Here is a 280504-nt window from a genome sequence, read left to right on the forward strand (position 1 = left end):
ACCAGCAGAATTCCTTTGCCTGCAATCTTTTCATGATCTTGCTTTCCCCTCTTGTTCCTCGTGGGGAGCATTTGCTGAGAAGATGATTAAATTGGGCTGGTAAAAAGCTCGTCGGCTCCATAGCTTCCATCTTTTCCTGCTTCTTTGCAAGAACATTTGTACTTTTTTCTGGCCTGCGGCATGCAAGGTCAGCTGCTTTCTTTGCAGTTTTCTTGTACGTTTCCTCACCATTGTTGTGGGGTTTTTCCCCCTCCAGAGAATCTCTTTTGTGCAAAGGCGAGAGACAAGGCTCCTAGCTCAGCCTGCTGTGTTGTTGTTCGCCTGAAGTCCAGCAGGAATTCAAGGAATGGTTCCCCACGTCTCCTATTCACCTTGCTCCTGCCAGTGGCAAGGGGTCGGGCAGGGGGCGGATATTTTGGGGAAGCTGTGAGCAAAGAGTGCAGACTCAGGGGCTGATGTGAGCTCAGGGATTTTGGAGGGCTGAAACTCATCTGCTGTTGCCTGCCAGTAGTTCAGTGCAGGAATTTGGGCATTTTCCTTTGAACAAATGATTCACCAGTAATCATTTAATCAGCTCTCCCGGTGTTTGAATAATCTGTGAGTAATTTAGTCAGATGTTTGCCACAGAGTATCAAATAAATGGTTTGGAAAGACACTGGCTCAGACTCTCACCTCGTATATGCGCAGCTATGGGGTAAACGAGGCCAGTGCTGTCCCCTGAGCTTTGGCCTCAGGTGTCCAAGAGATTTACAATGGGCCAGGATCAGGCTCAGACTGGCCAGTTCAGGATCTGACCATGGCTCAGCTGTACTGTATTTTTGCCATGCAGCTGTGAAGCATCTGCTCTGCTGCTTGGGGTACCACTGCTGCTGGAGGCTGAGGTGGCGCACAATGCGGTGGAGCGGCGTTTTTGGTGATAAGTGTCCTGGCTGGATATCAGTGTACAGGATTGTGATGAGCCCCTTGCTTGCTCTGAGTGGCTCCCTCTGGGGTGCTCTGGATGGGGAAAGCAGCCCAGGGTGATGGACTGATGCTGGCTCACAAGCTAATGGAGAATCATTTCCCCAGGTTCAGCTCTCTTCTATTAAAGCTCCGGTATCTTTCCATTCCTGTCCCCACAAAACCACCTGCTCTCCTGACACACTTCCCAATGGCATCAGAGAGCTGCTGCTTCTCACAAAGCTTTGACTCCTTCTTTTTCAGCCCTGATCCTGGCTGACAGCAGGGAGGGGTGGAGAGGGAGAGTGCGGGGTTGGCATATTTTTTCCTTTTTTTCCATTTTGTGACTACTTCAATCCAATCCCAACTTTCTGGGCAGCAGGGTCACTCCCCAGCTCTGCTGCATCCTGTTGAAAAGCCTTGGAGAAATCTGCTTTTGACTTTTAGTTTTCCCTCCTGGGTTTTTTTTCTGTCTCTTTTTTTTTTTTCCCTAGGATCTGCTATCACAGATTCCCCCAGAGTCCCAAATGCTGGTTATTCTTCATGGATAAAATTACTAACAATAATAATTTATTGTGCACTTTCATCTGAAACAAAACATCATTATTTCCCTCCAATTAATAGTGTCTTTTAGCAGCATCAGTGAAAAACTCGACAAAATCTGGCTCCCTCCCAGCCCCCTTCCTCTGCCTGTGTGACATTGTCTCCACAACTGCAAAGAGAGGTGGTAGCTTTGATTTGATCAACACTTATCTAGTTAAAACAAAAGAGAACTGCTTTTGTAGGCTTGCCCAAATATTAGGGTTTTGGGTTTTTCTTTAACAGGAAGATCAGGAAGAAAGCTCTGTTGTTTTGTTACTACTGTTGTTTTCTTCAGACCAGGAGGAGTCCTGGGATGCCAGGGAAAGCGGGAACCTGCCAGTGGGAGTATTTCTCCCAAGTCTCTGTGCAGAGTTTTCTCGCATGTGTTGTTTCCTGAGTCACGGGGATTTGAGCTGGGAACGCTCAGATATCTGGAAGCTGGAGCAGCCCTTCCTGCCGACCGGAATGCTGATGTCCAGGGAGCAGCACCCCTGCCACAGTCACTAGGCTGGAGATAAGGGCAGAGGATGTGCATAATGGGATTCAGGGCTCTGCAGTGCTCCCCAAAATCCCCTGCAGGCACTGCTCCCTGCCCCTTTCTGGCAGCTAGCCCCTGGCAGGGAGCAGACTGTTTCTTCATGGGCATTTATCTTTTCCAGGCTGGGAAAACAGAGGTATTTTTCTGCACACTGGCAGCCAAGTGGGGGATGTGGCTGGGAAAGGCTATTTCCCCCAAGGCCTCCTGCTCCATGGCATCCCCCAGCCAGTGCCACCAGGGTGCCAGTCAGCCTTTCCCCAAATCCTACCCACGAGGTGTTAGCCGTTGCCTGGGCAGTTGGCAGGAGGCAGGGGTGGATGCCCTGCAAGGGTGCCTTCCCCTCGGCCTCCTGCCCACCCTGCCCTTCCTTGCCCTGAGGCCGCTTGGCTGTCCTTGCTCACCCTCCCCATTGGCTCCTGCTTGCTTGGCCTCACTGCTGCTTTAATTTTAGCAATTCCTTGGAAAGAGTCATTTTCCATAACTCAGCTCTCAGCGGAGCCCTCTGCCTGCCAGCTCTGCCTTCTCACACGTGTTGCTGGCGTGCCCCAGCAGCACACGCCTGCACCTGCCCGGCCAGGCCTGCCTGTCCCAGCCCCTTGCACACCTCAGCCTCACACCCGGCTCCCGTCCCCGCTTGGCACATTTCAGCCTGGCACTCCCAGTTCTGTTGTGTTGTGGCTGGAGTGGGCAACCTGGCCCAGCTGTATGGCCACCCTTGGGGCTTCGCCCTCATCAGGAGTGACTGAGCAGAGCACAGGGAGACATCTGTCCTTTTTGCCCTGCAGACCCCACCCACACGTGTGACAGCTCCCCGTTCTTATCTGTGGTGAGAAATGTGGTGTTCCCACATGCTGCAGGGGACCCCACAGGCTGGGGTTGTGATGGATGGGCAGGGTGGGCTTGTTCAGCACCACCAGCAGGTTTTATTGAAGTGGGGAAGGTGGGTGCAGGTGTGGCTGCAGTGGCTGTGCGAGAGGGAGCACAGCCCACACGAGTGGTGGGTGTTTGGCTGTGCAGTGTGTGTGAGAGGGGCGAGAGGCTTTCACGACAGCGTGCATCTTCCCGTGGGCACCCCAACCTTACCAAACCGGGCACTCCAGGAGGGCGTTGGTGTGAGGGAGCACGGCGCTCACGAGTGGGGCTTGTGCAGGGATGTGCACGGAGATGGAAGCGCGGCTCCTTCTCCTGGGTCTGCATCTGTGGTGGAGGGAAGGGACGGTGCCTGTGGAGCGTGCATTGTGCACGACTGTGTCCGTGTGTGTGTCCGTGTGTGTGTGTGCAGGGCACGCGTGAGGTGACCACGACCCTGCTGCTCCCACTCTGGGGAGGGTGGGGGGGCTTGCAGGGACTGCTGCTGCTGATGTGTGTGTGCGGGTGTGTGCGTGTCCCCGCGGTGCTCCCACGAGTGTGCAACCGCACGGGGGTCGGCGGGGCGCGCGTGTGCGCGGTGCCTCCCTCCGGCTCAGCATCCGTGGGGAGGGAGCAGGCGGCGGCGGCGGCGTGTCCGCAGGGGCGTGGACCGGCGTGTGGCTGTGGGGGTGCGTGTGCGGGTGTGCGCGCGTGTGTTTGTGTTTGTGAGCCTGTGTGTGTGTGTGCGTGTGCGTGTGCGTGTGCGGGCGGGTGCGCGCGGCGCGGCGGGGCCGGGAGCGCGTCCCCGGCGCTGTGCCGGGGGGTGCGGGCTGAGCTCATCGCTGGCTCCCCGGCGCTCCTTACCAGTGGCTTCTGCGGTCACATGGGTTATGTGCTGGAGTTTAAAAGAGCTTATAGCCCCCGAGCCGGTGCAGAAGCAGCCGGTGGTTGCATGGGGTAGCGCCGGGAGCGGCGGCAAGCAAGGCGCCGTGAGTACCGGGCGGCCGGGGCCGGAGGGCGGCACGGGATGTACCCCCACCCGCGGGACGGGGGAGGCGGCGTGCGGGCACGGGGGTCAGCGGAGGCGAGCCGCGGGGCCCGCCGCCGAGGGAGGCGGAAAGGAAGGCGGGGGGGAACGCTTTCTTCGCCCGCATTCGCTCCCGGTCCTGTGTTCCCTCCCGCCCCGCAGCCGCGCACCTTTCCAGCGCCCGCGTGTGTCCGCGCCCCGACGTGGGCCGCGCGTCCACCCCCCCGAGAGGATCCAATTTGGGCAGCTTGCTTTCCTGCCCCGCCGTGCGCGTGTTCCCGGCGGGAGAGACGGGGGGCAAGGGGAACGGCGCGTCCCCGCACCCTCCGGGACAGCGGGACCCCCGTCCCTGCCCGGCCGGGAGGGCATCGCGGCCGGCACCAGGTTGAGGGCTGGGAGGGATGAGTTCTCCCTGCGGCAGTGCACGGGGCTGGAGCGGCTGGGACTGCGGGGCGGCTCTTTGTAAACCGGAGCCCGTGGATTTCCTGGGCGGGAGAGCAGGCTTCTTCTCCGTCTCTCCAAAGGCGCAACCTGCCTTCTTCTCTGCTGTGGCAGTGCAGATTTTATTTTTTCTTTTTTATTTTTTTTTTTCTGAAGTGTGATTTTATAAGAAAAGTGTCTGCATGGTGCTTCTGGGGAGCTGCTCTCCCTGGGCTAGGCAGACAGTTCATCCCGAGCGTGAGTACAACGGCTGCTTTCCAGAATTGCATAATACACACCGATCCCTGTGCTGCTCAAAACTCCCTGACATTTCCACATCTCGGTGACTTCCCCCACTGCAATCCTGAAAACGAGTTGTGACTCCAGTCAGCTCGTGAGCCAATTTGTGGTGTCTTCACTGAGGACAGAACCAGGTCTGCATGTTCCAGCTTCCCTGGCTCCTCTGGCAGTTGTTTCTTTAACCACTAAACTTTTTTTGGTATAACGATCGGCACTTCTTTACTCTCTTACGTTCCCCACCCCAAGCTTACGGACACATGGGCAGGGTCTGTTCAGAGCACAGGTTACAGGAAGGGGATTGCCTGGAAAGCTGTTCAATTTCTTTCCCCCATCTCTTTGTGTTTTAACTTGTGGGATGGGTGAGGAGGTCCTTTCCTCGGGTTGCTTTTTGCTCGGGAGCTTGCTGACGTCTCCTCAGATTTAGTGAATTTCACTGACTGTGCCCACTCTCAGCACACCACGTTGTGTACTTGTGTGAGGGACAGGACCTGCACATGCTGCTGCCAGTCCCACTGGCTGTGTGTTCAGGCAGCGAGGCACTGACACTGGCTGCTTTCTGCAAAATGTGCAAATATGTGGGAGCAGCCGTTCTTGCTCCCAGATCCCTGCCTTGCCCCTCCGTGAGGAGTTAGAGCTTTGCTGTGATGTCTGGAGATGTGCAAGGGATGCTCGTGCCTGGCCAGGCAGCACGCTGAGACCAGTCCTGGGACCAGCACTCTCTGGGGCTCACTGCACCAGGAGGACTTTCCCAAGACAGGCTGAGCTTTAGAAATGAGAGCCTCTTGCCTGGCAGTCTTCCTTGTGACAGCTCCTCAAGATAAGTTTATCAGAGCCTCTTGTCAGAGCAAGCCAAGCCATGATCTAATGACCGTACATTATCTTTGGTCTGATTTACCCCAAGAGGACCCCATTGTGCCAGGACTCCGCATCCCCTTCCCCCTGAAAGGTGTTCAGCAGCTTCTGGACTTGGGAGAAGCCCTGATACCTCTCAGAGCCACAAAGCTTGTGATGCACACACACACTCAAATAACTGTGCAGCCAAGGCTTAGCTTTTGGAGACGTGACTGACTCTCTGAAGCCGGCAGCAGGAGTTTTGTGGGTGCAAGCCCCAGCTCCTGGCCACTCTCATTTAATTCCCTGCGAGCTGGAGACATGCGTCCTGCTCCAGCTCAGTCTGGGGCTGGGTGTGCGCCTGGGGAGCCTGTCTCTCAGCTCTGTCGTTTATTATTGCTGCCGCTGCCATTATGCCTGACAAATGAGAGTTGCTGAGTAATGTGCTGTTTGTGTGTAAATATCTGAGTGCTCGCAGCTGAGCTCACTCCTGCCACTTTGCAGGAAGCCATCTCAGCACCTTTCCCCTGTGAAGACCCGGGAGTGCAGAAGCGTCCTTCTGCGGGGACCTTCCCACCGCCACGGCCAGCTCTAGCCTTCGCTCTCCGCTGCTCCCCTGCAAGCGTGAAGCCTCCATCCTCTCCGGCTATCGTGGCAGCCCTTCTGCTTTCCTGAGTGTGAGTCAGGGGTGGGAAAGGGCTCTCTGTGTGTGTGTGTGTGTGTGTGTGTTTCTGTGTGCGTGCATGTCTCTATGTGTGTATGTGTGTGTGCGTGCACAGTCTCACTTACTGCCGGGGGTCCTTGCCCGAGGCAGAGTGAGTTTTGGGGACTTGGAGTGCTTTGATGGAGACAGCCGTGCATAACTAGGCAAGGAGTTTTCGGGTTGGTTTGGGTTTTTTTCCCTGCCTACTCAGCGCTGAGTTCCCCCTCATTTCATCCCAGTACTGATGAAGATGCTAAATTGCTCTTTCCCATATTGTTTTCATCCCATTTGCAGATTAGCATCCAACTGCTTCTTGCAGTCAGTACTTGCTCAGCCCAGCTAGGCTGATCGCAGCTTTTAGAATCTCCCCTTGTAAATCAATCCCTTCTGCCTCCTGATAATTTTTGTCGCTCATTTTTCTGAAATCCCTCCAATTTGTCCATTTTGTGTCGGTGACGTATGCCTGGCCCTAAACATGATGTATACCAGGCATGGCAGTGTGAGGGAAGGACACCTCCTCCCCTCCCACCCCGCTGGGGCTTGTGATGCTTTGTCAGCACTGAACTGAGTTACTTCCCCATTATTCTAAGCTATAGTCCCTGCTCGGTGTTGCAGAAGAAAGCAGCATACTCAGGTCAGTGCCCTGGGGAGAATTCCTCCAAATTTTGGTGATGGGTTGCTGAGGTTTGGTTGCATGCTGGTAGCAGATGCTGGAAGGGGCCGGTGGTCTAGGTGCATTCCTGGGGTGCCTCTTCCCACAAGAACTAATAGCTGAAGAGGAGGGATGAGGAAAATAAGAGAGGGTAAGCTGGGCAGATGGGGAAACTGAGGCACGTGCGTGCACATTTCCTGTGCACCTTTCCAGCACACAGCTCTCCTTTAGGTGCTGTGTGTGGGGTGTGGTTGCACTCGTTAGTGTTGCAGCTGGCATGGGCATTTTCCGAGGAGATGCTGGATCTTTGGTCAGAGCAGGCTGGCACATGGGGATGCTGGGTTCTCTGTTGATTTTGTTCCTTGCTTCTCGTGCTCGTAGCCAGAGCCTGATGCCACAGGTGCTCTCGTGGGGAAGGAAACAGGGTAACAAAGTGCCTTGCATTCGTGCACTTTGAAGTTTTATCATGCCAAACCCTGAGCTCCTCGGACTGAGCATTCCCATTCCCTGGAAGGGCCATGCCCTTCCAGGATCCATCTATTTTTAGGAGGAGTTGTATTCTGGACAGTGTCCACTGCAGATGCTCTCTGCCTCCTCCTCTTGGCCCTCCTCCAGGGACACCGTTTGGGGCTATCTGCTGCAGGGGCCGATCTTGCCGGGGCTGCTCCGGAGCAGAGCAGAGCAGAGCGGAGTCTGGGCGTGGGGATGCCTGGAGGGCTGTGGCTGCCCCGGGGTGCTGGGGAGGGACAAGGAGCTCACGCTGTCCCTTGCACGAACTGCTGGCAATGGCGTTTCGCCGTGCTCTGGGTGCCAGCGGGACACGGTGGCTTCTTCAGGGCGGGATAAGCAAGGGGAATAAGGCCGGGCCAGGTGGTACTCGCTGCTTGGCGGTGCCCGGTGTCGGCCCGTTCGCCAGGATGACACTAGGGGGCACGAGATCTGCTGGAATTCCTTTGTTGGGGATGGGAAAGGAGGATGCGAGGCTGCTCTTGACCCTCCGAGCCCCGTACATCACTCCCCCGCGCGTTTTGTAGGATGACGGGTGTTGAGCCCCGCGAGCTGTCCCGGTAACTCGTCCCGCTGCCGGGGCAGGACGCAGCTCTCCGCAGGCTGCTCCGCTGGGTCTGTCCCTCACTGGCCGTGGAAGCAGCAGGAGCAGGGATGGATGCGGTCAGCCGGAAACATCCCCGAAAGAAGGAGGTGGATGCAGCCGGAGTGCCAGGGAATCTCCGGGGAATTTGGGAAATCCAGGAAAACACCTTAGCATGGTTTTAATGCCTCTCCAGAGGCGTTGTCCAGAGCAGGGATTAAGTTAGATTCAGGGCTGGCTTTCAAGATGCAGCGTGTTACGGTTTCATTTTCTGCTGGTTGTTAAATTCATGCATGATGTCTCCTCAGGGTCATGTTTTCCCAAAGCAGCAGAAACTTTAGAGAGTCTGATTTAATGAATGGTTCTGATCGATCTGAAACATGGAGAGTGTGTGTGTGTGTGTGTGTGTGTGTGTGTGTGTTATATATGTGTCCATCCACATATCTGGGTGGGGTGCAAAGGATTTGTTTTTGAAGGATATGTTTATGCATTTCTGCATACATCCAGCTGTAATATTGTCCTGAGTCCTTAAAGTCTATTATTCCAGCTGTGAATGCATGTATATATATATTAAAGCACTGTATACTGGAGTCTCTCTGTCTTGTTATAACAAACCTCACAGAAAGCAAATAAAGAGACATTGTTCTCATAGCAGGCTTTTAAGGGCTCAATATTTATCTTCTATGAATTTTGATAGTTTTTGTTCAGCATGTTTGCAGTTATGATGGTGGTGGGGGGTTTGCCTATCTACTTCAAATTTCGTGCTGTTGGGAAACTGAAAACATTTGGATCACTTCAGCTTGTTCATTAGGTAATGAAAGCAGAAGTCAAGCTTCTGGATTGAAACGCTGGCACTTGGTATCATTCTGGCATATTAATTTCTCGATGGTTAGGGTTTTTTCTAAGGCCTCCCGTTGCCAGATACCAGGCTCCTTTGCTGGCGCCGTGCTTCTCTCGCGAGCCCCCGGGCAGTGTTTTCAGTAGGACACCGGTGCATCGCGAACACTCCTGTACTCCGAGGGAAAGCTTTGCTGGCTGTTGTTGGAGGTCGCGCTGGGATGGGTAGAAAGGAGAGATCAGAGGAGGACGGGGCTGGCGCTGCCTCAGAACGCGTGCTTTGTGCCTGTGACGGAGGTTTTGAGCCGGGTCGTGCAGGTGCGTGCCTGCGCGGATGTGAGGGCAATTCCCCAGCTGGGTTCTGAGGCAGGACCGAGGAGCAGGGGCTTATTTATTTTGAAATGCCTTGTGGGTTGGAAGGAGGTCCGGGGAGAAGTGCCGAGTCAACTTTCAAGTCAATTAGGGATGCGTCTGGAGGTGTGAAGTGGTTTGAAGAGGACAGGGTGATTTGTCTGAAAGTGTTACCTAATTAGAGGGTGTAGTCAGGGCTCTAATTAGCCGTGACACCCTAAAGATGTTATCAAAGCCCCCTTGAGGCATGGCTGATCCAGCGCCGGGGCTGTGAGCTGTCTGGTCAGCGTGGTCGTGCTCAGAGGCTCAGAGGCAGCCCCAGATGCTTGAAGAGGCTCTTTTCCTTTCAGGTGACTTGTGATACCCTCCGGGGCTGCTGCCAACACAGAGTGATGTTCATAAAGTCACAGAATGAAAGGAAAGCCTGCAGCAGTCGGAAGAATTAATACAGGTGCCCACTATGTGGGAAATCTCCTCTCTTTTCCCTGAGGGGGATCGTTTTCTGCTGCTCTCTGCCTGGGGGAGGCTGGAGGAGGAGGGCTGTGAGGATTTGCATTAAGTGATGCTGTACTAACAGCTGGTGGAGGAATCGTGACCCCGTTCTTAGCATTGCCTGACGGAGGGGACATGGGATCAACTGATATCTGGCTTGCCCAGACCTGGTTGTATTTAAATACTATGCAACACACCCTGTGAGGGGGAACTGGTGCGGGAAGCAGTACAAGAAGTGCTGGGTAAGAGGGAAAGGCTCCTGGGAAGGCTTTTCCCTGGTGTTGGAAGGAGGTTGCAGCCTGGACCACACCTGGGTGGTGGGTGGTGGTTTCCCTTTTGAGAGTGGGGCGGGGGGTTGCTCCCTCTGGGGCTGCTCTCGCTGCCTGGTGTTCATCTATCAAAACCATTGTTCAGCCAGCTCTGTGAGGAGAGGAGAGTGGGAGTTGCCCATTCCCAGCAGTGGTGCCAGGAGCCAGCAGGAGCCACCTGAAGCCAGGGAGGTGGCTGGTGGATGAGTGTGGAGAGCAGGGCCCATTGCCATGCTCGGCAGCAGTGAGCTCTCCTGTCTCCTCCGGGCTGAGGTCCCCGTGGCTCTCAGAGCTCTCTGAATTGCCAGGAGAGAGCAGTGGGTAGCTCAGACCTCCTTGGCAGGAGGGAGCTGCTGTTATTCCTGTTTCAATGGGAAATGAAATGCATCCTGGGGCAAGGATGCTCCCTGTGTGTGTGGTCAGTGCTGTGAGGAGCCTGGCTCTGCAAAGGGAGTGTCTTTGCTTGTGTAGGTGGTACTGCAGCCCCCCAAATGCAAGCACACAACCAGGCGCACTCCCGTGCTAACAGTCACCGAGGGATGCGCCTGCTTTTAATTATGTGGGTGTTAAGCCAGTGAATTCATTTTGTTCACAAAGTTGCAGCCTGGTATTTTCCTACTGCTCCTGGTCTCTGGTGGCATTCCCAGACTCTGGAGCACATGTGCAAATAACTTGGGGACTGGGTGTAGTAACTTGGGGACCCAGGCACCTCTCCCTGTGCTACTGCCCTGGTGTCCCATTGCTGCTGGGGCCAAGCCGGTTTTTAGGGTGCTGTGTTATAGGTGATGCGTGGGGAGCTGCTCCCTGTGCTGATCAGCACAGAAGGAGGGATCTGCACTGCTGCCCTCCTGCCTGGGGAGGCAGCCTGGGTTGGGTACTTTGGTGCCAGGCACGAGATTTGGTTGTGAATTCAAAGATTATCGTGTGTAATAAAACAACCTTATATCTGCTTTTGCTCTAGGTACACTCTGCACCACAGTCGTTTTATCTAAGGCCTAAAAATGCTGGTGATAATGAGGACACATCCTTTCTTGTGGTTAGAGTGTGGTTCTCAGATGCAAAGGGGAGGCAGCCTGTGCTAGACTTCACCTCAATGTGTGATTTACCCTCCTCTGTGCCACTGAACTGAGGGCTTGAAAAATAAATATGTTAAAAGGAAGGAAAGACAACAAAAGGCTGCTGTGCTCTGAAATTCCATCAAAAAAAAAGCTCTGTCCAGTCCTCTGGGCTTCTCGCTTAACAAGAGCTCTAGAAATAACAGTGTTACAGTAAAGTGCACCCACAGATAACTGTGGGATTGGGGACAGCACTGCGTTGTTCTTGAGGAACCAGGTTGAAGTTCATTTTGGGCATTTTTACTCCCCCGGCGGGGGGGTGGTCACTGTCCCTCCATGAACCCAAGGCCATTCAAAGCTGCCTGGGACCGCTCCGCTTTGAAATCCTTGTCTAGCCTGAACTCTCCCCGCAGCACGCCAGACACACATATGGGTGGGAGGCTGCTGGATTTGGGGGCCCAGCTGGCGGGGGTGGGAGCAGCCACCCCGAGCTGCCGCCGCTGTTTCTCCCGGCTGGGTTCAGAGCGTTTCCTCCTGCCCCACTCCCCGGCCATGTGCGGGGCGGCCGGCTGCCCACACGTGTTGCACAGACACGTCTCCACGCTGCCTCTTCGTGCCTGCCCACCTATTTGCAGCTGGGGGAGCTGAAGCTGCTCCTTCTTGTGATTCGTTAAAAAAAAAAAGTCTCTCTCTGGATGGAGTTGTCTGTGCTTTTATTGACCTGGTTACGGGAACGACAGAGGCTTTTCCGTCTCCTGGACGCGTGATTTCTGCAAGGGCTCTGGAGCAGGGGCCGGCTCTTGCTGCTGGTGTGTTTCCAGTTCTCCTAACGTGATTACTTTGACAGGCCCATTGGGTATGCTGGCGAGTCTAGTTTCTATTTTGTGCGTGAAAGTAAGTGCTATGACAGGGCTCAGGGCACCAGCTAATGCTGACATCTCTGCAGGAGGGACAGATGTCAGTATTTTTGGACAGTGTTTTTGGCCGTGCCTCAGATGTGCTGTGCCACCTGGCAGAAACCCCTTGCCCTTTTGATGGGGCATTTCTGTAATGTCCCAACTTCCTGACCATTTTGGAGACTCCTCCCTTGTATCTGCAGTTGGAGCTGTTTTGCCAGAAGGTGCAGTTCGAGCTCAGTGAAACCTGAGTGCTGAGGTCATTCCAGGCATGCACCTGATGACTCTCAGTGAAGGTGTCCATCCTCCAGAAGTCCAACAAGCTACCATCAGTCATTCCCACTGGCACATTTGGGCTCCAGTTTTGTGTGTGTTGCCGTCTTCCAGCAATGCTGAGGCACACCATGTTTTTGGGGCTTGTTTAGATGGGGGAGGAGGACTGGAATGGGGATCATCCATCATCCCTACTCTGCAAACTGCTTTTTGCTGTACAGACACATCTGCTCTCCCCCAGCCCTCTTTGATCTGGATCAGCAGTTCCAGCTTCACTGTACCTTGTTCAACTGCAAAGTGAGGATGAAGAGGAATTTCCCCAACAGCCCTGGTGGGTCCTCGACTTCAGGGGCATGCAGAATTTGTGCTTCCTAGTTTTGGTAAATCTGTACCTCTGGTCAGGTCAGAAGTGGTGGTGTTTTTCCCAAGCAGGGCTGCCTGATGCACAGGGGAGAGCCATTTCTGCACAAATGGACCTGGTATCTCCCCAGTTCCTGCCAGAGGAAGGAAGGAGATGATGGCATGACTTACAAAAGAGCCAGTGGCAAAGAATTTGTGTTGACTTTGACTTTGCCTCTCCCAAGGAACTGATCTGGCCTGTCTTAGGGTGTTGGACCCAAACTAGAGGTTTAATTCACTGCATGTCTGTGATTAGGCTTGGAAGGTTCCCCAAGGCTGTTTGCTGTGGTACATTACCAGGGTCAGCCTTTAACCTTGCCACCACTAGGGGCTGGAGGCAAGCATCATTGCCTTCAAAGAGGGGAAGCTGAAACCTGGAGTGGCTTTGGGATTTCCTTGAGGTCCCAGAGCAGAGCTAGTGGCAGAAAACCAGATTTCTTGAGTTGCTAACAGCTCCTGCCAGCTGTGGGACACATTAGTAAACACTTGAGTAGATCAAAGTAGGGCATCCGGCTCTTTGTGCAGCACTGTGCTTATCTGTCTATCTGTCTGTCTGTCTGTAGTGCTTCTGGCAGTCAAACCTAAGATGACATTTAAAGGCTTTACTTTTTTTTCTCTCTTGCCGGTTTCAAATCAGATTTGCTGAGTTGTCAAGCTTAAGATTCTTTTCTCCTAAATGCTGGCCCAGCAACAGCTCGCTCTGCTCCATCCCTGCCTTGGAGGAGTCCAGCTGGGTTCCTCCTGCCTCCCATCACTGGCATTCACGCGTGGGGGCTGGAGCAACAGTTTTGCTGGTGGACAGGAGCAAAGAAACAGATTTTAGCTTCCTTCTTCTCCCTGTTGATCAGGCCATTGTCGGCTCAGTTAGCAGCAGCTGTTCAGAAACAGCAGCAGAAACAGGCTTGCACTGAAAAAGATGTGTTGGGGTGGAGAGGGCAGTGGTAGAGGCTTGCAGGCAAACCCTTCCTCCTCCCTAAGCCTGCATCTGACCTAGCTCTCAGAGGCAGGCACGTGTGCCATGGGCTCTCAGCAGGGTCCCAGCAGGCTGGGTGTCTGCCTTGAGACAGCTGGATGAGTGGCACTAATCAGCCCACTGGGTTTCAGCAGGGAAGGCGAGGCTGTCCTTGTGTGTGCGGTGAGGAAATTGCTCCCGTGTCCCTGGAGGCTGTCACTCCAACACCTTGCTGTGCTCTGCTGGTGGGGAGCGGCACCAGAGGATGCCTCTTGCTGCTCTCTGCCCTGGGGACAAGCACAGACGTGTCTCCAGCTGGAAGTCAGCTTGGGGAGTGGAGAAACCTCCCCAGAACATGAATTTGCAAGCTCTGGTGTGTCGCAGTCCCTCCCAGGCAGTCACAGCCTCCTGCCACGGTGTGAGCAGGAAGGCTCAGTCCTGTTTCCTGGAATGAGAAGAGGATGGTGCTTACCCTGCTCTGGAATAGGGAGCCAGGGGTGGCTGCAGGTGCTGGAGCTGGAGCCAGCCATCCCTTGGTCCCAGCACCAGCAGCTCCAGCTTTAGTCCTGGGAGCATTTTTGAGGGCTCTGTGTAATGTGGTTTCAACTCCATCCCTTCCTCTTGTGCAAGGCTCCTCCCTGAGCAGGCACAGTGACAAAGTCAGTCCTGAGACAGCTGTAGCTCTCTGGATTTTGCCAGCCTCTCACCTTCCACATTACATTCACCAGACCCTGCGCAGTGCCTGTCTCAGCTGTCCCTGAGCAGCATCTTTCAGCAAGGATGGCAGTTCAAGAGGGTCCCCCATAACTCAGTGGGCTGCTACCAGTTTAACCCAGCCAGTGGCACTCTGGCAACCCCAGCTGTGCCTGTGAGGGATACCAAGCAGCTGCTAGACAGCAGAGACACAAACTGACCTGCCCCTTGGCTTTTTGGGGCAGAGTCAGGCTGTGTGGATGGAGCAGGGCTCTGTGACACAACCACTTACAGCGTTGGCTTCAGTGACCAGAAAAGCCAGAGGTTGCTCTTGTCACCAGGCTGGGAGATGGAGGGATTTATTTATTGTTCTAACTCCTTTCCAGAAGTAGCTCAGATGCCTCAGCAACAGGCAGCTCTCTAAAACTGAAACAAAAAGCTTTCCTTTTGCTGTGTCCTGGAAGGTTAACCCTTCTAGACTTCCCATGTCCAGATGGCGTGACCAGGCTCCATGGGACTGGGGATCATCTCTCTGGAGACACCTTTGGGCATGGCTGTGCCCACAGAGCAGTAGTGCTGAGCCCTTCCATCTGCACGTTTGGGATCTGCCCTGGGTAGAGCCTCTGTCTCAGTACTGCTCAGTTTGAAAGCCCTGCCTGATCGCTGTCCCCCCAACAATTGTTGCTCTGGACATTAATTTTTCCCAGATTTTTGCTTCCCTTTGAATATCTCTGCTATGGATCATTTTCCTTGCATGTGTTAGCTGGTATTTTCCCAAAGCTGAAGCTTGTGCTATTTCCTGCCTGTCTTTCTATGCTTTCTCTCGCTCCCTCTTCTGTCATACCTAAAACCACCCTGGGCTTTTTTTTCAGCTCACTTCAGAAGAAACTGCCCCTCTTCTTCTGAAAGGTCATAAGATGGGAAGAAAGGGCCATTTAAAATATGAGGAATCCTGTCCACCCACATGGTGCTTAGCACCTACCCAGTGTCTCAGGACTCCTGGGGTGGGAGGATTAGCCAGGTGTTTCGTGGATGGGGAGAGCCTTGCAGGGCAGGAGCAGGCTGCAAGGTGAAGCTCCTGGCTGCAGCAGTGATGGGAGGGGATCTGGGAGCTCCTGTAGCAGGAGGTCTGAAGAACCACCTAGGATGGGTGCTGAGGATGAGGCAGCAGGGTCAGGCTGGGTGGGTAAGAGGGGTCTCTCCTCTCCTCTCCTCTCCTCTCCTCTCCTCTCCTCTCCTCTCCTCTCCTCTCCTCTCCTCTCCTCTCCTCTCCTCTCCTCTCCTCTCCTCTCCTCTCCTCTCCTCTCCTCTCCTCTCCTCTCCTCTCCTCTCCTCTCCTCTCCTCTCCTCTCCTCTCCTCTCCTCTCCTCTCCTCTCCTCTCCTCTCCTCTCCTCTCCTCTCCTCTCCTCTCTCTGGTGTTTTAGCTGTGGTTCTATGTAGGGAAGCAGGGTGTGTAAAAATTAGTCAGTTTGTCCTTTAGCAGTGTTTTTCCACCGTTCTCTGTAGATTCCCAAGTGGAAACTTATTTTAGGCTTGAAGTCACCCCATTGCATTTTATTTGTCTAGCTGTGGGTGCTGTTTAAACTGAGTCTGTGTGGGGAGTGTGTGATAACTTCTTTTTTAATGTCTCCTTCTTTAGTTCTATGCTCACTAATTGATATTTGTAGTCTTTTATCTCTTCCAGCTGCTGCACTTGTCTCTCTGAAGGAGAGTGATGCTGCAGAGAGTGGGACAGGTTTGCTGCAGATCCTCAGGCGCTGAGCTGGGGACAGAGCATCCCCATTGTTGGCTCCTCTTGCTTTGCCCTGGTCCTCATGCCGTGTTGTGCCATTTTTAGAAGCTGTGGGCAGTCCTGTTTGCAGGGGTAGACTGACACAAGGTTCCAAGAGGATGGACTGGAAAGGTTACTTTACCTATCTGGAACAATGAGCCCCTTTGTGCACCTTTTTTTTTTTTTTTTTTTTTTTTTTTCCCAGACCTTACCTTCCTTGTACCCTGCCTCAAAGAAGCAGGAAAATACTGCTTTTCCCAAAGCCAGGTACCAGGGGACCACCGCCTCATGCTATAAGCTCAGGAGTCAGACAGCAGCTTAAAGACTAAATATATCTGCCTCTGCAGCTCTTGGCTTTTACAAAAATAAATCTTAAGGAGGTAACTTTTTGCTGTGCAGTTCTCAGGGCTGGCTCTGCTGTGGTTTCCACTGAGATAGCATTTGGCTAACACAGCCAACCAGGAGTGGAACAGGCCTGGAGCTGTATAGAAAGTGATTAAGATAAGGCAGGGTTATGATTTGCCTGTCTGATCCTGAAGCTTTGTGCATTATTTAGTGTGTGTAGCAGGAGGTCAGTAGCCTCCTGATAATTTTCATTAGATTAGTCAGGCAGGATAATCACCTGCTCAGGAAAAAACCAACTCGACACTGTCTGTTCAATAGTTGGGGTTTAACTGAAAATAAATAGTCTTGTAATTATAAGGACATTGTCAAGGTCAAGAGGCTCAAAGATTCGCTTTCTTTTTTCCTCTGGTATGTTTACAGAGATCCTGCAATTCTTTGTGAGATTTTTTTTTTTCGTCCCTTAAACTCAAACCGAGATCTTCAGGGCTCTTAAAAGAAATTCAACACTTCCACAGCAGTGGACGTGAGCAGTGTTGCAATAGCCAAGTGGTACTTGTGCCCTGCTGCAGCTGAGTGACCCCATGCTAATGAGCAGGGCACTTGCAAGCCAGCTGGGAGTGTGTGCAGCCAGCCCAAGCAGACCTAGACTGGAGCAGAGATGCTCTCCCCTCCTCCTCTGGGCTGACTGCGGGATGGATCCAGCCCAGAAGACTGGGTCCTGCCTGGCAGGCAGAGGATATCCCCTCCCTGGGAGCAGCCAGCCCAGCATGAGTGCCACCCTGTTGAAATGAGGGTGTGCATTATGTCCCGTGGGTGACTTTGCTGCTGTAATTAGCTGAGGCTTTCAGAAAGCCCAGGAAAGAAGAGGTGGGAGTGAAGCTGATGCCATAATCAGTACCAATGGGTTCTGCAAAGGGTGCTGTGCTAAAGAAACTGATAGGTTATTAAAGCTGGGGTTGGTGCTTGTGCAGTGCCAAAATGCCTGCCCTTTTTCACCCTAGAAGGGGTTGTACTTGCTATTTGTCTTCCTCATACAACAATAAAGCACAGAGGGACCTTTGTAATCTTCTTGATCTGTCCAGCTGTAGGACTGGTGCTTGCTGGATGAGACTTAGGAATGGCCTGCAAGTGCTCAAGGTAGATTCAAAGGTGATGGTACTAGCCCAAGGTGATGGAGAGTTTGCTGTGTCCATGCTGGTGCTGTGGCTCCTTGGCAGTGTGCTGCTAAAGCAGGTAGCCTTGTGTGGGAAGTGTGGGAAGCTCTCAGCCTCTCTGTCCTGAGCTCAGCTGCGAGCCAAGAGAGCTGCAGGGAGCCTTCAAACATGGTAACCTATATGGAAGAAGAGGCAGGGTTTGCATGCTTGTGCTGGCTGTGCATGCCTCTACCATGGAGAAACAGAGCTGATGTTGTGGCCACATGAGCTAGTCAGTGCCCTGAGTCCTTGCAGCTTTTGTTTTGTTTTGTTCCCAGTCTAATTGCTCATAAGTGGGGATTCTTGTCATCAGAGCTGGCGGGGCTTGTGCTCAGCCCATCTTCACTAAAAATCTGCTGCTCTGGCTCCCTGTCACGGGCTTTGACAGATGCCTGGGGGAAAGCGAGGGCATGGCTCGGCCTGATATGCCAAGTGACTGATGGTGTGGTCTGATGACTGATGCCACACGTCCGCAGCAGGCGCGCGGGTGCTCCCTTGCTCTTCCTCCGCGGGAGATGGGAAGAGAGGGGGCTGCCTTGACAGCTTGCTTTGAAAGCAAAATTACTCCAGGGCTGGATTTCTTCTCCCCCATTCCCATCATCTTTCCCCCCCCCCATTTCTTTTTTGCTTGACAGAAAAAGCATAACTCGTCTTTAATTGGTGCTTTGTGCCTGTCTCCTGACAGAACTCAGCAGAGAGGGGGCTGGCTGGATCAAAACAGCTTGAAGTTGTGAGACTGTTATACGTCTGGCCTCCCCGTTTAAAGCAGAAAAAACCACCCCGAATCTTCTATTTCCAGCCCCCCCTCCCTGTTTTAAGCCAGTTCCTTGTGAGCCATGAAAACAAGCAGTGGATGCTGCTCCTCAGACATCCCATCGAGGAGCCCGGCTGACGTGGGGAGCGTGGCACACCACGCACCTGACCCTGCTCTGAGCCCGGCGTTTGGAGCATCTAATTGGCACGTGTGTGGAAGGTTTCAGACCGCTTCATCACCTTACAAATAAGACCTGCCAGTGCCTGGAACGCAGAACAAACGTTGCATGGTGGATCAGGCGGGGAAGTGGTGTGCGCTCCTCGGCGTGGTGGCAGCAGGGGGAACAGACCTGGCCATGAGCTTGCTCAGCAGTGCTTCCTATGTGAGCAAGGAAAAAGCAGGGTTAGAGCAGTGCCTCATGTCACTTCAACTGCCCTGTTGTGGTTTATCTCTCTCTGTTGAACATCTGCAATTGTAATAGGCCAGGTAACATCTCCTGGGTGGTGGGGTGGGGTGGTGGGAGGAAGCCCATGCCCTTGTGATGTCTTCAAGCTCCAACTCTGACAGAAAACAGCATTATGAGAACCCCCCGTGGAGCCTTCGAAGGCAGGCTGGGCTCACCCTGGTCTTTGCAGAGCAAAATCACAGAATCATAGAACAGTTTGGGTTAGAAGGGATGTTAAAGGTCGTCTCATTCCACCCCCATTCCATGGGCAGGGTTTCCTTGCACTATCCCAGGTTGCTCAGAGCCCCATCCAGCCTGGCCTTGACCATTTCCAGGGATGGGGCAGCCACAGCTTCCCTGAGCAACCTGTGCCAATAGCTCAGCATCAAATTATTTGCTGCAAGATGTGGCTCCTGCCTGCTCGAACACTCCTCTCTCCAAGGGGCTTCAGCTCCTCTCCTGGATTTCTGGAAGGGGCTTGGGTGTCTCCTAATGCTGCTTGTTCCAGCCCTGCCTGTTGGGGTGGCTTCCAGGGATATAAGGCATACACTAGGTGTGTCATTGAGGTCCTTTCCAGTTGGGTCTGCACCCGTGCAAGAAAATAAATTGCTTGGAATTGTTTGTTTGTTTGTTTCTACTCTGGGGTTTGCAGGTGTTTCTGCCCTTCCCCAGCCAGAGGCAGGGATAAGACATCAGCTTGCAAGCTGTTCCTGGCTGGGAGCCCTGCTGGGCTGTTCCCCTAAACTCTGCTTTTTAGTGCAGACCAGCCCTGGTGCAGGTGGGGCAGAAGTCATTGCAAGTGGCTTCACAGCAGTTCCTTGGTCCTTTCTGAGGCATCAGAGCAACCCTGAAGCTGGGGTAGTACTTCTGTAGGTGTTCCTGGGGCTCCTTGCAGGATGATGGGAGAAAAGCACAGAGTGATTGGTAACTAAATATTGGGCAATTCCACAGGCACCTTCAGGAGCCGTGCCACTGTTGGTAAGCAGCACTTTGGGGGAAAGGGGATGCTGGGAAGAGACTTGGAGGAGGATGCAAAGAGGGGAGTATCTGCAGCAGGATCTGTTTGCCCAAGGAAGGCAGCTGCAAAGAAGGGCATGTGCAAAAGTGGGAGCCTGGAGGAGCTGGGTGCAGTCAGAGGGGTGGAGTGGTGTTACACGCAGTGTCCTTGAGCCAGGGAAACACCATGGTGAGCAGATGATGGTCAGGGTGAGCAAATAGTTGCTGTGGAGACTGAGCTGGTAAATTGGCTTGTCCTGGGCTGAACTGGAAGTGACAGCTATGTCTCCATAAGAAGTCAGACTTACACTGCTGCAGCCACTCCACACAGCCACCAAAGGGCTCCGAGTGGGATCTTCTCAATATTTGGTGGTGTTTGAGCACAGAGGAGGAGGGAAAGAGCTGGAGCTGAGTCCTGGCTGGACTGATGCAAGTGCAGAGCTGCGTCACTGCCCGTGGTGAACTGTGGTACTGCAAAGACCTTACCCCACTCTTGGGACAGGCAAGGAAGGGAAGCACCACCTGTGAGCGACCAAAGCCCTGATGGGCTGCATGTGTTGGGGATGTTTAGATTGTGGGCAGGGCTGGAAGCCCAAAGGAATGGGTATTTGAAGGAAGCAGACCCTTTGAGCTTGGTTCTTATTATAGTCTCCGTGGAGCTTTGGACCCTCTTATGGGAGGGAAGAAAAAAAATATATCAGTTCCATCACAGTAAAATCCTTATTTGCCAAATAATGGTGTCCAAGGCTGTCTTCACTCTGCATTGTAGGATTTTTCTTCACTTTTTTGGGGACTGTTCCAGGCATTATCCCTCATGGGTGGTCTCTCTCTCCCATCCACAATTCTTCCTGCAGCCACCCAGAGCAGTTCCCAGCTAGTCCTCTGCTCTGGGTTGAGCATTGATGCTCTGGATTGTTCTTGTTTCTGAATTTGTAAAGTCTATTCAGCAGATCAGTGTTTCAGACCCTCCCCAGAGCTGGCTGTGTGGGAGAAGCTGGCAGCCACATTTGGGGGCCACTTCTGTCCCCCTTTTAGTTCCAGGTCTGCAGCCTCGGGGTTCCCACCCCACCATTCCTACAGAACTGCTTGCCCTCCCCAGGATGGAGAGCAGCAGAGCAAGGTGCTGTAACCTCGTGGTTTAGGCAGTAATGCAGTCTTCTTGCTTTTCCTTTTACTTCAGCTTTAGTTACTGTTTTCTTGACAGTGGAAAATAACCAGTGTATACTTATTGAGTTCCTGAGAGGTCTTAACTTTATTTCTCGGCTGGAAACACCGTACTCCATATGGCAGAAACTGAGGGCTGCAGCACTCCCAGCACTGCCCTGGCACCTCTGGGGAGCAGCCCACTGCTTCTACAGCACAGATGCTTTGTTGGTATCTCCCTGTTCCTGCTGCTAGGTGTGTGAGGGACAGTGGCTCCTCTGGGTGCAGGAAAGTGGGGCAGAGCAGTGTTCTCCAGCAGAGGAGTTGTGTTAGGAGCTTTTGGCGCTGTCCTTTGCTGTGGGGACCATTTTTCTGGCCCTTCATCCTGCTGAGAGCTCCATCTCCTGCAAGGTTCCGATGTGTGTGTGCCCCTCCCAGGTGGAGAAGGCGCAGAGGCTAGAGGAGGGATGGCCTCTTCCAGGATCCCTCCCCGCAATCGGTGGGATTCGAAGCTGGGGAGGGAGTAACTCGTGCAGAGTTAGTGGGGAACCCTAATTGCCCCTCTTCCCAAGGCTCCCGTGCGTGTTAACGACCTGTAATGGGACGGGTTGTGCTAGCCCATTAAGCCCCAATGGGGTCCTTGTCGACTTAAAAGTGTGAGGAATTTCACTCAACCGTGTTAAAACACTTCCACCCCCTTTTAATGCCTTCCCGCATTGATTTAACCCCGTGGCACCTGGGGTTATTGGCTGGGAAAAGCCATCTGGCTCTGCCCAGCCTCCTGCCCTGCCTTCACGCAGCTCCTTTGGCCATCATTCCCATTTCTGGGGGATCTTACTAGCGGAGGGCTGCTCCGGCTCTTGCCTTCGCAGGGCTCCTGGTGGCTGGCTCGGCAGAGTCGGTGTGGGAATCGATTTCCCTCCCATCGCACCGAGCGTGGTCCTGCTTTGCTGCTTTTAATGAGACTGCTTTTGCCCTGGCTTGTGTCAGCTGCAGCCCACCTGTGCTGCCAATTACTCCAGCGAATCTGGTGTGACCTGCCGGGCTGGATGTCCGAGGTTTAAGTGTTTCTGAGCTGCAAGGTGTGAAAAATCTCACCAGTGTTGAAAACAGCGGGGTGGGGGAGCGGCTTTCTGGGTTATGAAAGACCCGAGGACATGCTGGTATCAGGTGCTGTTGATCTCCGGGGAATTTAGAGAATCAAGGGCTCGGTAATTGCAGGCATGTTGCCAGCATGTTGAGAAAGAAATTCTTAATCACAGGCTGTGCGCCCTAATTCTTTATTATTTTTTTTTCCCCTAGTAATTGAATTAGTTGAATGTGCATTGTAACACCTCGCTGCCTGGCTGCGCTGGAAGGACACACACACAGGCCTGAGGTGTGCAGACAGACTGACAGGGCCGTTCTGCCGCACGAACACGATGCATCTGTCACACATTTCCCTTTTCTGGAGAAGCTGGCCTGCCAGCCAGCGTGTGCCTTGCTCACGCTGACCCAGGCACCGTCCAAGATGAGCTCTCTGCAGTGCCCATGTAGCCATGACTCCCTTCTGGCTGGTGCCTGATGCTCAGATTCTTCCCGTCTCCTTGTAAAAACTGTTGTTATTGCCATGGTTTGAGTCATTGCAGGGCAGGAGTGAAGGAGAATATTGGCTGGGCTGGTGTTTGCCCAGATTTGGTTTTTATCTTGCACTGGGTAAAAAAAAAAAGCAGTAGTGGGGTGTGGGAATTGGGGTGGCTGGGTTAGTGCTGGGGAGTGTGTCTGTCTTGGGGCTCAGTGTCCCTTCTGTTGTTTATGCACCAACAAGCAACTGCTGTGTGCAAATACCCTGATGCCTGAGACACATTCAGAGTTTCAGCTGGCTTGTGATCCTCTGAGAGGGCCTGGCAGCTGAAAGCTGGGAGGAGAGGACACAGCATTTTGGGTGCTGGCTGGGCTCTGCTTGGAGGTGCTGTGGTCCCACCTTGGTGCAGAACAGGAAGCAGAGTCCATGGGGAGAGCAGTCCCTGGCAGCCCAGCTGCAGGTCAGAGGTGTCACAGCACTAGCAACTCATGTTAGCTCTACCTCTGTCGAGGTTTCTGGTGTGGGGGAGAGTTTCCCTATGGCAAGCAGTTCTCAAAAGGCTGCACCAGGGTACTTGGTGAATTTTAGGGCTGCTGGCTCTTGCCCCTTGTGGGACCAGCTGTCTCCATGTATCATTCAGAAGTCCTGTGCTCCCTAATAAATACCTCTGTAGTTAGCTACAGGGAAGAGAGATACAAATATTCAAGATGCGGCAATTAAAGGGAGAGCAGGGAATGAATGAAGAGGGGTATGCAATCTCCCTCCTCAGAGCAGGGAGGGCAGGGGGGATTGATGCAATTAAAAGAAATAGGAAGATACTGTTGGTGAAGTGAAGCCTGTTTCAAAGGCTTAAACCTTCTCTGGACACCTGTGGCACAGCCTGGCCTGGGAGTTCTCTTTCTTGGCAAGGATATGTCTTGTACATGGAAAGCTGGTCTGAGTGACCTTCTGCGTCTGGCTGTCAGAGGAAATGTGCTGAGTCGAAACAAGTGTTCCCAGAGCTGAGTGCTCAGGCTCGGGGTCTGTTTATCTCCATGCTGAGATGCTGGGGTTGGCAGCCAGGCTGTGGTCCTTCTCGAGTGCCTGGGCTCGCTCCCAACCCAGGCCCATCAAACCACTAGTGATATGAGCTTCCTTCTGACTCTGAAGGTCAAATGGCTTGCAGCAGGGTGACAAAGGAGCCCTTGATTTCAAAGAGATTGTTCTTGTGCCTTGCCCTAGGAAAAGTCTCATGGGCCGGGATGCATGCTGGCTGAAAGGAATGCTTAAAATGTTCTTTCTTTGCTCCTGTCAAAAGCCCTTGCAAATGTGAATCAAAATATCTGCCTCAGTGCTTTCCTGCTGCATGCTTTAGGCTGGCTTATTCCTTGAGAATGGCTTGGTCAGTGCAGCCAAATGTCCCGGAGTTCTGTCCCTGGCAGTGGACAGTACTGGACATGCAAGGAATGGTGTAACAGCAGGGTGAGGATGTGCTATAACTCCAGCCTTTGACAGTCTCAAAAGTAAGGAGATTTTTTTTTCTTTCCCCTCTGCTGTGAGTTTGTCTAAGTGCATTGATTCTAAGAGAGAAAGTCCTGATCACCCACAGCATCAGCACCCCACCCACCCACTCTTGGGAAGAGCTGAGGACCTGGCTGAGCTGGCTTTTCCTCCTCTTTCTGTGGGTGCTCAGCTCCTCTCAGGGTTCCTCACCCTCCAGCACTGCAAAGCCTCTGTACCTGCAGCTGCAGGGTGCCCTCCAGCAAGGCTCTGTGCTGTGAGGAGCCTGGGTGATGCTGTGCACCCCAGCTTCATGCTGCATCCCTCCTCACCCAGACATACCTTGTCAAGCATCTCCAGGTAAGGTTTTGTGCTGTCTGACAGCAATCTGGTTGAGCATCTTCAGCGCTGATGTGTGACAGCTCTAAGATCAAGAACATCCCAGCTGCACCTCACAGAGGTTTTCCCTGTCCTCCCTTTCTGTTCTTGGTCCTTTGTTCAACCTGTGCAACAAAGCAACTGAGGGTGCTCATACTGGGCAAATAAAATGTCAACACCTCGGCCTGAAAAATACCTCACAGATTTGTCTACACAACTTTAAATAATTTAATAAGGAGAACCCATGAACTGCAGCACCAGTTCTGGTGAGCCTTTGGCAGTCCCCTTGTGATCAGGAAGAAAAGGGTCTTGAGTGACTTTGTCATGGCAGAAGGTTGTGCCAGGGATGGAATAAGGTTGTGATAGCTAAATTGATCATCCAGCCTTAGTCCATTGGAGATGAGGTGCTAATTACTGTCGTCATGTGTAAATTGAAGGCAATGTTCAGGTGCTGGGAGGCAGTGACTCCATTTATGCACGGCAGAGGGCTTGCCAGTTGGAGCAGCCTGGCTGCATGGCATTTGTAGCCTGATCCGAAGGCTTCCTGCTCTGCTCCCGCTGCAAGTGTGGCTTGCTACCATCTGCTCGCCCTTGAGCTGCAGAACACAGCTCTTGGCCGGGGCAGTGATGCGCAGGGATGCTTGCAGAGCAGAGATGAACTGCGTTTTATCCAGAGGGGAAACACCCTGGATAAAACGCCCTGGAGGGCAGGAAAGATGAACTGCGTTTTATCCAGAGGGGAAACACCCTGGATAAAACGCCCTGGAGGGCAGGAAAGATGCTGAGTGCTCCCAGCTCCGCCGTTGTGCTCCCCTGGCAGTGAAGCTGGGGCGGGTGGGAGTGCTTTGGTGTTGCTCCCCAGCTGAGTGTAGTCTCTTGCTCCTTGTACAGATCATGGCAGGCTGGTTCGGTGCTTTCAGGTTAGGATAACCCCAACCAGGACCTAGTCTGCAGATGTAGTGCATTGTCTCCTTGGTAGCAATGTGCCTACATTCTTTTGGGTAGCCAAAACCTGGGTGGCTGTAGCTCCTTCCTTACAGAAAAAACAAAGGACCTGCTGGCTCCTGCTCCCCACGGTGGGGCAGGGTCTGAGCAGCCAGTGGAGAGCATGTTCCCTGCATGGCATTAAGCCTTGCACATTGCTGTTACATCTGGCTGTGAAGCCTTTGGGGGATCTCCGTGCTGCCTGTGCTGTGTAAGTGTAATACAAAATCCAATCTACTCAAGATGCAGCTCTGCATCTACTCTCGCCACGCTGCAGCTCTGGGTCACAGATGGTCACTTAAAAATCACAGATCCCATCTGCCTTGAACTGAAGGAGGCTGTTTGACCTCGCACCGAGATGCTGCACAGGCAGGTGAGGGAGGCAGAAGATTTTTTTTTAACCTCTTGTTCCTTGTACCATCTCTTTGAAACGATCCAAGCTATTTAGGGAGTAGATGGTCAGAAGGCTGGCAGGGATGGGAGAATGAGGATGAACTGTCACTTGGTGATGGTCCAGAGTACCCGAGGAGCTTATGCAGGGCTGCCCAGACGTTCCTGCTGGCGGAAGATGAAGTGTCTGTGCTGTCAGCAGCTGATGGAGAGCCCCACTCTGACGCCTCCCTGCATCTGCTGGCCCAAGTGACCTTCCCTGGGAGAAAGGGACCTGCCAAAGGGTACTTTCGCTTTTCCTTTTGCTGTTTCCCACATTTGGATTGGGAATTTGGATTTTAATTTGATTGCACAGATGCCACGTTTCTCCAACATCTTCCAGCTCCAGGGGGACAGGTGTGGGTAAGCCCAGCCAGTGCTACCTGCACCTGCCTGACCCTGGTGCTTCCCTGAGAGCTGAGAGGCGTAGGACAGAAATGGCACAAGCTGCAAAGGAGCTGGTTGGTGTGCTTTGATCTTCCCCTCTTAAGCAGATCATGCAGCTGATCAGCAATCCTGGCAGGCTCCTTGTGACCGGGAGGGAGAGTGTCATGGCAATGCAGGGAGCAGAGTGCCGGAGGTTTGAAAGGGCACTGGGAGGTCAGGGCTCAGATCCAGTCACCCTCGGCTCTCCCAGGTGATGTGCAGGAGGATATTGCTGTTGTGTGGGCAGATTGCTGTGATGCCTTTAGCAGGGCATGGTCAGAGGCACTTCAGAATTAGTTATCTGGCCCTAGATAGAGTGCTCAGTGCCCAGTCATGTCTGGCCTGGTAAAAGGTTACCTTGTGGCACAGCACAAAGTGGGTTAGTTTGAAATACTGAGGAAGGAAGTAAGCAAATCTCCCTTCCTGGCTTTTTTTTTTTTTTCTTTTTCCAAATCCTCTTCTAATCAGAGGGATTAGGCTGATTGTTGGCATGGCAGTACTCTGACTGTCCAGATGATAACTTCCATTCTTTTGTCTTAAGCGATAGAAAGTGTGAGCAGGAAATTCATTGAAAAACAAAATTGTCTGATACCCTGCCAAAGCTGGTGGTTTCTTATCTGCCCTTTGGTTGTTCAAGACCTTAGGCCAGCAGAAGCTCAGGTGGAACAAGCTCCTGTTTTAGTGCTTGAGTGCACAAGGGCACCTTGTCCTACTGTTAAGGCTAGGCTCTGTGCACATCTTCTGCATTCTCTGCATTGAGGAAATAGTGGGAGTTTTAAGGCGCCTTGTTTTTAAGGCTTTTTATGGTCTTGCTGTGGCCATGAAGACCTGAACCTCCAGGACTGCATTCCCTGACTTTTAAGGGCCACCTTGTATGTTATGACAAAAATCCATGGGCTGTTTTATGGTATATTCCAACATTTTTCTGCTCACAAACCTCCTCTCCCTCTCCCACAGCTGCTTGTGTGTGCAAGTAAGTGCTGCTGTGTGGCTGTGAGATTTTGCCTTTGCAGCAGTTTTTGGGCTGCTCAGTGATGCCTTCAGTGTCTTGGGTTGAGGAGTGCTGGTCCTAGGGAGCAACGTGCTGCTGCATGGGGCTGGGATGGAGCACCTGGAATTTGTCTCCTCCCAGCATGGGCTGCATTTCTCTCTTCTTGTTTCAGTCAGAAATGCCTGACTGAGCTCATCTTGCTCAGGAGAAGTTTGTGCCTGCCTTGCCAGCTCTGAGCCCTTCTAATACGCTTCCCCAGGAATTTATTCCTGTGCTTTCTCCAGAGCTGTCACCAGCTCAGAGCACAAACGTCTTCAAGATTGAATGCTCTCGTGTTATCATTTGGAAATACATGAACAAAAAAGATTTTGTAGGGAATGATAATGATCTTGATGTGTTTGCAGTCAATGAGACATCAAACTGCCTCTTCTAGGGCTCCTCTTGTGTGAGTGAAGCTGAAGCCTTTCTTTTGGGGAAGGATCTCTTGGCTGGTCACACATTCTAGCAGTACCTGCAGCCACCAGCCTCCTGTGATGGTTATTTGTCCTCGGAGGTGAATCTCTCCTTGATTCAGGCATATTCTTACTGGGGATATTTTCCTAGGAAGGGAAGCTGTGGGGAGAAGGGAAAGGGTTTTATCCTCCCTGCACCCCAAGCTGGGTCTCAGTGTTGAAGCATCTGGTGCCTCTCTAGCTCCTTGGATGTGCTTATGCTGTGGGTTGCAAGCAGTGGAGTGGCAGCTCCGTGTTTGCTCTCCCATTGTTCCTGGAAGCCTGGCTGTGCCAGAATCCAGCCTCAGACTGGCAGCTGCCTGGCCCTCTGAGTCGTGCCACTGGCCAGCAGGCTCCACAGCTGGTGGCCCACCGGGGCTCAGGGCAGGAGCTGCTCTTGGCACCTCCTCTGATGCACTTGGCTGCCAGCTCCGTGGTGTCTGCCATCCCTGCTTGGAGGGGACGGGCGTGCTGAGGGTTTGATCTTGCCAGCTGCTGGCAGTAGCACATTTTAATTTCTGTAATGGACCTGGTTCCTGCGGAGATGGTCCGGAGAGAGATAAATCACACGACTTGGAAAAGAGAGGCTGGGGCACCAGGTGAAGGAAGAGCCCATCTAGTTCCCATCCAGTTTCTTCCTCTGTTTCTTGTCTTTGCCAAGGCAGATATGCTTCCTGCAGTCTTGGATCCTCTCCAATACCTTATAGTTTACCAGGCTGGAGATGGTATAAATCACATAATTCACAAAGGGAAGGTGCTGAACCAGAGAGTTTCCTGGCCCTGATGGGAGCAGGGAAGGAAGAAAAGGAGCAAAAAGGGCTGGAGAAAGGAGGGGGGTGAGGTTTGAGTGAGTGAGAAATGGTTTTTGGGTAGGGGTGAATATGAAGCAAGCAGGACCCTGATTCTCCACACAGAGAGGCTGTTTAAAGGAAGGTGGTGTGTTGCTGCAGCCTGTCACTGCTGCTTCCCATCACTCTTTCCCCATCTGTCCCTACATTTGTCACAGCAGCTGCAGGAGATGACTTGGAGGTGGGTGATGTTTCCAGATCTGTGTCTCCCACCATCCCTGAGAGGAAAACAACACTGCTGGAGGTAGTTCCATCTGTGTTACTCTCTGTCCAGGTTGGCCAGGCCTCTTCTGCTTCCTTGATTGAGGCTAATACAAAAAAAAAAAAAAAAAAAAAAAAAAAAAAAAAAAAAAAAAAAAAGTCTGATTTTAGCATGTGGGCTGTGTGCAGCATCCCTTCTGGATCTTCATGGCTCTTCTGGAGAGAGGGACCTTGAATGTGCTGCCAAAGCAAATTTTTTTCCTCCTAAGTCTTCTTACTTATCTACTTTTTTGCTGCTTTTCTTATAATGCCTTGCTGCTGAGCATAGGGCCTTTCTGCAGTGACCTTTTTGAAAATTCTCCAGGTGGGGAGGAGCCGTGAGGTGCTGGGGTGAGACAGTGAAGTGGCCTGCATCCCATGTGTCTGTCCAGTCACCTCCTGGGGGGCTCCAACCAGCCATGGCAACAGAGTAGAAGCAGAAAATGCTTAATAGCAGCTAACTGCATGTGTAATGGCAAAACACAAAAACAAAAACCAAAACAACAACAACAACAACAAAAAAAAAACCAAAACCCAAAACACCAAAAGAAGACACCACCCCCACCCCCTCCACAAATTTAATAAAATTACTGAAAAGGAAGAAAAACTTCCTTTTTCCAAGGACTCATTTTGTCAGACTGACCAGTGAGGTACTGTTGCCAGGGTTAGGAGGCAACCTAGAGGAGAGCAGGACAAAACCCCAAAAGTCAATAGATGAGAACTGAACTCTGGCTCTGATGCCCCAGGACTGCCCAGTTAAATTTACTCTCTTGGATAAGCTGAAGGAAGCAACTTGGGCTGTGCAAATGCCCTAGGGCTTTGATATCCTGGCCTGAGCACAAACCCATGTGTCTTTGCAGGTCCTTCAAGAGCTACTAAGTGGTTTTGGTTTGGTTTTTATGCATTCCCAGCAGCAGTTCTGCCCCTTATCCCTGTGCAGCACTTTCCTGTTTGCAGGGAGCTGATGGAGACCAGAATGTGCCTCACAGCTTGTAATGAGCATGGATAATACAGATCAGAAGTGCTCTGGGAAATGATGCTTTCCTTCAATTATATGTGCTTGTTACTTGTGGCAAGGGCAGGAAGTGTCCCTGAAGGTGAAGGGTGGGTAGAGTTCATGCAAAACCAAACCAGCCTGTTTTGGCTGGTTCTGCTGGCCTCTCCTCCCTTCTCACGGAGGTTTCTTTGCCCTGGTGCCCAGAAGCCACACTTGTGCTCCAGCCTCCAGCAGGAATGGCTGCAGATGAGCACCCCGGGCAGTGGAGAGGGAGCACACAGCATGCTCTGCTTTGCTGCCCTGCAGCGAGTTGCCTTCCTCTCTCCAGACCTGGGTTTGTTTTGTTTTCCCTTCCCCACTCCTGCTGTACCTGCACAGGCTCTAAATCTCTCCAGATTTTGCTGTGTGAGTGGTGTTGGAGCTGCTGTCCAGCTGAAGGCTCTGGGAATGCTGCAGGGACACAGCTGCAAATGGGCAGTGGGGACAAGATGGCTCAGCACTGACCCCGCTGAGGCACAGTGGCAGAAGTCTGGTGACCAAAGAACTTGTTCTAGCTGCCTTCAGGAGAAGGTGATGGGAAAGCTGTGATGAAACAGTGAAGGACTCTCCTGGGAGAAAAAAAGCCTGGGGCAGGATTCCTGCTGTGAGGTTGTAGGAAGCTTTACATCCCCAGAATACCTCACCTGGTTGCATTTTTAGGTCAATAGTTTTGTACCTGGGGAAACAGAAGTAGAAAGTGGACTTTGAAATGGGAGGCTCTCAGAGGTGTGAAGTGGCCCTGGAGAATTGCATCAGGAAGAGAAGCAGGAAAGGAAAAAATTGTGAGAAGACATGCAGCAGTGAGGGATGTGAAATGAAGAAGTGTGCTCATATGTGGATTACTGTGGGCCTGAGAAGAATGGTCAAACTGTTAAAAACTCATCTGCAAGGATGCTGCTAGATGTCAGAGAGGGGTGTAGATGCTCTGGAGTTCACAGTGGCATGAAGCTCTAAGTCACAGTGTCAAAGTGTCTATGGTGCATGAGCTCAGCCTTTCCAGCTGGTGATGGAAGAAGGGAGAAGGCTTTTTCACAGTACTGCCAGGGAGAAGAAAATAGAAGAGAGACAATAAGTCCATTAAATAGAATTGTTTTCTCACCAATTTCTTTTCCTCTCTCAAATTGAGAGAGAGGGAAAGATTGAGATCCTTGCCATCTCTTTATACCTGTCTTTAGCAAGACTAAAAAAGCCCAAAGAGATGTGTGGGAGATTGGGAACAAAACATGACTATACAGAAATAGCTATTAAGGAAAGCTTGAGGGTACTTTGAAAGCATCTCAAATGCTTGGCTAACCTCAGCAAATACTCTTCAGGGCATTAGGGGAATTAATGATAGAATGTAAATAACTGTGTCCCTTTGCTTTAAAAAAAGAAGGTAGTCTGGTGCCAGCGGTGTTGACAGTGCAAAGGACGCCCTAGTCTGAGGGGCAAGAGGGCTCCCAGTGAGTTGTCCCTGTCCCCACATGAAGGGCTGTAATGTCTCTGCAAGTTCAGCTCCAGGATGCACCTCTGAAATGGGATTACAGCCCCAGCGTGAAAGACCTGTGCCATTTATTATTCAGCTCAAAGAGGCATCCCAGGCAGCCTTGCCTTAAAGGTGAAGTGAGCTGCAGCTGGAGGGTACAAGTGAAGACCAGGCTTTGGTGTTGCAGATGAGTTTTAGAGTTGCAGAGCTTCCCTGACAAAATGGGTTTCAATATGGAAGCAGGAATGGAAGAACAGTGAGACTTCAAAGTGGTGGTGAAACTCTTTGAATGCCTGTTCTGACCTTTTGAGGTTGCTGGTCTATCCAAAGTGATCTTCCCCTTGATCCTGTCAGGATGGCTGACTTGCATTTTGAAAGCAATATAATCTGCCCTCTCTTTTTCCACTGGCCTGACTCTGAGAACATGGGCTTCTCCTCTGGCAAGTCTCTTACATGTGAAATGAAGAGATAAAGGAAGGTGCAGAGGGACATCTCAGGGTAGGCTGTCAGTAGATGCCCTTGGTGTTGTGATGCAGGTTGGCTTCTGGTTGATCTTTTTGGCTAGCTAGGGAAAGGGACCAGGGCATCTCCAGTACTCATCTGCCCTCCTCTGTTACAGCCCAGGCCCTCATGGGTGTGGTGGCTTTCAGATGCAGATGACACCTGGGCACAATACTTGCCTCCCCAGCCTAGTTTGCCCTCTTAAAGTGACCCACAAGCTGAGTTATCTCCTTTGCCTTTGCTGTGTGGAATCTGGGCAGCCTTGGACGAGAGTCCCACTGCCAGCAGAAATCTTCTCCCTGCACTTTTGCAGGGGGTGATTAAGTCCTCTCCTGATCATCTCTTGGCTTAGTTGAACCAATCGAGCGCTCAGGCCTGTGTCTGCACAGCAGGCTTTCCAGTTCCCAATTCATTCTCCTAATTATTTTTGGAAGCTGTTCCACTTCCACAACCTCTTTTTTTTTTTTCACAAGTGTGGACACCAGCACTGGAGGCAGTAGCCAGGAATAGTCTCACTGTGCTCTAGCAAGAGCTAATACTAAGCTCATGCTGTTAAGGATACTCCCTGGTGTATGCAGGGCATTTTTTTCCCCTTAATTATATTACTGTGCTCGAACAGCCTGGCTTGTGTGCAGGAGCCGCAGAGGAGATTTGGAGCAGCATTTTAGGATATAGGAGGCTCGTTTAGGTTAACAAGTGGGCTGCAGTATTTGATTGCGCTGGCATAGGTGGTGCTCAGCCTGGAAGGGGAGCTTCAGCCAAGGGGACACGGCAAGGAGAGCCAGCTGCCCTTGTGACACCGGGCGTGCAGCTGATGCAGCGGGGCAGGGTTGTGCCTGTGCCATGGCCTCGGGTCCGAGGGCAGGGACGGAATAGTGATGATTGCTTGGGAGGATCGGTTTTCCGCTGAGCAAGTAGGTGGAAAGTCAGGCAACAAAATTAGCTGAGTACACAAACAGTCTGGGCTGGACGAGGTTCTCTCCCCTGGGAGAGATTAAGGCATGTGGTGCCTTACGTAGCAGCGATGGCCCGCGTGCGCTCGGCGTGCCTTGGCGCTCCGAGCTGACAGTTGTTGAGCTGTTGGCTTTGTGCTCTGTCCTCGTCACTCCCAGCCCCTTTCCGGTGACCAGCTGTGGTAGAATGTCTCCTGACACACGCTCCATCCTTCTTGCTGCTCTTTTCCCACCGGTGGTTGAGCGCTCTGTCCTCCATCCCTGGGGGACTTGAGCCCAGCTTTGCATCTTGCCTGGATCTATATGTCAGGGTGCAAATATTGGACAGGCAGGACACTGTAAGCCCTGTGCCCTTTGGTTTGTGCCAGCTGAGCTTTTAACAGCAGAGGCTGTACCTGTGAACATCATATGAGGCTTCAGAAATAACTGTGATTGCACTCAGACTGTGTCCCTGAGCTGCTGGGTGCAAATGTCAGCACACCCATGAGCATGGAGCAAGTGGCATCTCTCTCAGCCTCTTCCCTGACACACAGGATCACAGAGGGGAGGTGATAGGTGCAGCTGAGCACAGCAGTAAAAGCCTTCAGATCCCCAGCTGTTTGTCACCTGGAGGTGTAGAAATCAACAGCATGCTCTTGGTCCTGGCAGCAGGATGGTGTGCGGTGATTTTCCTCTTGTGGGAGGTTGTGGAGGACCAGGACCTTGCAGGTGGTAGCTGTTTCCAGCACAGGTCTGGTAACATCCTGCCCAAACTCCATTAAACAAACAAAAAAAATAATTTGTTGCGTGTTTTGGCTTTGGCTTTTTTCTTTGTTTGTTTGTTTTAATTTGTTTGCTTGTTTGGTTTTTTTGTTTGTTTGTTTGTTTTCCTGCACGTGTGTCATATCTGCTACTTAGTGTCAAAACACTTTAGCAGGTGGTAACTTCTGCAACAAAACTTGATGCAGGAATGGAAAACTTCCAACAAAGTCTTAATCTGACTTTATTTCTGAGAAGGATGGGAGCTCTTTCCCTCCAACCTATCTAACAGGATGTAGATAAACATTTGGCAAGGTCTGAATGTAAAGTCCCTTGGTGGGTCAGAATTCACAGTACATGGTAAAGCAGTAGAGGCTTGAAGGTGTCTCAAGTGGCATTGCAAGTAATCTCTTTAATTCTGCTTTTAATTTATGTCTGCTAATGAGCAGGGAGGAGTGGCAGCAGTCTTAAATTCATCTTGTGTAACTTGGAAAAGAGAATGAAACTTGAGGAGCCGCCAAAAAACAACAAAAAAGAAAAAAAAAAAAAGGCAAGGATGTGAAAAGACTGTAAGGAAACCAAAACAAGAGAGGATGAGAAATGAAAACTCCAGGCTACTGCAGGAGGGAAATTAAATCCTAAAGTGTAAGGAGTTTGGATGTTTCCTGTGCTGAAAGCATCAGACTTCAAGCATTTTGCAAATGGAGTCCAGGGGCCAGGTTTCCTTCTGCATAGTTTGGTGTGCACCATGCTGGGTTCCCGTCAGCTGCCTGGCTCCAGATGTACAATTGCCCTGCTTAGCAGGAGAGGGGATGGGAGGAGAGCTCTCTGGTGGTCTCCTTTCTCGGTGTGCATCCCTGGGGACTCTCCCCTGCTCTGAGGCTGCTGGTGTCTGGGCAGAAGTTCACACTGTGGGTCCTCCAGGTACTTGCAAATAGCAGCTTGACCTGATTCTCTGGCTGGTTTTGGGTCAGAGGGTCACTCTGACTCATATGCTGCCTCTTTGGCAGCATTTATCACAGAGCCAATAACTTTGGTGTCTTGTAGCTCCTTTGTCATTGGTGTGTGCCACCAGAAAAACAATAAGGAAGGAACAGGGAATATGGGAGGAACAGGTCTGGGTTTTCTGTTCTCTGTTTCTTGCCTCAAATTCAGGCTGAGAAACCCTAAGGAGGCGTCTCAAGGAGGAAAGCACATATTGGAGAGGACTGGAATTGTGTTTTGATAGACCCAAAGGTGGCTTGTGGCTCTGCCACCAAAAGCCAAAAAAGCCCCCAGGCTGTGCAAGCTGTAAGAGATTTTGCTCTGTCTCCCACACACCCACTGAGTGGGGCTTTGGAACCAGGCACCTTAAACCACAATTTGATCTCTGTCTCCTCATGGCTGCCTCTGGACAAGGCAGATGTTAAACTGCATTGCTTCCCCCTCGTGTTCACCTGCAGACCCCCACAGCCTTGGCTAGTAAATTCTAAGCCTAAACTTCTCCACAGGAAACTGCAAGGTAAGTAAATATTCTCTTTTAGAAACTTCTTTCCCGGTTGAATTGACTCTCTTGGTACTTTCATGCATTTTAAGAAGTCAGAACAGTTCACAATTGAAAACAAGCAATGTTTAGCTCCTGTGAAGGGAAATAGTCAGGTACCAGAAAGACTGTCATTTTCACCATGCTCTTACAAAAGAGGGTGTTACAGTAAGCTTGCTTATTTCACTGGAGGAGAATTCAGCAGGCTTGATGGAAACCGGATGAGACAGGCAGGGTAAATGGATTTTGCTGGGCGAATTGAAAGCAAAGAAACACGCACGTGTGGTGGCTGGTCAGGAATTAACTGCGTCTTGCAGAAACCAGGAATGAATTAAGGACGGAGAACTAGGAAGCCCTGGAACAACATCTGTCCAGCTTTATTTAAGATCTCTTCACCTGTGGTGTGACTCCAGTGGTAGTTGGATGCAGCGAGCCAGGTGACTCTGTTGAACTGTCTCACTGAATTTTGGCTCTCCATGGGCTGGAGGGATTAGGAGTGTTGAGCTCCAGCACACTGCCATGCTGGTGTAAGGTAGGTTGAGGGGGCTTCCTCCAGATGCAGCATCTCATGGGGTCACCATCACCTGCTGGAGGTAGCCAGGAGCTTGTGAGAGCTGCTGGGGTAGAGCAAAGGAAAAGGTCAGGTGTCTCCTGGTCCCTGACCCCAGGGGAGGAGTGATACCCAGCCTTGCTCGTGGGGCAGGAGGTTCTGCAGTGTTTTCCCACTTTTAGAGGGTGATGCAGTAAGGGACTGTATCCCTTACTGGCACAAAGCACTTATTCCCTGTTCCCGGTGCAGCACCAGCAAGGACCCTTCTCTTGGAGTGGGACCTCTGCCTTGTCTTGCTCACAGCTGTGTGGAGAGCTGGAGGGCTGGGGAGATGGGGCACTGGAGAGGTCTACAGCATCTTATCTGTGCCCTCTTCTGCAACAGCTCACTGCCATGACACGGGAACAAGGCTCCCGTCCTGCAGCCCTGCAGGCTCTCAGCAAAATTGCTTGTTTGTACCATTATAGCTACAGAAAAAAAACAATCTTCCAGGGCCAGGGGCATGGGGATGTATTGGGTTTGTGTGCAAGGCTTTGGTGGTGGGGATGGGAGGTGCAGAGGTATTTTCTGTGAGAAGAGCTGGCAGAAGCTTCCCCTGTGTCCGTCAGAGCCAATAAGAGCTGGCTCCAAGACAGATCTGCCACTGGCCATGGCCAGGCCCACCAGCAGCTGTGGCAGAGACTCTGGGACAACCGATTTAAGAAATGGGGGAAGAAATTGCACTTGCAGCCAGAGAAGAGAGGAGTGAGGTTATGTGGGAGTGGCAGCTCTGCAGAGAGTGAAGGCCTGGAGAGAAGAGGTGCTCCAGATGTCAGGGCAGAGATGCTCCAGATGTCATGGTGAGGACCAGGGTGAGGCAGCTGTGCCCCTGCAACCCTTGGAGGTCCATCCTAGGGCAGACACCCACGTGCTTTCTGTGGAAGACCTCAGCCATGGCAGGGGGTGCCCAGAGGAGGCTGTGACCCCGTGCTGGAGCAGCTCCTGGCAGGACCTGTGGCCCACGGAGAGGAGCCCACGCTGGAGCAGGTTTGCTGGCAGGACTTGGGACCCTGTGGGGAGCCCACGTTGGAACAGGCTCTTCCTGACCCTGTGGAGGGGACCTGTGCTGGAGAAGCTGATGAACTGCAGGGGTGAGACAGACCCACGCTGGAGGAGTTTGTGTAGGAGTGACTCCTGTGGTAGGGAACCCACTCTGGAGCATGGGAAGAGTGTGAGGATTCCAGCCTCCAAGGAGGAAGGAGCAGCAGAGGCAGTGTGTGAACTGACTGCATCCTCTAATCCCCATTACACTGAGTCTCTGTGAGAGAGGAGGCAGAGAAAATTGGAGGTGAAATTGAGTCCAGGAAGAAGGAAGGGGTGAGGGGAAGGTGTTTTAAGATTTGGTTTAATTTCTCATTACCTTACTCTGATTCAGTTGGTAATAAAATACATTAATTTCCCCAAGCTGGCTCTGGTTTTCCAATGACTGTAATTGGTGAGTGATTTCTCCCTGCCCTAATCTTGACTGAGGAGTTTTTGCTGTATTTTCAGCCTTCCCTGTTCAGCTGAGGAAGGGAGTGATAGATTAGCTTTGGTGGGCATCCAGCCTGGGTCAGCCCACCGCAGGGAGCTCTGAGCTTTATCCCCTGGGGATAACCAGGCAGGAGTCCAGCAGAGAGGAGGGTTAGTGTGCTGTGCTTGTCCCAGCCTGACGAAGGAGCCTCAAAACTGCTGGGGGCTCTGTTCAGTGTGTGAGGACAGCTACAGCCAAACAGCCTTTCTGGTGTCATCCTAAGGTAAACCACCTTGGCAGGGAAAAATCTGAGTGCCAGCATAAAATATCCTCCTTAATCATACCCCAAGATACTCCTCTAACAGAGACTTCTTTCCTAAACAGGAGTGACATTGGCCAGGTACAATGCACAACAGCAGGCTCCTTGTGTAGCAAATGTGACCCAGAGTGTTAGGAAGAGGGTTTTAGTTCTTCCATGTTGACTGTCTTGACTCCCCGGTGAGCACTGAGGCAGAAATATGCTCATTAATAAAAAAATATTGTGCTCTGCCTCTTGGTAGTGGCTCTATTTACTTTAGTAAAGGGAAGTTATATTCTCCATCAGTATAAATCAGAAATAGTTGCCAGTGCTGTGTCCCTTGGCAGGCTCATGAGCTCCAGCCAGAGATGAGGTGCAGAGGCACTCGAAGAGGGGCAAATAGCAAGAAAATTATAAAGCTTACCATTTATAAGCTTATAAAAATAAGCAAAACCAGGTAAAAACTGAAGAAAGGGCATCTCGTGATAAGGGAGACTGCTTGAGAAGACATGGCCTGTGAAAGGCTTAAGAAGTGCCTATTTAACCTTAGAGCACTACACCCTACATGTAACCCATGAGTGCATTTGGATCTCAGGGCTGATGATCCATGCATGGCTCTTGGACTGTTTGTTTGTGTTTTCTGTGCATTTGAAGCCCAAAACACCTGGAGTCCCTCTTCATCACTGACCTGCATAAGGTGCAAGGTGGAGATGTGCTGGGGCTCAAACCTCGCTTGCAGATTCACAGACTCACCTGGATCTTGCCTTCTGTGTTGGGAATGGCTGGATCTGGGAGCCTCTGCTGTTCAGCAGGCAGATGCTGGACATTGCTGTGTGCTGGTGAGTGGCACAGAGCAGTTCAGCATCATGGTTGGTGCCAAGGCTGAATGGAAGCCCGACACTCCAGGATGAGAGGTTTGGGGAATCAATCTTACATGGGCCCTGATGGCAAGAGTAAGCTAAGTTTATTTCCTCTTTGCCAAAAATTAACTCCTTCAGCTTGTGAGGTGTCCCATCAGCCCTCAGTTTTGCAGAGACATCAGTGTCCCTGCTGTTTCCAGCACAGGGCTCCTTCTGTGTGGCCCCGCTACTGCTTTACTCTGGACCTGTTCCACGTCAGCCTCTCCCTGGCTCCACAGCAGGCATGGTCACTCCCTGGATTCCCCCTTCCCTGCCAAGGTGCTGCCTGCATCCCCCTGCCCGTCAGCAGGCACCTGGATGGCCTTTGAAGGGAAAGGGAGCTTGCTTGCCTGGAGCTCCCACTGGGCTTAGAGGCAGAGGGTGCCCTGGGGAGGTGTAGGGCCATCCCTTTCCAGTTGCTGTCATGTCAACAGAGGCTTGCTATGAAGCCACAGCTGCTGTAGGAAAGGCTCTCTGTCTTGCTGGAGGGTTTGTTTTCTCTCACCAGCCTCCTTTGCTGGGTGAAAGCCTTTGACCTGATGAAGTCTGGCAAGCTGGGCTCCTTGTGACGTGTCCTTTGGGAAGGGCATGGCTTAGCATTGGGCTGTAGCTGCCCATTGCAAAGTAGCAGCAGGATTTTTACCTGGTGGCAGCATTCCTGGGTTCAGCAGCCCAGCAGGAGGCTGCCTGGACCCAGAGCTGTGGTTATGCAGCTGCTCCAGCAGCTTCTGGAGCACCCATGGAACCCTGTGCCCCTGCCATTGCTGGAGGGTGTTGCATGGGCTGGAAGTGCTTATAGGTGTGCTGGTGTCCAGCTCTCAGGCTGTGTCTGCACTGAGAGCATGCATCCTGCTCTCTCTGGACACCAGAAGTCCAGCAGGGTCCTACCTCCCCCAGATACTGCAAGGGCAGAGCATTTTCAGTGTGAACTACCTCTGTGCCTTTCACTGGCTTAGAAATGTCCTCATCTTTATGCTAAAGCACTTCCCCACTCTCCTCTAGCAGGGCTGGGCCCCACTGCCCCACACCTCCGGATTTGTGTTCATCACCTCTCCATCCTTTCGGGCCCCCACCCCAGCCTGGCAGTGCTCTGGGCAGGAGCATCCTTTGGGGAATGGAAGCTGGGGAAGCAGGCAGCAGCAGGATGACCAGGGAGAGCGTGTTGGTGCGTCCTAGGCAGCGGTGCCACCTGAGACTGTCGCGTCTCCTGCCAGGCAGATGCTGCCCGCGGATCCCATCTCCCAGGGGCAGGCATGGGGAGCCATCGAGTGCCTTTTAGCAGGAGGCCAAGGCTGCTTCTCGAAGCCGGGAGGACAATGAAGGCGCTGAAGCAGCCAGAGCACGGCCGGGGGCAGAGGGGGACAGGCAGGCAAGGGGAAGCCATGCAAATGGGGACTTTGATGTGGCTGCAAGGACCGGGGCTGGAGCATTGTTCCTATCACATCACATCAGTTTCACATTCCTCATGCAGGAGTGATCAACGCTTTCAGGGCCAGACAAAAGAGCGGGGAGATGAACAAAAGCGAGAGGGGGGGCTTTACCTACTGCAGAATAGAGGCAGAGGATGAATTGCTCTCTTGGCAAGCCATGGAGATGGGCTGGCGGTTGCTGTGCTTTAGAGCACCAGCTTAAAATTTTTCTCTTTTATTTAGAGGAGGGGAAAAAAAAAGGTAGGAGAATGGGTTTCCTGTGTGTAAAAGGGGGTATAAATAAGATAGCATGACGAGTATCTGTGGTCCTCTTGCATTCCCTTGCCTGGGCTCCCCAAGTGATGAGTCTAATCCTATTGCAGAAGTGTCCTCTTGAGCTGGCAAACATGGGTAGACCCAGACTGCAAGGTGAGAATACTTTCAAGGGAACCTTCTCCCAAAATTAGCAAGGTGAATGGGCTTGGAAGGGCCTGACACCTGCTGTGGAAGATGGGGCTCTGCAGACCCATGAAGGTTGCTGGCATCAGCCCTGGAACAGAGGGAAGAGCTGTGTTGGAAGGAGCTGACCACTGTGCCCACCTCTCCTAAGCTGGAGTGTGAGGAGTAGAAGGGTGGAGGAGATGAGGATGCACTTCATCTTTGCAGCTGGTTGTTCTGGGGTCCTGCCTGTGCTTGCAGGGATAACTTGGTCGAGGCCCTTCACTGGGCTGGGTTTTGCTGGAGATGGAGAGCAGGGATAGGGCCCAAGGCAGAACATGGCACAGGTCCATGTGTGTCTGTGCGGTTTTGTGCTGCCATCTCAGCCTTTGCTGCAGCCCCAGTGTCTGAGCCCAGGGTCACTGAATTCTAGCTTTGCTCACTTGTTTTTCCATCCCTGATATCTCCTGGCTCTTGCCTGTCACTGACTCCTCTCTTCTCTGTAAGCCTGTGGTCCCTGTTCTGCCTTGCCCTCAGCTTCCTGCTTTCTCTGGTGTATGCTGCCATGCCCTTACCTCAGGAAAGACTGCATTGTACCAAATCTCTATTTTCCCCTTGTGTGTGCTATCAGCAATTCGGATTTCGCCTGTATTAAGCGGAACTTAATAGCTCCTCAAGGACACTCTAGCCTCTCAGCCTTTCCCAAAAACCTTTCTCCTGTGGAAGCACAAACCTTGAACACTGTCCCCAGTGCTCAGCCATCCCCTGCTCTCCCAGCCCCACGCACTGCTCTGGCTGCCCCCCTCAGCCCTGACCCACAGCCCCCTCCCCTCCCTCAGCTCCGGGCCCCTCTGCCTGAAAGGCTGTCAATCAGGCTGAATTGTCTGGTGGTTTTGTGATGTGGAAAGACTCCCACCAAGGAGTCAAGGGCCAGGCTGAGACCTTTAAACTCGATCCCATTTGTGTCTTAAATCAAACAGGAATCCAGGTCCTGGGATGGAGGGGGAGGTTTAAGGGGATGCAGAGGCTCAAAAGCCTCCACTGCCCCCCCTGAGTTTTCCTGGAGTCCTTTCCCCACCTGCAGTGTGTGGAGCAGGGAATGTGCCCATGGCCCTGGAGTTTAGGGCTTTGTTTCTCTCTGTGGTCCTCTGCTCTGGGGGTTGGCAGCACTGCTTTCTTTAGTGCTGGCCCTTTGAACCACCCTCTGCCTTGGGGTACATGGCAGAGGTGGTCCTCTGAGCTAGGGTTGGGGAATATGCTGGGAAGTGGAGACTCCCCTAGGGAAAGGAAGGTTTCTGGGACCTGCTGTTGGGAGCATATGGGGCTGGGGAGGTGGGCAGAGCTCAGCAGCATCTCTGGTCTCACCAGTTTGTGGTGGCTGCTGCTGCATGGGAGGATGTGGGTGCAGAGGAGAGATCAGTGACTGGTGTCCTGGAGATGGGTGCAAGGTTAAAAGTGGTGGTTTACCCTCCTCCCAAAACTCTACAGATAAGCTTGACCTTACTGGACTGCTGTCATTGCAAAGAGGAGAGTGCCCTGGTCGCTGTCCCTGGTGTGCCCATGGCTCAGGGGCTTGAATCACACAGTGCCTGGTGTTTAAAGTCATCTGCTGGTGTCCATAGAGAGGGGATAAAACCAAAATGAGATGTCCCAAATTCCCAATCTATTGCCAGAACAGAGCATCACAGCATCACACTCTGCTTGTCCTTACTGTGTGTAAAGATGGGCTCAATCTGCAAAAGGAAGATCATCTTGAATGGCAGGTTGAAATTTCTGCTTTTTTCTCTAGAAGGGGTCTTGACAGCAGCAGAGCTAGTGCTGCCCTAGGGCTGAGCCCCATTTCATCTCATGGGGTTTGCTGGGGGCCCTTGACCTAGGGCTGCTGCAAAGAGGAGGGAGAGCAGGGCTGGCTGGGGAACCAGCTGCTTTTTCAGCTCAGTTCATGTCTTTTCTCTGCCTGCTTGTGAGCAAAGGGCTTGCTATTCTTTTTTTCTTCCAACTTCTTTCCCAAGTCCGCATAGGTCAGAGATTTCATTTTGTCTTCCCGAGGGTAAGCTGCAAATCTCTCTTCCCCTGACAGAGCCGTGTTTTCAGGAGAAGCCTGGAGCTGCCTTAAGACATGTACAAGCTCAGAAATGCAGTGGCTGTGTTTATTTTTTGTGTTCTGGGCAAAGTCAGAGCTGCTGCCGGTGCTAAGTAAATACAGAACTACCCTCATGAGTGACTGCATTAGCCAGGGCCATACTTGCTGCCTGCCTGAAACCAGATGGATCTATCTGGGGACTGGAACAGCAGCTTTCTTGTGACTAGCAAAGGCAGAGCCACTGGCATTTGGATTACCAGCTCTCCTGTGCTTTTAACAGAGTGCCAATGTTTGACAAAACCATTAAGTTAAATTAAGCCCTACGTGTTTCAAGTGGATTCTGAGACTTCTGGCTGACTCATTAGCAGAGCTGTCTCCTCTCCCTTTCGTCTTTCTCTCCTTTTTTTTTTTTTTTTTCCTCCCCCTCCTCCATTTAATTCCCTCTCCGTAGCTGGTTTTACTGCTGACATTTAAAAGCAACACGTGGAGACTCAAGGAGAGCCCTGGCGTTGGGATGTGAGCCCAGGCGTGCCCGGCCCCGCTGTGCTGGGCAGGGAGGATGCTTGGAAGGTGTTTGCTTGAGGCAGGCGCTGGGTCCCACAGAGCCTGCGTATGGATTAGCCAGGGATGCTCCGGTCCCCGCAGAGCCCACGGCTGCTCTGCTTTTACCCATTGCCAGTGTTATTTATGGCCGGGGTTGCTGCTTTGCTGGGCCGTTTCCAGAGGGCAGAGAAGGATGCCCTGTGTTCCCCGGGGCTCTCCAGGGATAGCAGGGAGCATCGGTGGGAACAGGGGCACGGCAGCACGGTCTGTCCGAGTCACCTTGACTTGCCTCTGGCGAAAGTGAAGTACTTTAAAGAGGCACAGGGCGATGACCTTGTAAATGGATGCGTGACCCAAGTGCTTCCCCGTGGCGTCGGCTTCTTTGTGTCCCTGATACTGCTCTTCACGCCTGTGGGGAGTCACTGGGGCTGGGGGGTGGTTGCTGGGGTCTCATTTGCACAGCTGCGTCTCAACTGTGCGAGCTCTGCTAGTCACTGCTGTGAGAAATGCTGTCAGCCTTTCCCCGTGCCGCTAACCCGGCTTTTCCTGGGGCAGCAGAGCCCCTGTGGGACCCCGCTCTGGCTGCTGGTGGAGCTGCTGCTGCCTGGGGAGTGTTTTGGGGGTGGAGTGTGAAGAGGCTGAGCACACCCGTGAGAGGGGCACCGGCACCTACGGAGCTGGGATGGGAGGGATGGATGAACTCTGCATGAGGACCAAAGGCAGATGCTTCACGGTGTCTGGGTCGGTGTCAGGAAAGAGGGAGAACGGTGGCATGCAGTGGTCTTAAAGGCCAGGGATAGAAAAGCACTGAACAGCACTGGAGTGAAGGTTTTGCAAGCAGTGCATGTGCTGAGGGGTGTCTGATGGAGCTTGTGCACTAAGGAGAAGCAGTTGGATGGTGGAACAAAGCTGGAAAGGGCTTTCTGCTGGTGTCTGAGGCTTTGCAGTACTCTGACGTGCTGCTCTGGAGTCCTGGTCCATGGAAGCATAAGTGCTGTACTGGCAGACAACATCCCATATAGAGGCTCCTGTTCCTCTGCCTGAAAACTTCAAAATATCAGTTGCAGATGATGTGGGGACTGCAAGCTTTGGAGAATCTGGTCTGCACTGCTGGAACAGCCTTCCCACTGAGCAGGTCACTGCTCTTTGCACTGAAGCGCCCTCAAGCTCCTCTGCTCCTGAGCACCTCTTGCCCCCGGGTCTTTGCTGCCCTGGCCCCGTGTTTTTCAGGTCATTCTGAGATGTGGCCTCCTGACGCACACGATCTCCCCTCTTGCTCTTCCTGTCACAGCCTGTCTGGAGAGGAGCCAGGAGCCGCACGAGGGGAGCTTTCAGCAGATCAACACGGCTTGGTCTGGGGTGTGCAGAGCCGGAGCGCTAACCCACGGCAAGCACATCTGGGTGAAGCCTTGGGAGGATGTCAGCACTGTGCAAGCTGCTCCCATTGACGGCCAGAACATGGTGCCCGTCACCGTATCTCCACCCCCACCCCCCATCAGTGTCTTGTTTCTCTGGGTGCTCTCTCTCGTTATTTCCATGTTCATTAAGGCTGATACGCTCAATTGCATCGGCTCGTTTTGAGGGACCAAGTGCAATCCTGTGCCTTCATTTGCATCCCCGCTGCCTAGCTGTTGCCCAGGCAATGCCAGGTGCTTTGACATCATTACCCAGCCAACTGGCATCCTCTCTGCCCCATTAACCTTCCTGTAATTGACTTCAAATTGAACGGGGAAGGGAAGGGGAGGGGAGGAGGGAAACTGTCTTGAAACGGCAACAGTTTGTGCCACCATGCAGCAGGGCTCTTTGTTTTTTCAAGGGAAAACTGGCAGTTGTTTACAGCTGGATACAGCTAGGTTTGGGAGGGGTTTCTTATCTGTTAGGAAGCTGTGCAGTTTGTCTTGGTTTGTAGATTTTCCCACCATCATCTCCTGGGGGAATGAGATGTCAAAACTCCTTGGGGTGGTTTTGAGCAGGGGAACTTGGAGGGTTTTTGGAGAAGAATGATGTTGGAGATGCTGGGAGCAGTGGGTGTGTGCAGCCTGAGAAGGGAAGGTGAAGCAGGATGTGGAGGGGCATGATGACAATCTCAAACTCCTTGATGGGTAGGGAGAGGCAGGAGATGGAGTGGTTTTTGTAAGCACCAAGGGACAGGGCAGCACACCACAGCCCAGTTTGGGGTCAGCCAGTCAGGCATTGAGAATTATCTTGTCCCCACGTCAAACATTGCAGCAGGAATAGGAGATGGGGAAAAGTCCCATCTTTGAGATGCTCAGCCCTGACCTGCAGTGCCTCTGCACCTGAGATGGCTGGTCCCATGCCCTCTGTGTGGCATTGAGTTGAGATCTGAGTCAGGCTGCAATATTCTATTGCTCAGATCCTAAATCCATTCTGGCAACTACAAATACTCCTTTCTTTTTTCTTTTTTTTTTCTTTTTTTTTTTTTCTTTTTTTTCCCTTTTTTTGGTTAAAGTCTAAAACTTAAATGTTGAAATAGTATAAAACTTCTCTGGAGTTTTTCCCATTTAAACATATAACTTGCTTTCTGTGTCATTTTTGTTTTGTCCCCTCTTGGGCCAAAGTCACCCAAACAGATGCTTCACTACAGATTCTCTACCACTGAATTGGCATCTTCTATCAACTTGAGTCAATTTTATTTATTCACCTTCTGCTTGCACAGCACTGCGGCCGCCAAGTCTTCCTGTGTTTGCTCATGACTTGTGCTGGATGTAATTCGTTAGGCCTAATTGAGCTGCCAGAGGAGAAGGGCAGTGCAGGAGTGGATGGATGGAACCCTTGGCATCAGCTGCTTGACTGCCAAGCCCAGCAGAGCCCCTGGACAAGGCAGGTCTGTCCAAAGTGGGCAAGTGCTGAGCTTCTCTTGCAAGAGAACTTCCCATGTGCTTCAAAGATGGGGCAAAGGGGTGAAATACTCTAGAACTTTACTGCCTCCTATTCATTATTTACTAATATTATTGTTTTATTACTTATTAGTTGTTACCTATAAAGAGAGGAGGTAATTCTGCTCTGTGTTCTTAGCTTTTCAGAAGGCAGAGCTGAGGAACTTTTGGAAGGAGGATTTCAGACTATGTGAGCCTTCCTGCCTGGCATGGGCTGTTTCTTGCATGGCTTCATCTCCTTATTGCCTGCAAGATGCAGGAGTTCACACAGGACCAGAAAAACCTGGGGCTTTTTGTACAGACCTTGAATTGCTGCTGGGCTGTGGTGATAGCAGAACTGCTCATTGCCTCCAAGAGAGGAAATCTTTATCTGAGGTGAGCCCTGGGGCTGTCACTCCTAAGTGCTGTGTTATAGGAAAAGTCTGATGGAGGCAATCACTGGCTCTTGTGGGTGGTGGTCTGGGGTCTGACTGTCAGCTGGGAGAGGGTGTTCAAACCTTTGGTGGTCCCAGTGCTTGGAGGCAGGTCAAGGCTGGAGGGAGGGCAGCATTAAGTGATCTCTGGGCTGAGGCATGCAGCTTAAGCTGGAGGTGGTGTGGCTGTGCCCTCAGCAGCTCTCCTGGGGAGCTCAGGCCCCTCGTATTGCACTTGCAGTCAGTGAACCGTGGTGTGAGGGGCACAGCTCTGCCTCTGTTTCCCCTGGAGCTAACCGAGCTTAGTATCAATTAGCGGCTTAATTTGTAATTAATAACTTGCTGTCTCTTTTCTAAATGGCTTTCGGAGGGGGCTGATACAGGAGGGTCACCCAGCCTGCAACGTGCTGTCATCAACTGCCGAGGAGCATCCTGTGGTTTGGGGGGTGGGTTTGGACATGGATGTTGTTAAAAGCAGGGAAACAGCCCTGGCAGGGGACTGGGATGCAGGCTGTCCTGGAGATGAGTCTGGGACCTCAGAACACTGATGCTTTTCTGTATTTGCATCTATGAGTGCTGGATGATAATCCCGGGGTAAATCACTGAGCAGGGATCAGTCCAGGCACTTCCCCCTTGCAGTCCTTCTGTGACAGCCACCTCGGCAGTGCTGGGGCTGCCCCTGTGTCTGGGGGTGCTGCCAGGGGCTGGCAGGGCCATCGCTTCCCCTGCAAGGACAGCTCCTCCAGCAGCACAGGTTGCATGTGCCCCCGTCCAGCTCGGGATCTTCCTTTCTGGGGCTGGCATGTGTCATCCTCCTGGCAGGTCTTTGTGGGTTTCCCTTCCTGTCCATATGGGTTGTTGCTTTGCTGGCTGTACCTGTGACGGTGTGAGGGGACTCCAGCCTGCTGAGTGCCCTTTGCACGGGTCCCTGACACGAAGAAATTGGAGCTGCTTGCCAAAAGTGGCAGTGAGTGAAGAGACAGCAGAGATAGAATCAACCCAGGGCCACCCAGAAGAATGAACTAGCCCTTCCTTGTACCCTGGGGAGATCTGCTAGCTTTAACTGTGTAGTATGTTGCTCTCCAAGTACTCTTCCTGGTACTGTCCTCGAAGGAAGAGCTGGATGTAATTTCTTCCCAATCCCCATTCTGCTCCATCCTTCTCTGGCATGCATGCTCCTTGTAAGTGGTACAGAGCACTCCTGCCTTTGTGTCTTGCTCCCATCTGTCCCTCCCACTTTTCTTGGAGCCTGTACTCATTTTGGGACAGAAGTGCTGTCTTCCTTTTTCTTTGGTGATTATTCCTGAATGACCAGTTGCTGTTTCATTCTTTGAGGAATCAAAAAAAAAGTGTCTGTGTACTACAGGGAGGAAAAAAAAAATCTTCTATGCTTCACCTGGCAGAGGAGAGCTGGCACAGAATATGCAAAGTGGATGTGTGCAGCTGTGGGAACCACTGGAAAATGATGGCAGGATGTCAGCACGGGGGGATACTCTGCATGTCCCAGGTGGAGTGGGAGACATGGTGTCTGAGGGATGGATGTTCTTATGTCACTCCAACCTAGCCTTCCCTGTGTGAGTGAAGGCTCACACAGGGTTTAAGTTGTTTGTGTTTTTCCATTTCAAGGCTTTTCAGTGCCCAGCTGTGTGAGCCAAGCATTTGGCTCTCCCTTAGCATTTGAGGCTCTCTGTGCAGGCAGAGATTTGCATCTGAGTTGTTTGGCATTCATTTGCTGTCCAGTGGGTCTCCTGTCTGGAAAGGTCTGCAGTCGGGTCAGAAGCTGAGTTAATTTGCACTGGAAGGCAGGCATACTTTGTTTTGCATGCTGGTTTCTTGCAGAAATCCCATTTGAGGTATTTGTTCTCTTATTGAAGCCATGTTAGGAGCCATGGCAGCCTCCCTGCAAGGCTGGAAAAGAGACAGCTAGCCTGAAAGGTGCAAATTAAACCTGTGCTCAGATAAAAACTGCTATTGCACTGTTAATGTGGGCCTTTTTTCAGAGTTTTGGGGCTTTTTGCTTGGAACTGAGGAAGAAATACTTACCAAGAGTCCTGTGGGAAGTAAAGCAGGCTCCAGAGTTCAGTTTGCAGCTACATTGGATTAAATACTTCGAAAATTCAGGGGAAAAGTGCCAGAGGGTCTTTAACTCTCATTTGGATCAGCTCAAGAAATGATGAGACAAGGCAGGCATTTTGGCACAGCTTGTCTGTGAGGAAGGAGACTTGGGAAGAGCAGCTGTGTGGGGCTGTGGTGCTGCTGAGGATGGGGGATGCGGCCACTGATCAAACACAGGAGGTGTTTGGTTTGAAACTTGATTGTCCAAAACCTTTGCTCTTCCCTGCCTGGGTGCCAGACTTGGCACCTGTGTGGGTCATCTCCTCAGTGTCCCCAGGAATATGTCCTTCAGGGATTGCTCCAGAGCCCACTTCCAGTGTGTTTGCATCCCAGGTGGCTGTCGTCACCGACAGCCCAAGGACCATGGGTGCAGCAGTAAGAGTCCCAGTGGGTACAGATACCCCAAAAACATGTGTGTGGGGAAGGCAGATCCAGCTGCAAGTCTGGAGGGGATCAAAACCAGGAGAGGCCATAAACCCTCTTTTCTGTTAAGAAGCTGTTGGTGACTTTTTACAGCTCTGTGTGTTGCAGACACTGTTTGCACAGTCCCCAACTCATCCCAGCCTGGAGGTGCTCCTGAGGCCTCAAATACACCTTTTCCATTGCCTGCAGCAAGATTGTCAGGGCTTTGACAAGTAAAAAGTGATCCCTACTGAGAGGTATCAGCACTTGAGCTTTCCTTCAACTCCCCTTGCACCTCAGCCAGCCCAGGAGGGAGCTGGGAGAGATGCCCATCAGTGATGCCAGGGCTGTGCCATCTGTGGAGGGTCTGGTGCCAGTGGAGAGCCAGCTGTGGACTGCAAAGGGTTAAAGAGACATTGACAGTAAACAGAAAGAGAGGACAAAGCAAGTCTGCTGTAATTATGTAGCATTTATTATTAATACGCTGGAATTGCTGGAAGCAGGCTCTGTAATGTGAATACTGATACAGAGGTTCAGAAGACAATTTAGCTCATCTGTCTGTTTATTAGTTCCCTCAGCTCCGGCAGGCAGTGAACTAAAGCCTTGTTTGCCACTGCCTTGTTGCTGTCCCTCCCTCTGCCCCTGAACTCTTCGCTGTTGCCATAAAGAAACCTGGTTTTGTTCATCCTCTGGCCAGACAATGTGTGGCATGATCCTGGATAGCCAAGCAAGGCTTTAATCCTTGACCCAAGCCTGCCTGTTTGCCAGGCATGGCCCAAAGCGTGGCCCTGGGCTGGGCAGAGCCATTGCCTTTCTGAGGGCAGCACAGCCACAGCTGAGGCTGGAGTGGGATGTCCCAGCTCCCAGGGCACAGGGATGCAAATCCTTGGAGCAGCAGAGAGTCCACGTGGCATGGGCTGCTGCAGGTTGGGGCCCATAGCTCATCATGGGGTTGTATGAAGGGAGAGGAACAGAAGAGGTTTAGGAAACTGCCTGGGAAGTAATTGGGAAGCTGGCTAGGAAATAATTAAAGGCTGGTAGGGTGGAGAGAGCAAGAAGAAGTTAAACCATCTGTCAGGGGTTTCAACAAGTTCACTTTTCCTTCTATGGCTTGGTAGGATTTGTCATTCTCACTTCTGTACAAGTTTCTGAGCTTCAGCCTGGGTTTTTTCTGCATATCCTGAGCATATAGGACATTCATTCCCTTATGTATTATACAGTAGTTTAAAGAGGATTAAGACAATAGCTAATCTAAATGATGAATGATGTAGATTGCTCAGCCTCTGAGCCGTGGTTTTCCTTGCACACAGATTAGTCAGCTCAGTAGCTAAATATTGGGGCAAACAGTATAAATCCATGCACATAAGCCTCTCTGGCTTGAATAGGATAGAAGGATTTAGAAATGGGCTCCGACACTGCTCTGTGTCTTGTCACGGCGTCTGCGGCCGCCTCGCTGACACGACGGATGGGGAAGGCGGCTGGTGCACAGCCCAGGTGGCCGAGGAAATGCAGCCTCCAGTGCTGCTGGGTCGATGCTGCTATCACACACAGATGGTGGCAGGAGAGGGAAGGGATCGATGCTGCTCACCTCCCTGCTGCTGGAGTGGCTGTGTGCTGCCTGAGCCAGGGGAGGCTGATCCTGTCTCCGAGAGCAGAGGGGTTTTACTTGCATGAAAAGGCTGGTGTGGCTGGTACCTGCCCTCTATCCCAGCATCAGTGCCAGGATGGTGCTGGCAACCCCCAGGGAGTGTGACCTGTAGGAGAGAGCTTGTACTAGCGCTGGACTGACAGCAGGTTTTTCTTAAGCTCTGAAGCAGAAGGATTTAATTCTTTTATTTATATGTCTGGTCAAGTATGTCAGAGTTGTGTCAAATATTTTTGACAAGCAAAAATGCCATTTGCTTCAGCTTAATGAAAAATGATTTTTATTTTCTCCCCCCTCCAGGAACTAAAGGAATTGTAGTTTCAATTGCAGACCTAAAAGCTCCTCAGGAAAAAAAAAAAACCCAACACATCAAAAAACAAAACCTAAAACCTGATTGTTTTGAGAGTTGGCTGTTAAAAGAGGCTCTGGGCTGATGTTTTGGGTCTGTGTAAAATGAGGGTCTGGAGAGCATTCAATCATATGGTATCTCCTTTTATGAAGCTTTCTGGGCATATTATTCTAATGACGTTTAATGGCACTGATTTCTTCATCTTAACCGAGTGGGTCTTTTCCCAGTTCCACATCATTTTAATTTGTTCTCCTTCTGAGAAGCATGAGAGCTGGGACTGGCTTGACTTGGCACAGAAGAGGAGCTGTGTTGGTGGTTGTCTCATCCCTCCTGGTGGGGATGCATCTGGCTGTCTAAGGCTGAGGGTTGCGTGGAGGCAAAGCTTGCATCAGGACCAGCACTTGTCGGAAGACCTGTTCTCGAATATTCTCTGCTCCTCTGGAAAAAAAAAAAAAGTTTTATGTTGTTTAATAGGGAGCGGTGTGGACATTATGCTTTGGCCAACAGTGTGCCTAGCCCAAGGTCCTGCAGCTAAGTAAGCCCTGCCTCCTCCTTCTTCCCAGGCTGAAAAGCCTTGGTATTCTTGGAATGCAGAAGATGCTTTGTTTCAGCTTCCCCTGTGCCTCTGTTCCCTCTCTGTGAGGACCAGAACTGTGTGTGGTGGCCAAGTGACAGTCACATAGTGGACTTGTACAGTGACCACACGGCCTGGTTTGGGGCAGAGGAGTGCTGGACCCTGAGGCACAGGTCATCTACACCTCAGGACATGGGTACAGGTCCTGCTCAGGAATGCAGGATGGGTCTGGATTTTACCTGGTCTCCTCTTTGAGCGATATCTGGGTTAAGATTCGGTCTGGGTCACGGCTGACTGTGGAGAATCTGCCACATCTGGAATTGCACATGGATCCCTCAGCTGTCTGGCTAGTGTGGGCAGAGACACAGATACTGCAGGCTTGGGGAAAAGATCATATGTCCCCACACCCTCTTTCCTCTTCCTTCCAGAGTTTCAGGCAAGGCTTGCTTTGCCTATGCCCTCATCTTTGGACACAGATCTCCTTTCTCCGAAACCTAACCCAGTGCTTGGTAAGAAAGGCCCTTTCTTGGGTTCCAGCTGGGAGGGGGGTAGGACAGTGGGGCAAGCTGACAAACACTCAGTGCTCATCCTGAGCTGTTTGTCTGTGCATCCTGACTCAGGATCAAGCTGTCACAGCCCAGTTCCCTGCCTTGTGTTGCTTCCCCTGGGAGCTGTCAGGAGGCTGCTGGAGCCATGCGGTAACATGGGTCTCGGGGAGGCAAGCAAGGTCAGATGTCTGCTCAGAAATGAGATTGGCAATGATGCCACCGGTGCTGACAAATGGCCTGTCATTAATCTCTGACTCATGGCAGCGGAGAGGGCAGCAGTGGAAGAAACCCATGAGGTCACTGGCAGCTTCTGTCCCACGGGACCTGCACACAACTTCCACCCTAAACCTTTCTGCATGGGGTGGGCTCGTCCCCAAGATGAGATGGGGTTCTTTCCTGCACACCTGCCCTGAGTTTTTGTGTTTGTGTGCAAGTGCATGGCACAACTCCAGACAAGCTGCAGTCAAGGCCCTAAGCACCTGGGAGCTGGCACAATCACACAGTCCCTATGGAGCTGGATTTTGGCTTGTGGCGTAGCTCTGGCTCAGCGCTGGTGCAAGCAGGATGAAGGCTGAAACAAAGCTTGTGTTACCCGTGTGTTGCAGTACCGCTGTGAGACACGAGGTGCTGTGCTGCTGGGAGAGGCTGCAGGGAGCTGGGGGAGACCAGATTGGGATGCTCAAACCCTGGCTGTGCTCCCTCACGCTGGGGCATTGCTGGGGGCTGGGTCTGCAGGGTGCTCAGCCCTCTTGCAGAGCAGCCTTCCCTCCTCTCCTTCCTCTCCTGCTCTTTGAGTCTCTTCTCCTGCTTTTTATGGAAAAGGGGTCTTTCCTCAGTTGTAAAATACTCCTTGGAGGTTATAGCCAAACAGACAGGACTTTCTGTGGTAGTGGCTCCTGATGGGGATGCTGCACTCCCTGCTCAGCCGCGCTGGTGAGCTGCACAGGGCTGAGCTGCCTTTTAGGGCAGCTGTTGGTGCTACCAGTACAACCTTTGCACACGTGCAGGGAAGAGGTGGCTTTCTCCTCTGGATGATTTGGGGGTTGTTTCAGTCTCTTTTAGGATGTAAGAAGACATGGTTGTTCCACCTCAACTCACTCCAGATGCTTGAATCTCTCAGCTTGCACTGTGGAGTGGATGGGCAGCAGAAGGCAGAGGATACAGTGTGGAATTGGGTTGGGATTGGGATTTCTGTGCCTGGAAGGGCAGGGGAGAGGGGTGCACTGATTGGGATGCGGAGGGGCTGATTTTGGAGAGTGAGGGCTGCCACCACCCCAGGCTGCTGCAGCAGTGGCACAGCCTGAGCTGTGCCTCCAGGACCTTCCCCCTCTGCCTCTGCTGAGCTACGATTTAATTTTTCACTTTTCTTCCATCCCCTCTTAACTGGAAGAAGTCCTAAATAAAGTTGCTGTCACTTTTATTTATGGGCACAGAGGAAGACACGGACAAAAAGCCTGTGTGCTCCTGACAGCTACAAAGCATCCGGCTGTTTTTCCTCGCTCGCCTTGGCGAGGCAATCGATCTGGGCACAGGCAAGCACCCTCCCTGGATGCATGGGGCTCCCACGTGCCCCTCTCCAGGGCACCCATGAGGATGGATGGGAGGGGGCTCTGCATCCTGGGTCTTGGCTCTTCGCTGTTGCAAAGCCAGGCCTGTCTGGGAACACCTGTCCTAAAATCCTGGACCCCTGAAAATACAGATGCATGAACACGCCTGCCTTAAGAATCCATCACAGGCTTCTTGTCTCCATCTTGATTGGTTCCAGTGAGGTCAACTTTTTTTAATAACTCCTGGACTTCAGCAGGGAAAACTATTTCCTTCAGGAAATAATATAATTAAGGCTGCCTGACACTTCTGATTATAAGCCCCTGTCTTCAGTTGCTTGAAACTACGCCAGCCTTTAACCATTTGGACTGAAACCTCACATGTCTCTGCCTCCGGCTGAATTTTTTTGGAAAATTTTAGCAAAGAGTTTTAAGCTGCTCTCAGAACAGGGTTGGGGGGGGAAGGCATTAGTTTATCCACAGTTAAAAATAAAATTAAAAAAAAAGCAGAAAAATTCTTGCAGTTGTGCTGAAGAAATTCCAGTATCTTTGTGCTGTGAAACTGGGCCTGACAGTTTTGGGGAAGGTTTTGAGCCAGGCATCAGGGTTCTGCTTGTTGCTGACACCACAAAAATCTGCCTTCCCCTCGCCAAGTGGCGAGGCTCTGAATTGCTGTGTGGGTGTGTCACCCACAGCATGTGCAGGGAGCAGGAGCTGCCCTGCCAAACCTGTGCCCCCAGCTCCTGCAGGGATGCCTCCCTGCTGGGAAATGTTGGGTCCCTTCTGTTGGTGCAAGTAGAATTCGTGGATCCCTGATCAGCATAGCCCCAGCTTGTGCTGGAGAGAGAGATTTTTGGCAAATGGCGTGTGTTTGGATTTTTTTTTTTCCATTAAGCAAGTGGTTCAGTTATCCATTAGCCCTTGCTGCACCATGCAGATGCATTATGTGGGACATGCAGCATGCCATGAGTGCTGGGCTTCCTCCAGCATTCTGCAAGGACCTGTCTAAAAAGGTAGTGCTTTTGCAGGCAGGTTTCTCTTAAGTCAGCTTGTTGCTACAGAAATGGCCAAAGCAGGAATATTCTGTGGGGCAGCCTGGACAGGCCGTATAAAACAGGTGTCACACTGATGAAGTGCCCTGACCATGGCGTTGCTGAGAACTCAAGTCCTGGTGATGTAGGGTGAGCTCAGCAGTGATGCAAGCCCTCCTGCAGGGACCTGACCAGGACTTGTCCCTGCTCTGTGGCTGATGACATTTGCTCCTTATGTGAGCCCACCTGAGCTGTCATCAAGGCTGTCCCATTATTATGGGGAAGCACAGCTCACAGATCTTCCCTCTGGCTCAGCAGCAACTCATGCCCCAAGTCAGATCCTTCAGCTGACCTGTTTTGGACATACTGAGTTCCTCCAAAAACCAGTTTGACCTCAATTTGAAGCCCCTAAAAAGCAAGTCATGCTTTGATTTCCATGTGGAAAGCTGGGCTGCTGGACCTGTGGCAGGGCTGGCTCATCCAGCTCAGTGCAGGGCACAGAGGTGGCAGAGAATGTCACTCCTTTCCACAGGTTTCAGAGATGTCTTTCAGAAAAGGCACTGGGATTTTGCACTTTGTACCCATAATAATGCACTATCTCCCTGAGGGTACTCACTGCTAAGCTCAGTCTCTCTTCTCAGGTCCCTACCAAGCTGGAGTTAGAGCCCAGGAAGGTCTCTGGCAGGTGATGATAAATGAGCCTCATCTCTTGCTGTAGCCTGGTCTCCTTTCCTGTTCCACTTCATCTGTGGGTAGGGAAAAAACCCAACACCCACAACCAAAAATGCTTCCAAAAAATAACCAAAGAGTTACATTTGCATTGCACAGAGGAAGCTTGGTGGGGAGCAGCCCTCTCCCCTCCTTGCCAGTCACTCCTCAGCCCTGGGGTGCCTGGCAGAGCAGGTTTTGAATGATGGGGCATTGTGGGTGCTGAGCTTGGGGCAGCTGGAGTTAAATTTCTTGGTGGCTGACACCTGACAAGTGTGATAAATTGAGGCACACTGTGGCTGCCGGCATGACAAACAGTCAGCTTTCCTCCTTGTAAACTCTGGGAAAATTTAGTAATTATTTCCAAGCAGTTTGCAAATGAGGGTTTCACCATCAGGAACGTGTAGTTTCAGGGGGTGGTCATTTATTTATTTAGGCTTTGTAGGCAGGCAGGAGGTAGACGTGGGGGTTGTAGTTTGGGTTTGTGCAGCATCCTCCCGTTGGCTTGTTCAGGCTTTGCATGAGGTCCTGGGAGGAACTCTGGCAAAGCTCATCAGCTGAGGGTTGGGTGCTAATTAAAGCCTGTGGTGTTCCAGTCTTGGAGTCACTGTCACCCTTGGGAAAGAATCTCTGCAGGAGTGAGTCCCAGACTTTTCTCTTGCCAGTAGGTTTTGGCTCCTATTTTTCATTTTTAATAATGCAGAGCCATAAGACTTTTTTTTTTTCCCTTCAAAGCATTTAAAAAGTAGGGGGAGCAACACAACCTCAGCCACAAGAGCTGGATAATAAGCACAGATCTCTACTGATAATTTGTTTGTCTAACACACAAAGCGTATTTCCTGCTGTAAGGAGGGGCACCACTGGTTACACCATTGCCTCTGACTCCATCTCACCAGGCAGCGTGTCAGACCTAGCACAGAAAGTCCTCCTCCCATTTCCAGTCCTCGGTGTCTGTGCTGCAAAGACATGCAGGCATGTTTTCCTGTTCACGCTCCTGGGTTCAGTGGGACTGGCCTCTCCCTCTCCCTCTCCCTCTCCGTTTAACACGTGTGTGAGGCTTTTCAGGATTAGGGCTCAGGCAGCACAAGACCTCATGGGTGAATGCCTTGGTGCTGGGCTGACAGTGTGGTGCTGCTGTGCTGTTCTGTCTGAGGAGCATTGCTGTCTGCCTTTAAAGAAGATCAGAGATGCCCCAAGCTGCAGGGGTCTTTTTTTCCCTCTCCCATTTCATGTCTCTGAATCGAAATAATTAAGCAAATACGTGCTTTGGGGCTGGACTGTGACGCTCTTGTGGGAGGGCTCTTGTTCTAACTAGGTTTGTGCTCGCACCGGTTACCCCCAGCTGTCAGGGCCGGGAGACAGATGCCCCCAACCTTGGTTGTTTGCTGAACCTGAAGCAATGGCAGAATTTCACCTGGTAACCTGACAGGTTGTCTCTTCTGTTTCGTTGAAGAAAATCCCAGATCCGAGCAGCGAGGGTTGGACAAGCAGCCCAGAAGAACTACCCAGACGTTTATGAGAAGTTGGGGACACCCCAAGGACTCTGGACTGGTGGAGAGGTAAGAGGTGGGTTAAAAACCTTTCTCACCCAGCTTGTCCTGAGTAGGTGTGCTTTGTGGGGGAGTGCAGGACACATATTCTGGTGAGGATGGTGGTGTTTATTAAAGTGTGGCCAAAGGCTGCTCCTGGCTCTGGCATGTGTGCCTTTTAGCTGCTGTGCAAAGAGGCCAGATGCTGAGAGTGGTTATTTAGGATGTGGAGGGGCAAGTATGGGTGAACAGCCTGGAAAATCCCATGTTGTGGTCTGTCCATGGACAACTTCTCCAAAAAGAGCTCTCCCACTTGAAAGCCCTTTGGGCAGCTCAGAGGTGCACAGACCACAGTCGCAGAGGTCCCGTGTCGTGGCTGAACCACTCTGGAGCAGGTAAGTGTCACCCAGCCCAGCTGTGTGGTGGAAGGTGAGGTGCCACCTCTTGCAGACAAACACAACTTGGAGCTCTGCTGGGTGGTTTTTTTTTTCTGCTTTCCTGCCCTGGCAGGCTGCAGCATCAGGGGTAAGGTGCATGGGCTTTTCTTGGAAAGGAATGCATCCCCTTAGGAGACCACCACCACCAGCAGTCATGGGCAAGAGGTTGCATCCCCTCTAAGGCCTGTTACATGTGCACTCAGTATGGGGCTGTGGTAACAGAGTGCTGTTGGAGGAGGGGTTTGGGATCATGTTCTTTGAGCCATGGTGGAGCAGGGAAGGAGCCTGGAGATGGAGCTGCCCCACCTGGGGATGCAGATCCTGCAGCACCGTGCTGGGGAAGCCCGGTGCTTGCTGGTGCTGTGCCTGAGAAAAGAAAATGATGAATTAAAATTTAACAAGTCTCTAAATGCCAGACAAGGACGTCTTAAGTGGGAATTGTCACCGTTTGACTAGTGCAGCCTCTCACTTAGCTAAAACTGCATGGCTTTAATTATGTTGATCCTAGAAAGCAATGGCTTACACCAAAGGGGAGACACTGTTGACCAAAATAGCCTGAATGATGAATTTCCCTGTGCCCCTTCCCTGCCCTCTACCCCTGCATCATGCTTCCCAGAGTTGTTTTGCAGCCCCTTCAACCCTGGATAAGCAGAGTCCTTTACCCTTTAACCCACAAACAATGACAAGAAATTCTCCCTGTGTGCATGCTTGATTGTTTGCCCTGGAGTTAAGAGGTCAAGGCAAAGGAGCCCAGGGGTGGGCAACACCTGGTGGAGCCACGAAGTGGGCTGGGGTCTGGGCATGCAGAGATGCTTGCAGCAGCAAAACCCTGCTTTTGGCATTGCTCCTTGGTGGAGCAGCATGGAACAAGGACTCCTTCCCTCCCCATCCTCGAGGTAGATCAGCCCACCCACGGGACTCCTTGCAGCTCTGCAAATAGAGCAGCTCGAGCAGGGTACGTCGCTAATAATACCAATTACTGTTACATGCTGGCTACAAGGTACACTGGCAGTAATGGGATCCTGGGGGGATGAAATGAAAGCGATATAATATGGTGAGATAAATTAGCGTTGTAAAATTAGCCATGGGTCTAGTCAGGGATCTGACAAATGTGTCGCAGCTTTGGTACAAGCTCTGAGCACTGCTGAATTGGATTTAGTGGCCCAGAGCAGAGCAGATGGGAGCAAGGGAAAAAAGAGTTTGAGGGGTCTCCACGCACACGTGCTACCAGTTAATGCTGCTTGTTTCTTCCTCGGATTTGTGCAGTGATACGTCCCCTGACGCCTGCTTGTGCATGGCAGCAGATGAGTAAGAGCCCAGCCCAGATGATGTGCTGCTAGAGGAGCTTGAGCCTGGCAAGGGGGTTGGAGAAGCATCAGCAGGCTGGTGCTCCTGCCAGCTTCAGTGTGTCAGCTGCGGATCCCTGCCCTGCATCACTGCCTTCCTCTCCCAGATTTGCTCCCAAAGGATTTGGTGGGATGTGTGGCAGGAATTTGCACAAGTTTTAGCTGTGTAGGAAGGGTAGAAAGCTGGTTTCTGCTTCCTCTGTTGCAGGGTGACCTGTTTTCCCACACCTGGATGGTCTCTGGGGCAGATGGTCTCTGGAGCTGGGCATCCCACAGCCCAGGGAATTCTTCCTGTTGGCCAAGGGTGTACAGCCAAGTCTTTCCCATCCAGATGCACACTTTATTCTTCACCCTCTGAGGCAGAGGGTGGAAGCCAGGAGATGGGATTTTGTGCCTCATGGAGACTCAGAAATGGGTGTGGTCAGTTCCAGTGGGATCCACTTCCTGGTGGCTCTTCAGGACAGGCTCCACCGCAGGGATGTGAGCACTCCTGCCCACGAGGGGATGAGACCCTCTCATGGATTTGTAAATGCAGGATAATTGCATGTTTAATGGCTGACATATTATGTTGGACCTGGGGAGAGGCAGAGACTTGATTTAGGTCTGGTTTGATAAGGCACGGTATGTGACTGACTGTAATAACAAAGGGAGATAAAAATTCTGAATATGCTTTGTAGTGCCCTGCAGTGGAGCTGAGGGGGCAGAAGGGTGGAAGAGAGATCTGTGCAAGGCCTCTCCCAGGTTATGCCAGGATGGCTCAAGAGGAATGGTGGGCACGTGGCAGCCGTGTCTGTGGGAGGGAACCAACTTGTCACGTCCCTGGGGATGAGTTTGTAGAGGTCAGGCCACTGCAGCTCTGCAGCAACACCAGCTTGAGGAACGAATGCCAAGGGATTGTCTCAGCACTGCCCAGAGAGTCCCCAGAGATCTGAGCCAGTCTGTGTGCTGAGCCTGTGGGGACAGGGGCCTGAGGAGACAAGCTGCACTTGGTGGCAGGTCAGCCTGGCCACTGCCCTCCCCGTGTCCTCCTGTGCCCTCCTGCTGCAAGCAGGGCACAAGGTGCAGTGGTGACACACTTCAGGTATATCAGACCCCAGCCAGCCCCAGGGCTGAGTTGTGCTGCTAAAACCAATGGGGAGATGAACTGCAGCGGCAGCAGGAGCCCCTTCCCTCAGCTTTCCTGCTGGAAAAGCAGTGGTGTGGGACTGCAGCAGGACATTGAGCCAGCAGCTGGAGTGCCAGTAGCAGCATAAATAGAAATACAACTTCTCAGCTTCTTGTGCAGCTATGATATATCTTGTTTATATTGACTTTCTTAAACCTCTAAAATACATTGTAGATTGATCTACAAATCTGCAAAAAGCACCTTTTTTATTTTTTTTTTTTAAGCCTAAAGCAATTTTCTGCCTGCTCCTTGTGGTTGGCTCTGAACAGACACATGTTCTCTTGTCCTATTTGAGGCTGGCATGCTGCCACAGTGGTAGGAAGTTTAGCAATACTTGAGCTGGATCGATTCAAGCCCATTATCTGTGCTGCCTGGGACTTGGTGGTGAAGGGGAAGAAAATATTCTCCCCAAACACATCAAAGCCCTGTGATAAGGACACACAGTTAAGCTCTATTTATAGATGGACAGATGTCTTGCCAAAGCTTTGCTGCTGTCACTTGATGCAGTTTTTGAGTGCTTAGCAGTGTTTGGATCTGAAGGTGGCTGAGGTGTGTCCCCCCCAGGCACAGCCCCAAGCAGTACAGCTTCTAGGTGGTCTTTTGCCTTCTTTCAAGAAAGGATCTGATGTTTAGATAGTGAGAATGAAGTGGCTGAGAGATCTTTCCTTGGAGCTGGTGACCAAGATAAGGTCAATAATCCTTCATCTTGTTCTTGCATCTGCATAGACCTACAGACCCCTTGCAGCTCCAGAGCAGAACTGCTGTGGATGTCATATCAGAAGGGTGTGGCTGCTGAGCTGAGGGTTCATGGCTTAACCGTGGGCATCCTCCATCTCCTGGGGTACCTGGCTCTCAGCTGTGCAACCCTCCCAGAGAAGAGATTTTTTTCCTGCTGTTCACCCTAAACCTCCCAAGCACCGAGGTGTAGCCACTGACATGTTCTATCTCATGAGTTTTCCTTCTTTATCAAAAGCTATCAAAGATATTTGGATCAGGACCAGTCATGCAAGCTGCATATTTGGAATGGTTCCCCAGGCCAAGTTGTCTCAGGTCTTGCAGTGTATGTGCACATACATGTTACATGAGTGTTTGATTTTTGAGAGGATGGTGGAAAGGGTGATGTGAAATGGGTTAGCAAATCCAGATTCTGCTCCTGGTGTGAAGGAATGCTGGTGCTCAGTTGACAGAGCTGTCCTTAATTTCCTTCCATACGTTGCTCTGTCTCTGTAGTAGTGAGTTTGGCAATGGGAGAAGAGGAAAGGTTTCATTCTGCTTAGCCTTGAGTGTTGTTGTTAAAGGTGCTGTGCTGGTTTTCTCTTGGTTCTGACCCTAGATAAAGAAGAGAAAATCTCCTAGCATCCAGTGGGAACCTTCTATGCCCACTGTCACTTACCTTCTTGCTATGGTTTGCTGTGACGAGCCTGGCTCAGTGTCCTCAACAGCTTCCCTGGATATTTCAGTGGCCCTGGCTGAATTTCCTGCAGTTAATTAACACTGGGACTTCTCCTGGGGCTCCCGAAACTGTGGGCAAGGTCTTGATGTGGTTTGAGTGCTGTGTGTCGTGCTGGCTGTGCCTCTGCTCCCACAGCCCAGCCGGCTGCTGATCCCTTTGCTGCCTGGGCAGGCAGCTGGCAGGACCACCCTGGCACAGAGTAGGTGTTCCTATACCCAAGTCCAAACCAAACCACAGCAATGAGCTGGAGAATTTCACAGTAAGTGCTCTTTTTTAGGCCTTAGTGAATTCCCCCCTTCCAGAAGGGAAGATATTGTATACAGCCAGGCTTGGGGACCAAGACCTGACTTCATTCATTTAGTTAACACTTATTAACATTTATTTAGTCTTGATCAGGTGCAGGACAGGTGCATGATGGATCCTGGCTGTGTGCCATTCCCAAGGCTGGGAGAAAGGAGATTTCTCTTCCCCAGGGTGTCCATAATGTGTTCTCCTGCACGGCTCCTGTGGAGCCCTCCGAGCACTGTTTGGTTTTAGTCTGTCTCCAGGGTGCCACTCAGCTCTGCTCCTACATTCCTCTGATGAGTGGGCAAGGCAGGAAGCAAATACGTTTGTAACAAAACCACATATGGGCTTTCAGTGGGTGATGGTACTTCCCCAAGCTATCTGTCTCGTGAATGCACTTTCCCTCCTGCTTGTTTATATTCACAGGAGTCATGGCTTAGCTGCTCAGGTGAGCTGTAGATGTCAAGAAAGATGTCAGTTTCAGGAGAAGGCTTTAATGCAAGTCTTCCTGCTGTTCTGGGATGGATGGTGGGTGACACCCCAGTGTGCCAAGAACCAGGGGAGAAGGAGTGGGACATTCTGCAGGGTCTGGTGCAGGAGCCATGGTGGGGAGAGTGGCTGCAGCAGGGCTGGAGGTGACGTCTTACAGCTGGCCCAGGATGCTGATCTACAGTGTGACCAAGAGGGCTCTGATGGAGGCAAGCTGTGTATTCCAATTCAAAGAAATAACGACCATCAAGAAGGGCTGGGCTCCTCTAAAGCCATTTCAGAAGGTGTCATGGATCTGTGGGTTTCATGGCTCCTGGAGGGCCTTGGTGGTGGATGCCTGCTGCTCTGCCCAGTAAAGCTGGAAACCATGGGGCCACAAACATGAGATGCATTTGCTTGGGGTGGTAGCTACCCCACTGAATCCTGGCTCTGAGACATGGGGAACTGTTGTCAGCCTAGTGGAGGGCATATGTGTGTAAAGTGGGCATCTGTGGCATCAGATGGGAGGGAAAAGTGCAGACCTCCTTCCTTGTGGTCCCCCTTAATGCCCAGGGAGAGTGGCTGGAGGTGGGAGGAGCTGTTCAGCTGTGATGGAGATGGGCAGGGTCCTACATTTAGGTGGGAAGAGGAATGGGGGGCTCCTCTGCACACACCTGGATCCCTTCCATGGCCATGGCACTCCCAGTGTTGCTCAGCACCACTGAGGTTGCTCAAAGAGGAAGCAGACAGCAGCACTGACTGCACTCTTTAGCAATGTTTAATTTATTATTTCCCCCTTTAAGATTACTCTTTTTAAGCTCTGGATAGCTCCAGCAAGCCTGGACTGGGGCCCATGTCTCCAGGGCAATTTACAGCACACAGCAGTCCCTCAGCCCTCATTACAGCCCCCAGTGAGGACACCTCAGTGCTGCCCTTCACTAAGATCACATATTACCGGCTCTTTCTTCTTTCTCTTGCCCCAAATCATTGCACTTTATATCTGAAAGGAGGGGCATGCAGGTGGGGAGCAGCACAATTTATGGATCAGAGATTTATATGCTGCTGCGACGCTGTATTTTTTCCCCACAGTGACACTTTATTGCCACAAATTACCAAACAGGCAAGGTTATGCGAGTGACAGCAGGCAGAGCTGTAAAGGACAGGAACAAATGGCAGCAGGAAAAGTACCCAGAGGAGAGGGGGAGGTCTGGCAGAAATAAAAGAAGGCGGGACAAGCATCAGAAATCAGTTTGCCTTACAGTGGGATGTATGGAGGAAACCTGGGAATCAGTATGCCATCTCTGGTACATGGGCATGACATGGGGATGGGAGAACAGCTGGTGGTCTGGGTTGGGATTCAGTAAATCCTTTGTTTGTAACTTCCTTTTTCTTCCCCCCTCTCCCTGAATTGCCAGGTCCTTCCCTTCTGCAGGCTGCTGCATCTTTTTTTTTTTTTTTTTCTTTCTTTCTTCTTTTTTTCCTGTAGAAATGGCAGGTTTGTAGTTGTTGAAGGTTTTTTTCCCTGTCTTCAGAGTGGTCTCTGCAGAGAGATGTGGGGGTTCCTGGGAGGTGGTGGTGTTCAGAGCGTTATAAAGAGGTGTTTTGCTGTGCAAATGGTGGCTATGTTTTCTTACTTTATGGTTGTGGAGGGTGCACATACCCCAGTCTTGCCCTTTTTGGGGGGCAGGATGGTCACTTATCTCCATCTGTATTAATACATTCAATATCCTTGATGGTGTGTGGAGGACAAGTACCAGCCCTTGGGCAGAGGATTGTCCAAGACATTCTTTGGCTTTGGTTGAGTGACTCTGTCTGCATCCACTCACCCAAGTTAGATCAGCTTAACTTCAAACAAATGTGAAAACTGACAGGCTGGAGTTTGGCAGAGGTATTAAGGGTGCCTTTGAGCTGGGGATGCTACTCAAAGCTGCCGGGGAGCTGTCACTCTATTATTCTTGCAACAAAACACTACCGGCAGAGCTGAGAGCCTCAAAAGACTCTGGAGCCACAGCCAAAATTGCATTTAACTTGCAGAAATGTGCTCCAGCCGTGGGGCTGACCATGCCAGCCCCAGGGACAGTCAGCACTGACATGTCCCCCCTTGCTGGCAGCACAGAGGGGATTCAGGGCACCTCTGCACCACCATGGACCATTGCACAGGGCAATTTGACTTGTCTGTTCCCATGCTTGTAAAAGATAATTTCCATTGAATCCCAATGCCATAAACCAGGTATTTAATCTTGCTTGAAGGGAGCATGTCTGAAGCATGCAGGGCATCACAAACAATAGTAAGCAATCAATAGGCTAAATCCTGAGGTCTCTTACCCAGACTTTGCTGGAGTAAAGGTTGACAAAGTGCTGAGTAGTTACTCCAGACTTCAGCCTTGAGCTGAGGGCAGAAGTGATTGACTGATTTATTGATGATGCATTTTACTATGAATCTAGCCTGTCTGTTAGTCACAAATGCTCATTTAAGCATAAATCGTGGTCTGCCATGAGCAGATAATTTCTCCTGCAGCAGAGCTGGGCAGAAAAATTTTAGATGAATGGCTTATTTGGTGAAAAATAGTTTTGGATCAACGCAAATAGCTTGTGTTTCTGTGTTGTGCTTGGCAAATAGCCTCACAGAGGAAAGTGAAAGCCCACTTGCAAAAAAGATGAAGAGCTGGATTCTGACATGATGTTTAGATCTCCTTTCCAACTGGTTTTAGGTTTTCTTCCCAAATCAAAAAGCCAGACAAGTTTCAGAAGATTCCTCTGAAACACTTTTTCCTTGCCCTCTGAAGCCCTTTTTCCTTATCCTCTGTTCCTGGCTTCTGCAGCAAAACCAGCGACACACAGCACTTCTAAAACCTGACGCTGACTCTCTGTGAACCCACACCTCATTTATTTTTAGTTGGCCCAGCAGCATGAGGGCTCAGGCTCTGGCAGGCATTCACTCAGTGCAGCTGAGCTGTGGTCTGGGATGTGTAAGGCTGCTGGATTTGCTGCCCTGATGGGGGACAGGGCTTATCCTGCCTTGATGGAGCCTTGGAAGGTTTGGAAGCGGGGTACAGCAGCCAAGAACACCTCAGCCCCAGTGCAAGGCTAGGCAAAGCATTAGCTGTTCCTGCTGCAAAAGACTGTGCAAGCTCTTTGGAGGTGTCTGTGGTGTCGCCTTCACCCCAAACTCTCAGCAGCTGGGGTGTGGCTTGCTTGCTCCCCTGTTCTCAAATCGCCCCCCTTATTTCAATTCCTTGAGATGAGTAGTTTCTTACTATTCAGGAATAAAATGCTACTGAGTCACCTCCATAGCTGGTTTTCTTCGTCATAATGTTGTTTTTTCTTTGTTTTGAGCCTGGCTGCTGCTGGCTACATCTGCTGTGGCTCCCAGAGCCTGTGCTTACTGTGGCAGCACGTGGGTGCATCCGCAGTGGATGCTGTAGGAAACCTCTCAGACAGATTTGTGCATGTGTATATGCCTCTCTCAGTATTTCCTGTTAATTAATGGGCACTGGAGTCTGTCGCCTGTAACAGCACTCACTGGCGGGTGATAAATTGTTTGTATGACAAGATGGCAGTGAAAGCCGGGCGAGCTGCGGCTGTCGGCGCTGGGTTTGGGAGCCAGGGGTGAACGTCAGTCAATAACTGGATAGGAAGAGGGATGGTGAAAAGCCCGGCAGCTGATTGCAAGATCCCCGAGGAATCCTGCCTGCTGGAGGAATCCTTGCTGTGGGCTCCAGCAGAAGTGCAACAGTGCTGCACCAGACCCCATGCTCAACTGGCACACCCCAGCCCTTCTGATGCTTTTTGGTGTGGAGGGAGGAGGTGGAAGGGTCTTATGCCATCCCTACTCCACAGGGATGGATGCTGGCTAGAGCCTGTCAGGATACACTTGGAGCAACCTCTCCTGACCCACAGTGGGTTTTGCTGCCTCTCATACCACAGAAAAGGCACTGTGCCAGTGCCTGGGTTCTGTTCTTCTGCAGTGCTATGGCTTCCAGCAAACTGCCTGGTAGATGGAGTGCCCTGCAATGCTGCCAGTACCTGACATGCTTTGCCTGCTGATGCCAGCATGCCAGCGGTGGCACAAGGCTTGGCTAGGCATCTCTGTGTGGGACTGGTACTTTTGGTGACCTTGATGGGCAGCCTTTATGGCAGCAACCGTGTCTGCACCAGCAGTAACTGGGTTTAAACCAGCAGCAGGTGGTGGTTCAGGTGCTGTGTTGCAGAGCTTACAAGGCTCCATGGATGTGCTGGAGTTTGGGGCTGGATTTGATGGATCTGGGCTGCTGGTGTTCACAGCGTTTTCAGCCTGCTCACTTGTGGTTCTGGGCCCAAACTGAGCCCACACTGCCAGCCCTGCACAGGAGACTTGTCCTAGGGAAACAGCTCCAGCACCAGTCCAGCCTCCTGGGGAGCAGACGTGGCTGACATGGCTTCCTGCTGCATTCCCAGTGGGACTGGTCCCTGCTGCACCCCTCTGCATGTTGTGTGCTGTAAATCCATCTCAATTCTGGCTGGCATGCTGAAGCTGGGCTGTAATCACCTGTTGTGCTCATTGGGACTCCAGCAGTCAGAGCAGGGATCCCACTCGGGAGGACAGTGTGGGATCCCTGCTGCCCTGGGACCTGTTGTGCTTCCCACAGTGCAGGGGGGACAGTCTGCATTTACTGGGAAACGGAATTATCTGCTTCCCCAAGTGGGGAAAATAATAATAATAAAAAAAGTGCCTTCCACTAGGTCATGAGCCATTACCTCGAGGGGCCCTTCATCAGCTGATGAATTCTACTTAATAAAATAAATACTGAGAGAAAATGTAATTGGATTTCATTTATTACCCAGTTCCGCCTAGCAGCCCCAGATTATACAAAAGCAATTAGAGAAAGCTCTCCATTAATAGCTATCTTCAAGCCGCCCAATGGGTTCATTCCATCAAACCTTCTGGCTTGTGTAATTTCCTTTCTTGGAGCTCGCTCCTGGCCGGGGGAGGATGTGGGGTGCGCAGCGCCATTGCCAGCAGCCTGTAAACAAAAGCAGCCCTGTCTCTAACATTTGCACAGGCATCATCTTCCCAAGCATGTGGCTCAGCCAAAGGGTATCCTGGTTTAGGGCGAGAAGCCAGGGCACCTGGGCAGTTTGGCTGCAGACTAGGGCTTGGTTGTGCCTTCCCTGGGATGAGAGCATCCTTCCTCCGGTTGGCATTGCCACGCGGTGAATCTGTGCTGCTTGGCAGAGGGTGGGTGTGCAGAGTCCCACGGGGGCATCAGGTTTAGCATTGTCCACCTGAGGGCCTGGCTGGTTCTCTGATGCTACTTTTTCCTGTGATGCCAGCAGGTTGCATCCCAGTTTCTGTCTCTGGCACCTTGCAGGGGCACACAGTGCAATACTTCCGCTTCCTTGGTTTTTTTGCTAGGAGCACAAGGAAAGCTTGATAAGGTTGGGTGGAGGATGATGTCTCATGCTATCTCCCTGAAAGTCTTATGGCAACACAGGGAGCATGTTTGAGGATCCTCGCAGGGCACAGACATATGTCTGGCACCTGTTGTCACCAAGGACAATGGCAGGTTAATCTGCAGCAGAGGCTTAATCTCTTCTCTTCTTTCATAATCCCTGTTTACAATGGTGGATGAGGAAAGAGAATTAGAGTGGAGAAGGCAGTTGGGGGGAGAGATCCCGAGTGATCCTGGAGTATGGTTAGTGAGGAGTGGTCCGTGGTGGAAGCAGAAGGGGATGTGCACATCCCCTGCGTGTGTAGCACGTGTGTGCACAGCTGTGAGAGGGTGCAGCCCTCTCCCTCACTCTTCCATCACTTGAAGCCCTGGAGCAAAATTGTCTGGCCATGCTGCCAGCTTTTGGGCCAGTCTCATTTATGAAGGGGACCACATTTTTGTTCCACCAGAGCAGATGCAGGGCTGGAGGAACAGAAGGGATTTTAAAGGTTGGTCCCCTTGCAGTGTGTGGAGGAGGAGCGAGGGCTTGAGCAGCCAGAGGTTCTTAGCTTCTGCCTGGGGGTGACTTTGTCTTCTCATCTTACTTGTCTCTCTGGGAAGAAGCCAGCAACCTTTCTCAGCTCAGACAACCAGATCTGTACTAGCTGATGCCTTGATGGAGCCAGAGTGGCTCATCAGGCGTGTACCAGTGCCTGTCACACTTGGGAACCTGCACTTGGCTCTGGCATCTTTGGTCACCCCTGCTGGAAATGCACTCTGCCCCTTGCTGTCCCCTTTCCTGTCTCACTTTTCATCTCCTCCCTGGCACAAGGCTGGGGTGAGAGTAACAGCACAGCCAGGAAGGAGCTGATATTTAGTTTCAGACAAGAAACAACATAAGGCGTAATGCAACCGGAAAGGTGAGGGCAGATGGAGAGGGCCGGCAAGGCTGGTGGCTCTTCATCTTCATTACAAGGCTGATGTCTGTGGTCTTGCTTCCGTGCTGCTTGCCAGCAAGGGAGGGATGGCTAGCAAGCAGAGATGTGCAGGGAGAGCTTTGCTTGCAGGAGGTGAGACTGGTCCTGCTGGATGGTGAGAAAATCAGAAGGATTTGCTGGGGGAAGCAAGCACAGGAGTAATGGGGTGTGCACGAAGGTGATGTGGTAAAAGACCCAAAAGGGACAAAGAAGGGATGCTCTCCTCGATGGGAGATGGCAAATGCTTCATAAATGCAAACTGCCTGCTCACCCTGGGTACTCACTCTGGAGAAGTGGATGTTTGAGAGCATAGGAGGGGAGTGGTTGATGCTGATATCAGCAGAGGAGGCAGGAGATTAATCTTGGCTAGTGAGATGGAAGATGGTAAGGGGACACCTTGCTCAGAGGAGGAAGAATTACAGCACGAGATGGTGAAACTGTGGGTCTGAGAAGAGGGCTGAGGTGTGGAATAAGGTGGAGACCTTTCTAGCATGGAATGAAGGATGTGCAAAGCTCAGACACTGACAATTGGGCTGCCACTGATGTTCCCTCCTTCCCAGAGCAGCATCTTGTCTTTGGCCTGAGGGTTAACCTTGAGCTCAGTTCTGAGATGACAGAGAAAACTCCAAAAGAAGTCAATCCAGCCTCTAAAGAAGAGTGGGGACTTGAAAACTGCTTTTTCCAAGCCACCCAACAGCAGTGACCACATGAAACCTTCCTTTTTTACATCATTGTTTATTTTTTTACAGGGGTCTTTTATTTATACCCCTTAACATCCCTGCTGTTAAAGCAGCCTTATTAGGATGCTGCCCTTCACCAAGGAACTCTGCTATCGAAAAAGAGCATTAAAGATTCAACAAATAGCTGAGAATTGGGATTGATCCTAACCTCCCATAAATGGGAGTACCTTCCCCCATTAATCAGCCTTGGTTTTCACTTACAGGATGATGGCCTCAGTGCTACACTTCTTCAGGACTAAAAGCACGTTAAATATTTATCACAGCTGAGTATTCACTTCCCCCACTATTGCCAACTAAGATCCACTGCTTAAGCCTGCGTTGGCTTGACAGGTTGTGTAGTGAGGTGGCATGCCATTAGGAAACCTCTTGTGCCAACGTGCTCTGCTCATTTGCTGTGCTAAGCACAAAGAGGTGGTGGCATCTCTCATCTAAAGGCATGGTCAGCATGGGACTGTATTATAAAGTCTCTCTGCTGACATTTTGCACTACTAAATTAAACATACTAGGGATAAGATGCTTGGATCTGCTCTTTAGCAGAGGGCTGGATCATCCACACTCCTCCATGTCTCTTTTAACCTCAAAAATAGGATTATTGAATCCAAACTTCTTTGTAGGAGCAGCCCTCTGTCTGTGCTGAGGCTTTGCCCCATGCCAGGGTCTTCATTAGCAGTTCAGTGTGGGGCTGTTTACGTTGCTGTGCCTGGAAACATTTCCCAGTTTACGACCATGCACTCTGCTGAAAGGATGAGGCAGTGCTCTGCCTTTCCTTAGGGTGCTGGGAGGCTTGAAATGATGACAGGGCGTTCAATGATTCAATTATTGGTCTATGCATATGTAGATACATTTTTGATAATTGTGCCAGGTGTGCCCGTACTGTTTCAGAGAACAGCTATTTTAGGAGCATCTCTGGAAGCTCTTTCCATTTTGCTCTCTGATCGTGCGCTGGCATTTCTTAAAAGATGGCGCTTGACTTTGAGAGATCGTGATGAACCCCAGAGGCAGGAGAAAGCATGGGCTGCTCCCCAGCTGAGGTGCTGCTGAGAGCAAACCCTGAGCCACGACGGGAGCAGTTTATCTGCTCAGGAAAAGCTCCCTGCGGTGTCGGGTGGAGTTTAACTTCTGCACCGGGGCTCAGAGCGCAGACTTCACTCGGCCAATTCCGAGAGCTGAGATTGAGCTGTTGTTGCTGGGTTAGTACTCTTTTTCTCTTCTTCTTTTTTTTTTTTTTTTCCCCCTCTCATTTTCAGCCTGTTGGTTTGGCATCACCGTGATGCATGTCCCCGTCTTGGCACCCACCTCCCGCCGCCCCCACCTCCAGTTTGAGCTGCTGATGTGCGCAGCCTGGCTGTAGCCGTTTACATGTACGGGCGCACAATGTGTTTCATTATCCTTGTCTCAAACTTGTTTTGCTGCTGTCACGCACCAGAAAAGTTAAACACGTCTGATCAAAGGCATGTAAACACAGCTTCAAAACAAATGCCCTCGAGTCCTGCCAAAAGCACAGAGCTGTCTCCGAGCAAATCACGTCTCGTATTCCCCTGCCTGTGCCTCCTGCCTCTCCGGGCGGGTGTGCGATGCCGCCTGATCTCCGGGAGCCTTCTGGGCTGCTGTCTGCAGCATGGAAGGGTTGCCCACTGGTTGAACAGAGATGATTTGCACCAGCGAGGCAGCTGGGAGGAGAGCAGAGCCTCAGCCTCAGAGCAGGAGGGAAAACTTGCTGCATCCTTGCACGTGAGAGGCAGCAAAGCCCAATGGTCTGCAGCTCTGGTGGGTCAAGGGAGAGCAAAGCATGGTATGAATTGGCTGGAAATAGAGGTGCCAAGTATGCTTTTCCCAGGTCTACCCCTCGTGCTCCAGCTGGTGTGTTACCCTGATGCAGCAGGACCAGGAGCACCCAAAGCTACCACTGCCTGTGCTGCCAGGGCATCACTGGGTTTTGGGCTTGGCTTGAAGCAGAGCCAGCCAGTTGCATCATTTGTGGGATGAGAGGGGCCGGACTGAGGATCTGGGGATGGTCCCAGACCAGGAGATGCTTCTGCTCTGCTGGGTTTCCAGCCTTTGGGGGGCAGGGAAGGGTGAGATGAGGTGAGACTGGCATCCCTGGCTCAGGGACTCTTGATGTCACTTGATTTCCCATGAGATTGATATAAATAGGGAATTCTCTATAGTGGCAGACAAGTCAGGTTTTCATCTTACTACAGCTTTACAGAGGGCTGGATATGCATCTTAAATAGGAATGGAAATCTTTGGGCTTTTGCAGCCTCTGAGGGCAGGTGTTTTTAGAAAACACTGGCTCCTTTCAAATCTGCCAAAAATCTATTCACAGCTTGGCTACCAGTACGGCCAGCAAATAGTTTGGGAATTCATGAGCTTGTGAACTGACCCGGACTCTGCAAATGAGTTGCCCAAGGTCTTTGCCAAATGCCTTTGAATAATGGACATGTCAGAACCAGATGGGGTTGCAAATGGCAGGTTATTAGTGCCCAGTGCCTGTGCCAAGCGGTGCTGCTGCACGTGTGTGCAAGCACGCAGTACGTGCAGGGCTCGTCCCTGGAGCGAATGGAGTGCCTGGGTTGCTGCAGGTAAAATGATCCAATGGGTCTCCTTCAAACCACCTAATTGCATTAACAGGGGAGATAAAATCTCAGTCATCCCCCACGTTGCTGCTGGACAGTCGCAGGCAGGCTGTGAAATGCCCTGCAGGCAGTGGGGACATGGTCAGAGGTTAACGACGGTGTCAGCCTTCATAAATCATCCCTAATGAGACCTGGGAAAATGTTGGGTTGCAGCTCTGATGCACGGTTTGGCTGTGTTGTCTCCCCTTTGCTTTGGGCTTTTTCTGCCGTTTGGTTTCCAGGGTTATCTCTGTGAAACCTTTGCGAGGCTGAAGGCACTGGAGGCTTTGCTGCGTGGCCAGGAGTCCTGGGCGCTGCTCCCGGCACAGGCTGGCTGATGTGCTGCAGAATAAATACATTTCCCCCCTTTTATTTTCCCTAGGGACAAGTTCACGTGTCCCGAGGGTGCAGAAATCTCGGGCTGGAGGGTACTGCCTGTGTCCTCGTGTGGAGGAGCAGCGTGCTCCGGGCTTGCTGGTGCTGTGGGTTTGGGATGCCTCCAGGTAGAACCCGAGTTATGAAATCTGGCTGGTCCAGTGCTGCCTCTGGGCATCATTCTGGTCAGACAAAGGGCTGCAGGGCCCTCTCTCGAGCTTTTCCTCCCAGCCCTTCTCACCTGCATTGGAACCACATCATGGGGATGTCATGAAATCCAAATGCTTCGTCTGGGAGAGTCCTGTGCAGGAAGCAGGACTCCGGATAAGCTGTGCAAGGTAGGAAGATGGAAGGAGGTTATTAAAGTCCCCACCGAAGGCTGCCTGTGGGGCTGGCAGTGGTGGGCTGCTCCAGGCTGTGTGTGGTCCCTGCAAAAGCTGCCAGACACCGGCCGGGACACGGGGAGGAGTGAAGCAGGGTACAGTGAATACTCCCTCCGATTTATTATTTATAAAGTACTGTCACAGCCCTGGAAGTGTTGGGACTCTCAGAAAAGCTGTAGGAATGTACTAATTAAAGAACACAATGGGAATGTAAATTGGGAAAGCTCCCCAGGGGGAAGCAGCCCTGGGGGGAGCTAATTTGCCAGTCCCCACTCCTCCCCTGCAAACTGGCTGAGACACTGGAGCAATTAAGGAGGAATTTGAGTGTTAAATATAATCTGGAATTGTGTTTTTGGCTTTTTTTTTTTTGTAATTGGTTTATTTTTCTCTTGGGTAACTGTGTTACCAATTCTGTAATCACAACTTTAACCCTCTGTTCTGCTACAACAGGGGCTTTTTGTGGGATTTTTTGGAGGGGGGGTGGTGGTGTTGGTCTTTGTTGTTGGAAATAAATTCAGGTGAGTCTGCCAGCACCAAGGTGGCATGTCACCTCCTTGTGCCATGAAGGATATATGGCCCCAGGGCATTAGCGGATCTGGTAACAGACGGTCCCTAACTTTGGAATAATGGAATTACAGAATGGTTTTGGTTGGAAAGGATCCTAAAGATCATCTAATTTCAACCCTGCCATGGGCAGGGACACCTTCCACTAGACCACATTGCTCAGGGCGGGCTCCAGCCTGGCCTTGAAACACTCACAGAGATGGAACATCCAAAATTTCCACGGACAACCTATTCCAGGAATAAAGTACTGGTTGTCAGAGGTGTCCCCTGAAATCCATCCTAAAAATAGGCCTTTTTGGTTGGTCTTTTTTCCTGCCCATTTCTTTTCTGTGTGTCCTTGCTTACTCGTTCTGCTGTTTTCTCTTATCTTGCCCTGCTCAGGAAATACATGTATTTGGTGTCACCTGAGCTGTGGCCAGTAGTGTGGGCTCAGGGTAGTGGCTGTGACTTATTTCTCTTTTTCTGTCAACTTCTTTTATACGGTCCAGGGTGAGAAGAGAAATGGAGAGACTGTCACAGATGTGAGGTGAAGTAAAGACGTGCTGAGGCTCTGGTGGGCAGCAAGGGCCACCATCAGCTCGTGTGCTGCTTGGTGTTGGGTTCACAGGCCAGCTGTCTCCCTGTGTCCAGGCATGCAGCTGAGCAAAGGGCTTGTGTTCTTGGGCTTTGGGGTTTTTTATTTCCTTTATCTTTAGCACACACTTCAGTGTGCTGTTTACTGGAGGGTCTTCGAAGCTTGTAAAAGAGTTTTGAGAGGAAAAGCTGGTGTGATTGTAGCTGGTGTTGTTCGTGATGGCTTGGTGTTGGATCATTTTAAGATGGTGTTCTCAGGCAGGCAGCAACTAGTGTGTTGCAGGGTCCTCCTCCCTCTCTCATTTTTATCCTTGTGATTAGCTTGAATATTTATTACATTTTATCAATAGGCATTAGTTGCCTGAGATTCTCATCCATTGCTAGCTGCCATTTGCAAGGGTTTGAGAGCTCTCAAAGCCCAGACATCGGAAAACATCATAGATGTAGATTCATGTGATAATGAGAACCCTCAGAACAGTAGGATTTTATCTGCCTGTAGGGGCTGACGTGCTCTGGATAAGCTAATGCTTTGTGATAGAACAGCATCCCTGGTCCTAACCCTGAAAAGCCTGAATTCAGCCTTGCATGAGGGCTGCAGAGCATCCCTCTATCTCCCAGGGATATTGGGAAGGGAAGCTCCCACCCACACAGCCCACTGCAGCTGGTGATTTCTGCTGCCACCAGACCAGGCTCCCTCCTCAGGGTGAAGCCACAATACCCCATGACCTCCTTGCTGTGGCTGCTCCTTGGCAGCCTGGTGGCTCTTCATCTCCTCTGCCCACCTGGATCCAGTAGCTGCGTGTGGGGAAAAGTCACTCTGAGCCCAGGAGAGCCCCTCCCTGGCTGGGGCTGGACAAGCTTCTCCCTGGCAGGGCAGGAGGGTCATCTGGTGGAGACCTCTGTGCTCCACATCTCCCACCATGACCACATCTGCCACCGGGCAGAAACGGGCCCTGGGGTTTCAGCATTGTTCAGAAGATCTCTGCCAGGATCCAGAGCAATCCCAGCAGTCTTCCCCTAAGCCTGCCTGTATTTATTGCCATTTGTTCTGGTTTATTTTTCCAAAAATAAAAATGGGTTGAAGTAGTGCAAAAGCTGGGAAGGAAACAGGCTGAAGGAGCCTGAGGAAATAAAGATTTAGAGATTATGCTGCACACACACCCCCCCCCCTTTCCACCCCCCTCTCTGAAAAATCCACAGAAATGTGGAATTTAAAACCATTCCACTTTTTTTTTTCTTTTTTTTTTCTTTTTTTTTTTTTTTTTACTGTAGGGCCTGTAGATTCCATCTATTACCCACAGTAGGTAGTCTGGTGAGGCAAAACAGCAGAAAAGTAGTACTTTCCCTATTTGAAGATGGGAAGGGGGGGGAAGGGAACCTGTGGTGGAGCCAGGAGCATGGCCCATACCTCTACCATCACTAGCTGTCCCTTTCTCTCTTTCTCTTTCTCTACTGCCTGCAGCACCAGTGATGGTCTTTTAGAGACCATGCTGGAACCTGCTGGCACTCAGGATTGCATTCAGGTTCCAAAATGGCATTTTCCAATGTGACCTCTGACCAGCCTGTGCTGCTGGGGTATCCAGTTCTCCCCAGAGCTGATGCTGATCACTCTCCCTTCCTCCTTCTCTCACCATCTGAAGTTAGTTTCCTCTGGAAGACAGGGGTCAGGAATACTCGGGTGCTGACGGATCAGTATGTGCTTTCCTGGATCGGGGCCTTGCATTCCTCCTGCCCGTCCAGCTGGATGCAGGATCCTTCAGGACTTGGGGAGATGATGCAGTGGGGCATGAGACCCAAGAAGCAGCAAAACCTCTTGCCTGCAGCCCCTGCTGCTGCTGCTTTTCTGCTGGCAAAGGAGCTCACCTCTGTTGTGGGGATAAATTAAAATCAAGGAGCAGCTGCTGTGTGCTGGGGTGGGTCAGGCTGGTGGTGGCTACCGGCGCTCAGTCCTAACCCCAGCCTGCTCATTTACCTCTCTGGCCTGTGAGACAGCAGCTTCCCGCTGGGAAACAGCCCTGGGCTCTGCTTGTCCTGTCTTTGGGAGGGGAAGAGGCTTCCTGCGGGCGGGCGGTGTGGATCTCAGCCGCGGGGCGAGGTAAGTCACCTTCTCTCTCAACCGCGGGGTTGTTTGCACAGCTGCGAGTGGCCGTGCCCGCTCCAAGAGCCCCACACTCCTTCCTCCCCGCGCCGAATATCCGGGACGGGCATCCCTGCGCTCTCCGCGCACTTTTCATTTCAGTGGGCGAGCCTGGGGAGCCGAGCATCCCTGCGAGCATCCCTGCGAGCATCCCTCCGAGCATCCCTGCGAGCATCCCTCCGAGCATCCCTCCGCGCATCCCTCCGCGCATCCCTCCGAGCATCCCTCCGAGGCTGCGGCCGGCCCTCCGTCACCCCGCTGCTGTTCCCTGCCTGGCACCACGGCGCAGCCGGCTCCATCCGGGCTGCCCAGCAGCGCCGGGGCAGGGCTGCCCGTGGGAATGCCGCCGTGGAGCGCACGCAGCTCCAGGCTGCCGGAGCAGGAGGTTCTCTGCCACCCCGGGGCGCTGACAGCCTCCCTGGGCAGCGCCTCCGCGTTGTTTTGTTCCTCGCCAGCCCTCCCGCTGCCCAGCCAAGCCCTTCCCTGCGTGCGGGTTTCGTGGCGGTGCCGCCGGGACGCTGGCAGCCTGCTGACATCCGTGGGTTGTGGGTTTTTTCCCTTTGCTCGGCTGCCTCCATCACCCCGGCACCCCAGCATGACGCCCATCTTCGTGCTAGCAGGGGCTGCGAGGTTTTCGTGGCTCCTCTCTGCTCCAGTCCTGCCCCGTTTGTCCCGAGACTCCGCTGGGGCAGCTGCCCGTGCTGGCCCTGGGATTTACTACAGCCAGTTTGTTTTCCCGAGGAAGTTACTTTCCAAGCATCTGGTCTTTTATGAGGTCTGATCAAACAAGGTGGTATGTGTGCAAGCAGGGGGTGGTGTTTTTATGCTTGTACATGTATTTTAAATTTTTATAAATAGCGGAGAGATGAGCTGCTTTCTTAGTCCAAAGCTGCATCTCTTGTTCCTGTGGTTTTTCTGAAATTGTTATTGGATCCAGAAAGCAAGTTGCTTCTCTGAAACAACACAAGGGCAGTACAAATGCTCATGTCTTGGCAGATGTACATACTACTAGTAGAATACTAGTAGTATTCTGCAACGTTGATGCAGAATTATTCTCTAAGAGCACTGTTCACAGCACAAGAGGCAGTCAGCCACAAAGGCTATGGGGGAAACCCAAATCCTTCTGCACACAGCTTGCTGGCCCATTGAATCTCTTCAGAAAATGGCAAGAGACATAACCTGTTTTTAGGGGCTAGGGTTCAGTTTGCAAATAATTTTCCTGGAATAAAAACAAAAAACAAAAAATCAACCAACCAAACAAAAAACCCGCCAAAGGTGAGGTTTCATTGTGTTTGTGGGCAGAACCAGAGAGAGAAGCTACATGCAAGTGTCCAAAGGGGTTCTGGGGTTTCACTGGTGCACAAGCAAGTCCTGCATGAAAAAAAAGATGAGACAGAATCTTGCTGTAGAGCTGCTTCTGCTTGTATTTGTTGCTTTTAAGGCTTTGGCTGAAAAAAAAAAGGAAACGAGAAATGGAAGTGTAGCTCTCCAGTGTTAGCTTTTGGGGGAATTTCTTGCAATGAAATTGGAAGGAGGATTGGCTGGGAAGCATTGTAGTGATAGAAGAGGGAACTGTGCTATCTGCAGCCCTTTCATTAATGGGTGGTTAATAAGTGCTGTGCTAATGGTGTGTGGGGACCTGGTTACTTGTGGCTTTCCATCTGGGAAGTTTTAAAAGTATCTACAGAGCTGTATCATCTCATTTATATTTTAATGCTACCACCTCACCTCTTCCCTTTCTTCCTCCGTGTGCATCCCTTTCACTCCTGGGCTGGCTGCAGCCGAGGTAGGGGCTGTGTCCCCCGAGGGAAGCCTGGCTCCCAGGGAAGCCACCAACACATGAACTTCTCCAGGTGCTCGGGAGCCCTGGAACCCACAGGGATACAACCACCCCAGTGAGAGCTGCCCTGCCGCTGCTTTTCAGAGCACCTGCCTCTTTTCTCTGCCCTTGCAGAGGCGGGTCTGGATGTCAGTGCTTAATCCCCTCTCCCGCGGTGCCCCCGCGGAGCCCACCCTGCCGACAGAGACAGCACCCCGCCGAAGCCACCCCTCGGCACATCCCCGGCTCCGGGATTTGTTTTTCATTTCCTCTCGGTCTCCCCTCTCTCCCACTGTGAGACGTAAGGGTTTGGCAGCAGATCTCATTCACCCTGTTTGCTTTCCTGCAGAGAATAATTTCTTCAGGGTGTTGTGTTAGCAGCGATGGGGGGCTGAGGCAAAGGCACTGATGTCTTCCTGAAGAAGATGTGAAAAGCAAATCTGTGCTGTGTGACCTAACCTCCTACCTCCTCGCCACTCCCCAGGAGACCACCACCAGCTTCCCCAGCTCCTTCCTTTTTGTGCAGTTCTGTACACTTTATTTTTTCTGGAAAGTTTTTAAGCTATTCCTATAAACTTGTACCAAAAGCGAAGGCAAAAGTCACTCCTGTGAGACAGAATGACAATAGAGCTGGTATTTCCACTACTTTAAAGCAAACCATCATCAGATGGAACCAGAGTTTTCTTTGCCTTGTCAGAAAAGTATTACCTAGAAGCAAAAAAAAATCCCAAACCAAACAAATCCCGCCTTTTCAGCGGGATAGAGAATTACCAGCTGATTTTTCATCTGCACCCAGGCTTTTCTGCTCAGCTAAACCTACACCAGGGCACCACTGCAGTCATTTCCAGCTTGGTGCCAGCTGTCCTACAGGCATCTGTGAAACAATGCCCACACGATGAAAATGTCATACTGTGTGATGTGTGATGCGGGCACTGGTTTTTATGAAGATCAGAGATAGATGATGTTTCATGTCATGAGCTTCTCCTCTTGCTGCTGTAGGAATGGCCACGAAGCCATTCATGTAGAGGGGAAGGAATTGGGGGACACGAAGCTGGTTGTGTGTGTATGCATGTTTATAAGGGAGATGGGAGAGGTAAATCCTTTTGATAGATGCTTTTAGTTCAGTAAAGGGCCAAAGGAAAAATAGCCCCGAGCTTTGATTGAAAGCCTGGGTGCTGCTTTACTAGGAAAATGCTACTCGCAGTTGTTTGCACTGCTGTGAGATATTTACTCAGTGCCTCCTGCCAGCAAGCGTTTACATCTCTCAGGAGCAGCTCGCCCAGCAGGAGCTTGCCTCACATCCCTGTGTCTGGCTGCTGGTGGGGCACCCAGCCCTGTGGGTGTGAGGACACTGGGATCAAGGTACTGGGCCACCTGCAGCTTCATGGAGGGCAACTGATGGGCCAGTAGCTCCTGCTTTAGCTTCTTCTGGAGACTCAGTGCTCTCCCCAGAACCTTTGGGAGATCTTTCTGGGGCTCCGTGGAAACAGGAGGAAAATGCTTCCTCCTGGTTTTGTCCTTTGGTTGTGCCTCCACCTTTGCTTGCTCAGCTGCCATCCTGCTCTCTGCAGAGGGCAAGTCTGGTGCCAAGAACAAACAGCACCAGGGACTTTCTGCAGCCAGTGCATGCTCATCTCTGAGCTCAAAGCCATCTTTCCGTGAGGGCTTCATAAACCATGCTGCTCCCGGGCACATTTCTTACCTTTGGCTGAAGTTTTTCTGGGAAGCAGACACAAACTGTTCATGGGAAGTTACTGCGAGGTATTTGCTCCGTTCTGGGTGTGCATTGAGGAGGAGCAGGCAGTGCCTTACCATGACCCACGAGCTCCTGCTCAGTCCTCTGCCCTTGCAGAGCAATGGAGCAGATAAGAGATAACTGCCTCATGTTGTACATTTTTTTCCCCCCAGCTTCTCATTTGGGATGAGATGAGCATAAGCAGGGATTAGTTTGTTAAGCTGTGACAGTTCATTAAACTTCTTGGACTTTTTCTCTGTGTTTCCTCTCCAGATACTGTTGATGGCTGAGCTGGTGTGGGGGCGTGTGTGCAGATACCATGGGACAGGGCAGGCAGTGGAAATTTTTGAGATTTTAGTTTCCAGACACCCTTATCTATTTGCAAAGCCTGGCAAGTACCTGCAAGACCTTTTGCATTTTAGATATTTCTATTTTGAAAAGCCTCTGGAAGTGAAGTTCATTTTCCTTTGCTATTTTTTGCATCGAAGCAAGCCTCTTTTTCTGTTAGGAACTGATGGCTAAGGCTTAGATGTATAAAACTTTGTGAAATTAATACGAGCCATGGCCTGAATCTCCTGCATGGCTCTTAAATCCTCTGACTTGTAAACAAGGAGCCTAGTTTGCAGCTGACTTTCAAAGTCTGCCAGAGGAAAACCCGGAAGGCTGAAGGTAAAACTGGAGGGATGTTCACAGGGAAGGGGAAGGGAGCTATGTTGTATTCTGTGATTAATACCTTGTTAATTGCTGCACAAACAGCAGGGTTGGAGCTTGTGGTGGCTGAGTGTCAGGGCTGTGCCTGTGGTTATCACCATCACACCAGTCCTTTTTGGCTCTGAAGCCTGTGTAACCCCATTTTTCAGGCTTTGCAAGGAGAACCCAGCACTCAGGACTCTCTGGGCTCTAGCAGTGGGTTTGGCTGCCCTGTTGGGTTACTGTGCATGGGAATGTGCTCCTGGCTGTATTTTTTCCCAGTGTGAAAAAGTCATCTTGGAAAGGAAATTAATTGCATGCAAAGCTGTGCCACCCCACAGTGAGTTTCACCCTGCACACAGCACAGAAGGGGCAGCTGAAGGTAGACATGTGAGAGCATCTCTTGTGTAGCCACAGAAATCTCATTTGATCCTCACTGGTGGGAAAGGAAACGAAGCAATAACCCAGGACAGTTTAATAGAGTTTGGGTGAAATACAGTTGTTTTTGTAAGCTGGTCTCTGTGCAGTGAGGGCTCTTTAGCCCATTTGTTGTGCTTGGCTCTGCTCTGGATGTTGGCATCAGCTGCTCTGCAGGTGCACGTGTCTTTGGCAGGAAGGAGCTGGGATTTGGGGATTCGCCTTTGTTGCAGGAGGGGGGAGAGCAGGGGGGTGGAGGGGGAAAAAGCAATGAGATGATGGTTGTGTCTTTCAAGTGAGTAGGATGCACTGGGGAGGCGGAAGGACACAGCCCAGCGTTCACTGGGGTCTCAGAGAGTCAGCTGGAGAGCGGGGTCCTGTCCTGGTGGCTCTTTCTGCTCTTCCTGGGACAGAGCAGGAGTGAATCCTGCAGGCTGTGTGGCGGCAGAATTGGGATGAGGCCAGCTCTGGTGAGCAGAAGTTTGCCACTGAGACGAGCGCAGCTGAGACAGGGAGAATTTCCTGTCATGTCCCCAAAATCTTGAAAGTTTGGGGGAGCAGGAGGGTTGTGCATTTCCAGAGCAGAGCCCCTAGGGGTGCAGAGAGATGACATTTTGGAATGTTTTTGCAATGTACCTTCCTATTGTTTTCACCTCCACCTTTGCTCCTTCTTTCCTGCCTTGTGCCGTACAGGGGACCAGCAGAGGTCAAAAAGGTCAAAGGCACAAAAACCCAAAAAACTTCAAACCTCAGGTGCCCTGAGGAAGTGTTTTTACCCTCCCAGCCATGGTGGGACAGAATTCCCAGGGCAACTATTCCTGAGGCCCTCAGATGTAGTTCTTGGGGGGCATCACTACTGTGAGCACTGCTGTGCTTGCCAGCTGCTGCCCAGTTTTGGGGCACAGGGACTAGAGGGAGCAGGCTGGGAGCCCCTGTAGCCCCCTGGACAGGGGCTATTGGGCCCAGCAGACAGAGGAAGGGAAGAGGCTGATGTTTGCCCCTGCGGATGAGCAGAGCTCCGCACGCTGGCACGAGCCCAAGGCATCTTTGCTTCCTGCCACCCTTTCAAATTAAGCAAACGATTCATTTTATTTCTTTAATTTTCCAAATGGAAGTGAATTGGCTGTGCTGGCAGGTGCCTGATTGACGTTCCAGAGAGGATGGGAGCTGGAGGCTTGGGGGGCTTTCTGATCCATGCATGCCCCAGCAGGGACTCAGCCCTGCTGCTGGGGGCCAAGTCCTGCTCTTAGGAATGAGAAAGGATTCAAGCCATGGGTAAAACGGTAGCAATGCTGAGCTCCTTTGAGGTCTTTCCAGGGCAGAGGAGAGAGCCATGACACCCTTAGTGCCCCCTATTAACTCCTGGCATTTGGTATTTTATGAGTGTGGCTTTTCCTCTCGCTTTTATGATGCTTTGCAGACCCGTTCTCATGCATTTGTTCAGTCCCTGCCTGCTTCGCAGGGATGCTATCAATAAATGACACTGGCTTCACCACTAAAGGGGACAGAGTCCCCATTTGCAGGGAGGTTTTGTGGTGGGATGCTCCCACTGGGGACCCACAGAGAGAGCCATGCACCCCTGCCCCTCTGGGTGCTGTAGCCGCACCCCTAAACCTCCCTGGCTCTGCACACAGGTGCAGGGCTCTCTGCAGAGCTGGCTGCAACTCTGCCTGCAGTGAAGGAAGTGTCCAGAGATGGAGAGGGGGAGATTAGCCCCACTACATGACAGCGATTATCAAATCTATCCGCTGCACCGGTGAAATGAGCGGCAGCTGGTGGCTCGCTGCCCAAGTGCGTGGCGTGTAATTAAGGTCTACCTCACCAGTCTCTGTAAAGATTCCTTCCTAATCTCTGGCATCATGGTCTCATTCTGGCTTTTTACCCCTGCTGCTGTTTCTCTGCTCTGTTTTTTCCCCTCAGATGCCCTCCCCTGTCTCTTGGCAAGCAGCAGTGGGGTAGGAATCCTCCTCTTGACCCAGTCTGGGGCACTGGTAATGCGAACCCTCAGCATCTGAGGGCATTGTTGGCTGTCCTGGAACTAAATCAATCCTACTGTGAGATGCTGCTGAACCACCAGGGCTTTTTCACCTTGCCTCCATCTCTCTGAAGCATCTTGCCTGCTCCATGGGGTCCCTGGGAAGGTCCAGGGGGACCAGCCTTGGCTGACCATGGAAACCCCTGAGCTGTTCCACTGTGGAGCAAGAGAAACATGGTTGTGTTATGGTGGTGATCCCACTCTAAGTATTAAAACAGCAGGTTAATTGGCCATTTGAGGGAGGAAAAAGCAATTCTCACACTCCCCTCACCTGCTGTCAGGGAGGAAATCCCCGCTCAGTTTCAAACCAGGACTGATGTTCTTGGGCCCCGTGCTGCTGCCTGCTGCTCTGCTTGGTAAAGCTGTCACCAGCTCTCAGTCGGTTTGTGGCAGCGGGGAAACTGAGGCACAGCATGCTGATGCAATGCATTTGGGGCTGCTCAGCCTGTGTCCCAGGCCAGCAGGACTCCCAGCAGGGCAGGGACTGGCCGTAGGACAGCAGAGCCCACAGCATCATCCCTGTGCCAGCCCTGTGCAGTGATGGGGTCCTACCAACTGCCCCCGTCTCTGCAGCATGCCCTGCTGTTCCAGCAGCCCAAGATCAGCTGCACAGAGGCTGCAAGCCCAGAGAAACAGAGTTTCTGCTTTCCTTAATGCCCTGCCTATGGAGGACAAAACCCTTGGCAGTTTGAAAGAGGAAAGGTAAAACATGAGCTGTCTGTGAGCTGCATGGCAGCCAGAGGGATGCAGATAAAAGCTCTGCTGTCTACCACCGAGATAAATTTCATTTCTGGCTAATTCAGGAGTGAAAAGGAAACTCGGCAGCTGGGTTTTGTAATCCTGCACAGACAAGGTTTTCTGGGAGACACTGGAGCTGACTCATTTTTACGTGGGCATTAGAGATCTGACAACTTAATTGCAGCGAGTTCTTTGGAAGGGGAGCAGGAATCAATAGGTGTTGGTTAAGGCACTCGTTTTAAGATAACGTCTATTTGTTAAATTATAGTAATTTGTCTCCGTGCAGCCTCAGAAGCTGTTAATTGCGAGCAGCCCAGAGGGTCGGCGTGCTCTGTCCCAGCTTGAAACCCAAACAGTGTCCATGCCCTTTGGATGCCTGGGATGGACATGCTGGCAGTGCTGCCGGCTAGTGGTGCCGCTGCCGCGGTTCAGGCAGGAGGGTCCCCAGCTCCGGGGGACGCTGAAGGTTATGAATTCAAGCCCTTAAGCGTGTCCTGTAATCCCTTTTCTGGCGCGGAGAAGAGGCAGCCTCTTCAATTTCCAGGGCATGAAGGGCCGGAGGGTATGCATTTCCCAAAGGCCAGCCCAAGGCTGCAGGGAGAGCAGCCAAAAATACTCAGCTTATTTGGGCACGGTGGGGATTCGCCTTACAAGGCTGGAGAGTAGTTTGTTAAACTAAAAAAAAAAAAAAAAAAACCCAAAAAAAAAAGGCAACCCAAAAAAACCCCAGCGCACCCTGGGACCAGATGCTGAGTTCTGCATGCTGGAGCAGCAGGGAGGTCTCCATGGGCTCCTGGGGACTGGCTCTGCTCCAGATGTGCATGCACAAACCCCCCTGCTCCTGTCCTGGTCCCACCAGGACACGGCTCTCCTGGAGCTTAGACGTTTCTCTCCGGGGCTTTGGGCTGATGTGGTCTGGGCTTAGGGGCATGTTGCAAGCAGAAGGTTCAAGGGGATGCTGCTGCTCCTCAGTGGGTTTGAAGGGTCTCATACAATCACAGAATGCTGCGGGTTTGAAGGGACCTTAAAGACCATTGAGTTCCATCCCTCCTGCCGTGAGCAGGAGTGCCACCACTTGATGGTAGGGCTGTGGTGTGGCGTGGTTGGACAGATGAATTTCCCCAACTGGGGCGTGCTGCAGACCTTCTCTGTGCTCCTGGCAGCTCCTGTCTCTTTGAGCCACTTCGTAGGACATGGATCCACTGGGCCACTGCACACCTGTGTGTGAAGGTGCCACAGGAGTATGGGATAGCTGGAAGTGATGGGTAACACCTGCAGGAGCTGTGTCTTCCAGCCCATGCATGCCACCCCTCAAAAAACTCCCTGCGTTTGTGTGTATTTTCATGGGAGGCAGGAAAGTCTCGACAAGCACCGCGTGTTTTCTACTCAACGTTTTGCTTAGAGCATGCTTTATTTTTCTGATTTTCCCTCTGCTTTTTCCGGCTCTTCTTTCACTCCCCAGCCGTGTGAGCACAACCTACTGCCACCTGGTGAGAGCTGTCTGATGCTACACATCCCCCTGGGCAGGGAGACTTCCCCGGGCTGCCTCCCTGCCTGGCCGGCTCTGCCCTGCCCTGCTCCTCACAGTTCACACAGCTGGTACACAAAAGCAGCAAGGCACTGGGAAGAACAACATCCAGATCAGAGCATTAAGCAGAAGAGGCTCTTAATGGAGCAAGGGGTTGTATATTCTCCCTGTCTGACACAGGTTATCTGTTGTGCAGTGATCTGGTCAATGGTGCTTGAAGTGTCTTCCAGAGATCTTGGGAAGAAGGAGCACCCAGAACTGGATCTGTGCTGTGCTGTGCTGCAGCAGTCCAGCTGAGGAGCAGGACCAGGTGGGCCCTGCTTTTCCCTCCACATTCAAAATGTGTCTCAAAACCATGCAGAAAAGAAGCAGGAGACAGCTCTTTCTGCATCTCAGCCCTTCAGAGCAGAACAGGGTGAGAGCCTTGTGTCAGCAGGCACAATTTCCTTTGCAGGCCATGTAGCCAGCAAGCTAGCACTGCTCACCCAGGGCTTTCAGTCCCACCATGCTCCCATCTGCCTTCACCTTCCACTTACCCATCAGAATGTTAGCCCCTGGATTTGGTGCTGGAGGGTTAAAAACTGAATTCTGCCTTCAGTAGTGGCTGAGCTTTGGGTGCTGGAGAGAGCAAGACTTGACCTTCCCACTCCCATGGTGTCTCATTGTCTCCATAACCAGCAGAGATCCTAGCAAGAAGGGTTCCACCCTTGTTCCCTGACCTGAAAGGGCAGGATGCTCCAGTGCAGCCAAGCACGGAGCAATGTGGGTGTGCTGGGATCCAGGCAGCTCCCGCCAGGGCAGCCAGGAAAGTCCTTTGCATGTGGGCTGGATGTGTCAGCCTGCACCAGGCTTTGTGTTTGCCTGCTCAGAAGGACACCTGTGTTCACCCATGCACGTGCTCAGAGGGATGGGGAGGGTGCCCACACCCCGCAGGCCTTGGGGGTGCGGAGAGGGTTTCTGTGCTCCAGGCTCCGGGCTGGGGGGACAGGGAGGTGCACGTGACAGTCTCCGTGCCTGCACACCGTCCACATTGATCTCATGTGCTGAGATTCTCGCAGGCACCCAAAGGAGTCATCGAGCTGCGTGCTGATCGCTGCACGCTGCCAAAATCCTCTGGAATCCTCTCCCCTGCGTCGCCCCTTCCCAGGTCAGCGTCAGGCTTTGCCGCAGCAGGTGCTGAAACCCGTCCCTCCTCGCGACCTGCCTCCCTTGCTTTTCCAGCACATTTTCCAGAGGTCAGTCATCCCCTCCCCACCGCTGGATTGCTTTCCTGCCCCTTCCCACCTGCTCCATCCACCCAGCAGATTTTTGGAGCTGGAGAGCAGCTATGGAGGGGTCTGGTTGAGGGAACATGAGTCCGAGGGAGAAATCAATCCTATCATGACCTGGAGCTGAAATCTTGGAAACACCATGTTCTGATCCAGCAGCTCTCGAAGAACCAGGGCCGAATATGGCACTAGCTATTTCTGTCTGCTGGCAGCTATTCCTGGCCTTGACCCCAAGGTCAGTCCTTTTTTCTCACCTCCTTCCCTGTGCGCTCGGGTGAGCTCAGTGCAGGGTGTGCACACTCAGCCAGCTATAAATAACAGCAGCTGTGGATGACCCCTTGGAAGGGCTCCGAGCGGAAAGCATCCCCAGCTCTGCGGGCAGCCAAGATCCCCTGCCCCAGCCCAGCTGAGGGTGATGGGCTCTGCCTTCCCACCAGGGGTGTTTTCTGTGGGATTTTCAGTCCCAGAGCCCCACTCTTCCCCGTAAGCAGCCATTCAGACTTTCAGGCTGAGTGAGTGCGCATGGAGGAGTTTATTTTTTTTTAATATTTATTGAAAGCCACTCAAGCTCGACTTGCTGTCCTGCAAGACACCTGTGTTGAGATATCTTTTTTCCTCCAGATCTCTTTTCCTCTTGGGAGTATTGAGCAACCCGGTGGATGTGGCAAGGGGAGTGTCCAGGAGGATGCAGCTCCATGGGAGCCTGCATGCTGCTACAGCCTGCCGTTTCCTCACTGCTTTCCTCTTCACTCTCCCTCTTTCCTTCTCCACACCCTTCCCCCCTTTCCCCCCACTATCTGCCCCCCTTTTCCGTGCTGTCACCTTCCCTCTCCCTCGATTTTCCTCTGTGCTCCTCATCCCTCCTCATTTCACTCTGTAGCTGCCCTGCATTCGGATACACTCCCCTCCGTACTCCCACTGTTTTTAGTCCTCCTTTTACTCTATTCCCTTTCTCTCCTTGATGCTCCCTCAGCCCCTCTCTGCAGCTGGGCACCGTTTTGCTCTGCCAACACCAGCTGCCTTGTTTTTCTTGTGGTGCAGCAAATGTTTGTGCGGTGTTGTGGAGGTCGCCAAACAAAAGGATCTTTTCATTTCAGCTGCAGGATGGAGAGGCACTGCACTGCTGGCCTGAGAGGTCGACGCTCAGGTGGCTCCCACGCCTACATCCAGCCACCTCGCCAGCCTGAGCACTGACCCCCCATCCGTGGAGATGAAGGGAAAGCCTGGTGGTCTTGGGTCACTCGGGGTTTAGTTGAAAACACCCAGCTTGTGTTCACTTGTTCCCCCCTCCTGCCTCTCCCGCTGCAAAACCAGTGTAATTGGAGCAGGAAATTAAACATTTGAAGCGTTAACGTGATAATCTGCTGGTTTAGGCTTTGTGGGGGGCAGGGAGCTACAAGCTGAGCACTCTGCTGCTGCCAGGGTGTGCAGAGAGGGAGAAGGGACATGGTGCCAATGGGATCTCCCCAGCACGTCCCACACTCTTGGCCCACCTGGATAAACCACAGGAAGGGCTCTTCTTCAGTTCACTCTACCTCAGGTGGTCTTTAGGCTCTCAGTTAGGATGGGTTTCTGTTTTTCCCTTGGTCCTGGAAGCTGTACCTCATTGTCCTTGCTGGTGAGATCAGGACCAGTGCTGGTGTGTGGCTGCACCCATCACCTGTGATGAGTTTCTCAGTGTTCTGCTGGTTCTGGTGCTGCACAAAGCAGTCAGAGGCATCTGCGTGTCCCACATCCCCAAGGCATGGTTTGGAAGCATTCAGTCTGGAGAAGAGAAAGCCCAAAAAAGCTGTAAGCTTTCAGAGATGCAAAAATCTCACAGAGAAACCAGCCTTTGAGTCCCTGGGGCAATAAACTACAGGGGTAAAACACAGTGTGGGAGGTTCAGGCTGAGTGCCAGAAGAAATGATCCTGATAGAAAAGATGGATAGATATCCAAACTGACTGCCAGGCAATTAAGTTGGGCTTTCCATCTCTAGAGGCATTGAAGGGCTGAGCAGATCCTGATCAGGATGACCGCACCAGGATGGTCCTGGGTGCAGTGGAGGGTACATTCCTCTGAAAGATTTGGGCACCAGGCAGGCGATGGAGAGAGGGTGTTCCCTTAGCTCCTCAGTGGTCTGTAAAGATGACTGGCACGACCATATTATGTTTTTTAATTCCTTTTTTTCTTTTTTGGTCAGGCTTGGATTGTCAAATAGACGCTTGCATTGTAATTTTTTACTTTAATAGGAATCATTTGTAGAGAGATCTGCTGAGCTCAGCATCCCGGCTAAAGCTTTTGCATTATGGAGAGTTGCTGTCTTTGCAGATGGATGAGTTTCAAGGATTTCTAAATACACAGGCCTATCTGTCTAAACAAAAGTTCAAATGTTGTGCAGTTCACTGGTTTGGAGCAAATGTCAAAGAGGCAGGACTGGGCTGTCACCACTAAACAAACCTCTGTCCCATTTTCTTTTGCGCTTTCCACAAAATCCTGCACGAATTTGGTGTGATCAGCTCGTTTCTATTTATGGGGTGAAAAACCAGTGTGGAACAGAGCTGTGGAGTTTTTTGCTCTGCTTGAGCTTATGAGAGTGTTGAAGGGAGGAACAGTGCCACAATTGCTATAACCCCCTTCCCTGTCCAAAAAGCCTTTCAGGGAAGAGATTGTGACCTTTCCTGAGAAGCATCAGTCTCTCTTGGCCTGAGATGCTGAGTTGATGCCTTTTCCCAAGGATCTTAGATGGAGATGAAGGTTGTCCAACATGCTCCCTTATACTGGAACATGACCAGCATTCTCTCCTTCACCCATGTGGATGCTCGTCTCACTTTTCCTAAATAATACCCCAAAATATGGGCTTTGGAGCCACTGGCTGCAGAAGTGGGACAAGTTCCTGCTTATGTCTCCTGGGTTTTAACATGCTGCAGGCCATGTGGAAAAAAAAAAATACAGCTGTTTGCTGACAGGGATGTCACCAGAAGATGCCTTTGGGCTTAGTGTTTAACTCCTGCCCTGACCTTTGTCCTTCTCCTTGCTGCAGCTCCAAGGATAGGGAGAGGAGAATGTGTTTTCTCCAATCACACTTGTAGCAGAATGGTGAGATGGTATTTGGGCAGGGCTTGTATGTGCAGCTCTCTGTGTCAGCATGGATGTATTTGAAGGCTTCCAGAGTAGGTGTCATCATCAGATTCTTACTGGTGCCAATGGGCGTGGAGATTCCTCCCCTTTCTGCACCTAGTCCAGTTCACTGACAAGCCCGTGGAGGGAAAGGATCATCCTTGGCTATTAACCCCTCGTGGGAAGGGTTTGTGGGATGGAGATAGCAGCCTGGCGTGGGAGACAGGAGACCTTTTTCCCTGACACCTGCATATGGTGCGACTTCGGCACAGCCTCCCACATCCGGTGTTTTTTGTGTGTTTTCCGAGGCGTTTTGTGTTTGCTCCTTGGCCAGTGCTGGGAGGACTGGGTTGGAAAGGAAAGGGATTTTCATACTTCATCTTTTTCTCGCCGGGGCCTGAAACGTGAGCACCTCTGAGGCGTTGCCGAATGAGGTGGTAATGTGTTCATCAGCTGGGAAATCACCAGACCTCAGAAAACAGGGAGGGAGAGATGGAGAGACACACAAGGATTTGTGTCTGCCCACCTGCCCCTGGGCAACTGTGGTTTTAGGATGCAGCTGGTGAATGTGAGGAGTGCAGCGTTGAGGAGCATCCCAATGGTGTTGGGAAAGCCAGGAATTCTACCTCAGTTTCCCCTCTGTGGGCAGCAGCTGCCCTGGACAGCTGTGGACATGGCATTTGTGGTGATGTGCTGAGAGTGATACTCCTCGTCAAGGGCTGAGGGAGACATGAGAAGAGAGAGGACCCAACTTATTAAATGCCTAAATATGCCAAAGAGGTGCCCAGGAGACCCTGTCTGCTGCAGGCCGTGGGTTGACCCTTGGCTCTGACCAGCCAGGAGCAACTTACTGTGGGAAACAGGTCCCATTTTCCTGTCTGGATAATCCATCCATAAGGCCTCATGCTGTCTTTGGTGGTATTTCTCTAGACCTCAGTGGTTTTTTCCACTCTTCCTTCATCCACTCCCAGTTTCGCCATCTGCCTGTAAGTCTTTTTAGAAACGAAAGCACTTAAATTTTGTTCTAAACTCCCCCTGGTTGTGGGTCTGTGGGATCCTTGGTGGCAGCAGAGACCTGGCTGTGCACCAGGTGCTACTTGTGTAAATACAGCAGCTTGAAGTCTCCTTTTTAGTTTGTGGACCCTCCTGCCCTTCCCATATTCAAGGAGCATTTGTCAGCTTCCTTTTTTTGCTCTCTGCACCTCCTTTCTCTTCCTGTTTATCCACCTCCTTTGTAAAGTCTCAGGCTCTGCTCTTTCTCTGCATCTCATTGCTTTTATTGCCTGTCTCTGAACAGATACTCTTTAGCCCTGATTTTTTTTTTTTTAATGCAGGATATCCAGGATTAATCAGAATGTTCCAGGTCAGGGTGTATCGTTGATTTACAGCATCACATATGATCCTGGGTCTTTATATATCACCTAACATTTTGTTTGCCATTTTAGCTGCGGCCACAGAGCAAAGGCTGACATCACTTTGCTGCCTGTTTTCAGCTAATTTAGGCTGCAGCAATGTATGCAATCAGTTCAAAATCTCCCTTTCAGCATGCCGTGCATTGCATTTATCATCACACCATGCTTCCTCAGTGCCTGGCACTGCCGCTCACTTTGATGGTCTCCCCTATCCATCGTGTTCTTGATTAGCCTAAATAGTATTATCATCTGCCAGTTTTTCCTCCTCATTGCTCAGCACCTCTTCAAAGCATTAATAAACAGATTATAGCATGCTAAGCCTCATCCAAAACCACGAGGCACAGAGACCTGGCAGTGCCAAGCTCAGTCCAAGCTGCTTTGGCTGCTTTATTAAATTCAGAGTATGAGACATGAAGAAGGTGGCAACAAAAGGAGACAGAGAAAACTCCCATGGTTTTGTTACAAGTAAAAGTCTTTCTGTTTTCTGACATGCCCACATTGCTGCCCCATTCATTTTATGAATGGCTAATGCCAGTCTGCATAACCAAATATTCTCTTAGTGTTGATACTTTGAAATGTAACCATTGTGCATTTAAATAGCAAGGGCCTTTTTAGGGGAATACTTAGGACCTTGGTTTCATGGGAGCAGCACAGTTTATTATGAAAAAAGTGTAGAGTATTATTGATGTGCGATATGGTAAAATTATGAATGTGGACATACGCTTGCAGTTAGATCAATAAATGTTATTAATGTGTAAAGATATGATTTTTATGTTTCTTTTTTTTCCAAAGGGTTTGTGGTTAGTTTGTATTTTGAGCTTATTGATGAAAGAATGGTATTTATTTTGAAAAGTCAATGATTCAAATCAGGGCAATTTTTTTAATGGGCTGTAACTTGTAAGCAGCATAATAAATTTTCTGTGTCATTTACAGAAGTATTTCCCTTTGTGCTCAAGATGAATGTGGCAGTCTTCAGGTCAATGGCTCCAGTTTTCCCTAAGGTAAATTCAGGAGGTGCTGAGCTGGCCTCTTCAGGGTGAAAGCAGCTTGCAAGCAAAATCCTTTAAAATTTGCATTATTTAGGAACGGAAAAAAGGGAAGAGTGATCACAGCCGTGTTCACAATTTTCCTACGTGTTGCCCAAATTGAAATAAATGTAATTCCTAAAGTACATAGGAAATGTGGCAGAAATAGCACGTCTGTGCTCTGGTTTGTAGCCTCTCGGCTTCTTGGAAGCAGCTGCTGCTCTGGCGGCTGCGTCAGCACCAGCAGACCTGCACTCCGTGAAGGTCCCTTCCCATCTGCAATCAGGGTGGTTGGTTTTTTTCGTACACTGTGCCCTGGCAGGGACTTCTGATGTTTCCTGCAGAGCGAAAGTACCATGAGAGTTGTGTCTTGTGCTTGCTGTAACCAACTGTTTGATGGTTGTGTGGAGCAGCCTGCAATTGCTGTGCTGGGTGGAGGAGCAGCTTTTTCACTTCCCTGTTTATTTTGTTTGTTTTGCTTAGAACTTCACTATGGAGAGGTTGGGAACTGTATTGCAGCTTGCCTACCTCTGAAAACCTCTAAATAACCTGCTTTGAAATGCTGGTTGGGAAGTGGAAGAAGAGGTCTCACTTTTGGGAGGGTGCCCTGTGGGTGCTGTCCCCCCTCCACTGGTCGTGGCTTTCCTCTTGTCTCAGGAAAGCTGTGCTCTTCATAACCCTGAGCAAGAGCTGATCAGAAATGGGAGAATGACTATGCTGGTGTTATTTGTGTCTTTGCACTGGTGGCACCAGATTTCTGCTCTGACTCTGAACTCAGGTCAGAGTTGGGTCCCTGCTCTCCAGACTCCCACTGCCCGCCAGAACTGTTGGGAATATTGCTCCTCCAAAACCTCCATTTCCCCTTTTAGAGGATGGTGGTGACTTTCTTCTGCTCCTATTTTACTCAGTAAGTAGGATGAAAATAGATGAGGTCATTGGTGTCTATACAGGCAGATTTGGCCTCCATTTTCTGTTTACTAGGACTGCATTAGTTATGAATAATGGCGCGTCAAACTACTCGCTCCAAGCAATTTATTCATGGGATTTGGCCCTGCTTGCTGTCTGAGAGTTGCCTGCCAACAGAATCTGATTTTTAAAATACACTTACAAACATGCAGCCATTTGCCCAATCTGTTTGCAAATATATCTGGGCCTCTGGGTGCTCAGCCCTTCTCACAGGATGGCACAGCTGAGCTCCAAAAACCACATTTTTGATGTTTGAATCTAGGCATGGGCAGTGGCCGTGTCCTTTGAACCAGTTAAAAGAGATGGAAGACAATAAGTCATGGGTGATTTTAAATAGTCTTCTTTCTCTTTTTGCCCCAGGGAATGTCATTTTGTGAAGCTGGCGGCACACATACAACCCCAAGCCTTTGAGACAGGATTCTCTCCCTAACTCAGGAGAGACAGCAACAATTTCTAGCTCATTTCTTGCCGTCTGGCTAATTTTACGTCTGATTTTTTGCTCTGTCACGTCCCCGCAGAATAACCATTGATTTATACAGAGTCTAAGTCCAAAACAAATGCTGGATACCTGTATTCTCTCCAAGAAAGGGTCCTGCTCCCCAGACTTGGATTAGAACGCCACAACCAAAGGGAAACCCCACTTGCCGTGGTGTTGGTGGGGAAGGGATGCAATGGCCCACGTGTCGTGGGAGGCAGCCGCGGGCCTGCCCTGCTCTGCTGCTGGTAGGATGTGCCTTGTGCCCTGCTCTTTTCCCAGGCATTGCTTGCTTGATTGATTGCTTAATTCACGTGCCTCTGCGATAGCGACTGTCCTGCAATGGCTCTTTTGTCAGGCTGGACTGAAGGATTTTATTCTTGGGAGACAGTTTAGGCTCCAAGATGCTTCCCGAGAATGCCTGGGCTGTTGTTCCCATGGGCCATATTTGGAAATCCCAACTGTTTCTGCTTGGCCAAAAGCACCAGTTGATTTTAAGGGATGTTTTGTTTGTGTTATTGTGCAAGTTTCTGGCCCCTGATGGTCTTGAAAGAAAAAAAAAACAAAACCAAAAAAACCCAAGAAAACTCCACGTTCCCAGCTCACAAGACATTTGTACTAATTAAACAGCAGGGAATTTGCTTCACTTCACCACGGGTTTGGTTTTTAGGCTTCTGTCAGGCTTTTTGCACACAGATTTCTACAAACCTCATTAATATGGATGTAGATGTCATGCAAAGTTGGGAAGGTTTTTCCTTTCTAAGTTGGTGGGTTACAGACTGAAGATTAGGGATGTATTCCCACCACCCAGTCCCATTTCCTGCTGTTGCAGATCCCCTCCCTTGCCTCTACAGGAAGGAGGCTCCTCAGTTTATTAGGGAGTGATTTATGCCAGGAGCCTGTCCAAGGTCCTTTGTGCTGCTGCCTCTGTCCCTGGATATAGAGGGATTTTGGGAGAACTGCATCCCAGCCAAGACAGTGAGAAAGATGCACAACCTCCCCTGGGTACCACACCACAACTGAAAGTCTTACTACTTTTACTGTTAAATTCTGGAGCCACTGGTGAACTTGGGAATGCCCCTTTGTCCCAGGGAAGCAAAGCAGTCCCTGGAAAGCCACCAGCAGATTGTTCTTCAGTGATTTACCTCTGCTGTCAACAGACCAGGCTGGGTGACATGACAAGAGAACCCTCTGAAGTGTAGTAGATGCCCTGGGATGTTACTGGGACCACAGGGGCAAAGCTCCTGCTGCCCCCAGTTTGCAGCAAGAGACTAAATCCCTAAGCCCACATCAGGGCAAGCCCCTGCTTCTTGCTCCTGCAAGGTCTCTGATTTCAACTACAAATTCCCCTCCTTCATCCGAGAGATTCTCCCTGAAGCCCCCACCCCTTCCAAGGAATACGAGGATCTTTTTCTCTCCCCCTCCTATGCAAAATCACACAGTCAACAAAATCTTTTCCAGCGCTAATCCTCAGCTATGCAGGAGGACTCCTTCGGCCCCGCGATAGTAGGGGAGAGACAGATGTTCAGCAGATAATTAGTGCAGTTGTGCAGCGCCTTCCTGCTCGAAGCCTGGATGCCAGAGCCTCCAAGTAAGTTGCTGTGTGTCTGCCTGCATTGCTTTGTGCTGCAAGACCTCTTTGGAACGCCAGCACCAAGGGGACTTGATGCTTTAGGAGGCACCATGCTCCCCAGAAAAGTCCTCTCTCACCCCAGTTCCCAGAGCCACTTCTCCTCCATTATCCGTTAAAGCATCACTGAGGCTCTCCAAAGTCTTTTTCCTATAGGTTGTCCCCAAAAGAGGTGCTTATTTTTCCCCTTGAAGCCTTGAAGACTTCAAAGGTTAAATCTTGGGACAGAACTAGCCCCTTTCCACTGAGGATAGCAGCACTGAATGCAAAGGGAAGTGATCATTTCAGCACAGGGCACAGAAAACAGTAACAGTTTCTAGAGGTTTCAATTCTTAATTTCCAATTTTGAGTTGTTTTCAGAAGCAGCCAGAAAAGGCATAGACTGATTTTGGTTGAAAACCAAGGAAGAGCAGTCCTGACTCCTGTTTGACAAATGATGTCAAGTAGGGCTGCAAATGCCTTGCAGAAATTGGGCTTTGTTAGGAACAGGTGGCTCCTTTTTATATTTTCCCATGGTGGTCCTGAGGTCCATCATCAGCTTAATTGTTTCCTAGTAATTAGTTTGTGTGGGTGTGATGGCATCTTTTAAAAAGCCAGGTCATTCACAGGGCACTGGAGTGCAGCTGGGGGGTGTGACACAAGCCTCCTCCACCAGCATCTGAGGATACCTGTAAGAAGCTGGCAGCCACGAGAGTCAGAGGTGCCCACAGTCTTAGAAGCATTGTATCCTCCTATGTGAGGGATCCTGATGGTTGAACTCAATGAGATAAAAAGCCTTATTTTCCAAAATTAACAGTCCTATGACTCTTGGTTTATGTGGCTCATTTGCCCCTGACTGGGAGGGAGTGGAAATGGGGAATGCTATTCCAGTTTCCCAGGGCAGCAGCACCACTCCCTGAGGATGAGCACCTGCATCCCTTCTGATGTCAAGAAGACCTGCCCAGATTTCCTCTGTGGCATTCCCCAGCTGCCTCTTCCTCCTGGACTCCATTTGCTCTCAGATGGAGAGCAGAGCTCCTGGCCCCCAATCCCTGCTCTCCAGGTGAAGTGCCTGTGGCAGCTCATCATGGATCTGATGAGAGCTGGCAGCTCATTGCACCCACACGAAGGCAAGCCTGGCATAGGGAAGACCTACACCAGAGCATGCTCTTTTAACATGCTTTCCAGCAAATATAGTGTTGTCTTTTAAATCTTGGTTATTTATACAGTAGCACTGCTTGCTTGCTGTGTTCTCATGGGGTGGGGATGACCTGAGACCTGAGAGGAGGCCTGCCATGTTTGGTCCCAGTAGTTGGAGCAGTTTGCAGGTCGGTGAGTGGAATAGCAACTGGAGAGTCCAAAAATGGATTCAAATCGTTTATTCTTCCTCTGTCCTCCTCTAGGCAGCTTTGTAGCTTGCTCAATATTCACCATGCAGCATGAATTGACCGTTCGCAGCACTTAGTGCTGTAAGATTAGTCTTTTGGGGTTTTTCTTCGTTTAAAAAAAATCCTTTTTCAACAAAAAAAAGGGCAACTTTTGATGCATGTCATTCCTCCCTTCTTGCATATGTTCGTTTTTGATTCAAGCATACTGTTGAAACCTTTCCTCCCTCACAGAGCAAAATCCCCTAGAAAAGAGCAGAGCCTGCTTGTGTGCATTTATTTTTACCGGATCTTGAAAGAATTTGTTACTTAAAAGGAGAGACAGGGGGGAAAAAGACTCTATTGCTGATTGAGACCACTGAGCATTACTGTGATAGGAACAAAACTAATAAGGTAACAAGCAGCTCTAACCTCAGCTTAATTAACACATCGTTAAGATCAAGTGTGTGGAGAGGTAATGGCTCAGTGTCACTGTGCCTGGCACAGTGTTCTTATGGGTGAACTGGGAGGTGTGGCGACCCGAGGAATGCGTCACAATTTATTTCTTGTTTGAGTGTTTATTCTTTAGCCTCAGTGTAACCTAAGTAATTTTTCCAAGGGAGACCTGCAATGCTCGTAGCAATTTTCAGGTACGAGCTGGAAGAAATGAGTATTGTGAGAAAGGGCAGTGTGTGACGAGGGAAGGTTTGCTCAGAAGTGCAGGCAGGCCCAGATCTGGATCCTCGGCTGCTGAGAGCAGTCAGGAAAATGGGAGATGACTGAAAGCTTTTAGTGCCAGAGCTATTTGTTGACGTCTGAAGCAGATCGCTTTCTGATCTCATCTCCCCTTGCGCTGGGCTTGGAACCAGAAGGAGAGGTAAATGGGTCAAGATTCCCAGGGGGGTGGTGAGAAGGGCCAAAAAGCAGGCGTCCACAGGGGGAAAACAGTCGATTTGGCAGGTCTGGAGTTCATTGAGAAGTTATTGCTTTGGAAGGCACAGGAATATCTGTTGGGAGCCATAGAAGAGTTATTGGTGTTGGAAGTTATGATGTAGAATTATGGTGGAGGATATAGAGACCCTTATAGAAGCTCAGCAAACCTGTGAATCCATCTATCTAAGCACCCTCAATTCCCACTGAAATCCTCTTGGAACAATAATAATCATTTAACAAAGGAAATGGTTTTTGACCCAGACAACTAAATGCATTTCCGCTTAGTGCTTCCCAGCCCTCGCCTGATGCTCAGCCGTGTGTTGAGGTTGCCTGTTATTTTCCCAGACATCAAAGGCTTTGAAGGAAAAAAAAATGCAACTGAGGAAAAATTGATTGTTTGCCATGAAAACCTACCCTGAAAAGAGCAGTCTGAAGAACAATTAGCCAGAGGTATGCAAACAGATTGCAAAGGAAATCCACTGGGAGGGAGGATTCCCCTGGGAGAGGTGGCGCAGTGCCCTGCTGGTGCAGGAGTGGTTAAGGAGGATGAGGGCATTGCAGTGACATTAATGTCTCCTTTAATCAGGTTTTGTTAGAGTGGGTGGTGGAGGGGGATCTGCTCCAAAGGAGTGGTGTCAGGAGGGGATGGAGGAAACCTGGGGCTTTGCTCTGCCTTTGGAATGCCAGGTCCTATCTAATACATCAAAAGCCCAAAGAGCATCATGCCCTGGATGGAAGGACTGATCTGCTGCTACCCTCTCTCCTTCAGCTGGGGAACTGGGGCCCTGAGGTGCTTTTTTTTTACTGCCTTTCCTGTAACAGGAGGTAATGGTACCCACACACAGCTGCTGCTGAACATCTCTAGCACGGACACCTACCTGGACCAGCTCTCTTTCTTTGAAGCCCCTTTTGGGGGACAAATACTTAAAGCTAAATGATGAATTTTGGTTCATGAAAACTCACTTTCTACCTGCAAACTGCAACAACTCTTCCTTGACAATGGAGAGAAATAAATGCAGCTTTGTATGGTTCTGTCTGCAGAAGATATCATGAGCACCTGGGAAGGACCTGAGTCCCCCTGCAATGCCAGTACCATGGGACCACATGCAAGCATCGAGTTCATCTTGCCATTGCAATCTCCTTCCTTTATTTTTTTGTGTATTTTGAACTAAAGAATGATCGTTCTGAGAAGGGATCAATAGCCCAGCTGAGTGTTCAAGTTATTAACTCACAAACAAACAGTGTCAGGGCTGATGGGAGGAGGAAGAATGTCAATTTTCTGTGCAAACGTTATTGTGAGGAGCCATCAAGGAGTGTTTTATTTAGCAAATCAGGGCTATAGGATCTATGCTGTTCCCTTGCTGGGAGAATGGACAGAGTTGAGGAATCAAATTATGTATCTGGTAAAGTGTCTCAGGAGGGTTAACCTTCAGGCTGAGGGTCAGCCTGAGGAAGGATGTCATGTGAGAAGGATTCCTCTCTTTTCTTATCCCTCTGCCCACCTATCTTTGCCCCCTCCAGTGAAAAAGCTCTCTGAGCTCTCTGCTGAGTCTTTTCTCACCCCTACCCTCATTTTGGGGTGTTTGTCTTCACAGGCAAAGGACATGAAGCTGTCCTAATTCTTTCCATAGGAGGAAAAAGAGGATCTGTCCTCTTCAAGCCATCCTCCATTGGAAGTGGTTGCCCACAGAGCAGAGTCTGTGTCTTATCCTCCTCTGAATCCTCATCCTCCTCTTGCCTATAATGGTGTACCAGTGTTTTACATCCCCTCACATCATTTTTGCCTTGTGCCCATAATAAAGAGTGGCAGAGGGCTGGAGCGCCAGACTGGCAGCTGGGACTGTCCCAGTTCTTAGCAAATCCAACCATGCATTAAAATCTTTGGAGTCCCAGCCCTTTTCCCCTTTTATGTCCCATGTCAGCAGTGACTCAGTATGTGAAATGTATTACCAAGGTCAGAGTGTACACTTTGAAATCTCAGCTGCCACAGAGGAGGTGGCTTTGCAACACATAAAATGTAGTTGGTGTCTTGCCACATCCCAGACTTGCAATGTTCCATGCAATATGCTCCCTTGCCTGGTGCTTAGGAAGTACATGGGGGAAAAAAACTTCTATTTCATTGCTCTGTGCTTAGGCTTGTCCTGCTGCTAAAACCAGAGAGAGTGAGATAGGGTTTCTCTAATGTTTTGGTGTGCATTTCTCTTATGGAAGTTTTTACAGTGAGTGTGCTGAGCCCTTATCCTGCAAGGGCATTGCTGTGACACTAAAGGGCACTGGGAGGGCTGCAGCCAGGTAATCTGGGGGCTGCCTGCTCAGTTTTTGTGTGTTCCCTGAGAAGCTTCCAAAACCTGGTGTTGCTGTGGGGCAGAGCACATGACAGTGCCATCCCTCTGCCCTTTTCTCCAAGGCAGGTTAGGTGCTGGTTGTGGGAAGCCAGTGCTCTGCTCTGGCCCAGGGTGGGTGCAAGGGGTGGGAGGGCTCATCTGCCCATCTAAATCCCCTCACTTTGCACCACCAAGGTCACTGCTCTCCTTTCTGCTGGTAAAACCTTGCAGGTGGCAGGTCCTCAGGAAAAGAGAGCCTGTTTACAGGGAGCATGCAGGCACTTTGCCTTTACAAGCCCATAACAATAGGGTGGGAAAGAGCTTTGCAACCATCTGACATCTAAGAAAAAACTTGAATTGAGGCAAACATCTTCCTGGGGTACATTAGCTCAGCCCTGCATGATCTTGTTCTTGTGATGCCTCTATTTCCATGATCCTGTGGGGGTCTGTGGCTATATTGGGTAAACCCCTGCCCACTGAAAGGGGTCTGGCTGCCCTGGTGCATCACAGCCTGGGAGCTTTATTTCCCTCAGAGAGCAGCCAGCCAATCTTTGGGATTCATGAGTGTACAGTCCTCATGCATTCTAGGTGTGTAAGGCAGAGGGGCCTGATGCTCCTCAACCCAGCCATTGTTCCTTTGCTTGCTGAATCATGTCTCTCAGGCTAGATTTTTAGGTCCTGATGTTCCAGTTGCTAGAAGTAACAGATGCCATGCCAAACCCACTTGGCTGCATGATTGCTCCTTTGCATACCCTTTGCTCACACATGGGTACATCCCAGGCATGCTCCTGTGTGCATTGCAGTGTCTTACAGGCTGATGAAAAGCCTTTTCCTCAATTAGAGGTGGAAAAAATAGTGAGGGGTGGCCTTGGATTCACGTCCAGTGAACTCCTCCCACTGCTGGTTTGCTGTGGAACATCGTGCTGGGTTCCTGTGAGGAAGTGCATGAGGTGCCTTGCTGAGCAGCAGGCATATCCCAGAAAGCAGTTTTCTCCAGTTTTGTGTTATATTTCTCACCCCAAAAATGCTCTTCTCTTCAAACACAATTTGGTAGTGACTTTTTGCTGCACACATTAGGTCCTCATACACCAGCAGAGTTTGGGGTAGAGAGGAGTGGTGGTTTGCAGGGCAGAACAAGTTGTGTGAGAGGCAGAACAGCACAAGCCTTGCCCTTGGATGAAACAAGAAAATCTGGCCATAAAGTCCAATGTTTTATTCCACATGCAGCAATTCCTTTAAAAAAAATTAAAATGAATGATCCCTTCATATTTTTGCAGAGCTCTGGTCCCAATCAAATAGCTGGACTGGGAGAAGCATTAGAAAATGGGGGAACAATCTCATGTTAGTCCATTGGGAAAGTTAATAGACATTTTCCATCCCAAGTTTGTAGGATTCTGGGCTTTTTGCAATAGCTGTTTCACTTAAACCACAGCTCTGTGCATTGCCTTGCTCAAACTGACGGCTCCTTCCCCTCCAGTGGCCCCGCTTGTCTCATTAAAGCTCCCACCTTTCCGCTGCTCAACTGAAAATCAACAAAGGGAAATTTAGGCTGGATATCAGGAACAATTTCCTCAAGTTGACCGTGAAAACGCCTCCAGGGAGGAGCAGCGGAGGCTTCGTTGCTTGCAGTGTTTAATGGGTTTCCCATCTAGGTGTGGGAGAGAGAGCAGCCTGTGCTCGGAGCCGTCCGGACAATGCTGGGCATCCCTGGCTGTGGGCAATGGTCTTTCCCTTCTTTTGATCATTTCCCAAGGGAGAAGCAGAGCAGGTGTTGCTGATTCTCCTTCCTCGCTGCTCTCACCCCAGTGCTTCAGGCATGTCAGTGCAGTGGATTTCCCCATTAATAAACCCTGAGATAACTCCCTGCCTGGGACAGCAACCGAGGCATATTCAACTTGAAACAGCATGTGCTCGCTAGCTGTCCAAAAACTGATTTCAGGTGAGAGTAACTCCACACGTGTCCTGGAAAAAGCAGGCGCCTTCCTTCGATGACTCACATTCTTTCAGCATCTCCTCCTTGGCCCTGTGTTCGCTTGAAGGGGGTTTCATTCACAGTTTTTCTGTCCCAGGTTGGCTTGGCTTGGCTCTTTCCCGTGTTGGGGTGAGCCTGTGGCTGCACTGTTGGAGCTGAATCTTGGCAACACCACATTGCACCTTCTCTACAGTCTCCAAGGAGCAATAACTGGAGAAGGTCCCAAGCCTCCTGGGGAGGCTGGCTGTGGCATGTCACCATGTTGGAATTTAATTTCGTGCTGGACTTTTAAACTAATTATTTTAATTGGAAATGCTATGTCTCGCGCTAATCCTCCGTGACCAAACAAAGGGGCAGGGAGGATTGAGGAGCTGGTATTTTACTGAGGTCAGTCAGCTTAAATGCAGCAAACTATGTTTTTCTGAAGGGAATGCTTGAATTCTCGTGGAGGATGCTTTAGGGCAGAGGAGGCCTGGAAAAGAACAGCCATAGGCAGGGCTGCCATTTCTGGCTGGTGGTGCAGGAAAATGCTCACAGTGAGAGGTTCTGAATCAAAGTAAAGCAAACATCCTGAAGAGCTAAGCTGAGGGGTCAGCTTGCAACTCAGACAGTATGAGAGATGGGAAGAAGAGGCAAGAAGGAAGAAACAAGGTCCTAAGGGGAATTAAATCCTCACTGAGATTCCTACAGCACGGTGGAAGACTTCTTGGAGATCAGTGGTACAGAGGAACAGAAAACCTAAGCATTGTACAAGGATACTTGATCTTACCTTGAATCACTTCCAGCCTGGAAGCCTGGTAGATGGAGAAAGATAAAGAAAGATCTCATAGTTTAGCATCCCATCATATGGTTGCTGTTGCAGGAGCTTTGAAAGAAGGAGAAACCACATTTGCAGTGTGTGTGTGTGTGTGTGTGTGTGTGTGTGTGTGAGAGAGAGAGAGAGAGAGATCAGAGTTTTCGTTGTCCACATGGTGCCATGTGGGTGTCTTATGGCTACTCATGGGCATTACCCTTGCAGGGACCCTGTGAAGCCCTACATATGATAGAGAGAGAAACCCCAGCATTTCTGGGGACCACCATTTCAGGGTGTTGGCAGGTAGTATCCCACAGTGATTTTTCTGGGTCACATGTCCTTCCTTTCCCACCCTCCCTCCACAGCTGGTGTTGAACAAATGCAGAGGAGGACATTTAATCCTTTATTTGAATCATTTCATAACCTAAGGCTAAAGGCTACAGATGAGCTTGGCCTGTGGGGGACAGGGAACAGTTGAAGGTTCTGGTCAGTGTGACAGGAGGTGGTGTCAGTGCAGCAGCCGCCAGGCTGTTTTAAAGCAGAACCCTCTCTAGATAGCTTTTAAAAATGTACGTGATATCTCACAAAAACATGGTCGAGGTGTGGATTCCAGCTGTGCACTTCAGAGATTTCCGATCTTTTGTTTCCCGTGCATGAACCCAACGCACTAATCTGCAGTTTGGGTCTGTCTCTGCTCTTTGCTCCAGCCGGTGGAGCTGTGCCGGGAAGTGGGACGCCACGTGTGACCCGCAAGGGCTCGGCAGAGAGCAAGCCAGGAGCAGCGAGGGGGAAGGGGAGCAGGTTGGGCTTGATTTCTATGGCTCCGTTTGCAGAGCGCTGTCTTGCCACGCAGGATGGTTCTGGGAGATGGGGCATCTCCTTGGATGCTCTTCTAAAGGCTGTGGGTCCTTGCAGTTACCTGCTGCCCTCACAGAAGAAGCACTGTGTCAGGGCTCTCCTGGCCTGTACCCACGTCCCAGTTCTCTGAGGAGGCATTGCTTGGAATGTTGCTTTTGGTGGAAAGATGTGCCCTGAAACTGCAGGCTTGGGCAGCATCCCATGAGGGTACAGTTGTCACTGATACAAGCACAAGCAGGCTCTGAGTAGGGGCAGAGCTATTTTTCTTATGCAGAGCCCATTTTCCTCACACATCACAGAGCACCAGCAGGACAGGGGTACTGGTACATCTCCAGGGCTTTTCTCTATTAGCATTGTCCTTAGGCCCTCCAAGATGGGCCCCGGGTGTCTTTGCCCTCCTGTGCACAGGAGCTTCATGGGCACTTCCATGGCATCACTGGAGATACTCATGAACAGGATGAAGACCTGCGGCCCACCACAGGGGCCAACACCGGCAGGATCCATGTCAAGCACCCTGGAGCCAGGTGTACCCAGGCAACTGGGAACACAGGCCTCAGGAGTTTCTTTGGAAGAGGAAGCCACAGCCGTGTGACACAGGCAGGGCTGTTCCTCTAGCATTCTGTGGGCTGGGAGCAATTCCCTTTGGGAAGCCCAGAAGCAGCCCTGCAACTTTCCCGCAAACTTTCTTAATTTTGTCACTGGCTCCAGCAACAGGAGGGTTTCCCTTGTGCCACAAATGCTTGTTTTGCAATGGAAGTGACATTTGTTTCCTGCAATGACGACACTTTGCCCTTCCAGAGCCAGCTGAATTCTTGCTAATCCTCCCTTCCCTCGATTCACACATTTTTTCTTCATTCTGCTCCTAGACCACGGCGCTTCGCTAAGCGTCGCAGTCAGCAGCAGGTAATTTAAGCACACATCTGCTTGCAATCTGGGAGGAAGGAGAGAGGCAGTTTGTCTTTGTTAGAAGCCTGGCGGTCATGGCTCTTTGCTTACCTGGTGGCACGAAGAATTTTCTGTGGCTCTGTGGGGGCCAGCTGGGACCCAGGGGTTAGCTAGGATGGGGACACGGTGCCTGGCTCTGATCCTTGCCCAAGGGCATCTTTGGACATGTCCAGCCAGGGTTGATGTGCTGCATGACCCGACTTGAGTGCTGATACCTGCCAAGTTTGGCTTTCTCATCTCTCTTCCCTTAGAACCCTTTCTTGTGACTGCTGGACTTCCAGCCTTCTCCAGTGAAGGCTTGCTGTCCTGCTGGCTGATGGCACCCAGCTTTGAGAGACAGAGAAAGCCACTGGAGTCAGTGCCCAGACCCATGCCCTTATTTCAGGAAAACTCTGAGGTTTTGGTTCCATCCCTATGAATGAGACAGGGAATACTGAATTCACAGGAGGAGGTTGGAGCTATTGCTGGGGGAGGAGGGGGGATTAAATAGCACAAGCCTGTAGGAAACCAAAATTTGTCTCCTTCCAGTGCTTCAGGGCAAACTTACTTCAGCAAATTCTCCATCCCCTATTGCTATTCCCTCTCTTGGGTTTCCTCTCAATACACCAAGCTGCTTGGTTTATTTTTAGAGCTGCCCACTCCCCACTGGCAGAACAGGCATGCCAGAGCATTTATGTGTCAGAAAGGCTGAAGCTCTGAAAATCAGGAGGTAACCGCTGATTTTCCTGGGGAAATGAGGACATGTCCCTAAGTTTTTTCAAGGAGCTGTAGCAGTGGAGTGCTGCTGAGTTGCTACCATGGGAGATTTGGGCTGTAGAAGGATGCTGCAACCCTGAAACACTCCTCATGCACCCATGCAGCCCCCTCCTTCCCTGTTCCAGTCCCTGTGGCTAGTTTTTAAATGCACTGAAGTCTTTCTTCATGTTTTGCTAAGTTTAGACTGCTTGCCTTTTTTCTCGGTGTCCCAAAACAGCTGCTGAATGAAAGGCAATCTTTTTCTGATATTCAATACCATAAGAAGGAGTGATTTGAAAATGTGTTGATTCCTTGGACTGTGGGAAAAAGACCTGTACTGCTGGCAAAACTGGGCTGAAAAGTAATGTGGGTTTTTTCAGGGTGGGTTTATTTTTTTCTTTTTTTCAATAGGTTCATGGAAAAACAACTCATATTTCTTCATTGCTTTGAATTTTCCCTGGAGGATTCTAAGGGGCTGAAGTCTTGTATTTCTATACACTTGTTTTCAGAGACGGCAAAATGCAGTGGATTCACACAAAAGCCTCAGATTTGGCAGTATTGGAAAAAGGGGATCTGCGTAATGCCCTGAAGCATCATTCTTACAGCCCACAAAAGCCGGACATCCCAAGGGGAGCCCAATGCCAGAATTAGCTGAATTCCCAGCCACATCAGTGGGGTGAAGTGGCTGTCCAGCAGCCAGTGCCAGAGGAGCTGTGCTCCCTGGCCCTTGCTTTGACACAGATGTTTTGTGTCACACTTGGGTCCACTGGCAGCAGTGCAGAGGCTTTCCACCGCCTGTGCCTTCAGGATATGGTGAGGGAATTGCTCCCACCATGAGGCTTTACCCTGTTGGTTAAGTGTGGGGTGAGAGGCTGATACCCAGGTTTGATCCAGATGCTGCAGTGCTGGCTGTGCGTGGGCTTTCCTCCACCCAGACAGCAGCCTCACGTCCTCTAAAGATTGCATGTTTGAGATATGTGTAATATTAGTCCACGTAAATCACATCAAGCCCATAGTTTCCAGCACTGCTGGCTTGGGCTCTTGCAGACTGACTCGCTGTCACTCAGCCACGGGCCGTCTAGGTTAGCTTAATGAGGAAGCCAGACTAAGATGAAATAATTAATGCAGCTGTAGGAGTCTTTGGGGAATTAGGGAGCTGGCCCAAATCTTCCTCTCCATCCAAAGCACTCCAGGCCTTTGTGAAGGTTCGGAAATTCTCCATTTCCACTGGGTGCTGAAGGTGGGTCTGTGGTCCTTCCAACTCAGGATGCTCCCAGGAGCTCTCTGAATCAGCTGCATAGGCATGGAGATCTGGACTGGCTTCAGGGCAGCAGCTGGGCTGGGACTGTGAGCAGGGAGCATTGTGGGGAGTCACAGGTGTTTTGGGAGGGTCAAACTCCCATGAGAGGAGAGGAGAATGGTGCCAGGCTCTGGAGGATGCTCTGTGGTTGGGAAGCTCTTGTTGGCTCCAAGAGTGGGGAGGTGAGTGACAGACCTCTCACTAAAGGCTTTCCCCACTCCACCAATGCAAATGGGCAGTGACAAGGGGAGGCATCCCCTCCCACTGTGGTCCTGCTGCTCAGCACGAGCCCAAATTAAAGAAGGTTTATTTAGTAAACCCATTCCAGGATAAAGCGTTTGATTTATAGGTGCCCGATAGCGCTCCAAGGAGAACTTGTACAACTTTAACTGCATTTTCTCAGCATCACACCAGCCCAATAAAAGAGAGTTCATATGCGCTGCACAAATTCTCACTTCCAATATAAAAAAGGTTTTATGAGACTGGAAGTCTCACTGGCTCTGCGGGGCCGGGTGTATTGGCGGATACTCCGCATGACAGACCCTTGATTCCTCTTTGAGTTGTCAGACTTCAGTAGCATTTACAGCTATTTAGCTATCAAATTTTATGTGCAGCTCTGAGAGAAATGTGTCTTTTAAATACTGCTCTGTCTCATAAACAGCAGTCTGTTAAACCATGTCAATGGTACAAGCAGTTTGTGGAGTCCTACAATGCAATTGCCTACAGGTCCCCTCATTACCTGAGCAGCAAAGTGCTGAACAACTCACAAAGTTAATTTCTCGAGCCAGTTGTCTTGGCTGAGGATCAGCTTGCCAAGCAAAACCTGGTAATAACCATGCTCCAGCAGCCCATATTCAGGTCATGTTGTAGGTAGAGTCTCACTTGCTTGGTGCTCATTCAGACAAGGATCTGGTGTTAAGTCATCTGCACTATGGTTATGTCAAGAAGCCATCAGCAAGTTCCCGTCCCTAATTTTCCAACCCAAAACTTTGAAGCTCAGGATCCTCTCCTTTCTACAGAATGACCCTTTATTCTTCTCTTTGGTCCTTCTCCTCAGAGCAGGAGCTGGAGGCAGAGTATTTCTGATGTGCTGTCCTTGGCCTTGGCCATAACAGAATCCCTTCACTGCCCCTTCAAACTTCCCCCTAAGACATCCCTTTCCTGATGCTTTCGCCTGCTGTGCTTTTTCCAGCCATGGTTCAGGGGAATAGTATGTACCACATTACATCTCCACTCTATTTATTTGGTGACCCAAGCTGAGCCTGCTTGTATCAGATGAAGAACAGAAGCTTTCTTGCCCTTTTTGCCGATAGTGCAATCACACCAGCTCCAACACTGGGATATAATTTATGGACTCTGAGCAACAGGTCGGAGCTGAGCCAGACATAAGCTTTCAGACTTTTATTTCATACTTTTTTTTTTAAACTTATTATTTTGCGTAAACTAGTAACTTTATGTGTGTGTTTTTGAGCTTGTGCCTCTTGGAAGGTGCAGATGGCGCAGAGAGCCTGGGCTTTGGGCGCCTCCACCCCAAGGCTTGGGGTAATGAGCACTTGGATGCCTAATTGCTGCCGTGCACTGCAGCCTGGGAGGTTTGCTCTCCCATTGCTGCCGTTTCCGTATGCAATGAGCCAGGGGGACGGTGAGGAAAAAAAAAAAAGAATCTATATCTATATGTGTGTGCAGCATGGTTATTTTCAACTATGAAATTGCACCTGCAAAAATAGAAGCCAGGAAAAGGACTGGCAAGCAGCTTGGATCTGGGAGGCGCCATGCGTGCGGAGCAGAGATGGAGACGGCGTCTCCGAGTTCCTTTCCCATGCTCGCGACGCCTGATAGTTTTAGCGGACATGGCTTTTCCTCCTGCTTGCATTTCAATTAATCATCTGCTTGTCAGCGCTCTTCTCCCCAGCTCCCCTCCCCGCCAAGTCCCGGGGAGCGGTGCGCACACATGCAAAGCGCCCATGCACGCAGGCTGCGTGCTGACGGGCTTGGCCGCTCATTAATCACTCACTGGTGTCATGCGAGGCGGTCCCCCCAGAAGGAAGCTTGGAAAAGGGAGAGACAGCCACCTCCTTGGTCTCCGCTTCATCAGTGGGGTAGAGCTGAGCACGGGATCTGGCCCTGGCACACTGCAGTCCCGCGGTCTCTGTTCGCCTCCATGCTGTATGTCCTGCTCCAGGCAGAGAGCTTGTCAGATGTGTTCACCCAGATTTTGCTTTCCAGTATTTGAAATAAGCACTGAGCAGGTCCGTCCCCCTCATAATTTGTGGGGGACTTCATCATATCTAATTTTTCATGGCAATGGCATGCTCATCTGTCCAATCAGGTAAGAAATGGCCTGAGAAAACTCTAGTCCAGAACCCTGCCCCCACCAGGGTGAATACTGAGTGTGGACCAGTTTACTTTGCTTATTTGGGTTTTGAAAACATTCAGGCTTATGTCCTACAACCTGTCTGGGTTCATCTTCCAGCAAGTGACTGTTTTGAGAGTATGCCTTCCTTATGGCAAGCCTGAACCTCTCCTGTTGCAGCTCTTGCAGCTCATGCCTGTTGTCTCTCGTCTTCCCATCATGGAGGAAACAGCCTGTCTCTATCACCTCAGTGATCTCTAGGTATGTGTTGTCAGGTTGCTGTTCAACCCTTCCAAAACCATCACTTTTACAGGCTGTGCAAGTCCTGTTTTCTCAGCCTGTCTTCATCCCCTGCCTTATTACCACCCTTCATGGACTTGCTGGAGGTCAACATTGCCAATCTTATACCAGAGCACCAAAACTGGGCACAGTGCTCCAGATGTGGTTTAAGGACTTTTTTTTTCCATTTAATTTTTTTTCCATAGTGAATCTTACAGACCCTGCCTAGGCATACACTTGGCATCAAATTTCCCCTTTCCCATTGGGAAAGCTTGCCAAAATATATGAAAATTTATAAAGTCTGTTTGTGTGTGCACGCTAGTGTGCACACTTATTTAGGCATGCTTCCTCTTTTGAACATTCAGTAGATTTTTTTTTCTGTTAATACTTTTCACAAGTGTCTCTAAGAAGTACAGTTTGAGCCCTGCACAAATGTGCTGCTCTGCTCAGAGGCTCCTCTGCAACCCCAGTAGGAGCTGTGCCCTTTTCCTGAGCTGTCTTTGACTTTGCTTCCACAGACACTGTGAGATCAGATGGTTTCTTTTCCTATCCCCCATCCTTGCTCAGGGTTTCTCCTAATTAGTGCTCTGAGTTTTTTCTGCCAGGAAGAAGCTTTTTTTGGGCCAGTCAGAATTGCTCCAGCAAGGCTGGTACACTCTGTGCTGGGAGGTGCTGTAGCTGTAGAGAGCAGATTGTTAGGAATGAGAGGTGCAGCCAGAGCTGGAGAAAGGGAGCACAAATGCTTTAGGAAAAGTTAAAGAAGGCTGGGGTCCAGGCAGGCTGCAGAGCAGGAGGCAGAGGTAGGGGCTTACAGGAAGAGGGGGACTCAAGGGGAGCAAGGGAGCATTTGCTAGAGATGAGCATCCCAGTGAGAGGGTAAGAAGATGCTCAGTGTGAGCTTGGCTCCTTCCAGAAGAGCTCATTGGCATGCTGCACAAAAGCCAGTGCTGCTGAGAGAGAAGCTGAGGATGAAAGGGGGGGAGTCAGCAGCCCTGGGGTGGAGATGAGGTACCAAATAAGCCATGGCATCATCCCCTTGCTGAGTCAGGCTCTGCTCTGTGGCCACAGTGAGTATTTTTGGCCTTTCTCAGTTTTGCAGAAGGACATTAGCTAACGGATATGCCCAGTGGCAAGTCCAGAATGAGCCAGCTCCACATCCCTGGAGTGGAGAGCTGGGATGTGAATTGAAACCTTTTGCTGTGCCAGAGAAGTAGAAGCCAGGCTCCTGCTCTCCATCCAGGCACCATCAGAATGGGCTCAAGCAACCAGAATGCAGCAAAACCAGGGGCAGAAATCTGTTTCCTCGCATTTGCTGCTCATCTGTGGCTCTCCCCTGTGGTGAGCTCAGCAAGCTGATGAGTAGGAGCAGACCTGACCCTGGCTCAGTTTTTCCTTTGTTCTGCCATTGACAAATATTCGGGCGTTGAAGTGAAATACTGTGCTTTTCTCTTCCAATGGGAGAAAAAAAAAAAAAAAACAAACAAAAAAACCCCAGCCAACCAAAAAACAAAAACCAAACCAAAAAAAAAACCCCTAAAAAAAACCAAAACAAAACACAGAAGAGAAAAGAAGGGAAGGAGCCCCTTCTGCATACTGCACCAAGGAGCCCTCGTCATCCTGTAGCAGGAGGCCAGCACACATGAATATTCCTGTGCAATATGCACAAGTGATGAGCCCCATATGCAGGCCTTGGGAGAAATTAAATGTTTTCTACGGCATTTTCCAAAAAGCCTTTCTATCAAAGTGCTTGGTCAACAGCCAAAAACGCCCTAGCTTTCGTGGCCCCAGCTGGTTGACACTTTTTTTATTATTTTATTTTTAAATGCTGATGAATATTTTCTAATTAAAAAACAAGACCTCCCCTAAACTGAGTCTTGCCCCAGTGGATGGAGTGGAGCCAGAGACTGGGAGGGGGCTGGAGCCCACTGGGGACTCTGTGGCTGCTCTTGGCTGATGGATTTCTCTTCCCTCAGTGCTGGAGCTTGCAGGAAGGGTCCTGAGACAAAAGGCACACGTGGTTCACATCTGCCCCGCCACGCCTGGTGGAAGGCAGCCTGCCAGGCAGGGGTGGCACCCTGGTTCCTGCCTGCTGCCTGGCCCCCGAGAGAGGGGAGGAATGAGTGCAGGCTCCAGGCAGGAGATTTGAAGCACACCAAGCTCCTGGTGGGGGAGATCATGGGGGTGCAGCTAGGCAAGGAGATTTTCAAGTCAAATTTGGCATTGCAAGGGCTGTCCTTCATATACTGGCTGCTTTGCCTGCAAAGGTGAGAAGGAGCAAAGCCATGGTGTAATTTTAGGGGTGGAAGAGATTTTAGGGGTGGTTGCTGAGGAGAGGCAGATGCGCAGGATGAGACTTGATGCTGGCACTTGTCTTGAGCACAGGATTGAAAAGTCCTGATAGGTTTAAGGCATGTGAACATGATGCAGATTTAGAGAGGGGCTGAACTATCAGAGGCATAAAAGGGAGATCAGCGCTGGTTCTGTGAACTGTAAGGGCAGGAGAGCCCAGAGAGGCCAGTGAGAGACTGGCTGGTGGGGCAGGGTGATTGTGCAGGGAGTGTGGGCCACGCAGGAGAAGTATCAAGCACTCCTCTGCTTATTCCTGGAGTCTGGTAGCATGGCCACCTCTAGACTCACAGCCCCTAGAGCTGCCCTAGGATGAATAAAGACCTGGATCTGTGCTCCTTGGATGTGGGTCTTCACGGCAGATCACAGAGGCCACTGCATTCATGTTTAGTGTTTGGCTTTGAGGGCTTACTAGTGGAAAGCGTGTCTTGCTGCAGGAATAGTGGCAGCAGCTGCCCTCACCTCCAGCCTCCTTTGAGACAGCCACATGGCTTGAGAGTGGGAGCTCGCAGGGCAAAGCTCAGGGGAAGGAGAAAAAGGCTTCTGGGATCTTGCAAGGTGGGGCTTCTCCTAGCTGAGCTGTTTTACTCCTATATGGCCAGGTTAGTTTCAGACTCCTTTCAGTGTAGATAGGTAGGTAGGAAGGTGATGGTATGTCCACCTTGGATGCTGTATCCCATAAAGAATAGGAAAGAAGAAAATAAAGAAGGGAACTGAGCCGTTTCACCTCACTAGATTAGTTCTGGGGCTTGGTACCAGTGTATACATCTTCCTTCCCTTGCAGGGCTGCAAACAAATTGGATTTTAGTCCAACTTCTTCTTCTTTATTGAGTATTCATTTAATTCTGCTGTCTTTGCATGACAAAATCTTCTTCCAATAGTATATCTTCTTGACTTTATTTTTTGAAAGAGTCTGGGACCCAAATAAAGTCTCACACCATGCCTCACCTGCCAGTGCCAACACACAGTGATGCTGGGCTTGCCAGAGCCATGCTTGGTGGAAATCCTCATTTCCAAAAGGGTGTTTTGTTTCCCCCATCACGGCCGAGCACACCACGCCATCCCAGCAAGGGTCTCAGTGGACAATCACTCCATCCTCCTCTCTGCCCCGCGGGAGCTGCTTCCCTGATGTCAGGCAGGGAATACCTCTAACAATCATGTTAATTTAAGAGCTGTTAAAGCCCAGGGGCAGCAGGAGGTCACAGTCGGCACAAACAGATGGTGTTATGTCCTTGATAATTAAACTTTCCTGTAGTTTTAAGTGAGATACTTTCTTGACTTTTATTTCAACACAGCTGCCTCCAGCCAACACCCTTTCTCCCTCATCTTCTGCTTGCCCTCATCAAATACTCTGTGAGGTCTGAGGCAGAATCCCAGGGAGATCAAGGGTCTCCAGGGCTTTTCAGAGGGGTCCTCAGCAGCCCCTTGGTCTCACCCCACATGTTCTGCTGGCTCCAGGCTCTGGCAGTCAGAGCCCCTCACAGAGACAGCAATTGGAGGCCAGGAGAGGAGTGACAGCCTGGTGTTTTGGGGTGCCCCCAGCCCGTTTCAGCAATGCTGCTTCTGCCTCTCATGGTTACTTTTTCCCTTCCATCAGCTGCATCCAGCCAATGCTAAGCTGAGAGGGGGCAAGGGAGCAGGAGCCAGTGAGGTCCTGCTGCAAACTGAGGCAGCAGTGGTGCCAAGACAGCTGCTATCATGTGGAAAGGCTTGGCCTTTGAGTAGGGCCATTTCAGGATCAGCACAAAAAGAGGTCATTTTCTACACCCTGCTATCCCAGAGGGTGTCTGCAAGCAGAAGAGGGCAGGCACATCACCCCAGTCCCACTGCCAGCCTTAGGCTCAGTTCTGGGGCAGGCCCCTGTGCCTGCCAAAGAGGCTGCTGGCAGCAGAAAGCCCCCTTCCAGCATCACTGGAGCCAACATGGGCTGCTTTCACCCAAGGGTGGGATTAGCTCCTCCCCTCAATGCCACCCTTGTCACTTGTCATCAGGGCATTACGGAGAATCCACATGCCTCAGTTTCCCCCTTCAGTCGCCCACTTCGGAAGCTGGGTGCTGCTGTGACATATGGACACAGACCCCAAAAGGCTGCACAGGAGATGCTGGGCACCTGTGGAACCACATGGGGTGAGGGTGGTGATGGAACTGGGTGAAGCAACGACCTACAAACCCCATCTGTCTGCAGGATGGGCAGGGCTCCCCTCCAGTCCTCTTTGTCCTGCCCAGGTTTTGAGCAGTATTCTTGCAGTGAGGAGGGAGGCAGGGGGCAGCCTATATGCAGGTGGAGGACAGATATCCTCACTGTCACGTCTGTCCTGTCTGCCTGCAGTGGCCTGTGTCCCCACAGCAGCTTGTGGGCCACTGACCCCAGGGTAGCTGGTGGTCTGAGGGCATTAAAGGCCGTGGGGACACAGCACCTCCCATGGAACCTGGACAGGGAAGGACAGCAAGCAGGCACCAGTGGGGAGCACACAGTGCTGTCCTGGTTCAGGGCAAATTTGGGACATAACCCCCAAAGGGGCTCCTCTACAAAAGCAGATTCATATTGGCCCCTCCCCCCGACTGGTTCGGGAGAAAACACCTCCTTGGAGAAAAGTGGAGAAAAGAAACCTGTTTATTAAACAATAGAACCCAAACAATATGAAACAATAAAACCTCTTGCTGCTCCAAAAAGAGATGGCAAACTCAGAACAGTCCCCTCCTCGGGCTGCAGCTCGGCTCACTCAGGCTCTGATCAGTCTCTCTGGTGCTGGAAGTGCCACGGCCCAGGCCCAGCCCGGCGGCCACAGGTGGAGCTGCCGGTGCTCTGCTGGTTTTCATGCCAGAGCAGCTTTGAACAGCTCCAAGAAAAGGGAAAACCACATTCCAGGGAGCTTCTTTGCCTCAGCTAGCTAAAACTAACTAAAAGCAAAAGAGAGCTCTGTCCGGCTGTCTGTCCATCCACAGCACAGTCCAGGAGCAGGAATGTGGAGGAGTGAGTGCAATCTGAAAACAAACTGCACGCTTCTTCCCTCCCCTCTTCACTCTCTGGAAGAGAATCTTAAAGGTGTAAAACTTATTATTCAGTATAAACAGAACAAGACGATTGGGGATAAAAGCATCATATAGTCAACCCAGGGCAAGTCCCCAGCATCCTGAGCCTCTGTCCATCTCCAGCATTGTGTGCTGCTCTTCCTGGGCCTTGGAAGCTGCCTGGATCCTGCCTGCCCCGTCCTCCTGCCAACTTGTACTGCAGGCACAGAGGAGAGATGAAGAAAAGTAACACAAGCCATAGTCACCATCCCTGGAGGTATTTAAAAGACATGTAAATATGGCACTTAGGAACAGGGTTTAGTGGTGGACTTGGCAGTGTTGGGTTTACATTTGGACTTGATGAGGTCTTTGTCCAACCTAAATGATTGATTTTATGATTCCGTGATCCTGAGGCATCTCTGGGGAGGCAGCATCAGAGTCATTGGAGAGGCTTCCTCTGTGCCAACAGCTCAAAAATAAAAAGAAGAAGAAAAGAAAGCCCAATCAAAAAGCCAAGCTAAAATTAAAATGCCCAAGAAGCTCTGAACAACAGAGTGTTTCATCAGTTACTCTCCCAGTACTGCTAAGCCAATATCTTCCTCCCTCCTTTGACAAGACATCTGCCAAGATCTTTTCCAGTGCTCCTCAGTCCAATCCTTCTCATGTCCCTGAGCCCCAGCAACACAACTTCAGGCTCTCATCCTCCTCCAGCTCTCTCTCAGCATGTTGGCAAGAAGCAAACCTGCCCTGCTGTTTGAGCAGCAGTGTTGTGGCCTCAGTCCTTGGATACCTGGGTTGATTCAGGAATGAGCTGTAGCTCTCCCTGGCCTGGGGACATCACCACTAGGAGGTTTACTGGGGCCAAGCAAGCATGGTCCTGCCTGTGCTGGAGGAAAGGGGTCCTGCAGGGTGGCAGCAGCCTAGCTGGGGTTGCAGCTGGCGGTTTTGCCCTGCTTGCCCCTGTGTTTCCACAGCAGCACTGTGCTCTTCACCTCACATAACCCCAGTGCCAGTGAGCTCAGACACAGTGCCCACGCTGTCCAGCCCCCTGCCTGGGTGCTGCAGAGAACAGCCCTCCAGAGGAGCAAGATTGGGCTAGTAAGGTATGCTGTCTTCATGTTTCAAGTAAAATAAGGTTTCTGTGGAACCTGTGTCTGCAGGTGCTATTGAGAGGGATGGTGCTGTGGCCAAACATGGCCCAAAATCTCTCCTAGCAGTGACCACAGGAAAGAGCGTGCTCCTCTATGCCATGTGTGCTGTGGCATGGACATCCAGCTGATAGAAGAAGCCTGTCTGGACAAGCTCTGTCTGTCTTCCCTTTCCTCTTTGTTTTTCTCAGGATGGCATATGACTATGCCACAATCCAGACTTTAATACTAGGCTGCTTTTCTCTGCCCTGGAGCTTTGGATATGAAGGGATGTTGGGTATTTCATAAAGCAGCCTCACTACAGAGTTGTCCCAAGGCAGAAAACAGGGTTGTGAGCAAAATCCTTGGGGGACTGAAGGGCAATGCAGCCCCACAGACAAAAATAAGAAATGTTGCCAGCATTTGCCTGGAAAGCACAAACCAAACTTGGCATGAGACAGCAGGACCTTCCTAAAGTATTTGGGGTGGTTTGCTCAGCGTATGGGAGTTTGGTTTTGATTTTGTGGCGATGTTTTGGTTTTGTTCCGCATCATTAATTTTCTGCTTTTGTGGGTGGAGGCTGGGAATTGAAGTGCCAAAAATCAGCGTGACACCAAGAGCTCCATCCCTCAGTAACCACAGCCTGGAGACTGAGAATGAGCAGGAACTGCTCCAAATATGCCCATCTTAGGCAATCTCTCCAGCTTCCAGAAAGGAGCACTGAGGAACACCTGAACCATCAGCATCTCCCAGTCTCTCTCCCTTCTCTGTCTGATCCCTTCTGCCTGTCCCTAACATGGCACCATCTATGGAAAAACACTGCTCAGGACCTCATTTGAACGGCGGCCTCAGATAAAAAGCGCTGGTTCTGGCAGTCCTTTAATAGAAGCAAAGATCCTATTGATTCCTGCAATCTCTCTCTGCAGGGAGCCAGGAAATGCTCAGTGCAGATGAAAGTTGAGTAAAAAGAGAGGGAAAATTTCATTTTCCATTGTTGGTCCAAGCTTTCCTGCATCTCAAAGGCTGCCTGTGTGGGTTTGTGGGCTCTGGAGGGGTGGGGCTTGGGTATGGCAGCTCAGCTGAGCTTCCTGCCCAGGTGGTACTGGTCTCTGAGGAATAGTCCTGGAATAATGTTGCTCCCCTGCCATGGGGATTCAAGCCTCTGCTGCCTTGCTGTGCTTCCTCACAGTGCTCGTGTGATGATTATTAGTATGCTGCTCCTTGTGCTGGCTTTTATCACTGCTGGAGAGACAGCTGGCCTTGGACTGCTGCCCTCCCCCTGAGGAAAAACTGGTAGGCATGGTGGGAGTTTGAGGACAGGTATGGGCTGTGAGGAAGAGCCCCCTTCAAGGCTCCAAGTGGGAACAGGGAATGGGCTCCAGCAGGCAGCAGCCTGTGCAGCAGCACTGCCCCACAATGGACGTGGCAGGGGCAGGGTCAATAGAGAGGTTCCCATTGATTAAACCTGTCCCGCCTGACATGGTGCTCCTGCTCCTGTCCTCGGGCCATGGAGGGATCACAGCACCCCAGTGTGTCCCAGGGGTGGTCTGCTCTTTCCTGATGCTTTTGGGCACCAATTTGAAGAGCTGCAAGGTGTGAGGTGAGAACCCCACCCTGCTCCTGGAGCAGGAATCCCCCAGATCCTGGAGCTGCAGGGTGACAGCCTCATTCCTGGGACTCTCAGGAGTCTGCTGGTCTTTCTACAGCTCCTGCCCCAGTGGCAGCATGTCACCATGATCCACAGAAGCAAGAAATTACCTGTCCTGGGAGCCAGCCTGTCAGTCTGGGGGATTGTCAAACAGCCTGAGCCTTTTTATGGGTTGTTCCTCCCTTGACCATCTGAGCCACCCCTGGAGCTCCTAAGCTCTGCATTACCCTCTGGAAAGTAGCTCTGATTTAATCTGGGCTGATGCTCCCTCCCAAAGAGCTGCTTTCTTCAGCCCCGTGGATATGGGGAGCAGCTTTGGTCATTGCTTTTCACACTGACACATCTTGCCAGTGGCATCCCGGGAAGATGGAGCAACCTTTAGCAGGGATGTTGGAACCAAGAGCTCTGCAAGTCCACAGCAGCCTTTGGGGGCACACCTTCAGCCAAAGCAGCTGGGCAGTTTTGTGAAGCCTATCCTTCCACCATTTGCCCATCTCTTGGACCACAAGGGCAGGAGGGTCTGCGCTGCCATCCAGGGGTCCTGCAGTGCTCACTGGGATGGGAGAGGCTGAGTGATGAAGGAGCTCTGCTGTGAGGTGCTCCTTCCTCCAGGGTATCCTCCTCCTTGGGATCTTTGCTTCATTACCAGAAAGGGAGGAGGTGGAGGGAGCAAAGTCACAGTCCATGAGAGCCTAGAGTGAATTTATTTCAGCTGGCCCCAGTCATCCCTGTGGCACTCATGGTCCAATGGGCCAGTGCTAATTGCTCTATTGACAGTAGGGGTTTAAATTAGATTTAAGAAAGCTTTTCAAGCAGTGGGGATTCTGTCTCTGCAGATAAGGCTTTCTGATAGCACATATGAAGGAGATGATAAAGTCCCTCTTTTTTCTCTTCCTCTTAGGCAGCAAAGAGGAGTTTACTGCTGACAGGGCACTGTAAGGCCAGAAGGCTTTAGGGCTGTTAGCAAGCGTCTGATATTAAGTGACAACCATTTTTTCCTCTCCTTCCCTCACCTTGCTGCCAGGGATGATCTGAAAGGAGGAGACAGCACACAGCGCTGTCAGGTGCCCAAGCAGTGCTGCCCACACATGGTGCAAGCCCTGGGGACCCGGGGCTGGACTGTGTCCTGCCCACTTCAGTGCCCTACTGCTCGTACCAGCACCACACCCTGCCCCTGGGGAGGGATGGCATGCCACAGGAGGCACCCTGGATCCCTAGGGCTGTATAAGCTGTGTGAGCATCTCTGGCCTAGGCTGAGGAGTCAAGAGTGGCTTTGGTAAGGGTGTTGTTTCTCCTTCAGTAACGCTGGGGCCCAGAGTTGCCTGCTGTGAGTGCAGGGGCACTGTGATGCCTACAATTGGCACCTGCACTACAGGCACAGTACCACACCTCAGGAAGAGACAGACTGTGACCTGGCCTCCAGGACAGGGGGGCTGCAGTGCCTGCAGTCAGCATCTGCACTCCAGGTGTTGGGTACCACCTTACAGCCAGCCCCTTGGTGCAAGTGTACACTAGGCAGCTGCAGTACAGGTGGTTCCTGAGCACGTGCTGTTGGTGTCAGCAGCACAGGTGTCCATCCACAGCCCGTGTCTGCAGCACAGGTGTGCATCCACAGCCCAGGTCTGCAGCAGAGGTTCTAGCACAGCATCAGCAGTCGCTGTGGGCAGTGCAGTCACACCGTGGTGCCTGCCTGCAGGACAGGTGCTGCAAAGCTCCTTTGGAAGGCTCAGGGCAAAGCTGGAGGGGAAGGAAACTACTAAACAGAGTTTGTTTTCCCCCAGTTCACCACTTCAGAGCCAGGCCCTACAACAGCACCTGGTGGGGAATTGTCTGATGGACAACTTTGTCATGGAAACACTAGGTTTGGAAACTACCACTTCTGAGGCAGCCACACACTTCTAGAGTGAGGGTTTTATTTATTTATTTATTATCACTGAGAGCAGCCTGTGGCAGGTGAGGGTTGTGGTGGGAGGCTGGGGTGAGCCCACATCCCTCACCAGCCCTGCCCTGTAGCTGCTGTTTCCAGGTGCCAGTTGGTACTCCGTCACTAAAGCTTTGGAGATTATACTAAGGGAGAGCTGGAAGGGATCCATCTCTTTGCCTACTCAAAAGAGGACACTGGGACTGTTAAGCAGAAAGTGGCATCTTACTTTTTGCCTGGATAACTGGAATCCCTTGCCTGGAATCCCCTTCACTCTTGCTGTGCCCTCCCAGGCCTGTCCTCACCCCATCACACCAGAGCAGCTACGTTGTTCCCCTTTAATCCTGATCCAGCTCAGGGAGCACATGCCTGGAAACCTTTGGTTTAAATTGAGAGCTGCTGAAGGGGACCTTATTCATGTCTGTGTTGAGTTGTGACAAAGAGTGACAATGACTGATGCCCTCACTAACCTTGATATAGAGGACAAGGCAGGGAAAGATCAACCCTTTGCTCTCTCCCCAAGCAGGAGGCTGGGGAGGGAGGATGGCTCCAGAGCTGCTGGTCCACCACTTCATATGTTCACTGTCCCCCTTTCTTCCTCCCCAGGCTCCTCTTTCCTCTCTACCTCCAAGAAATTATTCATTACAGGGGGAAATTTACCTTTTGCACAGAAGATTGAGTTCCACACTGCGGGCTTTTCTGTGTAATAAATGTGGTTCCCCTCCACCACCTGTGAACTGCTCCCTGCTGGCACGGGGACATAGCTCAGGACTCTGCACACCTGGTGAGCTGCTGCTCACTGCACTCAAATGCCAGGGTGCTGGCTTTTACCAGAGAAACAGATAAGCAAGCAAATACAGCAACAGAAATTTGCATTGGAAACATCTGCAGAAATTGCAAGGGCTTTGTTATGTGCTTGGGGAAAAAAAATTAACATGGCTTTGGGCAAAACAGTGAAACAAAGCAAATACTGCATGGAAAATTGCAATTCAAGTGAGAAAAGGTTGGTTTTCTGCCTAGATTTTTTTTTTTTTGTCCTAAAATAGCTCCATTCCTGCCTGGTCACAGAGCTCATCTCTAAGAAGAAAAGAGGTTTTCCAGGGGGAGAGCAGCTGAGTGGTGAATTCTCTGTGCTGTCACTGGAAGCCTCTGCCTGTGTCCTGGCCATGCCACAGAGTCCTCAGAGATCATATCTGGGTCCTTCTGCTCTCTCTTTCTCCACCTGTGTCCCTTGAGACTATCACTGCTTTGGGACAGGAACCATTCCCTGCTACATAACTGTTTTGACAGACATGTGCTGGCCTAGGCACATGGGCAGGAGCAGCAGCAATTATTTTAAGAGCTGATGAGACAAGGGAGGAGCAGCAGGGGGTGGGCAGCAGGTGGCTTTGCTCCCTGGCAGGGCAGGGAGGTAGAGCATGATGCTGGTGATGATATTTGCCCTGAGCCAAGCTGAAGGCTACATCAAGATCTCACACTTTCCAAAGAGCAGGCTGGTTTCTGGGGGGTCCTGTCCCACCTCCTGTCATTGCCATTGTCCCCAGAAATGGGGTGGCTGCACTAGCTGGAGGTATCTGGACAGTGGTGAAGGGAGGCTATGGCCCCTGGTCCCTTGCCTGCTTCAAGTCCTGGTGCCACCCATCAACTCCCAGGGCTGTAGAAAGGGAAGATTCAGTGGAAAGTAAATTTGACTGTAAGTAGGGAGAGTTGGTTCCTGGGTTGCAGGTGGTTTCCAGGCTACTCAGGGTCCCACATGCCAGCAGTGCCCCAGGATGTGGCATTGCCACCTGCCTCAGGTTCCAGCTGTCACCCACTCCCTGAGGTGCCACTTGCGATAGCAGCTGAAGCACAGGTAGGGTGGCAGTCAGGGAGCCATGCTGCAGGCACAGAGGGGACACATGGAAAAGGCAGTGGAGAGCAGGCAGGAGAGAAGCAGGGGGGAAGAAGAAGAGTGAGTGATAAGGAGACTGTAATTAGCACTTAGCGCTCCTCACCCAGCGCTTTCAGAGGAAGGTCACCTTCATTATCTCTGCTTTACAGATGGGGAAACTGAGGCACAGGGAAGGCAGTTAGAGTGATTTGCTCAAGGTGACCTGTGAGGGCTGGCAGCGAGGTCTGGGGCTTGCCTGTCCATGCTCTACAGCATCAGCACACTGGAAATGGCTCTTGCTGCCAGCCCTTAGAGACCAAACCCCGCTCTAAAATATCAGTAGTAAAGGATATGGATCCCTTCTCTGCCCATCTCCAGCCTCATCCTGTCCTGACCCACTGTCTCCCCCAGCATCCCTGCCCCTAAGACACATTGAGATCAGGCTGGTCCAGCTGCACCCCAAAATCTGCTTGTGCAATCCCACCCAGCTGTTCTTGCCTTCCCCTCCAGCCCTGCAAAGGCTCTCTGTGAACCCGAGCCCATCTGGGCTCCTGCAACAGTCACGTGTGATAATGGAATATGTTTTGCTGCACATTTTTTCTCTCGCCAATGGTGCTCCCCCTTTATTTAGGTTTAAATGGATGCCATCTGGCTAATGAGCCCATACTCATGTTCTAGATTAAAAGGCAATCCTGTGCACGTTACCGATATGGCACTGGAGATTAGAGAGGCTTAAATGGTTTTGAAGGTGCAATTTGTTTTTCATGCATGGTGCAATTTACTTCCTGGTGGGTGGGCCAGCATTCCCATTGCTGTCCCCAGCAGCTCCCTCCTGGCTCTTGTCTCCTCTACCAGCCCTGGCTGCAAGAAAATGAGAGCTTGGGCATCTCCAGCCTGGCAGGGCCGTGCAGGGTATCCTTGTAGTTATTGCTGCCATTTGTCCACTCCTGGAGGGTTTTTTTGGGGCAGGCAGGATGTTTCTTAGCTGTCACCCTCTCCACACCTCCCTGCACCACAGCATTTCCTGGGACAAGGCACAGCTCACTAGGACAGAGTAGCCTCTGCCCCTCTACCATCCCAGAGAAATGGGGGACAGCTGTGGTCCATCAAGATATTGATGGCAGGTGGCTGAGGCTGAGGTCTCTGCTGAGATCAACATCTTGCACATCCTGCAGCACCAGCTGCCGCTGTGAACTACCTGGGTGTGCTCCCATCTCCTCAAAACCCCTCTGGAACCTACTTGCAGGTAGAGTTGGCTCCTGGGATGATGCTGCATCTGCCAAGGAGAGCCCCACCAGGGGCTGGCTTTCATAAGGAAAATGTTGAAAATAAGATGGGGAAGATAGAGCATTTGTGCAAGGCATGTCATCACCTCCAGGCACCTCCCATGGAAAGTGCCACAGGCTATCAAGTGATGAAGCGTGTCCCAGTAAAATCCTTCATTTTGCAGTGAATTTCCCCTTGGCTGTGATGGAGTTGTCATCTCCTTGCAGTGCCATCACTGGGGGCCCTCAGCCCTGGGGCCAAACCCTGACTGCTCCTGCCTGTGTTTGCTTCCACAGATGGCTAACCCTGTCCCGTCAGCCTGCTGCGTGGTGCTCGCCGCGGTGGTGGTGGTGTATGCCCAGAGGCACAGCCAGCAGGGTGAGTCCTTCACACCTCCCAGGCCCTGGGGGTCCTGGGAAATGGGAATGCTGCTCCTCCAGCCTCTCTCTTGGGGGAAGCTGGGTGCACCCTCCAGGTGTGCCTGACGTCATTTCTGTGCATGTTATCACTTCTCTCCATGACAGTGTCACCTACAGCGCATCAATGTGGGGTTTGAGTATCCTGCATCTCCATCTGCTGACACCCCTTGCCCTGCCCACAGCTCTCTGTCTCTATTGCTTTGGACCTCTTTGCCCACTCTTTTGTGGCCGCTGCCCCAAGCAGCCCACCCATGAAGGGTGAGGAGTTGGGAGGAAGCATCAGCCTGACAGCTCCCAACTCCGATCACCCCTGACAGCTCCATGATGCCTGGACCCATGACAATGATGGATGATGCTTCATCCTGCTCTCACCTCCTTGGGGTGACTTAATCCCCACTGCCACCACACATCCGTGGCCACCACTAGCTCACATCTCTCCAGGTTGGCAGAGGTTTCAGGGCTTATTTTAGTGGTGGCTTTGGAGAGATTACATTTTAGAGTCACTGCTGGCATTGGGAGCTGGAGGAGCCCCACATGATCCTGGGTCTAGGCAGGAGCAGGAAGATTATGAGAGATGGTTGGGTCCTGGTGTGGAGTCCAGCTCTGCAAAAATAGGAAAAAATGGGGAACCTCCAGAACTCCTGGCTTTTCCTAGAAGCCTGTCTGTAGTAGCTTTTTGAAGATCTTAGAGGGGAATTTTGCTCATTAAATCCAGTGAAAATCTATGCATCCTTGGGCTCCGGGAAATTGAGGAATCCAGGCAGAGTGCCCACTGAGCTGCCTTAAATCCAGTTGGGTGGGTTTACATTGTCCCAAGCTTCCAGGCTGGTCACAAAGCACCAGGGTTTGGTAGCACACCCACATTGCATGGGGACAGCCATTCTCTGGACACGGAAGGATGTTGCTGGCTGGTGTTGCAGGAAGGTTCCCAACCCCTTCCCAGGTGCCTGCTCAAAGCATTTGGGTGCTGAGCTGTATGTGAGGATGGTGTGATGCTTCCTGCAGAGAAGCAAAGCTGCTCATCCTGCTGTGCTTTAAAGGACCTGGCAGTAGGACTGCCAGAGCATCCTTTGGATGCTTTGAATAGTAACCCAGACCTGCTGCACAGGGAGATGCACAAAACACAGAAGTGCCAGGTACTTCATGGTTGCACACACTTGAATTGTGTTGTCTAGAGAAGAACAAATGCTGCTGCTCACCAGTGAGCAGGACCACACATTTTGCTGCTGACAGCTGGTGCAGAGCTGCAGCGACCTGTGTCACCTTCTGCTCTGTGATACAGCAGGATTCAGGGGTTTGGCAGCATAGCCTCCCCTGTCCTTATCTCCCTCCTGTTTCCCTTGGCTGCCTGTGTCTGGGAGGGAAGTTTCTGGGCCACCAGCTCAAAACTGAAGCTGCTGAGAACTGTGTGCATCAACAACTGCCTGCATGGAGTGTGAGAAGTGTGGCAGGGCTCTTCCCATCTGTAGCTGCTTCACTGCGGGACAAAAAAGAGTACAGGGTCAGAAAATTACTTATTAAATAGTAGGACACCTTCAGGACTGTCCTCAGTCTGTCCCCCAGGGCCACTGCATGTCCCTCCTGGGCACATCTCTGAAATGCTGAGGTGTGCTCTGAGCTTTGGAGCAGCAGATCTCCCGCCCACCCCACCGTGCCCGGCCCGGAGAGGCTGCACACAGGCACATCAACACCAGAGACCCAAAGGTTGTGCCCTGTGCCCCCCACCCAGAGCTCACCCCCTGCCCTGCTGCAGCCTCTCCTCACCTGCCAACCCCAGAGCTCACCCCCCACCAGCTGGGCACTTGGGCTGAAACTGCACAGCAGGAACGGGGTGGGAGGATGGATTAATCCCACTGGTGGCAGGGACCCGGTGGAGTGGTGGGGAGATGCTGGCATAGAGTCCATTTATCATGCACTTGAGGCACGTTCGACTTTAATAGCTCATGAAGCACTCTAAGAGATGCATTAGCACTGAATACTTGAGTGAGGAGGATGTGACAAGCTGTTAAGTGAGCGTGAGCACGGCGGAGGGAGCCTGGCCACCCTCTCCTGGCTCTCATATGCACCGCGGTGATTACTGGAGCGTCCTGCAAAGTGCCACATGAATTAATAAAAGCAGCATCAGGCTTGGTGAAGGTGAGGCTGTTCATGTGTTAACTCCTCTGCTGCTCACCTTTAGTCCCTCTCCTTGGAGCTGGCAGAGCATTTGTCTGGGATGCAGAAGCCTGGGATGATCCCCAGTGTTGGGGGAAGGGAATAGAGGGGCTGAGAGGTCAGTGGATTTGGGGTGTCTGTGACCTTTGGGGTGACAAAGCTCGCTTGCTTTGCATCCCTGGCGGGCTGCTCAGGTTTCACGTGCGTCACACAGCTGGGGACTGGAACTTCCCAGGAGGTGAGCACTGGGTGGTGGGAGACCAGAGACAACCAGCAGGGCAGCCCCAGGGGAATGCTTGGAGGCTGGCACTAATGCTCTGGCTCTAGCAGTGGGTTTGGGGTGTCCTGCTGCAGGAAAAGGCAGAGGGGCAATGGAAGAGGGTGTCCAGGACTGTCATCCCCAGTGCATGAATAAACAGCTTTAGATGGAGCTGCCAGACTGGGCCGTACCTGCCTGAAGAGATGGGCATTTCCCTGGACAGCCACAGGGCTGTCCCCATCTGCACAGATCCAGCTGGCATGGAGGGATGGATAGGAGCTGCAGGAAAAATGGGAGAGCACACAGGAGGCAGAACAGGCTGAAGACCTGGGAGAGAAGGGGAAAGCCTTGTGCCCTCCAAAAAGAATCATAGAATGGTTTACGTTGGAAGGGACCTTAAAGATCATCAAGCTCCAATCCCACAGCCATGGACAGCCACACCTTCACTAGACCAGTTTGCATAAAGCCCCATCCAGTCTGGCCATGAACACTTCCAGGGATGAGACATCCACAGCTGCTCTGAGCAACCTTCACCAGTGCCTCACCACCTTCACAGTGAAGGATTTATTCCTGATATCTAATCTAAACGTACTCTCTTTCAGTTTAAAGCCTTCACCCCTTGTCCTGTCACTGCATGTCCTTGTAAGTCCCTCATCAGGGCTTTTGTAGCCTCTTTATGTACTGGACAGTCATCCCAGAGCCTTCTCTTCTCCAGGCTGAAAAATACCTAGTATTTCAGCCTTTCCTCATACAAGAGGTATTCTAGCCCTCTAATCAACTTCCCATTATTTTGGATAACTCATTTTTCCTTCCTGTGTTTTGTTCTCTAGGCAGTGGTTGCTGCCAATTTATTTCAGAGTGGAAGAAGGTGATGGAGAAAGCTGAGCAGAGCAGCGATGCGATTGCTGTCTGCTGTGACTCTGACACCTTTGCTTCTCCAAGGCCTCCACTGTGTGAGAGCAGAGCTGGTAGGGGTCCCTGCAGTGCAGAGACCTCCTCCCTAGCAGGGCCTGAGTTCCTTCAAAGGTCTGGGAGAGGTCACAGCACAAGCTTTGGGGTTTAACCCAAGCTCTTATGTGGGAAGTGTGTGTATACGGTGGAGATGCCTAACCACATGTCAGGCTACAAAGTCTACATGCATGGGTGATTTCAGCTTTTTGTACTGAATGCTGTGACTGCCTGCTGCTGGACTGACTTGTTCTTATTAAACCCAATGCCTAAGGCAGTCCTGGAAAGAGGGAGCTCTGCTGTGACCAAGGTGTCTTCCCCATCCATCAGCTCTGCCAGAGTTATGTCCACATCTGTCCCAGATTGAGATTTCTTTGCTTTTAAAGGAGGAGTAATTCTGCTTTATTGATCCTCACCTTGCTGAATTAACTCATGTTTAAACAATAATTATGTTTTCACCCAGGAGAGGAGACAAAGAGATAAAAGGCTCTGGAAATGAATGCACTTCAGATGCCACATGCTGGGGTTAATTTATTGATGGGTGAAGAAGCTCCCATCTCCTCTCTTCCTCACCAGCAACAAGCAATTAGCCCCCATCATTCCTCAGCGGAGGAAAAGAGAGATTTTGTTTCATTGCTCTCCCTTTTTTCTTGCTCTCTTAAGCCCTGACTAATCTTTTGCAGTTGGTTCTGCTGCAAAGCCTCCCGGGGGCTCCAGTTTGCACGTACCTTGTTAGAAATGCTGCTGCAATGACAAAGCCTGGACCAGTAAATAGCCTTCATCATGCACAGCAAAGCCAGGCAAATTGGCTTTTCAAAGAGAAACCAGCTGTAAATATGAAAACCTCTTTCCCATTCTAGAATTGCCCAGCCTTGTCTGTGTTCCATCTTTTGGCTGACAGGGGTGTGACCAGCTCTTTCTGGACTCTGCTTCCTCCATGTAAGTCAGCCCACGCCAGGGAATGCCATCTGCCTGGCATGCTTAAACTAGACACTTTGAATTTGGATGTGTTCTCTGGATTTGCTGTGTTGGATGTGGTTTATACGTTCACACCGGGCTGTGTGGTTTTTTTTTGTAGACATCTGTGTAGGTTTTGGTTGTTGTGCAAATGCAGTTGAGTTCAGGTGACTGGATTCAAGAGGTGTGATGGGGTGGCCTTGTGCATTCAACCTAAGATGGCCCTGCAGGAGTGCCATCTACAAATATACATTCATAAGTATATTTGAAGTATCTGCTCCCTCTCCTCTCCTCTCCTCTCCTCTCCTCTCCTCTCCTCTCCTCTCCTCTCCTCTCCTCTCCTCTCCTCTCCTCTCCTCTCCTCTCCTCTCCTCTCCTCTCCTCTCCTCTCCTCTCCTCTCCTCTCCTCTCCTCTCCTCTCCTCTCCTCTCCTCTCCTCTCCTCCCGGCACTATCACAGTGTCCTTCAGTCATGCATTAACTGACATGACAAACATCTGTCGTGTGTTGTTTGTTTTTGCACCCATTCCCCAGGGTGAGTTGTGCGTGCAACAGAGTGATGTGAATTTTTGTAATTGCCAGGGCACAGGCAGTTCCTGGGGAAGGCGAGGTCAAAGGGACTGACAGTGTGTGCAGAGTGGCTGGCTGGAAGTGGTGCCTTCTCCCAGGCTCAGGTTGGGGCCATTTCAGGAAAAAGCTCTGTTGTCTCATTACATAGCACCTTCCTACCTCCCGTGACACCTCCTTCTGCCTCTGGCCAAGTTTTGCTCTCAGCACTGGCACTTTGTCCCCAAGTGGCTCCTGACAAGGCCTTATCAGTGCTGTCCTCCCCTGGACACTGTCCTGCATTCTGCGAGTCTGACCTACATTCCTCCACTGGAGATGAATGGACTTGTGTTTGGCTGCATAAAACACATGCTCATGCCGAGGGAAGGCTCGTATATTAACTGCTCTGGACTCTGTGTGTGATGGACTCATCCTTTCCATTATATACATCAGCCCTTGTGTCACTGGCAAACTTTGCCAGCAACAGTTTTATGTTGCCTTCAAGATAATTGATAAGACGAGTGATTAGCAATTGGCCAAGAACATATCCCTGCGGGACCACACTGGGAACACCCTCCTGCAATGATGATTCCCCATTAACAATTAATTCCCCATTAGCAATTGCATTTTTTCATCCTTCCTGTTATAACTCTGGATGCTCTCATTATCCAGCTGGCTGAAAATACCAGCCTCGCTCCAAGCTACAGCCCCATTCAGCAGAGCCTGCTTAAATCATTCTGAAGGCTGCCGTTCAAGGGCAGGCATCTGCTCTTTGCCTCCCCTTGCTCATTGGTGCTCACAGCTAAGCTAGCCCAGGCTCGTGGCCATCCATTGGGAACCAGCATTGTCCTAGTGGGATTACTGCATCTGTTGGGGGACAATCTGCTGGCCCTTCCCTTACTGCCCAGAGGTATAACCTGGCTGTAATTCAAGTTGCCCTCTGATGCCTTTCCAAGGAAGGTCCATCATCTCCACCCCTGAGCATTCATTACTCTGATGGTTTTCCCACTGCCTCCCCATCTTCCCTGCCAACCCACAGCTGCAGGGAAGCAGAAGAGACAGCAACCCCACCTGCAGGGACACCCCCGCTGCAACCTATTGGACTCTGCTGCACACTGTTAGGGTGTTTAAGAGCCCATCAAGTTCTGGAGTCCCCTTTGTTGCTCTGGTCTTCCCTGGTGAAGGTGAGCCTGTCTAAGAAGAAGAACCCCTGACCCAAACAGGCACAAACATCTGTATCCTCCCCTTTCCATTTCTACCCCTCTCTCTGTTCATGACCACCTGGCTTTATTTTTCTTTCCTTCCAGCACAAGATGCATCTCCTGAAAGTTTCTCTGCCTACAAAATAAAAAAAACCAGCAAAAATAGCCCAAGATCCTGAAACAACTTTTTCTATTACTGGACATCCCCCTGAGCTCAAGTAGATTTCCTGTCTGACACAGAGTGAATTACGGCCAAGCTCTAGGCAGCTGACCTTGTGGTCAGCCAGAGCACAGGCTTGCTAATAAATGTGGTCAGCCCCTACCACAAACAGCCTATTTTTAGTGCCTGTGCTTTCTTGCCCACTGCCTCATCACTCCACAGGTTCCAGAGCCAAGCATCCCACAGGGGTCCAGCCAGCAATGCAGGATAGCCCTTTCAGGAGCATATGCCAGGCTTGCTCCTCCCTCCCTGGAGCTGGGAAATCAAGAGGGTTCATTTCCTCACGTTGTCTGTTAATTTTGCACTGCAGAAAGTCGCTGGTGCATGGCACAGCATGGCCTGTCCTGCTGGGACACACTGCCAGAGCACAGCTCGTGCCCGTCAGACAGGGACTGGAGAGCTCACAGCTCTTACCTGTGTGTGAAAAATAGCCACAGATAAGCAATAAGATTGATGTCCCACTGTGCTAAGTGCTGTCAGATGCAGGAGGTGAGATGTTCTTGAAGTGCAAGTCGGGGAGAGAAGGGAGTGACAGGAATAGAGGGAGTGGCAGTTAGGTGAGAGGAAACACAGCTTGGTGGTTCAGGGCTTTGAAGTCTTGCTTTTTGCAAGTTACCAAAGTTTGTGGACATTGGGAAGAAGCTGCCTGCTTTCCATGTACAATTCTGCCTGGGAGTCACTGGAAGTGAATTTGCCACTTTCTGGATATGGAAGTAGTTGTTTGAAATGGAGCTGATGAAGTTCTGGAGTAAAGTGGAGATCTGTCCCACATGAGCCATCCAAGAGCTTGGAAGGAAACCTAGCTGACAATATCTGTGATGCTAGCAAAAAAGGGACCCCTTCCCAAAAATAGGTCCTGTGTATTGAAGCAGATCACAAATCTGTAAAAGAATCAAAGACAGAAAATAAAAAAGAAAACAGCTTTAGAATGTGGATCTGTCAGGCTTTGTACAAGCCTGTGATCCCACAAAACCTGTGAAAATAGTTCATGTCTGTGGTGAGAAGAGACTGCCAGGAGGATCACAGTCTGCCAGGAGTCATTAGTTCTGCCAGTGTTAAGGAAAAACATGTCTCAGTAGTTTCTTAGGCTTCATTACACATCAACAGGCAATGGAGGAGGAGGAATGGGATTTGTAGTCCACCCAGACATCTAGAGAAGCTTCAAGTGGAGGATTACTGCTGACATGGGGCAATGCTGCCACAACCCCTGGGGCAGAGGGAGGACCTGCCAGGCTGTGCCTGTGCAGAGGGGGCAGAACTAAATTTGTGGCTCATCTACATAAGCCAGAGAGTCCTTGCCAATACATCCTTGTTGAAACCCAGTGCTGAGCAAGGCCTGCTTGTTGAGGAGAGGCTGTGAGAAAAGGTTTGGATTTCCTTCTTGGCGTGGCATTATCCTGCTCTATGGAGCAGGAGCATGGCTTCCTCTGCTGACACGTTGTGGTAAATGGACACATTGCCACAGCAGCTGGGAGCCCCCAAAGGCTGATAGAAGCCAAAATCTCATTTGCACAGATTTTCAGCCCTTTGGAAGCTGAGGTTTAGCCCAGCACAGAGAGAATAGCCATGGGCCATGTTCTTTACATGAACACTGATTGCTGAAGAAGAACTGTGTCCTGTTCAGCACTGAGCTCCTCTTGGTGGGGGAGGAAGCAATCCTCATCCTTTCCTTACATTCTCAAAGTTTTCCAGAAATGGAAGAGCGCATAAAACTGTGACAGGTGGAGTGGAAACCTTCAGTGCTTCAGGGATTTGGCTCCAATTAGCCTCCAAACGCTCTGAAAGGTCTCACCTCAGAAGTCACATGTGGTCATCCCAGGGAACCAGATATCTCATATTTCCAGAGCAGCCTGCTGCCACCACCCCGTGTGTCCAACAGAACTTGGACTGAATGTTACGCTCATTATTTATCCTGCTTGAAGAGTTTCCAGTGTCTTAAGTCCTGGATGCTCTGAGACTGCAAAGCTAATTTCCAGTCAGGCTCAAAGAGCAAAATGTGGCAGCCCTGGGGACAGCTCTGGGCACCATTTTTAGGAGTGCACAACCTCAGTAGTGGGTGCTAGCAGTCATCGCCAGGCCATGTCACAGCAGCTGTGTGTGGCCGAACCCATTACCAAAAAGTCAGGAAAGGCTGAGACATTCAGGTCCTGCACATCCATTTGTGGTGTTGGGCATGGAATAACTTGCTGCTGTCTTCAGCCCACCTGTGGGCTGGGAACAAGCAAAGCCCTGGATAATGGGAACCCAGGCATAGCAAGACATTGAGTACAAACATCATCATCTCTGTTTCCTCAGGATTTTCTGGGGTGGCAACAGAGCAAAGATACCATGGAGCATATTCAGGAGTGCAGATGCTGGGACACAACATCCACACACCTCTGTTATCAAAGCCCTTGGGGTTAATTCTCTGAGCAGACACTGTGCTTCTGTGGAAAAGGAGATACCAGATTCCTAATCAGGCCAGGAGGTGTTGGAGTGTAAAAAGTACACAGAAAAACTTGCAAGATGTGCAGTCTGTGCTGTGGATGAAAAGAGAGTCTTTCAGGATAAGTGGTCTTGGGCAGCGCTAAATGGGGTGGATCCATGCAGAGAAGCCAATATAATTGTGGCATATTAAAAGGAGAAAAAGAAGAAGGATTGAGGAGGGGCGGTGGCAGGCTCGTTACAGAGGGGAAAAGCAATGTGTGTCACCTTGTAATGGCTGCTCCAGGAAGGCCCATCAGGTGGAGAAGTGAAGTGAAACCACAAGGCAATTGACAGTGATGGAGGCAGGAGGGGTTACAGCAGTATTAGTCCTGTATGAACCATTGATCTCTTGGTGTACAATTTGCTGGAAAAGACTGCTATATAGGCTCAGCTGTTAGCAGGTGCTAATTGAAGCTGAGCTGTCTGGAGCCTCATTGCACTGCCTTCCCTGGATTAGAGCAATACTGGGGAGGCTGGTGTTGGGGAAAGGGATTTGTGGGTGTGATTCACAGTACGGGGATAAAACAGCCTTCATCTCTACTTAAGAGACAAGAGGAAGGGAATGGAATATTCTCCATACACAGCTGCATGCACCTGTATGGAGGGAGAGTCCCTGGAAAGACACATCCGCTTCTCAGTTCAAAATTCCCTATGGATGGGGCAAAACCTTACCTCAGGGTGCACACAGTTGACAGAAAGGTAGTGCCTTTCATCCCAGGTTCTGCACACTTGACCTTTTTTGGTTTGCAAAGCCTACAGCATTTCCCCCAGAGCAGACCTGTGTTAGCAGATTTAAGTCATTTGCCAGTAGCCAGGCTCTTCCTAGTTATCCATTCTGGAGTTTTGCAAAACAGCCAGAGGTCTACAGAGCTGATGCTATTAAAAATTGACCTGCAAGGCCAGGAGCCCATATGATTTCTGCCAGCCAAGACCTCTGTGATTTGTAGGCAGAGGAGAGCTGGCACCATCACACTGAGGGATTAACTGGGATGCACAAGCAGGGCTGTAGTATGTGGCCCATCCTGCTTGATTCCTGCTGGATTTGCTGAGGTGTTATGCATTTCTATGTCCAGGCCTTGGGTGTGCTGCTGAATAACAGCTCTGCTCACAGAGAGATGGTGGGGAATGGATGCCCTGCTCCTGCAAAGGGCACTTCTGGTCTCTGGAGAAAAGTCCACTCCACGCTCAGCTGGTCTCTGCCTCCCACAGGGGCCCTACACCCACTGCCTCCAGAATCCAAACTGAAATAAAAGCAAGGAAGTTGATGAGCATCCCTCACAGATGTAACAGAGCTCCAGAAGGGGATCAGGGTCTCATCCTGTTGTGAGTGGCATGAAGGCAAGCTCTCAACAGCATCACCAGCTGAAAACTGGGGTGGTGCAGAGCGTACACACAGGGCTCCACTGCTGGGAGCTTGTCCTCATTAGCCCCACATCCATTCATCCATCCAAGTGAGGCTCTTCTCCCAACCAGGTGGTTGAGCTCTGCTCATAATCTGCATCATTTATGCACAAATCCACTCCCAGAGGGAGTGTAAGTTGAGCCTGGAGTGCTCTCAATGGGATTCTCATCCATAGCCATGAACTTGAGAGTGTGCAGGATGAGTCACAGAGAGCCTCTGGCTCCAGCCCAACCACGAGCCCTGGCAGGTTGGACTCCACTGAGTTTGTGGCTTGTCTGCACTGTGGTGTGGTAGCTCCAGCTGACTGGATGCTGTGGAAGGGAGAAACTGAGGCACATGGGAGTCACAGTGTGTTGAATCCAGCAGCCAATGTCTGTCTGTCTAGTCCTCTCCTGCAATTTCCCATGGGAAGCTTCCATGACTGGTTATAACTGTGAGCCTGGAGACCAGCCACAACTTGTGCCAGCTGCTGGGACAACTGGAGAGGCTGGATGCAAAGTGATTAAAATCCAGTGATGTGCTGAGGAGTGGTGGGAGGCTGTTGAGCCTTGCAGGAGCTCCTGTTGTTGTTAAGGCATGTAGCATTCCATAAGATGCAGCATGCCATGAGCCTGGTGCTCATATCCATGGCACAAGTTCCTGTGCTCAGCAAACTTGAAAAGTAATTTTACCTTTGTGGTGGAAGGCACAAGGTATTGTGTTTTTCCTTGGTGTGAGGGTCCCTCAGTGTGGCATAGTGGAGGGGGCAAATCAGGAGCTGGGGTTCCCCACTGGTCCCTCCTCACTCTTAGAGCATCACAGAAGCCCTTTGGCAGGTTTAGGAACCACGGCTCACCTTCTAGTGAGCTCCAGTACTGTTCCCACTGCTGCTCCAGTGAAGTCCATTCACTCTCCTGGGACTCTGCCCTGTTTCCTCTGCTCTCAAGGAGCCTCCCCATCTTTGTCCATCAACACCCAGCCCTTGCCTTTGTCTCTCCACATCACTCTGGGCACTAAGGCAAAGGACTTTGCTCCTCCTTGGTTTTGGAGGGTGCTTGTGCTCTGGCCGCACACCAGCACCCTCTTCTTAGCTTTGCTGGGTGTAAAGGCTGTGCCAGCTTCGTGGTTGCTGTTGGCAGAGGGCCTTTAGGGATGCCTCACTGCTGATTTACAGATGCAGCTCTCCAGGGTCTGCCCCAGCTCAGACGACTCCTCCAGCTCTCAGCTGTGACACAGACATGCCTGTCCACTCCTGGTTTGCAAAGAGAGTTTCTGTTGTTTTCAACCCACGTTGCTGGGGGCTGGTCTTTACTTCTAGGGAGTGTGAGCCCTGAATATTCAGGAAGCAGCACTGAAGTTGGTGTGACCATGGTTGGCAGGCTCTGGTCCTTAATTAATTAGCATTGATTGTACTTCCAACAGTGGAGGAGGGAGCTGCAGCTCAGGGAAGCAGTGAAGTGTGGCAATATAATCACTGCAGCTATTTCCACGCTGCTGGTTGGTGCTCTTCAAAAGTTACCTAGCTGCTGCATTGGCAGCATGGTAGACAGAAAGGAAAATCCCAGGAGGCATAATAGAACAAAGGACTTTGGAAGCTGTCATTTTAGAGGAAACATCTGTCTGTATGTATGTGCAGGGTTGGGGTTTTAAAATTTTCTTGGGTTTTTATTTAAAAAAATATTTATTTAGTTACTTGTTTGTTTGTTTTCTGGTGATTGACACTGCCTTTGGTTGGCTCAGCCTTATCAAAGGTGCTGTTCATGTCTTTTGAATGGCAGCAGGGTCAGTTCACCCCTGGGCTACTAAGAAGTGCTGTTTGAGAAGTGGGATGTGCCTTATCTCACAAGAAGTTTGGAGCAGGTTGCAGGGTTGGGTCAGTGACTTTAAAGTGGAAGTGCCTGCCCTGTCTGAGCAAGATACCCAGTGGCCAGTGAATCCACTCCCTCTGTAATCTGGGCAAGCCTGTTCCACTGAGCTCTCTGAGTCCGTGGGCTTTTGTATCCATGATGCATTTCTTTCCCCATATTTTTGCAATTTTATTCTTGGCAGCTCCAGAGAGGTGGGACTGAGCATCCTTCTATTGATCTATGAGAAGGACTTTGGGATGCAAACCCAGAAGGAAAACTTCAGGATTTAGGTAGACAGCTTTAATCCCTCCACATTCTTCATCCTGCCCTAAATCACAGCCCCAGAATGAGGAACCTCACAGTGAGAGCTGCCATGAGCACTCACAGCTCCTTTAATGCTGTTACCTGATGCTGCAGATGTGTCTCCCAGCCTGGGGAATACTGAACCCTCCTGAAAACGTTCAGTGCCTTTAATTTGTGCCGTGGCATGGGGCAACAGCTCCCAGGTTTGTCCCTGCACAGCCCAGAGCCCCGCAGCGTGCTGGGCTGTGACCGTGTGCTGCGAGCTGGGACTGTGGGGGCCCTCCTTTCCCAGAAAACATGTGTGCATAGACGCCTTGCCAGGGTTCTGGAAAAGCAGTGCCAGGGCTGGATGAGGGAAGTGCGTGTCAGCAGGCAGAGACCTTCAAGTCAAGCCTGGTAGCAGAAGGGATTAGTGGGTACGGGCTGTTGGGTGATTTAATTGTGTTTTCCTTCCTCCAGTGAGTTTGCACCATTTTTCTTAACTTGCTTAGCCCCGAGGAGTTTTTTAGTATAACCAGTATTTATGGAAAGCTTTTTGCTTTGGTGCCTCACAGGGAGTCACTGGCGTGCACAGCAGCAGCCATTTCACAGCCCCACAAGCCATCCGTGCAGTGCCCGAGTGCTGGCATCCCGAGGGCCATACAGGGGTCCCAGGTGGATAAAAAGGATAAAAAGTTGAAGTTAATTCAGTGCTTTGTGGTTTTGTATTTCAGCAGGGTCAGGAGAGCCCGACTGAACCCTGGTGTCAATGTACCAGGTGTCATAGGATCACAGGGAAGGGGGAAAACCAGAGCCTAGCTCTGATGAAAACAGCTCTCCTGGGCCTGTCATTTTATCTGCTTGGGGGACTTCTCTGTGTGTAAGACAGGGAGAATGATGCTCTTCTCATTTGTCTCACTTGGTTGTCAGATCCTTGTGGCAGGAGCTGCATCTTGCTGGGTGCCAGCACGAGCAGTGGATGACAGGGTGGCCGTCCACAGGGGGCTGCAGGCACTGTGATAGTGTGAGTGCTGAGGAAAAGCTGCCTCTGTCCCCTGTGCTGGAATCCTGTGCTTCCCATGAGGGGCAACTCCATCAGTGGGGAAAGTGCTGGCTGCCAATCTGTCCTGGGCAAAACCGAGGGGGAGAATCCTCAGGAGAACAGTTTTCTGTTGGACATTAAGTCCCATCAACATCCAAATGTTTTACAAAATCATATTTCTCTGTCAGGGGAGATAAAAAAGAGATGAGGTGTAGGGGAAAGAAAGTTTGTCTTTTGTCTGCAGCTTGTCTTTTTGGTGTTTCTCAGAAATGGTTAGGTTCTTCACTTTGAATTGACACCCGCTTTCCCTTAAAAAATGAAATGTTTTACAAAGCTTTTTGTACAACTCAATATAGAAATTTTGGGAAAAAAAACCCTAAAACACATGGTTTCCTTCTGAAGGAAGAAACTTGGCTGCTTGGTGTTTTTTTTTTTCCTCTTTAACAGAGAATATTTGTAAATTTGGGCTTTCGCCCTGGTGGAGGCAGAGCAGCATTTTCAACTTCGTGGCACCCTGAGCCTGCCCTGGCCAGCCAGAGCTGCAGGGGGGCTGCAAGCAGCGGATCCTGGAGCAGCAGGGGGAATCTCCTCCAGCCCATTCCCGCTCCCGTGGCCGCTCTCCCGTCCGCAGCCGCTCGTCCTGGGTGGGCTGCAGGGGATGCTCTCATTGCTGTGCTCCAGTTTTTCTCTTCACAGCCTCAAGCTGGAGGTGGGGGAAGCTCGGCTTGCTGCTTGTAGCTGCTTTCCATGCATGTGTGCATAGATTTGCACTGATTTTCTCTCCTTAAGGACTTTCTGGTATTCCCCCTCACAGGCACTGCCTGTGGTTGTTTGCAGGCTTCTGCCCCTGGGCAATTTCCTCCTCCTCATTACTACCCTCCAGTCCCTCATCCCTTATCCTCTTCCTGATGGAGACAGTCTCTCACAGCCGACTCATTTCAGAGATGTTTTTTTCACTGCCGAAGCCAAGATTTTTCTCTCTCCCATTTCACTTCGTCTGGAAACGGGAGGAGGAAGCAGGTTTTGGGTTTGGTTTGGGATTTTTTTTCAGCAATAAATAATTTCTGAATGCTGAAGAGGCAGGAGAGTGAAGCTGGCGTTAGGCTACATTGAAATACTCCATTTGTTCTGGGAGTCTTTCTCCACCCTCCTCCAGAAAGCTTCCTCTAGTGTTTAATTTTAATGCAAGTCATTATTTTTTGTTTTCTTACTTTCCAGAGGAGATTCCTCTATTATTTTGGCATGTCTGGAGATTTTTATGTACACCAGAATTTTTTTCCTTGGCTTTTCTTTCCTCTTTGATTTCTTTTCACCAGGGTTAAAAGCCCCAAGTCAGCAAGGTACTTAAACACATGCTCAGAGTTAAGGCCTTGCCTAAGTGCTTTGCTGACTTGGAGCCAAAGATATTTTCTCAAGTCCTTTAAATGCTTCAGAACCTGAATTCAAAACGTTTTACAGAAATTCCAGATTTCAAGTATCTCTTGTGCTAATAATAGTTGTAATTCAGTACAGCCTTCAGATGACTGGAGCTCTGGACATGGTGAGCTTCTGAATAGTCTTACTTTCAGAAAACATGCCTCCCTAAAATCTTCTGCTTCAAACCCAAGAGCTCTCCAGAGAACAGGGCACACTTACTTGTATTTCAGTCAATGAAACATAACTGGCCTTTTAGCTGTTGTTTTGGAGTAAGACACTTATAGCTTTATAAACACTGAAATTTAGGAAATAATGCACAATTGGTTCAAGAATGAATGTCTGTTCCTGAACCAACATTTGCTTATTATCCCCAACAAAGGCAATAAAAAAACCTGCACCAAACTGCAGACTCTCTGACATGGCAGGATCAGTAATTGGAGGTTAGGAGATGCTCTGAAAGGCAGACTGGGCTCTCAAAAGCAGCGCTGCTCTCTCCTTTAGTCAGATGGATGGCAACAAAAGTGGTATGGAAAGGGAAGAGCAGTGGGTGGACAGGCAGGAAAAGGCTGTGTCAAAGAGGAGGAGAGGGAGGAGGAGAAGGAGAATGTATTTCTAGAAGCAGAAAGGCCTCAAATATCAAACAGAAATTGCAGCATGATTTTTTGGGGCTCTGCATGATGAAGTCATGAGGGTTCTGCATGATGAGGCCACCAGCCAGCCAGTGGGAGTTGCTTTGGAAATGCTCAGCTGCTTAATGAAGAGCATCTTCTTCACAGGTTTTGGAAAGGGTCCTGGACATTGGTGCTTAGGGCACCAACAAGGGAGCAGGGCCAGGCAGGAACTGGTTCAGTTAAGAAGTCCTCAAGGAGTTGCATGCTCCCTGCTCTGAAAGCACTCTGTGATGCTGCTGAGAATGGGACCAACCCTGCTGAAAGCTCCTGGCTCACTGGCCTCATCTTAAGCTTCTGTCTTCTGAGGTGGTGTGATCTCCTCTGAGCTTCTGCATTGTGCTTTGCAGATAAATAAATGGGATGTATCCCATCTATGATTCTGTGATAGGTGCACTAATGCTCTTCAGAGGTCACTTCCATCCCATTCCAAGGTTCTGTGATCGGCACAAGAAGGCATGCAAAGGCTCTGTCTGCCCCAAAACATTGAGCACTTTCAGTCCCCTGCTCTCTCATGGATCTGCTTCTTGCTTCTAGGAACTTCCATGCAGTGTGCAGAAAACCCTGTTTCTCCTACCTGCTCAGAGACAAATCCAAAAGACACTGCCACCTTCAATAGCTCTCTGAATGCAGAGTAATTTGTAAATACTCACATAGCCTGTGAGCATCCTGAATAATGCTCACCTCCAAGAGGAGCTAAGAAACCATTTGGGGACCACAATCCTGCAGTCAATGACCTCCATTGTTCAGATACACTTCCCAGCCCTTAATCAGAGTCCCAGCCTCATTCAGCCCCGAGCTGGAACCTTCTCCAAGCTCTGCTCAAGATCCAGGTCCTATTGTGTGGTCTGTAGTGTTCAATTAGCTATACTCAGCAATTGATTTTGTGTCTCTGGTGTAAGTAACACTCTTTCCAGCATGCCATGGTTCTGCTCTGTGCCCATCTTTCCCCCCAGCAGCTGCTCTGTGTGATGGGTGGGCTGCAGCTCTGCTGGCTGTGACACAGCTCAGCATGTGCAGGTGATCCTCTCCAGGCTTGGCCTTGCTTGAGGAGTCTTCAGAGTGAAAGGCATCAAATGTGAATGTAGTATCTTGTTATTACCAATGCAAATCCCGAGCCTTGTCTTAGTTCTTAATACAGCCCCTACAGGGGAGAGAAGATGAGTGCCTTATTTTTAATACTGTTTTGAAATCAGCACTGGATTTCAGATATGCAGGTGTTACTTGGAGGAGTGATGGTGACTGGGTCAAAAAACCCCTCAAACTTGGTAAAATGGTTCCCATTTTATCATCATCTATTCTTTCCACACTCTTCACTGTGCTGCCCTGGCAGCAGCTCAGTTCCTCTGCTATTCTGTGGCCATGTGCAGAAAGAAAATCTTGGTGTTGGTGCAGGGGGAAGAAATCCCTCTTTTGGGAAGAAACAAGCCCTGTGGTGTAACCTTCAGTGGATATACAGGTGGAGAGAAAAGTAGTGGTGCCTCTGTTGGGAACCCAGGGAGTGCCCTGTCCCCCATGTCTTGGTGCTACAGGCTGCACCCCTGTTTTGATTTCTCAGTCCAGCTTCGGTGATGCTTTTGAGTCCTGTCCCTGCACGCAATGCTCTCTGTGCCTCCTCCTTGTGGGGCTGAGCAATAAGGAGCAGGATGAACCCCCCCAGTACCTGTGTTTAAAAGAGCAGAGGAATTTTTCCATCCTCAGGCACAGAAGTTCATGTGTTAAGTTGTAGTTACCCCAGCTCAAGCCCAGCTGCTGCTGATACACCCAGGGGCGTGAGCATTACATCTGTAAGGGAAAGCCACTGGCCTACAGCAGGCAGAACCCAAGCCAACAGACAGACAGAAAGAGCCTGAGGGGCTGAATTTTAGAGCTATTAAATGATTAAATGCAAGGGGAAAAAAAGTTAATTTAGCATCGCGGTTGTGATTTTACACACCCAAGAGCCTGGAAATTGAGAGCTCTGCTTCTCACACAGGGATCGTAACTTGGCACTGCACAGATTGTACAGTATGTAAAATTAGACTGGAGAAATAGTAAATATGCTGCAGGGACCAATACTGTCTTGGCAGAAGGAGGATGGACTGAGTGGGACCCAACAGGTCTTTTACGCCTCTGACTTCCATAATTCTGTGCTAATAAAAAAACATTGCACAATGCCTGATGCTAATCCGCAGCCCTGAGTGGGGTGAGGCGGGAGCTGGGTTGTTGTGTGAACAAATAGTGGCCGCCCTCGGTGTATTTGAGTGGAGCTCAGCTGCTATTTGAGGGAGGGCGTGTGGGCATTGGCAAACAGGGATGGGGAGATGCACCAGGCTGGAAAGGCAGGTTGAGGTCAGCAGGGAGTAAGGTGCCCCTGTGTCTCTACCCAGCTCTGCCCCCACCTCCCCAAACCTCAGTAAATACCGGCATCTTCACGCTGTTGCTGGACCACAATGAGCTCTTCTTGTGTTTATGGCTCTGATTTGGTCACCTAATTCTGAATTGTATTGATTTCCCCCTAAACGGCATTGAAAAGCCTGATCTAAGCACTCTTCTGTGGCTTAGAGTTATTTGTCCTGTCTGCATGAAAAAGCAGGACCGAAAAACAAGCCTCTAATTCACCCACGGTGCCAGCACCGGTCATTTGGCAGCGAAGGTTGAAGGCTCAAGTGAGCCCAGCTTGGAGGATGTTGGTGGGATTTTCCTGCTGTGTGCTGGTTCCCCTTAGGGCCATTCTCAACACCTTTCCATCTATACCACCTCACATGCTGGGACAGCCTGATGCAGTCACAAGGAACTGGAGGAGTTGCTGCTTTGCCAAGCAACTGCACTTCCTCAAGATGAGTCATCCCAAGCTGACTCTGCAAGGAAGCCACATGGGCAAGGTCCCTTCCAGCCTTGTCTTAGGATGAAAACAGTGTCACAGCTCAGCCAGTTGCAGCAAGGACAGCACTTGGAGTCCCAGGAACCAGAAGAGCTGGGACATGCATCTAAGTGATGGTCTTACCAAGACCTTCTGGGAAACAGATGAACACACGAAATCAGGTCCCTCCTGGGATGCAAGAACAAAGCCTCCTGTGGAAAAAACCTAAAAAGCCAAGATCACTAGCCCAAAAGAATCCAGACCTCTCTTCTGTAGAGCTGCTGAGACAGAAAAGCAGAAGTATCTGCTTCTTCTCCTGGTCCCAGCTGTGTTAACACAACATGATCCATGATAGAGGTATTGCAGATGGGTGCACACCAGCATTAGCACCATTGGGCAGAGCTCACTCCTGCCCTGAAGCCATGGGAAAGGACAGCTTCTTTGTGGTCTCCTGCCCATGCATGGCTCTCTCAGAGAGGCAGAATGAATTTGGTTGCTGTTCTCAGTTTTGCTTGACCCCTGTGACCAGGGTGGTGCTTGGGGCACCACATCAGTGTACAGCTCCTACTACTCCCAGTGAGAGCTGGGCTTGATGGCGTGCAGGAAAACAAGGCTGCCTCTGACACAGAGCCCTTCTGGCTTGCAGCCAGGAGCACTGCCAGTGTGGAGCTCTGGGCTGATGTGATTTGGCAGGGCTAGAGCTGTTAGAGAAGCTCTGTCCCAACATGGGTGTGATGAAAAGCCAGCAGTACCAGGACAAGACACAGACATAATAAGGCACAAGGAGGACACCCTGTGCCCTGGTGAGATCCCACTCAGACCAGACCAAAGCTGTTGATTCAGCCAGTCTGATGATATGGTACAAGCAGAAAAATTACACTTAAGTTACTTGTCTGCTAAGGCAGCATTTCCCATCCTCCTACAGTCTCAGCCAGCCAGGGCTCCCCACTGGCCTGCAGCCCAAAAGACATGGGGAGCTGCTGCATCCCCTGGGCTGAGCCAGTGCTGCAGCAAGGACTTGGCCCTCACTTCTGCTGTGAGACAGTATGTCTCCTTCTTCCAGCAGTGGGTCTCTGTTCTGTGGTTTCCTGCTGTTTAGCACTGTGTTTTCCTGGGTTTAGCACTGTGTTTTCTCCCCAGGAGGGTGCTGATTCTCTGCCACTGCACAGCCTTGCTGGCTCCTGTGCACGAGTGAAGCAAGCAACGCCATCCTGATGGTGCTGCCATCCTGTCTGCTCCTGTCACTGGAGCTCAGCTGGGCAGTGGCACGTCAAGCTCATAGCAGGGCAGGCATCACACCTCCCCACTGCTGGACCGTCACGTCCAGGAGGGAGCCCGTGGGTTGGATTATCATTTGTGACAATGGAACATTTGGTGGTAAAAGTGTCCCTTCATCCTCAGAAGATGTTGCATTAAGGCACCAGCCCTGTGCAGCTGAGCAGCTAGAAGGGCCATGAAGACCCCTGTCACCCACAATGGGCATCCCCAGCTGGGCTTGGGTGCAGCTCCAGAGGGAGGCGAAAGGGGAGGCTGGTGCAGAGATGGAGCAGAACTTCTGCAGGAACATCAGGGCTTTGCCAAAGTCCGCAGGAGGATGTTCTGTGGTCACATCCAGGCTGAGGGAAGAGGTTTTCCTGCTCTGGATCCTGCCCTGAGCCAAGCATGTCGGAAGGGTCAAGTCCCTTCTTCACAATGCTCCTGAAGTAAACCAAGGTCTGCTTCCAGGCTATCGTGGTGTGATTGAGTACAAGTCCTTTAGCACCCATCTGTTATCTCTTAATTAAAGTTTCTTTCTAATTATTTTTTCTTGTCGAGAGCAAAGCTGCTGACACCAGGGATTTACCAAAGTAGAGCAAACAAATGCGGTCTCTGCTTTCTGCAACTCTTCATTAATGGACAAAATTAACTTGGAGCAGTCCATATCTTTGGCTACATCAATGACACTTAATTATGCTTGTTTCCTTACAAAGATATATCCAGTTTTAAATCACTTGTGGAAGAAGTGCCTCCTTAAGCATGAAATTTCTTCTCCTTGAAGGAAGATTTCTGCTGGCAAGAAAAGCTGTGCAAAGACCAAGTAGCATCACAGGGAATAGATGTGAGATCAAGAGTAGGGCGTGCTTTGGGAAGCTGGTGTCAGGAAACCCTCTCCATGGCCAGGGGCTGCCTCATCTCAAGAAGGGCAGACCTCAGGGGCTGTCAGGCTGCACAGGGGAGTGGAGCCACTGGCATTCCTTGGACACAGTTGGTGCTGCTCAGGCCAGTGTGCATGGGTCCTGGAGCAAGGGAGAGGCCACAGGGTTGTGCCACTACCCTGTTCCATGGCTAGAGAAGGCCAGGAACATCCTCTCATAGAGGTTGGTCAGGCCACCTCTCTGTCCCCTTGCCCTCTCCATCCTCTGGGGCTCTGTGCTCATCTCCTGTGGGCAGATTCATCTCATTTATCATGGGAAGTTGAGGAATGAAAGACCCTTCTGGTTTATATGCTTGGAAAGCTCTTAGCATAGCCCTGGCACTGTGTAAATATTAAATGTATAATTTATTCTGTAACAGACAGCTAACTAGCTGAGACAATTATTTGTGGCTGGTTTCTCTGCTGTGGGAGGGACATATGAAGACCAGTGGGGTGTTGTGAAGGCCTCTGTCCAAGGATATGTATGTAGTGCTCTGTCCCACTGCAAAAGTTCTCCATGCCCCACTGTCAGAGAAAGTGGGGACCTGGCCTTTGTCACTGTGTTGGTTTCACCATCTGCAAAAGAAGGGCAGAGCCAGAGATTGTGGAACCTGCAGAGTGCTCTTCCCTCTCCCCAGAAATATTGCAGAGCCTTTCTTTTGCTCATTCTCTGCTTACACAAGCCACAACCCTGCAGTGCATTTTGGCAGAGCGCTCAGGGGGAATATTTGTCCCAGTCTGCCTGCAAATCACTGTGACAGTGAGGGTGATTTTGGCCCTGTGTGTGTCTGCTGGATGCTGTCTTGCCACAGGCCCTGGCTGAAAGACCCCCATTAAAGGGCTGTGGTGAGCGCTGGTGCCAGGAATGCAAACCATCCTCTCCACTTCCTCTGCTCACTGTTCCAGTGGCCCCTCGGGTGTCTGGGCATGGAACCCCCGTGCCACATCTGTGGGCTCACATGCCAGTGCCCAGCAGCATTCCTGCCATTCCTGGCAGCTGCCCATGCTGGCTGGGTGGGAGACTCAGCTGGAGCAAAGGCACAGGAGATGGAGTGGGACAGTCCCAAGAGGAATTCTGCTCCTTCCTAGTACAGTGCATGCCAGGGCAGTGCTCACCTTTTTGCATGATTTTCTTGTGCTGATTTCCTTCCATTTTTGATGTAGGTCAAGATTTCATGAAGGAGGATGAGGTTTCTATTTGATTTCCAGCTGGAAGGGTTTGGGAAGCATAGAATATATTTCTATGGGCCCCATGTCTCAGCTGCCTTGTCTCATTTTCCCTCCACACCTCTCTGCTGGATGGCTGTCTGCTGGTCCCTGTTGCCAGTTGCAGGACCTATCAAGCTGCCACTCATCATTGCTAGTGCAGCAAAGCAGCTCACAGCTCATTTCACCAAGCTCCCCCAGGTTCATTACTAGAATGTGTATGTTTATCCCACAGCTAGAAGCTCTGTATGCTTATTCCCATCTTCCCTCCACTGCAGTTTTGCAGAGATGTGGGTAAAGCTGTAATTTCTCCCGATGTGCGTCACCATGGCTCCTTTCTAGATCCGGGACCTCATGCTGTGCCTGGCAGAGAATGTGGCCCGTAGTGGGCTTGGATGCTGGGAGGCATGTTGCTGGTTGGGGTGAGCCCCTCTATGATGACATCACAGCCCTGTGATGTCACTTGTCCCAAAAGCCAGCATGCTTTGGAGAAGCAGGGTGGTGTAGGGGCAGCGCAGGGCAGCATCTTGAAGTGCCAGTTGTAACCAGTGGTCATATCCGTGTTGCTGGGAGGGAATCTTTGGAAGTGTCTAGTCCAATGCCCCACTTGGAAAAGCTCTGTCCTCAGCAGAAGACAACAGCTTTGCCAACAGAGCCCCAACAAACCCCATGAATGAGAATCCTCCCTCTCTGTGGGTACCTGTCCCAATGCTGTGGTACCCTCCAGGAGAATAAATTATCCTCCGTGTCCAGCTCAAATCTTCCACCAGGACACTCCTGTCACCAGGTGATATCCATCCAAAAGGGCTGGCCCTGCAGGACAGGCACCATCGTGGTCATTGATCCATGGGTTACCAGTGACATGGTGACCAGGAGTGTGGACAAACCTCCCTTCCCTCCCTGTCCAAGGCAGCTGTGGAGCTCTGGGTGCATTCCTAGCCTGCAGGAAGTGGAGAGTCCCAGCAGAGCTCTGGTCACCCCTGCTCATCCCCATCCTACAGCAGAGCTGCTGTTCTCAGTGGAAGACAGGCTTCTCCAGCATTCCAGGGGAGCTGTCCCCATGGTGCCCTTTCCCAAAGGGGCTGCCACACATCTGATGTCACTCTGGTTGGGTGGGACTCCCACACCTGGCATGGCACAAGGGAGGACATGAGCACTTGTCTCTGCTCCAGTAAGATCCTCAGCAAACCCTGCTGGAAGAAATGCTTCCTCTGAAGCTGTGCTTTGGGTTTCTCCTTCATCAGGAACCTTAAATCATTGCCTTGGAAAGGAGCATTGCTTTCAAAGACCTGTCTTCCAGGAATGGCTCCCTCAGCCCTTCTGGATGAATGCCAGTGTGTTTGTACTGTGTTTAAGGAAATAAGTCAAGGTGACTTCTTTTCCTTCCAAACTTAGTCCTTCAGCCACTAGCTGCAGAAAAGCTCTCAGCCACAGTCCTGAGAGGCAGAGCTGAGCATCCCAGAGCTTTCCCCCCATCTCAGTTCTTCTCTGGAAATAGGCACCCAGCAGGCAGGAGCCAGGCAAGAGAGGCAGGTCTGTGGATCCTTCACTGCACTGAGCCTTTCTCCGTGCAAGGCTGGTGGGTAGTGCAATCGTGGGTGTCAGAGTGCCTGTGATAAGCAGAATTCCAAGTGTAAGGACAGGATAGTCAATGGTTGTGTGAGCCAACAGGAAACAGGAAGACAAAACTTCTTTACCTTATGCAGTAGAAGAAATTAGAGAACTTGAGTAAGATGCTTGAATTCTTTCTGAAACTTTGATATCTGTATTTGTGTACCCACACATGTGCCTAGTCATCTGTCTGTCCATCCGTTCACCATCCAACCATCCATCCACATCCAGAGCCATTCAAGCAGCCAGCCATCCACCCAACACCACTCACATTCACTGTCCTTCCATGCCTCCTTTCCTCCATTCCATCTGTGCCCATCCACCCTGTTGTCCATCCGTCTGTGGTTACACACATTCATCCATCCACTGTCTGCTTCCACTTCTGCCTATCTGTCTGTGTATCTGGTCCTGTTCCAGCTACCCCTCCTCACACAGATGCTTCATCTTAGATGTTCTCCCCTCTTGCTGCTTGTCAGTACATTCTCACAGCTTTTTAAAGACCATTTAAATACACTTTTCTCGTCAGCACAGCTTCCCAAAGGTCTCCATCATTGGCTTCTGTCAGAAATGGTGCTGGGGCATCCCACCAGCACTTACTCACAACAAACCAGTTTTTCCTTGTCCTTAGAACCCCCTTTCCCAGCAGGGATAACATCCCCAAAGTTGCTCTGTTCCTGTCAGAAGCAGGTATCCTGACAGACCATCTGCAGGATGCTGAGACCTGCCAGACACACCTCCAGAACCAGCTTTGCAGATGGGATCAGGATATGGGCTTAGGCACAAGGAATGCTGGATCATATCCATGTGGCCCCACCTATCAGTGGTACCCAGGAGCTGATGTCTGGAGAGGGAGAAAAGAGAGGAGAAGCCTTGGAGGTGCTTATCCCATCTGTCTCCACTATCAGCTGCTTGCAATCTCCCAAGGCTCACTGGGCAGCTCAGTGTTTTGGGTCATCTGCTGTGAATTCATTTACTCACTGTTCCCTCCTCCAATGTTGACATCAACAGTATCTGAAGGATATAGATTTCTGTAATTTAATCACAATTCGTGAAAAAAAAGACTACTTTCTCTTGCTTGTCCTGCTCTCCCTTATTTTATTACAAGAAAGAGCAAACAGTCCTTCTCCATTTGTCCTCTTCATGTCACTCGTCATTGCTAAGGTGTCTGTCATGTCTTTGCTTGGTTGTGCCCTTGTGTGAATCAAGAGTTAGAGTCTACTAAACCATCTTGACATGGAATCTGTTTCCAGCCTTAGCTGTTGTTGTTTGCTTCCTTTGCCCTAAGCCCTGAAAGTATCCTTGCATACCCAGGGATACTGTGTTCATAACAGCATGGGGACAGGTTTGCTCATGGCTTCTGAGTTACACTGCTTTCCATTTTGGGTTTGAGTTCTCAGTCACCACTGAGCTGATGTTTTCAGGGAAGGGACTGTGATGACTCCAAGGTGGGTTCCCGTGGAGGCTGTGGCACATTTGAACTCATGAGTGTCTGTAGGGGAAGGAAAGCTGCACGCATTGCACTGTGTGTTAATCAACATGGGTTGCTGCCTGGTGGTCTGTACCATGATGTCCTTCTGCAGCCCTTTGGAACCCAGCTGTGCTTTGGCTGCCCTGACAGCCTCTGCAGCACTCTGTCTTCTCTCTGCCCTGACCCCTTTTACCTGTGAGTTACGAGGGCCTTGGGCAGATCTGATCCAGCTTGGATCTCCATCAGACTTCAGCAGTGACATCTTCTACTGCTAGATTTTACAGCTTGATTTCACCTTTGGTCTCGTGACTTTAGCTGTTATAAATCCTTGCAAGGACTTTCCCCGTGTGTCAGGGCTGCTTAGTTTCCTTGGAAGGCACCTTGTCAAATGTGATTTTGAAGCCTGGGAGAATTTTGAGAACTGAATCACCCTTGTCTGTGCACAAAAGCTTGATGAAGATTTGAAGGAACCTCATCCCCATTCATCCTCCTGTCCTGCTTCACCCTGTGTCATGCACATGCACTCACGTGGTTTTATCCTTGCCACATGCAGCTCAGCACAGCCAAGTGTAGCAACACAGGAAATATTCAGTTGCCAAGGATCATTAATGAATGTCAGCTCCAGCTCCTGTCCAGAAACCTGAGAAAATTCAATTAGGCAGCTGGTGCCCAATGAGCTGTGTTGCCCCACTCGTGAGCTGCTACATCAAACAGCTCAGCAAGCATCATGTTATTGTGGAAAGAAAAGAAAACCCAGACAGGGAGACAAACAGCACTGCGTGCACCATGCAGCTGTGCCTTTCCACAGCACAGCACAGTTAGGTTACAATCCTCCTGCCTGGTTTACTGGATAGGGAATTGCAAGGAGAATTACCTGCTTCCCATCTGCACTAGTAAATACATAGAGTTTGCTGGTGACAAGTCCTGGGGCTGTGTCATCTCTCTCCTGGGAGTTTGTGATACATGCATTTGGTTTGTGTCCTGCAACAAGTCACCTGGACCATGACTGGCAGTGTCTTGTGTGTCTGGCTGTGCTGTGGGGCGTTTGGCTGGTGAGCCATATGTGCAGCCCTGACATGTGTTCACCATAGCAAAGGTGAGAGGAAGCCATCCTGTGGGTGGAGGTCGTCCATGATCCTCTGGTATTTGTCAGCTGGTCCACTCTAGTCTAAAATAAGTCATGGCTGGGGACAGGAGCAGAACTTGGGCTTCCCTGTCCACCAGCAAAGTGTCACTCCACACCCCAGTCCTTCTCTTTACTTCCCGGATGGGAAGCTAATATCTCATTTCCAAGGCAGCTGAGCTCACCTGTTTTTCCCCTTTTCCTTCCCACAGACAGCCACACCCAGTACGAGCGGGTAGGTGCAGACGTGACCATGAAGTGTGGCTCCATGGACTGGGACGCAGCCGTGACCTGGACAGCCAACGGCACCGACATCGACGAGTCCCACCTGAATGGCTCCTACCTGATCCTCAAGAATGTTGACCTGTCACAGAGTGGCCAGTACTCCTGCTACGAGGGCTCCTCCTGGCACCTCAAATACCAGACCACCCTGAGGGTGGGAAGTGAGTACCCCAGCATGTCACATTGAGGGGGACAGTCTCTGCTCCCATATTGACTCCCACAGCCTCCACTCCTGCTGTGCCAGCCCCTCTACTTTCCATACATGGGGTTGTCCACTGCACACTGCTGTATGAGGTCCTCATGGCATACTAATCCCAACTGGAATCAGCCACTCTGCCCCAAGCTTTGGATCAAAGCCAGTAGATCAAATGATGCCTCAGGAATAATCTGAATAATTTGTAACTTCTCCCTCTAGCCCTGTGACACAACAACCATCTCTGTAGGTGGAAAGAACTGCTGGAGATTATTGCACTCAGCAAGGAGAAGCCCTGGCTGGGATTACTGCAGTGTGGTTGTTTCAGAGGAGCACCCAAAAGGTGTTGCAGGATCCTGGGTGCACAGGTGTGCTGGAGGACAGCTGCTCATTCCCCAGAATTTTGCGTATTTCCAGCACGGGATGCGCTGATTCCCGGGCCTCAGCGGGGGAGATAAGAGTTGCGCTGTATTTCGCATGATGCTGAGAGCTGATGGCAGCTGTGTGTTTTGAGGGCTGCTGTGTTTGTACAGCTGATAGCAAGTGTGTGTTTTGCAGCACGGCGTGCGGAACTGGCAGCCGTGGGTGTCTGGGAGCACCAGCCGGCATAGCTGGCTGTGGGATGAGAACTGGGATGCACCAGCTGGGAACCCCGCCATCCAGGGATGTGTCATGTAGGTGGCTGTGTGTTCCCAGGTTTGGAAGACACAGCAGAGTCTTTCTCTACTCCTTGTCTCACCTTCTGCACCTGGCATCACAGCCACAGTGGTGTTTCCATCCTAGGCCATGCTCCAGAGACAGAGGGTCCCAGGAGGGTCTGTGTAATAAATATGAAAATAAAGCATGAGGGGTTCACTGCACCTAAAGATTCAAATCTTAGAGATGCTCTACAGTGTCCAACTCATTTGAGGTCATGTGGGATAGATCCTGGTGTCTGGGCCAAGGATGCTGGAAGGAGCTGGAAGGCAATGTGAGAAGCAGATAAGGGGAAGCAGCCAGTACAGGGCAGGGATTACACCAGTGAGTGGATGTGGGGGTTGGAGCATAGCAGACAAAAGGCCACTGCCACTGCCTAACAAATGAGTCAGGGGCTTTTTAGCTGCATTATGGTCAGGAGGTGTTCACAGCTAGTTCAGAGCCACAAAAGGCAGGAGCTGGGTGCAGTGCAGGCAGCAGCACAAGGAGGTTGTGCAGTTCCTCTGCCTGGGCATGTGTTCACCAGATCCCATCTAGGGAGAGGTCCCAGGCTGTGCCAGTGCACAGAGAGCTGCAGCCCAGGCCTGCAGGAAACAAGGGGAGTGGGGAGACGTCCACAACCTCCAGCCACCTCCTCTGCAGCTGTGGCACCGCTGTGATTTTGCAAAGGCTCCTCCATCTGCTAAGCACCTCGCTAATAGTAATCCCTGTCAATCCGCTCAGGGACCCGTGGGAATTGCTCAGCGTTAGAGCCCAAATCCTGCTGTTCCCTATTAGTGTGTGTTCCCATTTGCTGCAGAGTCACAGCCCCCTGAGCACTGGGCACCTGAGGAGCCCAGTTGGACTCTGCTGGGGCCACCAGCCCCTGGAGAAAGGGTGACAAATAAATAAACAAGTGTCTGGCGTTGTTAACACAATTAACTGTGCAAGGAACTAATCAGGTGAGACGCTTTTAGTGGTAATTAATTTAACAGTCTGGATTTTAATTTAGTGTTTCTCTGTGAGGTTTTTCATCCTAGCTCTGCACCCCCAGCTCCTCCCTCCCCCATCCCACCCTAAGTGTCCTGGCTCTGCTGGAAATGATTGGTTCCTGGAGGTGTGAGGATTCATGCAAAGGAGTGGATTTGGGAGCATCCCAGCAGGGAATTGAGGTGGTCATGGGCATGTACCTGGAGATGGGTGACTTGTGGGAGGTTTGCAGTACAGCCCTGTGGTAGCATTGCTGCTGCAGTTGAGTGCATTGGGAGCCCAGACCTGGGATTTGAGGGATCTTGGACTCATTTCATTCAAATTGCATGGGAAATTAAATGAAAACATGCCTCTGCCTGCATATTTCTCTTTTGCTGGGGCAACAAGAAAGATGACTGCAGCGAGAGTGAGGGGCTGGGGCTGCACGTGGAGAAGTGCTGGGGATCTCATTAAATAAATTATGGTACCTGGAATGCGCTCCCTAGGCAAGGCAGGAGTGCTCCTGAGCATACACCACCACAGGAAGGGATGTGCAGAGGGAGCAGAGAAGGGTTGAGGACCAGGAAAGGGTGTCAATTAGCAAAGCAAGCTCTGTCGTGGGGGTCAGCGAGCACAGGGATAAAGGGAGACCTGCCAGGAGTCAAGCTGAGCGAGACCTTGCAGAGGAAATGAAAAGGGGGGGTTAGCCATATAAATACAGAGCAAACGAGGAGAGAAGAGCAGAGTTGGTTCTGCAGACAGGTTTCAGGGGAGATTAAACGTAAGCTCTGCAGAGCCTGATACCAAATGAACCCCACCGGGTCTGAGCAGCGATGCTGAGAGCAAGGGCAGCACAGGCTAAGGGAGAGGAGGGAGCACAAAACCTGGAGGTTATCCTCTGTTCTGGAGGCACCTTCAAAGACCACAATGCACTGAAGGCTTGGGGAGCACCTCATCCCCCTGTGAGGACATCTGTTCATTAGCAAGGCTCGTTAGCAGCTGAGAGGCCCGTGGTGGTACCCAGTGCAACGTGTCTGCTGTGCCGGAGCGAAGGAAAAACCCTCGTCAGACAGCCTGACCCCACAGCACAGTGGGGCTGCGTGGTGCACTTGGAAGAGGGAGCAATTAAAGATGGAGACAAATGGAAAATGGGAAAAAAACACAAGGGGGGCTTGCCAGGGATATATCACAGCAGATTAACCTGATAGCTCTCTTTGATAAGGGAACCGGTTTTCTAAGCCCAGAAATGTGGTCAGTGTAATCTGTCTTGACTTCAGTGAAGAATTTGCTATGGTGCCACATGGGAAATTATGAGTTAAACCAGAGAAAATGTGGATTAGTATGAGAATTGGAACACAGCTTAGGAAATAGCTACAGGGGATCAGATTGTGCTGAAAGGGGGAGCTCCTGGAAGGGACGGGGAAACTTTGGCACCACAGTTGGACTGTATTTGGGCCACTCTCTGAGGTGTTATCTGTAATGGCTCTGGCCCACAAGGACTAGGGGCTTTGGTTGGATATGCCAGTGGCTAAGGAGGGAAAAGAGGATATCTGGGGTGGGGATTTCATGCTGAAGGGATCAGCATGCTACATTAGTGGTGCAGGCACAAATGTGTGGAGGTGTTTTATCAATGTGCTTCAGCAGGGGGGAGGGAAGGCACTGATAGCTCATCTGATCCCTGAGAAGGGTTTAACACCCAAGTGCACATCATGGGGGATGTGGCTGGGAACCCTGCAGAGGCTGGGGGTAGCTGGGCTGTCTCACTCACTGCAGAGATGGGAACACTGGTGCACATGTAGGGGGACAGTGTGCATTCAGGGATGGCGAGGAGGGTTCCCCAGGCTTGTCTACTGTTAAAGGTCCCAGGTCAGCCACCTACAAGGCAGGCATCCTCCTCAGCACAAATTGGCCTGGGGGTAGCTGACACTTCTGCAGGGGAAACCTCTTCCAGGACACTTTGAGGAGTGACTTGTTCGTCTGCCCCTTTCTTCAGGCAGCTGTGCATGAGGTGAAGCACAGGAGAACAGCCAGGTGTTCATCTTCAGCGATCACCTGCCCTGCAGCCTGACAGCAGCAGATGCCCACGTGTGGCCAGAAGCTGGAGATGGGTCCAGGTCTTTTTACACACCAGACATCCCTGGCCTGAGCTCAGGGCTGAGCACCAGGAGCAGGGCAGGAGGGAGCACAAGGCTCTGGGTAGCAGGAGTGTGGTGGCGGGCTCCTGGCTGCCCCCACAAGCCACAGCTCTGCGTTTGGGAACGCGCAGCCGGAGGGCCCGGGGGTGGATATAACAAAGACGTTGGGAAATAATGCACTCTTGAGGTTTGGCACACGGCGCTGTGCGTTACAGAATGTTATAAAAATACTGCTAATGGGCCAGAGAGGAGTGGAAACGCGCGTCGGAAAGGCTGCCAGAAGCCGGAGAGTGCACATGAGAGAGGGGAGGCCTTGTGTGCAAAGAAGGGAGGGAGGGAGCTAGGGCAGGCACCCTCTTTCTGCTCCCATCCCTCCATCCCTTTCTGACCTACTTATCTCCGTCCCCACCCAGCACCTCTCCCCCTTTGCCCTTCTGTCCTGCTTTGGGGATGCCCAAGCCCTGGTGGACATGCATCTGACCCTCATGATTCGGCCTGCTGCCCGAAAAGGCTGCTGCCTGACATGATGGAGTGCAAGCATGGGAGAGGAAATACAGCAGAATCCCCTCTAGCAGCAGGGGCACAGATCGGGATGCAGGCGGTGGAGTTGTCTTCATGTTGCAGTGGTGGCCTGGGGTCTTGCAGCCTGGTGCCAGCCCCAGCGCTGTCCCATGGGCATTGCTGCCTCCCAGGCCATGGATGTGGGAAAGGGACTGGCAGAGTACAAGCAGTCCCAGGCTGGCCTGCTTCCTCCATGCCTGTCACTGCAGTGGCTGGCGAGAGAAAGAGGAAAAAACATGCGGTTTGACGGAAAATGACATGGAAAAAACAACCAAATTAACAGAAAAACAAACAAAGCAAAACCAGAGAGAGGGAGGGGGAAAGGGGCAAAGCAACAGGAACCACATGTGAGTGGGGAGGCCAGGAGAGCCTGAGTGTTCTCTGGACTGATTAGCAAGCAATCAAACATCGGCCACTAATAAATAATCAGAGCCTCCCTTTTCTCTGTCTTAGAAGTCTTTTTCCTCCCAGCTGGGCTCCAGCTGCAACCAGAGGGTTGTCCTGCAAGTTTGCATCTATCTTTTGTTGTTATTTTTAAAACTTTTTTTTCTGTTTCACCTATCCAAAATAAAGAAGCAAAACAAGAAGGTAGTGACCTCTCCACGTAAAACATGTGCCTCTGGCTCCACTAGGGCAGGCATGGGCATCCCATGTTGGCCACTAGCTAAAGAGTGGAGGAGGGTAGTCCCAGGTGTGTCCCTGCCTGTTTCCATGGCTTGGTTGGGTGGAAAAAACCTGCAGGAGGGCACTGATGCTGTGCCAGCTTCGGAGAACAGAAGTTTGGTGGCACCAGGCTGGTGCTCCTGCCTGGATGCTGCTGGAGAAGCACAGGCTCAGGGTCAGCGTGTGCAGATAGTTCCTTGCTCGTGTCCAGTGATCTGTGATGCAGAGCTTTTTTTTTATTATTATTATTATTGAAAAGCCCTTTTGATGAATTTTTTTCCCCTCTGAACTCTTCCAGTCCTTTCCTGTGGTGATGTAAACTTCGGCTATTTCAGGAGCAACAAGTTAAACATGACTGCAACCATTCCCTGGCACCAGGGCCAGCTGGCAGAGAACACCACCCACCCTTTCAATTCATCCCTCTCTCCCTCCCAACATGCTCCTGCCCCTTGGGGATAGTCCCACACAAGGGAAACCCCAAGGCTGTGCCCAGGCAGTGCTACATTGAGGGCAGGATTGCATTGACATGGACCAAACCTATGGTAAGGGTGAAGCTAATAAATTTAAATGACAGTTGATATTCCAGGATCAGGATATGCACCCCAGAGCTGTTGGGTTCCTTACTGTGGAGGGCTTTTTCCTCCCATGTGCCTGCAGCACTGGGGGCGGGGTAGGTGCAGTGGTCATGGGGTGATTCACAGCCAAGCATCACCCCCCCAATTCCTGAGAGCCTCAGAAAGGGAGCATCAGCAAGCTTGCAGGTATGCATTGTTCTTTGAAATTCATCTTTATTTCACAAGGCACGCAGGCTCTCCTATCACTGCCTTCCTATGTTGCGCTGCTCGTGCATGGCTGGGAAAATTCAGTGGATGAACTGTGCTGCTGCCTGCGACCAGATTTCGGGTCTCGGCCCTGCTGAGAGCTGAAAAGGCGTACTGGGTAACACTATGCAAATTACTACCCCGTCTCTTTAAGGAGAAAGCCAAGAAAAACCCACCCAAAAACCCCACCACGCTCCCAGATGCAATTAGTCCTAATCGAATTAGGAGCCGGGCTAGAAAAACAAACACGTTTGCAGGCTGCAGGCGACCTTTGCGCCCCGTTCAGTGGGCTGCAGGCTGCATGCCACAGCGGGAAGGGCTGCATGGAGCCGTGCCCCGTGGCCCACGCATGCACACACTTGTACGCTCGCACCCGCGCCCCACTGCTCCTCTCCTCCTTCCCCTCGCTGGGCTGGGCAGCCAGCCCAGCTGCAGCATAGCAGAGTGATGCTTCCTTGGCTCGCTGTGTAAAACATTATAATCTGGGGCAGCCGGTGTCAGAAACAATAAAAATATCCCCTCTCCCATCCCTACGGCTCCCCTCTTCCCGCGGGGGAGTTGGGGACAGCAAGGAGCACGCGGTGGTGGGGCCAGCAGAGCCTCACGGGGTGTTTGTGAGTAGCCAGAGCTCAGGACAACAGCACCAGCAGCTCTCCCCTGGCCTTGCCAATGCTGTTTGTGGGAAGAACGTGCCCAGGCGGTGGCCAGTGCATGCAGTGTCCCGTTCCCACGTCCTGTCAGCACTGGTACCTGAAGGGATGTGGCCCCACAGTTGGCCCCAGTGAGCGGTGAGCTCGTGAGGTGTTGGGTGCTGTGGGGAGCTCATGGGGGAGTCATGGCAGGAGCATCATGTGGCACGAGGGCACTGAGAAGGGGAGGAGGTGGTCACTCCCTTGCCATCTTCCTTCCTTCAGAGTTTCAGGATTGCCAGTGACGAGCCAGAGCCAGGGATGGAGTGTCTATCAGAGAGAGGCTGCTTAAGATGCAGGAACCCTCTCGGTGAATGTGGGATCGTGAGCTTTGGACTCCATGTGAAATGAGCCCAGAGGCTCCCTGTGCATCTTGTCCTGCAGCTGGGCTGGGACTAAGATCATGGGATAGGACTGAGAGGGAGCCTGGCTCCAGCTGCTGGGCTGGAGGAGAAAAGGAAAAAGGATTTTGGGTCTTGGCAGCTTCCTGGAAAACCCTCCCCATCCTTGCCTAGCACAAATACCAAATGCTGCATGCAGTACCAACATCCCGTGTCCTGGGTGGATGGCAGCACAGCCTCCTTCTGCTCTCCTGAGATTTGTTTATGCTGCCCAACATGACAAAAACAGCTCTGTAATTAAAGAATCCCAAGTCCAGTCTAAACAGCTTCCCACAACCCTTACTCTGCAGTGCCAGGAATTAAGGATGCCTAGGGCTGGGAAGATAAACTCTCCTCCTTGGCTGGGGGATGGTGGCCATGGGTGGGGACTGTGACTGCTCTGGTGACTGGAGGGGACACACGCTGGTTCTGTTTGCACTGGCCTCTGCTCCAGGAAGGATTTTATCTGAGCTGCTCCTAAGTGCCCCTTGTCAAAATATTTGGTGCGAGCTTCCTGCTGCCCACCAGCAATGTGTCCCCAGCTTCCAGGGTCCTGGGAGGGGAGGAAAAGGCCAGGATACAGTCACCTCCTGTCACTGCAGCTACGGGACAAGGAGCAAAAGAGCTGATGTTCCACGTGTGAATGCTGCTCTCCCTTCTCCACCATAGCACCAAAGGGCTGTGGTACTTAAATATGATCACTGTTTGCTTCCCAGACGGTGCTGCAAGAAGAAACCCCACCAATGTCACCAGCACTCTTGCCTGTCACTGCCCACATTTTTTGTGCCCATGTTTGCAGGCCCCCAGGCCAGGCAGTGTCACCAGGAATGGGAAGACCCCAAAGTGGAGATCCTCAGTGTCCACACTGCTCTTGTCTGAAGGAGAGGAGATGGCAGGCAGCAGCAAAATCTCATCTTTTACCACTATGCAAAGCCCTTCCGTCTCTCTCTGAAACTTCTTGTAGTGGCTGGGAACAGCAGTGGGGCCCAGCATGCAGTGAGGTGCCAGCCAAGGGCTCAGCAGGGTCAGGGCAAGGCCCAGGGTACATCAGCATGAAAGACGTTGTCATTAGCTGTGGTTTCCCGAGCCGCTGCCTCTGCTGTAAATAATTCAGCAGACTAAATGTGTGCTAACAGCAGGTCAGGACAGGGAGCAGAGGAGAAGGAACAGAGCTTTGGGCCTGGACAGCAGGGAAGGGCACCAGGATAAAGTGAGATTATTTTCCTCCTGTTAGCAGGATAGGGCGGTGTCTCTGCCCCGGAAAAGGAGTCAGAGGGTTCCCATGCCCGATGGATCCCTTTCCTCCCCAGTCCCTTCCTGAGCTGTCAGCATCAGTACCAGAGGCAACTGCAGGACAATTTCCAGTTGCTCTTGCTGCAAGCACTTTAATGCTGTTTAAACAATTACGCAGTTGATAAATTTTGACAAGAAGAGATAGAAATAGCCTGGGAGAGCCATGCAGTAGAAATGCTCTAAACAGATGTCCCTTTTCTCCCCCTCCTGTGCTCCCTGGGGGTCTTTATCATTTGCTGCCAACTGAACAAGGCAGCGCTCGCATGAGTTAGGATGGTGGGGAGGGGGAGCAACGTGCCTTATTAAAATGGTTTATGATACCATGGCTAGGGTGACAGCTGCTTGTTTTCTCTTCAGGATGGTCTCCTCTGCACTGACGGGAGTCATATTGAGCCTGCTGAGCACGGGTAATGTCACACTGTGTGCCCCTCCCACACCATATCACAGGTGCCAGCCTGGGCAGCCTGGCTGCTGATGATGCTAGGGAGGGAGAGGCGTGTTTGCCAAAAGCAAGTGAGCAATGACTAGCCAAGCAGCGTGGGGAAATCTGGTCTGGCTCTGGGACCCTGAAGGGCAGAGCCCAGCAGTGTGTGCACAGAACCTTGTGTCAGCAGGGACCAGCAGTGGCACTCCAGCGCTTCAGTTTGCCCCAGGTTTGGCACATGTGGAGGACAGAGAGATCACTAAACCATGACTGGACCAGAGTCAGGTTCACAGAGAAACTCTTTGTCCTCTGTGGCTGAGTTTGGATGTGTAGGAAGAGAAGGTTGATCCTCTGGAGGTTCACCTCTGGAGTACAAGAGATCACTCAAGGGGTCCATGCCAGGAAACCACAAGGAGGTTTGGAGCTGTAGCTCAGACCTTGGTGCTGCATTTTTGCTCATCTTGGGCTGTCTTGTCTTCAGCATTCCCAACCCTGGATGTTTTTCCTCTCTGCAGCTGGACAGCTTGAGTAGCTTTGTACTGAGCACACCCCAACTCTGCATATTCCATGAGGAGCAGTCTTGCATGGCATGGCTTGTGACATGTCATGGATGCATCATGTCCTCTTGGTCAGGGAAGAAAGCAGAGGGTTGAAAGCAGCTCTCTGCCTTTTGGCTGCTTTCTGGATGCTGTGTGACCTGTGTTGGTCTGAGCCAGTGGCTGCTTCCAGCAGGCTGGAGCCAGGGATCTGTGAAATATTTTGTTTGTATGGTGGATGAGCTAGAACTTGCCATCTTTTGATGTGTTTGCAGTTGATGGGGTGCCATTCACTTTTTTTGGGAAATAGTTGCTCAGCCCTCCAATGCAGAATTCATCCCTGCTCTTTCCATATGGACTCAAGCTGCTTCCCCTTCCCTCTGTGCCTGATTTCCCTGAGCTGCCAGCCCGGTGCAGCTGCCCTCTGAAAAGGCTCTTCCTCCTCTTTCTCTCTTGCCCTCACTGAAACCCAGGGACATGGACTCCAGTGCTGCACTGGGGACACAGGGCAGCCTGTGCCACCTCTCATTCCTCCCCTGGCTTGGTGGAAAACAGGGATTTCAGAGTCTAAATGAAAACACAGAAGGGGAAGTTGAGACACAGACTGGGGAGGAATTTTCTGAAGGCACAGAACTGGGCTTAAAAACCTGTGTGATGATTCTGTGCCATCCTCACCCTCCAAGGCTTCCCAAATGGGGCCTGTTGGTTTGGACACCCCCAATGCCAGGACTCCCACCCACTGCAGCCCAGCTCAGGGACCTCTGATCACACAGGTCTGCATCACACCATGGAGTGGGACAGCTCCCAGGCAGCCAGCCTGGACGTGTCATAGGCAACCTCTCCCTTCTGCCACAGCCTTCATCATCCAGCTCTCCCTCCCATTCCTCATCCCTTTCCTGGCCAGCATGTGGGTTTGCTTCTGCTTCTTCTGCTAACAGAGTTGTGAATTCTGGAGAGAGAGGAATTCCCCCATCTCCAGATGACCTGAAGCATTGCACTTAAGTGGCCAGACAAGGTCCAAAATCAGAAACCCCTGAGTTCCTGGAGCAAAGAGCATGGAGGGAGGACCTGGTACTGTGGGTACTGTTCACATCGATGCAAAGCAGGTGTGATTATGCTGCTGGGCTGTTCCTTGCTGCGATTGTCAGTGTTGATACACGGCCCCCTTGCCAGCCCCACTTGCTTTGTTAGAGCAGCATAACCACACCAGCTATGCTCCCATCGCCTCCAAAGGCTCAGGAGGGGAAGCACCGCTCGCTTGTTTAGCTGCCAAAGCAGTGTTCATGGATGTGATTTTGCCATGGTGGTGTGAGGACTGCTGTGTCAGCCCTCGAGGGGTTTTGTGCAGAAGTGGAAAAGAGCAGTGGGCTTTTCACGGGCATTAAAAAGCTCACAAAGCTGCTGTGAGACGTAGTCATTGCAGGCATTGTTTTGCAGCATTTCCTTCTCCCACTTCCCTGTCTGTCAGCAAAACTCAGGGGTAATTCCCACTTGGAATGAGCAGAGCAGTTGCCCAGGAACAGTCGCAGTATGAGGTATGTGCTGCCACACACTTCCAGGGCTTAATTATGACAAAACATAACAAAACAGCAGAGAGCACAGAAGACAGCTCCTGAAGGAGGATGCCAGGATGGAGGTGCCCCACACAGTGAGTTTGTGTTATGACAGACTGGCCAAAAAGGGGACTCTTGGATTCAAGACTGAGCCAGCTCTGCCAACTGCTGCATATGTACAAACAAAGACAATATTAGATCCTTGCTTAGTTCCCGTGATGTTATCTAAGAAGTGATTTGAGAAGGACCCTGGGAAAACAGGAGTAAAGAAGGACGTGAAGGGAGCAGGGGGAACTGCTAAAAGGAGAAAGACTTAAAATAGTCTGTTCAGTGACTTCAAGGGAAGCTGGAAAGATGCCTTGACTCCTTTTGGTAATTACCTCCAAGCAGAAAAGATACTGGGTACTAACCCAGCAAGCAAAGGCATAACTAGAGCCAATAACTGGAAGCTGAGCCACAACCACATTTGAATTAGAAATGAGGCTCATATTTTTAATAGAAAAAATGATTAAGCATTGGAACAAACTGCCAAAAGCCGTGTCGGCTCCTCTGTTGCTTGTTATCTGCAGAGCAAGGCTGGCTGCCTTGCTGAAAGATGGTTCTGTCAAACACAAGTTATTGGGCTCAATAGAGGGGTAATGGAGGGATGTAATGGCCTGTGCAACCCAGGAGGTCAGGTGAGATGAACTAATTTTCTCCCATGGCCTTCAAGTCAGTGACTTAAGGAAGGTGCCTATCCCTGTCTTGCAGATTTAGCTCCGCGGTTGCTGTTTCTTTCATCGTGTAGTGTGGCTGAGGTGTTTGGTGGTGCAGATCACAGTGCTGCAAGGAAAAACTGCAGAAAAGGAGGATGTGGGGCATTCAGAGGATGCTGCTTGTCCCCACTTAGGATGCTTCTCACCCTGCTCCATCCCAGCTCCATGATGCCTTGGCTTTTTGTGTGCCCTCTCCTGCTGGGAGGAGACATCTGTTGCCTCAGTGTCTGCAAGGCAGAGGGCAAGGCAGGAAAAGAAAATGGGAGAAAATGGGACAAGATGGCTCGGGTCCGAGAAAGGGAAGGAAGAAGAGAGATAGTATGGATATACTCATGTAAGCATTAGCATGAAGGACATAAAGCTCTCACAGCCCTCCTTCGAGGGAGGAATTGACAGAGAGCTTTTGATGAGGAGCCGAATGGAGATAATGTGCCATCAAACAACACGAACTCTGCCTCCAGCATGCAGACAGGAGCTTGGCATAGCACACCCAGAAGCACTTACCTTCCTTAATGGCTGGGCAGAGCCTCCCAGGCCACCCCATTACGAGCTGCCTCCCCAGGCGAGCTGGCACAAAGTGCTTGGCCAGCCCAGGAGCAGTAGTGCCACAAAGCCAGAGATGCTCCAGCCCCAAGAATCCCAGCCCCTCCAGCTGGGTGTAAGGCAGACCCAGTGGGGCAGCACACAAGTTTGGGGTCATCCCTGGTTAGTTTGTTTATTTTTGAAGTTGTCTGATCCCTCCAGGAGCAGGAAAAGCCTTGCATCAGTCACAGGGGGCTGTGCACCCTGCATGTCACAGTGATGCCATTGCTCATGAGGCCACCACCCACAGCAGGAGGAACTGGTGGCCCAGGGTAGCAAAAGGGCTGTGGTGCTCTTGCAACTGGAGTTTCAGGGTGGTGTTGCTTGTGGGCAAAGCAGCAGTCACTCCCCAGGCTCTCCACCAGCACCCTGCAAGCAGCAGGCACAGCTGAACTTATCCTGGGAGGGCAGCCCAGCAGAGACACAAGAGGAGGGGCGTGCAGCCCCAGCACAGGGCTCCTGCTTTTCCCCACAAAGGAGCTAACATGCCAGCAGCTGCTGGCAAACACGATCTGGGCCAGTATCAGCAGGAGGAGCTGGCTCCTGCTAGGAGGGGGCCAAGTCGTGTTCACCTCGCAGCCCAACAGTGCTCCCTGATTTGCATGAAAGAGGAGCTTTGATTGCTGACATCTGTAGACAATCAGATAAGAATTAGAGTTATTCCTCTAGGCATAAATGGTATTTCTAATCTCATAATCCCTTAATATTGTTCTCACCAGGATGTGGCTGGTGCTAATCCCAGAGAGTTTGTTCTAGGACACATTTCAGGGAGGCCAGGGAGGTGCAGGAGGAGGGGTTGCCCATCTTCTCTCACTTCAGTCCCAGAATCCCTTCTGGTGTAAAGCAGGCAGGGACAGCAGGTCAGGCTGTAGCCCCTCTTCCCAGCTGGAGGATGCCCACACTAGGAAAGAGGCATTTCCGAGCCCTTTCACCACTGCTGCAAAAAGCCACTGCAGGTGTTGCTGCCCCATCACTGCTCTGGGTTTGTCTCTTGGCTGATCAGGCCTGTAGCACCAGCAGTAGGCTCCAGCCTGGTTTAGCCACTGGCTGCTTTCCAAAAGCAAATACTGATCCCTGAGGAGCACCTGGCATTTCTGTTCTGAAGAGGTGCAGTGAGGGAAATAGCCTACTCTTGCAGGGATGCAAAGTCCAAGTTTCCCAGCCAGGTGAGGGTGATAAGTGTTTTGTAAGGACCCTGGGCAGCCTTTGGCCCTAATTTTGCATCCTCTTTGGGACACTGTAGGGAGAACCACTTGGGTTGCTCCTTAACCCGTGTCCTGACATTGGTGTGCTGGGTACAGATGTGCCTCTCTTCAGCCACACACAGTGATCTTCCATCCTGGCCACCTTGCAGGCACAGTAAAGGTGGAAGGTGAGCTGAAAACCTCTCACCATTTGGCATCAGAACAGGCAGGGATTCCCTTTCTCCTGTCCCTGCTGTATCTTCCTTTCTGCAGGCCAGCCCAGCTTGTGTGACAGCTCCAGTGGTACTGGACCACTCCAGGGGCTTGCACACCACTTCCAGCAGGAGCTGGGATGAAGTTCAGCATAGCTGCCTGCAGCCATGAGCATCCCACCATGGCACAGAGATGGAAATCACGCTCTGGGCACCAATCCATCCCAACAGATGGTAAGGGGCCAAGGTAGCATTGTCTCAAGGAAGCAGCTTGCAGTTCAGAGGGCCTGGTGTGTGCAGACACAGGTCTGTGCCTTTCCTGTCTCCTGGGTTCCTTTGCTTTTACAGCAGCTGTTGCTTCTCCTGCCACTTCAAGTTTTTCCCCACTTTATTCTGCAGAGAGGTTGTAGAGACAGCACAAATGCTTCAGCCATATTCTGGGCATCTTTATCCTTGCAAGGTGAAGGTGTTGGGGATGGCTTGGCAGCAGTAAATACCCAGCAAGTCTGTGTCTGTTTGTGAAGTTTGGAGAGCCTGATGCTGGTACAGCATGCTCATGGCATGGGCATGCAGCAGAACAGGGAGTGTGGGAAGAGGCTCTTTCCCTAGGGAAGCATGCCCATCACTGTGCCCTCCACACTCCTGTCACACCATCCTGTCCACCAGCAGCCTTCCCATCTGCCTTGCTGAAACCTGTCCATCACTGCCTTGCAGCTCTGAGCAGTTTGTTACCACAGCTACATTTTTCCATGCAGAGCTCAGATCTCTGCTTAGGTGAGGTCTCCTTCTCATTCTTCACAGCTGGAAGGGAAGGACGGGAGGCCAGGCACTGAAGACTGTGCCGTGTGAATACTGTGATGGCAGGACTCAGGACAGAGTGGTGTGATGGTGCAATCTGTCCAGGAGTCCCTTAGTGTCTTGCAAACACTGCAACTCTGAAAAGTCCCCTGGAAGAGAGGGTTGGATGGTGTAGGTTTGTAGTGAGCTAGCCTAACAATGCAGCGTACATCCCTCCTGCTCTCTGAAGGGTGGCAGTTGGAGAGGGAGCTAGCAGAAGCCCTCATTGCACTCAAGATTCTAATCTTCAGACTCCTAAGCAGTTTTCCCAGAAAGAAGAAATTAATGGGATTTGTGAATCACTGGCAACTTTGGAAAAATGCCCTTGAAGTCAGAGCCAGATGAAAATTTTTGTTGTATATTGCTATATAGTTAAGCACTTGTGTTCAAGATTTTTCTCATTTTATTTTGGTTTGATGAGCTTTTTAATTAAATCAGAGGGTGCTCCAAAAGGAAAAGCCCTGAAAACCCAACCTTTCATTTCAAGTCACCAGAAGCAAAAAAACCACCCCTGCTGTTGTCCTGTTTCTGTTGTGAACAAACAGGCTGCAAAGCAGCCACAATGTCTGAAAGCCTTTGGCATAGCCAGATCTGTGGTGGTCCCCTGGGCAAGGTGCTGGTAGGACAGTTTGCTTTGTACCCATTTGAGTGTCCCTGGTGCAAGCTGGTCCTGCTGGCTCCATGGCCATGGGTGAGTGAGCAAATGCTGTTCTGAGCCACCTGGGCCTGGTGTGGGTGCAGAGCAAAGACTTACCAAGCCCTGAGACACGAGGGTGGGAAGGACAGAGGTAAATGTGTCCATTGACACTGGAACTGTGAACCTCTGCCCCCTACCATGCTTCCCATCCCTGGGTGCCTCTCCCTGTGCAGGACTACCATCACTCTGCCCAGAATTTGGCTTTGCCCTGTGTCAAATCTCAGATACAGAGTCCTTGAGATCAAATAGACATCCTAACTTTGCCTGATTAGGGCATCCACATCTGCAGATGAAGGGCAGTGACAGCATTCCCTGGACTCTGATGACCTTCAGAAGTGGATTGCTCCTGTGTTATCTCCCTTCTATGAACAGCCCAGTCCCTATCTCTTAAAACTTGTTTAAACCAGCTCTTTTTCTCCTTGGGGCTGGGATATCATTGCTGTTCACAGCCGAAGGCCCTCATGCCTCCATGGAAATCATCCAGGGCTCCACCAGGAAAAGCAGATAATTAAATTCAGGCCCTTGCTTTTCCCCCCATCAAGCAGATGCAGCATGATGGCAGTCCTACAGAGACTTTATTTGGGGCACGGGGCAGAAATTTCAGTCTTGAACTTCCCCATAGCAGCTGCTGCTATGTGTCCTCTGAGCCAGGGACCTGCTCCCCCTACCCGGCCATGCCTCGCTGGCTTATCATTTCCAATCCTATCAGAAACAAAACTGCTGCTGCTTAATGCTTCATTACAGGCTGTTATGTGTCTCCTGCACTGCCCAGGAGAGCAGCAAGGAGGGCTCTGACTCTATTTAATAACTGTTTCATGGTTCCTAATTGACAGATAAAAACGCTACTAACTCAGTTTCATCAAACATAAACCATGGGCAGGAGCAGCGGTGCCCTTCTGGAGCCAGGGTGGCAGCACACATTTTAATCCATTATTTTGACATGGGAAATCCATAATATGCTAATCTGCCATCACAATGATGGGTTTATGCCTCACTTTTCCCCCCTCTTGGTTTTGGCTTTTGGATCCTGGGGGGAGCTGCTGGGGAGGGATTTGGGGAAGGGTGGCCAGGGAAGACAGAGGAAGTGAGATGGTGGCTGGTGCTTTATCCTGAGGGGCCTTTCCCATGAGGGGCTGCAGCACCCCTGGAACGGTGCTTGGCAGTGAGGATTGGCTTTGCAGCCTGTGCCCATGGGCCATCCCTGTCTGTCCACCTCAGGACTGTGCCCCACCCGGGCAGGTCCCCAGCCCCAGGACTGTCACACTGTGCTTGTTAGGCTGAGCCACACTTGTACCTGGGGAAGATTCACCAAGGTTTTCAGCTCTGGTAGATAAGGACATATATGTGCTCAGATGACACAGGTAAAGATTTATTATTGTAATTTGGAGATGCTGGTAAGTCAGGGTGTTTTTCTGTGCCCTGTGGTTAGCAGGACTGTGTCATTCCCTGGGGAATTCTCCTCCCTCTTTTACTGGTATAGGTGACTAAGTGACCCAGACTTCTTCCATGCTCTGAGCTCAGAAACTCCAGACAGAGAAACCCCTGCTCTCTCCAGGAGTAGTAATGATAAATGTTGGGATTTAAAAGCCATATGCTGGACTTGAAACCTGCTATTCAAACAATTTGCCTTATCAGATCCCACATGGGGCTGGCACTCAAAAAAAAAGTCTTTGGAAATGAGATTTTTTAGGGCTTTCTACTCCCATCACAATGACTGGAAACTTAAATACTAGCTGGGAGCCCCACAGGTATTTGTGACTGCTGCTGGGGTTGAATGGCACCCGGGGTGGGAGCAGCCTCACTCCCAGGAGGCGTGGGCAGAGGTGGAGTTGCAGAGAAGTGTTGAGGGCTCATAGCTCTGTGTAGAGCAAAGCTAAGCTGACGGCCACTGAAGGCATGCTGAGAGGATGAGAGGTTATTAGTAGTGAGCGCTTGAGGGATAACACGGAAGATATTGATTTAAATAAAAATCACCATAACAGCAGCTCTAACAGTACCCTGTGGGTCACTTGGAGGAGAATCAGAGGCAGCAGAGCTCCAGTGCTGCCACACTCAGAGCATTTCCTAGCTGGAAATATCACGCTGGAGAGAGCCAGGTCTGCTGGCCATGCCCCTGAGCAGGGACAGAGGCAGGGACAGGGAAGCAGGCACTGTGCCAGGTGTGCAGCACACACTGGGACGCCTAAAGAACATCAGTGTGGTGAGGTGAGGCTGGACCCACCGCGACCCACCAGGGCACACTGCACTGTTTGCAGTTCTGCTGGGAGCCGCAGTGCCAGGACATGGATATCCATGATCTCAGCCAGTTGCACAGCCCCGGTGGAGGTCAGATTCCCGGGGTGTGAGTCAGCTGCATTCCTCCCCAGGGTCAGCGAACTGTGCTGGGCTTCAGCGGCCTCAGCTGTCTCCTGCCCCGGCGCTTGCAGTGATTAACTGCACTGGGGATGCTGGGTTTGGGTGGACAACGCAAAGGCTAAGGGTCTCAGGTCGGCTGGGGACAGCTTCAGCAGCTCCTGCATGGGAGAGGAGAGGAGCAGAGCAGTTTCTTGGCCACCCTTCGTACCAGGAGTGCTTTTATCAATGGGGCGTGAAGGGGTGATAAAACGCTACCAACCGTCTCCATAGACAGCTAATCCATCGGTATGGATTTGCTGTTAGGGAATCCGGCGGCCCATGCGGTTCCTTGTAGCTGGCTGTGGCTCTCCTGCCGTGGGTACAGCCACCTGCAGCGCCAGCTGTCCCCACCACGACATGGAGCCGTGTCATGATGTGCTGTCAGCAAACAGAGACGTGATGCAAGATTACAGCCAAGCTGTCAAGGCAGAGAGGGTCTCAGCACGTAACAGAAGGGTTTCTCCACTCCGGGGGTTTTTGGATGTGGAGTTTTTAGTGTGGTTCCATCTGATCAGAGTGCTTCCTTGAGAACTGGGCGTTTTGCAGAGGAAACCTCCCATGCCCTTCGGCTTTCCCATCGAATCTGGGCAGACCATCTGCTGGAGCTGCTGCACAGACAGCACAAGGTGGATCTGCATTACCAGATCTCTTGTCACTTCCTGCTCAAGGGAATTAAAACCACCTGGAGCAGCCCCCTTCCTCAGGCCAGCTCACAGTCTGGTTCTGGCATTGAGCAGCGTGTATAAGGGGCAATCCAGCACATTCATGCATTACAGTCAGCGAATGGAGACACCCACCCAGCCTGGATCCAGCCCTGGTCCTGCCCACTGGGCTGTCCTGGGAGCACCACACACCTGATCAGTATCAGCTTCTCTCTGAGGACAAGGCAAAATGAGCAAAGTCACCTGCACTGGAATGGCTGCTGGGAGTGGTCAGCTGCCAGGAGCTATGGCTGGGAGATCTCCATTGCTTTCTGTGGTACCACAGTGTCTGCTTTGCTCTCAGACTCTGCCCTGGACAGTCACTCAGGTTTAAAGTCCCTGTAAATTACATGTGGGGCTTTTTTCTAAATCAACATAACCTTCTTGTAGATGTGAAGATCCCTGCAGTCCTCCCAGCAGCATCCCTGCACTCTGCACAACCCCTCAAGGAGCTTATTTGTACATGGAAAACCCCACATGGGGCAAAACTAAAGGACCACAATCAAAATCCAGCTGTCTGGGGCTGCACAAGCCTTACCGTCAGTGAGTGCAAGCCAGTGGTAGTATGAACACAATGTCAGCATCTGCAACAGGGGTAAGGATATTTCCAGCACTCTTAGAGGCCAGCTCACAATGCTGGGATTCTCTCCAGCTAAACCACTTGGGTTCAGATTTTCACTAACCCACCTCATTTCCTCATTTTTCTTAATCTCCCAGCAAAAGTTAAACCACTGGCTGCTTTGACCAGCTCCTTGCCTGGAATTAAAGGACAAACTCCTGACCACTGGTGGTGCAGGGCTGGCTTGTCCTAGGATGATGTCAGTAGAGACTAAAATAGGGGTAATAGAGAGTAAAATTGCAACCAGAGAGCTTTGGCCAAGCAAGCCAGCTTTGTCCTCAAGCATTACAAGATGATTGACCCCAATATCCTTATACCATGGGAAGAGGTGGATGTGTGCATCCCCTGCAGCATCCCTGTGATGTGGGATGTGAGGAAGACCTGGAGGCCCAAGGCTGCTGCAGGATACTGCCCTGAATAAATCCCTCTTTGAAGGGCAGCAAAACTGTGAAGAAAGCATTCAACCCTGATATGAAGACTTCCAGTGGCAGGGAATCCTCTTGAGACTTTGGCAAGCTCTTCCAGGTGTCAGAAACATTTACCATGTTTTATGCATTTTTATCAGGCACTGATCTCTTCTCTGTGGTGCGCAGTGACAGGACCTGAGGGAATGGCCTGAAGTTGTGTCAGAGAGATGTAGGTTGGATAATAGGAAAAGGTTCTTCACCCAGAGGGTGGCTGGGCCCTGGGACAGGCTCCCCAGGGAAGTGGGGAGCAAGCACCAAGCCTGACAGAGCTCAAGAAGTGTTTGGGCAATGCTCTTAGGCACTTGGTGTGCAAATCCTAAGAGCAGGATTTGACCCTGTGGGTCCCTTCCAACTCAGCATATTCCATGACTCTGTGAAAACGCTGCAGACAGGTGTGTACTCATACAAAGGAAAGATTCGATTTGCTGTCCCCAAGTGTCTGTCTGTCCCCATCAGGCACAGAAAGAGTCGAGACAGAATGCTTAGCCCAACCAGTTCCTTTCTGGGTGCTTAAAGATAGATAAAGGCAACTGAGAGCATCAGCCCAGCCCTTCAGAGAGGTGACTATCCAGCTCTCCATGGCATTCCTGCAAAGTTTCTCACCAGGCTTGGCTCCCATCAGGCTGGCATCTCTCCTGACTCAGGGCTTGAGGAGGACAAGATCTGCCTGAATATCTTCACTCTATGATTCAAGTCTTCCAAATTCTGCCTTGAGAGACATCCCACATCTTGAAAGGCTTTTGGCCATGTCAGGGCCAACATCCCCATCTTGTAAACCCTCAGCTCAGGCAGAGCTCAGGTGGTTTTCCTTACCAAGATCTATTGGCAGCTTTACTTTTAATAGCATGTACGTGATGTGGAGTGGGATAGACCACTCCAGCTATGGCTGGCACATTATAAATCTCAGAAAGAAAAAAAAAAAAATGCAAAGGGCCAGGATACTTGGAGGGGGTGGGGGGGGGGCATAAAAAAAAAAAAGCAGAAGAAAGAGACTGTTTTCCCAGAATCCAAAAGCAGACAGGGGTGGGGAGCGGGAAAGGCAGGGTCGTACGGCTCGCTGGGGCAGAGTGTGCAGTTGTTTATACTGGAAATGAGTTTCTGTTTATTGCAAGCTATGGTGGGGAGACCACAAAGTGAACGTAAAACAAAATGGGAAGGGTGTGGGAAAAGTCAGGGGAGGGGGAGCGGGTGCCTTTGACAAACTCCAGAAGTCACGTCCAGTAATAAATCAAGCCGGGATCTGTCCCGGGACACAGGACCCAGAACATCTGCTTGGGCTGCAGGGAAGCCAGGCAGGCAAGGAGGGATCTCCCAGCCTTGCCTGGGGCCAGGCAAGAGACAGAGGCTTGGTCAGCTCAGCCACACATGGGTGCTGATCTCAGCAGTGCTCAAATGCCTGCAGAGGTGGCTGAGCACCTGGGGTTCAGCAGGGAACTGCACTCGGGGCTGAGGGATTTAACAGGCATCCTCTGTCAGCCTCTCCATCCTCAGTAGCCTTCCCTTAACTGCTCTGTGCCTCCATTTCCCTGTAAGGTGACTCTAAGGTGGCATAGGATGCTTTTCTCCCATCTACCACTTTTCCCAAGCCTTGCAGCAATTCCCACATGGGCAGGCAACTCCTGCATCATTCCAGAGCTTAGGCATGGTGTAGGTGCCACCAGGAAGGGAGGTCCACTGCCCAGTTCCAGGGCAGCAGGAATTAGTATGTTAACGGGGCTGGTGGTGAAATGAGAGACAAATCCCACAATAACTCCACTGGGACCAGCAACGCATCCATTCTGTGTACAGACTTTGATGGTATTAAGTGCTAAGGATTTTGGTTTGACATCTGAATCCAGCTGCATTGTTGTGAGAAGCCCTTGCAGGTTATTGCTCCAGACCAAACTTCCATAAATAATCTATTGCCTTGGGTGTAGTGCTTCGGAAGGGGCGGTGAATGTTTGTTTTGCTGATTTAAGCATTCCCATCCTCTTCTTCCTTTTCCCCTTCCCTGGAAAATGGATCCTATTAAACACTGCAGATGACACAACACATGCCAATACATTTGCAACCCATTTTGGCTCATAGCGACAGCTGCTTTCGAGCTACAGACTTCCTCAAGTGTCCAAGTAAAGCATCAGCATGGGGGTGAAACAAAGACAGTGCATCTGCCCGGTGGGTCCTGGCCCAGTTCTTGCCTTTCCATCCCATATTAGTGCAGAAAGCAGGAGAGACAGCAACTGAGATGATTGTGTGAGTTAGGACCTCAGAAGTAATTTGAGTTTCACGATGCTGGGCCATGGTTTGAGCTGCTCTGCCATAAAGCCATGGGTGCTGCTGTGGGATCTGCTCTCCAGAAATGCCTCTGAGCAACCTTCTGCGCATGGGACAGGTACCACTGCCATGCCTCTAGCATCTCCCTCTGGCAGACAAACCCCAAATCTTCCCATACTGGATCCTGGTGAGGTTCAACCTCATGTCACCACTAGAAAGGGCCAAAACTTTGGCAGCACCATAGCATTTCCCCACTTATTCCAGGCCTGCTGCATTCCTTCCCATGCTGCTGGTGACTTACACACCGTGGGACAGACCTGACTGCATTGGCATTAACCCAGTCAGAGCTGTTTTCTCTGCTCCAGTAGAGGATGGCAAACTATCGGGTAAACCCAGACTGCTCTGCCCTGTCTGGGTTTTGCCAGCACAGCTTTGCAGCTCTCATCTGCAGCCAAGCCCTGGCTCTCAGACCTGTCCCAGCTGCTCAACCCATCTCAGAAGGATTGTGAGCCATCTGTGTGCATCAAGAGGAGAGTCCCTATTGCAGGAGGTGTTTGCAGTGTGCTTCTGATTCATGATAGGGAAGTGGGGCTCATGTGAGCCCAGACACCACAGCATCCTTATGCTGCTGGCAAGGTCCAGACCACAGGGCTTGCTCTTCACCTGTAATTTTCTGTGCAACGCTTCAGAGAGCACAGCAAAATCCTTCAGTGACTCTAATAACATTTCTCTCCAAAGCTCTAGGGTATTTCCCCCCCTCATCCCTGTGAAGTCATGCTTCAGGTCTGCTGAAATCCTAGCAAATGCCTCCTAAAATCCCCTGGAGCCCCTGTGACAGTTTATTGAGAGTCCAGGACTGTTTGACCTTGGAGGGGGTGAGAAAGGGAGGGGAAGAAAGAGCAGCCCTAGGCTTCCCTGCCAAACTACTCTATCCATTGCTGAGCCCCTTGCAGAGACACAACACAGCCAGAAATCTCTCCCAGACCATCAGTGGGGTGTCTGGGCACAGTGCCTTCCTCTTTCCTCTGCCCCAGCTCTCTCAAGTGTGTTCCACTGTGCTGGGCAGTGCTGCTGCATGAACAGTGTGGTGTGTTCCCTAAGAAAGCAGCAATACCCCAACCACCTGTGCATGGTGGCCATCCCAGCATCCTGGTGCCCTCATCCTGCCCAAAACAGGTTTGTGAAGCTCTGGGCCACAGCTCCTTCCCTGCCGTGGTGCTTGGAGTGTGCAGGAAGGTTGCCCACCCTGTGGAAGCTCTGTGCTAGGGACTCCCACCATTCCTCAGGAAATAATTAAAACACTGATAGCAATATTTTTATACGACAATAAGTGCTTTAAGTGCTTTTTATTTCTTCTTTGTTTAAGCAAATCAGAGGATGCGTGGCAGGCTACTGTCCTCCACGAGGCAGGAGAGGCTGTGCTGAGCATCCAGATTATCCCTGTCGGGGCAGACTTGGCAAGGATGCTGCTATTGCCACTGATCTGGTGCTGATGCTCCCAGGGAAGGTGTGTTTGTTTCTGGGGTTTCATTGTTAAAAGACCATCGATAAATTACAGGGAGTCCGGAGGAAAATTGATTAAAGAATTAAAAGATATCGTATGACCTAAAGGGGAGATTAGGGGAATTTAGTGAGGTGCTTGCTGTGGAGTAGAGCTGCGGATGGTAGCGAGGGAGCAAAATGAAAACAACCTTGCAAAGGTGGCGATTAGAGCAGGTGGAAACAGTCTCTGTGAGTAAGCTAATTGGTTTGTGCCTCACGTTTTGTTTTGCAAATGCTAGGCTCTCACACACGGGTGGGAAGGGGCTCCCCAAGCTGGAGCTGCCCTGGCAGCACATGCCACAAACATCCCCTGGGGTTTGCCCACTGCTGCTTGTGGGGATTTAAGCATTGAGCCAGGATTTGAGGAAGATGAGTGTCATATTCATAAAGCAAAGGGCCTTTTTTTAGCTCAATTTCTTTACAGATGGGCTGGATAACGGGACCTCCCTTGAAGCCAGCTGAGTTAAGGACACAGCTATTACTTCCAAATGCAGTGAAGTCCGGAGCTGTGTGACTTACATCATCCCAAGGACCTCATTGCCTTAAGAAAAGAATGAGGCCAGGTCTGATTCAGACCCGAGGATAAAAAACCAGACATTAGTAAAGAGAGCAGTGGTATTGAGCAGTGCTGTTATCTGAGCTGGTATTGCAGCCCAACGCCTCCAGAAATGTCACACACTTTTGTTTTTCATCTGCTTGAAGGACACATTTTGGATGAGCTACAGAGACTGATGTTCTTACTGCCTCCACCCCAAGGTACCAACAGCACAGGGGCAATTTCAGCTTGAACTGGGAACACTCATACTGTTAGTGGCATGTCTGGTATTTTCTCAAAGCCATAGAGTGATCAGCTAAGGACTGATGTGGAGACCTCATTTCCTATTATAAATTAGGCATCTTCCCAAATGCCTGTCATTACTGGGCTATCATCATCCCTGAGCAGCCAGAATAGCCCCACAAACCAGAGCCACCCCCTGTGGTGTCCATCTCAGCTCCATGCCCACCCTGGCCCTGTGCTGTGGTTTTTCCAGTGTGTCAGGCAGAAGCAGAGGTGGGATGAGTCAGGTGGCTTTTCTGGACGTACCAAAGGAGGCTGACTGCTGCTGGGAGGACTCTCACATATCCAGGGCGGGAACAGCATGGGGAGAAGCTTCTTCTGGTCCTGTGTCAGTTCTCTACACCCACTTCCAGCATCTCCTTTGGCTCCAGCCAGCTGTTTTTGTGAGGAGCCTGCGGATGGTTTCCCAGCAGGACTGCAACAATGACATGAAGCTGGGCAAAGCCACCAACATTACAGGGACAGGGCTCTCCCACATTCACAGCAGGGGCCCAGGAGCTGAGGCACAGGCACAGGCTGCAGATCAGCCCCAGGAGCAGAGCAGCATCTCAGCATCTCATGTGGAGCAGAAGGGCAGCCCCAAGGACGAGTCGCTGACCAGGGGATGCTGGGTCTGTGTGAGCAAACCCAAGTGCAATCAGGATGGCCAAACAGAGGATGAGCAAGTGGCTCCTCTGTCTGTGCACACATCTGGTGCACCATGTGATACAGATGCCCACTTTTAAGCCCCCTGTCCTGACTGAATCCAAAGTAGAGCAGTCAGTACAGGCTCAAGGGCACCGTGGGGTGTGCCTTGTGAGGGGATGGAAGAACAGAGTGTGACCTATTCCTAGCAGAGCATGTGGGTGAGAGGGTGGTTTTCAGTAAGTGCTGAAGGAAAGGATCTTTACATGCAAAAGCCAGTGCTACTGTGAGGAGAAAGTGGGTAGGGGGTATGTGTGCTTACTGACCACTCCCATCAGCTCCTCCTGCCCAGACAGGAGAAACCCAAAAATATTCTCCTCTGCTGCTGAAAGAGTCAGAAACCTCTTCCTTCTTCCTCTCCATTTTCCAAGGGGTGAGAGGCCTCTCTGCCAGCAGGTACTTCCCTCACTGGGGAAGAGGAGTGCAGAGAAAGGGACATATCCAGACTGCATGTCAAGAGAGATGAAGAGAGAGGAGGCATTTTTGGAGAGCTGCTGCCTGTTAAAGGCAGCCCACGCTCCCCCCACTGGGAGATGGCTGGTAATATTCGTGGCTAGCTTGTTGCTCAGTGCATGACAAAGTGCTTATAGCTTCCCTCCAGAGGCTCCTCCTGGATAAATATACAACTTCCAGGAGTTCTGGTGGGACAGCTTTGCCGAGGATACATGGCTGTTGATGGTCCCAGTTGTGTCTGATCACACCTGGTATTTTCCCTGTCTTTTCCATCTGGAGAGAGGATGGATTGCTTTCTTGCAGCCGTTAAATAAGGTGATGGAGGGGGCAGGGGCATTGCATGGTGTAGGCTGTGCAGTGAATTTCTGCCTGGAGCTGGAAAAAGAGAAGGAGGTGCTAAGTTCTCTGCTGCATGCAGTGCAGGCATGGAGGCAGAGGACCCTCTTCAATACCTGAAGAACCCTTGGGATCACCCCACATTCCCCCTGCAAGACCAAAAAAGGCACAGCTCTCCTAGTCAGCACATAGGGATGTTTCCTCTCTGTGGCTTTTCCAGCTGAGCTCCCAAAGGAGGTTGTCAGGGGTCTGCAGACTGCTCTGGTCAAGCTTTTTATCAAGGAGAGCCAAGGAAGGCAGCTGCTTCTCCCTGGAGACCAGGGCTGTGATGTGCTCCCATGTGCAGTGACCACAGCCTCCTTGGGGTGTGGAGCAGTTGCTGGGGAACCTGTGTGTTACAAGGAAGCATCTTGTGCCTGCGTTGCCTTGGCACAGTGCATCCAGCCCCATGCCAAGGAGAATAGTACCCTGGAAGGAGAATTTTTTTTTTTTGGCAGGGACTGGAAAATCCCATGTAATTGATGCCCTTCATCTTTCCCAGCCATTTTAGAAGAGACAGGCCCAGCGTTTGTGTGGGTGGGTGCTGAGCATGAAGCTCTCCTCTCCAAATCCCAGCTGTGGAAAGCCGTGAGAATGTGCAGGAACTGAGAGCACATCAGCCCCCTGCTCTCTGGGCATGGCAGACTGGCATCCTGGAATGCTCCAGCCCTGAGCTGTAGGCAGGGATATGCTCTCCATCCCCGGAGCCTCCCAAGGCCCCGTTTGCCGGCGCTTTTCCCTCGTTTGCTGCACGCTGCCTCGCCCCAGACCGCTCTGCAGGTCTCCAGGAGCTGGACGGGGGCCCGGCACAGTCAATCCCCGAGCAGCCGGTAACGAGGTTTGGTCATTACTGCCCGGGGCTATGTGCGAACCAGTGACCTGGCTCTGAAATGGTTTATGTTACATGCAAATCCCCTCGCAGAGGTGTTGGGGGAGGAAAGCCGGCCTCGCCGTGAACTCCCCGGGCTGATGAGCAAACCCCAGCGCAGCGGAGAACTTCCCGTGCCCGGCGGCTGCCGCATCCCCCCGTGCCCATCCCAGGGGTACCACAGCAGCACCGCGGCCCCGGCCCCGCTCCAGGACTGGCGGTGCTACTGTTGTACACAAAACAATAATCAGCTGCCGTAACGAGGATGCAGAGTAGCTGAGCTGGCTTCCCTGCTGTTGTGCCGGCTCCAAGTGGAAACAGCTGCATTTGGTTTGGTTAAATGTTTTATTTACTCACAATTATCCCAGATAACAGGTTTGCGTTCGTTTGTTCAATATTTAATATTGTTTCAGAGCGAAGCTGCTCTTTGGTTTCTGGTGGAGGACTGGGGGGGTCAGAAGGGACTTCCTGCTGTGGTGTGGTCCCAGGTGAAGGGTGGAGGTGTCCAGCATCCCTGCTGAGCATCACTCCCTAAGGCACCCGGCCTCGAATGCATGCCCCATGGGAATAAAGTCACCTCCAGGAGCACAGCTGGGTTTGGAGTGCTGGTGTGCTCAGCAGGATTTCCCTGGGACAGCAATGCTGCCAAGCACCAGCTCTGCTGGAGGGAAGGGGAACAAGAGTGTCTGTCATGGGTTTGGGGTGACAGATGGCTTCTCCTGCCTAAATCAGCTTCCCATAGCATCCTTGGGGAGCACCTCCAGCAAAGGCTGCATTTCCAGACAACCAGCCCACCCTGTGTCAGGGTTGCCAGAGCCCCTCTGCTCTTGCTCTTTCCTTTCACAGATCAGTGCTGTGAGGTTTGCTTGATAATTTTCTGGAGGCTGGAGAATGGTCAGGTCTGAGGAGCAGCTCTGCTGTGCTGGAAACAGCGTGGCCTCATGCACTGCAGGGTGGAGCAAACTCCAGGGAGCCTAGGATCACACTGGGAGCTTGCCCTGCCACTTCGGCTCAAAGTGGGGTGCTTCTCCTCTTCTCTTCTCTTCTCTTCTCTTCTCTTCTCTTCTCTTCTCTTCTCTTCTCTTCTCTTCTCTTCTCTTCTCTTCTCTTCTCTTCTCTTCTCTTCTCTTCTCTTCTCTTCTCTTCTCTTCTCTTCTCTTCTCTTCTCTTCTCTTCTCTTCTCTTCTCTTCTCTTCTCTTCTCTTCTCTTCTCTTCTCTTCTCTTCTCTTCTCTTCTCTTCTCTTCTCTCTTCTCGTAATGCCTTGACCAAAAATTTACAGCACTGCCTCTTGCCATGCTCACTGAATTTTCTGCAAGGGAAATGAGAAAATCCATAGCTTGGTTTATGAGCCCCAATCAGTGTAAAACAGGGCCTTTTGGAAATTTATCTGTTGCTGAGTCCACCTTTTTCTCCAGCACCTTCTTGGGGAATAAATTCTTGCTCTTTGAGGCTGGGGAGATGGCTCTTAGGTGGCAGCAGGGTCGGGGGTGTTTGGCTACAGCTGCAGGTGTCCCTGACCAATTTTGGGAGCTGCCAGGGAGGTGCTGCACTGTTGAGTCTGAGGGCTGGGCTAGATGCTGGCTGAGTGTGGGCAGCTCTGGTGATCAGCTGGGATGCCTCACACTCCAGAGGGATATATCTTCAGTGTCTAATTTCAAGAGGAAGTAATGTCCCCCTGAAAATGTCCACTTGCAAGGCTTGGGATGGCTTAGATGAAAGGGAGAGACACAAACCCTGTCTCCATCATTTGCTCAGGTCACCCAGGAGGTCAGTGAGAAACAAACCCATCTCATCCTATGCCCCTGCACCCCTGGGTTCTCTAGTTCTTTCTCAAACTAATTTTGCTGCATCAACTTAAAAAAAAAACCTACACAAAACCAACAAATTAAAAACACCTGCTTTATCCTTCTTGAAGAAGTGGTGGCTGTGAGCATGATATTCCCAGAACACAGGGAGCATCACCTGCTGTCCTCCACACCCCTTCTCATCCTCACACTTACCCAGGAACAGATGGTCAAGGGGAAACAGAGCAAATTCAAAGCTTCGCCTCCCCCCCTTTCTCCAGCAACAAAACACAGTTGCCCCCAAACATTTGGGTCCGTGGAAGGGACAGTCCCCAGCCACAGCCATGCTGCACTCCAGCGCAGGTGGCACATGGCAGACAGATGCTCCCCTGGTACACCTGGCAGTAGAAATATGATTTATTCATCATTGTTTTCTTTGTTGTTTCCTACCAGCCTCCTGTACACAAACAGGCTTTTAGAAGAGCGGCGTTGGATAAATAATACATCGTGCTGGCAGCCAGCATGTGCATAACAAAAGCATCTGTGTAGATGCGTGTGTGGACTAGCAAGGTCTGCTGCTCTTGTGCCCACGTGCTCAGTGCTGGCATCTTGTGCCCATGTGGATTCCTGTTGTGCTGTCCAAGCCTCTGCAGCTTTGCTTTTGGTCAGTTGGGTGGCTTTTTTGCTGTGTTGGTACATGCCCACCACACCACAGCAGTGGTGTGAGAGAAGTCTCTGGGTGATGCTTTGGTCCTGCCGTGGGCACTTGGGGTGCAAACAGCAGGAGTTTGGCAGCAGAACAGCACTGGCTGTGGAGTTATCCCCCCGTGGGAGGCAGCTCGGGGCTCCTGCCCATGTGCAGGCAGGCTGTGTCACAGCTGTACCTCTAGCTCAAGCACAGGCTGCTGTCATGGACCCTGGAGTTTTTGCTGGCCCAAGACAAGATGATGAGTTATGCAGGTGACCCCAAAAGCACACTATGGGCTCATTATCCCCCATCAGCCCAGCGCCTGAATGTGCCCCAAGTGCACCAGAAAAAATACCTCCTACAGAAGTGTTTGAGAGGCCTCTTAAAACTTTTATTGGTGCTATTTTTTGTATCCTTCCACCTGTGGAGCAAGGCATCTTTAGTACATTCAGCCCTCAGCAGGAGAGGAAAATTATAACTGATCCATTTCAGAAACCTCTAAAAGTGACCTAAAATAACTTTTCTATATATAAAAGTGTCATGATTTTAATGTCCATTATCTCATGACCTAGCAGAGCTAGGAAAAGCTCTTGTACATCATTTTTAGTGGTTTCTAAAATGGATTGGTCACACTTTCCCCCAGCACAGTGGGACTGAGGGTACAAGGACAACTGGGCTTTAGAGATGAGGAGGGAAACAAAAATCTGTTTCTGTGCTGGTGTATCCAGAGCTGTTTCATCCTCTAGGACCACTCGTGGTGCTGTCCCCAGCTGAGCAGAAGTGCTGAAGCTGGTCAAGTGACAGCTGTTTCCGAAAAGCTGTGGAGACAGAGTTAAATGGATGCAAAGCATGGGGCACTGTGTGGTGGGAAAGCCAACTCTATTCCTGCCACTGGTCTTTTCAGGGATCTGCAGAGACAGTGACCCTGGCACCAGCTTTCACTGCTGTGGCAGACGCAGATTTTGCTGGAGCATCTCATAGTTTGTGAGCCATGTGCCCAGATGGGATGTGCTCAGCTCTGAGCTCAGCTCTGAGCCTTTCTTCACCTCACCCAGAGCTTTTGCAGCGAGGCTGGTTGCAGCCCAAGCCTCTGGGAAACTGCCACAGCCAGGCATTAAACATGCTGGGTTTTCAGAGAGGACATCAGCAGAGCACATGGGAGAAGTGGCTCCCTGCCATGCAAGAGGTTAATAGACAGATTAGAGAGGGCAGGAGCTGTTTGTGGCAAAAGGAAAAGAGCTCTGCTTTTACAGAGTTCAGCAGCTCCATGGAGCAACATGGATGTAAATATTTGCCAGAATTAGGGAGGCTGTGTGCAGGAGCCCGGGGAGGAGTGCCCAAGTAGTTCAGGCTGTTTGTGGTTCGGGATAGGTGCTGAGAGCTGCACATCATCTGAGGGAGGATGGAGAAGGTTGGAGCAGGACACCCCACACCCAGCAGCACTGCCTGAAACCTCAGGGCAGAAAAAGCCTTTAATGCTGCTCCCTTGATGGCTTTGTTTTCCTCCATTGCCTTTCTTGCTCTCTCTGTTGGCCTGATGGGCTGGCCCACCTCCAAAGACAGCATTACAGCGCGCTGGATCGATTGGAGCCTGCAATTTTATTTGCTGTCTTTAAGAGCCTTTGATGGGCAGCAAGAGCTGTGCCAGCGAGCGCCTTGCCTGGGAGAGGAGGGGAGAAGAACAAGGTAGCAGGCCACCATCTGCCACAGGGAGATGAGGAGCCTGCCACCAGCTTGGAGAAGACACCATGTCCGGGTGGGCAAAGAGAGCCCTCCTGGTGCAGCAAGGCAGCTCAGAAGGGGCTTGCAGCCCTACCCTTGGTGGTGCCTGGCAGTGGTGGCCACGGTCACCCCTGTGGTGTCATGGTCACAGCCCTCTGTGGCACACTGCACAGGCCTCACACTCTGCCATGAACCTGCTGCCCAGCAAGGTGGAAAATGGGGTGTCTGCCTGAGAAATCCCTCCTGGGACGCCTGTGGCTCTGGGACTGATGGCTTTCTGCAGAGATGGAGGTTGCAGAAGTGTCTGTATGAGCTTGTGTCTGCCCAGGAAAAGAGGGCAAAAGTTGGGCTGAGACAGGCTTCATACAGCAGCTTCCCTTCGGCTGCATCCATCCTTGACCTCTGCATCAGGAGGGCACGGATACAAGGATCATTTTGTCTCCCTTCACAATCTCTCCTTCCACCTCTGGCTTGCCAAAAGATACCAGAGGGTAAGAGGTGGAGTGTGCTGGACACAAAAGGTTGGGGCTGCTGCTGCTGGGAACCAGCCTAGAAGGAGAGGGCAGGATTTTCACGGCATTCAATGCTGTGGAAATGGGGCATCTTCAAAGGCTGCTGCAGAGTGGGGATCGAAGCAGGATACAGGATGTGCAGCCCTCCCTCCTCCTCCCAGCAAAACGAACCTGGAGGAGTGAGCCCGCCCCAGCCTCCTCAGCGGAGGAATTAGCACAGATCACGAAGAGCCAGATCCGGCGTGATGCTGGAGACAACGGAGATAAATTATCCTGAGATGGACTAATTGTGGCGCGTAGCAGTGCAGCATCTTGGGCCGGGCTGGCAGGGCTGGACCCTGCAGGACTCCAGGAATGCTGGAAAAACCCCCGCCCGCTTCAGCCCGGCTTCCCTGCCACTCCCGCTTACAGCTGAGTGTGCGAGTCGCCTGCGGTGGCATCCCCAGTGTCCCCAGCATCCCCGTGCGACATTCCCAGCCCCATCCTGGTTTGCCGGGTGCCGGGCAGGTGCTGTTAGCCCACAGTGCCACCACGCGGCCACCGGGCACCCAGAGGCTGTCCCCAAACCCCCTGAACCCCTCCAGGCCCCCGGGACAGCTCCTGCACCCCGCAAACAGCAGCGCTGCCCCCGCTCCCGCAGGCGGGGAAGGGGTTAAGGAGGCTGCGGGCAGGAGGAAGAGGATGGGGCTGTGGCAGGGATCAGGCGCTTGTCTCTGGCTTTGCGATTAGCCGCTCTGTTTTGATGTGGAGGGTCTGCTTGAATAATTTAACCCGGAGGCTCATTAACCAGGTCTGGCCTTCGTCTGTCGGCTGAAGGCTGCAAGGGCCATTAGCAGGAGCGCGGAGCGGAGCGGCACAGCCTTCCCTCCCGCCGGCCCCTCCGTTCCCTCTCCCTCTCCTCCCTGCTCCCCGACGCCTGCACTTGGCTCCCTTATCAACCCTTTGCGCCCTCTAAGCCCTGCCCCAGGGCGCCGGGGGTGCGCAGAGCCTGTGCCTCAGTTTCCCTTCTGCGGACCGTAGCAGGCTGTAGACTGCAGCCGCAGCTGGAGCTCATTCCCGAGAAAGCCGTGCCCCAGCGTGTGCCGTGCCAGGGGCACCCGGGCTGTGGGGCTGAAGAGGCTCTGAAGGGTCGGCTCGGTTTGTTTCAAACCACCTGCGAGGAGAGGAGAGGAGAGGAGAGGAGAGGAGAGGAGAGGAGAGGAGAGGAGAGGAGAGGAGAGGAGAGGAGAGGAGAGGAGAGGAGAGGAGAGGAGAGGAGAGGAGAGGAGAGGAGAGGAGAGGAGAGGAGAGGAGAGGAGAGGAGAGGAGAGGAGAGGAGAGGAGAGGAGAGGAGAGGAGAGGAGAGGAGAGGAGAGGAGAGGAGAGGAGAGGAGAGGAGAGGAGAGGAGAGCATGGCCTGGGATAGTCACAGCGGATGGATGGGGATGAGGGCTAAGGAAAGAAAGGAAAGAGGGAACACCACAGGATCAGACAGCCTTTCCAAGGGCAATCCTGGTGCACATCCAGCCCAGGGAGTGTGTTTTATGGCAAGGCACTGTGCCAGGGTGCTGCTGTTAACAACCAATACAAATGCCTGGGTACCAAGAAGAGTTGACTTTGGTGTCAGATCAGGTAAGATTTTTAAGAAAAAGGGCAAAATTTATCAGCCAAAAGGTATCAGATCTCATTCTTTGCATGCACCTTCCCCCAGCATCTTGCAAAGTTTTCCTGCAGCCCTTGCTGAGCTCCTGCAGAAAGCAGAGAGCACTGCACATGCATCCAGGAAAGCCAAGTACAGCGTGAACACTTCACTGGGTTTAAAACCCTCTTCTGCCTCCAACCTCTAGGGTCAGCTGACGAGGCCAGAGGAAGGCTGCTCCCACTGAGTGCTCTCATCCTGTCTCCTCTTGCCTCTTTGGAGGCAGTGCAGCAGAGTCAGGGATGCTCTTCCTCACACCAAAAGTGTTAACACTGTTAGTCCTCTTGCAGAGCTGGATTTTCTCCGCTGGTTTCACATTGTTCCTCCTCATCTTGGCAGTGGTCCTTCTTCCTCCCTTTGGCGACCTCTGATCATTTGGAGGATCATCCCTCAATAAGTTTATCACTCCCCAGGGATGTGGCAGAGAAAGCTGTGAGCAGTGTAGATTGATGGGGTCAAGAGAGCAGCACCTCCTCCTCATCAGCCACATCTCTGTCACAGCCTTGAAGACAATTTCCCCTGGTACCTGCAAACCATCTCTATCACTCCATCCCTCATCAGAAGCAGTGAGCTGCCCAAGGAGGAGGTGAGCTTTGCACAGCCCAGCCCAGCCCAAAACAAGGTGTCATGGAGGACCTCAGCAGAAGACATGGGACAAAGACCCCCAGATCATTCCAGCATTTGATAAGCACAGGCCAGGCTCCCCTTGTAAACTCTCCCCTTCCAGTCTGGAAGCAGCTGGGAGTGGGGGGTCATCCCTCTGCTCAGAACTTGGTGATAACCCCACCTCAGCAAGTTAATTAGGTTAATTACTCTTTCTCTTTCCCTGGCAGCCCCCCCAAAGGAGCCAGTGCTGATGTGCCGGTCCAACAACTACCCAAAGGGTTTCTACTGCAGCTGGCACCTGCCCACTCCTACCTACATCCCCAACACCTTCAACATCTCTGTCATGTAAGTGTCTGGGAAGAAAGGGTGCAACAGGGTGAGTTTCAGTGCCTGCAGCCTGGAGCTGGTCTCAGGTAGTGCCATGAAGTCTTGGGGCACTGGGTCTGACCAGTGCTGAGCATTTGGCATCAGTGTCCCAAAAATGGCCATGGGGGAGGATTTTCTGGGGACATACAAACTGGATGTTTGGGACCAGGACTTTGAGCCAAGAAAGTTTCAATTTCCTTAGAAGGGACCAGGAGAGTCCCCATCCCCCAGGTCCCTTTTCCATGCTTCCCAAGACCATTGTCTCTGGACCACTTGTCTGTAGTGAATGTTGTGCCCCCAGTTTTTTGGCACATTTGGCACATCCATGCTCTTTTCTGGTGTAAGATGGCTGTTGTTGGGCAGCAGCATCACCTAGAACTGGTCATGGCACAGTCATGGGCATGGCATCATTCCCTACCCTGAGCCAGAGTTCTGGCACAGCTCTCATACAGGCTGATGCCATGTATTAACTTCTGAGGTTTGTGTCACCATCAGGAGACCTTGTTTCTTCCATGGGAGAGCCAGACCCAAACCCAACCCCAGCAGGGTCCCATTCTTTCCTGGGGGCCAGCATGAGGATGTTCACTGAAGCCTCTGTGTAGGCTTGGCAGAAAACCTCATACACAGGAGCCCCCACAATTCCCGGCAGGAGGAAAGCAGCACTTTGTCTGCAGCAAGGGCTGGTGCATGGGGACCGTTGTCTTAGTGGGGATGCAGAGCTGCACAATCTGTCCCCTTCCTCCAACAGCTTGGGTGCATCCACAGGTAACAGCTCTTTTCACCTCTGCTTTCCAGACACGGCACAAAAGACATGGTGTGTGAGAAGGATGCCGTTCCCAAAAACAGGTGTCACATCAGATACATCCAGCTCTTCTCGACAGTGAAGTACAAGGTGACTCTGACAGTCACGAATGCTCTGGGCAAAAACTTCACCACTCTCACCTTTGACGAGTTCGCCATAGGTAACTTCCACAGCAGCAGCTGGCCTCTCCAGGGCTGGGCTTGGCTTGCTCTGCAATGTCATCCCTTGGGAAGGTGGGGCAGGGAAGGGACTGGCTCTCCAGGTGGAGATTCTGCCTATCCATGGAGAGGGGGTCTGAGCCACTCTGGCATCCTCCCTGTGCCCCTCCCATTCTCAGGGCCCTGCTGGCACCTGAGCATCCTGGGGGAGCCCGCAGGCAGCCTCCGTGCTGGTCACATCAGTGGCCTGGTGTCATGTGTGATCCCACTCCCAGTGGTCCAGATCGCCCACGGTTGCCGAGTTCTTCCCTGCTGGGGATGCTGAGGAAGAAGCTGCCATGTATTAGGACAGAGAGCTGTGAAAATTGTGAGGTCCAAATGGTGTTGCCATTCTTACCCCTCAGAGTGTCCTTAGAGGAGAGGTTTGGTGTTTGTGCTGGAAGCTGAGTGATGGGAATTATGAGTGGAAGAGAAATTAAAATGTCCCATTCTGTTGTCTCCATCCTTAGTCAGGATAAAGCTCTCCTAGAGTCAAGTCCCCCAACCCTGACCCAATATTGTCCTAAAAACCCTATTCCTTCTTTTGCACCAGTTCACTGCCCCAGGACAGCAGATTCTGTGCAGTGTGGGACAGGGAGCAGCAGGCTCTGTGGCCTGGGGTGTCCATGTCCCAGGCTGTGCCACAGGGATGCTTCCCAAACATATCCAAACCCAGGGCAGAGATACTCCCCTGACTGCAAAGGGTGGGCATGAACTGAGCAATCCAGTGCCAAACACAGCAAAGCAGGGAGCTTTTGACACCATCCAGAGCTGGATTACAGCTGTGACATCCTCAAAGAACAGGAAAAATAGGAGAGAATGGAGTTCAGGAATACAGTGGAAAACAATTTTCTGGTTGCGTGTGGCAATTACTGAACCTAAAAAACAAATAAGTGAATAATTAAAGTGCAGCCAGTGGTTGGTCTTTGCCTTTGATGTGCTGCACATCACAGCATGGAAGAGCTGGAAGTGCTGGAGTGCAAGAAGAGGAGCTCCACTGCTATATCAGATTTTCCCTTTGTACCCCAAATCCTGGAAAATATCAAACAAGGCACCAGCTCTGAACAGCAGGAAGATAACTTTGGAGCAGGGGCTGTCCTGCTGTGTCTGCAGCCATGGTCCATACCTGAAGCTTGTTCATCAGTGCTTTGGGAATGCCAATAACAAGGCAGGGAGCTTAGAAGGGAAGTGGTGGAATTTCAGTCACTTGGGTGCCTTTAAATGGAAATTGTTGTGTTTGTGCAAGATACACTCCTTAAAAATGAAGGTAACCTCCAGCCTGCATGGCCCAGGACAGCAATTAAGCAACATTTTCCAAGTTCCTTGCATTCCCTCCTGCAGGAGTTCAGGGCACCCTCTCGTAACATCTGTATCCCACCCAGGCCCTGCCTAGCTTCCCAAACATCTGCTCCTCCATCCAGCACACAAGGGCAGCTCCCCTGGGGAAGCACACCCAGCTGCAAGCCTCGGGCATCCCAACACCAGCGCAAAGCTGGATCCAGCCCAGCAGTTTGAACTCAGCCCTGGTCAGAGGAGTGGTGAGAAGAGGCCAGCACTGCCCCAGGCCAGTCCTCAGAATTGCTGTGCTATTGCTGCCTCCTGCACAAGTGCCTGGAAGGGTGCAGGGTGCCTGGACACATCTCAAGAGAGGTCACACCACCTGGCATCACCTGGCTCCAGGATGGCATTTGGGGAAGGGGTGATGGGTTGATGCCAATAGGAGAGGCCATGTCCTGCACCAGCCCACTCCCATAACCAATTCCAGTGGCCTTAAAATCTCCATGTTCTGCATGAGTGTGAAATACTCCTCCTTGGATTTGGTATGGGAGCCATGCACCAGCAGCACAGACAGGGTGGTGACAGAATGCTGGAGCAGGCAGTCACAGCTTAGCAGATCATTACAGCATCTGCTGCTGCTGAACAACAGCCACCTACCCCGAGTGGAACTTCTCCTCATGCCATCCTGGTGTTAAAACAAGTGCATTGCTGTGTTGCTGTGTTTTGCTAGGCACTTTTGCCCCAGGTTGCCTGCAGTCCTTGCTGAAGCTTCAGTGTCTCTTCCAGCTTTCCTCTGCAGCTGCAATCCAGGACTGTTTCCCAGTGTGGGGAGTGCTGGAGACGTGGATCCAGCATCCAATAGGTTCTCTGGGGATCTCAGCTGGCCCAATGAGCTCTCATCTGGGATTCCCTTTCCTAGATGGAAGGTGGAAAACCTATGGCTCAGGGCAAAGTCACTGCTTTGACTCATTGAGAAAATGCTGAGTGGGAGCATTGCAACATCTGCGCACATCCTGCTAAAATGAAGAGACAGTGTCAGCCAGAACCTGTGTGATGCTTCTCCAGAAATCCCTGGGCTCTGGTTGTCAGAGCCTGCCTTGTGTTTTCCCCTTAGCCGAAAGAAAAACATCATATCTTCTGCATAGAGGTTAAAGTGTAGCTCCAATCTCATGCCTTGCTGGGGACAGAGCAGCCCGAAGCCAAGGAGAGAGCAGTGCAGGGCAGACAGCTCTCCCTCCCAGCACCATCTGAGCTGGGAGAAGACCCTCTGCTGGGTTACACCACCCATCCAGCTTGGGCAAGCACAAAACCCCCCGGGAAGGAGTGACCTCCTTTGGTTTTGCTTCTTCACTCCTTTCTCCATCCCTGAAGTCGCCAGCAGAAAATCCCTCCCCCGGCCGCTTGGAAGATGGTCTCTAATTGAGTGGAAAATGACTGGTACTTTCTTTTGCTGTCCTGAGCCCCTGCCTTGCTGGCGGCTGTGCTGTGCTGGTTTTTAGCAGCCAGCTGCAAAGGGTCACTCTGCATTGTCATTTTCAATGATGACTGGAAAAGCTTTTCCGGCCCTCTGGCCCCCATCTCCTATTGGTAGGAGATGCGGGCTGCTTTCCTCCTCATCTTGCTCCTGCAAATTGTTTTCATAATTACATCTTCTGCAAAAGTATTGGCATTAATAAAGGTGAGTGCGAGGAGGTCCTGCAGAACCCTACGGACATCAGGGCTCCAGCCTCAGAGAGGAGGAAAAGGGACTGTAGGGAAGAGGACCTGAAGGCAGAGGAAGATGCCAGGGAGGAGTGAGGTGATGTGTACAGAGCTCCCACCTCCTTCATGATGGCTGCAACAGCATGGGGACATTTTCAGCCAGCTAGGACACAACCACACCTTCCTCACTTGTGTTTCAGCCCAAGAGCTGGTTTTTTGCATTCCCCGTGAAAGCCAGGACAGCACCATCACGCAGCAACATTGGCATCCTGCCTCAGCACCTTTCTCCTCATACAGTCCTGGGGAAAAATATGAGAAGATGCACAGCATTAAAAGGAGGAAGGCAGCCTTGGATGGGGCCTTGCAGGTGTGGATGCCTTCGTCAAATGTGCTGCCCATGCCTTGTGTGACCTTGGGAAGGTCATCTGATCCTTCCAGCTCCAGCTCTGGGGTGATGAAGATGCAGAGCATCTCGGAGAGGCTGCATGATGCCATGTCTGTATAAAATTCAGAGTCTTTGAACACAGGTATACAGTTGCCTAAGCAGAAGGTCAGTTCAATTCATACTACTTAGGAAGGCAGAATTAAATTACCTAGACTGACATTTGGCTAAGACATGGAGTTTAATATCCCTCTGCTCATGGAAAATGCCAGGGGATATTTAATGGCTGCAAGGGATCCATTTTAGTGCTTGTTGGAGAGACGGGATGGGTGACGGGCCGCTCCATGCCACAGGGTCTCAGCTGCCTTTCTGAACCACCAGATTCATTTTGAGACATGTCTGACAACAGCCAGGGGCTATGGATAGCTGAAGACTCGCAGTTAAGCGCGAGCGTGCAGCGCCTTAAGGAGAAGCTGCTCCCTGGTGCTCTTCTCACACTTCAAGCCCTCTCTGAGACACAGCAGCCAAAAACCAAGCGGGAAGAGCTGTGAGTAGCCTCCTGGCCAAGTCCCCTTCCCAGGAATGTCTGATGATGCTCCCTTAGCTCTGCAGGATAATATTACATCTGGTTTTATAGCCGCTTAACCAGTACTCAGCCTAATGCCCATCATCCATTATTATTATTACTATTACTGCTTTTATTACGTTACTGCCTGCAGGCCCTCAGTGAGGACAGGGCTCTATTATGCTGGCTGATGTACAGCCAGACAGCCCCTGCCTCACCATGTGCAGGCTGAATGGAGGCAGACAAAGGCTGGGGAAGGAGGTTCACTCGTCCCTGTCTGCGAGATATAAAGGACTCCTTCAAGGTCATATAGAAATCAGAAAGCTGGACACAGCCTGTCTCCCCTCCCTCCTCAGCTGGCCCCTGTGGGACCAGTCCAGGTGTTTCCCGTGATGAGCACAGCAGGATGAGGTCTGTCCTGAGAGACATAGGTTTGTCCTCCCTGGACTGGCTGCCAGAGGTATGGTCCCCTCTCCTGGCTGTTGTGTCCCTGCTGCCTTGGAAGGACATGGCAGGAACAGTTTTGGCTCTGTGGTTTTGGAGGAATTGGCCCTGCTGTGCTCTCTAGCCTGGGCAGGAATCCTGTGGATAGAGGGACACAGGAGGAGGTACCAGGAACTTTTTGTTTTCCTGTTAACCTGCAGTGCTGTTTGAAGGCTCGTAGCAGCCGGGAAAATGAACTTGAAGCCAGGGCAGCCAGCAACAGTGTCCAACTCACAGGCAAGGGCCTAGGGGTCACATCCCTGCAAAATGGGCAGGTGACTCCCACCTCAGCCTCAGGGCACTTTTTTTTCTGACTTCCTTTAACAGTCACAGTAGTATTTCTTGTTGCTGCCCAAGCACATTTGCCATGCCCAACTGAATTTAATCATGCCTTCAGGCTGGCATACTAAAAACCAGGGCCAGGCCCTGTGCATTACCCCAGGGAGTATCCATTGCATCCATCACTAGCCCAGCACTTTCCTTCCCACTTCCTCGCTGCAGAGCTCCAGTTCACAGTCATCTGCGTTCGTTCAGCCAAACAGAATTTTGTTTTGCAAACCCATCCTTCTGAGCCAACGCTGGATTTATACTTTTCCGTATGTGTTTGGACTCCAAGTCCCTGTCGATGGAAGCTGATGTCCAGCCCCAGCCCTGGGATTCGAAGTGAGCAGAGGAATTGCAGAGCCATCTGGAGTAGCTCAGCACAGCACAGCCCCAGCGAAGCGTTCCTGCTGCCGAGGATAAAGCTGTAAATGGAAAATTGTGCCCCGTCCTGCCACAGAGAGGAGTCTGTGGGAGTTGGCACCTGTGGTCAGGCTCACAGGTGACCATCCTCTGAGCCTGAAATGACACTGGGAAGGAGGAAGCTGTCCAGCCCTGCTGGCGCCCGCTGTGACAGAGGGAAGGTGGTGAAGATGATGGTGAGAAAGGACAGCAGCAGGGTGTGTGCCAGGGTGCTGAGCAGCACGAGGATGGGCAGACAGAGGTAGTGGTGGGCTATGTTGGGGAACACAGGTCCCACTAAGGTAGCTGGGCTGTGGCTTCACTTCAGCACCCTCTCTGTCTCACCTGCAGACAAGAAAGTGTGTTCTCAAAGCCATCACAGGCTGATTTCTCCTGAGAGGAGCAAGTGGTGGCAGTGCAGGGACAGTTGCTGCAATGCCACCATCATTCTGGAGCAGGGGTGGCAGCAAGCAGCTCACATGTGACTGCACTTGCCCCAGTCTGGCCACACATCAGCATCTGATCCCATTTGAGTGAGGGAAGGATGCCCTTCACACACAGGGCAGGGCTGCAGGCAGGCTCAGGTGGTGAGGGAGCAGCTCACTCACCATCACCTCCTTCCTCTCTCAGGGTAAGCAAAGACCCTGTGAGGGCATGACTTCCCACCCACAGCAGGTGGACCCTGGAGTCAGCATGAAAAGACCTCTGACTGCAGGGTGGGATCTCTGCCAGGCAGAAGGAGACTCCCCACAGCCCCACCATCCTTCCCCCATCCTGGGGAGGGGAGTTTGGTGCTGATATCTTGACAGGCTTCTGCACAAGGCAGTCAGAGCCTGGGGACCATTGCTCAGTCCAGAGATTTTCAGGTCAGGAGGGATCCATTTGCCTGCATGTGGACTTGGAACGGGGTTAAGCGCCTTCCCAGGACAGGAAGACTCATGTGCATTGCTATTTTTGGAGTGCACAGTGAGTCCTCATCCACCTCTGGCACAGCTGTGTGCCTAGCTCCATGTGTCCAGCTCCTTCCTGACCATGATTAAAGGATAAGCATGGGCGTACACAAATTTTTTCAGCTTTGCTATTGCAGTTGGGAGTTTGAGCTGTCAGGATTTGATCAAACCCTTGGCAAGGAGCAAGGACTGCTCTGCAACAGGCAGTGACATTCATCACTGCCTGTCTGTGATGAGCTTCCGGCACTCTGGAAGTAGCTGCAACATCAAAGCACGTTGTATAGCTCACAGCCAATTAATATTCACCTGAAATACATGGCAGGTAGCAAGAAAATATTCCCATATCCCAAAAGCAGAGCAGGGCAGTGAAAGAGAGAGCTGGGGTGGATGGTGACCAGGGCAATCCTTCCCCTTTAATAAATACGATGTGCCAATGCTTTGAATCCTCAAAATCCCAGCCCTGAGCTCAAGGGCCAAACTCTGCCCCATTACTGTGAGGCAAGTGGGCTTGAATATGTGTCAGACTCACAGAAATCAGCAGCTGCCAGGGAAGTGCAATATTTTGGCATGGTGGGCTCCTCATCCTGATCCAGTTAGCCCTGTGCAGGAGGGACGCTCTCTGCCCTGGCCCAGTTGTTTCCCCGTGTCTCCAGTGCTGTCACCTCTGTAATGGTGGGATTTTGAGCCAGGACAGCCATACGACTGACCTGGACAACAAAAGGTGATTTGCATCTAATTAGTTTGGGGAAAGGATGCATATTGGCTGCTCCTCTTGGAAAGCACATGGTGCAAAGCCCAGACAGCTTTGCCAAGGGGTACAAAGGAAGTATGCCACGTGCAAAGCTTTGCCAATCCCCCTCTTTTCTTCTCTTACAGTAAAGCCAGACCCTCCGGAGAGTGTGGTGGCCAAACCTGTGCCCAATAACCCTCGAAGACTGGAGGTGTCATGGCAAAACCCCTCATCGTGGCCTGACCCTGACTCTTTCCCGCTGAAGTTCTTCCTGCGGTATCGGCCTCTCATCCTGGACCAGTGGCAACATGTGAGTGATGCTGCACTGCCTGGCAAGCGAGGGAGAGGGGAGAGCTGCTGACTGGGAACAAGCTGCATTATAAAAACCTGTTCAGGGACAAAAAATATGTATATTTACTGCTCAGGCAACCTGGACCCTGTTCCTCTCCTCCTCTTTCTCATTGCTTTTCTCTTCCTCTCCACCTTTTTTGTAGCTCCCACTCTGCCTGCAAATGGCTCTGCAGCCTCTCCCTGCTCCACATTTTCATCCATGGCCCCTATCTACTTTCCATACATATGTTCTATATAAAACTTGCCAACGAGATGTAAAAGGCATTTAAAGTATAAATGTCACCACATTTAAATGCGCCTCTGCCACATTTAGATTTTGAACTGGAGATAAAATACCGCTCACCATAACTCAGAGCACAGTCACCGAGCAATTGCTGAGATGTTATCGTATTTCTTACTTTATTTCTTGTTTCTTTAAAAAAAAAATAGTCAGTGAAATCCTTGGTAGCCTGGAGGACAGATTTCATTTGTTACTGCAGGAAGATAACAAACAGGCTTTTTTTTTTTTTTTTTTTTTTTTTTTTTTTTTTTTTTTTTTTTCCCTAAACCTCTGTGTGCTGCTTTTATGCTTGAGTTGGGTAGGAAAGCATTCTGTGGCTGGAGAGGAGGTGCTGCTGCTCTGGCAGAGCTCATCCAGCATCCCTTCTGTGCCCAAGCTGGGCCAGTTGAAAGCCAGTTAGGTGCTTTGCTTGATAAAGGATTTTGCTAAAAGCACCAAATGTGAATTAAGAGGCAGCACTGGGTCCCTGGGCACCTTCATCAAAGAGCCAGGTGGGATTTTCTTCCAGCCAGCACTTCCTGGGAAGAGAAATGTTGGAAGAGTGGATGGGAAGTTCTGCTTATAGCTCTGCGAGGTGTCTTGGTAACTTTTTGCACTTGGTAGGGATTTTTGATGAGGCAGGACCACAGGTTGTGTTTCAAGTTGCGGTATTTGCTGGTGGCTCTGAAAATAAGAGGGTTTTTCTGCTTGCCTCTTTGCCCTTTGCTTCTTTCCTAGTAGTGGGAGAGCCTCTGTGGAGCATCCAGAGGGGTTAGAAAGCACAGGTGGAGTTTGGGTATTAGTTTTCTGTAGGTATTTTATTTTTTCATCTGGGGAAGGAATGCTCAAACTGCAGAAGCTGTGTAAAAAGGGGAAGATTTAGTGGGAACTGCCAAACACAGCACTGTTTTTTTCCCAAGGTGTGCAACTGTTGAGGAAAAAGCTGGTGGTTTTACCCTGCCACAGCCTGACCCAGCCAAATACCCTGGTTTGCACCCAAAAATGGTGGGGTAGCCACTGAGCTACCTCCTGCCTCAACACCCTCGGAGTGGATGGTCCCTCCATCACTGGGTGTGGGGTACCATGATTGCAGAGTCAAGCCATGCCAGTCCCCCCTGGCAGAGCCCTGAGGGGATGCTGGGGCCTCTCCATCAGTGCCCTCAGGCAGGCAGTGATGGGTGAGGTGTTGGTGACACTGGTGGCAGGGCCATCCTATTTGGTAAAGACAGTTCTTGGGCAGTAAAAACTTTACTACTTCTGTGTAAAAATACCCTGAGGTGCAGAGAGACCTCAAGGTACCAGCTCTCCTGGTGGGTACAAGGATGGTTGGGAAGGATTTCATTTTCCAGCATTTCGGGAAGGTGCAGCAGTCCTGGGTACAGCTTTTAATCAATATCCCCTTGCAAAAGACATGTTCCTCATCACTGACTGATGGAGAGAAGCATTTGGGGAATAATTTTCTCAGTGAGCAAGTGCAAGCATTCAGTGAGTGAGGTGCCAGCCTTGTTTTCCGAGTCCCTACCCTGCTGGCTGGTTAATGAAAAATCTGATTTGTGGATGATTTGAGGAAAACTGCCACTATTCATCAGATGAATTATTTGCGAAGCCTAATTCAATCGTTTCCCAAACACCAGAGAAAGGCAGTGCTGCAGCAGCTGGAGCTGCTCTGACCCCAGACCCCACTGGTACAATCAACCTGCTTAGCCCAGCTGAGCACCCTGCAAATGCAGGTGTTTGTACCTAAAAATTAACCCCACCAATGTTATCATGATGGGAGCATGCCCAAGCCTCCTTGAACTCTTTGTTTGACTTACTGTTATTTTGGAGGGTGTCCCTGTTCCCCCAAATTAAAACAGAAAAGGGAAGGACTTGGTTTGATAGGTCCAAGTCTAGCTCATCCATCCCTCTTGTCCTGCAGTGGTGCTGTTGGGTCTCAACTCAAAAGGACGAGTGCCCTGAGAAAGGATGAGGTGGTCACACGTGCCACGCTTGCATGGGGGTGTCTTAATTCTCATGGGGCTCCTGCCACAGGCTTCCCCCATCTTGGCTCTTGCTGTCCCCACTGGCAGCTGGCACAGAGAAGTCCTTGCTTTTTATGCCCACACAACCTGCACGCTGGCAATGGGGCAGCTTGGAGCTCAGCAGGGAGAGGAGAAGTCCCTGCCAGCAGTCAGGAGGAGTTGGGTAACCTCATGTTCTGGCACAACCCTGTCTGCCCAGGGTCCACAGGCTGAGTGAGCCCTGTCCCTGCCTCCTCATGGCAACCCACCTCTGCCCCAGCACTGGGTTTTGAGCAGGTACTCGGCAGCCCTGTGGGAAGCCCAGCATCCCTGCAGGAGCAGACCCACAAAGGAGCATCCGAGGCTGCCCAGAGACAGAATATCCATGCAGGCCCTGCTCACACGTGGTGTTTCTTGGCAGGAGAAGCAGCTCCTCTTTCACCTCTCCACCTCCCGTTATCTTTGCAGGGTCTGATTTATGCACAGCACCTCGGCAGGCAGGACCGAATGAGCACTAATAGGATCAGATGGATGCCGAGCTGTCGAATACCATAGGGCCTGATTCAATCAGCGTCTGCTTTCTTCCAGGCTCTTCCTTTCAGGATTTTAATAATGCCAGGGCTTGGCACCAGAAGATGAAGCCATCCGTGGCGGGAGCAGTGGATCTTATCGAGGCTGCCACTGTGTGAGCTGGCCATAAATGCAGTTTCCCCTGCTCCAGAGAAAGGCCGGTGATGCCTGGACCAAACATCCCACACCATGAAGCAATCTCTGGGGCTGACCCAGCAGTGGGGAGAAGACCCTTCCCAGTGCTTTGCAAATAGGGTTTGAGCCCCAGCGTGCCATTTGCAGTCCCTTTCCCCTGCTCAGCAGCACCTTCCCACCCAGACCACTTAGTGGCTCTCATGTTGCAGTTTTCCCTGGGAATCACGGTGATGTGCTCTGGGAATGGTTATCATGGAGGGATGGTGATGATGGGTTTTCACATGGGCATGCAGTGAAGCACGTGCCGCATCGTGCCACCTCACAGCAGCTCCCTTGAGCCTGGGCACAAGCACTGTGTAGCTGCTGGGGGATGCAGCCGTGCCACACCATGTCACACCATGTGGCCAAAGATTCTCCTCCACCCCATCAGCACTGAGCTCACTCTGAAACTCAAGCAACTTTAAAATCACACTCCTCCCTTTCTGGAAGAGGGGCTAGTGGTTTCTCTGCTGCCAGAAGAGAGATGGATATTTGTAGCCTAAACAGGTTTTTTTTCTCTCTCCTTTTGGCAAAATCTCCCCTTCTGTCTCCTAAATATAAAACATTAAATGTTTAGGGTATCCTTTATTTTTCTCCCGCTTTTAAGTTTGTAATTCAAGCCAGATTAGCGTGGTTTCCTCTTCTGTTTTATAGCCCCATCCTGGCCCCAAGCGAGCTCTCCTAATGCTCTCAGATGTTCCCCTAATGGCTTACCTAGGCTGGAACTGGATACCCTTTCCTAATGGATTGCTAATAGCCTGTTTCTGGTTTTACAGGCTCCTTCAGTTAACTCGCAGCAGCAGCAGCAGCGAGTGCGGCGCTCGCACACGCGATCTCCCTGCGCGCACATCTGCGCGCTCGCCCCTACGCGCGGGCAGGCGGCCAGGCACCATCCCCAGCATCCCCGGGGAGCCTCGGGCAGGTCTTGCACCCAATCCGCTCCCTTCCCGTGGCATTTTCTGGAGCTGGATCCCCCCTTTTCGCAGTTCTTGGAGGGAGATCACGTGCGCTGAGCGCTTGCCAGCTCGATGCGCGTCCCGGGAATGTGGCAAGGCTCAAGAAGGTATTTCTTATGTAGCGTCAGAGCTGGTGGCCAGACCGAGGGAGGATTTCCTACTGTGGGTTGCCAGCAATTTGCAGATGCCGTCCTGAAGCCTAATTGAACCCATTGGCCGCGCTGACAACATGAAATGTTAACGAACCGTGAGGCGGGCTGCACCTCAGATCTTGAGATTTGCAGTAAAAGGTCATGAGATATTTAAAGCTAATAATGTGGCTGAGTTCTCTCCTTCCTCTTCTGCATTGGAAGCATTAGGGCCATGTTCGTGAGCATTTGCAAAGGCTGGAAGCATCCTTCTCTGGAAGTGCAAGCAGAAGTGCTCCCACCATCACAGGATTTTAGGAGCTGGGACAAAAAAAAAACCAAAAAACCCACGCAGACATCTGTGCCTGGTCTGATGTGGTTAAATGATGGGGTTCTGGGGACAGGGATGAAAAGTTTGTGGGTATTGCCAAATAATTAGTGTTGGGTTTGTTGTTGCAAGGATGGCATTGTCCCCTGGACTGACCTCCCTTGTCCATATTGGAAGTGGCTGCCAGGGTGGGCTCAGACTTGTCTCCCAGGGCAAAGCAACATTTTTTCATCAGAGAGGTGAATCTTACATGCTGTCTCTGGAAGTTCCTGCCTTGGAGCAGCCTGAAATAGCCTGGAAGAGTGAGTTAATGCATATATCCTGTCTGTGATGGGCAAGGAGAGGGATGGAGCAAGCTGGATAGGAAGGCAATTAGTGCCACTGCCTGCCACAGCAGCATCCCTGCCGGCGTGGTGGCCATGTCACTTTACAGCAGGAGTGCCTCTTTGTGCCCATTTGCATCCCCCTGTGCCTCTGGTGCTTTGCCTGCACTCCCCCTCTTTGCAAGGCAGTCTTGGCAGGGAGGTCACCCTGAGCAAGCTGGGTTACAACTTCACGCCTGGTAGCTTTTATTGCAGCATTTCTCTCCCTTCCCCTCCCGGCTGCAAAGTCAGTGATTAAAAAAGAGGTGGAGGGGGGGGAAATTCAAAGAATTAATAGGTAGGAGCAAAATATTTGGTCTGTAATAATGTCACTCGCAGCTCAGTGTGGGGCAGGCAGGGCTGGAGCAGATTTTCTCAGAGGAGGGTGGGGGTGGCAAATGCCCAGAAATCACCTTTTCTGGGACAGAGCAGGTTCAGGACCCTTGGCTGGCATTGCCTGGGCGCTCTCAGCCCCCTTGGAAACTGCTGGTGACCTAAAAGTACTGAGCAGCTGGCAGCTGTAAAGGTCCCACAGTGCAGCAGGGCACTCACACGTGCACGTCCTCACCTGCAGGCCCACACAGCTGCAAGCAGGTAGGAAGGTGCTGGCAAGCCTAACTCTCCCTGCCCACATGCAGACCACACTGGGCAGGTGTCTGTGCTCTGCCATGCCCAGGCACAAGCTGCTTTCAGCCCCAGCCCACTGCATCAGTGTGGTGAAGGCATCTGCAGGCAGCATATGCCAGTGCTGGCCAGGTTAGGGCTGTTGCTGAGTGCCCTCAGCATCCCTGATCCCATCTTCCCCAGAGCCACAAGCAAAAGTGACTTCTGACAGTTGTCACTTGGCAGGAGGGGGACAGCACATCTGGAGAAAGTTTCCTGTTAACTTGTTTTCCTGTAACAGCCCCCGCTTCCAAAGATGGTCTTTATTTTGAGCCAGAAGGGATCTTCAGCTGCATCTGGTGTGGCACAGCCCAGGCTGCAGAGAAGCCCTGTGACAGCTCATCCTCCCAAACCCACAGCAGGGCTGGGCTCTGTGCAGCACCACAGCAGCCTTTCCAGGAGGGGATGACAGCAGAGAGCACAGCTCAGACCCTGCTAAAGTGGGTCTTCCACTACCCAGCTGGCAGCGAATAAGAGGGGGTCATTCATTTTTCCCAACCTTCAATTATCCCAGAGTGCAGGTAGAAAGTTTTGTCTGGGGTTATATTGACTGATTCTTGCAGCTCTGCAGAAGGAGGAGGTATCTGGAGGTACCTTTGCTAGTAATCACTGTCAGACATCTTGGCTCTCCAAGCAAGGGAAAAAGCAAAACATTTCTTTTCCACGTGGTGACATGTTTTCTCAAGCTGCACTGGCCATTTGCAGTGACCCTCCTGAACTTCCCAGTGGCAGGGCAGTTTGCTTGGGGATTACTGCTACTTTTGGTTTATCTTGTTCCCCAGGACAGGTGGAAGTCCTGCTGGGATCTCCCTGCACTTGCAGGGACTGAAGGCACCTGAACTGTGGCTGAGTCCCTGCAAAGCTCATAGCAGCCCAGTGGCAGGACCTGGCCCTTGCTGTGGGAAAAGTGAAACAGAGCTCTCTGCGTGTCCCATCCCTATCCCAGTTCCAATTTCCCCCATCATCCTCTATAACTCAAGAGGCATCCAGAGGAGGAGGCTGCGAGGATGCCAGCTGTGTGGCAGTTCCAGGTTGTGCTCTTAGAAGGGGCTGTGTGAGCACACCAGCTTCACCTTACAATAGTCAGGGAGGGTGCTCATTTTATTTTGGGGAAGGCAGATTCATCTAGGCTTGATACAGCACCTGGGACAGGTGCGTGGTCACTGTCCTGTCACACACAGAGACAGTGCATCCCTGCCTTGGGACAGAGGGGTGACAGTGGAACACTCCCTTCCCACTCCAGGAGCTGCACTGGAAAGGAGGAGGTGTCAAGGAATGGCAAACAGAGCCACTGCCACCACAGGGGGAGCCAGGAAAAACACATTTTCGTGTGGGATGCAGAAAAGGAGGCATCTGATCCCCCCTTGTCCCCCTGCATCTCCTTTCAACACACCAGCCCCCAGCCCACCTGTCAGGGCAGAGGAGGGTGGGGTTTTCTTCCCTGCCTCCCTTCCCCATCCCTTCCCAAAGGCCATCTGGGCTTCGGAACTGCCCATGCATTACCCTGTGCACAAGTACCTGGTCACCCTGGACCAGGAGCAGAGCCCGGGTGGGAACAAAGCACAATGACCTTTTTTACTGCCAGGGCACCCTGGCAGGTTGGGCTGAGGGCCATGGGAGCAGGATGAGGGGAGCTCAGAGGGAATAATGGCTTCCCTGACTCCTGCTGGGCTGAGCACTGTGAGACAGGGACAGCATCTGCAGGCATGGACTGGAAGGAGGGCAGGCACTGGTGTTGGAGTGTGTATGGCTGCTGTGGATGTCCCTGGGCCTCCAGCCCGTGCAGGGGGTCCAGCATGGGCAGGGGGAAAGCCAAGTGGCAGGCAGACATCCTCTCAGCCTGCCCTAAGAGTCTGTCTCCATCCCACCAATGTGGCGCTGGCCCGTGTGCTCGTCCTGGCGCTTGGGACTGTGGATGGGCACTCAGCAGCTCTGTAATCTTTCCAACCAGGAATGTGGGGGTATGTGACCATGGCAAGGAATGGGATCCCAGCCCACACTGTCCTCAGCAAGCTGTCTTCTGAATTACTGGGCTCAAGGGCTTTTTTTTTTTTCATTTCTCTCTCCTCTCTGTCTCCCTCTTTTATTTTTCTTCCTTTTTTTTTTCTTTTTTTTTTTCCTTTTTTTGCAATGCTAATAGCTCTGCATTGCACTGGCTACTGATCCCTCATTAATCTGGGCAGCACTTCACAGCCAGTCAGAGTGACTTTTGGCAGGTGCACAAAGGCAGGCAGCGACACACAAACCCCCACCCCGGCCAAAAAAATTACCATGCACAGCCTGCCTCCAACTTTTGTCTCTGTGTGGCGGGGACATGGATTAAGGAATTTCTCCCTCTGCCTTTGATGCTGTGTGTCCACCCGTGCCCCCACAGCCTGCCCAGTGTGTCTTCCCCCAGTTCTGTCTCTCCCTGTCTGTGTCCAATTGGACCCAATCTGCTTGTGCTTTCCCATTTTTTGGGGCACTTCTGTGTTGGGTCATGGGCACCCACCCAGGGGCTTTCTCCCCACCATGAAAAATGCTGGGTGTATCCATGGCTGCCCAGCTCAGAAGTTATGTATCCAGAGGCTGTTTGTGTGGGGAGAGATGGATGATAACATCCATTATCTCTCTTTTTAACTGCTGTGTGAAGCAGAGCTTAGGGCAGCACCCTCCCAGGTCCTACAGGGAAGGTCTGGGTCCTGGGGGGACACTCCCCCTGCCCGGGCAAGGCACAGATTGAACCCCATTGTGCCTGTGACACCCCACCTACAAACACTCAGCTGCTGGTTTGTTGTGGGTGGGAAGAGGCAGGAATTGCTCCCAAGGGAAAGCTGGGAGGGATCTTGGGATGGGGAAAATGCTCCTGGTGGGAAAGCAGCCTGGGCAGGTGATCAGGACCTTAGTAAGGCTGGCCTATAGCCTGCTTGGTGCAGGTCCCAGGGGGGTCAGAGCATGCTGGAAGTCTTGGACAGTCATACACCAGCTGGATAAGCCCAGCATCTTTCAGAGCCCTGTCCTCATTCTCCAATTCCAAGCTGTACCCCAGCACAGAGCAAGTCAAGTCAGCAGGGTGTTGGCAGCTCACCCTGTGAGATTTCATTTCATTTAATTATCGTTAGGAATTAATTTAACTTGATTCCCTTGGCACTGCCATCCACACTGGGGGGTGCCACCAAAGAGCTCCCAAGGTCTGGGTGGCAGAGAGAGCCTCACTGTGCCACTACCCTGCAGGGAGGTGCCCTGCCTAGCAGGCCAGATGATTCACAACCTGCTGGGTCCCCTGCCTACCCACCCTGAGGTGCCTGGGCTCCCAGTGGCTGTGGGGGAGACCAGTCAGGCCTGCATCCAGATGTGCTCCAGATGTGGGGCTCAGGTCGGGCAGCAGGAGCAGCTGGGAGTGTAGAACCCAAGGGCTCTGATGTTTAGGGCAGAAAGCTGGAAGTGGGAATAGGAAAGGAAAGGCTTTCACTTGGAGCAAGAAAGCAAAAATGCCCCTCCTTCTGTTAGGAATCCCCCAGAGTGACAGTAAAAGCCTGGAGGGGGCTGCAGCTTTCATGCCAAAGGGATTGCATCTGTGCTGGGCTGTCGCATGTGCTGCACAGAAGGGACTGGAAAAGGGCTGGTTCTTTCTCAGGGTGGGATCTCTTTCCTGCTTTTAAGGTACTTCTGCGAGCCATGGGATGATGGCACTGACCATCTGGTGTGCACGCCATCCCTTGTGTGTGTACAGCCACACGGCCAGGGCAGCCTCAGCCCACAGGTGCAGTGGCCCAGGTACCTCCTGAACACCCCAGTGGTGCAGCCCTCCCTCCCTTCCTCCCTTCCTCTCTCCCCTCCTCCCTTCCTGGCCAGGCAGAAGTTTGGATCTTCCTCCTGTTTTTGAGCTGTTGGTGCTCCCCAGGACAGGGTGATTCTGTGCCTGACCTTCTCCTGGCTGGCTGGGGAGATGTGGAGGACCCCACACATGTAGCACCATGAAGCTGCCCCCACCCATGATGTGATGTGTGCCCTGCTGGAGCCCCTGGCTGGGCTGTGTCAGTCCTGCACCACCCCTCATCCTGTGGCACCTTTACTAGAACTGTGTCTGGGCAGGGGTGCCCTGTGTGCCCCCCAAACCACGCACAGCAGCACTGGGGGTACTCAAGTGGGCAGCATGCTGGCCCTCAGTCTCAGAGATGGGCTGGAGGGCAATATCCCCCTTAGCCTCTCCAGATACTCTGCCCTGCTCACTTGGATGCTGAGCCTCCCCCTCTGTCAGCCACATGTGTTTGCTCACAGGGATCGATGCCATCGGGGTGAATTTCTGCTGAGCACCTGCATCCCTCTGTCCTGGAGCCAAGCTCCAAATGGCTCAGAGATCCCTTGGAAGGTTAAATGGGGTTAAACCACTGCACTTTGCAGCACAAGGGACGGCAGGGTCTTCTGCGGCTCAGACAGCAGTGACAGTGGGACAGAGGGAATGGTTTCTAGGAAAGGTGTCTGGACACAGCTTGATGTTTGTCCAAGGGCCAGCTGGAGGGATGCAAGCCAAAACAACGGGATGCCAGCAGGTATGGGCTGGCCAGAGGTGTTGCTGGTGGGAAAGCATCCTCCCAGCACCGACAGTGGTGCCCTGAAAGCACATCCCAGCCACTGCCTGCAATATCCAGCTCCCAGCTGCCCTAACATGTCCGAGGGAGCCCGCACACACATCTGCTAGTTTCTGGTGACCTCTAGAGGATGCTGCTCCACTCTGACGCCGTGAGTTTGGGAGTGGAACCAGGTCTTTAAATCTCTAGTGGAGCTGCAGCTGGAGCATCTCCCTCCACTTCCCTTCCTGTCCTGGTCTTGTGCCTCTGCCGACAACGCTTCAGTATTTCTAAAAGTGCTGCAAAAGCCTTGTTATCATCTTTTAGCCGAGCTAAATTGCCTTACACCTCCTGGGGACTCCCCCGACTACCCTCCCCTCCCCTCTGCTGCCCCCAGGTCGAGCTGTCGGATGGGACATCGCACACCATCACGGACGCCTACGCTGGCAAGGAATACATCATCCAGGTGGCAGCCAAAGACAACGACATCGGCACGTGGAGCGACTGGAGCGTGGCTGTTCATGCCACCCCCTGGACAGAGGAGCCCAAGCATCTCACCACGGAGGCCCAGATCACAGGTAAGAGCCTCGTCCCAGTACAAACTTCATTCAGGAGGAACCCAGGGCTCCAGGCTGATCTCCTCTTTGGCTCCATGCAAGTTTTGCCCACAGCCAAGGATAGCCCTAAAAAACTTGTGGAGCTGCAGCCCTTCACCCTGCACTTTTCCCCCACCTGTGGCCCTGTCAGCAGGTGCAGCCATGGCCTGAAGGATGTTGACCCAGCTCACCTGGGCCCAGCATCCTTCTCACCAGGATGCTTGGGCCAGGACAATGAGGCTGGCCATTGTATTGTTGTTGTTGGTGTGGTTGTTGTGGTTGTTGTTGTGGTTTTGGTTGTGGTTGTTGTTCCCTGGAGTGCTGTCTCCCTCCAGCCCTTCCTCCCCTCTCCAGTCCTACCCCCTCCACACCTCTGACCCCTCACAATGGCTCAAAGAGATGCCAATTCAAAATAAAAGCCACCAAGTTAACACCAAGTCTCTGCTTCTAGGAAGGAGCTGGGACTGTGTCCAAATGAGTGTTATCAGCCCTCCATTTCCCAGAATGGATGAAGCAGACCCTGCACTGGTTTCATTGACTCCTGTGCAGAGAAACTCCCCTTTTCAAAACAGCACCTGGTAGAGCACCTGGATATTCAGGCAGCAGCAGGGATTTGCAGCCCTCCCCGCCATTTCCAGGTGGATAAACCCTCACAAGGAGTGCAGGAACACTTTGCAGCAGCGCTACTGTCAGCATTTTGGTTTTGCTTCTATTCCCACCTGCATTGTGCTAAATGCAAATGCCCCTCAGTGTCACCTGCCCGCTCCCTGTGCAGGCACACCTGTGTCCCTCACACACATCCTGCACACGCAGCCTGGTGCAGCCAGGCAGGGCTGATGTGGGACACCCCAACTCCAATGCTGAGCCCCTCTGTGACACCTCAATGCAGTCTGAAAGGTGCTGAGACAGACTCTGTGGTCCCCAGCAATCAGCCCAGGCAGTCTGGCCAGGGACATGCTGGGGCCATCTGGATGTGGCCAAAGCTGCCCCCACCTGCTGACTGCTCATCCATGCACTCCCTGCAATCCTGCAGCCCTCTGCAGGCATAGACAATCCATCTGGTTCAGTACAAAGCAGGACAAACCTTGTGAGCCAGCCCAGCAGGTGCAGCCTGCTGTGTGTGGTGTGTTCTCTGGGTGAGGGATGCTCTTGGCTGAGCACTAGTGGCTCATTGTGACTTCCTAGCTAAAATTCCCATGGACTTGGTGCATAGAGTGGCTCAGCTGGTCAGGATGGGGATGAGAAGGATGCCTAGCTCTGCCTGATAGCAGAAACATCTCCAAGCAGTTGGTCCACTGTCACAGCCAGGGAAGTCTCATGGATCACACCATCCCTTGAATCATCCCAGCCCTCTACCTCAGCCCTAGTGTGGTATAGCACTTAAAAGGGCAGTTTGGGGCCAGGTCCAAGCCACACCAGCAGGAAAGCAGGGCTGTTCCTATGGGATGAATCCCAGGGCATCCCAGCTCTCTCATCACCCACTCTCCTTTCTTGCAGAGACAACAAGCGCGAGCACCTCCTCTTTCATGGCACCACCCACAACCAAGATCTGTGACAAGGGGGCCGTGGTGGGCAGCGGGGCCATGGCAGTGTGTTGGACAGCTGGACTGGTCATGGCTGCCTATAGTGCCCTCTTTATTTAGTGAGTATCTCCCAAATCTGAGGCATAAGAGGCAGGAGGTGGGTGCGGGATGGGGCAGGGATATGGGGACCCTCAGGGCTCTGATGGGGGTGGGAAGGGGATGCTCTGGCCAGACTGTGGGTGAAGGGCATTGAGAACAAGTCATTTGGGTTTTTTTTGCAATTTTGTAAATGCACCAAGTCTGACTGCTTTTCCAGATGGATATTCGGCTGGAGGTCTCAAAAATGGCTTTTCAAGCAAAGCTGGCAAAGTGGTCGGTCTTTGATGTCTTGTTCTCAGCAGCCCTCTCCCATTCTCTCTGCTGACATTTTTAGGAGGCAAAGAACCACATGGAAATCTAAGGCCTTTGCTTAATGATGAAAGAAAAATTGTCCGAGATCAAAAAATTCAGATTGCATCTCAAAAATGTCCTTTATTTGGCTTAGGATGGAGCTGGCAGCCCGGACAGCCACAAAATGCCCCTCTCCTCTACAGACCAGGGCTGCTGTCTCATGGGTGACAGACCCTACTGCCCTTTCACTGTCCCCATACTGCCCGAGGTCAGAGATGGATCCTGGAAGCAGCCACACGTGTCACTTTTGGGAGATAAAGGATAAGCCACCCATCCTTTGGTGCCCAAAGATAAGCCCCTTGTGGTCACAGGGTTTTTTGCTCCGCTCTGACAGTGACATCTCATGTGTGACACCAATAGAGGTGGTGGCATGCAGCCAGGGGAGGGTGGGCAGGTGGAAAGGGAGGTGAAAATGAAGTGTTTGGGTACCTGAGTGAATTTCCCCGGCGGAAAAGAGGGGAAAAAGGAAATTCTGCTGGGTGTGTCCCACCGGTGAGTGAGCAGAGCCGAGTCTGGAGCGACACCCTGACCCTTCTTCTCCCCGCTTGCAGATCTCCATCTGCCCACCCACCGCAGCCCAGCGCAGCCGCCTCCCCACCGCCCACCGCCCACCGCCCCCGCCGCCCCTCTCCCGGGCTGAGTCTCTTAGCTCTTCGATTTTGCACACACCGAGGACGTGCCGCGCCTCTCGCCGCCGCTTCGGAGGAGGACAGAGCTGCTGCCGTCCCCTGCGGGAGCCGCAACACCCTCTCCCGGCCCGGAGCGAGGAGACCCCTGCCCGTGCCCCTTTCCCCGGCCGAGAGGAGCGAGCCCGGCCCCGCCGCAGCCGGGGGTCCCGCTCATGCAGCTAAACCCCCCCACGCCAAAGACGTGCCCGCCGCCCCCGCGGCCGCGCACCGAGAAAAGGGGATATGAAACCGGGGGGGTGGTGAGGGGAATGATGCTCCAAGCTGTGTGTACCCCCTTACGGCAAAAAGGGGGTCCCCCGAGGACTGGACTCGCTCCCCTGAGCTCTCGACCACGCGGCGAAGCTGGAGGGGGTGCACGGATCGGGGCGGGGGGGTCCCCTCCGAGGGGGCGGTGGAGGGGGGAACTGGTGGCTTTTGCAAGTGCGATGGGGAGCAGGGAGCTGGCGGGGTTTTAATGGAATTAAAAAAAAAAAAAAAAAAAGGCAGTGAAACACCGATAAAACCCCCCTGCCCCTTGCCGAGCACCTGGGACAGCTGTCCCTCCGCCTCCCCCTCCTCAGCACCCTGCAGGAGCCTTCGCCACCCCCAACCCCGACCCAACATCGCCCCCAAACTTTTAACCATGTTGGATACAGGGAATCACCCCCATTGATGTCTTTGTATCATTCTCCAACAAAAGCAGAATAGCTCTGCTGTTGCCTTCAGAGCTGGAGCCCTGCAGACCTGTGCCCCGCTGTGCCCCGCTGTCCCTGGCTGTCCCCAGCTGTCCCCATGCCTGCTCTGCTCTCCTCCCCATCCTGCCCAACGTCCTGTTTTGTAAAGACACCTTCTCTTGGCCCTGCCTGGACCCAAGCGCAGTATTTAATACCATACGTCCTAGTATTCCCACTGTTGACATGCTGTATTTGAATTTTTTATAGATGTATATATATAAAAAAAAAGAAAAATAATCAAAAAAAAGTAATAGAGGGGATAAAACTAAGCTCACAGAGACAACGCACACACGCACACACACACACATACACACACACATACACCAGGAGAGACTGTCTTCATTAAATGTTCATTTCATGATGACTGGCGGCTCTGGGTGTCATTTCCCTTCCATCTGGAGAGGGGGGTTTTGGCTGCCTTCTTCCGTGCACGGTGCTGGCTGATTTGGGAAAGACATGGGAACAGCATTGAGTGGACACACACCCTGGAGCATTTCAGACCATAGCACCATCCTCCCAGAGGGGTGGGAGACCCAAAAACTTACATTTAGGACACCCTGTAAAGGTGCAAGGCGAATGCGCAGCCTGGAAACTCCTGGTGAGGGAAAGGAGATGGTTGTCACCACCCCGTGACACATCTGCTGTGATGGGGAAGTGCCACAGCTCCCCCTTCATGGGCCCTGGAGGGTCCCGTGTGTGCCCAGGCTCTGGCTGCACCCTGACATCTCTCAGGCAGGCAGGAGGATGGAGACCTGCCTGTGCCCCAGGTGCCATGTAGTCACAGCTAATGCACTTCCCATGTCTGATTAATAATTTCTTGTTAGGAAAACGTCACTGGCCCAGATGCTCTGAATTAAACTTCTGTCAGGGCAGGGCTCACAAGGACCCAGCGTGGGGGGCAATGGATGCAGCAAAGTACATTGTTGGAGTCTGTCCTTTCCCCACGAAATGCCCAGGGGGAAAAGCTTCACTTTTTAGAAAATTACCTCTCTGGTGCCCCAGTTAAGTTTCTACAGCAGAGAGATGTGTGCGTGGCTGTCTGTCTGGCTGCATGGATGCACACATGAATGCGGTGGATGGATGGGTGAGTGGGTGGAGGGAAGGAAGGAAGGAAGGACAGACATGAACAAGCCACAGCCTTGGCTCTGCAAAGCCTGAAGACAGCACCAAGCTGGTCACTTGCTCCCACCAGGCACTTGTTGTGATTTGAACAATGCTGGAGCTTTATTTAGGGAAGAGCTCAGTCAGATGCAGACCTGTCTCTGGCTTGGCCATGCTGGCGGCAGCGCTGACTTGGTTCACTGGTTAATGTTCCATTACCAGACAACATGCCTCCGTCATTTATTAATGTTTCATTAGTGTTAAAAACATCTGGTAATTAATTATGCACTAATTATGGATTCACAGTGCTAAAAGCTGGGGTAATCTACCATAGCAGATGGCTCTTTGGGGCAGGGGGAAGGGACAGCTCTTAGCAGAGATGAAAATGTCAGGCCCAGCCCTTGCTAGGGGGAATCATCCCAGACAGACAGATCACCTTCATCTCCTCCCAGGATTTCCATAGCTGGTCCAGAGGCATGCTGTCTCAGGTTATTAAGCAGAAGAAACCTGTCCCTCTCAAGCTGTTTCAGGGACCAAGGGAGTGGTGCTTCCACTGCTCAGGGCAGCTGTGTGAGAGAGGCCATCTGAGAGCAGTGGCTTTCACACAGAGCCCCAGGCATCATCCAGCACCTGGAGTTGGTACTCGGCTTTCTGCCAGCTCTGGGATGCTGTTTGTCAGCCCTTCCGTGGTTCCTGGCCACGTTAAGCAGCAGTCTATAAAGCAGGGGCTGTCGTAAAAGCCCACTCATTAAGTGCCCCAGGAATATTATGTGCAGATGTGCAGAGATGTTTCAAACTGGGGAAGGTCCCAGGGGAGCATCCCTGCCAAGCAGAAAATCCATCCACTTAGCAGTATAAATCCATACAGGAAGAAAGAGGGAATTACAATGCTCAGAGAAACCTGTGCATCACATAACCTGAAATCCAATACATCACCCGGGTGCAATGGGTCCCTGCATCTTCCCAGCACATATGTGGCAGTAAATCCCACCTTAGGTGTTGTTTTGGGCTGTTGCTGATGTGAGAGCAGCCTTGCACGGAGCTCCCCAAGCTCTGCAAGAGGGATCAGAAGTGTGACTGGAAAGCAGGAGCTATTTCCTGGACTTGAAGCCTTGGAGGAAGCAGGAACTCCCCACACTTGAGCGAGGGGCTGAACAGTGGAATGGGATCGAGTGACTGCACCTCCTGCATCCTTCCCTTAAGTGGGTGCTAGCAGAGACCTCATTCTCCCTGACCCAATAGTCAGAAAACCTACCTGCTGGTGCTACCTGCACCAGCAAGCCTGGGTCTCCCAGGGAATAACAAGTTTGTTTATCCCAAATTAGGCTGACAGGAATGTGTTGTGCAGCCTGTGGTGGGGTGACATGCTTTGGTGGAGGAAGGAGGAGCAGTGGGTACTGTGTTGTACGTTTCAGCTCTGGCAGAGCTTCAGTCTGGCACAGTCACAGGTGAAAATGGGGAATGAAAGCAGGCTCAGCTGTTGAGAAAGCACACCCATAGCTGCACTGCCAGACCCGAGCTGAGAGCTTGCTGGGCTGGGCGGAAATTCCACGTGGGATATTTTGAGCCAGTTGGCAGAGGAGAGCTGCTGCTTATTTGCACAGTGGCAGACCTGGTCCTCCAGGGGCAGGTACCCTCCTCCATCACAACTAATGGAAGCAGTGTCAGGTGGAGGTGAAAGCAGCAGGAGCTGGTGGAAAGGCAGTCCCTGGGATAAAAGAAGGAAAAGCAGCATCTGTGAGGGGTGAGACTGTAAACAGAGTCAGCTTGACTTGGAGAAGCCCAGACTCTCCCAGTCCTCAACCTGCAGTAGTGTCAAGCCCAGCAAATACAAGAGCCCAGCCCAAAGCACAGGGTATTAGTTCAGAAAAAGCTGATGTCTCCTGTACAGAGCTTATGTCTCCTGTACACTGGATGCCTCTGGCAGATTATAGCCTTCCTCCCAGGGCTTTCCTCCCCAGTGGCAGGAGGGGTAGCTCAGGCAACAAGATCCTACCATGAGGAAAGCCTCTTCTCTGACGTCTTGGGTGCAGGAATTAGCCCAGGAGCTTTGAGTTAATCAGCCACCACCACACAGAGAAGCAGATGGAGCTGCAGGTGCAGACCTTGGAGGTAAAAGCAGCCTTGGGCACCCTCACAATGCTGTAGGGCAGAGGTTTGTAGCAACAAGGGGTGACAGATTGTCACTGCAAACCACAAATGACAATCTTGAACCATCTTATTTCTTGGTGGCTCCAGACCAGGGCTTGATTCACCTCCAGAAGAAACTGCCAGTTGTTTGAAAAGCCTCCAAGCAGTGATGCTTTTCTTCCTTGTGTCCATCCTGACTGGCTCAATGTCTGTTCTGGCATTGTGTCCCTGGTCCCCACACACTCCTGCCTGCAGCCTCATGCCCTCCCTCCCCACCAGACCCGCCCTGAAACCTCCTCACTGCCCAGATGGGCACTCCCACCACTGTTTTCCCATCTCCCATCACTGCCCCAGTGCTGCAACCTCCCTGCTCTCCTCCAGTCTGCCCCCTGATCTGGCCAGGGTGACCCACATGGATTATGTGCTCACAGCATCCCAAACCTCCGCACAGGCAGACACGGCAGCCAAGCACAGCCCACCCGGCTCAGCTGCTGCGTGGAGACCAGACCACACCAGGGTCCTCTAATAAGCAATTGACTCTTTTTTTCCTGCCTTTCAAGAAAAAGCCAAGCATTAATTTGGCTTCTGCCACTCTGTTTATCTAATAGCATCGCTGATTGATTGTCTTATTTATAACCCAGATCCGGTGTCTGGGCTGCTCGCGGAGACGGAGTGATTGATGGAAAGAAGACAGCCAGAAAGGGACTTAATGGAGCCATGTGGCTGAGCAGCAGAGTAGTGGCTTAGGCATGAAATGAAAAGTGTCTCCCACAAGTCTGGGCTCCTCTCCTCCTTTCCTGCGTGGTTCCCAGGGAAGCTGCTAAGTGCTGGGAGAGAGCAGCATGCTCCCTACGCCCTGCCAAAAGCAATCAGGGACCATGCTCAGGTCTCCTCCTGCAGCCTGGCCAAGGGGACACAGCCAACAGGGACTTGGACTGCTTCCTGAGAAGGCGTCATACAGTCTCTGGGAAGGTTTCCCCCTTCCAGGATGGAAGGGATGGTTGAAAGGTGTGAGACAGCCTGAGCCCTGCCCAGCCACCAGCCTGCTGTCAGGATGCCTGTCCTGCCAGCTGGAAATGAGGTCCCTGCACAAACACATGGTGCAGAGAGAAGCCTTCCCCAAAGTGCCCACCTGCAGGCTGGCAGCATCTTTCAGAGGTCTCACTTTTATCCAAAGTTGAACTGAGATAATTCTACATCCCTAGGGTCACACCCAGTGGTCACAAACCCCAGTGCAGTCACCAGCTCGTATGTGAATTACCCCATGGAGCCATAAAGCACCAACAAACGGGGAAAGAGATGCAGTCCCAGGAGGTGACATGCCATCATTCAGGGTCATGCTAGTCATATCCAGGCTGTCATCACATTGTGGATGTGTGACAGCCTGGATATGTCCCAAACCTCCAGCCTGCAAATTCACCCCAGAGCAGCCTGTCCCCAACTGCAGGATTGGGTCGTGGTCAGGATAAGGCTGACAACTCCAAGTCCTCAGGAAGGCATTTGGCTTTGATCTGAGCCAGAACTAAACCCTCATCTTGTCCATAAAGATCATTTTGGGAAGAAAAAAACAACATACTGGTTCAGTCAAAATATTTCATAGCTGTTTAATGGTCTTTATTTCTTGTCTGATTGTAACAGATAATCTAATACAAGCCTCAAGCAAAGCCAAACACAGTTGTTTCATTATGAAGGACCCCATCAGCCAGCTTTGACGTGGCCAAACCCTACTCTTTTCCCTTTTTTGTTTGTTTTTTTTTTTCCTTAATTTTTTTCCCACATATGAAATCTGAGGAAAACCAAAGCAACTTTGTGAACACTGCTGTTTCAGTGGACTGAAAGAAACCAACAAGGAGACAGTTCTCCAGTCCTGGACATATTGTTGCTCCCAACACCGGTGCTTGGCAAACACTATCCAATGCCTTGTGATAGTTTTATTGCTTCCAGGAGAAGCCCCTCCTTGGAAAGTGCCCCTGGAGCAGCAGATATGGGTAGGTGATGAACGCTCGCTTCGGCAGGGGTGTCCCCAGTCATGGTGGTCCCTCTGTGGGTGATGCCACTATCACCTCACCATGTGCCCACGGCTGGGAGGAGAAGGGACCAGGCTGGGGCGATCCTTGCAGGATGCTGGAAGGTGGAGGGGCCCCTGAGCAGTGGGAGCGGAAATGGCCTTTGATGTGGAAGCTCTCCTTTCACAAACACAATGACTCGCAGAGCAGTTTTATAAACATGGCTATTGTTGCTCCATCCCTTTGGTGGGAACAGATGGTCCAAGTGCTCTGTTCGGCCCCCCTTCCCTCCCCTCTCTCCCTATCCCCATTAATAAAGCCCCGGCAAGTCCAGCACCGCTAAGGTTTTCCCAAGGGGGATCAATAAATAAATGTAATAACAACAAAGGGGCCCATGCAGACGAGATTGGGTTACAAAGAGGCCTCGGCCCCCCTCCTCCTTTCCGGGTGAGAGTCACTGCATGCAGGCACTCTGGCCAGTTCGAGGAGAGGTTCCTCCATCCCCACTGTCTGTGGGAAGTGGGGACAGGACCTTGCCACTGAAAGAGCCAAGCAGCACCCTGTAGTCAAGGATGGCAGTGTGTGACCTTGGGGGTCACCTTGCAGCCTTGGCCATGGGATATTGATGGCAAACGGCTGCCACATCCCCACCTTTGGAAGTCACCTGAGGCAGCTGTGGGAACAGGTTCAAACACTGACCCTGGGTGTGCAGCAGGCAAATGCCTTCTTCTAAGATTTCCTGACTGAGAGGTTGCTCCAGGTCCTTTCCCAGTAGGATCTCATCCTAGAGAGTGCACTTGGGAGCAGGCATCATGAGCCTGGGCTCGCTTTTTGCCTGGCTCTTGCCTGATGAAGGACCAGACAATTTTCTGGCTGGCTGGAAAGCATTGGTGACTCTGACCTACTCCTTCAATGTTGTGGTGAGGTTTAGTGCAGATTAGCTGGGATTAAAGCAGGGCAGAGCAGTTGGAGACAGGGTTTTCCTGTGGAAACCACCAGCATGCACCAAATGCTGCTCATGAGGCTGCAGGGCAGGAGATCAGCTTCTCCAGGAGCATCAGTAGGGTTTGAAAGTGGCCACAGCATCTCACCAGACTCTGGATGGTGGAGCAGTCACATGGAGGCACTCCATCGAGTGGTGTCACCAGTGGGAAAGGAGGAGACCAGCTCCAAAAAGCTTCCCAGGAGCTCGTCTACTGAGGAAGGGCCCAAGACTGGAGTAACCCCATGGGCAAGGCCCAGAGAGAACTTTGGTGACGTGCAGGAGGGACTGAGCAGAGGGTTTGATCCAAGAGCCGACACTGAGCCCTGCTGACACATCTCTGTTGGCTGCCATTGTCCAGCCTCCTCCCCAGCTGGTCCCTGCCGCTCAGAGGTGGCGGGATGCTGGTTTTATCCGTGCAGGACTGCTGCAGCTGGGGGTCTGTGGGATGAAATGTGTTTCACACACGCACATGCACGCACTGCCGCCTCCCCTCTCAGCCGCCCTGGGAGTCCCTGCCTCCCCCGACCCCTCGCTCATAAAAAAATTAAAACTCTAGATATCATCTCTCACAAACGTGGATTTGAGGCCTCGTCAGTCACCAGACACGTCCCACAATCTGCACTGGCTCCAGACAGCTGGAGGGGTTTGCTGGAGGACCAGAATGACTTCATGCCGCCTCCCACGTACCGGGGGTTACCCAAAGTGCTTGGTGCGGGGAGGGGAGCTGGGGACCAGCGGCACAGGGCCCCATCCCCACCATGTGCCACCATGCCATGCCCTGGACCCAGCTGGGTGGGTGCTGGCCTGGGGAAGGACGGATAGAAAAGCTCCCAAGGTGCAGAGGCTCTCCCTGTGGGTGCAAGCAAGGCAGCTGGCCTGGGCTTCTGTGCCGGAGAGGTTTATGAGGGCTGACCCCTGCACTGAGCGCCTGGGGCAGGAAAAATCCCACTCCGCTAGGAGTGCAGGTGCATGAGGCTGCCGGGGAGCGGAAAGGACTACAGATGCACGGGGGATCCAGCAAGGGGGAGCTGGGGCCGGCCTCAAGCTGTGTGCTGCTCTGGGTCCATCCCAGAGCTGGGAATGGTCCCCTTGCCTGCTCTGGACCATCCCAGCACTGGGAATGGTCCCCTTGCCTGCTCAGGAGCCCGCTGCATTGCTCTGTGGGTGCTCTTGGCAGGGCTGCTTGCACACAGCCTGCCATGACAAAGCTCAGGGGTGCAGGAAGACCTGCACCATGCCAGTAGATGTGCTGCAGGATGTCCAGAGGAGACCTGTGGCACTGCAGGTGTACCCACAGCATCCCCTGGGTACCCCAGGAGTTTGGAACATGAATACATAGCTTAGTGCCTCACATTCACCCCTGGTTTAAATCCTACCCAGGACTTCCTAGCTACTGTAATGAGGGCAACAGGAGATCACCTATTAGGTCCCTGTCAGGCCTGATGTCTCAGCCATGGTGGCATGAAAGATGCTGTGCCAAAGGCCTCAAGAGAGGACACTGGTGATGTCCCCAGCCATGGGGGCTCCTGACCTCCCTGCAACACTGGGAGATGCTTGAGGCCTACACTGGAAAAGGTACCTGGCATCAACATAGCCCTCAGTTCTACAAGCACCACCCTGGGCAGAAGGTACTGCCCGACCTGGGACGTGAGGAACTTCATGTGCAGGGCTGACAGCAACCTCTGCAAGAGCGAAAGGGATTTCAGCTCATGGCCCACCTCCCCCTTTCATGTAGCACTGATCTGAATCCTTGCCTTAGGAGCTAGGCAGGGGGTTGGGAACCTTTCTCTGAGTGAATTATAATCATCTTTCAAAAAAAAATAACACAAAGCAGGTGGCTGAGCTCAAAGGTGGATAAATGCCCATCACAGAGCACCTGACTGAAGCCAAGCACAAGCTTAACTTTGGACTCTTTGAAGTCAGCACATCCTTATGCTCTCTGTTGGTTTGGGGCTTAAGCCCTCCGTGTGTGCTTTCTACCAATGCTGGGGTAATTTATAGGCATGCGAGGCTATTCAGAAATTTTTTCTGTGAACCTCTTGCATGAACCCAGTCCAGCTGGTCGGGTCATGTTTGCCTCTCATCCACAGCTCAGTAGAAGCACTGTACAGTATGAATCAACCCCAAGAGTAAATGCTAAGACTTGGTATCCTAGTCACAGACCACATCTCTCATCCCCTGCTGCATGGCCACCTCACCCTACCTGACAGGCAGCCCATTGACTAACAGATGTGCACACCCTTTAATTACAGCACAGTGAATTCACTTAGTGCTGTTTTGTTAGATATCTTGTCAGTTGGAGGAGCTCAAGTGGTACTCACTCAGCTCAGCAGCCCAAGTCTCTGGATTTTCAGGCCCTTAATATTCACTCTGATCTGTTCATAAGTTATTCATGGGGAGTGGGAAATGCCTTACAAGAGAACTCACTCCAAACTGCGAGTGCTTCTGAGGCACCTTGCAATCTGCTTGCACAGGGAAAGGAGGGGAAAGTAATGAATAAATGATTGTTTACAAATTATTTACTTGTCGCCACTAATTTCTACATTGTTTACCTGGCAGCATGCTGAAGTCAGGAACAGTTAGAGAAGATTTCATCCTGGTGAACGAGCGGATGGAAGTTGAGCAGCATGGGGGGAAGGAAGCCAGTGAAGCAGAAGAGCAAGGAGGCAGCTTTGGCTGCCAAAATTGGCTATTGAATGTGGTCTTGCTTGGTCTTCACATTCCAGAAGAAATTGCTGTGCAGGGGTGTATTTCTGCCATAATTTCCTAGGATGCATGGAGTCAAATCCAGGGCCATCCAGGCTGCTGAGGGTTGTAAAGTCCTTAAGAGGACTACACTCTGCAGAAGATGACCAGGCCTTGCTAGGAGTTCACTGTCTATTTCCAGGGAGCCAGGACTTTGTAGGGAAAAGCAGGAAAAGGTCCTTGCTGTGAACTATGCAGCAGATAAAGACCTGGCAGAAAGGCTGAGCTGTTTTGGTATCAACAGTGCAAGGTCTGTGAATGTGGGAATGATGATGCTTACAGACCATGGCATATTGCCCCAAAATGCAAATGGGAACTCTGCCTTGGGGCAAAATCACCCCAGCAGATCATGGCTACCTAAGGCAGGTAGCAGAATGAGCCTGTCCTCCTACTCAAAACCATTTTAGGCTTCTCAGGCCTATCTCAAGCTAATTTCCCACTGTAAATCAGAGAGAGAAAGTCAGAGTGAAGAGGAACGGGCACCAGAAAAATTAGTGTGTGGGAGTCATTTGGAGTAGAAAAGGGCATTCTGGCCATGTCAGGAGAGCAGGACAAGCTGCGAATCAGTCAGGCTCAGCTGGGTTGATGTGTCTTCCAGACTTCCCCATTCTTCATTCCCCTCCTGTTGCTCAAGGGTTTGTGAATTCTCTCTGGCCGAACATTCAGATCCTGTGTCCTTTCACACTGGGTGCTGGAGCATCCTGGGAAACACATCTAAGGAAGGAGGCACAAGATGCCTGCAGAATGGAGAGGGAAATACCTCCTGCAGCTTGAACCAGGACTGCCTCCAACACTGGCAAAGCTTAGGTGAGGGCTCAGGGCTTGGATCATGCACTTGCACAGTGTGTGCTTAACTCACCCCAAAGGACACAGAGTGACTGTGTATGAGGGACTGATGAGGTTCACAGAAAGGACAGGTGGAAGTCAAATTACCCAGCTACAGGCTGCTTTCATTAGCCAGCATGAGAACTTGTACAAGATGGGATAGGGTCATACCAGCACGACCCAGGAGCAGCCTGTCCCCAGCACTCACAGCTGCCTGTGCCTTGACCATACTCTGAGGACAGGCAACAGTGTCCAAATCTTCAGGCTGCAGGAGCCTGAGCAGAGCTGCAGGTGCACCGGGGTGGGAGGGGGGATTTGGGATATTCTCACCCGTAGCATGGAGAGAGAAAGCTGTCTGCAGACTACAGGACACCTTTGGTACCTTGTCTCCTCCACTCCATCCCTGGTCTCATCTGCACCTCACTGGGTAGCTGGGATCCCACCACCCCTCAAACTCCTCCATGCCTCACCCTGCTTGGCACTGACCCTGCTCCCCAGAGCCTTCAGGCTCATTACTCCCTGCAGGCAACCTCTAAATCATCCTTGTACGCATATCTGCCTTGGGAAGAGGGGATTTATCCCCCAAGCTCAGCTGTCAGAGACCTCCAGCTTCCAGAAGTGATCAGGATGCTCTTAATTCACTGCAAAGGGTGCAGGGCTCCAGGGAAGGCTCCCATGCCTGCTTCCCTGCCAAACCTTTGGTGCGTGCTTGCGCCCCAGCCATGGAAACTATCTAGGAAAATTTCCCAGCATGATTTAATTGCCGTGCTCCTGAATGAGGGCACATGAACCTGGTCAGGAATCAGAGAGGCAGGAGGGGACTGCAGGCAGGACATGCAGCTTGGGAGACTCAGGCATGCTCAGAGTGGTGAGTATCTACATGGTGGAGACTCTCCCAGCTCCCTGGAGAGTCCTGAAGCATCCAGACCAACAGATGATTCAGGATTACGCTGACCCTTGCCAGTCCCTTGTCAAGTCCCTCACAGGAGCATGAGCAACACATCTGGTTGTGTAGCCCCTCTCATCATTGACCCGAGGAAATTGTGCAGCCGAGGAGGCAGAAACGTGTGGAAATGCCTGTAGGTCCCTTACCCAGTGCATGGATCCAGCAGGGATGGGCTCACATCTGGGTGAGCTGACTCGGAGCTGGCAGCAGTTCACTCACTCACACCAGTGCTGATCTCCCTCCAAAGCCCCCCCAGAGCCTGCATCTCTGGTGTGGGATGAACACCAAGCAAATACCCCTGTTTTCCTGCCACAATTACCCTCTTTAACTTTTCAACTTATCACCTGCACCGAGGTTTATAAAATTTTAAAGCTAATGGCGTCTCTAGTAATGATACTGCAGATGTACAAGCTGCATCCTGGGATGAATAAATTATAGGAGGCCGAGTAAATTGCAATGGGAAGGACAGCAGCTGCAGGATGGAAACAGATGGCTTCACCGTGCGCCACAGCTTGGTCTCAGTGCGGGGTATGTTCCCAGGGCTGGCCCTTTCGTGGTGGCCCTGAAGAACACCTGGGCACACCTGAGGCTGCAGTTCCCCGGAGCACCAGCACACGCTGTTGCCAAAATGGGGCTCTGTGCAGGTGGTTGAGTGCTGCTGTGGGACTGGGGCTACAGTGGCAGTCTGTGGGTCAGCAGTAGGAGAGAAGGAGTCCTGTCTGCCTTCTGCTGCTCACTGGGTTTGCACACAGGAGGAGCTCACAGCCTCCAGGAGCTGACAGGACGCTTGGCAGCTTTCTTGAGGGGACGTGGCTTCTGGTGTCATTTACTGCTACATTTCTCCCAGAAAAGCCTTTTCTGCCTCTCTCACCTCTACACATGCACACAGACACTTTGAAGAGCAGGGTGGCTCATCCTACTCCTCTGCCCTTTGGCACGAGGCACGCAGAGGTATGACAAGGATGCACATGGAGTTGTGCATCAGGTGCATGTTTGTGTCCTGTTGATGAGACCAAAGGGACCACCACAGATCAGTGCTTGGGTTCCTTCACACTGAGGGGCAGCACAGCCCCAGCTGAAGTCCAACAGTGCTGCACCTCCTGAGCTGTGGTTCCAGCAAAGCTGCTAGCACACTTGTCACATTCAGCAGGGTGACAGGATGGGGCTGTCTCTGTCCCAGACAAAGGACAAGTTAACAGAGCAGACTCCCAGATCAATTAAAGCCACACACCCCATGGCTGCTTCAGTGTTCGCCTTCCCCTGTGCCCAGATTCACATCCCAAACTCATCCTGAGACAGGTAACTCCTGCCAGGGCACGTTCAGGGCTCCTCAAAAGCTGCTGCAATCATGGCCTCAGATATTAAAAAGCCTGGCCTGACCCTCACTACAGGACTGGGGTCTCAGCCACATGTCTGCTGTCCTCTCTGATTTGCTGCTGGAAAAGCTCAGCCCCAGTGACATTTAAGGGATGCAAAGTAAGACACAGGTGGCAGAGGAGCCAGGGACATACAGACAGGCAGTCCATAAGTCACTCTGTTCCCTGCTTCTCCTTGTGAGAACAGGTCCTCTGGTCAAAGGCATACACTGTGGAGCCTGCCTCTGTCATGGGGACCCCAGAGAGGCTGATTAAAGTGGGGACTCTGCTCCCAGAACTGTCAATGCCACCAGAGGTTCTCTGAACAGAATACAGATCTTCAGCATGCAATCAGCCAGCGTGGCTCCATCTCTGAGGGATCCACAGTTCATGCACACCCACACCCTACACTCATGGGCTCCAACCAGCCTCAGCCCTCCTGCGTGGTGGCTGCTCCACAATCCTCCATCCCACTCCTCGCAGGTGTCCCTGGTCCAGACTGGGAATGTGCAGGAGGAATTCACCCTCCTCTGGTCCTGATGCAGGAGTGGCAGGAATGCCAGAGGACCACGCTGCCATCCTAGAAGTCCTTGACAGGCTGGAGATAGAGTCCAACAGGAAATTTATGGTATCCAGCAAGGAGAAGTGCAAAGTCCTACCCCTGGAGAGCAACAACCCCACGCACTGATGGACACTGGGGGCCACTCAGATGGAAAGAGCTGGAGATCCTGGTGGGCACCAAGCTGAATACTAGCCAGCAGTGTGCCCTTGCAAAAAAAGACTTATTCTGGGTTGGATTACAGAAAGGACTGGCAGCAGGTCAAGGGAAAAGGTCCCTGTGCTCTACACATGGACACAGCTGGAGCCCTATATCCAGTTCTGGAATCCCAGAAGGGAGATACAGACTTAATGGGGAGTCCAACAAAGGGCCACAAGAAGATGAAGGGACTGGATCATCTCTCCTATGATGAAAAGATGGGAGAGACTTGTCCAGTGACAGGACAAGAAACAATGGGCACAAACCACAACATGGGACACATTATTTTATTATCCAAGTGACCAGCCACAGGAGCAGATTGACCAAGAAACTGTGGATTACCATCTTTGGACATATTCTAAGGCCTCCTGGATGTGGTTCTTGCCAACCAGCTCTAGCAGGCCCTGCTAAAACAAAGTTTAGCTCTGGAGGTCCCTGAAAACCTCTGCCATTCTGGGATTCTGTGAACAACCTTGCAGAAATTACAATTTTTGCATTACATTACAAATTTTTTATGCATTACAACTTCTGCACTGTATTTTTTTGTGCGCCTGCTGTCTGGAGGCTGACAGGGCTACACTCAGTTGCCCAGACAGGAGAATTTGGGCACTTCTGGAGACACTGCCAAGCCTTAGCAGAAGGGAGAATACTTTCTCAAAGCCTGTTTACATCCATAGGCTAAACAAGCCCAGCAAGAGCAACACCTGGCACCAGCACTAGTGGGGTTCACACCTTTTTCAGCAGCCCCAAATACCACCTAAGCTCAGGGTCCTCAGGGCATCCCCAGAGCAGAGTTGGGGGGAACAGGGCAGCTTTTCTCTTTGTCTGGAGAAAGTTTTACTGCACTGGGTAACACCGTCTAACTCCACTTTCTTTCACGGATTCACTGCCTCGTTCCAGAGCTATTGAGCAGGCGAATGTGTCCAAAAGCAGATGGATCCGCTAAGCGGCTCTTTCTTGCACATTATCTCATACAGTTTGGGTGCAATAAAACTTCCAGGCAGAACAAATCTTCAAGCTTGTGCCGTGCCTTATTTTTAGCTGCGAAGTACGTCTGTTTTAGTGCTCCTAATCCCTAGCTTGGTAGTAATTTATGGAGCAAGCTCTTGGCTCGCTTGGGCCAGAAGATTTGCAGTAAAAGTTTTATAAGTTGCAGAGATAAATCCCATGGACTCTTGCAGTCTCGGGGGACTCTCTTCCAGAAGTATGTTTTGCTGAACACTCCCTCAGCATGGGAGTATGTTCAAGAGACAAAGCATCAGATGGCTGAGAATAAACTATCCTGGGTGTCATCATGATCTGCAAATCACCTGGAAAGGGAAATCAGGGGAAGCCATGGATTTCCCAGTCTCAGACAGAATTTTGACTGTACCTGCCCAGCCAGAGCTGTTTGCCCCACATTTAGGTCCTCTGAATAGTGTCTGGCAAACCCTAGGGATGAGCAACATTATCAGGCTATGCCAGGCAGCAAGATGCCTGAGACAAGAGTGGTGGCTCTGCCTTTAATTGGTGTGATCAACCACTTGCATGTACATCACCTTGGAGCTTTTAGCATGGACAAGGCTGTGGCTTAAGAACAGAGGCAGTAGCAAATGTCTATTTCTCTACTGCCCTGTACTCCCTCAGGGGAGGGTTTTGCAGGATGGAGCAGTACTTTATGCTTCAGAGGAGTAGGGGGATGAAAAAAGTCCAGGAGTAGAGAAGGGGAAAGGGATCAATATGTGGGACCCCAGAGAAGCCCCTCGCAGATCCCAGTGAAAACACAGGGCCCGTAGTTGTACTCCCAGCTCACCTTTCCAAAGACTATGTGAAGAACCAGCCTGGTTTTCTGGAACCCCAGATGTTTTCTGGAGCTGGCAGCTCCCAGAGATGCCCTGTCCCCAACAGCTGGGGCAGGAGCTGCTGGAGATGGCCACACAGCAGGGAGGACACTGATCCACCATCCACACACCGTGCTGTGAAGGGCTGGTATTTGCTTCCAGATGTTCTTAGATTCACACAGACCCATATCCTCAAATACTTCACATTCCCAAGAGCGCTTTTTCTGAAGAGAAGGAATATTTCCAGAACCTGTAAAGGAAGGAAGGAAGGTCAAATCCAGAGAGGAGCTGCTGCAATTCTGCACAGCTTCATAACCCAAGCAGGTACCAAGGTCAGCTGCAGCTGGTGGGTAGAGGATCTCCTGATGTGCTGGCTCCTCCAAGAATGGAACAGCCTTCTCTCTACTTGGCATAAGGACCATGGAATCACAGAGGGGTTCAGGTTGGAAGGGACCTTAAAGATCACCTTGATTCAATCCCACTACCATGGGCAGGGACATCTTCCACTAGAGCAGGTTACTCAAAGCCCTGTCCCACCTGGCCTTGAACACTTAAAAGGATGGAGCATCCACAATTTATTTAGGCTCTTGACAACCCTCTGGTGCTGTTGCTGGCTGTTGTAGTGGGAAGAATGGGTATTTTTCAAAAGTTTCCCAGCAATTAAATCAGGGATAAAGCTATACAATGTCCAAATTTAGTGCCTCTGTTTGGTGTTCTTTGGCAAATGTTGAGAGCAGACTCAGTCCCATCACAACCTGTTGGGATCTGATCAGTCTGGGCTGATCAGGGGATGGCCCTGAGAGGTATTCTCATACAGTCCTCCTTCCAGAAATACAGTTAGTCCAGTTGCAGTGTCCACCAGGATATTTTCCTGGGAGAAAAGTCACCCAGACACCATCTGGAAATCAAAAACTTTGGAAAACCCCCTGTGCTTTCCTGTCTCTAATGAACAGTGTCTGCAATGAGGAATACCTGACAGATTATCAGCCGTATCCTGAAAAAAGTTTTATCTTCTCAGCCTCCTGACTGCTGCTGGTCCCAAAAGCCTGCTGCTCCCTCTGCAGCTCACAGCTGATGTGTCTTCTGCCCTGTCACCCTCCCCAGCCCCAGCCTCTTTCCTTGACCCTTGCAGGAATAAATCTGGTCTCCTGTCACACTGGAGAGGCTTCTGTCATTGTGGGCATCCTCTCCTCCCTCCACAGGGCTCTGAGGGAGCACTGGGCTGAGCAGATCCACCCTCCCAGAGCCCACAAGGTTTCTGTCAGCATGAAACTGGCAAAAACCTTTCAGTCCCTCTCCCCAGCGTCATGCAGGGATGTGGCCTCTTGGTGCACAGGGCAAATTCTGAGTGATCGGAGCTCCCCACGCAGATCCCAAAAAGCTGACTTTTTTTTCTCATGTCTTTTCCCATTTTCAACCTCATTCCCCTAGTGAATGAGCAGGATTCACATAGCCTGAGGCAGATGAAATACACCTGGAGCAACGTGCACCCAGCCAGGATGGTCACTGCATCTCATCCACGATGGAGAAAGGAGATAAAACATTTCCTAAGCCAGCAGCAGGAATTGCAGCAGCTCAATCTGAGCAAGCCCTGGCCCGCTGGGGGGAGGGTGCACATGGCAAGGTCCTAGAGGACCTGTGCAGAGAATTGCTGGCAAGCAGGTGTGCAGGCTCTGGTCTGCTCCTGCTGCTCCTGCTCCTTCTCCTGCTCCTGCTCCTGCTCCTGCTCCTTCTCCTTCTTCTGCTCCTGATCCTGATCCTGCTCCTTCTCCTACTGCTGCTCCTGCTCCTGCCCCTTCTCCTGCTCCTTCTGCTCCTGCTCCTGCTCCTGCCCCTGCTCCTGCTCCTGCTCCTTCTCCTTCTCCTTCTCCTTCTCCTTCTCCTTCTCCTTCTCCTTCTCCTTCTCCTTCTCCTTCTCCTTCTCCTTCTCCTTCTCCTTCTCCTTCTCCTTCTCCTTCTCCTTCTCCTTCCCCTTCTCCTTCTCCTTCTCCTTCTCCTTCTCCTTCTCCTGCTCCTGCTCCTGCTCCTGCTCCCGTTCCTGCTCCTGCTCTCGGCGGTCTGTGCTGCCCTCGCACGGCTGCTCTGGGAGCGCTCCGAGGATCCTCCAAATGGAGCAAAGGCACCCACAGACTCAGGCTGCGCTGCTCGAGCCTCTAGGACACCCCGAGCAGACAAGGATTTACCAGCCATGCCACCCTGCTGTGGGTGTCCGCAGGGACCCCCGCCTGGATGACACTCCCTGGCAGTGGCAGCCGGTGCTCTGCCCTGGGGCAGCTCATGCAGACCCTCAGTGAGGGACAGACCCCTGCCCACAGGAGAGATGCTCCCCCCTCTCCCACATCACCTTCTCATCCTGATTCCAAGAAAGAGGCCCAGACCAGCTTCCAGCAATGACCTATATTCCAGGGACTTACTTGAGACTGTGGGTTTTGACATATTGCATAAATCCGTCTTTTCTGGTCACCGACTTCTTCATCAGCTGGGAAACTTCCCAGGCTGAATCCTGAGTTTGGTTAGGTCAGAATTCCCAGTTACCCCTTCAGATATCCCTTCCCTTGGCTGCTCCTTATGGGTATCAGGAGAAAGAGAAGAATTAGCTGCCGAGGAACAATTTTGGCACGTTCCAGGCACAGCAGCTCAGTCTGCTCTTCAGATTTAGCCAACAGCTCCTCACTTTTATTTTCTTGAACATATTTCAACTTCCACCTGGAGAATTGTCTTGCCAGAGAGGAAAGGCCTGCTCTGCTGGGCATGAGGCAAAAAAGGAACAACATAGATATTCCTGGGGTGTTTATTCCTGGGGTGCAATATGTTTTGACATATTGCATAAATCCCCTCCTCCCCATGTACAGTCCTGCCATGCTGCTCCTGCCACTGCAAGTGGCACCCTCTTCTCTACAGGTGTCACTTCTCATGGGGAGCAGGTGTGAGCCCAGCCACAGGGAGACATCAGATTTTCCTGGTGTCTCACATGAATCTCCAGCCCGCAGCATCTCCCCCCGGTGCAGGGTTAGCTGTTGCTCCTTTTCCTGCATGGGTAGTCTGTTCTCCATTTAGACCTGTCCTTGCACAAGGGATGCTTGCTGTTAAATATTAAAGTCCTCTTTTTTCCTGGTGCCTCTAGCCTCAAGATCCTCATCTTCTCATGATCCTGGTGCCATAGAGGCAGAGGCTAGGCTGTTATCCTCAGCTGTTATGCTCCTTCTCTCCCAGATGTCCCACTCTGCTTGGAGCCACATGGAACAGCAACAGCAGCTTGAAACAAAACGGTCAAACTGGATGCTTTTCCCTTTTTGAAGATTGGAAAGCTGCTGCCTGAAGGAGCTTCTTGTAGGATATAGCAGCAAAATTCAAAACCCTGGTGAAGTTTTGAGTGAGGATGGGGTGTGGCTTGACCCCTCTCTAGAAATTTCTGTCTCAAAGACATCCTCTGTGCTGCCCACCTGTCCCTGAACCCCAGCACGTTTCTGTTCTGTCTGGGACAACAATTACACCTGACACAGTCCACACATCACAGTTGCCCTTTCCAACACACTTTTCCTGATTTTTCATTTCCCGAACTTTGGCTTTTCAGAAGTTTTTTGGGTTTTTTTTTTCTCAGAATACAAATCTCCTGACAGATGTCCCCAAAGCTCTGACTGTTTCAGGGTTCCACTGCACCCCTGAGCAGTACTGGGCCCCTGAGCTCCAGGGAACCAGCAGACCTGGAGCATGGATCAGAGATGCACCATCACCTTCTGCAGAACAAGCCATTACAACCTCACTGCTTAAAAGGGAGCTTGGCTTATAAAAAGAGGGAATTTTCACAAAGGCAGATAGTAACAGGGCAAGGGAGAATGACTTTAAACTAAAAGACATATTTGTATTAGATGTTAGAAAGAAATCTGTTTACTGTGAGGTTGGTGAGGCACTGGCACAGGTTGCCCAGGGAAGGTGTGGATGTCCCGCCCTTGGAAGTGTTCAAGGCCAGGCTGGATGAGCTTTGAACCCCTGGCCTAGTGAAACGTGACCTTTCCCAGGGCAGGTGGATGTTGCAATAAGGTCATCTTTAAAGTCCCTTTCACCCCAAACCATTCTGTGATTCTACAAGATCCCCGGCTTTAGGTATCCCATCAAGTGTAAGGAGCAGCATTTGGCCATTTGAAGCCTGATGCTGTCCTCACCCCCGCAGTCACTTTCCCAGCAGTAAAAGCGGGCTCACACAACGCCCAGGGAAGCTCCAGTTTGATGGGTCGGAGTTGCTGGGTACCAAAGGTCCCTGGGGCGGGCAAAGGGGACAGAGGGCTGCGAGCCGCAGGTCGCAGCGCTCCGGGAGCCCGGAGGAGGCGGATGCTGCCCGGGAAGGGAAGCTCAGCCCCGTTCGGCAGCCGGGAGAGGGCAGCCGCAGCCCGAGCAGTGCATCCGGGAAGAATTCCTGCATTCGGGCCCCGCCGGGCACTGCTCCCTCTCCCCGCAGCCGCACAGCCCCAGCCGAGCACGCCGCGGTCCAGCCTGGGAGCGGCTGATCCCGCCGGGATGGGCACACACCAGCCCGTGCCCGTCCCCGAGCTGAGCCTCCTCCTTCAGCAAAACCACGAGCCGGGGATCCTACACGGCAGAGGGTTTTCACCCCCGGGTTCGCAGTCTCCCCATCTTATCCTTATTTCCCAGCTCTGTTCCATGCTACAGCTTCACCCCCATTCCAAAGGCGTGGATCTGGGCTTGTGGAGGGCAGGAGCAATGCGACTTTTCGTAGGAGACACCAAGACCTTTCCCATGCCATGTGAGCCACAAACCAGGAGCAGGCTCCAGGGGCAGGGGCTTAAGGACAGACCCCCCTCCTGCCCAGATTCACAGATGTCAGCAGGTACCAGGAACGGCTGCATCAGCAGGATCAGCAGCATCTCAGCTCTGCTGGGATTTTCTGGAGAGATTGAGATATTCTGCCATGAGGCTGAGGAGCAGGAACATGTCTGGTGTACCTCTGGGTCTGAGCAACCAAAAGACAGCCTGCACACAGTCACTAAGGGCTTTGGGAAGTAGCCAAGCTTGCCCAAGGGCAGGATCCCCGTGTGTAGTGCCCAGGAGGTGGCTCCATGGGCAGCATCCAGATATTGAGGGCTGGCACCAGGGAGATGCTGTGCAGAGCCAGGAGAGAAATACACCCTCCAGAACACTCCTGTTTTTCCTTTGTAAACAAATTTTCACGTTCCACGTCTCTGGGTTGGTTGGTTGGTTTTTGCTTGCTCTCTCACCCTGTAAATTTAATGCCTTCAAAATCATACTCAAATTTTGCCATGGTCCTTCAGTGAATGTCTGCCTCGACTTTATTTTGGTAAAAAACACAGAAATTTAAGATGCCTAATTAAAACAAAATATCAAGCTCTTAAAATCCTCCTTAAAAGGCAAATGTCTCTCTCCCCTTCATAGATTTAACTTTCTGTGACTCCAAACACTGTGTCAATGATTTCAGACCAAGTGTTGACTCTTGTTTAGCAGGCTCCAGCACCCAGCTGTCTGTTCTGGGAGAAGGGCTGCCAAGCTGTCCATGGTTTCAGGAGCTGGCTCGCTTTCCCCTGTTTATCAGCTCACTAGCACTTTCTCCCTTTAATAGCAATGCAATCCAGCAAGCCATGTGACCCTGCGGGGACCAGGAGCTCTCTGAGGGCTGGGAGGTTTTGTTTCATGTTCCCAGGTTGCTGGCTGGTGGTTTTGGACTGCACTCCCCAAACGCCAGCCCAGCCCTTGCTGCTGCCAGTCAGGGCCTGGTAGAAGGGCAGTCCCTGTAAACAGCCATGTGTGAAAGTCACCTCTCTCTGCTTCACTCCTCAGCTGCGAGTTCACTGAGCCTCTCGGCATGCAGTGCTTCACATGGTGCCTCCCAGCTGCTTGCAGTGCACAGTGGTGGAGCAGCTGGGGTGGCTCAAGTCCCTGACAGGCTTCTGTCCCCAGCCCCACATGGAGGTATTCCCAGTCCTCAGCAGCCTCCAAACCTTAAACTCCACCCTCAAAGCAACTACAGTCAGCACCATGGTGTCCTCTCTTGGGTGAGGACCTGCCATGTCAGCAGGGATGGAACAGGCTGTGTGAAGCTGATAGCCACAGGCAACAAAAAACTGGGGTCCAAAGAGTGAGCCCAGGCTGCACACACTGCAGTGGCTGCTGGGCAGGGTTTCCCCATACCTCCTTTCAAGGTGAGATGGATGAAAATCCCTGGAGCAGCAGCAGTGCAGACCTCGGGCAATGCTCAATACTGTTTTGCAGAGCAGCAGTGAAGAGCCAAAGAAGATGTAGCCAGAATGGGACATTCAGGTGTTAGCACAGGTAATGACTGTGCTGTGACATTGTTTTAGGCATCCATCAGCAATTTCTCCTGCCACAGTGTGTCTGGACACATCTGGGAAAAGCCACCCTGCTCTCAGACAGGATGATCTGTGCGCAGCACTGAGGATCCCGCCTCTCGCTCCAGGACAGGATTGCTCCCAGCTCCAGGATAGCAGTCTGAATCAGAGCAGAGCAGGGCTGGCAGGGCAGGAACTGCGCTGCAGCACTTGGGGTTTTTGCCACCTTCATTTCACAGTGTGGGCAGCCCAAACTGTGACCATAATAAATAAAGTGACAGCCAGGGAGCAGAGCTCTCTGGTTTCCTGTACACCTCAGGCTGGCCAGGGTAAACACACAACAAGCCTGCACTTCAGACGGGGCCATGCCCGCAGCACGTCAGCCAGAGCCTGGACACATGCCAAGGCAGCCAGAGCAAAGCCACTGAGCAGGAGGCTTCACAGGGCAAGTCCCACACAAGACAAATAGGCTGGTGCTGAAGGGCACAGCCCCACTGCCCCAAAATGCCCTGCTTGCTGCAGGCACCTGCACCTCTGAAATGATCACCTGTGTCTCTGGGATGTCAGGGACAGTCACTGGGGTTGGCTTCTAGGGCATGTGTGTGCCCCGTCCTTGCCCAGGCAGCGGGGTTGTAGAGCATCCTCAGACAGGCAGCTCTGAAATGGGTACTGGGAGAGGCTTCACACCATCAGCCAGGCTGCTCATGAGGTGACACACCCTGTGGCTGTCCTCTCTGCACAGAAACCATGAGAGCACACCACAGATTTCAGAAGTACTCATCTCCAGTCCCCATAGTCCTCTTCCATCCATGCATCTGCTCCCCTCACATCATCCAGGCAGAAATCCAGCAAGTGCTAACTCAGCCAGCACGGCCAAGGACCAGCATCCCCATCCCTTAGCACACCATCATGACAGGGCACCTGCACATCAGCATGACACATCTCACCTCCAGGCTGGCCCAGCTCCAGGTCTCCACCTCATGATCCCAAATCTCTCAGTCTCTTCACCTAGCCCAGCACACGGGAGCCCAGTTCATGGATGGAATGGGACTGCTTCCTTCTGGCAAAGGATCTCAGGACATCTTTGAGGACGCAGCACCAGCAAGTCACGCAAAGCTGCAGACAGGGAGGGAGGGCAGCACACATCTCTTATGTGATGGCCCAGTTCAGCTTGTCCTGCGTGGGTTTGTGCTAGTGTAATTCAACCCCCAGACGTCTGCTCACATGTCCAAGCCTTGATCTGCCTGGACAAGAGCTGTCAGCTTCCTCTGCTCAAGAGGAAAGGGAAAGGGACCCTATGGTCCCTAAATTCAGTCCTTTTCAGCTGAGAGGGAGACCAGCTGTTGGACAGGATGCTGCAGACACACTGAACATATCCTTTTGCCATGGCAGAAAGGAGGAGTGGGGAGGTGTGTGGAGCTCATGATCCTCATCTGAGCTGAGGATGGAGCAGGGGAAGAGCTGCAATGTCAGAGCTGCCCTGTGCCAGGGACATCCTGCCCCAAGGACCCCCAGGTGCATGCAGCCCCATCAAGTGCCCTGCTCATCCAGCAGACCCCACATCACTGTCAAACCTCTTCCTTCCTCACCCAGCATTGCAGCTCTCTATCTCTGCTCAGCTCTGGTGGCCCAACACAGTCCAGATCCCCCCTCCCAGCACACCACTGACAGTGCCAGCTCCAACCCCCTGCACAGACACCCCTCCGAATCAGGTTCTGCTCCCAGATTCCCACCCCCGAGGGCGGCCCCAGCCCTGCAGAGCTGGGGGTTTCCCCAGATGCTGGGCTCGGCTCGGCTCTCCAGCCCTGCGGCGGCGGAGAAAGCAGCGCGTGGCTGCCGGCCAGCAGCGGCGCCAGGCAGCCCAGCTCCCGGTGCACCGCGAGCTCCACGAGGCACTGAGGAGAGCTCAGGGTCTGTGCCCGGGGGAGGACCCACGGCCAAATGAGTGCTGTCCAACTCTGCTCCTTCCAGAGGAGCTGGCAGATCCTGGAAGATGCTCAGTGTCCCTCAGCTCACACACGCTGCAGAGACCAGAGCAGTGTCGGGAGGTGGGAAAGGGAAAGTTTGGAGCTGGATGAAGGAAACCTCCCTTTGCCCAGGACCAGCCCCTCCTACATCCCCAGGCTCCCAAAATCCACATGAGCCACTAGCTGAGAGAAGATTTGAGCAGGCTGGTGGAACCAGACCCCACCTGCAAAGCACCTGAAAGGCCACGTGAGCTGACTCAAGGAGGGACATCCCCAGCCTTGGCACATCCCCAGCTCTTGTACTGCAGGTGGGATGGAGCTGGCCACATGTGGTTGGTGAGGCAGCAGCCTCAGCCACAAGCAGATGTGCCACAGTGGGCAATTCCTCAGGTGATGTGGGCACCAAGCCTCAGCCATGGCTGAGCTCAACACCCACAGTGCAGCCAGGAACCAGTACAGGAATTGCTCACCTCACACACAGCCTCCACCTCTCCCAAAGTCTGATATGGTGGGGTTGCATGGGAGTGCTGGGATGAAGGAAAACACTACTTTATTATCATATGGATACACAGGAGGTGGGATAGCTCATGGGTATGTTCTCGTGTTGTTGAAGAGACAGGATTGGACAACAGCAGGTATTCTTTTGTTACTGTAGGTTCAGGGGTTCAGGGGCTCAGGGATGTGCCTGGATATGGCAAGGATCAGTTTGTCACTGTAGGGTTGCAGAAGGTATCTGTGACCCTGTTCACTCCTGCCAGCCCAGAGAGCCTTCTGTTTTTGCAGGGGAAGTGCTGCATGGGTGTGGCACACACCTGGAATATGTGGCCATTATCTCTGCACAGGCAGAGACAATGTGGTGTGGGAAACACTGGGTCCATCCCAGGGCTCCAGCAGTGCAAGCCTTGATGGCATCACATGGGGAAACCCCAAACAAGACCTGGAGGAAAGTTCCCAATGGGTCTTCACCAGCTGGCTTCCTGCTGCACACTTCCAACAAATCTTTTTCCTCTTGAGAATCTTCACTGTGATAAAATGGCAAACCAAGCCCGTTTCCAAGGGAAAGCAGCTTGGGTGGTGGACGTGTCCTGCAAAAGAGGGATGCGAACACACACCACAAGCTGAGAGGAGGAACGAGCCTTTTCTTCAATTCAGGGACACAAACCCCGCAGCCAGATTTCACCCTGCATGCTCCCCATCAAATAAACCACCACAGTAATAAACCCCAAAGAAACGGCCAGCCCAGGGGCAAGGTAAACTGAGTCACGGGCAGGACCTGCTTGCCTCCACTCCTCCAGGATGCAGGGAGGGGGGAAGGCAGGGTTGGTGAATGCCGACCCCCGAGAGCACCGGGGAGGGCTGTGCACTCCCGGGGGGTTCCTGAGCCTCGGGGGGACACCCGCTCTGGGGAGGGCACCGCACATCAGTGCGCCACGGGGGGATCCCCATCCGGATGAGACGGGGATCCCCGGCGGGGACCGCGAATCCCGGGCAAGAAGCGGGCGGCGGGTTCGGATCCCTGCCGGTCCCGGGGGGCGGCTCACAGGCAGGAAGCGTCCCGGGGTGGTGGCGGCAGATTGGCAGAGCCCTGCTCCAATGGAGCGGCGGCGGCAGCCCCGGCGGCTTCGCACCGCCTGCGCTACCGGCCCCAGCCAGCCCGGTGCGGGCGCCCCGCTCCCGATCCCGATCCCGATCCCGATCCCGCTCCCGCTCCGGTAGCGCCATGGACACATAGCCGCGGCGCCAGGCAGGAAGGTAGGGAACAGTCCCCCTCCCCAGCCCGCCAGGGGAACCAGGGGCCGCCGCCCCGGCTGGCGGTGAGGGACGCGCGGCTGCGGTCGGGCAGCTCCCGGAGCTGCTTGCTGCCCCGTGGAGAAAGTTGCGCGGGTGTGTGTGGATGTCTGTGTGTCTGTGCCCCCTCGCAAAGCAGCCGCCGGGGGCTCGCCCTCCCGGTCCCTCCCGGCTGCTTGTGAGTTCCCAGTGCGGCTCCCCCTTCTCCGCCCTCCGCGCCTCCGCCTTGCCCGGAGATGCTCGGGGGATTGATGTTCCCGGGCTGGGATGTTTGAGCCCCTTCCCCAGCCTCCACAGGCCACCCCCTACCATTCCCGATTTGGACACCCCTGCTGTCTCTGAAGGGGGTTGTCTGGAGAAAGACTGGAATGCCAGGCAAAGCGTCCCCCTGGCAGGGCCCCCTCTTCTCCTGGGGGGTCCAGGGAAAAGCTGCTCCCAATTAGGAGAGGCGCTGAGAGAGGCGCTTTCCCATGCGCGGGCGCTGGCAGGGCTCTGCCTGCCTTGTCCCTCCTTGCCCCGGGATGCTGTGTCAATCCCAGCTTCTCTATCCCGTGCCAGCCCTGGGCTGTGCCCACCACCACCCTCACCGGCTGGCTGTGTCACCCACAAGGTCCCCTCCAAGCTCTGCCTCTGGGTTGGTGAAGGCTGTCAGAGGTGTCCACGGGGCTGAGCTTGGCTTGGACACCACTGTCAGCAACTGTGACCCCACTGTGATGGGGCCTGAGGGTACCTTGTGCCTGGTCCCCATGGATGGGAAGAAACCCAGCGCTGCAGCAGCTCACAGATGTGTTGCCATGCACACAAAATGGTGTTGGACTGGCTGGCATTGGTGGCATAGCCAGAGCTGAGACCTCTGGGGCTGCCCAAGCGCCTTGTGTACCAGGAGGTGACTGCTCCATGTCTGGCTGTTGTGTTTGCAGGAGGAGGTGGTGCCTTTGCACTCACCTGTTTACAGGAGAGTAGGTCGCAGCAAGGTTACAGCATGTGCAGTGACATGAGGCACATATCATCCCAGCCTGGCACAGGGAAAGGATCTTCACAGGGAGCTGGGAGCTGGTGGAGGACCTCCTGTAGTAGGGACAAGGATGAGCTGTGGCCACAATGCCCCCTCATCACCTATACACCCTCTGCCCCATCAACTTGGCACTTTTTGGGCAGAAACAAAAGGGGCAAGATGTACTCTCCAGAGAGCTGCAAACCGACCTTGGCAGCCAAAGTGGGACTGGAGGTGGGGAACAAGGTCAAACTGGTGACAGCAGGGCTGTGCTCAGGGCTGGATGTCACCAACAGTGGGTGAATAGGGTATGTGGGGTTCAGCAGGGTGGTGGGGAGGGCTCCCTGGAGGGTGCAGCTAATAGCAGAGCCTGCAGGAAGGTGGAAGAAAAGCAGCTCTGGTCTTGTGCTTCCTATTCCAGGAAGAGGAACCTCACAGGGAGGGGAAAACTTGACTTGATTATATCTAATAAGCCACTTTTTCCCTGTCCCAGCAAGCTGTCCCAGCGGCGGGGGGAGGAGGATGCTTGGCCAAGTGCAGGCCCTGTTTGTGAAGGATGAATGAATGACTCACGGCGCAGTGAGTCTCCTCGCCGTTTTCATCGTGGCCGCAGCAGCAGTTCCCCTTTGCAGCTGCTGGGCTTATCAGAAGCTGTCATGCTGGGTGGGCACCGAGGTGGCCCACAGCTGCAGCCTGCACGTGAAGGTGTCCTGGCTCTGCTGCCCTTCTCACCTGGACCATCCTGGGTGGGGAAACCCTCGTGGATGGCAACAGTGCATGGCATCCTCACCTGCCATGAACTAGCTGAGCACTCAGTTTAAACCCTTTATTTCCACTCTGCTCTTGTTCAAAGGCAACTCCAGGCTCTTCCTGCTCACACAGGCCTCAACCTCCCTCTGGTTTCCTGCCGAATGCGTTCCTGGAGAGCTTATTCCCCTATGGGTTTGTGCCAACATTGTGCTTTTAGTTCAAGACCTCTTCTCCCTCTCTGGTGTTTACCCTGATATATTTATAGCTTCCTCGTTAGGCTAAGCAAGCCAAAGGATTCTTGCCTCCTCTTCTCCCGTGGGTTTGGCTCTGGAGGAAAACCCCTTGCGAGATGCTTCCCGCGGGAGGGGCAGGTGCCGGCTTGTGTCTCTGCTTTTCTCCCTTTGGAAAATTTCAGCATCTCTCACAGCTTGTTTCCCCTCCTCTTGTTTAGGCATGAAAGAGGGTGGCTCTGCCCCTGCCAAAGATATGGCCAAGGGCAGAGCTTGGATGGTATGAGAGCTCTTCCCTATAGGCAGCACATGGGATCTTCAGCAGCATTTGGGATGCTGATACTGTGCCAGCATAAGGGATTAGCCCTGGGATGTCTGAGTTGGCTTGCTGGATGTTTAGAGAGTTTTTGGTTTTTCTAAGTGTTCCTGTGGTTACAACAGCATCGCATGTGTGAAAATCACCAAATCTCTCTGGCCAGGGATGCCATGACCTTACGACCTGAGTTTCTACCAGCAAATCTCTCTGCACCTCCCGGTGATGGTTTTCTTCTCCCATCCATGTTATGAAAGTGGGGAAGGGCAGATGCCTTGCAGTTGTGGTTGAGTCTTCTCCAACAGCAAGGTTCCCATGGACCATTTCCTTGGAAAAAGGAAAATTCCTCTAGAGATTAGTAGCAGGTTTGCAGGGATCAGTGTGTAATTAGGAATTATCTCTCAAGTTTGACTGCTTCCCAGTTTCTGAGTTACCCTGGCATGGCAGTGGGATGGGGTGAGCTTTGGGCTCTTTTGAAAGGTCACAGCACCTGCAGTCCCTGAAGCATTGCCAAGCTCTCCAGTACATGTGGATGGTTGGGCTAGAAGGTGCAATTCCTTCCCTCTAGTACAAATCTGGGACATGGCAGAAAAATGCTTCTCCTACACTCGTGTTTGAGTTGAGGGCATCCAGGAAAAGAGGGACAGGAAATCTGTCAAGACCTGACTTGGCTCTGTCTTACCAGGACTGCTCACTGAGGTCACATTGGTCACATCTGACAAGCACAGCTTGGGCTCGCTGCAACAGGCATTGGTCATTGCTGAAAAGGCTTTTGAGGAATTTTGGAAGAGCCTGGGCAGGGGAAGATCATGTCCACCTGCTCATGCATGTTTCCTAAAGATGCTTTTGGGGAGGACAAGGAGGCTGGAGGGACCTCAGGAGATCTGACATGGCTGGACATGGGCTGTCCCATGCAGGTGGCGATGGCCTGCATGCAGGCAAGACTGCATTGGCCAGGAGAAGGGAGGATGCTGAAGGCACTTTGGAAATCAGCCTGGGGCTCCCCAGAGGCTGCTCAGCTCTGGTCCTCTGGTCTGTTCCTCTCAGTATAGAGACAGCCAAAATAGAAACAGCCTAATGAAAATGGTTATGGACCCGCAGAGATTGCCGTATAGGGAGAGGTGGGAAAGTTCAGGGCTCCACCATCTAATGAAATCCTTATGGTGGAAAGAAAATCATTTGGGCATCTTCTGGTTTATTTCACCTCCCCAAGTGGAAACAAGGCATGCCAGCCTTGCTGAGAAGCCAGCACTGATGACACACTGAGGGGAAGAAGGGAAGGAAGAAGCTTCCAGCTTTGGTGGACCATCATCTCTGCAGCTCTCTGGGGAGGGTGTTCTGGCCCATTGATGTTGAGGAATGTTGTGCTCAGCTGTAGCTAAGTGGCATCCCACCTTGGGGAGCTCCAGACTGGGCTTGGAGCTGCTGCTGCCATCCTGCTGGCAGCCTAAGGAGTGTGGATGTCCTCACAGAGGAGCACGTGGGAGGCAGTGGGGCTGGCACAGCACCCCTGGAGCCCCTGGGCTGGCGTGGCTGTGCCTGTCCAGCTGTTTCCTTTGCCTTCCTGTGCTTTCACCATCCCCTTCCTCTGGGACAGAAGGCTTTCATCCTAGCCAGACCAATAGTCCCAAAGGCACATCACCAGTCCCTTTTTGATGAAGGTTGGCATGGGCATCAGTGCCTTTTGAATTCAGCAACATCACGAAAGATGCAGTTCAGCCCTTACCTTCCTGCAAAAATAGATAGGGAGAAACAGAAAGGGCTGTCATGAAGGGTCTTCGTTGTGGTCCAGCCCAGTGCCGTGCCAGTGTTGCGACAGAGCTCACAACAGCTGTGCTGCAACAGCCCTGCAAAGGTCTCCAGGGATGGCCCGGCCCAGTGGCCCAGCGTGGTTTTGCAAAAGCCACTGTCACGCAGGGTGCCCAGGCCAGCTGGCACCTCTCCAGCCTTCCTTACAGGGCCAGGGCCAGCCCCCGGCTGCTGGGGAGGTCTGCAGGAGTCTTTGCTTTCCATGAGTTTTGCCTGAGGCCTCAAGGCTTAGGAGGAGCTGGTGGACCCAACCAGCTATTGCTCCATCCTTGTCTTGCAGGGCCAACACGCAGCCCCGGGGGTTCCTCAGTGCTTTGGCTGCTTTTGATTTTTTTTAGCTCCTGCAAGGCTCCCGCTGGGCTGTTTCATGGCCCCCTTGAGGCTGCTCCACCCCATCCTGGCTTTGAGTTTTGCAGCTTCACGGCTGGAGCGTGGCTGTGCCAGGGAAGGCATCCGTTTTCTCTGGCCTCCCTGATCCTGTGCCTAGCTCCATTTCCTCTCTCCAGCTGGGACTGTGCCCACAGTCCTTGCACCCCAGCATACAAAAAGCAGTGGACATAGCAAGGAAGATGAGTGCCTCCATTTCCTGTGCTGGGAACAGAGGGAACAGTCAGTGTGAGGGACTGGTCTCTCAGAGTATCTTGTTGACACAGCTCTTGATCTGCTGCACATCCACATTCCTCCTTCCCAGCTTTTTGCAGATATGCACTGGGTTGTCTGGCAGCTCCTGAAGCTGGCTGGTTTGCCCTGAAGAAGCCTTGGAGAGCTCTGAGCTCTCAAGGCACTGAGGCTTGGGGTCAGAGTGGTTCAGGAGGATGATGAGATGCCCAAGCTCAGATGGAGCAGCAGTGGTGCTTACACTGTGCCTGGGATGGATGATGGATAGATGAGCAAGGCAAGGTCTGTGGGGAAGCACCCCTGGGTGCTGCTCTAAGAATGGAATGGTGCTGGGGCAGTGTGTCCTGCTGCATCCCCAAACTATGTCCCCATGAGACATGTCCCCAGCAGGGTGCTTGATGGTGAGCCGTGCATGGAGAACTTTCTTCCTCCAGTGCTTGGAAAGGTCTCTGAGAGATTTTTTCACTTATTTTCCCTACCTAGCAAGGTCAGAGGGACTGTGCAGCAGCATTTAACCCTCCAAGGATATGTGGGGGACTGAAGAAACTGGTGCACCACAACAGGGGACCTCACATTTGCTGCTGGCGACGTGGCTGCTGCATCTCCACCAGCAGCAGCATTTCAGGGATGGCAGCAAATGCCTCTCTACCATCCCTGACCACAACCAGAGGAGGGTGGAGCAGAGCCAGAGGCAGCATTTGTGGCCAGCTCTATGAATTTCCAATTACCAGCTCGCCTTGCCACTGTGTGAGAGGTTCCTGCACCTAATTTTTGGTGAAACGATCCATTTTTCTCCGTAATTTAATAGCGTGGGCAGGCTGCTTGCTGTCGGAGAGCCAGCAGCAAGCACGGAGGAGCCTGTGTGCCGGGCTGCTGGCCGTAACCACCTTCCCTGGGCGACGCAGGAATGCTGACCTAATAGAACAGACATTTAAAGAGGAGTTTTGGAGAGCAGCTCAGCTCAGATTCAGCTCATGCACATGGCTGCTGATTGTAGCAGGGCCTCTCCATGCTCCAGCAGGTCCTGGGGGCTGGCATGGCCAGTGGGGGCAACCCTGATGGGAGCCAGGCACCAGGGCACAAGCCATGCCAGCCATCAATTGGCGCAGTAGTTGTTTTATTTTTCGGGAAAAAAAGTTGCTTTGGGGCAGTGGGGGGGGGCATCACAAGTTGTGAACTGAGGCTGGGTTCAGCGCCCGGCTGCGGTTCTCCCAGCCTGGAAAAGCCGTCGCGTTTGCTCTTGACATTTTCCAAATGAGATGTTTTGATTTATTCTTTTTTTTTTTTTTTTCCAATTTATTTTATTCCCTGCCCCAAGGTAATGTTTGGAAGACAAATTTAGCTCGATTTAACTCAAACCTTTTTTAAAAAGTAAAACCACTGAAAACTAAACAAGGCCTATCATTTAGAACAAAATGTTTTGGTTTTCATTTTCCTTTTGGCATGAAAAACACAAACTTCTTTTTTTTTCATTTTCCTCTTGACCTACAAACAATTTTACTATTTTCTTTTCTCCTCTTTGTTCATTCCGAAGACCACATTGTGCATTGTGGCCAGGGAACAGGCGAGCCCTGGTTTTGTTCCCAGTGGGATGGGGGTCCCAGGGTGGGTGCCTCCCTGTGGAGACCAGAGGAATCTTGCGGAATCAAGCAGGAGCTGCTCTCTCTGCTGCCAACACTGACTCAGCTGGGAGCTCCTTGTGGAAAAGGGAGGCCCCTGGTTGTGGGTCTGTTCCAGCTCTCTCAGGGGGATGTGAACCCCTGGGCAGGGCAGAGCTGTGCTGCGGGTGCTGTGCTCTGCTGCTGGGCATCCCTGCTGAGAAGGGCGAGCTCTGGCATTGCCTTCTCTCCTTGTTTATTCAGGTTTAAAATTAATCTGACCTTCCCCTGCTCAGACTTGTGCAAACACTGCACGTCCGTGGGCAGGGAGCTCCTGCTGGCCTCAGGGGAGCCCTCTCTGTACCCAGCTTGTGGCGTTACTGTCCCCTCTGGATGGGTCCCCACGAGGAGCCGGGTGCTGGGGAGTGCTGGGGCTCTCTCCTGGCAAAGGCAGCTCTGGCCGTCCATCAGCACACGGTTAATCCTCTGGTGAGAGCTGCCAGAAGTGCCTGGATCAGGCGTCTCTGAGCTGGACAAGGGGTGGCTGCAATGCTTCCATCCCGGGCAGGAGCCCGTGTATGAGACAGCCAGCGATTGTTTCCCCAGCCTTGACCCACTCCACTCTCTACCAACACAACCGTGCATCTTCCACCCTTTGCCAAATCCCAGCTCTCCGCTCTGCCCCAGCCTCGCCGGGAGTCAGCCGGGCAGGGAGCAGGGAAGGGGTGATGGGGAGCAGCACCGTCTCCAGACCCGGTGCAGAAGCAAGCACCCGACTCATCCACCACCTGATTTTATTTTATTCCCCTCTCAGTGCCTCGCTGCATACCACAGCCGTGCTTTTTATAGCCCCCAGCTGCAGCCTCGGCGTGCTCCCAGCCAGCTCCCCGCCGCAGCCCTGCTCGCTCCATGCCAGCAGCCCCGGCCAGCGGGGGGATGGACGACATTCCCGGGGTCCCTGTGGCGGTTCAGGGAGCGCCGAGCACGGGCTGCGGAGGAAGGCGGATAATTAAACCCTAACCCGGAGCCACGCTCCCGTGCCGGCGGAGGCGCTTCCAGGGCCGCATTTGTCACCCCCCCCCGTGGCGGCCGGCACGTGCCGTGTGACAGCTCGAGGCCGAGCGCTGGTGGCCCTTCCCTCGCTGTCCCCCCCGGTTCCGGGCAGCCCGAGCCACCAGCTCCTTCCATGAGCCAGCTCGCTGTGCCCTGGGAGGGGGTGGTGTGTCAGCGAGAGGGGGACCCCCGCCAGCCGCTCCGCCCCCCGTCGCCCCCCGGGCGGGTTCACAGAAGTTACAGGGAGATTCAGGGAGATTACAGTTCCTGCCCACTCCCCGGGAGCACTTTTACGAGCATCTGGGGCTCGCTGCTGCGTTTCCACTTCTCACAGCCGCTTCCACAGCTGGGATGCTGCTATGGGATCCGGAGCGAGGAGGAGGAGGAGCAGGAGGAGGAGGAGATGAGGTATGAGGCTGTGCTGCAGGCTGCGTGCCTGGAGCACCCCTTTGCAGGGATGTGGGGTTTGCAGAGCAGGGCCAGCAGACGGGGAGCGAGCATCCTCGCTGGGAAGCAGCGGGGGGGCCCAGCGCCTGGCTCCCCGGGCTTTCTCCAGACGTGATTTCACCGCTGCGGGGAGGGAGCGCGGCCAAGGGACGAGCCCTGCTCGCCCCGGCAGCACCCGGTTCGCTCGCCGGGGCCTTAGTCATTTGGGCCGTGGCTGGGGATGCGATGTGCCTCGGGTCCCCGTGGGGCAGGGGGGCTTGGAGCGCCTGTACAGGCAAAGGGAGAGGGATGCGGGCGGGGTGGATGGGGAAGGGGGCCCTTCCAGGCTGGCAGCACAAAGTCCCTCCTTACTAGGCTGGCTTATCTGGCAGTGGTGAAGCCAGATGTGCGCCGGGCATCTCCACCTGAGCAGGTGGGCCACCCTCACTGAGTTGATGCCTGCAACTGCTTCCCAGCCTCCTGCTGTGACTTTCCAGAGCTGGGCATGGCAGCATGGAGAGAGAGGGGATGCTGTAGAGAGGCAGCATCCTGCTTCAGGGATGGATTTGGGGAGATATCCCAAGGAGAGGGCTTCTCCAGAGGTTTGTGCGGTCCCTGGGAATGGGAGGAGCCCCATGGGACCCTGCCATGTCCCCCTTATTTTGCATGGGCACAGGGTGTTGGGTGCCTGTGAATAATCTGGTCTTTGACCAAAAGACCATCCAGCTTATTTTACTTCCAGGAGGGAGGCAGGGAGAGGCCAACCAGTGGAGTACCAGTGGTGCTGCCATGTGGCTGCTGCCAAGGAGCTGGAGCCTGGCAGCCTTGGCTCCAAGCAGGCAGGGCAGTGGACAAGGGAGAGCAGAGAGCTGCAAGGGTGACAAGGAAGGGATGTGAGTTTTGCAGAATCACAGCTGTAATGTTGACCCAATATGGGTCTCTGTAGAGGGAGACCCTCCCAAATCTGCTGCCTCCTGAAGACAATGAGTTTCAGTCCATGAGGGATGGGGTCTCACTGAGAGCACCTCAGCCCTTGGGTGAGCTGGGGGGGCTGTGGGAAGGGGGAGCTGCTCGTGCTGCCGGCCAGGTGCCGAGCATGACGGGAGAGGGGAAAGCCTCGGAGACTCGTTCTGAAACAAGGCTGCCCTTTTCTTCTACTTTACGAGTGCATTTTAATATCCACAAACATCCCGCCCTCCCCGGGCTGCTGCCAGCAGAGCCTGCATCGCCTGCACTTGGCCTGCCGAGAAACCCCGGCCAAACCCTGGGCCCCAGCGCAGGGGAGAGGATTACTTTTCCCCCCTCGTTTTTTTTTTTTTTTTTTTTTTGTAAGATATGTTTTCTATAGCTCTAATTGGACAGGCTTGAGCCCCGGCCAAGGCAAACACACCTGGGGGAGCCTCACTTTACAGACCCCATCTGCTGTGTCGGGGGCTCTGCTCCCCACACAGCCACTGCCTGGCCCCTTTATAGGGGAGGGGGCTGCTGGGGTTGGGGGGGTAGGACCGCTCCCACTCCAAACCACTGAGCAGCCTCCGTGGAGGAGGAGAACCCAACGAGGCGGCGCAGGGAGATGGTGCAGAGGCAGCGGGGGCACCCGGCTGAGCCCTGTCCCACAGCAAGATTCCAGCCCGGCGTGGAGCTGAGGTATCTCTCCCCTGCCAGTGCTGCTGTGGTGGCACAGGGCTCTGTGCCCACCAGGGTGGGATGCTGTGGGTGGGAGGTGCAGCAGGTACCAGCAATGTTTTGCCTTCCTGGGGTGAAGAGCAGCATGTTCATCAAGGGGTTGCAGTTCCCAAAATCTGTGTGTGCCTGGGGAGGGAGGATGTGGGGGTTCCCCAGCATGTTGGGTTGTGTTTCGGGCTACAGGACCATCTACCCAGTGAAACCTATTTAGGGGCTGTTCTGGACAGCAGACAAAGGACATCAGCATGCCAGGCTGCTCCAATGGCTTGCATTGACATCCAAATCCACACTGGACTGAGCTTTAGGTACTTCTTCCTGCAACTGTTGGCTTTTTTCTTAGCTGGGCTCTTCCCCTTCCAGTTGTTTCAGGATCTTCCTCCAGTGCTCCCATTACCAGCAGGCAAAACAGTGCTGGCACCCTTATGCCAGGGTCTCATGGGCTTTACCTCGTATCTGTACTTAGCCAAAGCCAAGCGAGCTCTTGGGGGTCTCTGGTTCACCTCCAGGGTGCATACCCTGACAGCACGATGTGTGCCAAGGAGCAGCAGCACACTCAGGTGGCACCCAGCACGTAGCCCATCCTGGAGTACATTTTTCCTCCCTTCCTCTTACCATCTAACAGGGCACAGTGCTGTGCCCCCACTCCATCCTCGGGGGTGTGTCAGCACACCATCCCTTCCTTCTCCACCTGCCCTGCAGTCACGCAGCAGCGCCGAAGAGTCATCACCGCTGCAAAAAGCGCTCCTGGTGCTCCAGGTGCTCCTCCCAGGAGGAGCTCTGGCACCCACGGCACTCTCTCCCCTCTGCCTGGTGCTAGGGGGATGCTGCCTGCAAAGGGCAGTACTGTGTTTTCTTGGGGTGCGTTGCCACACACACCCCCCAGTGCACCCAAGGACGTCGCGCTAGTGCTGCTGACTTGGAGCAATAACAAGTGAAGTGGCAGCTTAAAATAGAAAGGTAGGGTCCAGCCTCACCCAGGCCTGCTGTCTCACTTCAGGTGAATGGGATGAGCTGTGGGGAATTATCCAGGCTGGAATGTGCCTCTCTTCCCCTCCGGTCAGGCCAGAGGATCTCTCTGTGCATGGGGGGAGCTTTGGGGCACAGCCGGAGCTGTGGCAGTGCACAGGGCAGTTCAAGCATTTCATGAAGAATTTTAGAGCTGTCCTGGCCTCCAGTCAGAGCAGGCTGCAACGGGAACATTTCGAAATTCTTTTGGATGAGGAAAATTCCACGGGCAGCCCCCCTCCAGAGAAAGCTTGGGATGGCTGAAATGTTTGGAGTGAGAGGCTGCTTGCTTTTGTTTACTCTGAACTATAACATTGGAGGGGGGGAATCCAAATGAAAAAAGAGAGACAATAGGAGCCTGTAAACAGAGCTGGCCCCGAGTGGGGCTGGGGCTTCTCTCCAGCACTGGGGAAGGAGATGTGTCAGCACACTCACTGCATGGCCCTGCTTTCCCCCTCTTGGATACAATCACACTTAATCTTTCAGAACTTGGCTGGGTTTTTTTCCCCTAGCAAAAAATGAGCCGGACGGTGTTTTTCCAACCTTCTCAACTTAGGCAAGGCTCAGCCCCCATCCCCTGGCCCTGTACTACAGCCTCCATGTTTTCCCCCTCTTTCCACTTTTTTGCCACGTTTCCATCTCCTTTTGGCTTGGGCACTGCCATCTGATTGGCTTGGGAAGCAGTGTGGTGTGGGGGCATGGATGCTGCCCTCAGTGAGGTGTTTTCCCAGCCTCTGTTCCTTCCATGTGCCTCGCAACCAGCTGCCACCCCTGAGCCACCTCCACGTGGCAAATCTGATGACCTTAGAGATCTGTTCCAACCTTAATTTTTCAATGATTCTATGAAAGCAGGTAGGGTTGACTTCAAGCTTGGAGAAGACAAGTCATGGTTATCCCACCAGGTGAAGGAGACTGGCACCATTACCCCCACATCATACATTGTTGGGGGCCTGCAGTTTCCATCCCCCTGCCCCTCTGCCACAGGCACACTGCTGGTGGTGTACAGGAGGTTAACGGGACGCCCTTTGCTGGTGGCTTTATTTGGGCCACCCCTTGCTGATGGCTTTATATGGCTGCCCAGGTGGTCCTTAATGACTCCTGAAATCCTTCTCTTGCCCAAAAGGGATTTTGTTTTGCAAAAGGAGTGACAGCAAATTGCTAGCTGGGGGAGCATTTGTGTAAGGTGAGCTGTTTATTTTGGCCCTGCTGCGTTTTGGCTGACCCATGCGCCTTCATGCCTCAGGGATGGAGCTGAGCCTGATGGCTCTTGGGCTCTGGCCAGCTTTGGAGCAGGGGGAGGGGAGGGAAGGGGGAGCATCGCCTATGGGGGATGCTGTGGGGCCCTGCTCCTGATCAGAGTTCCCAGCCCCAGGCTGGAGTTCGTGAGGAGCATCAGAGGGAGCTGGGTGTGCCTGGGGTATTCACAGGTATGTACATGTATGTCTGTCCGTCCCCTGCATTTATGGATGCATGCACTCTTGTTTCAGCTCCAGGGCCAGCTTATGGGGGAATTTTGTTCTGGGAGGTGCAGATGGTCCTGGGGGAGCAGGCTGCAGGCTGGTGCCCGGCTGCTCTGCCGTACTGGAGGCTGCATGCTCACTTAATTCTCTGCCAGCCTGGGCTGAGCCCAGGAGCAGAAAAATGTCCCAAATCCCAAAATGTTCCTGGGACAGGAAAAGCCTTTCCCACCCTGCTGTAATCACAGGGTGGCCCAGCTCTCCACTGGCAGGTCCCACCCCTGTCCCCAGATCCAGCACTGTGCCCATCCCTGTCCTGTAACCTTGTGCCAAGGACAGTGGGGATGCAGCACCCCCTCCCACCAACTTCCATGCCTCCACCCTAAAAATAATCTCCAAGCTGTAAAGAAACCCACCAGCACTGCAGCTACAGCGCTGGTAGGTGTCTTTACAGCCGGGAGATTATTTTTAGGAATGTCTCTGGCACGTGGCTTTGGAGAGAGGAGTGTGGGGATGGGGATGGAGAGGGGGGCGCCCCTTCTCTCCCCCCTCGGAATGCAAGCGCTGCCAGCTGGCACAGTGTCAGGGCTGCTGGCTGCTAACAGAGCCCTCGCTGTTTTGGCCCTTGCCGATGCCTCCAGTTACAGCCGGGAGCCAGAGACTTCTTCCTGCAGGATGGAGCAGAGGAGAGCGGAAATCAGGGCGTTGGGGTGAGAGTTTCCCGGCTGGGGTAGGAGCAGAGCCTGACCTCCATGGTGCTGCTGGCGTGCTGAGGTGTGCAGGGGCCCCAGGCACCAGCCCCAAGCACCAGGAACTGCTGGCAGCTGCCAGCCCCACAGAGGAGAGAGGTGACCCTTGGGTTATGGAGGGGTTTGGGCTTGGCTCTGGACACCAGTGGGGCTGGGGTCAGCTGGGTATCACCAAGGGGTTGGTCTGGTTTGGATGGAGATGTGCATTGTATCTGGCTGTGGAGATAACTGGTTCCCTGGACAACTTTTGGGGTTGTCACTGTGCTTGGGCTGAGCTGGGGTTAACCTTAAGCCAGGGTTGCATTTGGTTTAGCCCCTCATCTGAACTGTGTAACCTCATGACTGGGCTGTGCTGAGGTTAACCCTATGTTTGAGCTGAGCTGTGGGTCAACTCCACTCCTGAGCTGTGCCGATTTTAACCCCACATTAGCATGGCATGACCACATGTTTGACCTGTGCTAGGTCCAGCCTCACATTTTGGCTGAGCTGGGTTTAGCCCCGCTCCTGGGCTGGGCTGAGTTTGACCACACATTTAGACTGCACTGGGTTTAATTGTCCTGGGCTGGGTGGAATTTAATTCTCCTTCTGGGCTGTGGGGCATAATCCAGTATTTGGGTTGCCCTGAGTTAAGCCCTGCATCAGGAATGTACTGAGTTTAGTCCTATCAGACTGTACACAGGTCTTATGAGACTGCACTGGCCTCAGAGGGAAAGACTCCAACTGGTTTTACTGGTTTAACTGGGGTAATTCCAGTGCACTGGGATAGCAGTGGCTGCAGCTGTGCATGTGTGTGTTCTGGCACAGCCCAGCATGCATGGTACCCCCCCACCACAGCAGGCATGGGGACCCATGCACCCTACTGAAGTGGTGCAGAGGAAAACAGCCCTTTTTGAGGTCCCCAAGGCACTGGGGTGGCAGATGGGGACAGTGCTCAGAGCATCACCCCCACGGTGCCCAGGGTGGGCAAGGTATTGCCTCAGTGCCTGCTGGTAGTCCTGGAGATTGTGCATGGCCCCGGTGGCCCTGGTGGGGGACATGGTTCCCTCCATCACCCACCTCTGGGTTTCTCTGGGCACCCAGGGAGGGTGCCAGCAGCATTTGGGGGTGGCTGTTGCAGGGAACCATCCAGCAGTGGGGTTGATGCTCCCCTCACAGGCACACGTTCGTGCAGTGATGGTGGAAGTCAACAGTGCTGCAGGGATGGGTGATTCCAGGGCCCTGGGCAGATCAGCAGCCACAGGGATGTACTCAGACCATGCCATGGCTCCTCAGAGCGAGGCATGGTGCTTCTGCAGGCCTGTCAGGTGCATGGGGATTAGCAAGGCACAGCTCCAGAGGCGCATTTCCCTGAAGGGAAACAAGGAGAGGGAAATTCCTGCAGTATTCTGCATTTCAGCATAGGACATTCTTCCTACAGCAATCACTGGCAGACAGGAGAGTTTGTAGCACAGGGCCAGGGATGGTTCCCCAGCTCAGGGGATGCTCAGAGTGGTGCCATCTCTGGGACATTAAAGCCAGCTTTGGGCCTCTGCCCATTGCTTTTTGCAGGTGGGTGACTCCCACCAAGGCCTGGCACAGGGTAGGCAGAGCTGCCAAGTGCTCTTGGGTTATGTGCCATATCTCTGCCACAGCAATGCTGCCCCTGACCACCCTAGGGAGAGGTTAAAAGGCACCCCAGCTTTCTGTGCTCAGTGGGGAGCACCCCAAGTCTTCACACTGCCATCTGCAGCCTTGAGGCACAGTGTCATCTGCTTCTGTCCCTGTCCCCATCACCCCGGCTCTGTGTGCAGCCCATTTGCTTTGAAGAGCAACTTCAAATGAAGGAAAAAAAAAAGGAAAAAAAAACCCAACAAAAACCTAACAAAACAAAACCCTGTGTCTTTCAAAGCACTGAACACAATGGAAAGTTGGCTTCCCCCAGGAATCTCTGCTGGGCTGTGCCAGGCCACGGCAGGGCATGGCACAGATCAGTTGTGCTGAGGGAACTGTCACACCCGACGTGGGCATTAGTGCCGGTGCACATGGCCACGGTTTTGAGGGAAGTTTTGGCTTACAGCACTTCAGTTTGCATGCAGGATGGGGCTTGTGTGAGGATTTCTCCCCAGCACTGGTCAAAAACTTTTGCATGAGCTCAAATGGTGCCCAGCAGAACAGCAGGATCAGGGAGGTATGGAGAGTGAAATTTTACACTTCTGGCTCACACCCACGGGTGCCAGAGGCTGCCTGGTCACCCTGGCCATGCCAGTGACAAGAGCATCCCGTGCTGAGGGAGCAGAGTCCAGCAGTGCTGCCCTTCCCCAGGACCAAACCACAGCCCCGGGCTGAGCTGGGTCCCTCTACCCTGGCTGTGGCAATGGGATGTCACCCAGCCCCAGGCTGGCGGCAGGCGTCTCTCTGGCCAGGATTAGCATGAAGGGAGGAAGAAAAGCTCTGATTGTTCCCTCTGTCCCGGCTCGGCTCCAGGACCACTGTGCCGGGACTCTGTGTCCCCAGAATGTGTCACTGCTGGTGCAAGCATCAAGGGATGTTTTCTCTGCCTGTGTGCCCATCTGTGGGGGTGTGGAGCCACCGAGGAAGGTAGGCCTGGCCACTCACACGCTTGTGTTCATTTTCCCTTGGCCAGGGAGTTTGGTGGCAGAAAATAAGGGGATCCTTTCTGGCCAGGCTGTCTTGTAGCACCTGGCCCCCTGCCCTGCTTCTGCACTTAGGGCAGACGAGGGCTCTGGGTCTTCTCTGGCTCTGTGGCTCTTTCTTCTTTTGTTTTTGGCCTTTGGGCAGGCAAGAAAGAGCTTGCTCCTTCTCTCTGCAGTGATTCTGTGTCCCCAGGGATAGTTTTTGGCAGTGCTCATGTGGGTCATTTACTGAGTCAGCATGTCTAGGGGGGCTGCCTTCTCACGCTGTGCTGGCAGGGGTGCCCCTCTGAGGGAGTTGGCAGGGGAGCTCTTGGGGTGCTGGGCTGAGGATTTGGGAGCTCTGGGAGGACCCTGGGACAAAGGGTGATGAAGGGTGGAAGATGAGGACTGACCATCAGGATGAGCAGTCTTAGGGTTAGGTTTAGGGTTAGAGTTAGGGACCACTAGGGTTGGGGTCAAGGTGAGTGGTCCCTAACCAGACTAGGGTCATTATGGAGATGGGCTGGATACCCTCTGCAGTCTTTGAATGAAAAACCAGGGTGGTCATGAGAAGAAATGATTTTATTTTTAAGCTATTTTTCTCTCTGTATATTAACACAGTCTCCCTTCTTCCTGACACACACACATACACCCACTCCCCTTCCTCCTCCCCCCAGAACTATTCCTTCACTCTAGACCACGTGGTTTTTGGAGTTATTTTTGGTTCCTGCTTTTAAGAAAAAATACACTCATTTTTGTCTTCTTCTTTTTTTTTTTTTTCCATCACCAAAATATTTTACTTTCAAGCCAAATGTTCCCAGTTACTTACCAGCATAGTTTTGGCAGAGACTTTTCGACTGATATTTCTTGGGAACATTTCTAGGGTGGTTTAGGTAGGAAAAGCTTATGACAGTCTCATGAAATTATTTACATTTGGGGCTTGTGTTTGAGGCTGCCTGGCATGCTCAGCGCGGGGTTGATGTGGGGTGCCGCACGCCTTCTCCCCTGCAGCAGATTGCCTTGTAGCTCTTGCTTCCTTCGCCAGGCGGTTTGGTCTGTGGCCATGGGCAGTCGGCCACAGGAGGGGAGCTGGCTGCTGCTCTGGGGTGCCTGTGCTGGGCTGGAGCATCCCTCCCTCCACTCCCTCAGCTGTGCAGCCCAGGGGGACACAGATTTATGCCTGCAGATTTATGCCTGCTCTTGGGGCTGGCAGGGAGCTCGCTGCCTTATGTGCCCTCAGCCCCTGCCTGAAGTCGGGAGCAGAGCCCCGTAGTGTGGGTGTAAATAAACAGGCCTGTCCAGTTGTGAGGGGTGGGCAGGGGAGTTTCTACGGAGAAATCATTCATTTCTGACTGACAGAGACCGTGTGGCACTCCTGGTAGGGATAGTGTGATGCTGCCCTGGGGTGCTGCTTGCTGGCACAGACAGATGGACAGGGTGACACTGGCTGATATGTCCTGCTGATGCAGGACTCTGCAGGAGGGTCTGGATGCTGTAGGGTAGTGCTGGCTGGCACAGAAAGAGTGCTGGATGGGGTGGGTATTGTGGAGCACTGCTGGCTGTGATGGACAGGGTGACAGTGGTAGGGCAGGACAGGGCAACACTGGCTGTGTTGGCCAGGATGGCACTGGCTGATGTGCCCACAGTGGTGTAGGTTGGGATGGAAAGGGCACCCATCCCTGACCCTGCATCCCCTGCCCCTCTCACTGGTGATCACTGAGTGTCAGGAAGGGATTTCAGTGCTATTCTCCCACAAATGGAGACTTACCTGAACCAGCCTCACAGTGGGTGCAGGCAGGGGCAGTGATGTGAGACTTGCTACAACCTGAGCTGCCACATCCCTGCTCTCACCTGCTGTGTGAGGCTGTTTAGATCTGATTGCTGTCACCTGCCATGTAAATACAAGCCAGAATTTCTCCTTGGTCCCTTCCCACCCCAGCTGCACATGCACAGGTCTCTGGACCACCCTGGGGTTGGGAGCCAGCCAAGGCTCCCAGCACAGGATTGTAATGGCAAAGAACCCTTAATCCCCCCAACCCATACAGCCCTAAGCTCCTGGTCAGTGTTTGCCCCCTGTGTCCCTGCTCCAGGCATGGGAACTCCTCAGCAGCCAGGAAGCAGCTGTGACTGTGGCACAGACACTGCCAGATGTCCCAGCTGGGGTCCTGGGATTCACTCCCTGTTCTGTCCCCAGCAGGATGGGATGAGATGAGAGGGAGATGCAGGAGCCAAGGCCCTGCAGGAATACTGTGGGCTGTGGACTGTAACAGCTGCCCCATTGCAGGGAATAACACTCTCTCCTCCCATTGACTGCCTCCTCCAGATGCACAGTTCCATCCCAGGCCTGGGCAGGGTGATGGTGTTCCTCGCAGCAGCCCTGGCATCAGCCTCCTTTGCAATCCCTGAAGACTGGGGAGAGGAAGGTAAGACCCCCACCAAGCACCCCCATACAGCACCCCTCCCCATGTCCCAGGCAAGAGGACCCTGAGGGCACCCCATATCCCCCAGACAGGAACAGACCTACCAGGGCTGCATCCTACAGTGATGGCCAAGCTGTGTTTCTGCTCGTTGCCCAGCCCCAGCTGGGACGAGTCCTTGCTAGTCCCCTGTGGTGGTACTGCATGAAGCCAGACCCCATTGCCAGTGCCCACTGTGGGATGCAGCCCCAGGGGCTCCCCACCTGCCTCCCCAGGCCTGGCGTGGAGTGCTAACACCCCTCTGGGGATGTGTGTCCCTCCAGGCGTGCAGTATGGACAGCTGGGGACAGACGTGACCCTGCCATGCCCTGGCGTCCGTGCCAGGTAAGACTTTTCCGTGCGCATCAAGGGATCTCTCTGGTGGGATGGTTCATAGGGCGGGCCCGTCCTCTCACGCAGCCTGCCTGGTGTCTCCTCCTCAGCTCGCCCGTGCGATGGAGGCGAGCAGGGGCCGCGGCGCTGCCAGAGGGCTCAGCCATCCAGCAGGGATCCCTGGTGCTGCCGAGCGCCAGCCCGGCCTCCGCGGGAACATACAGCTGCCATGGCGAGGACGGCGGCCTGCTGCACACCGTGTCCCTGCGGCTGGGCCGTGAGTAGCGGGTCTGTGCGCTGGGGGAGGCTGGGGCCTGCCAGGGGATTGCCAAAAGGGGGCTTGGTGCTGACCCTGTGTGCTGGATGGGCTGTGGGGTGCGGGACTGCTCGCTGACTGCTGTTTCCCCTGGACCCCAGACCTGCCGGGAGTTCCCTTTGTGTCCTGCAGAGCGTCTGACTATGAGAATTTCTCTTGCTCCTGGACCTCGAGTGTGGAGACCTTCCTTCCCACCAGATACATCACCACATACAGGTGAAGTATCCCCACAGGGCGTGGAATGGGCTTGTTGTGGTGTGAGCTCTGGGTCACAGCCAAGGATAAACACCGAATCCATCTGGCCATCCCACACATGCCCTGGGTTCACCTCCCGCCCCAAGGACCATGCTTCACCCCAGAGCAGGTCCTGTTTTGGGGTGAGCAGAGCACCAAGCCTTTGCTTGCTCTCAGTGGGGGTCTCAGCAGCACTGGGGGGCTGTCAGCTCCCTGCTGATAGCTCTGCCAGCACCAGAGGGGCAATAAAAGAGAAGCAGGTCATCTGCAAGCCTCCACACTCCAACATGCTTTGGGATGAAAGGAGCCCTGACAGCATTGCTGCTTCTAATTATCCCTGCAAGCCAAATTAGCAGGCGGCTTTGAAGTCCAATAGAGCTCATAAAGCACAGCCCTGCTGAAAGCTGCAGGAGCCGAAGGCTTGGTGGGGAGGGGGCTGAGTGGAGCATCAGGGGCTCCACAGGGAGGGCGGGTGGAAGCATGGGATTTGGCAGGCTTTAGGGGGAGGGTGAAGCCAGGCTCTGGGGAGCTGCTTTTATCAGTGTTTTTGCTTCTGTGTGATGAAATCCCAGGCAGGGAAGAGTGTCCCATTTCTTTTCCCTGGGATTGCCAGCTCCTGCTGCCAGGCTGTTCACTAGAAGAGCTGGACATGGTTGTAGCTCTTTCCCCCATGCTGTCACATGTGTATGTCAGCGTGGGAGTGTGGGGCTGCTTTGCAGTGGGGACTCCTGTCCCTCCTCTGGGTCATGGTGGGGTTCACTTTCTGCTGCCCCCTCATCCTCATCATCTGCTTTTCCATCTGTCTCCATGGCAGGAAGAAATCCCTAACAGGCGAAGAAAAGCGGAGGTAGGACTGACTCCCACCCTGCTCCTGCTCCCTAGGGACTGGCCCCCATCCCAAAGGCTCTGCTGCTGTCTTCAGCAGGGACCCCAAAGCAAGAGCTGGGGGTCCTTATCAGGGAGCCAGCTACTTCCCAGCTACCCTGGGAGTCTGGGAGAAGGCTTTGCCTCAGGGAGAAGGGTTTGTCTCAGGGAGAAGAGTTTGCCTCAGGGACCTTCCCAGGCAGAGTGTGGGGCTGGGGTGAGGGTCCCTTCTGTCATGCTCAGAGGGATATGCCAGACTCAGGAAGGATGAGTGCAGCTGAGCCTGAGGGGCTGCCTCTTCCACCAGGGTCTTGGCATGAGGGTCTTCCATGGCACCTCCTTGGCAGCATTTGGAAACTCTGCATGGTGGGTGGGTAGGACATGTCACCAGCCTGCCTCCCTGTCTGCAGGAACAAGAACGGGCACGTGGGGCTGTGCCTGCAGGATCCGTCCCGCCCCGGCACCTGCACTGTCCACAGGTCAGAGTTCTGGAGCTCCTACCGCCTGAACATCACTGAGGTGAACCCCCTGGGCTACAGCTACCGCCTTCTTGATGTCACCATGCAGGCCATCAGTGAGTCCCTTCCATCCATCCATCTGTCTCTCCCACTGTTTGTCCATCCCTGGGCAGTTACCTGTAGGGGGGCACCCTACACCCCCGAGCACAGCAGTGCAGGTGACAAGGGCTTCCTGTCCTTTCCCACACAGTTAAGCCAGACCCTCCAGAGGGCTTGGTGGTGGAGCCTGTCCCCCTGGCCCCCAGGCGACTCCATGTGAGCTGGAAGTACCCTTCCTCCTGGCCAAAGGAGCCCCACTTCCAGCTGAGGTTCCGGCTCCAGTACCGACCCGTCATCCACCGCTCCTGGTCCGTGGTAAGTGTGCAAGGAGAGGCAGGGCCAGCCCAGGAGCAGGGTGTGCATAGGGCCAGGGAGAGGAGCCCCTGCCTGCCCCACAGCTCACCTCCCCTCTGCCTGGCACAGGTAGAGACGGTGAACCTGTCTGAGGTTATCACGGATGCCTTCGCCGGGCTGGAGCACGTGGTCCAAGTCAGTGCCAAGGATTTCCTGGATGCGGGGAATTGGAGCGAGTGGAGTGCTGAGGCCCGGGCAACACCAGTCAGAGGTGAGAGAGGGACAGGCTGCAGCCCTCAACAGCCTACCACATTGTGTCATCCCTTCCCAAAGTCTCTCCAGAACTCTGAGCTTCCCCTCTTCAGTCCCTTCCCCATGGCACTCATTCCCCCAAATATGAACCAGAGTGAGTCTCAACTCCAGGGACACTTAAGGCTGGGAGGCAGAGCTGCAGGAGGACAGAACTACCCAGATCTCCCAGCCCATGTCAGTCTGCAGCTGTGCTGATGCCATTTGGGGATTGCCCCCCACAGGCTTGGGACAGAGAGGGGCTTCCAAAGCACCATTAGCAGCTCACTCTGGGGCACAAAGACACCCTTCGACACTCCTCTCTGTGGGTCCCTGGGGTGCTGCATATGCTTTTGGTGAGTGTTTCTGTCCCTTCTGTCCTTCCAGACCTGGCCTCCACAGCAAGTGAAGAAACCACTACAGATGCCAGACTGGAGAGCCTGGCTGAGGAGCCCTCCCAGGCTCCCAACCCTGAGCCCATCAGTGAGTAGAGCTAGGGTGGTGGGCAGGAGGGCCATGTGTGTTGCTCAGAGAAATGGGAAGGGTCTCTTGCCCCAAGCCCATGTGTGGCTGGGCTGCTGGAGTGTCCAGGAGCTTGCCATAGGGTCCTCTGGGTGCTGGGGACTGTGACATCCCTCAGCTGTGGCACTTTCTCTGTCCCAGATCGCAGTGACCCCTTGGAGAAGATGGCCGTCCTGGTGTCCCTTGGGATCTTTGCCTTCTTCATCCTGGCTGCTGTTCTTGTCATCACCATCCTCATCTGGTAGGCTGGGTTTGGAGAAGGAGGGGCTTTGTGATTGCTGTCCCCATCCTATCCTGAACCCCCAGCATGGAGTGCCCTGTGATCTCCCAGCCCTGTTCTGGGGTCCCTGCCAAAACACACTTAATGCCCTGTGGGGTGGTTTATGCTCCCCTTGCCCCTGTGCCACACCAGTGCCTTTTCCCAGCACACCCATTATTGCCTGGGCTCTTTCTAATGACCACAGATCCAAGGGACCTTTCTCTGAATCCCCTCAAGATTATGTTCCTTCTAATACCTTCCCAAAGGCTCCTGCTGGAGAGTCTCACACTCCAGAGTCAGCACAGACATCCCTCCATTTGCCTTCACTCCCTAGGAATCCTGTCCCCAGTTCCCCTCTCACCCCCCCACCATGGGAACTCCCTGCCATGCTCTGGCTCTGCTGTCAGTCCCTGTTCCCATCCCAGTCCTGTTCCATCTGGTGACCAGTTCCTGCTGTAGCCCTGGAGCTGACCCACTGGAGAGGTTAAGCTCAGCTGGGCACAGCTGGATGGAAACACAGCAGGATCACTGGGAATCTGGGCAATCCTGATGCTCAGGGAGGCTGCTTGGGGTCTTCAGACTTCATTGCTCTCATCCCCAGGCTCCGGGTGAGGAAACATAGCAAGGACAAGACCAAACCCAGCTTTTTGGTTGCTGCCACCCACTTGAAGGCACTGCCAAGTGAGTGGGGGTGCAGGGTGGGGAATGGGGAGGAATGTGGGGCAGGGAATGCAGAGCATGGGGCAGGTCAGTGTCTCCAGTGTCCCCCTTGATGCCCTGTTCTCTCTCTCAGCAGAAGCTCAGATCCTGTAGTGAGCCCTGGCCGATCCCTGCTCCCTGCACCTGCTTGCCCACGCGTGGGACTTGATGCCACTGCTGGCCCCCAAGGACCCCACGCCTCCCGGGTCACCCCACAGCTGTGGACATTGCCGGAGCCCCCAACACCCTGGGGTTGCAGGATGGATCCTAAGGAGAGAGGCTCTGCTCTCAGGAGCGTTGGACTGCCTGAGCCCACCAGAAGCCAGCTGGAGTCACTTCAGGCTCAGGGTGACAGGCCAGCTCCACCTCTGAGCGCTGCTAAACAAATGGGGATAAGACTCTGAGCCAGCCCCACTTCACTGCCTAGTGTTGAGGGGGACCGTGGGTGTAGGCTCCCGGGGGTGCTGGGCATCAGTGCCAGACCAAGGGGTGCTGATCCCTGCCTGTCACCCCCCACCAGCCGCCAGCAGGCAGCACAGAACACCCCCTGCCCCTCCCCTCTGCCCCAATCCCCCGTGCTGTGGCTGGACGGAGCAGAGATGCCAATAAAGGGGATATGCCAATGCTATCATTGGCACTGTCCAGGCAAAACCCCTTTGCAGATGATGCTGGGCCAAGGGAGGGGTGAGTGCCGGCTTGGGAATGGTGCACAGGAGGTGCACAGGCAGCAGGGCTGCCTCCCAAACTGTTCAGCCCTCTCCCCAGGTGCATGGAGAGAGCTGAAATGGCTGAGAGAGACCCAAGTGCCAGAAGAGGATGCAGACAGGCAGATGTGTGGGACATCTCCCCTGCCCTCACCAGCAAGACAGCTGAGACAGGACCCTCTGCACAGCCCCCCTTGCTCTGCATGTGGCCCCCTGGCTGTACCTCGACCCGGCCCCTCTAATGGCTTCCATGTGTTGGCACCTCCAGAGCCCGGTGCTCAGTGCCAGCAGCCCAACGAGATCCAGATGGAGCTGGTGGAAATTCAGACAGCGGCAACGCATGGAGCACAGGGAGCAGAGCCAGTGCAGGGTGGGGACCCACCTGGGTCCTGGGGCTGCCCGTGGACCCACGATGCAGAGGGAGCCTGGACTGGGGCAACCACAAAGGCTCCTTGTGTGGACTGGGTTGGAGGGAGCTGGGTAGGCTGTGCCTTTTGCAATGTGTTGTGTGCCCACAGGCTCTGCTGCTCCCACTGGGTGCCCTGGTTGTGGGGTCATGAGGGCTGTTCATGCTTGGTTCTGTGGGGTTGCAGCCCCTCTCTGTCCCCATGAGCACAGACACACTGAGTGAGAGAGATGGGGGCCAGCCCTTCATCTGCAGTGTGCTGCTGGTGTGGCACTATCCCTGGACCACAGCAGAGCTCTCCACAGGGCAGGTAAGGCAGGTCACCAAGCTGGGGAGGTGTAAGGAGCTGGATCTTGCCTGGACTTCCAGGCCCAGCAGCCACATCACCTCTCCCAGGAGCATCCCATAGCTTGACAGCACCAGCTATATCACACTGCCATCATCCCCTGTGCTCTGGTCCCCAGCACCCAACCCAACCAACACACATTCTGATGTGTCACACAGTCACCCTTGTCATGTCATGGTCACCCTTGTCTCTGCTCAGTCCCCAGCATGGCATGGGCAGCCTTCACCATTGGAAACCTCCTCTTATCACCACCAGGTCCCACTCCTCTGCCACCATGGAAGGGATCAATGCAGTGGTTGTCCAGAGATGCTGTGGAACAGAGGTGATGTGCATCCCATAGCTGTGGCTCCAGTGTTGGCAAACAACTTAGTAATTTCCCAGCATCTGGTGCTGGTTTAGTGACTGATGCCTGCTTGAGATGTAGCAGCACAGCAGCCAGAAAATGGGAGACAGCAGCTCTGGCCCCTGAATTCTGCCTGCTTTTAAACTCCAGAATGTCCATGCATGCTCCAAATAGAAGTTTGTTGCTGCTGTCTGGGGAACCCATAGATCTGTTGTCCCTGTGTGCCAAGCCCTGTGTCCCCTTCCTTAGCTGGGGCTTGCCTGGCCAGGCAATAAGGAGACCCAATTTGGGAAACCAGGGCAGCTTGAGGGCAGGAGAGGCACATCTGGTCCTCATCACTGCATCCTGGAGGATGGCCCTGGAGGGTGACTCCTTTCTTCTCTGATGTAAGGAGTCATGACCTGCCATCCATGTGGCAGCTGGAGATACCAGGAGGAGGCAGGGGGTCTGCATGCCACCACAAAGGCCTGCCTGCCTGCACTGCAGCTTCCTGCTGGGATGCCCCATGGCTCAGCTCCCTGCCCAGCAGCCTGTAAATCTGACACACAAGCCTTGGGGACTCAAAGGAATCAGCAAATTCTGTGCTTTGGGGAATAAAGATGCCTGGTGCTGGGGGCTGCCCTCCCTGTTGCCAAAGGGGAAGATGCACTGGTGCTGGACGTGGGCAAACAGGGCTCTCCAGTGCACTGGGGAGATGCAAGGGGAGGGCTGGGGTGAGCAGCAATCTGGAATAAAGGAGAGGGATCCAGATGCCAAAATCAACTTTGTCTTCAAGCTGTGGAGAAGAAAAACAGGAAGGGACCATGAGACCAGTCCCAGTGCCGGCACCTCCCTGTCCCACTGTGGGGCCAGGGCACTTCCTCCGGGCTTGGGCTCTCTGGTGGCTCACGCAGCTGCTGAGTGAGCAGGAGGCTTCCTGCTGCAGGCTGGAGCCCTGCCTGGACGCACCCTGCCCCAAGTAGGCAGAGGCACATCCAAACTTGCCTTTGCTGCCATATCCCACCCACCCCAGGTGGGTGCCAAGATCGCCAGGGGAGCTGGTACAAGCCAGGCCTGGAGATGCTGAGAATGTGCCAGGTCAAAGCAGCCCATGGACTGCATCCACATGAGGCAGGGATGGGTCCAGCTTCCTGGCATGGATCAGGGACCAACCCAAGCCCAGAAGGAAAAAAGTGCAGGAGAACATGGCCTGGGTTATAGTTGGTTTGAAAAATTTCCATTGGCCAGTGCTACACACCAGGGAAGGTCCCCAACTCTGAGACACAGAGACATCCATATCCACTGTCTCCATCCAGCACAGGGTGGGTGACCAGATCATGTCTCAGGCAGGGGCTTGTTTGGGAAATCCATAGCTTTGGCAAGAGCCTTTGCAGCAGGGCACTGGTTGTGGGCGGTTGTGCAGCATTGCCTGGGCTGTTTGGCTGCCACCAACCCTGCCAAATTTCTGAGCTAGCCCTCAGGATTAGCCTCCTCCTCTCCCTCCCTCGCTGCCAGGATCAGCCCGCATTTTGCAGGGGAGGAGGCGAGTTGCACAGGACTGTGAAGCAAAACAGTCTCAACTTACCTCTCATGGCTGCTTCTACTTCCTTCTGTGCCAAATCCTGAGCCAAGGAAAGAAGTAAAAGCAGTTTCAGCAGAATAGCCACGAAACCTACATCAATCTATATGTGTCATGAGATGATGCAGAGAGCAAAGGGTACATACACAGTCAGTGGTTCAGCAGGGAGGGAAGGAGGATGCATGGATTGAGGGAAGGAGACATGCAGATGTATATATGGATGTGTGGATCAGTTGTCAGACAGAGGAAGGAATAGATTAATTTATAGATGAATGTATGGATAGGTATTTGGACCCTCAGTTACTATCCTAAGCATCAAAGATGTTCACTCTGCAGGGGCTGATTGTGAAGAGGGATGAGGGGGCCAAGGGCAGAGAGCAAGGACTGTGTTTGGGAGCAAGTCTTGGGTGTGACCTATGCACCAAGCCCTCATATAAATGGCATCACAGCTAACATGAGGAGACAGAGCCTGAACTGTCACCAGTTCAGGTCCTGAGAATACTGGGGAGAATGTGGGCCATCTCCAGAGGGATTGCATCCCCCTCAGGAGCCACTTCCATCTCACACTGCCCAGACACTGAGAGAGTAGGAACCGCAGGGACTATGCCCACAGACACAGTAAATCCAAACATGAATGCTTTAAAAATGTGATGCTGAGCATTCACCCTGACCATGGCTTTCATCTCACCTCCATGTGGACACCTTTGCCTGGGAATCTGCTAGAGATCCATGACTCAACCCATTAGAGACCCCTGCAATCCCCCATACTCCCTCTTCTTCATCTGTCTCCCTTTCTAGCTGCCACAGGCCTGAACATTCCTTGCCCTTCTTGCCTGAAACAGAAGAGGAGATATCACCTGCCAGGCCAGATGTGGAGAAGGGAGAGCCCTGAGCCATCTCTTGCTGCTGCATTGTCAGCTTCTCCCTCCAGAAATGGGTTGTTTCTTTTTTTGCTTGTTGGGACTGGCCCCTTCCCTGCCTCTAGGATGCTTTTGGTGTTTCACAGATGGGAAATTCTAAGCACCTGGCCACAGAGATGCTGGGAGGCAACAGCCAGCAGCACAGCTCTGCCCAGGCACTGCTGCTTGTGATGCTCTTGGGAAATGGCTGCTCCTTGCTCCAAGCAGCAGCAGCCCACAATTTTCCTGCTAGCTTTTTCCTTTTTTTCTTTTTTTTTTTTTTTTAACCCTTTTTAGCGCTGGAAATAGTCCTGCTGTCCAAGCAAAAGTTCCCAGTGTTTTGTGTTTCTGCCCTGGAGTGTGGTGGCACTAGGGGACACGTGCTGTGTGCTCCCCGTGCACACATTTCTGAGGACTACACCTCCTCACTGCTGCCACGTTACTTTCTCAAAGGAGATGATCTCCTCCCTTCCCCATGGTAGGAACTCCATCTTCTCCTCCAGCTGCAGGGACTAAAACAGAACAGGACACACTTTGGGAGCTTCCCTGGGCAGATTCTCTACCTGCTTTCCTCCCACCTGCTGCACCTTTTCCTTCCCTTCCTTCACTGCCACACCAGCTGCTTTGTCGGCATGGGCAGAATCAACAAGTAGAGGATATGGACAGCATGGCCCAGACCTCTGCAGAAACTTCTGAACCAGCTGGGGCACTCCAGTGCTCCCCATGTTTCCAGTATTCCATGAAGCAAGCACTGGCCAGACAGTTGTACAGCTGTGCCTTTGTCTGCATCCCAGTTATGAGGGACCCCCAGTGCCTCTGGGAGTCTTGTGTGTTCTTTGCAGAGTCACATCACAACTCCCAGCCTTTGTTCTCCACTGGGAGATCCACCAGATGTGGGAGGAGCTGAGCTCCACATGAATTCCAGGCACTGGCACCAGCATAGTCATCTCTGTGCTGATGGATCTGGAGGTCGCTGGGTGCCAAAAATGTCTGATCTGCCTGAGATCCCCTCCTGGGATCATGGCTGATCCTAGGGATGATCTGCAGGTTTTAAAGGCACTGATTCGCAGGAGTCAGCTAATGTGGAAAATGCTGATCACTAGAAATAAGCTGACCTGGAAGGCACTGATGCCAGAGAGGATGCTGACTTGGAAGGTGCTGATTGCCAGTGGAGTGCTGAGATGCCAGCCTGGAGAGCACTGATCCCCGGGAGGAGACTAACCTGGAAGAGAGATGCCTGGGAGGATGCCAATCTGGAAGGCACCAATCCCCAGGGGTTTGCTGATCTGAAAGGCACCATTTATTATGCTTTTTCCCCTACTGCAGAGCACTTCTTCCAGCTCCCCACTCACACTGGGCAGCAGCTCGGCCAGGGTCCTCTGCGAGGGCTTGGGCTGGGGATCCGCACTCAGGCAGGCATCTGTGGCTGGCGGCAAAGAGCCTGGCGAGCCGCCTGGGGGAAGCTGAACCAGCACCACCTTTTCCAGTTTCCCTCCTCCCCGGATCTCCCAGCCGGGAGCCGCTGCCCAGCTCTGGGTAAGGGGGCGTGTGGCTCCCAGTACTGCCAAAATAACCACAAGCCCGCGTCCTTCTGCAGGCGAGATACACAGACTCTGTTTTCCCACTAGATGGCAAACATTGCCTTCGAAAACAGCCTTCGGAGAAATTGTGTCCATCCCTCTGAGAGGAGGCTGAGAAAACGCTCAGGGGAAAGGCCTGGGGGTGACAGGCCTGAGGCTTCTTCAGCGTGGGGCTGGGGGTGGCAGGGACCCCGGCATGCTCCTCATCTGGCCTTTTCTGTGATTTCTGAGATGGTTTTCCTTTCCCAGCTGCCTGGTTTCTCCCTGGTCCTGGAAGAACCACCCCTCACTCTATGCTGGTGGGCCTGAGCGCCCTGGGCGTGCAGGAGAGGCCTCTGGTTAACCCTGGGCAGCACCTTGAACTTCCACAGCCAGAGAGTGAAGCCCAGAAGCTTTTCTGGGAATTAATTACGCTGTGGTCTGCAAACCAAATGAGTGTTCATTCCTCTCTGCAAGTGCCCAGGTCCACAGGCAAGCCATTATGCTGTGTGTAAATAAAGGAGGCGGGGATGAAGGCTGTGCATGGGGATGTGCACACTTGTCTGAGGTCTTCTACCAGCTCAGAAGTATTTCCAGGCTTGTTTAAGTTTTAATTCAGACCCAGATTTTTTTCATGGTCTCTGTATTATCCTTCTGCAGAAGTTTGCTGAGTGTTTGCTGCTGGCCCTGGCATTGATGCAATATTGCTGTGTGGTTAAACATGATGTGTCATAGCTAATGAAGGAGCTAACTGTGGATGGTAAATGTTTAATATGGACAAATCAAGCCAATTAGGGAATGTCAAGAGAAAAGTGTGTCATCTCAGCTGTGTCTGTCCCGTGTGGAGGAGAGGTTCTGTGGAAGGGTAAAACCCCTGCCTCTGCAGGATCAGCAGCTCCTAACACCAGCCAAGTGTAAAGATGCCAGATGCAGATCTTCCTGCAGACCTCCAGTCCACCCTGTGTGTACCTTCACCTGTGGGACAAGGACAGTTTTTTCAGAACAAGACTTTGTTTCTGGAATGCAGACCTCTGGTTGGCTGGAGGGGATGGCAGCCATCTCCAGAGCCGAGCTGGCAAATGAGAGGCAGTAAATCATCTCAGTTAAAACATTCCTTGTAGACCCCCAACAGGACTATTGGCCATTCACAGCATGCTGCCTGGTTTTGTGGCAAGCCTGTGGCTTGGTTTTGTGGCAAGCCTGTGGCTCAGCAATGCTCAGACAGAAGCACCACGGATCCCCAGCAATGGCAGTCCCTCACCAAGCACTAATTAAGTAGTGGCAGCAGCTGTATTCCCTCCTCAAAGCACTCTGGAGCCTTGCTCCTCACAGCTTCCTCTACCCTCCCTGCCTCAGTTTCCTCCTGGGCACATTGTTTGGTAACATTTACACTTGGCTTGGAAGGATCCTTCAGGTGTCCTGGCCACTTCCTTCAGGAAGAGATCATTGCCTCTTCTTCCATGAGGGTTGGCAACTCCTCACAAGGCTATTTATAGTCACAGAGAAAGCTCTTGAAAATGAAAGGAATCATGTGTCTGGGGAATAGAAACTGAGGGAGCTGTTGGTAGCCAATCTGCAGCGTGTGGCTCAGGGCAGCAAGCCAGGGGAGGATCAAGATGAGCCAAGCAGGTAGAAAGCCCTTCTGGCCCTTTCCAGCTGGGCTCCCTGCCAACCTTTGTGTTGGTATGTGCTGATGGCTGGGGACAACAGGGACAACAGTGACAACGTGGATGGTGTGGGCTCTGGGGCAGCACCCCTATGGCTTGAGGCTTCCCCTTCCCTTGGGGAGGAGCTCACAGCCTCTGCAGGCAGCAGAGCAGAAGTTAAGCACAGATGTGGCTGCTTCACTCCTGAAGCTGAGATTTGCCAGTCCAGGAGGGTTTGACCTCTTGAACTGAAGACACCAAGGAATGGACAAGTCCCCATGTCTGGGGCTGTAATTTCTTTGCCTTGATGTGTGCCTGATTCCAGCTTTCTAGTCCAGGTCCTGGGAGCGTTTCTGTCCCTTCTCTGTAGGCTCAGGGTTCTGGGGGTGGCTTCCACCAAACAAATGCTTCCTCCTCTGCATGGCATCTCTAATTGGCGACAGGCTGCCATGGGCAGCAGCCACCCTCTCACGCCCCAGACTTACTTTAGGCCTCGTCTCAGATCCCTGGAGGCTGGGCACTGTCAGGAGTGGTCTCAAGATAACCAGCAAGCCAGGGGCTGAAGCAAACTGGGAGCCATGTTCTCTCCCATCTGCAGCAGGGTGACACCATCCACATCCCTCAGCTCGTGCTGCCTGGTGAGAAAATCCTCTAAGCATGAAGCTGGCAATGCTTCAGAAAACCTGGTAGAGCTGCGCAGAGTTACTTTAGGTAAGGACCTGCACCTCTCTCCCATGGCATGATGTTTTGGCATGATGTGGGGCACTGGTGGCAGACTCAAAGAGGCTGCAGGGGACTGTGGGGCTGGACATCCCTTTTGTGCTTGTTCAGATGCCTCAGCAGGTGATGGATGAGAGGCACGAGCAGGCAACGTAGCTGAAGGAGCTGGAGAAATGCTTCTGCTGTGTGCAGAGCTGAGGGATGAGCCCCTCCAGCCCCATGTGGCAGGGTGAAGGCAATAAGCCACCCTGGCACAGCGAGAGCCCCAGCAGAATCATCATGCAGAAACCAACACCCAGGCCCTCACAGAGACGAGTAAGGATGCTCCAGCTACGTTTGCACTAAGAAATCAGTTCTGCCAAGGACTGCTTTCTGTTTGGGAATGTTGCCTGCCTTTGGGGTCAGGCTAGCTGACCTGGGCTGAAACCTGCTGGAAATGATGCTCAGAGTGTTCCAGCAGAAGGGGGCATTTGCTTCAGTTGCTGTCACCTGTGCAGCCCTGATGCCCTGCAGTGGGCACTCTCTGTCTTCAGGAGCACTGGGACAGTCAAGAAGGTCAGGCTCTTGCCTGTAGCCTGGTTAAAGAGAACTGCTGAGTTCAGGGGCCTCTGGAAGGGCAGATGGAAGGAAGCACAGTACAATTTGTGTGCCACCATTGCTGGGAGGGCAGCCTGCTGCTGCGCAGCAGGAGGGGAACCCAGCAGAAACCAAAGCCTCAATTGGAGGAAAGAGGAAGAAGTCAACACTGTTGGTGTCTCAGATCGTGCAGCGGGTTAGTGGCCTTCCCTTCCTGCGGGATTTTTGCTGTTTGCTTATTCTTATTACATCAGCACAGGAGCTTGGCTCTGCTCCACAGCACAGTTCTGCAGAAAATAGCCTTTCTCTTCCTTTTCACACCACAATCCTTTAAAAGCAGCAGTTCCTAAGCTCTGGCCTGAGGATCCCTGGTGAAAACCTGATGGGTCATCTACAGACCTGCTTCACCTCTACAGTGCTACTTGCTCTGCAGGGCTGGAAACCTATAAAAGTGTTAGAACTAGGATCTGGAGCCCAGAGGAAGTATACTGATGCCTGAAAGTTCATGCTTTCATTTCTTCAGGAAGGCAGTCACTTCAAAGATAAAAAACAAAAAGGATCTGCCACCTTCACTGGAACATCAGCTGCAAAGGGAAGCACAGGTTCCTTTTGCACAGCTCCAGCACAGCCCATGGTGACTGGTACTGTGATCAGCCTGGTATAGCAATTCTGATACCCTTCCTCAAAGCACATCTTGGTTTTAGAAAGTAAGAAAAACCCCAAAAAGACAAGGAGACTAGTTGTCAGGGGGATGAGCAGCAGCTGAAACCTCACGAGGTGCGAGAAGGGGGTGCTGCCAACCCAGCTGTGGGGTCTTGCTCCTGTCACACCAAGGGAAGCCCAGCCTCTTGATATCTCTGGGATCTGAGCTGCTGATGTCTTGTACCTCTCCTGTGCTCCTCATCTTTTCCAAGAATGGCAAGGAGACCACACAACTCCCCACTGCTCCTCTACTCGTGGCCCGGACCAGGAGTGACAAAGTACCTCTCCAAGCCACCCAATCCATCAGCAGCAAAGGACAAATTACCATTGGCAGTGCAAAAATAGAGATGATAAGACCAAGGTGTGGAGCTTGCAAGTGGTTCTGCAAGGAAATGAACCTTCATTGTAGCACTGTATTTACTGAAATGTACACAGGGCTGTGTAATCTGCAAACCTGAGCAGACTGTAAAAAGGGGGAAAGGAGCCAAGTCCTGCCTTTATAATTTAGATTTACCTTCACTTCTTTTTTCTCTGAAGACAGTTTCCAGGCTAAGTTTTTGTATCTTGTACCCAATAAAGATACGGAAAGCCCTTTAATCTACTGCTGTGTAATCAGCAGCTTATTTCACTGCAGAGGTAAATGACAGTGGTGTGAGACGTTAGCTGTGCACGGCTCGGAGCTCTCTAGAAAACATCCCTGATTAGCTGCGAAGTATTCACTGGCATGCACCTGGGGCAGGCTAAGCAGGCTGGCCTTACTCCATCCCTGGCTGCAAACCAGGTGCCTTTCAGTGTCCTCACAGGTACAGAGGGCCATGCACAGCCTTGTGACACCATCCAAGTACACCAGGAGGGTGCCAGGAGGGATAAACCCAGTGAATGGCAGGATGGAATGTGCTCTGATGTGATGTCAGCTCTGAACTGACACTGGCTTACTGGTAACAGCATGGGAACCTTGGAAAAGAGTAGCAGAGACCCACCAGGATGGAGATTTTGGCTTCTTCCCGTGCTCATTGTGTCCTGTGAAAGCTCTTTCATCATAAGCCATGGGCATGTGTGGCTGTGCCCAGCTCCCACTGCCTGCCTGCAGCCACTGCTGGTGCTGGTGGGAGTTTGGCAGATGCCTTCTCCTTGCTCTGTGTTTGTTGAGAGAGGAGCTATGGGGGGCAAGGCTTGTGGACACATCCCAGCACATCACAGACCCCTGAGATGGGTCTCCAGCAAAGACAAGCATTACACAACCAAAGCAGGGCCTCCCTGGCCTGGAGGACTGTAAGTCTTTTCCTGTGATATTAGGACAGTGGGGAGACAGTAAAGAGAATGCTGAAGCATTTCCCCTGGCCCATGCCAGCAGTCAGCACTGTGGCTTCAGTTCCTGCACACCAAAAGGAGCATCAGTGCAGGATGTGCCGGCCATGTGTGCCTCTGCCAAGGAACTGTTACTCTTACAGGTGCTCTCCAGAGGCTCAGACCTGCACTAGACCCTAAAGCCCTCAGAGTCTTACCTAAACAAACCAGGCATACAATGAATGGAAGAGTTATCTGTCCCTCCTGTACACAGGGAGGGAGGAGGACAGTGAGTGACACACAGACCATGGCAGGGCTAAAGTTAAAGAACAATTGTCACTGAGGAGCAGAGCTGAGAGTGTCATTCTCCTAAAACCCAGGTGATCTTGGGCTCAGAGCTGCAGCTATGTCTGTCTGATAAGCTCTCTGACATAAGCAGGGAGCAATCTCTTCTGCTGAGGCTGCTTCTCCACTCTGGGGCTTGCTGGTGACACAGGGCATTTTCCCTCAGCATGACCATGAACCCTCTTGTTGCTTTGGAAATGGTGTTTGGGATGCAGCAACAGCAGCTGCAAGGAATTTAGAGGAAGAGCAGGCATCTGTCAGAGCAGCCTCTTACTTTGTGCCCATCTCTGAGTCCTGTCATGCCCACTCCAAGCACCCCTGTCCACAGAAATCACTCTCCTTTTCAATAAAAGAAACCAAAACAACCAACAAACAAACTGAATGAAACCCACAAACAGGAACCAAACCATAAAATACTTGAAATAAGTTGGAGTGACCCGTCAGCATTTTTCAGTCAATAGTCAGCACAGATGTGGTCCAGGGTGCTGTTTCTCTACTACAAGGAACTGGAAGTACCCATCAGTACCATTTGTGAGTTCACATAAAACCAGCCCAGCCTCGTGCATCATGTCCTGAGCCCTGCAGTGCCCCTGGATGCCCTCAGACAAAGTTCTCTTCAGCTGTTTTATCCCTGCTGGCAGTTTCTGTAGGTCTCCAGGATGTGCTGCCACACGCCCACAGCCTGGGATGGCTCTGTGTGACAGCTAGCCTTGGACTTTGCCTGCCTGAACAAAGACAAGAAGAGACCTGGTGGTGCCTTCCTTCTTCCCAGCGGGTGGTTGCCTTTTTCTGCTGGCTGGGATTTTTCAGGGTGTCAGGGACTTTGGATTAAGCACTGCTAGAGCAGGGCAGAGAGCCAGGAGAGCTCTTGTTCCCGTAGCACAGGAGGTCAAAGGACCAGCACGCTCCATCCCGGACAGCACTCACAGCTCCTCCGTCTGCAGCCGCTTCCTCAGGATGTGAGAAATGCTGGGTAGGAAAAGATCTCTTGGGGATGAAGGACAGGGAAGAACCTGTGGTGGTACCCCTCAACCCAGCCCCCTGTAGGGTGAGGAGTGCCTCAGCAAGCAGGATGCTTGGAAAGAGCAGCTGCCCCATACCCTGTGGGGCTTGTGAGAGGACACCAACAAGGAAGGGGACAACAGGTTAATGTTAATGAGGTTAATGATCATTCAGAAGAGTGGCAGTATATACCTCTTGCAAGAATGAAAGGATGTGAAAGGCATCATGTGAAATTTCACAGCACAAAGGGTGAAGGAAACAACCCAAGACCACCAGTACTAGGTCAGGACAAGTGCTCTCCCACTCTGTCTCTCTCTTGTCTTCTTTTCTGTCTCTTCTGTCTCAATGTTAGCTGAGACCACTACTACATACAGAAGACAAATCAGCAAACAGAGACGAATCCAGAGTCATCCTTCCCTGCCAGCACCCAGGAGTCACCAGTGCAGGAGCTTCCCCAGGTGGAGCTTGTGTGGGAACCACATGCACCTACCTGTGGTGCACTTGTCCAGCCCCTGGCTGTGCTCCACCAGCACCCTGTGCTGAGAGTTCAATGCTTTATCAACAGAGAGTGTGAAAAGAGCACTGATGTTGTTTTTAAACTTTGACCTGAGCACTTCAGGGATGGAACAGGAGCCTTTGGGCTGACCCTGGCAATGCTGCAGTGAGCTGTGCAGAGGATGTTTCCCACCAAATTTGACTGGGGGTTCCGGGTCAACCTCCCTGAAGAAGGAGGAAGCTTTAAAAGGCCTTTAAGGATTCAAGGGGATCTGTGCACTTCTAAAGCTGCAGGGGTAGCTTTATGAGAAGGGAGAGGAGCTCAGGGGCTCAGTAGCTTTCAATGCTGCCCAGTTTCTGGTAGCTCCTTTCCAAGAGTTTAGGAGTCTAGCTAACAGGATGACTGTGCTTGGAGTGGGACACATTTTCTTTCCCCATCCTTCTGACTGTTATTTTGATGACTCTCCCCTCTGGTTCCAGTAAGAAAGGATGCACAAGCAAGTCCTTCCTTAGCAGGGCATGGAGCCAGTCTGCCTTATCAGGCACAGAAGAATCAGCCAGGGACTTCCCATTCCTTGCTGCTGTGCCCCTTTAGGAATACCAGCCTAGTACATCTTACACGCTTCAGAAACTTCCCTAGCTCCCCCTGTGCACTCTCAGCAGTTCTGTCCCAGAAGACTTTATCTTGACTTTCTTTGATGGCTTTTTCCTGTTTCTGACAAGCCTCTGCCTGGAAATCCTTGGACAGGGGTATCCCACAGGAAAACTGGGAAGATTATGCTGTTCTGGAGTAGTACAGCCCCTTTGCTCTGCAGAGAAGCTCTCAAAATCCCAGCCACTGTGGCCTTCTCCAGCAACCTTTGCAAGCAGCTGAGAAAAAAGTCTCACTTTGGAATTCTGATGTTCTGCTCTTTGCCTGTGCCGTCTCTGACAGCCCAGGCAAGCATGGCATGAAGCTGCAGACTCTCTTCACAACAGAGCTGTGCCAAGACTCCATCTCCTGGCTGCCAGAGAAAGCCCATTGTAGCAGCTCTGTACCAAATCCCTGCAGAACTACCTGCCCTCCACATTGACACACGCTGTCCAGAACAGGAGAGCAGAAAGAGAATGAGAAATGCTGAGCAGATTGAGGCTGCTCAGACTGGAAAGTACTGACCCAGAAGGCTTTTGTGTAAGTACAACCAGACACAGTCTGTGAGGGGCAAGATCTGGACCAGGAGGAATTCCTTCACAGAGTGCACTGAAGGGGTTCTGGAAAGAGAGAGGGCAATGACCCTCCTGAAGACCAGACAGAGTTCTTCTGAAAAAGCACCTCAGGGTCACATTCACAGGGGTGAATGCCCTGTTGAAAGAAGTTGTTCCCTCCCTACCTTTGCCTGCCCGCAGCACAAGAAAGACTGCAGCTTCAAAACTAGTGGTGCAAGTGAGGCAGAGCCCTCTGGAAAGCTGGAAGGTTCTGCTCATCATGGACTTGTCCCAGCTGCCAGCACAGCCCATGATGAATGGCCCCAGCATGTTCCAGCACACCACAGCCCCCCAGCATTTACTTTAGACAGCTGCAGCACAAGGAAGACAAATGAGATCCAGAGAAACCCAACCTCCTGTTGGCCCCTTCCGTCTCTATTTACATGTCTGTTTTCTCCTCCAAGGCCATGCATCTCCTTTGTTTAGGAGAGTGTCTGGCTTCTGATCTTGTTCCAGATGTTTTTTTGCTTGAGTCCTTCCTTATTCTGCTAGAGCACTGAGCACAGACACTTGAGGGCCTGCTTTGATTAGAGCTCCCTTGACTCCCATGCTTCAGACCTTGCACCAGCCCAAAGCCATGGCCTGTGCTCGGCACTACCCTGGGGGCCAGGCAGCCCACGTCTCCTGCCAGCCAAACTCTCACAGCTGCCTCCCACTCCAAACCTTGGAAACATCACAAGGGTGAGGATACACCATGAAGTGGAACGGTCTCCATCTCTCTGAGCTCTCCAGAGAGATGAAGGACCCTGCAAGGGCTTCCCCCTCGAGGTGAGCCTGAGCTGTGCCCTCGCTCCAAGCCTGGGCTGAGCATCAGGATGCTGGCGATACACCCATCCACTCCACCAGAGCATGTAGCAGCATGAGATCTCTGCAGGGAGCTCAGCCCTGCGAGGACAGGTGGTCTGGGAAGTGTTTGGCAAGATGGGAACAGTGTGTTCTGCCAGCTAGCTCTCCAGCTTCAAACCAGCCTTTATTTATCCCTGAGCGAGGCTGCACAGCTGCTTTCAAAAGGCGTTTGATGCTAAACTCGTTGGCTTCACGTTCGCCCTGAAGAGCTCTTTTCTGTTATCTCTTTGGGTTGCTTTCTTTTTTTCCTCAAGCCCAAACTCAAATTATGCTGGTGAAACAGAGCCAAGCCTGCCAAGGCCCTCATCAGGAGCACCCTAGCATGTGTCCCAGATGGTGACAACAAGAATGCTGGTTTTCACTGCTGATGGTTCACACTCTGCTATTAGCACTGCACAGCCTGCTCCACTTCAAAGGCACTTCTAATGGAGGAACACAAGATCTGTTTCTTTCAGTCTGGTGTGGCAAGCTCTCCCCATGCTCCCAAGGCACCTTCATCATTTGGGCTCTAGGTCAGATCCTGGATTTGCATCCAGGGGGAAGGGTTTCTTATGACAACAGGCAGCTTCACATCAAGCACCCAGCAAGTAAATGGGGCTTCATAGTGTAACTCCATCCTCCCTTCTCCACCTTTTAGAGAAATTCCCAAGGTCATGGGAAGGGAAGGATTTCACATAGCTCTGAGAAGTATAGCATGAGGCTGAGGAAGTCCATCTCACCCACTGGAAATCTGGTAGGCCAATTTAACTGGGGGGGAAAAAGGATTAGGAAGGAGTGCCTGGGGTTGTCTAACCCATCCTGTGCTGAGCCAGAGCCAGCACTGCTTCCAGTTTTCTGACAAGCTCTGGTCTCACTGTAAAAGTTTCCAGCACTGGACATGCAGCATTTCTTCATCTGCCTCTTCCTGCTAAATGGAATTTCCCCCAAGGTCTGACCCCTGTGGTTTCTTGACTTATCAGAATTAAACTCAGTACTTCTTTTCACTTTCTCTTCACTATGTCCCTCTGTGCACTTGGAGACCATGTCATTCATTCCTGGAAGCAAGGTTAAATCAAGTTCCTTCAGCCTGTTGAGGCCACATCATTCACACCTCTGATCAAAGTCACCACTGTCCTCCACAACCCGCCCAAGTGGGTGCACACCTTTCCAGAGTCCAGCTGTCCCATCTGGGAACATGCCTCCCAGTGAGACTGATTTTTATAATTCATGCCCTGCAGGACCACTCATGAGTGATGTCCAAAACCCTCACTAAAGAAATCTCAGAGATAAATCAAGCAGCCACCCCTACTGAAAGGGAAGGGGACAGCAGCTGCATGCAGTGACAGCAAGCTGCAGGACATGTATCCCTTTTTCCTCATCCCAACACAACCCCCACTTCTCCAATTAGCACTACAGCAGCTGCCAGGTTGGGCTGGAGACCTGAGCACCTCTTGGTGTGAGGCTGACTCACAAATGGTTCTTTATGGTGATTTTTTGCTTCAGTCTGCAGTAACTCAGTTTTAAACACCAGCTCTACAGCACACAGGCATGCCAGGAGATGCTATTTTTTGCAACATCCACCTATGTTGGATTTTCTGGCAGCAGGGCTAGTGAGCAGTTTAGCTGGAATCCAGATTAAGGTAGAGAGAGCATCCCTCCTACCATCCTCTGTCAAGCTGCAAAATATCTGCTGCTCCCAGTGTCTGCAGTGGGGTGGGGGCAAAGCAGTACAAACAGTTCAGAGCTGCCTACCCAAAGTGAGAAGTGCTGAGCTGAGTGACAGCAGCTCCAGGACCTGCTGCCCTCCTGAAGCCAAGTGAATCCCAGAGGCTCAGCAAAGGGCCACTGCACAGTGCAGACACAGCCTCCAGAAACAGCCGGGTTCCACACGGCAGATATCAACCCTGCTTTCACCGCAGGCAGGCAGTGAGACCCGCAGTCCTGCTGGCTCTGACACTGGGAATTCCCTGGGGTAGCTGTCCTTGTCAGGGTCAGAGGACAACACAGTGGCTGGGAAATGAAACCAAGCACTGTGAGAAGAGGCTGAATCTGTAGCTTTAGCGTATCCGGGACACTTCTGCTTTTGTTCTTTGCAGAACAGTGGCTGTCATCCATCACCATAAACACACACTGGTGCCTTTCCAAAAGCTGTGTCAGCTAAATAAAAAGGTGGGAAACTATATATTGCAGGTACTTTCAAGGAAAGCATTTGATTTATTTACCAAAGACCACCTCAGCAGCTCACATTTCTGGAGCATTGTCCCTCCCACAGAGAGCAGAAAGTCACAGCTTGAAAATTTAAACAGGATTAAGGAGTGTCCATGTAAACAGAGTTGTGGGCTTGCAGTGCACATCTCAGCAGAGAAGGGGCTTTCCCAGCCATAACATCTGCAAGAAAGAAAATGTTGCTTTCTGTGGGAAAGTGGGGAAGAATGAGATATGTTTGGAGCAAGAAACAACTAAAGGCTGCAGCAGGTGAACCTCCCAAGCCAGGAAGCTTGTGAAACACCACACCTTGCAAATCTGCACTGACACAGCTGACAGATCCTTTGGACAGGCATGGTTGTGATGCAAGTAAAATATATCTAGGGCAGAAGGATCCAAGGAAACTGGGCAGAAACTGGGCAGCAGGGGGGCAAGCAGACAGAGTGAGACACCAGGATTAGAGGTTTGTGCTTGTTAGATCTAAAGAAAAATTGCAGGCAGAGCCCGTGGGTATGCCTTACCTAGTCTTCTGGCTTTCCCTTTTCAATATGCACAAGGAAAGATTTCTCATGCTTATTGGTATAATGCATCCCAGCCAGTCTCAGACTGCACACCAGTTTCACAAATCCATGAGAACGTCCAAAATCTTCTCGTCTTTGCTTGCCCCATGGCTGTCCCTCTCATCCCAAGCAGTGCTAACCAGATCTTTGCTAGCCCCCTCCAAGCCCCATACCTGCAATCTGAGCTGGTGGTGACCCCTTCCCTCACTCTCAGTTCTTTTTGCCCTCTATCCAGGCCATTCTGCTGTGGTTGCAGAGCATTTGAGGAAAGAATGGAGGATAGGTTTCCACCAGCCTTCTGTGGCTGGGCACACAGTCTGGAGAGCAGAAAAAAGCCTTACCTAGAGGCACAGCTAAGCAGGAAAATGGGAGGGAGAGGTGGGGAGAGCCATGGAAATGGCACTAAGCCTGCTCTGACTGCCTACTGCTTGCTCAGGAGGTATGGGTAACACGTACTTTCCAGAGTGTTCTCTCAGCAGGTTAAGTCTTCTCTTCGCTTGCCCTCCTGGTTTCGTTTTTATCTCTAGTTTTCAGTGCTTCTGTGCATAGAGAGAAGATGGGTGCATCTGAGGGCAGAGAGGAAGGGTCTCCCCTCTCTTTCCAAAGGGAACCCTGGCACCTGGGCAGAGCTGTGCCTGTCTTGTGGCTCAGCCCCCACTGCAATGAGCTGCAGTTTCTGCTGTTTCTAGAAACACAAAACTAAGTCAAGTCCTGTCCAGGCACAAGGGTCTCCATATAATACAGCTTCTGGAATCAATTTGACTCCAGGAGCTCAGGGCAGGAAAAACACCCTGGTCTCATGCTCCATTCCTGGGGATCAGACCATGGAGCTGCAGGCTGGGCAATGCCACAGGGAGAGTTCAGCTGCAGGAGGAGCATGACAGGAATGGCACCAGCTCCTTTTTGGAGCCATGCAGCCTGGCTAAGAGTGCTGGCATCTTCCCGCAGGACAAATCTCAGCAGAAAGTGTCCAGACAAGCAGCAGTGGTGTTGACATGCTGGAAATGAGGGGGGAGCGAGCAGGGGCGTGAGGATAAGAGATGCCAGTTCTGGATCCTCTCCATCATTCATACATGTTGTTTAGGCAAGAGCAAACAGTACAATGGAACAAGACTAAAGGGGCTTTTCCTCACCTGGCTTCCCACTCTTCCCAACCACCCACATGTCCCATCTCCTGATATAAACCCAGACAGGTCCCTGAGCCCCTGCCAGCTGGATCTGGCCCTTGTGCCAAACAAGAGCAGCCCCTTGCCTTGGCACCATGGGCTGGAAACCACCAGAATGGGGAGCAGCCGGCCCCTGCACGGAAAATGTGCCCAGGGCATGTCCACACCTCCTGCTGACTCTTGTGCACCAGGGAGCCACGTGAAGAAGCTGTGTGAAGGTTGTGAGAGGGGGAAGAGCCTTTAGCCCCCGTGGTGCTGCTCACCTTGCCTGCAGGTCCATGTGGGGAGGATCTGGTCCCTCCCCAGTCACTCCAGAAGCAGCATGTGCAACACAGGGAGGATGCTGGTGACAGGAAAAGCCCCTGTACACTTTCTCTTTGGAGGCAAGGGACAAAACCAGTTCCAGTAAATACCCTTCCTGGAAAGGGTATTACGGCACCAAGGGAAACCAACATAGCACTTCCCTTGGCACCCTGCTTGCAGAGAAGCAAATGGGTGTTTTCTGCCATGGAACCTTCAATCCTGCCTCCCAGCTGAGTATGTCTGTGCCAGGTCAGACCTTGAGACCACAGCAGATTGTGCCTGCTGTGTCTGGTGCCCCTTGAACTCAGCCTGGGCAGCATCCAAGCCTGCTTCCACCATGCCAGGCAGACACACGAGTGCTCTGATGATCCCAGCTGTGAGTGCTGGCAGCCAGGGAGCAACCTGATGCCTGCTCAGTTTGCTTGCATAGATGCAGCCTTGTCCTTTCTCTCCTGCCTTGTGCACAGTCACCAAGAGAGTGGCTGTTTTGTCAGCTGCTTGTGAAAGCTTTGCAGTTACAGCACCTTGTTGCTCCACAACGTGTGAAATACAGGTCCCCAGGTTTGAATAAAGGGCTACAGGGGATTCAGCCAATGCTCCAGAGCCAAAGAGATGCCTGCATGTAACTCCTGAGCTGCTGAGGGGATGTCTGCATCCTACTGCAGTGGATTCTGGTCCTGCAGTGAGGTTAGGAAAAGAGCAAGGAAAACATGTCTGGGGAGAGAAAAGCAGGAGGACTTTTTTACTGAAACTAGCTTTGGGTGGCTGGGAACTGAGGTTTTTGACACGGCAGTGACTAGCTGCTTTTCCTAAGGAAAGTGGCTGCTTCCTTCTAAAGAGATCATTGACATTTTGAATCAGACAAACTCACTCCCTAGTTTACTAAGCACTGAACCATTCTGGTTTTTGACAGATTTCCAAGAGGAGTTGGACTCTGGCGTGGATGGAGAGGCTGCTGCAGGGCTGGAGGAGGGACAGGAGCCAGGACCATGTAGCTGGTCCAGGACAGTATCTCTTCTGTGGTGGCAATAAGAGCAGCCTGCTGCCAGAGCTGGGATCTGCATCACCATCCACTTGAGAACCACAGCAGGCAAGGACCTAGCAGGGATCTGTGGTGTGCAGCTGCATTGCTCTGAGGAGAACACATTTACTGCTCCCAGGAGAGATGAGAACCCTGGGCTTTGCAACCATGCTCTTATGGGCTGGTTGGCTAAGACATCCCTGAAAATCTCATGGAAATGGATTAACCTGCTTCCAGCATCCAAGAGATCAGTGTAAACCCCTTCTACCTAATTTTCCCTGGTCCAGGACACTGTTCTCCTTGTCCTGGTAGCCTGCAGCCAAGGATGAATCTAATCCACCCCAGGCTAAGCCCCTCTGGCAGTCCCTGCCCTTCACAGGGACCTGCTCCAGCTGCAGTAGCTCAGCCTCAGAGCAGATCCATGCCAAGCATCCTCCCCCTCCCCAGCCACAGCCCCCTCACAGGTCACTGAGCGAGCAGCAGGAAGGCTTCTGTCCAAGCCAGCACCAGTTATCCTCATTTCCCACTCACACTGTTTATCTTGGCCCCTCTTTCCATACCAGCCTTCCTTCTCTTCCTTCTTCTGCCCAGGATTGAATTGCTGGGGCTGTCACTGTTGTTAATGGTCTGGGACAGAGCTGGTGCTTTTTGAGAGTCACACTCAGAGACACCTGAGCCCAGGCACTGTGTGAGCACATACCAGGGAGGAGGACCCCAGAGGGGAGAACACCTGAAGGAAAAATGAGCCACCAGCTGAGTGAGACAGGGGAGCAGGGGAGAGCAAGGGACAGGATAAATCTTGGATTCAAGAGGTGTCAGCACAAAGCCATCGGGGCACTCCCTGGCTTGGGCAGCCCAGGCACTGTGGATGCAGCACTGTGGATGCCATCCCCTGAGGGGTGCTCCCTTTGCCTTCAGGAATAGTCCTGGGCCATTTCACTCCCAGCCTGTGCCCAGGCATGCTGGCTGGCACCACACCTGGCTAATTGAATGGTGCAGACAGTCACAGCAGTGCTTGGGAGGAGAGGATGGTGCCTGCCTGTTGGACACACAAATGCTTCAGCTGGACAGAACAGCTTTGTTCAAACATCACATGGCCTGGACAAAAAGGGACAACAGCACACTTTGTTACAGCAAGATCTTGTTCAGAGTGCATAGGAGACCTGAGGCTCAGGGGGAAAAGGGCCATAGACTCTCAGCTTACTCTTGATGAGTGGCAGGAGCTGGGGGGCTGCCATCTGTGCCTTATCCATGGATGTGCCCAGGAGAAGGTGTCTTCAGCAGCCTCCACTGCCCCAAAAGCTTATCCTTACACTCCCTTCATCCCAGCCACCAGCAAGTGCTGACCTGCCAGAGTAATCAACCACACTGTGCCTCAGTTTCCCTCTACTGCAAAGGCAAACCTCTTGTTCCTGCAGCACTTCTTCCATGTCCTCTGCTCCTGTGGAAGCTGAGAGCTGGGGAGCTCCAACCCAGCATCTGCACTGGCAGGACTGAAGCATTTGGGGCTGGATGGTGCAGCCCTGGCACGCTCCCTCCTACCCCATCCCCGCACACCCATAGCCTGGCTGAGCAGTGCAGAGCAGGACACTTGTTTTCCATGGTGCTGAAGGACTCCCAGAAGAGATCTGCAGCCCTATGAACCCTTCTTCTCCAGCACAGCCCCCTTGCTGCTGCAGCACAATAGGCAGTGCTGTCTGCTCACCACACACTCCACGCTGGCTTTCAGGCTCAAACATGAGGCACAACAACTGCCTGCTGGCTTTTCTTTTTATTTTACAAAATCACAGCACAATTAAACAACAAAAAAAAAAGAGAGAGAGTAAAGAAGAGGAATACACATGGAATTGTTGCAATGAACAGATCTAGCAGCAAATAACCTGAGAGCAGCATGACCTCCAGGCATGGGCATGGGGCAGAGCTGGACAGTGGTGTCAGGCTGAGGGACTGAGAAAGGGTGCAATGTCCCAGAGAAGAGCATGGGCTAAGAGCACATCTCTGCCTGCTCCGCATTAGTGGCTCTGTTTCTACCCTTGCAAGGAAGGGCAGGAGGGAAACAGTGCAGGGAATTCAGGAGTGAGAGAAGAACGACATCAGCTACATATTTTCTGAGGGTATCTGGGTTGTGCTTGGCAAGGATCAGTACAAGGTATGGCCATTGTGGAACACCTCCATCACTCCCCTCCAACCCCAAATCACAAATTTGGCAGCTACTCCACCACCAGCCCACGCCACTCTTTGCAGCCCTTCCCAGGGATGCAGGAGCACTCTAGGTTGGGGCTGACAATGGAAACCAAAGGGATCAGGCTGTAGCTGGAGGTCACAGCTGCTGTATTGATGGGAAGTCTGAGAATCCCCAGCTCGCCTCCCAGATCAGTCCATCAAACAGCTTCCAGGCTGCAAAGGTGATGGAGTCCAGCAGCCCCTGGCTCAGTCTGACACAGGATGCTGGGTCACATTGGAGGCAGAGAGAAAAGGGCAGAGCAGACAAGGCTCTGCCCTGTCCCACACACTGGCATGAGTCTCAAGGAGGATCAGCCCTGAGGTTGGAGGTGGAAGCAGGTTGGCTCCATTAGCATCAGATTCACAGCTGGGAGATGGTCCCCTCCAGCTGTTGGGACCAGCCATGGCTTCTTCAGGACCTACTTGCCCTGTGGTTTGCCCTGGAAATGAAAAACCCAACTGATACTAGTGTACTCCTTGGGGTATGAGCTTCCCCAGGGTCCCTTCCTCAGCTGGACCTGTCAGGCCTTGTAAAGCACCCACCAAGCTCATCATAAAGCCCTCTCCATGAAGATGCACAAGCAGCAGACTCCAAGCTTACAGGGCAGAAGTGAGAAGGGATTTTGCTCCCTGTGCCATTTGCTATGTCAACACACCAGACTCAGACATGAGTGGCACCAGGTAGGCAAAAATCCCAGGGCTGCATTTATTTGGAGTGGAAGAGAGACTACGGAGGAGGCAGACTAGTCCCAGCTGGAGGCAGGAGGGATGGAGACCAAGACAAATTATCCATGCCTTGGCAGAGCATGGCCCTGCTCTTCCCAGCAGCCCAGTCACAATGGGAAAAGTCTGTCTGGCAGTGGGTAAACCCACCCCCTGGGCTGACCTCATGCCTGGCTGAGAACAGGTATGGATCTTACCCTCTTAGCAGAGCTGGCATCCAGTCTCTCTTGGAGACGAATCACCCATGGGGAATCCAGGGGTGCACAGAGGCGCTTGCCCTTTGTGGTGATGAATCTGCCAGGCCACGAGGGAAAAAAACAAAACCAAGATGTAGTGACAGGCACTCCATGGATGCCCAAGAACAGATCAAGCTTTCACCTACTCCCCACCTCACTGCCCTCCCCCATCTCTGCCTGTAGATTACTTTCTTCCCTGGCTTTTGTCCCGTGCTCTCCCCTCTCACTGAGCCTCTGGAGCTCCAGGATCTCTTCGGCAGCTCTCCCTATTCCTTTGCCCTCAAATCCCGCCCAACATCCCTCCACCATCCTGCTCTGCCTTCCACCCTGCCTGCGCGCAAGCTCCATCCCTTGGCCATCACGAAGCCATCAGCACTTGGGCTCTTACACGGCAGCAGGGATGTCACAGCCATCCTGCACCAGCTGGAGCCGGTAATCCTGCACGATCCGCCGCGGGATGGGCGCCTCGCTGGTCCGCAGGCAGCAGTCGAGCACGTTGTTGCCGGTGTGCACTGGAGGAGGAGCACACGGTGCAGGCTGAGCCGGCTGCTCCTCCGCCAGCTTCCCCGCAGGGTGACGGGGCTGCGGCAGGACCGTGCCTGCAGGAATGCTGGCACGCACTGCCCGGGCTGGGCGCACCGGCACCGGCCTTACTGCGCTCTCACCCCAGCGCCGAGGGCCCTTTGCCTCCCTCTGACGGAAAGCAAAGGAGACAGGGAAGGGTAAACAGGCAGAAGGCAACCCGCCTGCACCCCTGCTAGCAAGGCGGGACGCCGGGGTCTTTATTTACCCTGCTTCAGGGTGCTGCAATACAGACGCGCATTTCCGAGGGGATGGGGATGTAAATAAAGCTTCTCTTCAGCTTTATTTACTGAAGCAATCACAGGTTTGGCGGCTACCCCAGCACCAGCCCACCCCACACGGATCATTCCTGTGGCAGCTGAAGGACATAGCTGTCTGTGCTTCTCTGCAGGGAAGGAGATCCAGAGCCACCCTCCCAGCAAACCCTGTATTCACTGCTAACCCCTGACAAGGCTGGCAGCACCCACGGATGTCTGAACCCTCAGCAGCAAGGTGTGGTGCAACAGCACAAGGCGTCTGGACCCCCCAGCTCCCCACCACAGGTAGAGGTTCTGATGTCACCCACCCAGGCAGCTGGGACCTGTGCAAACACTGCACCCAACACCAACAGCCCCTCAAACATCAGCCCTGCCCTAACAGACACCTTCCCTCTGGCTCCCAGCCCTGCTGCTTGCCTCCAGGCTGCCGTACACCACGGGTGACAGGAATGGCACCTCGGTGGTGTACTGGGGAGAATGGGACCAAGACAGTCCCAGCCCAACGCGTGCAGGCTGGGCTAGGGCACTGGGAGGCAGGATTGCTCCATGGCCTTTCCCAAACATGCCTTCCCTGCCCCAGAGCCCTGCAGGCTCCTGTCTGGACTTTGTGCAGGACAAAGTCCCTGTGGACTTTGGTTACAAGAAGGTTACAAGAAGAGGATGCAGCAGGGCTGTGAGGAAGCAGCAGCCATGTGTCCCTCTAAAAGTCTGCTGGAAATGCAAAAGAGAGAAGAAACAGAATGCTCTAATTTCCCCAGGAAAGGCAGCCTGAGAGGTCCCATCTTACCATCCAGGATCTGTCCCAGCAACAGGAGACTGAGGCAGAGAAGATACAGCCGCTGCATTTTGCTGCTAAGTCTGGCAGAGGATGGGCTGGAGGCAATGGAGCTCCAGGCAGGAGAGGTGAGCTCTGCACTGCTTCCCTGTGCCCTGCTGCTGCTCCCCACTGCTTATATACCCTTCCAGCCCATGGCTTTCAGTTTCTTTTGGAGGCTGGGAGGTTGTAAAAAGAATTACAACAGGCTGGATTTTAATCTTTGAGCAGTTCCCGAATATCCCAGCAGCTGCTTTCCCTGCAGCCAGCTGTTCTCTGGTCCCATAGCCAAACACTCTCTTGCCCTCTCTGCCAGCACTCAGGCCATAGGTGTCGCTGGTAAACACCAGGCAGCTCCAGGGTCCCTTTACCTTGTGAAAACACCCCAGGGCCCTGGGACAGCACTTGGGGGGCTCTCACCCCACGCATTTCCCAGTCTCTTCTCTGAGACATCTCTGGGACATTCACAATATTATGTAGTCTCAACCCTTTGATGCTGTGGGGGGTAGAACTTGCCTCAATCCCATTTTGGGGGATATGTTGGTACTGGGGTGATGTCTGTCTTCCCCTCAGAGTCTCCCTGGCTGTTTGCTGAAGCCTAGCTTTCCCCTGCCCTCCCCAGTGCCGGCATGGGGGCACAGCCAAAGCTGGCAGAGAGAGGAGAGCCCAGTCAGCGCGCTCCACTCCAGGACCAAGATCTCGCAGGCCAAAAGACAACCTGATTTCCAGGTGTCCCAGAAAATGGTTGTTGGCCAAAGGCAGCTACAGAGCTTCCTGTAAACAGGTTTTCTCCGTGCAAGAGCAGAAATTCCCCACGGAGGCTGTGCGCACAGCGCAGGGTGCCAGCATCTCACCCGCTGCGTGGGCACTGCCGAGAGCGAGGACCAGCGCTCCCGCTTCGAATCTTCACAGGAGCACAGGGACGGGGGCTGCTTCTCCTTGGTATGGTGACTCACCAGCGTGCCAGTGCCAGTGCCACCTGCAGTGATGTCCCTTAAACCAGGCTGCTTCAGTCCCTTGTGGGAAGCAGAGATCACCGGGGCTGTGCAGCCCAGGGAAGGAATGGTGGAAGGCTCACTGCTGTCAGCATCTCCTTGTAGGGAGTTGGAGATGCCAGGCTCAGGGTCTTCTCTGAGGGGCCCAGGGGCAGGACAAATGTAAAGGCATCAGATGCACCCACATAAATTCCCACTGACAAAAGGAAAAATATTTTGCAGCAGGGGCGAACAAGCCCTGCAGCAGAGTCTCTATGCCTGCAGTTTTACCCTTGTTCCAGCTTTGGACTGTCGGTGCATCAAAGGGGAGAGCAGTGTACAGACCCCCTTCCACCTTGGCACAAGGCACACAGCTGGGACCCAGGCACTTCAGTGAGTCCCTCATGCTCCTCTCAACAGTAGGAGAGGCTCTGTCCCTTCCCCACTCCATGCTAAGAAGCAAGAGGAGACTCCAGCCATGCCACCAGACATGGTGCTGCATTCCAGCACTGGCACTGTCACCAGCCTCGTATGTGGGGTGATCTGCTCCATTAGGAAAGCATTGCCTCTGGCTGCTCCCATGCCCAGCAAGCCAGCACTGTGGAGAAGGAAGCAGGTGGGGGCTGGTGGGCAGGAGGAGTAGCACAAACAGGATGTACCAGGTTAACTTCAGTCAGCACCTGCTGACACTCCCAGCCAGCAGAAGTCGAGTTTAGGTGGAGGAGGATTAGTGCCATCAGCCCCCGGCTCCCCGCAGGTTTGGGGATGTAGGATGGATCTGCAACCAAATCTTTCCACCTAATCTCCTCAGGACACTGCCAGAGAGATGTCACAGCAGGAAAAATGACAGCTCCTGGTAGCTGGTGGCCAGAACTGCTCCCAGCCCAGAGCCAGCTCCTCGCTGGGGGTTGGTCTGACAGTGTGGAGCCCTCTGCAAAGAGTGGGTCCCAAAAGCAGTGCCCTGACCCACTGCAAGTGTGGAGGGTGCTGGGGGGCTGCCCAGCAACAAACCCTCACCTCCTTGCATGTTCAGTGTGTTTGACAGATCTTGGAACTGAGGGCTGGCAAGGGGTGCTGGGACTCCTGTGCTGTGGGATTTCCTCCAGGCACTGCTGGATCCTGCACCCCATGGCAAGCAGGGGTGTCCCCAGCTGCCCCTTCCCTGGCACAAGGCTCTCCCACCTGCTGCTGGCTCCCCACTGGCTCTACACCAAGAGAAGCATGCTGAATTGGGAATATATCCATCTGGGACTAAACTTCTTAGCCACCTCTGGCTGCTGGGGACCCCCATCCCTTGAGCTGCCCACAGCCCTGCCAACAGCATGGGCAGGAAAGGGAGGTTGTTCTTCCTCCTGACAGTTGTCAGGGAGCCCAGTGGGTCAAAGTACAGCAGCTTCACATGCCTCTGCTCCCCAGGAAGAACACCAGAGTGAGGAAAGGGGCTTTCCACTTGCATTGTGAAAGGGGAATGTGGTGGGTTTCCCCCCTCTTACTGGGGTCAATAAAATTTCTAAGAAAAGTGTGGTCATCTCTGAACTGCATCCCTGTGGCATTCAGGAAGGTCACCCATCCCCCTTGCAGGATTGAGTCTCAGGGACCAGAAGAGGCAGTGCAGATGGGGAAGACAGGGATCTTCAGAGTGCAGGGTCCCCAGAGGCACAAACAGGCAGGGGATTTGGTGGGGATGAGGAAAGAGCGTTGTTCACACTGACTCATTTAAGCCTCTTCCTGAGCAGTTAGAGAGCACTGGAGCTCCAGCCCCAGGGACACCACAAGATGCAGCAGGAAGCATCCATGAGCACTTACTCCTGCAGAAACCTCGATAATGCAGTTGTTAATTTAAGTGGAAATCCAAAGGGACTAACGATCCCTGTGGGAAATCCTACCCATCAAAATGTAAACAGACCATGTGGGTATCACCTCCACCCCTGGGCTCTCCTCAGGGAGCACTGACCATGCTGCTGCCTTCCTGGAGACCCGACAGCCACAGGAGCTGCCAGAACAGCTACTCCCCAGGCTGTTGGGTGGTGGACTGCCTTCCACCTCTGAGCTACAGAGCTGGAAAGGGCAAAGGGGGAATTTCGGCAAATTCCAGCTACAGCCAGTCCCCGGGGGTGGGATCTGGGCTGGCTGCATTCATTTCATTGGGAAATACTGGGAAAGCACTGCAGCTGCTTCAATTCCGCTTGCAACACCCAGCTCGTGGCAGCCTCTCACAGCTCCCATCACATTCCCAGTCCTGGTGCAGCACAAGGACTGAGGCTACAGCAGCTGTGGGACTTGAACCCCACTGGGTCTCCTCTAGCTGAGTGAACACACCCAATCTGATTTAAATGGAGATAAGGGGGAAATAGCAAGTCACAGCTTTTCCCAGAAGTAGCCAAAATGAACCTGAGAATCTGGTCCAGAAGGACTCAAAAGGTTCCAATTCCTTTTCTGTCCCTAATACTCATTGTCTTCAGTGTCACTGATGTTTAGGTCACCATGAATGATGAGCAGCAGATCCAAAAAAGCCTTCAGCTGTGTCTTGCTCTACACTCCTAGGCAAGCAACCATCTCTCTGCAACACACGTGTCCCTCAGCATCACCTCTGGGCTGCATTTTCCCAGCCAGAAGCTTCCTGCAAGCAGCACCGAGATGGCAGTGACCAGGTGGGATGCCCCCAGCCTGACTCCCTGCAATCATTCTGCCTGTCCTTTCTTCAACCCTCCCTGAAAAGGGATTTCAGAGGGGATAACTGGGGACAGCTGTATAAAAAGCAGCCCATCAGGAATTTCCTTGACACGCCCTGCATGGCTTGGCAGAGAAGGATGCCCGGTGAGGCTGCACACCCAGTGCACTTGTGGACAGATGTACAAGAAAAATGGGAAAGAACAAACCCTTGGGGACTGCCTCACTGCTCTGTTGGCTCTTTGACAACGGGCAGGGGAGGCTGTGAAGTTCTTGGCTTGTTGCAGCTCTGGGGCAGGGCTGACATTGGCCCCAGCACAGGATATCCTCAGAGTAGAGCAGATTTTCCACAGCTGCTTTTTCACAGCCAAGGAGCAGGTCTGCAATGGGGAGACAAGGATGGGACACAAGCAGAGGGACCTTGGGTTCTGGAGAAATGGAAGGAAGAATAACAGCATGAGACACCCCAAAGCCAAGGGTCCTCAGACAGCAAAACAGAAGGTGAGAGAAGGAGGACACTTGGGAGTTACATGTAGGCAACAAAAGGGTTGAAAGGAAGCTCTGGGCTGTGCCCTCTAGGACAGCATAAGTGCCAGGGGATGGCCAGCTGGGAAATACCTTGGAGCAGGAAGGGTGAGAGCCCCTGCTGGCCACCAGCCACTTTCCCACATCCTCTCTGCTCTCAAGACCATAGCAAACCTCAGGAGAGCAGTGCTGGCAGAGAGAACACCAAAAAACACTTCAAAGCTTTGCTTGGAATCCAAAGCCCCTCTAACACCCGTGCAGCCCCAAAAGCAGCCCTTGGCCCCCACGAGACTGCTGCAGCACTGCCCACTCCTGCTGCTGGGCGAGGACCTGGGATGGAGCTGATGTGCCTGTGTCCAGGTGAGCCTTGCTGGAGCTGCACCTGGCATCAGAGCCCAGAGCACTCTGCTGTTGGCACAGCCCTGGAGCATCGTCTGCACCAGCTAATGACTTGAGCTAATCATTTGGCCTGGGCTCAAGACTTTCTTGGCTGCACTTGTTTTCTGTCTCGCCCGGCTGCTCTCTGCTGTCACTGAAGCCTTTCTGTTCCAGAGTGGCTGAGCTATCCCAACTCTTTGCTCAGCTTTGCTTCATTCCCTGCAGACTGATTCTGTGTTTGGGTGGGCTTTTATACATCCCTTGCCCACCTACTACCCCAGCACATACTTGATCAACACTGCCTTATCTTTGCACACAGCGTCAGGCTTGCTCTGCCCAGGGGTACAGCTGTGTGAATCCCTTTCTGCTGCTTCACTGCTGCACCACCTTAGACCTTCTTCTTCACATCTCTTGTCCCAGCTGGGGTCCATGGATTCAGCTCCTTCCAAAGAAGGAATTTTGGTGCCCACTGAGTGCTGCAGGTCACAGCTCGTTACTTCTCACAGGGAATTTCCTTGGAGGTGTTTCCCTGCTGCCATCTCACTGCAGCAGCACTCTGACCACCTGCTTCACACCTGCCTAGAGACGCTCACAGTAGCCCTGCCACCTTCTTTTCCTGGAAAGCAGCATTCAGCAGTAAATCTGGAAGGAGAGGGCAAACACCTGTGTGCGTGCAGGCTCAGGCACACGTGGGCTGACATTTGTGCATCTGTGCCCATGCTCACCTGTGCCTTCCTGAGCAAAGGACAAGCTCCCGTGTGCTTCCAGATCCTGTTTTTTTGGTAAGTTCTAGGGCAAATTAGAACACCACCACTGGCATATCTTTTTAACCTGTTTTAGCCAAATGCCCTCCTCACA

The 280504-nt window shown here is 52.3% G+C and overlaps 3 protein-coding genes and 2 long non-coding RNA genes across 18 annotated transcripts; 4 read left to right on the top strand and 1 right to left on the bottom strand.

The window, feature by feature from the left end:
- Nucleotides 1-3499: 3499 nt before the first annotated feature.
- CNTFR (ciliary neurotrophic factor receptor) lies at nt 3500-203848 on the top strand. Of its 9 annotated transcripts, none has more exons than XM_064403726.1 (13): nt 3500-3597; nt 5991-6163; nt 51416-51496; nt 56272-56377; nt 75132-75234; nt 121436-121517; nt 147581-147811; nt 181223-181340; nt 182157-182323; nt 189319-189482; nt 199911-200091; nt 201607-201751; nt 202634-203848. In XM_064403726.1, coding segments are annotated over exons 3-13 (1353 nt in total). In that variant the 5' UTR covers nt 3500-3597; nt 5991-6163; nt 51416-51441; the 3' UTR covers nt 202635-203848. The 9 variants fall into 9 exon arrangements, with proteins under 9 accessions (XP_064259796.1, XP_064259795.1, XP_064259798.1 ...); XM_064403725.1 differs by lacking the exon at nt 3500-3597 and adding an exon at nt 3630-3897; XM_064403727.1 differs by lacking the exons at nt 3500-3597; nt 51416-51496 and adding an exon at nt 3637-3897.
- On the top strand, nt 95493-98300 carry LOC135290869 (uncharacterized). The gene is made up of 3 exons (XR_010353693.1): nt 95493-96334; nt 96736-96840; nt 97213-98300. It is a non-coding gene; the product is annotated as an uncharacterized LOC135290869 (long non-coding RNA).
- A 24209-nt stretch (nt 203849-228057) lies between the features above and the next one.
- On the top strand, nt 228058-250982 carry IL11RA (interleukin 11 receptor subunit alpha). 6 transcript variants are annotated; one of them, XM_064404218.1, is made up of 13 exons: nt 228058-228193; nt 245853-245952; nt 246270-246330; nt 246429-246595; nt 246736-246850; nt 247683-247715; nt 248143-248306; nt 248441-248604; nt 248713-248854; nt 249259-249354; nt 249535-249634; nt 250254-250333; nt 250446-250982. In XM_064404218.1, the coding sequence occupies exons 2-13, from the start codon at nt 245853-245855 to the stop codon at nt 250463-250465; spliced, it is 1242 nt and encodes a 413-aa protein (XP_064260288.1). In that variant the 5' UTR covers nt 228058-228193; the 3' UTR covers nt 250466-250982. The 6 variants fall into 6 exon arrangements, with proteins under 6 accessions (XP_064260288.1, XP_064260292.1, XP_064260293.1 ...); XM_064404222.1 differs by having other exon boundaries at nt 250449-250982; XM_064404221.1 differs by lacking the exon at nt 228058-228193 and adding an exon at nt 237649-237667.
- A 21043-nt stretch (nt 250983-272025) lies between these two features.
- LOC135290211 (C-C motif chemokine 19-like) lies at nt 272026-275203 on the bottom strand. Its single transcript, XM_064404097.1, has 4 exons — nt 275073-275203; nt 273835-273958; nt 273408-273504; nt 272026-272927 (listed from the first exon to the last, which is right to left on the bottom strand). The coding sequence occupies exons 1-4, from the start codon at nt 275128-275130 to the stop codon at nt 272907-272909; spliced, it is 300 nt and encodes a 99-aa protein (XP_064260167.1). The 5' UTR covers nt 275131-275203; the 3' UTR covers nt 272026-272906.
- On the top strand, nt 274150-277592 carry LOC135290213 (uncharacterized). Its single transcript, XR_010352910.1, has 2 exons — nt 274150-275188; nt 275673-277592. It is a non-coding gene; the product is annotated as an uncharacterized LOC135290213 (long non-coding RNA).
- The last annotated feature ends 2912 nt before the right edge of the window (nt 277593-280504 follow it).

The sequence above is a fragment of the Passer domesticus genome, chromosome Z (assembly GCF_036417665.1).
Source record: "Passer domesticus isolate bPasDom1 chromosome Z, bPasDom1.hap1, whole genome shotgun sequence".
Lineage (NCBI taxonomy): Eukaryota > Metazoa > Chordata > Aves > Passeriformes > Passeridae > Passer > Passer domesticus.

Bases quoted from the DNA above. Each gene is read 5' to 3' on its own strand.
- IL11RA (XM_064404218.1), top strand. From the start codon at position 245,853: ATGCACAGTTCCATCCCAGGCCTGGGCAGGGTGATGGTGTTCCTCGCA. The intron at 248,307-248,440 runs GTGAGTCCCTTC...TTTCCCACACAG, and splicing joins TGTCACCATGCAGGCCATCA to TTAAGCCAGACCCTCCAGAG. The intron at 248,855-249,258 runs GTGAGAGAGGGA...CTGTCCTTCCAG, and splicing joins CCGGGCAACACCAGTCAGAG to ACCTGGCCTCCACAGCAAGT.
- CNTFR (XM_064403726.1), top strand. From the start codon at position 51,442: ATGCCCTCATCTTTGGACACAGATCTCCTTTCTCCGAAACCTAACCCA. The intron at 121,518-147,580 runs GTGAGTCCTTCA...TCCTTCCCACAG, and splicing joins CCAGAGGCACAGCCAGCAGG to ACAGCCACACCCAGTACGAG. The intron at 182,324-189,318 runs GTAACTTCCACA...CTTCTCTTACAG, and splicing joins CTTTGACGAGTTCGCCATAG to TAAAGCCAGACCCTCCGGAG.
- LOC135290211 (XM_064404097.1), bottom strand. From the start codon at position 275,130: ATGCAGCGGCTGTATCTTCTCTGCCTCAGTCTCCTGTTGCTGGGACAG. The intron at 273,959-275,072 runs GTAAGATGGGAC...CTCCTCCTCCAG, and splicing joins GCTGGGACAGATCCTGGATG to TGCACACCGGCAACAACGTG. The intron at 272,928-273,407 runs GTAAGATCCATA...TTTCATTTCCAG, and splicing joins ATGCCAGCTCTGCTAAGAGG to GGCAAACCACAGGGCAAGTA.